Raw genomic sequence first — 273236 nt, 5'->3', positions numbered from 1 at the left:
TGACTATAGTTTTAGGGTTATTAGATTGAAATAGCTNTCGATTTCTTCTCTATCTCCATCGCAGCAATGGAGCCTGAAATTTGTGATTGCATTTGCGTTATACACAAATCAAATGAGGGTATCCCCACCATGCAATTATCAGGATAATATGTACCTCTTGTGATCCTCCTTGGAGTATTTGTTTCCGACATTGCAATGTTGAAAACAATCTTCAACTTCAACTAGAAAGAAACATAAACGTATACCTATATAAGACTTTCAACGAAAAAAATAGAAAAAAATAAGAATTTGAAGAAACCTGTAGGAACTAAACAACAAATAAAACTCCGAAAATAAAGCAAAGTCGCTGATTGCAAGGATCCGAGCGAAGAGGAGATTGATTTTGTGGATACTTTGAAGAGGTGAAGTTGATTTAGGAGTAGTGTTTGTGATTTGGGGATAAAAATTTGATTTGGGATAAGGAATGAAAGCTGCAAAAAGGGGAGTAGGAAATAGGGAAGCGTGAAATGAGGGAAAAAAATTTAGGCGTGTGAAATTGTATAAAAGGGAAGCGTGAAAAGAGGGAAAAAAATTTAGGAGTTTGAAATTGTATAAAATAATAATTTTAGGGATCTGAAATTGTATTTGCTATTTATTCATTAAATATAACCATAAAATATAAATAAAGTTAACTATAGCTATATTATTTTAATATGAGATATAGTTTGCTATTTTCTGTAGTTTTTCCTTTTTTATATTTACTAATAATTTAGCTTTAAATATTAATTTTACCTTTGATGAAATGATTCATAATCACACAAATATATATCACTAATTTTAATGAAAAAAATTCAGAAGTAACAAACATAATAGACATAATAAGGTTCTATAACTATAGTTTCGATAATTATGCTCCAGAACTATAGTTTCGATAATTGCGCTCCAAAACTATAGTTTTGTTTGCTATGAAACTATGGTTTGTATATTTCTGTCTGTTTCTATATTTCGCTTGCGAATATATAAATAGGGTAGGTATATACAATTTTTTGTATTTATACATTTATAAATTTTTCAAAACTCTGTTCGTATATTTCGCTTGTCAATATTCAAATAGAGTAATCTATTATAAATTTTTCATAAATCGTATACAACTAGCTAGGGTAAGCATATATAAAATTCTGAATTTATAAAATCGGGAATCGAATTATACAAATTCTGGATTTATACAAATCAACTAGATTATACAAATCAGGCGAATAACTAAAATTGCGAAAACTGTAGTTGCAAATTACAATTTTCTTAAATTGTACCTATAGTACCTAATATAGGCTAAATGTATGTTATTATGCATATTTTTCTTAATTTTAAAAGTCTTTTATATTTCTTAAAATTCATGTTAAGTCAAGCTAAATCATATAAAATAGGACGCAAGGAGTATATAGTTTGTTTCGTGTTCTACCTAAAATTACATTTTAGTACTTACTGAAAATTTTCAATACTTATCTCAATTGATCCAAAGGAGAAAGCTTAAACATTCTAGATGGTTGTCATGTAGTCACAATCCCTCTTGACGTTCAAAAAATAAAATCAAAGTCAAGTGATAGATCTTGATGAAACAAATCCAATGCAAGAATAATCATTTTAAAATTTTATCCTTAAATTCGAAAAATCACAAATTACATATGCAATTATTATAGCAAAATTTCAAGAACAAATTATCATTAGTTTTCAAAATATTTTCCAATCAAATTATGTTGTGATTCGTGATATCTTATACGGCTATACCTATTGGGAATGATAAGACATCACAACATCTACATTTCCTTTAATTTTTAGAAGATTCTATTTTGTCGTTCGAAAAAAATCAACCGACAACGTTTAAGAAATTTATAAATTTGTATAAAGAATGTATAAATACCTTTTATAATTTGGTATATTGTGTATCAAATTTTTAAACATTCTAGTAAATATATATATATATATGAAAGTTTTATAGATTATTGTTTTGGAATAATTTCAAAGATCTTTCTCAAGATTTTGCTCTATAACACTCACCTTCTTTGTAGTTTACGACATTACACCTGCCTCTCTATTTTAATTTTTGTGTAACCATTCTTTAAATCTATTTAAAATAAAATAAAATAATTATGATTTGACATATTTGTAATATAAATTTTAAGTAATTTTGCAATATAAATTAGGAAATTGTACTTCTATCATTTTTTCCCAAGTTATAATGGGTCATTATGGAATCTTAAAACATGTTTTTTCTTCTTAATTTTAATCCTTAAATTTGAATCGAAAGATATACATACAAAGTAATGAATCCAGGAGTGCACCTAAATTAGTCAAATACTCATAAATAACCCAATAAACTTATATTTCGGAAAAACATAAGTAGAATAAAAAAAGAAGTAAAATAAATGAGAGAATGATTTTAAGGTGTAGCCTTCAAGAAAATGAAATAGACCAAAAACATAAAATCCTTTAAGATTTGCTTTCATTTTTTAGATATTTCGAGCGAGGTTAGTACTTTATAAATAATTTAATTTTAGAAAAACATATTTGTTATATATATATATATATATATATATTATTATTTATTATTAATCTCTTGATTGTATCACTCGAATGGAATACACATTTTATTTTGTTAAGTATTTGAGATAAACATCAAGATTCAAGTGTTCAAATTGTTAGCGATTGAGTTTAGATAAATAAGGGGTCATTTAACCAAAATAAATTTATTGTGAGAGTAATTATCTCTAATTAAGTTATTCACAATTAAAAATAAATAAATTATTCTAACATGTATATTGAATAACTTATCTCATTACTAAATAAATAAATTTAGAATTGCATAATACCTCAAACCAAATAAAAGTAGTATTTGAACAAGAGGANATATTTCAAGCGAGGTCAGTACTTTATAAATAATTTAATTTTAGAAAAATATATCTGTTATATATATATTATTTTTTATTAATCTCTTGATCGTATCACCCGAATAAAATACACATTTTATTTTGTTAAGTATTTGAGGTAAACATCAAGATTCAAGTGTTCAAATTGTTAGCGATTGAGTTTAGATAAATAAGAGGTCATTTAACCAAAACAAATTTATTGTGAGATTAATTATCTCTAATTAAGTTATTCATAATTAAAAATAAATAAATTATTCTAACATGTATATTGAATAACTTATCTCATCACTAAATAAATAAAATTTAGAATTGCATAATACCTCAAACCAAATAAAAATAGTATTTGGCTTTTAATAAAACAAGAGGATCCTAGGGTCTTAAATAAATTTAGAATTGCATAATAATTCAATCCAACTGTAACTTTAGATTTCTGAGATGCATTCTGATGGAATTTAGGGGTATATTGCCCTAAAAGGTTAATCGTCTTCCAGCTCCAGGCAATCATAGTCGGCGGCGAAGTCCCGGTACCCTAGAAAAGAGTTCTCTCAGTTCGCAACAGGTAAGATCCTCTATAGCCTATTTATTCTTCCCCGAGTACAAAGGTGAAAGTAAGAAGCTCTTCTTGGGGCCGCGAAGATGTCATCGTCGGGTCGATCAACGGCCGTCGCAGCCGGAGATTTACAGATTGTTGCTGCGTCGGAGAGGCAGGTGGCTGCTCTACCTCCTCGTCCTCCGGCTTCTTCTTCCACAGCTCTAGTGGAATACACGCCACCTGCAGCTAATCCTGAAGAGGAGGATCTTGAGATCAAGCTCCGGCGTATACTTGAATGTGTGCCTGTACGGGTTAGCAATACGTCTGGAAGTTCTGCTGGTTCTGGCTCCGGCGACTTTCATCAGGTACCTCTCTTCTATTCTGGTTCGTTGTTGAGCCCTAATTTGATTTCTGCTCGATGGTTAACTGTAAATATTGCATTTTTCGAGCAGTTGATTATTTCCTGCGATGTAATCATGTTAGCGTGCTTGGTAAGTTGGAATTCATTCTGTTTAACGGCTGTTGAGGGGAAATTAGTTGAGTTTAGAGACTGTGTGTTGTGATTAAGAACACCAGAAGTAGTTGTTAATTTAAGGTTTTGAGAATGATGTAATTCTTGTCGCAAACATTGAAATAGATAAGTAGTACTTTGTTTGGTGCAGCCTGCAAGATGTATAATGTTCGATTAAATGTGTTCAAAATTGATGATTTGCTTAAGCCTAACCAGCAATTTGCAGGCTGCACCTGTCTAATATCTATTGAAAATCACAATAAGGTAAACATATCATGCAGTTACATGGTTTGACCCTTAGATTGAGCAGACAAGAGGGGGTTGCTGAGGTGGTAAGCACTCTTTACCTCCCACATTAAGGTTGCAGGTAGCAAAAAAAGGAGGAAGCTCCTAGGGAGGGATAAAAAAACTCTTAGATTTCACTTATTTTGCTTAAGTTCTTATCATGCAATGTGATTGAGTAAATATCCTATGTGTCCCTAATTCTTGTCAGGAAGAAGAAACTCAGTGTCGTATTAAAACCCTTTTCCTTCTGTTGTCATTTTTAGTTTGTGGAGCAGTAAAGATATAATTTTGTTCAACTCAAACCTCCTCGAGAATTTCGGCAACCTGAACACAAACGTATCTTACAATGTTCAGGTGATACTATAGAATCCAATAATAGGGCTCCTTGTCATGGTGGCTATATTTTCTAGGAATTTTCAGATGAAAAGCTAGATTAGTTTTAGATAGCCTGATGGTTTTACGCCTACCTTAGAGCGTCTAGGTGCTCTTTATAATCCATCAGTTCGCGTATTTTTGGGCTAATCTTATGGAGGAAAAAGCCCAAAGTAGTAGTCCTGTTCACCACTTTGGCATAACCCCCTTCTACCCTTACTTTCCTACTACTTCAACTAGAAAGAATGAAGCACTTGGCCTGACCTGCTAGATTAGCCATGGGGGACAGAAGGGCCATAATTTTCCGCAGAAGCAATGACTTGTTTTTCAACACTGACAGCTTCACAAGAGATGCTTCCAAATTCGAACATCACTTTTTCTGCGTTATTGATAGTTTAGTGGCACTTTGGAGTAGAACTTTGGTTTGAAATGTCTTCTGGCTACTTTATTATTGTCCCATTAACTGACTTTTCTTGTCGAGTTGAATTTTCAACCATAAGTCTTTGGCTGGCAATATAGTTAGTTTCTCAAGCAAAAGTTTCCAAAGACCTTTTTTAATAGGTAAAGCTTCCAAGGAACCTGTTTGCAGATTGTGTTTGTTTGAATAAATAAAGCGATAGCTGAAGTAGTAGGATGGGGATGGAAGTAGTTGAGGTCCATTGGCACAAGAAAGCAAGAGATTGCAAAGGCAATACTTAAAGCGCAGAAGAGCCATCTCTTGTATATTGCTTGCTTTGTAAAGAAAGGGAATGCCAATAAGATAGCACTCTAGGGGTGGTGGTGGTGTGCACTGATTGAGGATGCATAAGGTGCTTGTTGTTTATCAGAGAATGTCTGCATTGTTGTTGCATATATAAATTGTCAAAAGGAACAGATATGTCCTTACTGACAAACATTTTTAGTGAAGATCATGGGCAAAGTGCATTGAGGTAGACTGCCATAATTATGACGTATGTTGACTTTAGTGACTCATAGTGCTGCTTCGAGTTCAAATGCTCTTGAGTAGTATTCAAGGTCTCTTTATATGTGCATATATGTTTTGTATGATATGAATTATTGCAAAGACATACAAGTGGACAAAGTTCTTCCTTTTTCTTAGTCGTGATATATGTAGGATCCATAATCTAGATGTTCATCCTATATTTGTTCAAGATGTCTATTGAAAAATGTAATTCATCATAGGTATTTTCTGCATTTTGGTTATTCGCCATTTATTTCAATCTGTTGAATGGTGTGTGGTGTTACTAAGAAGTGATTTACTATGATTAGGTTATATCTGGGTTTAAAGAATAAGTAGACAGTGCCAAGTGTCAGAAAAAACATTTTTTTGGTATTGTTTGCAGTATCGGCAGATGAGACGGAGAGAACAAGACAGACTTGCAAGGATGGATGTTGACTACCAGAGAAGGAAAGAAGTTGCTGAATTCAACTTGAGAAGAGAAGAAAAAGTAAAAGCTGCGGAAGAGCGGACAGCAAAGAAACGTGCAAGGCGGCAGAAGAAAAAGCAGAGGAAGAAGGAGAAGAAGAGTAATTCTGGTGCAGGTGGAGAAGAAACCCGTAGGGAAGAGTCGTCCGATGATGACGAAGCTGACTCCGACCACCACTAAGGAGGGAGAGGTGACTAGCTTCAAATTTATTGTGCACTGCCCTGATGCATGGATCAGGAGCTATATAGTTCGAAAACTTGAGATCATCATGTAACATAAGTAACTTTATGAACAGCTTTTTGAAATCGAAAATGTTTAACTCCGGTTCTTTTCCGTCTTAATTTGTTGAAAAAGACTGTCCTCTAGAATATGTGGGGCTTGAAACTTTGATTCGTAAATCTAGATGGTCAATGGACGGGCAAACTTGGCTGCTAACACTATCTTACATTACCATTGTCAGCATTAATGGTAAATATTAGTCTTTGGGAGGCTCCAATCCAATCATTTACAGTTGAATCATTGAACCGCATCACTGCCAGTTGGTGGTGGACATCACAAAATGTCATCACCCTCTTTTGCGTACAATTTAAGAAACCAACACCTAATTTGCATCCTTTCTTTTCTAGAAGCATAAGTAAAATAATCAAAAACTCTCTAGGCTTCAACCGCCGGAACAATACGCAGTTGGTGAAAGTAAATTTGAAAAAAATTGATATACTAAAGTCGCAACGCGAATAGAATGCAGTCTTGATTATATGCCTAATGCCATTAATTGTGTGAGATTATTTTATGTCACACAAAAAGTGAACCCAAATTTGTGAAACTAAAAGTATAAGATTTAGTCTATTTTTTATGAGGCAAGAAAAAACCCTCACGTAAATAATCCACAATAAATCTTAGACATAAAAATTACTCAAGTGAAAAGTTTTAATAAAAAATTACTAGAAAGAGACTTTACCTTTTACCTTTAGCATAACGTCTTTCTTTCTGATCGGGAGTATTTCATTTTTCCTCGTCCTTCAGATTTATTATGTTTAGTATTGTTTAATCCATTAGTGCGCCTGGCATATTTGAAGTTGAACTGATTTACCAAAAATTACCGTCGTCGCCCTCCCTGCGATTTCATCACTGCCCTCCTTCTTCGGTTGCAGACTAGGCAGAAACCCTAATCGCCATGGGAGATAATCGTCAGTCTTTTGTACATCATGCTCTTGGTGGTGGCTCAGGTTTCTTCCTCATCCTACGTCTGCGTTTTGCCTTCTGTATATTCTTGTCTTTCTCTATATTTGCATCCATAGCCCAATTCATGCATTTACAGAAATTCAGATTTCATATTGACCTTATTGCAATTATCAATTAACGCATCAATTCACTATGGATTTTGAAGTAACACTTGATCACGTTGATAATCAACTTCGGCTTCTCTAGGAAAATAATACTATTCGATAGGAAATGTTTTGTTGAGGCGGTTAAATTTGAATTGCAGTGGCGGATGTGCTGTTGTGGAGGAGATGGTGTGCTAGTGTTACTCTGCTAGTCAGTTCCACTGCGCTTTGGATTTTGTTTGAGCGAGCTGGATATAATGTCCTTTCCTTTGTTGCCAATGTTATGTTGCTTCTAGTTGTGATTCTTTTCTTCTGGGCTAAATCTGCCTCACTTCTTAACAGGTAATGTAATAAGTGCATGTCACGCGATTCAACTTTTTTCGAGATACTTTCTGGTTGCTCTCTGAATAAGATTGGTGGATCATTGATTTTGTCTTTAGTTTTTGAAAATTGAAGCCTACTGTCAGGCTAATTTGGCACTGAGGCAGGGGTGCACCTGAAGTAGATCTGCCTCTGGTTGCATTTCAATTATGGTTCTGATTGTGTTGAGCAATTGAGATCCTTTAATGATTATGCTGTAGTAAGACTTTTTGTGGAAAACTGAATCAATGATGTCTGTACAATTCCAGGCCTTTACCTCCTATCCCTGATTTGGAGGTTCGCGAGGAATCTGTCGTAAAGGCTGCTGACACGATGCGTGTTTGGATCAATCATGTCCTGATGATTGCCCATGATATTGCTATTGGTGGGAATTTAAAACTTTTTGTTAAGGTCTGTTCTTATAGGACCCCTTCCATTTCAGGCATCATGTTTGTCACGCTATTGGCGCCATATTTTCTTCACATTTACATCTTATTAATATGGATTGGTTTATCAGGTTTCTCTTGTCATGTGGCTGATATCTTATGTTGGTAGTTTCTTCAACCTCCTCACTTTCATCTACATGGGTGAGTCGGGTTCTTTTCAGGTGATATAAATTGTTGTTGGGGATTTATAGTTGACTGAATTGTGCATCTTTCCTACAGGAATTCTTTTTAGTTTGTCTGCGCCTCTGCTGTACGACAAGTATCAAAATCAAATTGATGACAAGCTTATTATAGCACAAAAGGTCATTCAGACACAGTACAAGAAAATTGATGATAATGTACTGAGAAAGATTTCAAGGTCTTCAAATAAGGAAAAGAAGACTCAGTAAACTGTAATGTCTCGCCTCATCCCTTTCTCTTACTTTCTCTTTCTCACAGATATAAAGATATGCATGCAGTTTTCTCTTTCTGTCCTATGCATATCTTCACAGGATGTCTGGGTTCTGTTAACTTGTGAAACGAATATAGAATTAAACATTTGCTTATCGAAATACTTTATGTTCTTCTGCTCTGAATCCTTTATGTCATGCCCTTTGATCTGTAAGCAAAATACATTTGTTCTGCTATAAATTCTTGATATCCTAATACAAGGGGCACTAACAAGAGTTATTTTATTGCTGCTTGACTTGTTTTGGGATGAATTTTCCTTTTTTTTTTCTTGTTTAAGTAGAAGAATAATTGGATCGTGAGGTTCCTGAAGACTTTTAATAATGCAGCTATACCCTGATCACCAATGTATGATTGCCCTCGTTAAGGACCTTTCCCTTTTATGGGCACGTTGATAGTCCTCTGTCCATTGTAGACAGATTTTTTAAGCGAACAACATATTGTCCTCTAGATGCTTAATTTTGGGAGAAATTTGGAAACATAGGGAAAAGGGCAAAAATAGCTTTCCAGATCTACTCATCCAACTTCTCTGGTATTTCCTGAAGTGGGGTTATTTTCTAAAATGTCAAGTATATCTCCATGTTTTATTTGTAAGTCTCTAATTATCACATGTTCATTCTATAATGTGATGAAGAGGCAATCAGTTGGTACAAACTTATGTTAGATCACACTTTGCCAACAACAGTTTTTTGTTCAGGAAGTGGGGTTGAGTTAATTTCCTTTGGAATGGCTGCAATTGCTGGAGGATTAGTGGTTATATTAGGTGGAGATGAAGGCGTTGAAGGGATTGTACAGAGTTTCTTGAGTGGTTTTCCACAAAGATCTGTATTTCCTGCAAAAAACTCTGTTTTCTGGTTTGATAAGGCTATTGACTCTGGGATTTCACCTGTAAGGCTGTTGAAAGAAAGATCAATTGCAGCATTTGCTGGTATTTTCTTTGCAAATTGTGGTGACACTAAACCAGATAACTTGTTTGAAGAAAAGTTCAAGTATTTCAAACTATCCCCATCAAAATTATCAGGCAATGCTCCATTCAACAAGTTAGAAGAAAGATCCAGCACCTCAACAAACTGAAATCCACTTGGTACTGCACTAGAAAATAGGTTTTTACTCAAAGAAACAACTTTTATATTCTGCAAAAAACTTAGCTTTTGTGGGAGATTTCCTACAAATGCATTGACAGAAAGATTTAGAACCTTTAAGCTCTTCAACCATCCAATAGACTCAGTAAGCTCACCAGAAATAGCATTGTTTGACAGTGAAAGAATTTGAAGTTCAGAAGCATTGAGAAGTGAAACAGGTAGTGTTCCATTCAAGAAATTATTTGAAAGATCAATAGTATGAAGATGTTGAATAAATCCTAATTCTTCTGGAATAGAACCAATAAGCTTAGAATTTGGGAGTACTAAACTAATGACTCTAAACATGTCTGGTGCACAAGTTACACCAGTCCATAAACATGGGGTTGCATCATTATAGTCCCAATTATCAAGAATTGATAAAGGGTCTTCAAGAACAGAGTATTTGAAAGACAACAAGAGAGTTCCATCTATGTTGAGACCAAATGAAGGACACAAAGAAAGAAAGAAAGAAAAAGACCCCAAATGACCAGAAAGAATAGTACTGCTCTGAGTTTGTCATCATTTCTTGAACTGATTATTCATGATTACAGCATAATACTCCTATATACATAAGAAGAAAGAGGAAAAGGTAAACCAACTACTAGAGAAGTTGTTTTGGTGACCAAAAAGGCAGCAAGGGATGTAGAAGTATAGGGCAAAAAAAAAAGAAAAGTGTTCTGGTTCACTCTGCTACATAGATGATAATTTTGATAATCTGATATTGATATATAGTAGTAGTAGTAAAAGGGTACTTGAGTAAGTATGGGAAAACAAAGTGAATGGCTAATATTGAAGTACTTTGTTTCTGTCCTCATTTTGTTCTAAATATAACTTATTTGTACTGATATTGTTAAACTTTTTTCTCTATCAGGTCAGTTTTAACGATTATTAAGTAAAATTAGTAACCTGCGGGGGGGTTTACCCAATGCGCACAGGTTGCTCACTCGAAGAGTGAAGACTTCGGCAGAGGTTGTAACTGTTGCGGATTATCCTGAGGTTTCAAAAAAACTCTGGCAAATAACCTTTCACAACATGTTAAAATTATATTGATCACTTAAAAAATTATCTATATTATCAAACCAAGAATTCTAATAATGTAATGAATTCAATGCACAATGTTTAAAATTAAACCTAGAAAATTTAAAACCATGAATGAGCCTCTATTATAGATTTATACAGCAATATAATATTTAATATAATTTTATAAGTGAAATTGAAGAAGAATAAAAAATACATAGATTTTATCTTTATCTTTATAAAATAGAAAGATCGTTTTCGATAATTCCTGACTCAAAAGTTAGGTATTCATATTTTGTTAATATTTTAGAAAAATAAGGGAGTGAGGGAATCTGTGTTTTTGGTAGCGGACGTTAGCAAAAAAGAGAGGTGTAATTATAGTCCACCTCCTATTGACTTTTCCCCCCACTCCATTTTCTCATTTCCCATGCTACCTTCTTTTCAAAGTTACCTTATGAGTTTTTTTTGTTTTTTTCCCATCGAAATTAATTACTTTATTTTAGAAAATCTAGCAAATTTATGAGTTCCTTTCTCTTGTTTACTGACTTCATACACTGATGGTATAGTCAAAGATCACCTTGTTTATTATCAAAAAATAAAATAGGCCACTTACTTACGGATAGAATAGATATAACCATGCAACAACCACTATACTGTTACTGCACCTCATTCCTAAACTAGTTTTTTTAGGTAGTAGGAATCATCAATATCCATTCTATGCCATTTGGATCCAATTTTCAATTGTTCATCTGTTAAAACAAATTACTAGTTCCCTAATACTAGAGGTTTTCTGCGATAGGTCTAGACAAACCAAAAAGGTTCTTGGAATGCAAAGTAATTTTTTCTTAGAACAAATGGAAATAAAGGAGACTTGTTCAAGGTGAAAAGTGCTTTTACTTTTGATATAATTTATTTTTCTTAATGCCAAGAATTAGTTATACATAATTATTCCTTCTATAATTGTGATTAGTTTTCTAAATAAGCCTTGTGCGCATAAAAGCTTCCGTTAATCCCTTACAGTGTGCTCACTCTCTTAAATTACTCAAAAGTTTAAACAAGTTGGTCAGAATAGATTTAACCGGATACACTAATTTGGGATTTTTTTGAACCTTTAGATTACTTCATAATTGCTGATATAAGTTTCTGGGTTTGGATTCAAAGGGATACCTGTGGGTTTGAAACGTGAAACGGGCAATTAGCTTGTTAATGACTTTGGAGTGAGATCCTTAGCTCATGTCCTGATTTTAGCTTAGAGCTATGATTTACATGAACCAGATAGAGAATTAAGTTCTTGAAATACTCCTTCACTCAACATCCAAAGGCAGCTTGTAGAAGTACAGGTATTTTTGCTTCCACCCTCACCTTCGATCTTCTGCTAACTATGAGAGGGAATATGTCCCCTTTGCTCCTTTTCTTGATTGCACAACTGTTTTTCTTCCATTTCAATTTTGTTTCCCCTTGAAAGTAGAGTAAGATTAAAGCAGATAGCTTAGCTGCATTATTCTGTGTTCATGACTGAAACTTCATTCTCAAAATTTTCTGAAATCTGTTTTATTGATTTGTAGGTTGACCTGTAGGATTGCATCATCCAACATCGTTGGGATGAGGTTTGATTGCCTTGCAAAGCAGAGTTTTAAAGAAGGCTGAACTTACTAGTGTTTTTCTTATTTTTGTGAATGGTTCTCGATGACCTTTGTTAGTGTTAGTGCCTGTGGCAGATGAAGTAATGGTTTATATGATTGGCATTGAAATAGTGTCATGGTCATTTTGATTGGTAATCCACAAGCATTTCAATGGAGCCAGTGCATACTCTAGAAGTTCTCTTTTGCTATTGATTGAGAATCTTTATTATGCTTGTCTCCTAGTATTTGTACTCTAATCTAGTTTACTTTGAGCACCTAAGTAACTGCAGCTCGTTTTTTCCTTTTTTTTTTTTGGGTTGATATCTCACCTTTGTAGTTGATGGTCAGCTCTTTCACACAAATTTCTTTTAGGTAACTTTGAAAAAAAAGGTTTCCCTTTTGGCTGGCTGAGGTGATGGTGGAGAAATGCTATATTTGATTGATATGAATGTTGTGGGGTGTTGCAGTTTAATCAATTTGCAGAATTTCATCCTTCCTCTCTCTCTTTTTTTTTCCTTTTTTTTTTTGGTTATGTTTTTTCCCGCTAATTTATTGTTGGGAATCTACTGTTAGCAGGCAGACCTCTATTCCCAAATGACATTGAAAGATCATGTTTTATTTACAGTAGTATTGACCAATATTGTGTTGTAGAAAATGATAACACTTTGTGTTCTATATTATGCTAATTAGCAAAGTTTTGTTTGAACATTAATGGACAGTATTTTATCATGTTTGATGGAGTCGTCAAAGTGTTGTAGTAAAGCAAAAAGACTGCTCAATGAATCAGGCTGATCATTTGTAATGATGCTTTCGATAGTACTTTATTGGATTCTATTGATTGAAATGAAAATTGGATTCATGTAACAGGCGAAAGATTTCCAATTCCTTTGCCGGAAAGATATGTGTCATGAAAGAGGGATTAAGTGGAATAGAATTGATTAGGTGGTAGAGTGTGGAAATACTTGTTTCTTCCGTATTTTGAATTGGAATCCTTAAAATAAGTCTATGGAATCATATGGATGCTTGTCCCTATACTCTTGTAGTAGGAATCACAATAGGTGTACAAAAGTAATTGTTTGGTTAGAAAGAGAAAGAGAAATATCTATAGGACTATAACAACGTATTGGAATTAATTTTTTTAAAGAATAAATGAACATTTTTCTTGATTCTTCGTCAATTAATTAATTTTATGACCCAATCTCGAATTAATAGGTTGATTAGTGAAAATCTTGGAAAAAGAAGTGAAGAGTGTTTTATGCTTTTTTTGAAAGAGAGATGGGAGAGATAAGGAAGAACAAGAGCATAAATAAAATGTTTTTAATTTTCATCTAATTTTAAGAAGCTTAGGAGGAAATAAAATTTCTTTGCCAATTACAAATTAAATAAAAAGAAAATGACGTGTTTAAATATCTTTATGAGAATTTCCTATTAAAAAAACATAAAAATTTTAAAAAATAAATGGTAAGTAGCCTGCAAAATTATTTTAATTTTTTTAAAAATAAGCTAACTTCTTACTAGCGCCAGGCCGCCGACTTGAGTCGAATTGGTAATCTCCCTTATAACTTTCTTGTAATTCCAACATTACCCTCAGTTACAAAAAGCCCTAGACCTAACGTTTCTTTTCTTTTCTTGTTTCTTCCAGCGGTTTCTTCATCTTTGGTCTCTTCTTCCTTTCCTCCATCTCTGCATATCTTCTCTGCGTTTTCAGTGGCTAGCAGTAAGTTTTCCTCTCCTTCTCTTTCCATTAGATTTTAGTTACTTTCTCAGCTTCACTGTTTTTTTTTTCTGCTTTAAAGAAAAAAAAAAACGCGTGCCTTCAATGTTGGTGATGATTGATTTGTTCAAAAAACGCGTGCCTTCAATGTTGATGATGATTGATTTGTTCAGGCCGTTGCTGTTAACAGTCGGAGTTTTCTGTTTCCTTTTTAATTAAATAGTTATGTTAGCTATATAAATTGTGTGATGAGTGAATTGTTAAGATGAAGGGTAAAAACTACGTACAACTGCAAAAAATTGATATTTGCCATCCATAAAGAGAGTAATTCGATCATTCAATAAATTAGAATGTAGGGATAAGGTCTGCGTACTTCCTTACCACTCTCCACTGTGCCTGATCCGACTTGTGGGAGTATGTTGTTGTTGGGATTACTGTGCACAAATCCAACTAATACTTGACTTGATTGCATATGTAGATGTAATTAGTTGTTGTTGTTACCCCAAATGTTCACTCCGTTTTCTTTTCCTTGTCTCTTGTTTCATAAAATCCATTTAAATCATTAATTTTTTGTTAGGCAACCTCATTCATTTGATTCTCTGTATATGTTGGCTCATATTTTTTAACCTTTAGCAGCTGCTTATAGTAAATTTGATTATTGATAATTTTTGTTTCAGAGTAAAGTTTATTACTTTCCAAAGAAAAATGAAAGAGGAAGAAGTAAATAGGTGCCAGATTCAGGAGTGGTATCCCAAATTTAAATCTGATTCCATAAAAACAATGATTCATGAACTGCCTGAATCCTTTATAGAGTACCTTATTGATGATCATGGTCCATTCCTTCTCCCCCTTTCCATTGATGACAATGATGCACTGCCTAATAGGATCCATAAACCTGAAGAAGAGGAAGACTTTGAAGTATCTGAAGGGTCGGAAGATGAATCAGAACAACCGTCACCTCCTCCTTCTTTCCCAGAACTGGAAATGAAGATCAAGGAATCTATAAAGGCCCTTGGGGGCTCTATCTTCCCTAAGCTTAATTGGAGTGCACCAAAAGATGCTGCATGGATCAGTTCAACTGGGAATCTTTGCTGCAACTCTTTCAGTGAGGTTGCAATTTTACTACGGGCATCGGATTCTCTAGTCCATGATCTGTGCCATGTGTATGATTCCTGCAGTGATAAGACTGTCTCAAGGCCCCCAAAGTTTTTCCTTGCACTTCGCAAATGGTACTCATCCCTGCGCCCCGAGATGGAATTTCGCTGCTTTGTACGCAATGGGATCCTTGTGGGGGTCTCTCAGCGCGAGGTGACTGGATTTTATCCTGCTCTTGTTGAGAAGAAAGACGAGTTGATAACAATAATCCAGAGATTTTTTATATATAAGGTGAAGGGAAATTTTGAATCAGAAAGTTATACTTTTGATATATATGTCACAAATGATGACCGGGTCAAGCTTTTGGATTTCAATCCTTGGGGAGCATTTACCTTGCCTTTGCTTTTCGCCTGGGAGGAATTGGAAGTTATTTCGAATGAAGAGGGAGATCACTTGGAGTTTAGACTTGTAGAAAGCCAGTGTGGGGTTCGTCCTGGTTTGAAAACTGCTGTTCCTTATGATTACCTGGATACTAGTCCAGGTAGTGGTTGGGATGAGTTTCTTAAAAAGGCTGATGAGGAATTGGGACAACAGATCAGGTCTCCTCAAGCAGGTGCTTGATTGCTAGATGTTCAATGACGGTATGAGACCTTTTCGAGTAATTAACCAATAATATACGTGTGGTTTGTTATAATTGTTCTTGACGTATGTAAGCCAGATTGATCTTCTTATTTATTCTTAATTCATTTATTTTAAGATGATCCTTTTTTCTTTATTATAGTAATATAATGTGTGGGAGATCCTTAAAAATGTGTGCCTTGATTCAAGATAACATGGAGTAGTTCCTACATTAATGCTTGATTTATGACCCAATTTGAAATGATAATCTTCTAAAATGATTAGATGGAATGCTGGTGCACTTCATTTGGACAAGTTATCTTGTAGCTTTAAGCGATTCACGTATGGTGAATTATGTGATAGTACTGGCTTATTCTTTTGGTACTCTAAGATAAAGAGCCAAGGGTGGATAACATATAAACATGTAGAATTGAAGTGTGTTCCTTATAATATCACATTACAAATATGAGAAGATAGAACATCAAAATAAGCAGGTATGGTAATAAGCTATTTGAATTTTTGAACTGTAAGTAGTATATCACCTGTCTGCCACTGGAATGGCCAGTTTCCATCTCACTGCCGCCAAAGTTTATCTGGGCCTGGATCAACCACTCCATGAGATATATAGAGCTTCCTTGCTCGTGGACTAAGAGGATTGTCAATTCTTTTATTCCAAGGCATAACTTGTATGCATGCGCTTCATATCTGCCTGGAGTTTGCTCCCAGATATATAGCCATCCTTGCTTCTGACCTCAATTCCACGAGCCTGTTACCCATTCTCATTGAACGATGAATTGGCAGCAAATCCAACTAGAAAACTCACATTGAGCTGAAAAGGTGACTTCCGCACCATCAAATTCATTGTCTGTGCTCCTTCCTAGCTGTTAGACCTCACGTCCTTTTTCATATCAAACCTCATTTGGTAAGATTGCTGAATAAAATTTCTATCAAAACCTCTATGGGCTGAGTTTCAGATTTCATGCCAGATGTAGATTTGCTTCATTTTTACTTTCTTATCCCGTTGTCTGACAACTGTGGATTGCATTTTTACAGGAGAGAACCTAATGTGTTGGACCAGGAAAGTCTTCATGAGAACTTGGGTTTTACACATTGTTATGTAATTTACTGTTAATCAGAAAGGGCAGGGCACAACATTCATCAGTGTGTTGATGAATGTGTTTTGGATTTTGTTTAAGCAATCGACTTGCCAATTTAAAGAGCTCAGGATATGGTGAACACTAAGGGGTCGTTTGGTAGCTGGATAAAACAAGCCTTATTCATGTATTAAAGTCCGTATAACTTATCGACATTTGATAGGTGGATAAGAAAAAAGTTATTCAGGTATATAATTAATACAAAGTTTGGTAGGTGGAGAAGAAAAAAGTTATTCATGTATATAATTCATGTATGTTTAAGACCAGGATTCCACAATGAGCATTTTGAAAATGTCATACAATTTTCCAAAATAAATTCTAAATCTGCAACTCCTTTTAAAATGTTCTCAACATTGTCATACTTGTCTTACTACGAAGAATAAATAGATTTAAAACAAGAAAAAGGAACAATTGCAGAGAAGGAAAAAAAGGGAAAACATACAGTAGAAAGAAAGAGGTCGATATTTTATTTCCTAGTAGACCAACACAGCTAAAGAGGGCGTTAGGATTCTTCTTGCCTGTGAGAGGAGTCTTTAACCGGTGGCAAACAATTCACCCTTTTTTTAAAGATGCCCCAGAAAACAAATACAATGACAGTAATTGAAATTTTTATCAAAAGCCTCTCAGGTATTGGAAAAACAAAAATTATTTTAATGCAAGTCACCAAGGAGAAGGTCACTCATATTACAGTAAATACATGGCTGTGATCTCAAAAGCATATCGCTGAAGCTTTCTCAAGTCTTATGATGTTGATTTTCCAAGCACGTCATGCAATCCTTGGAACCGGAATGCTGTCTGAAGTTGGTAAGGTGACTGAGCGCAACAGCTCCAATGAGAATACTAGACCTAGAAAGTGTGAAACGATCGTATTTGCTGATGCCTGTAAAGATAACATGTAGGACAGCAGAGATTAGCAACTCTTGAGATCATTGAACACGTCGAAAATGCACCATGACACTGGCATTAGACTACACATGCATGAAGATCAAGAGGTGAAAAGGGACCAACATGGTTCTCCCGGCTTGACCTCACACAGGAATTCCATACAGTAGTCCTAGTCATGATAACAAATAAGAAACCTTGACGTTTTTTAAATAGACATCGAAATGATTGGGTAGTGGAGAGGGGAAGAAAAGAAAATAGAGTGACATCTCCAAATGTAACTTCTTCTCTTCCAAAGGGATGAAGGGCAAGAGGTGGCATGGCACCCCCAAATAAAATATCCTAGAAGTACTTGTGTATGTAATATGTATGAGATAATATAAAGCAAATTGTTCCTCTTTGTTGTTCTGTCAGTTTCAATTACCGGTTAATATATGAAATGTGTTTTAATACATTAACAAAGGATACCAAATGGTAACAGTGGAACAATTTAATGGCATACCTGAACCAGAAATACATCCAAAGCAAGCACAGGACTGCTCCCAGGAGTCAAAGTCTGGTAAGGATTAGTTGATGTGGTAAGAGCCTTAGCCACCAATATACCTACAGTTGCTTGCATGCCAAGTACAGCAGCACCCATTCCCAGAAGGTTCACTACTATACCATTTTGCAAGCTTTTCACAACATCAGCACGAGGAGGAGCCTACAACAATAGCAGTCAGTGAAACAGCTCCATCAAATCATTTGAGATACACTTCAGAAGTTACAAGTTACAATAAAGCTGGCAGAAGAACAGCTAAAATTAGGGAATTCATAAGCTACTTTAAACACTAGCAAATCTTGTTCAAGAAATTCCACCTTGATCCACATTACCCCGAGTCCCCAACCCCATAAAGAACGGGAACAGAACTGTAGCTTTAATTGAAATAACCACAAAACTGGAACCTATGAACTTTGTTTTTTATAGCGGGAATTCCCAAGGGCCAATAGTGCATGATTCGAAACTCAATGGATAATGAAAACCCCACCCCCTCCCTTTTATCCTTCTCCATATAAATACTTAGCTTTTGTACAGAACAGGGTTCGAATTTCTGACATGCACCTAATCCACATCATACGCTGTTGCACTCTTTCCACTAAGGGAAGGTAATGTCTCTGGAAGCACCAAACATTCCAGAGCAACTCCATGAAACTTTTTGTTCATCAATATCCCAATATATTTCGTGTATCTTCAAAGGGATGTAATGTACCAACTTCAGGAAAAGCATCAGGAAATTTGAAGAAAAGCAGAAGCAAAAATTGGATTACGTGAATCATAAGCTTCTCATAGCACCTAGAACTTCAAACATCATCTGGCTCACAAATGGTACATTTATTTCAGAGCCAGCTGGATGGCTGAAGAAGCACCATCTCAGGTGACATCCATGTAATAAATTCTCCTATTACTATTATACCAAAAATTACAAGTCATTCGCATCAAGTTAAGAAGAATCTCTCACTGTTTCTTTTTGCATATTGATTGGATGAGAGTCCAACATACTGTAGTCTATTTCAAAAAGCAATTTGAGAAAAATCTGGGGTGTTACCTTTGAAGGGTCATTAGCTGTCTTCCGAAGCTTTTCAGACAAACGAAGATAGCCAAATGACCAAAAAACTGAAATGAAAGCAGCTGCAATTCCGCCTGCAGTTGAGTAGAATGTGAAGGGCGATGTAATCCTCCCTGTAATAGCAATGGAAAACGAAAGGATCACCGCAGCAACAAGCGTACATACAAGCTGTCCCCAAAATCCTAGAGTACCCAATCTCTTGAAGTAGCTTGCAGTATTCAGTAGTCTTTTTGCAACCTAAATGTTTGAGCAAAGCCCATCAATCAGTCTCTAACTCAAAGACACAAATACAACAACATATAGTAAGCCTCAATCCCAAACTAGTCAAGATTGGATACATGAATCCTAAATTTCCATTTCATACCATTTGGAACAGTTTCATTCCAATGCTCAATAATATGACTCTGAAGGGGTTCTCAAAATTTTCTACCAACTTAAATACATCAATCAAACAAGATAAAATGCAGCACGACTAGTTTGGCACATTTCAAAACAGTAAAATCCCAATTAAGAACCCAAACCCATTCTTTCAGAACCTACAATGGATCCAATTAAAGCAATTTTTACTTCACATCCAAAAATATGCAGCAAAGTTCAAAGCCCCTTAATCAAATACAGCATTAAATGACAAAATTTAGCATTTTTACAACTTTTATTAATTTTTCATACACTAAAAGAAAACCCTAAAAGCAGCAATTGATTCAGTACATATCCATTAGCACTCCCAGTAACCCAATTCAGTTCACAAAGCTAAAACACTCTTAACACAAATCGAAAGGTGCAATTCTTAACAATTAGGTACACATTGCAGATGCTACAAAGGGGAACTGGAAATACTGCAGAAATAGGAAGTACCTGAGCTAACTTAGCTTTTTCAGACTCTTCATTTGGGGAAGTGAAGGGTGAAGAAACGGGAGCAGAAGCCAAGATTCTGTTCCTTTTGCTGATGAGTCTGAATAGAGTCGAACTAAGAGGCTCTGTTTTCAAAGGGGAAAAAGGTAACGATGAGGGGGACGAAATTAGGGTATTTGAGCATCGGAGGAAGCTACACCGCCATGGTTTTCCGGCCGGTGGAGGAACTAATGGTGCACTTCCGATGCCGGGGCGAGCCGCCGGCAAGAGTAAAGTTTGCATAGCTTGTTTTGTTCGAAAATTACTCAGTAGCTACAAACGCAATGTTTTAGCAAAGCTCCATACCGTTTTTCAGAAGATTATAAATTTATTTTTAATAAATATTTTTATTTATACAACCAATATATTTTTTATAAATATTTTTAATTTTCACATAGAAATCTCATAATAACACATAATCTTTTCAATTTATTTTATATAAATTATAAAAAAAATTATGTTCACGATTTTCCTTTTATCTTTTAATAAAATATTCAGGTCAAAACAACAAATGAGCCATAAAATTGATTGTTATGCCTTTGCAACCCATTTTGTAGTGATAGTTTTGTTAATATTTACTAATAAGTGTATGTGCTTTTCTTGTATAACATGTAGAGAAATTGGATATATATATATTATATACTTAATGAACTTTTTTTATTTTAAACATGGTATAAATCAATATTCGATGAAAATATTATTAAAAAATATAGTACAATTCTTTTATATCAAAAATCTCAAATTTAAATATCACGAAAAAAATTATCATTATTCTCTCTCCACCATCTTTTATTCGCTCACATGGAAAAAGTGAACTAGATGTATCACAAATCCTTATCCTAGATTTATCACTGCTAACACAGCTTGGTGAGTTTAACTGTTTTAAGGACTTAAATGATCATTTTTAATTATTATTTTTTTGTAATTTATGAATTTTTTAACTTAGATTTAAAGATTTTTCTTGAACAAAATTAAAAAAAAATTAAGAAAAAATATAAGATCACGCTCTAAAGATTTCCTTTAAGCAACTAAAAATCCTTTTTTTAAAAAATAAATAAATCAAAGTCTACGATTTGTAATTTATTATCGAATATTAAACGATGCTTTGAATAAAAGAATGCTCGAAAATATCAAGGTATATTGTCTCCTGCTTCGACTGATAAATCCAACCAAAATTACTATATCATCAATTCAAAGGAGAGAAATGAGTTTGGATATAATGTTGATTCAGGCAAATTTACCTCTTACAGACTTGATGAAGAAGGGGGTATTGATTATCGAACCTATTCGGTTGTCTATAAAACATAATGGACAAATGGGAAATTTATGGAAAGTTGCAATCCCTACCACGGAATAGTGCACCTACACGCTTTTATCGACGTTGTTTTTTGACCGGAAGGCCGAGAGCTAACTATCGAGACTTTGGCCTATCCGGACACATACTTTGTGAAATGGTTCATGCATGTTTGTTGCGAGGAGCAACAAGATCAAGTTGGTAAGGATTAACGCTTCATTTCTATTTCTATGGTCGATGATCATAGAAGTCCCTTTACCATTCTGTATAAGACGATATTGTGTAAGATTGAAAATATATAAATCAATATTAAACTCATATCTAAATTCATATTTAGATCTTTAGTTAAAAATAAAAAGATGTCATTCGTTTTCTATGCTCATTGATCTTTTGGTTTATGTTTGAATTCAACTTTAAAATGATTGTTTTATATATTGGACTTGTTATTGAACAACCTTTCTTGGATATATAACTTTAATGATCGAATTCCAATGCTTCAGAAAATTACATAAAAATAACGTTTATAACAAAACAAAGTAAACCGTGAAATCGGTCTAGTGTGCCAAACACAACGTTACCATAACTAAGTCTGCCATGTCGGTAATTTAAGTTAAATATAGATTTTAAGTATTGAAAATAATAATAATAATAGGAACATGCAGTTTAGTATTTTTGTTTGGTTAATGAATTGGTGATGCCGACCAATACTAAAATAAGACAAAAAATATTCTCCTGAGATATAATATGAATGCAACTTTCTATCAGGAATAGCTATAAAGTCAACAAAATAAGTAATAAGCATATACACCAATGATACATACAAAATTGCACACCATTAGAAAAGAAGATGATACCACATTCACACGTATTCAAGATTTCGAGATAATGAGTGCTATATCATAAAAAAGTGCTATCAATAACTAATTAGAAAGGGATTATCTAATTTTAGAAAGAAAAATTATTTCTAACCTCATTTAGAGGTGCACCCAATCGTCATCGCATTATATGATATTTCGAGTATGAGTTCACACATTTATATATTTTTTAAAATAAAAAATATAATACTTTTATATATGACTTTGAGAGAAGAGCATAGATTCACGTGAACCCAGTAATCCCCTCCTACGTACGCCCTGTTCTGAATTACCTATGTCCAAAATAATTATAATATTACGTAATTTTTAAAATAATTATGAATGCCGTCCATAATAAATGAGATGAGATCATAAAATAAAGTAACATGTACTAACAAGTTGTCATCAGTACATATAAGATGTAATATATGAGCAGCTTACATTGATCATATGAAATATCCAAGTCAGCTAAAGTTGGGTAGTTGAGTGGATATTTGGTTTTATTAATGTTAAAAGGGTCAAAAACTCAAAATTGATTATAATCCACAGCTAGGCAAAGACTAATCAAAATGTCAAATGGGTTCAAATTTAATGTTCATTTTCTTTTTGGCATCTAGTTGATGAATTAATTTAATTCAAAATTGATTTGTTTTATATACTAGAGTTTTATTCAGTAACCTTTCTTGGATTAATAACTTTAAAGAATTTCAATGCTTCACTAAATTACATAAGAATAACATCTAACAGAATATTACCGTAACAAAATATACTAAGCTAAACATAGACTTTCAATTAATTAAGTATAATAATATTAATAGGACCATGTAGTTTAGTGTTTTTATTGGCTTAATGAGCTGGTGGTATTGACCAATTTAAGAAATAAGACAAACATTTTAGAGTATATTAGCCATTACTCACTTGTATTATTAACCTACGTTTGAAATTCAAATAGTTTTTTTGTAATTTAGATGCTATATTTTGACAAACATTTGAAAAGTAGATTAGCCATTAGCCATTTGTTTTATTGACCTATGTTTGAAATTCAAATGATTTAGTAGTAACATATTTGTTAAGTATATTTTAAGATATGGTCTAAAATTATATTTTAGTTGTATTGGTATTATCAAAGTAGAGTAGTTGAGAATTAGACACCAAAACCAATAATTAATATTGATAAAATAAATTATTTACTTTGATTTTTATTTTATTTTTTTGTAATGGACCCATTGTAAGAACATGTCGGTGAATTCATGTCTTTTCTGAATAGACTACCTTTTTAAAGGGTTAAATGTTAGTAAAAAAACAAAAGCAAGGGCCAATGTGTACAAAATTTACCATAATTTTCCTTTTTTCTTCATTATGCTTTTTACTGTTGATCGTAAGACAACTATAAATAAAGTTCATCTCCGTGACTCACTGTCATCTCATAAAAGCTAGTGCAATAATTTATCATTTCTCTTTTGTAAGATTATAAAAAAAAAAGAGTGAATCACGAGATTAAAATCCAAACATGAAAACTCTTGCATCTGTTCGGAAAGTTATCGTCACGTCTTGAGTCTACATTTTGGATACGATCGACACTCGAGAACCATTGTTAATTTCCAAGCAAATTGAGAGTAACAATTACACTCTTTAATTCTCGAGGAAAATAAAGAATCGATGATAATTACATATTATAATTTCTAGATAACTTTAAAACAAAATCACTTTTAATACACATATACTTGTCATACATTAAATCTTATATAACATTCATATGAAAAAGTTTAAATTAATTTTTATTATTAGCTTTATTTAAATAAAAGAATATCAAATTATGTAATTATAATTATGTTACCAAACATGACATGACTGAAATATATAATAATTACGTTATGATAAACAAATTACTGGATTATGTAACTATTAATCTAGTAATTACATAACTATATATACTTATACAGTGTTTTCCAAACAGATCATAGGAGGAAACTAGTGAAAAATATTTATTTTATGGATTTACGTTATATATCATGTTAAGATCCTTTTACACTATCAACTAATTTTAAAAATATGATAACAAGTTGATTATTATATTTATCACTGAAGTATCAATTGATTGATTTTAATAAGTGACCCATTCCCTGAGGCTCCTTTTTTTAAAAAAAGGCATAATATATAAATAAATCTTTTAACTTGACTTCAACAGATATTTATGTCTTTTAATTTTGAGTGTGTATAAATAGATATTTAAATTTATATAAAATTGAATAAATAGAATGTCACGTAAGATGAATGTATCTATTTATTGAATTTTATAAATATAAATTTAAATATCTACTTATACAAAATCAAAACTAGAAAATATAGATATCAACTGAAGCCACGTTAAAAAATATGTTTATATATTACGTATTCTTGATATGTTCACTCATAAGGAAAATTTGGAAAGAAGGTAGCATTGGAAACATGAAAATGGAGTAGGGAAAAAGTCAATAGGAGGTGGACTTTAATTACACCTCTCTTTTTTGCTAACGTCCTCTACCAAAACCACAAAGATTCCCTCATTCCTTTCTTTTTCTAAAATATTCATATAATATGAGTATATGACTACTTAAATTCACTAAAATAGTCGGTAAATCTAGGATTTATCATAAATAAATCTTTCAATCTTTATCAAAGTAAAAGTAACGTTTGCATATAATTTTTTATCTTTTTTCTATAATTTCAAATTATAGTTATAAAATTATATTGAGTATATTATTATCGTAGAAACCGTTATTATCTTTAATAAAGACTGATTCATGATTTTACACTATGAGTATATAGATAAGTTAAATTTAGAACAGAATGAGGACAGAAACAAAGTAGTACAATAATAGCCATTCACTTTGTTTTCCCATACTTACTCAAGTACCCTTTTACTACTACTCCTATATCAATATCAATATCAATATCATTTCATTTATGTAGCAGAGTGAACCACAACACTTTGTTTTTTTGGCCTTAACAATTCTCCATCTCTTGCTGCCTTTTTGGTCACCAAAACAACTTCTCTAGTAGTTGGTTTACCTCTTCCTCTTTCTTCTTATGTATATAGAAAGTAATCATGAATAATCACTTCAAGAAATGATGACTATCTCAGAGCATTACTATTCTTTCTGGTCATTTGGGGTCTTTTTCTTTCTTCTTTTATGTCCTTCATTTGGTCTCAACATAGATGGAACTCTCTTGTTGTCTTTCAAATACTCTGTTCTTGATGACCCTTTATCAGTTCTTGATAATTGGGACTATAATGATGCAACCCCATGTTTATGGACTGGTGTAACTTGTGCACCAGACATGTTTAGAGTCATTAGTTTACTACTCCCAAACTCTAAGCTTATTGGTTCTGTTCCACAAGAATTAGGCTTTCTTCAACATCTTCATACTATTGATCTTTCAAATAATTTCTTGAATGGAACACTTCCTCTTTCACTTCTCAATGCTTCTGAACTTCAAGTTCTTTCACTGTTAAACAATGCTATTTCTGGTGAGCTTACTGAGTCTATTGGAGTGTTAAAGAGCTTAAAGGTTCTAAATCTTTCTGTCAATGCATTTGTTGGAAATATCCCACAAAAGCTAAGTTCTTTGCAGAATCTAAAAGTTGTTTCTTTGAGTAAAAACCAATTTTCTGGTGCAGTACCTAATGGATTTCAGTTTGTTGAAGTGTTGGATCTTTCTTCTAACTTGTTGAATGGAACATTACCTGATGATTTTGGTGGTGATAGTTTGAAATACTTGAACTTTTCATCAAACAAGTTATCTGGTTTAGTGTCACCACAATTTGCCAAGAAAATACCAACAAATGCTACAATTGATCTTTCTTTCAACAGCTTTACAGGTGAAATCCCAGAGTCATTAGCTTTATCAAACCAGAAAACAGAATTCTTTGCAGGAAATACAGATCTTTGTGGGAAACCACTCAAGAAACTCTGTACAATCCCTTCAACACTTTCATCTCCACCTAATATAACCACTAATCCTCCAGCAATTGCAGCCATTCCAAAAGAAATTAACTCAACCCCACTTCAAGATTCTGATGGAACAACTCAAACTGCAGCTCAGAATCAACAACAACATGGGCTAAAGCCAGGTACCATAATGGGAATCATAGTTGGTGACTTAGCTGGTGTTGGTGTTCTTGCTATTGTCTTTCTTTATGTCTACAAATTGAAGAAGAAGAATAAAGCAAGTGAGGCAACCATAGAAAGCTCAATTAACAAAGATCAAAAATACAACAAAACACCAGAACCATCAATACTTGTTGTAAAAGAAAAAGACACCATTTTTCCTAGTTGGCCATGTTTGACCATAAATCAAGAAAGTTCAGATACTGATGACAGCAAAAACCAAGAAAGTGAAGACCAAATTGAGTATGAAACAGAACAAAAGAATGAGAAAAACAAGAAAACAGAAAGGTCATTTGTAATGGTGGATGGTGAAACAGAATTAGAGCTAGAGACTTTGTTGAAAGCTTCAGCTTATATTTTGGGGTCAAGTGGAGCTAGCATAGTTTACAAAGCTGTGTTAGAAGATGGAACTGCATTTGCTGTTAGGAGAATTGGTGAGAGTGGTGTTGATAAATTGAAGGATTTTGAGCAACAAATTAAAGGAATTAACAAGCTAAGGCATCCAAATCTTGTTCGTGTTAGAGGATTCTATTGGGGAGATGATGAGAAATTAGTCATCTATGATTATGTTACTAATGGAAGCTTAGCCAATATTGGTTACAGTAAGTTACTTTCCTTTCATCTTCATTATCTTATCATAGTTATAGTTTTGATAAATCTTTTCTGTCCTTATCATAATTACCCCCAAATATTCTGATTAGTCAAGTGTACTTGACATTTAATGCCACTGATATATTTGCAGCAACATTCCCTGATTTGTCACTTAACAAAAACATTAAAGCCTATAGTTTAGCGGTAGTAATAAATACTGTACTAAGGGGTCGTTTGATAGCTGATTAGAATTATGTTGATATTAGTAATATAGGAAATGATATTATTTCATGCTCATATTAGTTATGCAGTGATTAGTTATTCCACCATGTATTCATCATGAGGGTTTTTAAATTGCAAACCAGAGCTACCAAAGACAATACTATTACTTTTGCAGAACTTAATTAATACCTGCATAACTTACGTCTAGACCAACTACCAAATGACTCCTTTTTTAAGTACACTGTCTGTCATTAGAAAAACAAGTAGTTTAATTTTAGTGTACATATACTACACATAGGCATGGATTTTCGTTACTCAATTTTGCAGATACTATACTTCATATGTGGTTGTGTTTTGAGGCACCCAATGGTCCTCCATGTGACATTGTCATAACCCGTGAAAGTCCCCAAACTATACTACAATACATATAATACGTCAAAATACATGTGCACCCCTTCGCCTCAATATTGTACTACCACAAACGTTTCGGAGACTTGATTTTTTCAAACTCCACGTTTAAGATTATATTGAGTGTATTATTACTATTTTTCAGTCATATGACGTTGAAAATTCATCTTTTATTAACTTACCATTGTTATTGTTAAATTTTTCAGGAAAAGTTGGTTCCTCTCCTTACCATTTATCATATGAAGTTCGGCTCAAGATAGCAAAAGGAATTGCAAGAGGATTGACCTACATCCACGAGAAGAGACAAGTACATGGCAATATTAAACCTAGTAACATTCTCTTAACACCAGATATGGAGCCCATAATAAGTGACATTGGGCTTCATGGGCTAATGCATGGTAAAAACACCTCCAAACCGGATAATTCAGGCCGGCATTTCGGTAGCAAGCGGTCCACATCCTCCTCCCGGGACGGTTTAAATGATCAACCGGTTCATGGAAGTCCTTACATTGCCCCAGCCGGGTTCGTGGTAGGGTGCACGTCCCCCTACCACGCCCCAGAGTCGTTGGAGAGTCTCAAACCTAGTCCTAAATGGGATGTTTACTCATTTGGGATTGTGTTGCTTGAGCTTTTAACCGGGAAAGTATTCTCGGACCGGGAGTTGAGCCAGTGGACCACCGGTTCAGTATCAGATGACGTGGACCGGGTTTTAAGGATGGCTGATGTGGCAATTAGAGCTGACGTGGAGAGCAGGGAAGAGACCATGGTGTCATTGTTTAAGTTAGGTTTTAGTTGTGCATCATTGAATCCACAAAAAAGGCCTACAATGAAAGATGCCCTTCATGTGCTTGATAAAGTACCAGGTTATTCACATTACTAATCATTATGTTGGGACCAAGAAAAGCTATAAAGAGCTGTTTAGCTCTCTTTAATTTGTTCTTCTTTTGACTTAGAAAGATTTTTGCTCCATAAAGATGAGAAGAACCGTTGTGTTGTAATTGATGAAAGTGTTTGTAAGTTTGACAAATTGATCAAGAGTGTATTTATTTGAGTTCTTCAATAATAGTAGAGTTTTTTTTTCACCCGCTATTTGAAGTTCGCATTGAAGCCCTGACTAAATCTGTAGGGTTATTAAGGCATGAACCAAAAAATATGATATACTGTTCTTCTTGTATGTTCAATCGAACTTAATAATTTTGATTTCGAATCTTGTATTTATGTTATGAAGTTCATTAAATATGTTCAAATATTTTGGTATAAAAAAATATACGATACTATTAATGGAGCAACCAAAAAATTAAAACGACTAGAGTTTTGAATCTAACTTCAAATTAGTCTTGAATGTCTATCCGTCTAACATAGCAGGTTAAATTGCGCAATTCACTTATTCGTCGGCGAACTTAAATTATTTATTTATATGATTCCTTTTTACGGTGAGATATTCAAGAAATTTGATTTTCTAGTCCTTTATAAATTTATTTTTAGTTTTATGTCTTTTTTATATGAGATTTTTATTTTTACAGATGAGAAATCTGAAAAGGTCAATTTTTTTAATCTAATTTATAAGTTGGCCGTAAAACATCATTTCCTCCCGGAGTTTACTGTTGTGAGATTTCTTTGTTGTTAAGTACCGTTAGTGAGAAAGGCAAAAAAGAGTTGCTTAAATTGAGCTGTTGGAATATTACCAAAGAGGTGCATTGATTTACTTTAATGGTCAAAAAGATGAGTTGATCAATTCACTACTTGAGTAATCAAGGCTCCATCGTTGCCTTTTTTTTCTCTTTTGGGCTTTCTCAAATTAAAATATTTTATTTGTATATGATCTTACTATACTTAAAATAAACTAATTCTAAAAGATAGAGATTAATTTCCTCGCAAAATAGAGGAATCGAAATATAATATGCAAAGTGAGCAAAGGCACTTTTCTAAGACTTTCTCAAAAGCAAACACAACAAAGAATCGATATGTACTTCTTTTTGATGAAATTCAATATGGGAGTTTCTCTTTGTTAAATATCTAGGTCAGCTTGTGTACATGAACCATTTCATAGATACCTGCTACCTAGTACTTCCTATCAATATGGATATTACAACTTTGCGTGCACCAAAGCTTGGGCATGTAGGAAGGAGTGAAATCGCGTAATGTTTTTGTACATTTGATATGAAAATGTTAGTTGAAAACAGCATCTGTTGATCTATCTTGGGATTAACTGTAAACTATTTTTTACAAGGTTTAAGGAAGGGAAAATTCAGCAGTGAATAGAGTTTCTATTGACAAATTGATAATATTTGTTTAGATGAATAAGGATGCATCAATATCACTCTTTAGATACATAAACAAGAAGAGAAAAGAAAATAATCAGTTCTTTGACGCAGACTGGAAGATGAAGACAGCGGTCAGAACGCCCACCAATGCAGTGACTGCCAATGCTACTGTGGGTAAGGGCCCTGAGACCCCAAAATTCTGAAAAGAACAGAATAAGTTTAATTACTAATTCATGTAGTTTTTCAAACAGTTATATGATGGTTAAAATCATAATGTTTATGACAGAATAATGAAAAAGAAGACAGATAAAACAAACTCCGATATACAGATAGACTACTGAACATTCAAAATCACAACCCAAAAGCAGAATCTCAAATCTATGTGCTGTCTGCTGAACTCAGTTACTATAGCGGTGGTGTTTGCCTATACTCTATACTTGCAATTTTCGCAACATGACAGTCCAATATATGTAGATGCACGAGGGAAGCTTTTTTTTCCCACTTGGATGAACAGAACTAGAAACAATTTCATGAGGTATATGAAACATCATGTTAAGTGGGGTTCCAATCCACCGATGTCTGAGATTAGGATAAGTTGTAATTTGGTAAGATATGATATATCAAAGTAACAGGTATGCTTTAACATGTTCCACCGAATTAAAGACATGTTATGAATCCAATATATAGTACACACTAATAAAAACATGAGAGTAAATGACCTACCTCCAGAAGTCCTTTGCCTGTGGCTATTTCTACACTAATAGCAGCTGCAAAACCAACCATGGCAGATCGACCAAGCCATACATCCAAATTACTTTCGTCCTTGGTACTCTGCTCACATCGTATGGAAAGTGATGCTGCTCTACTTGGCATAGCTTTTATCTGAGAGAAACTGTTCCTGATCACTGTAAATACTGAGGATCAGTTCCTAACCACTAGTAGAGGGACTTGCAAATTAAAAATATACTGTAATGGCTCCAAATTTGCATAGCATGGATAAAACACACTCCCTCCAATCTACACCACCACTCAATATATACAAAAGAAAAGACCAACGTGATCTATTTGGTTGTTAAGTTGTAATTAATTTAAATAATACTGAGACCAGCATATAATTGATCAAAGGTAGAGCGACCTCTCTAATTAAATGGTTAAGCCACTTCTCATATGATGGAACGTGATACAAAAGACATTCACAGAAACTAGTCCACTCTCTACCTCAAGGAAGAGCAACATTCTCTATAAACGTCAACTCCCTCAAACCATCGCAATGTAAAGATATCAGAGTTGATCACCCACACAAGAATCATATTAGATTCAGGTATGTGTTTACTGATGAACCGTTTGTTTACACATATCTGCGAGAGTCATAAGTTCCACAATTTTAATGTCATGATATAATTTTTAATCACATACTAAGCCCAGAATCCTCTTCTTTTAAAAGCACATGAAATTCACAAATAGTCATGATAGAAGGGGTAGCTCCATGGGTAAATATACATATGATAGTAAATAACGGAAATGACAACATATGCTGCTTATTCATTTCAAGAGGTCTTCATTCGAGCTTTGCTTCTCATAAATAATTAAGTGAAGGATAAATTCATCTTCAAAAGAAAAGATAAACAATTTATATATAGTAGACTAAGACCTAAGTAACATATACATCAGCATAAAATTGTATGTTAGATAGAATAAAACAAAGAGCAGCAAAAGATAAACAAAAATTAAAAATACAAATGATTATTCTTATATAAACGAGTAGAAAATACAACACAAATATGAAAATCCTCAATCCGGCACTGAATGCACCAATTGATTATTCAACAAAAAGAGGAAAAGTGGGCTTACAGAGGGGAGAACCAGTTGCAAAAGTAGTCCCAAATTGAGTACGAGTTGAGCCCTTAATAGAAGAAATGCTTACTGGGTTTGACATAACAACATCTGCAAAAACATTACATTTAATTCTTTCAGTTTTAGAAACAAAAAGGAAGAAATTGTGAATAGAATTACCACGAATTGAAGTGCAGAGAGAGCTGGAAATTTGAACAACAGCCATGTCTGGCGGATGATTTTGGGGAATTATGAAAACTAGACCGCTCAATTTCTATCGTTCTACAAACAAATACTCTTTCTGATTTTTTTTTTTTCATTCGGAGCTACGTAAACATGGGGAATAGCTGACACGTGTCATCTTATGAGATGTTATTAGTTTATATTTGGGCTTTCCGCTCCTTTGATATTGGGCCGTGTAAATCCATACTAGAGTTCATTAAAGTGTGAGAAACTAAACTCAACTCCACATTGTGTGTGATCAACTTTTTGGTTCTTGGGGGTGGATAAGGATATAATTCTATTATTATTTTATTTTATATTGCTTATAGATTGATTAAAAAGAAATTTTTATATTTAGTAATAACTTAACTTTTTAAAAAATTATTTTATACTAAATAAGATGATTTTTAGTCGCACAAGCATCCATGACTTATTTTAGACGACAAGTTTCAAAAGTCTTTACTTCTTAAACTCCATATCAAACAAACAACATCATATAAATTGGAACAGACAGAGTATTATTTAATACCAGGATTATTTAACCCCACCATTTCAGTTTAAATAATGAAATAAGTTATTTCATATAGAATATGAGATAAAATAATATCATGAGATATTTTTACCTATCTCATCTATCAACCAAATATGAAATAACCCCTTAAAGTGTTCTCATATTTTTAGAACGTATAAATGTAAAATAATAATACTATTATCCATAAAAGTTAAACTTCTTGATTAAAAAAATCCGTGAATTGTACAAATCCTCGACACATAATATAATCCTAGAGTAATTAAAAAACCACAATCAAAATATTTCATTTTTGGAAATCATCAATGTAACCTTAAAAAAATATTATATACCAATAATAGTTAATATTCATCAAATGAAGGCAGTTGTAATTTGTAACACTGACAATCTTGCCCCATACACGTTAATAGTTTTTTAGATAATATATACTCCCTCCGTCTCATATTAATTGGTTATTTTATCCGTCTCATATTAATTGGTTATTTTTTATTTTATAAGTGCTTAAAAAATTCATAAATAAAAAGATAACTTTACTAATTCACTCCTTAAAAAACTTCTTGGGAAACAATCAAATGTGAACATTTAAAAAGAATTAATTGCAAAGATAATATAAAAAAAAATTAATTAATGTTTTTTTAATTTATTAAGGTGAATAACTAATATGCGACAAATATTTTTATTATAATTATCCATTAATATGGAACAAAGGGAGAGTACCAATGTCTAGCCACCGGTCCACCTGTCTATAAAATATTGGAACAAATATTTCTTAATAGATTTGTTGATACGCAATCTAATTGGGTTTATAAACAATGACAAACTGCTTAATTAGACTAATATTTTTTAGGTTTCGAACTCGCAGCTGGAAATTAAATGACCTAACATAGATACCCTTCCTGTTCAGCTAAGAGAATATTCAGTCCAACAATTAACTATCAATAATTTTATGTACTTTCGACAAAATGGCAAATGAAATTAAGTTAATGTTTAATATATTAGTACCTATTTAAAACAAAACTAGCAGCTTACACTGACTTGGATTTGGCATATAGTATACTTTTTCCAGTCAATTCAAAAATAGAGTTTAATCGATATATTTGATTTGCAAAATAATTAAATTATTTTAAAAATAAAAAAGGATTATATTTGTTCTTGTACTCTTACGTTTGATCGAAGATAGTAGTTCATATATTGGAAGAATATAACGATGCACATAACATATTTTCTTTGTATGGTACAGTATTCAGTAGTGCTTTGATTTGCCAATTGCCATAGGGATTAGTATTAGGGTTAAAGTTAGAAATTTTAATTTAATTTTTTTTTATCACATGAGTGTAAGTTTGAAAGTTGAGGGAAAGTTTAGCTTTTGTGGGGAAAAAGTATTTCTAGTGGGGAAGTGAGCCAAATGATACCTTTTGACAGTTGAATAATAAAAGTATTGATTGCATTAAGAAAATTCAAAAGAATTAAAAGAATAGATACAGCAAATTTGAAGTAACAAGACAAAAATCAGTCGTTTAATTTGGTTAAACAAAGTTGACCACTTGCTAATAAATAAGCTGTTAAGGATTACGAATTGAAAATCTTTCACGAAAAAAGCTATGCTTGGTACCGCAGAAATTTTTCTTGTAAATAATTAAACTTATTTTTCCTACATTATAAATAATCTAAATAATTAAACTTATTTTCCAAAAAAACCTTTTCCAGAAAAATATTCTCCTACATACCAAACCCACCCAAAGTCTTACCCAGAAATAAACATAATTTCGAAGTAATAAAAACAGAAAATGGGACTTCCAAATTCCAATTTTGGAAGTGAAAAGATAAATACTATAAAGATAAGGTCAAGAAAGGAAGAGAACACTTGCTAAATTTTTCTAGTTTTTACAAATATAAATTAAAATAAAATAAAACAAAAGATTATAACTTATGTTCACCATTTTTATCACTAATTTCGATATCAAATCAAATTATTCAAATATACTTTGTACTATCTGACATCGTTTCAAATTTTGGTTCATGCTCTCCAACAATGTCCCTGGACGAATAATAATAAGTTCATAGTTTATTATCGACGAATGAGACTGTTTCTTTTTTAATTAGAAATTTTAAATTCAAATTCTAAAATCTAAATATAATTTTTTTTGATAGAGAGTGTTTTTTTCGAATAAAACCCTACACAACATGTATTTAAAATAGTCAAACGCCAACCAAAATAACTTTACAGTTTCACACACATTAAATTGAGATTATTATAATAAGATATCCGTAATTTTCTAGTATGAATATAGTACTATACTCTATACAAAGGGGGCATAATTCAGATGAGCAAATATTATATTGGGTTATTTCTTATCTAAAGAATATAATATAATACTCCTACAATTACAATATGAAAACCAAGATGAAAAAAAATCTCAGAAACATTGACTGACACAACTAAGACTTTGGTTTCCCACCATAAGCTTGCTGACAAATCGACGTAGATTTCTGTGATTTCAAGCAAAGTTGCGAAGAAATCGGACATTTTTGTAAACAATTATCTCCTAAACTGCCCGTAACTGAAGTTTCCCGGCCGAAAAATCCCGCCGGCGGTGACCCATTCAAGAAATTACCGTCAAGATACAGCCTTTTCAACGTCGCCTTTTTGCTATACTGCAACGGAATCGGTCCCCGGAACTTGTTATATCTTAATGACAACGACGACAATCGAGGGAAAATCGCGAAATTTACCGGTAAATACCCTTCGATTTTGTTGAAACCCAAATCGACGGCGACAAGGTCGCTGTTCAAATCAACAACCTTTGGAATCTTGACGAGTGTAAAGCTGTTGTTCGCCATGTCGATTTGTTGTAACGAAGGTAACTGAAAGAACCAAGTTTCAATAGTTCCAAATAACGAATTTTCACTAAGCTCCACAACTTCCAGTTGATTTAATCCATAAAACGACGATTTTAAAAGAGACCCAGATAACGAATTAGCCTTCGCTGCAAGTTCTAGTAGATTTGGGGGTAATTTTGGGAGTGACCCAGTTAGCTTATTGTAACTAAGATCAAGTCTTCTTAAGCTGGTTAGCTCATTCATCGAATTTGGTAACCCAGAAATCAAATTATGAGAAATATCAAGAGAAAGTAGAGATTTTAAAGAAGTGAGGGAAGGTGGGACTGACCCAGAAAATGAATTGAGTCGAAGAACCAGGTTCTTGAGATTTGGTAAAGAAGACAGAGAAGAAGGAATTGGGCCATAAAAATTGTTATTCTGAAGATCAAGAGTAACAAGTTGAGTGAGTTTAGAAATTAACGGAGAAAGAGTCCCTGTATAACCAGCAGGATCAAGAGTAAGTTCAGTTACTCTGTTTCCAGAGCTACAAGAAAGGCCACAGGTGAAATGGGTGACACGAGGAACAGAGCAAGGGTCTGTCGTGAAATTCCAAGTACCTAAACAAGAATATGAAGGAATAGAGGAAGGTTTTATGGCGGCTTTAAAAGCTTGAAGGGCAATTGTGTCTGAAGAAGGAGGAATTGATTGAACTGATGAAAGTGAAAAAAGAAAGAGAAAGAAGAAAACAGAGGTTCTTGATTTTGACATGTTTGAAAAATGGCTACAAAAATGATCAAAGTTTTTTGGTTTTGTAATGGAGGGTTCTGGTGGTTTAGGCACAGTGTGGGGCCTTTTGATGCCTACCGATGATATCTTTGTACAATTAGCTGGAGAGCAGTATATATAGGGAATAGGATTAACAAAGCTATAATTTGTTTTAACTCGTGATTAATCAAAAATAGTGTATTTATACATTGAACTTGCTGTCATTTGGTTTAATTTAGGGGTCATACATTATAGGGTTGGTGAGCAGGTGCTTCCTAAACAAATAGGAATGATAAAAATATTCAGCATCCCTATGATTATAAGATCATTGTTTATTCGGTCAGAGTCTGAGAAGTATAGTGTGTACAAATTTTGAACTTATTCTGAGAGATAAAATGACTTTCAAAAAGTCGTGATTTCAGAATATATTTAGTTTATTTCACCGATCCGTCACCTTAACATCTTGAATATTTCATAGATTACTTTGAGTAACTCTAGCGTAAAAAAGATGACAAAAGAGAAAATAGTAGTATGTTATAGAGGTGGAGAATTGAAATTGATTAGGTGAGGGATGGATTATGCATTTGAAGAGTGGGATGAATATGATGGTCTGGCGAATGGCCCAGTAGATGGTGCATTATTGTTTTTCCATAAAGTTTAACAACACTTTTATATCTCTACAATTCTTCTATTCATCAAAGACAAATTAGATGCATCTTTTAGGAACATGGGCGTTTGGTCAGTTTTATAGAAATTGTTATTCATAAATACTCTTAATAATTATTTATAATGATCTTTTTAAAGATTATATCTGTATAAATAGATGATTTTGCTAATTAAAATCTATACAAATATGTTAGGTGTGCCTAAAAAAAGTTGCATTGACTTGATGAAAACGCTAAAATAAACTTTTTTAATAACTTTAACTGATCCTAACAAATAACAATAACATACGTTACATATCTAAGATAATCTATGCACACAGATTTTGTCTACTATCTCAATATACCACCAACTCAAAAAAAAGAGACAGTGTTTCGTAACTTGTTTTTAAAAAAAACACAAATAAAAAGCTATAAATAAAACTTACAGATCCCAAAACCAATTATTAAATGTAAGATTAATTTTGATTCAGAAACAGAATAACCTAAAAGGCTGGTTACCCGTTTTATTGTGAGAAAGCTTTAAGTTACCTTTTCCTTTTTTTCTAAATGGAATATTTTAGTGATAACATGTTAGAATCGCACTAATGGTTCTAAGGGCCTGATTGGATTGACTTTTGGCTATGACTTATAAGTCAAAAGCCATAAGTTAGGATGACTAAATGATCTGGTGGACCCTTATACTTGTACCCGTTTGTATTGTGAACCCTTCTACTTATTTCTTTGTCATCTGAACGCCCGAACTCATTTAAACTCAACATGTTGAACCCTTTCAACACATCGTGACTCTCAATCGCGCTGATATCACATTCCATGTAAGATTAATTTTGCCACATCATTTTTTATTTTTTATAATAATTTCTTTTTAGACCAAAATCATAAAGTTTTGATTCAAACTTTACAAAAACAAATTAATTATTCTTCTAAATTAAAATTTTGGGTCTCCCTACATCAACCATTTTCACCGTGAAAAGGCCCAATATCCGGAGAAATTTGCCGCTGCCACCACTCCTCTTGCCGGCGAGACCACAAATACTCTCTCCTTCATCTATCTCCGTCTTCGTCACACACTTTCACCATTTTTCTTACCTCATCCTTCTCCAACCTCCACAAATCCAAAAACCATAAGCCGCCGCACCAGCCTCGTTCCCCTCTCCACCGTCTTCATTTTTCCTTACCATCGACGACTCTTGCGAACAACCAGGGACCCCCTATGCTCTCCATCCTTTCCGGCGTACCAGAAGGCCAGAAAATTTCTCGCTGCCTCTGGTGTACTAGCATACTCCTCGCCACCTCTGGTGTACCAGACCACCTAAAAAAGATGAATGAAAGAAAAAAAAAGGGTTGGAAAAAAATGGAGATGGCTGGAAAAAGTGGGTCATTTGGTGAAGAAAGGTTTCAATTTTCTTTTTTATATTTATTATTTTACTCTTTTAATTTAAATATTTTTTAAAATTTAAACATGATGTTCACTTGCCTTAATAGGAGTGTGGCCTCGCTCTCTTGCCAACTCAACCATATTAATGTCACATAAGCATGGTCAATGGTCAAAGGGGTTTGATATATTGTGTTTTATTAAGTGTATGGGTTCAGATGACAAAGGGCTAAGTAGAATGGTTCACAATACAAACGGGTACAAGTATAGGTATCCACCAGACCATTTTGCCAGTTAGGATTTATAACTTATGGTTTTTGGCTTATTTTTGTTATTTTGGCATTAAAATAAATGCTTATAAACATTTTTTAACTTTATTCAAATACTTTAAAAATGCTTAAAATCTATTTTAACTTAAAAAACCTAAAATAAGTCAATCCAAACCGACACTAAGTAAGTTTAGATGCATTATTTTTGTCGTTTTCTCTAGCATAAGATGGGTAAAAAAAAACCATTTTGACAGGAAGGAATCTAGTAGAGATAGTACGGGAATTTTTAATTATTATTTTTTCATAGTTTGCAGTAATGGTGATGTTTTATATGCACAAAAGTCTAAAAATGGTGGGGTATAGTGGTGTTCATTTACAAGAGTACCGACGCAGTAGTAACATCATCCCGCATGCCTCTTGCCTACCGCAATTACTATAAACTGTCCGACACCACCAAAACTTGGGCCTTTACTATCAATTGCAAAACATGAGTTTAATTTTATTTTTGGCCTTGTCCACCATAATTATGATACTTATGTTATAATTCTGTGGTTTCTGAAATTGAATTATGCTTTTATTGATATAAGTTCTTAAGGAACTAAGTTTGAACCCATAACTTGTAGTCGGGTTCTGAATGCTTCTAACGGCATAAGTTCTCAAAGATTAACTTGTTATGCCTCGTAAAATATCACATAATTTGATATTAGATAAATTTTTTGTTTCAATTGATATGATGTTAAAAATATTTGTTTAAAATGGCAATAGTGGTTGATGGTCATTACTGATGACAGTTGTGAGGTAACGTTTAATTAAGGGTGCAAAATCAAACCCAATCCGACCCAATCCATTTAGGTTTGAGTTGGACAGTTGGTTATTGACTCGTCCATTTGTTAGCTCAAATCATTTCAACCCAACTGGCACATATACCGTTGATAAGATTCAGATGTCCTCCACAAGACACAGGCAAAGAAAGAATATATTTTGAGTCACTAGATATGATATGTCTTTCTTTAGTTTTTGTTATACATGACCTGTTTTTTCAAGGGTGTATAATAATGTTTATTAATGGAGGTTTAGGCTATCGTCCCCTTTTGCTTGTTCTCTGTAAATCTGTATAGATCTTGGATGAAATAAAAGGTTTGCGCCACCTAAGGCATAATTTTATTTTATTTAAAAAAACAACTTATTTCAACCCATTAAAAATTGAATTGATATGTAATCAAAATAGATTTTTGAGAAATCTTGTCAAAACATTTTTAAAAACTTTTTAGTTATATGTTGTATATAGTTATAATAAAGAAAAGAAATCTTATTAGGTACTAAAAACTTATAAAATAACAAATAAAGCTATTAAAACTTAGTAAAAATTGAGCAGGTTAGGTTATGACTTATTACTAACCCGTTACCTAACACGTTTTGAACCAACCCATTTTGGCCCAAGCAAATTTGGATTGGATTGAGTTGGGTATTGACCCGTTTGTTGTCTTTACCCATTTTCACCCGCCCAAATTTAACCCAACCCGCCCAACTGCCACCCCTACATCTAATGACTATACGGCAAAGAAACACTCAGAATTTAAATTTTGATTATCTACTATACATAATAATAATAATAATCATAATAAGTAGATTAACAAATAAATATGTATATTTTAATTATCTACTATACATAATAATAATCATAATAAGTAGATTTTTTTAACAAATAAATATGTATAGATTTCAATAAAATTCTTAACATAATAATTTTTTTGAATTGTTTGCATCAAAAGTTGCATGAATGATTCGTAAGGTATATATGCATACATAATTTAACCAAATTTTATCAAGAAATATTACATTTTTTTAATATTATATTGTTGTTATAATTTTTATTTTATTTTTGTTTCATGAATCATGATATAAATTCTTTCTTATTTTTAAAAATAAACATCATATATAATTTTATGTAATATAAAATTATACTTTATTCTAAGTTTTTGAATAACATAAATTGCAAGCAAATGTTATATGTTATACAGATTAACAAATAATTCAAATAAAAGTAAAAGTATTAATGAAATATAATTATATAAATTATAAATACTCAATTTTTAAGATTATTATGTTTCTCTAATAGATACCTTATTAGTGTATTATGAAGTTTAAAATAAATATTTTTGTTCTTCATTTTTATGTTTAGCTAAAATATGTTCAGATCATAGATTTTCATCTACCACCATTTATATTGTTGCAATTGGAGCTTTAGAGTAATGGATAAAAGAAATCAACGATTGTTCTTGAATACATGCAATAAGAGCAAATACAAATAATGGATTAAAGAACTTAACAATTACCATAGCCGCAATCACAATCACAATAATTTTTTGATCCATACGCTTTTTCTTTTTAAATTGCTTGAATTATCATTTAAATTTTGTACATTTCATAGTGAATAATAATTATAATTGTAAATTATATATTTAAAGTGATGAAATTTTTTCTAAAAACAAAATTATTAATTGGGAATGAAAGTAGTATAAATGTCAATAATATATTTTTAGATATTATATTATATTCAAAAATAATTATGAAATTAAAGATGTAATCAATGATTTTATATGATTTATAATATGTTTATTATAATTACTATATAATATTAATAATATTAAAACAAGTAAAAACTAATAGTTCTCCAAAACCTTGAAATTAATATAGGTGGTAATATATGTGGAATCCTGAAATATTATTATTATTTTTTGATTGCATCAAAATCATTGTATCTTACTAAATTTACGTAACATATTTATTAAATTCACATAAAAAAATAAATTTATTATACATACATAGAGTATAATGAATATGTTAATATCACCGCACCTTACTAAATTATATACCATTGAATTCATATAAAAAATAAATAGGTTATGCATAAAGTACAACGCATGTGAACTATTCATTATAATATATTTTTTTGTTAAATGATTCATTGTAAAAAAATAATAATTCAAGAATTCAGTTATTGTGTAAAATAAATTCATTATACATAATGTTTATAGTTTCTTAATAATTATATATTATTCATTGTATCTTTACTAAAAACATTCAACATATGAAACTTCTTAAAACCATATCAAAATATGACTTCTTAGTTAAAATGTGTCACTAAAGCAACGATGACAAATTATCAGGTACGTAAAATATTAAGTGAGTACAAAATAGATCTTTCTACATGTACTTAAAAAAAATGCAATTGTGGCAACACCGAAACTTTGAATTTAGACGCAAGAAGAAAAGTTAGAGATGAATTTCAACTAGATTTAAATTTTAACAAAAAACAAAACACAATAAAATCACATTTCACTAATTTGTCTTATATATATTTGTACTTTAAAAAATTATTAATTAATAATATTAATGGAAGCATATATTTATATAGGGGTCTTCTAAAATTATATCATCTTATTGAAATGAGTGATTTTTTTTCCATTGGCCCAAGTCGAGATCGGAAAAAGAATAATATTTTAGAGGGATTGTTAATTTTAGTGAGTATTAATTTAATGAGGTTTTAATAAAGTAATTTTGCCGATAAGATAAAATAAAATTATAGTAAGTAATTAACAACTTCAGTTTTCAATAACGGGTAGTTAAAACAATTTTTAAATGATATAATTAATTAACATATATAATTTTTTGTAGTGATAAATATGAATTAGGTAATAATCTAAAAAAGGTCGTAAAATAAAACTTAAGGTAGCGTAAATCACACGCTTTACAATCTCAAACTTTTATAAATAGCAGTCAGCAGACCATCCACATAAACATAATGCAAAGTAAAAATACAACTCCCTTCCTCTCTGCCATTAAATAAGCTTTCTCTCTCTTTTTAATGGATTTCAAGATTTTCATATGGACACTTCGGTTCTTTAGGATATTTTGATTGGTTCTTTAGGGTTTTATGTTGAAGAATTTGACTTCTTGATTGACATTCATGATGTAATTGATATTCTTTTGATTTAGTGGTTTCGTATGTTTAAGAATTTACCATGTCTTAGTGATTTTTTTTTTAAATCAAGATTCTACAATGTCTTGTCTTTAGCAAAGAATGTATGGTGGTACCTAAAGTTGTCTCATGGATGTTTTGGTCACTACTTTTAGGCTCTTTTCGAGGGTTGTAATTGTTTGTGGAATCTTTAATGGTTAAGTACTCTGTCAAGATCAAATAGATTTGTGGGTTCTTTATTGTTCCTATTATTTCTTTAAAATATACCAAGAGTTGAATGCCTGCTGTTAGAAGATTGGATGGTATTATTTCATTTTTCCTAAAATATATGAAGATTAATAATCAGTGTTTGTTGCATTCGACATAAAAGTATGCTTTCTATCTTTCTTTTTTTTGTTGATGGATTTCATAATGCGATTCCAAGATTTTCTTGATTGGAATTCAACCATGTAATTGATATTGTTTTGCTTTAGTGGTTTATTAGGTTCAAGAGTTCACAATTCTGAAAAACTTCTGCATCTCCACTACATTTGTTGCTCTGTAAAGTTAATAAAGATACATCTGTGTTTTCGTCTACAACGTTCTCTTGTTTTCTTCAAAATATCTCGCTGATTCTCTCTTCATTCGATCCACCATATGGTTATAGTATGGAGTACTAGAGGAGCTTTGTGGAGGCCTCTTCTGTTCCAATATAACAGCAGTTTTTGAGGGATGCACTATTTCACTTCTAGGGATCATCATGGCTAAGATGTAGCTTTACAATGAATAAAGGTGTTCACATCATCCTATCTTTCCTCACATATAGAACATATCTGTTGCAAATTATCATTCCTTTCCTCTGCTGACTGTATTTGAGAATAGGGAATATTTTTGAGTTTACAATTTTAATAACCCTAAGAAACCAGGACAACGGTCATACGTTTTACTTTTTGTTTTAATAATGTACACTTTCTATTATTTCTCATTACCTCTCTTCACTGCGTCAGAAAAGCAATGAGTTGTAATGGAGGATGAAGAAATTTAAGCAAATGGCAATAATCCTCTAAAGAAATGTTTGGCACATGTAGGCTTGGTACACCTGAAAAATAACCTCTTTCCCCTTATTTCCTTTTGTTGCACCCATCAGGTTCCTATATTCGGGCACACATTTACCCTTCTAATGAATTTATCAGGACGACAATAATGATATGGCCCTAAGACCTAATCATTTCAGCTCAAAGAGGTAGAAGGGGAGAAATTACTAATAATCCTGGACTAGCTTATTTGATAGAAGTATAACAAAGTGCTTAAAGTTTGGTATGATAACTATAAAATGTAGTCTACTTGTCGAATTGCTGCGCACACATCTTATTAAGTATTGATCAGAAAATTGTCAAATACATTTGTCATTGCATTTAAAAAGATATTAGTCTGGTTGTGGCAGTCAATTGAAACTTTTTTTTTGGTCTGATCTTGCCAAACTGTTGAGCTGTGTTGGCCTATGCTTTCTAACTATAGTTGTTTCATATAAGTGTGGACTATCTTTGAGTAAAGCTGCTTCTCCAAGGAGGTGAAACGAAATTTTAGTTTATTTTACCTTTTATTAGTCTATTTTAAAATGATTAAAATAATGAGTATTTATCCCTCTTTATCACTGTAGGCTGGTTATGTTGGTGAGGATGTGGAATCTGTATTATTATCCAAATTACTCTAGGTATGCATGATGCTTTAATAGCATTTGATTTTTTTTTCATTCTATTCATGTCTGGGCTGCTTAGTTAAGCTCATTTCATTAACGGTACTTCAGAGCGGAGTTGTGATTTTGGGAGTTTAAAAAAGAAATGGTACTTAGTTTTAAAAAAAATGATTCTTAGTAAATTGTGTGATTTCACTATACAAGATTGAACATGATGTAAAATATTTAGTTTTCCTGTTTCCAGCAACATCGCAAAAAGATACACGCAAGTTGCACAAAGTTCAATTATGTTCTTAATATTGATACTATCATTATATAACTTCTTTTACCTTGTGCAATCTTTTCAATGTACTTTTGGGTCTCCAGTATTTCTGATATACCATTGGTCAGTCATTCTCTGTGTAAAAATCTTGATGGCTTCTCTTGTTCATTTTTTTAACGCTACTCTTGGGGTTTTTACTGTTTCTGATTCTGTTTTGGTGATTTTGCAATTTCATTTCACATTGCTGATTGCACACAGATATCTACTGCTTCTTCTAGCGTTGCAGTTTGATATGTTATTAGTGACATGGTATATGTGCGCTAGCTGGTTGCCTAAATGTACTTACCTTGTGTTCTTTTCTAGACAATTTTTGTGTTTCCACTTTCCATTTGATGACCATTCAGAAAATATAAACCTAATAGAGTAAATATGATTTGTAATTGGAATATGGAAGCAGCTGTGTAATTCTACTGCAAAGAAACTGAAAATGTATTGTGCGTGGAGAGTACTGCAGCTGCAAATATAAGGTAATCACGTAGTAGGAAATACATTTAAAACTGGCGCCAAGAACTGCAATTAACATATCTGTTTTTTAGATTTGAAGAACTGCAGAGAGGTGATTGATAAATTTGACTAGTTTAACAAGGAACTAGCTGGATAGTTGGTCCAGTGGTTTTGAAATGGTTGAAGAGCCTGTGTTACAATCAAAATTTGAGGAGCTCATGTATCACTAAAAGTTTCAATTCTCTGAATAATGCTGCAGAGCTTAGCTTTTTCTAGAGTGGTTAATTTGCTCGGTTGTGGCACAGTATTTGGAGGATTAGAGTAAAACGAACGTTGACTGATATAAAGAAATGAGAGGGTAATGATTTCCAAAGTAGTCACAATGATTTCACATTTGTGCAAGAATCAATTTTCATTTTCATTTTTATCTGTCTAGGTACAAGAGAATTATCATTATCACATTGTTGTGAAGTCAGTAACAATAAACCTGGTGAAATGGTTGCCCCTTTGGTGTTCTGCTGATTATTGCATTTGAATAGTTTCTTTTTGATGAAGGTTGCATTGAACAGTTTCTGTGGAGAAGCAGATTTACTTCCTATTTCCTTGTCAAGCAGACTACATGGTTCCTCTTTTGTAATCTGTTTAGCTTTTGCACTGTCAGCAGCATAGTTATTCAATTATAAATTTTTGGCGTTCATGTTTGTTTACAAGCTGCTGACTTCAATGTCGAAGCAGTTCGGCAATGGGTTGTCTACATAGACGAAGTTAATTAAATAACCAAAAAGGTTCAAAAACCATTATCTACTTTATGAATTTGGATAATTGATTTTAAAGTAATCATTCTCATCAGTCATCTGTCTAGGCTGAGAGCCTTAACATTGGCAGAGATGTATTTGAGGAGGCCTTCCAACAGGCGCTGCTGAAGATGCTTGAAGGAACTGTGAGTATTTATTGCAAGTTATTTCAGCTGTTTGTTCCAATTGCCTATTACTCTTCTAAATATGTTTACAAATTCATATTTGTAGTTCCTGGCCTTCAAATGTGTCCTCTTTCTAAGCATTTTTCTGAGATCAGTAATCTCACTTGCTCATTTTATCTTTATTTCTTCTTCCGATTGTAAGTGTACCTGACAATAGAGCATGGAAGCATCCATGTGGCGATACTATTCAGGTATACTGAATCTATTAAAGCCTCTTTTATCTACTTTTTCTTTTTTTAAAATTGCAGTCAAACAGTTTTGTGGGAAAAGCACTTACCCCTTGCTTTTTGGATGGTAATATAGTTTAGTGCTTTTTAGAATCAATTTGATTATGTTGAGGGTGAAAAACAAATCTCTACTGGGAAAGATTGTTTGGCCAAAGAAAATCAGATGTCAAACACTGACCTATTCAACAAGCACGAAACAGGACTTCTTCAGCTAAACTCACATATGTTGGGAGGGGAAAGTCAAGTTAATTACTGGTTTATATGTCTTGCAGCAATCATCTACAAAGGATGTGAAGTTGTAACGAGCTGGACATTCCTTATTCAATAGCTCATCACTGTTCATTCTTGATGCTGTCTGCTCTTTATACTTTTCCATACACTAATCTGCAGATAGCTAAAGCTATCCTTTTTATTTGTGGTGGAGCTTTTGTTGGTAGAGAAGACAATTTCAGAAAGGTTATCTGTCAAACTCAATTAATTTCATTAAACACATTTAGGTTAAGTGATATAATATGGTTCAACTTATCATTCTTTTACTCCCAGACGACAAGATTCTTCAACTGGATTTGGAGTACCTGTTCTAACTAACATGAGAGTTGGTGGTCTAACTGATACTGTAGTTACATCATCACTATTGGAATCTGTGAGGAGATCCCTGTGACTTGAGTGTAGTTTTCTTTTTCGGATCACTATTTTGTAAATCTAATGATTTCATGACTCTTATTCTCGTGAAATTCTAAAAACCAAATGCATCGGAAGCATTTATGTCACATTGCTTTCTGTATCTAGTAGAAACTGACGATCTCACTGCGGATGGACTCATATTTGTGGTGCGATTTCCAGTATTAGTGAGTTTATCTTCCCTGGATGAGGATTAGCTTGTTCAGGTTTGTCTACTCATTTCACCTTTTGGCGTTGTAGTTTCTAGTTTCATGTTATCCTGATTTAATTGGCTATTTGGGAACTCCAACTGTGCTTGGGAGGTTGATGGTATTATTTTATTTTTCCTAAAATATATGAAGATTAATAATCAGTATGTTCCTATGCTCTATTGATAAGTAGCTACAGTGGCTTGGTCATAGCAGTTAGAATTCAGCTTTATTGTGTGTGGCTTTTCCTTCTATTGCTCTTCTTTTCTGCGATGAACACATTTTTTTTTCTTTGATGTTGGTTTCTTTTTGACTAGTACATCATTGTTGGCAAGACACTTGTTAGAGTTATTATACTGTGAATTGAAACTTTGCGAATTTGTAGTTCTCCAAATAGTAGTTCTTCAACTCTCTAACCTTGTTTGAGTAACACATATCTGGATCCTGAATTTGTGAACTGCATGGATACCTGTCTTTCAATTAGTGATGTAGAAATTACCTTCTCTTTGATGAGACAGGATCGTTCAAATTTGCTGCTCTAGATGATCTTGTTTAACTATGGTGCATGGAAAGATTACAATAAATACATCCCTATGATTGGTTTTGGATTTGTCCTTTCTGATCTTGAGACTTTCTGTTCGCAATTTCTTGTTCCTCACTCAATTTGTTCTTCTCGTTTTTAGTCCCGGTGGTATTTTCCTCATCAAGCCAACCAATTGCCTTCTGAATTAACTGCAGTAGTAAGTAGACAGGTCTAGGCAATTGATGTGACCTAAACTAGTGACTAGTAGGTGAAAAGAGGATATAGGAAGGAACTTTTGCATCTTTTTGTGTAGGACGGCTTGGGGATTTTTTTATAGCAATGGTATATGAACCATCTCATACGCACCTTGACTATTCCAATGAGTACCGGACCTCCAACCAACACCAGGTACCAAGTTAAGTACCCCCAAGGCTTAGACAAATGAGAAGAAACCACCTACTATTTTTTCCCCTCCAATGAAATTTAAACCCGAGATCTCGTGACAGTCCTTGCACTTTATTGACTACGACTCTCCTTGCACTTTATTGACTACTAGGCCAAAACCCTTGGGTGCAGGACAACATAAGAAAGTTGAAATGAATAATTTGCCTCCGAAAAGTATTATCATTTACTTGTTCCTTCGAGACAAAGGAAAGAATAAACAAAATGTTTTGATCCATAAATTGTTCTTTACATGTGAGCTTATGTAGCCTAATTTTGTCTCTAACTAAAGATTAAGAATTTTTTTCGATAATGCAATAAATTTTATTAATGTTAGGCAAAAAAAGTGCTAATATAGAAATATACCAAAAGTAGAAACCTGCAAATAGAGATGGTTTTCTATGAACCCCACCCAATCATCTATACATAAAGGGACTTTATGTATAGATGGGGTACCGTCATTCACTCAATGTACAAGACATCTGCAAGTGCCTTCCTGCATCCATATTTGATTGTTTAATTGCTTCAAGTCTTTTTGTTCACTGCTATTTCTTATGAAATAAAATATACCTCCATCATTCCAAATGAAAAACATGTTATGCTGTTCATTAATATTAGGCAAGATTGTAGGTGTATTGTCAATGCGTGCACAATTTGTTCTAAGAAGTGATGCTGTCATTCTTCTGTATATTCTCTTATCAGCCTTCTATTTGGGGAACTCAAACACTCCTTTACTATGTTTATTTTCTAATGCACATATGCTTAGTTGCTTTTTTCTTTTTATAACTTTCTCTATTGTTGTCTCCTTTCCAGGGAATGAGCACTGAGATTAAGTGTGAATGTCTTGACATACTATGTGATGTTCTTCAAAAGTACGGGAATTTGATGGACACTGACCATGAGTCATTGCTAACTTCATTATTGCCCCAGCTGAGTTCCAATCAAGCTCGTTTCAGGAAGAAGAGCATTTCATGTATAGGTAACCTTGTTATAAGCTTCTCTGTATTGTATGTGCTTTAAATTTTGAATGGAAAGTGTATCAAGTTAAAACAGAGTTTGTTTGATGGCTTAGTATAGATGCTTTGAGAGATAGTAACGACAATTTCCCTTTCTGACATGGAAACATGAGTTAATAAGATTTCTTAGACTATCATGTACTGTGTTGGACTGGTGGCCAAGCTTTCGACTTTTCCTGCAGTAAATTCAGTTCAACTTTTTTCCTGTACAGCATCTCTTTGTCTTCAAAATTGTCGGATGATTTGGTGGTGAAGGCTACAGTTGAAGTTGTTCGCCTTTTGAGCTATAAGAGCTCAAAATCAGAGATGATACGAACTAACACTCAGATATTGGGACCTTAAAGTAGCAAATCCTAAATTATAATTGATGCTTGCATTTTGTCCTATCAAATGTCATGTAATTTTGATATACTTGTTTGCGTCGTTAACTTTTAGACAAATGCCCAAGAACAATATACTTTTCTCAACAGTAGGTATAGTGAATACTCAATTAGCAGATTTCACATCCAATATTCTTCAACCTGTTGGACACTATGCTTGTCACTGCCCTAGAGAAACTGTGACATAGTTGAAAGGGAAAAGAAGCCAGGTCTTCATTTGACATTATTTTGACAAATGGAAAAGCTGACAGAGGAAGACAAGGGAATCAAATCAAAGTATTGGAAATTCATTTTGTTGCGTCTCTTGTGTACTGGAGATGTACATAGGAGGATAAAAGTGAAGATAAACTAGCCTGGTCTTCCTGTTGTTTAGTTCTAGAACTGCTAACCTGTATCAAGTGAAACAAAAGAGGGCTGAATGACTTGTGTTTGGGTGCTCTCTGCTGCAGCTGAGTGTTAAATGTTTGACACTTCTAAATGGAGTCTCGACTTATATAAATGTGAAATAGAAAAGACTAAGGCCTCAAACTGACACATGCATGTTCACTCCTGACTGTCCCTTTTTCCATTCAAGGTCCTCTATTTTTTCTTTCTGAGATGGCGTGGTTCCTTTTGAAGACCTTTCCTCTTTTACTATCTATCTATACTTAAGCTGTTATTGGCTATCGATTTGGTCCTCACCTCGGAGAGACAGTTTCATTTTGACTTATTTTACTTAAGCTGTTATTGGCTATCGATTTGGTCCTCACCTCGGAGAGACAGTTTCATTGCTAATTAACTACTCTACAAGTGCATCTGAAAATGATGAGGAGCTTCGTGAAGATAGTCAGCAGGGTGTTATGTTAATTGATTGTTTTTTTTCCTCTGCTCTTACTTATCCTCCCCCCTGGATGAAGCCTTGGTTTTGAAGTTTTTTTATTTCCAGGCGCTTGAGAGCTTTTTGCGAAGGTGTCCCCGGGATAGTTCTTCCTACTGTGATGAACTTTTGCATCTCACCTGGAATATGTCAGCTATGATCCCAACTTCACTGACAATATGGAGGAAGATATTGATGAAGAAATTCTTGAGGAAGATGAGGATGAGTATGTTCACTTATGCTCTGGAGCTTGCTAAGATCTATTAGGATTATACGTTGCAGACTTCTGACCAATCAAATTACTTGTCAATTTTTTTGTAGCGTGACAGTGCTAATGAATACACGGATGATGATGATGTCAGTTGGAAGGTTAGAAGAGCTGCTTCCAAATGCTTAGCTGAATTGGTAGTTACTCAGCCTGAGATGCAATCAAAGCTGTACAAGCCGGTATGACTAGGAAGTGTGACCTATTTTAGCTTACTTACATTAAGCTATTTCATATTTGAAGTTTGATAAAGTGTTTACCCTCTATTTGACATTAGATTTTCCTTTCAAGTGTGTTGCGCAGATGTAGCTCTGCATTCTTATTAAGTTGAAATGTTTCTATATACTGTGATTGTCCATTTGTCTCATAGTCATAATAAGCTAATAATGCCGACTCTAACCTTATGCAGGCTTGTTCAAAGTTGATTGATAGGTTTAAAGAAAGGAAGAGTAAGGTAAATTTGAAACGTCTTCTGAACTTCCTAGACAAATTGGTTTTAATTGTCTAAATACTTGCTCGACAGATGGCACTGAATTGTTGCGACAAACAGGCAATGTTACAGAAGGACAGTCACTTTGTATGACTTTACTTGTCTTATTTTGTGTTTTCTGTTATCATTTTACTTCCAACTGTGGAAGACAGTCACTTTTGGGAACACCTGTTTCACTTTCAAAGACTGAATCTAAATATATGCTATTTTTAGTATGAACTTGAGGCCGGACAGTACAGTGCAGAAATAAGGCGGTAAGACGGTAAGAGCAATGATAGAAAGGATGTTGGTGCATTTTTACATGGATTTGTTTTTAATTGCAAAAAATTGGATATACTATTGCCTAGAGGCTATTTGTTGGCATTTATTAAATTCGTGGGGTTTCTAGCCTAGAGCTATTTGTTGGCATTTATACAGAAAGGAAACCAAAGTTTTTTTTTTTTTTTGAAGTAGAAAATCTCTTTTGGAATTAAACTAAAATAATACAAAAGAGGTCTCTATACAAGAAATAAGAAAATTTTCCTAACACTGGTTATGGTGTGTGTAACTTGAAGCTTCAAAGTGTTCTTACAAGAAATAAGGAAAGTTTCCTAACACTTCTTTTATGGTGCAAGTAGCTATCACCAAATGTTTTAGATACTTTTATTTATGCTGTGACTTCACATGCTAACTGCTACACTCAAGGTCTAAGAGAATCTGTGTTTGGAAAGTAAGATCAGTACAATGAGAACTACAGGGACGGAGCTTTGTTTTTTTTCGTAGATCTACAATACCATGTGCCACCAGCCCCATCAAGCAATTCAACTTCAATGGCAACTATGTTCTCGATATTGATACCATCATTATGTAACTTCTTTTACCTTGGTCAGTCGTCATTCTCTGCGTAAATATCTTGATGGCTCTTTTTTAAGGCTTCTCTTTGGATGTTAATGCTTCTGATTCTTTTTTGGTGATTTTACTATTTCATTTCACATTGCTGATGACAAACAGATAATCTACTGCTTCTTCTAGCATTGCAGTTTGATATCTTATTAAATAACATACACTAGCTGTGTTCTGTGTTGTTTCCGTTTGATGACCATTCAGAAAGTATATAACCTAATATGATTTTTATTTGGAATATGGAAGCAGCTGCGCAAGTGTTATTACAATTTGCCTTCAATCTATAGTTTGTGTTTGATGGGTTAGTGATGTGAATAGTTTGCTCTCTCTTGTTCTTTTTAATCAACCAAAGGAGACTCCCTTGTTTCTCTCTTCACTTCAAAGAGACAGAAAAGAATATTTGTGTTGAGTAAAGATATCATTATACCACCCACATCAGTGCCCAATTCTGGGATTTGCTTTGTATGTGTATGCCGTTGTAGTACATCCATTACAGAAAAGTGAGAGATGAATGATTTGTGTTGATATTATATGTTTTGTCTATAATCAAAACAATACATCTATTAATCCTAATTATTTGTACTCATATATATAATTATACCTCTAAGATCAAAGGATGAATCTTAATTACATCACTACTGATTTCATGAATATATATTTACTCTATCAAATTTGTTCAAAAGTAGATAATTTTATTTTGATTTGCATTCATAGCTAATGTATAAGAAATGATACATCGAAACTTCAATCTTATTATTAACTTCACCGGCGTGGGATGGGAGATTTTCTATGTATGGGTAAAAAGAAGGATCAATTAGATATACTTACTCTAAATAATATACCCAACATATCCCACTTAAATATGTAGCGTCAAATGTCAATTCATCAATTGCTATCGCAAATAAAAATTGGCCTACTAATAATTTGAGAGTAAAATAGAGAATGAATTCTTCAACCACACCTTGAAAAGGTATTTAGTTGAAGTATTTATCCCGTTCTTGAATTTTAAATAAAAGGTCAATAAACTTTAAGTTAAAATTAATTAATATGTATTACATATATTTGTCAATTTTTTAAAAATTAGTTTTTATATTACATGAAAATTATATAAGAGGTTATTTGGGAAAAAAGAAGAAATCATATATCATTCTATTATATTATAAAAGAGAGTTTAGGTCGAAGTATAATATATAATATTCAATATTGAGACTTTTCCCAATCTTGAATATTATATATTATACTTGTGGGACTTTTAAAATTCTATTTTATACCCAAGTATAATATATAATATTCAAGATTGGGACTTTCTTGAATATTATATATTATATTTATTATATAGTAGAACTTGGGCATAAATTCCCTTTTAAAATAATATATATATATATATATATATATATATATATATATATATATATATCTCACAAATGGAAAAGTCCAATCAAGAAAGCGACATATATCATTTACAAATGACTTAAAAAGCTTTAAAATATTTAAAAGCTATATAATAAAATAGGTTGACTCTCAAAATTCTATCAGACTCATATATATTGGGACAAAAAAAATAACAATTAATAACTTAAAATATCTGAAAGACATTTTAAAAGGGTTAATTTTGTAATTTTATCCATATCACATAAATTAGGACAAAGTGACCAGTAATGTACATTATTTCAAACTTACATAAAAATATTATAAATCACAATAATTAATAACTTCAAACATTTAAACAAAAATATGAAAATTTGGATGACTCTCCAAATTTCATTTGTGTCACATAAATTGAGACAACAAAAATAACATATATTGGGTCCATTTTAATTTATTTGTCCTATTTTTTTTATATTTAAAAATTGCGTAAGAATACTATAAATCATAATAATTGACAACATAAAATATGTTTTGAAAAAAAATACAAAAAATTCCACTGATTCTTGAAGTGAATCTATCGTAAAAATACTATAAATCATGATAATTGACAACATAAAATATTTCAAAAATGTTATACGTGGGTAGTCTTATTATGCCTTAAATAGCGTCAAAGAAAGTACAAGTTTGTGATAAAAAAAACTTATTCCTTTATCCACGCAAACAATCGCTTCAAAAACTCGGTTATTAGCCCCAAAACATACAATTTATATTATTGAGCCCGTACATAGCACGATATGTATGTATATATATATATATATATCTCACAAATGGAAAAGTCTCAATCAAGGAAGCAACATATATCATTTACAAATGACTTAAAAAGCATTAAAAATTACAATAATTACCAATTTAAAATATTTAAAAGCTATATAATAACATAGGTTGACTCTCAGAATTCTATCAGACTCACATATATTGGGACAGAAAAAATAACACATATCATTTTAATATTACCAAAAAAGTATTATAAATAATAATAATTAACAACTTAAAATATCTGAAAGACATTTTAAAAGGGTTAATTTTGTAATTTTATCCATATCACATAAATTAGGACAAAGTGACCAGTAATGTACATTATTTCAAAGTTACATAAAAATATTATAAATCACAATAATTAATAACTTCAAACATTTTTAAAAAAAATATGAAAATTTGGATGACTCTCTAAATTTCATTTGTGTCACATAAATTGAGACAACAAAAATAACATATATTGGGTCCATTTTAATTTGTTTGTCCTATTTTTTTTATATTTAAAAATTGCATAAAAATACTATAAATCATAATAATTGACAACATAAAATATGTTTTGAAAAAAAATACAAAAAATTTCACTGATTCTTGAAGTGAATCTATCGTAAAAATACTATAAATCATGATAATTGACAACATAAAATATTTCAAAAATGTTGTATGTGGTAGTCTTATTATGCCTTAAATAGTGTCAAAGAAAGTACATGTTTGTGATAAAAAAACTTATTCTTTTATCCACACAAACAATCGCTTCAAAAACTCGGTTATTAGCCCCAAAATATATCATTTATATTATTGGGCCCGTGCATAGCACGGGCAACATTATCTAGTATATATATATAAAAGAGAACCTTGAGCCCGCATACGTAGCGCCACCACAAATTAGGATTCCCTTTTAATTTATTTATTTTCAAAACTAGCCTTCTCCTTTAATGAAAAGTTGTGACTTTTATTGAAAAATTATGACATTGATTAAAAGTTGTGACTTTTATGAAGAATTGCGACTTTTATCAAAGGTTGTGACCTTTCCGAAGAGTTATGACTTTTCCAAAGAATTGTGACCTTTCCAGTAAGGCACAATAAAAATTTGTTCACACTACTCTTAGTTGTCTATAAATAGGGAGGTTTCCTCTCATTTTAAAACAACGAACATTCTGAACTTCTTTTTCTTCTGCATAATTAAATATTTGATTCTGAACTACTTCTTCTTCTGCACAATTAAATAGTTGTGTACTTTGCTCCTGTTGAGTGACTCACTGACACTATTGTTTTTATAGCATTAAACTGGTGAATAAAATAGTTTCATCCTGAGAGGATCTATTTCTATAAACCTCGGGTACCAGAGGGGATTATTTTCTTAAGCAGACATTGTGCATTCAGTGGGATCGATTTTTTCTTTCTATTTCATTCTATTGTTAATCCTGGTATGTTTTTTTTACAGTCATAATTTATGCTTATGATATTAATTGTTGTTTTTGAGTACATGTTTTAAATTTTGTTGTTTATGTTTCTGTAAAGTTATTATTATAAGTATTTTTTAGTACAGACTCTATGTAAATTCAACTACTGCAGATTCACAAATAATTTTTTACAGAATACATTTATTTACAACAATCTCCAAAGAAATCTTTTCTTCTCCAAGAGATCAAGCCTAAAAATTTACATGATTTTTGTTGTTGTCATAATAATGTTAATATTAACAGGAGTTAAAAAAAATAGAAAGTCAAATGATAGAATTAAAACTAGCAATTAATTACAATTATATGATACAAAATGATGACTAATTTCTCATACCAAAGTACTTTTTTGAACTTTTTTTTCCATTATCCATTACTTCTCTTTCATCCTTTTCAAGGATCCTTAATGTTTTATTTGTGCACAACTTCAATTCCAAAACACTATCATAACTATATTACATACGAAATTTGAATTTTTGAAGATTGCATTTTAGTTTTAAAACACATAATGACTACATATTACTTATTGGTATATCATATGATTATGGAGCTTTTGCTCTTGATAAACACATTAGTTATACATATATATTATTAAAGAATATTTAATATTTTGAAAGTAATTGATAAGTTATACTAACGAAATTGGCAATGAAAAAAATTGAAAAATATTTATTTGACTCTCTAATTAAAGACATTATGTAACTATGCATATAGATGATAAAAATAAACTAACCATTGTAAAATTTCAAAAGCAAATTAATGAATCTATAAAGTGAAATTATGTAAATTAAACTAGGAGAAAATAGTGTTATGATTTGTAATTTTGCCTTTTCTTTTAATAAAACAAATGGTAAACTACAATTGAATAACCTCTATACTCTTAAAAACAGATTTATATAAAATTACTATAACATCAAAATACAAGACAAATTCTATTCTAACTTTTTTTAAAGAAGAATGTTCTAACCGCGCGAAGCGCGGATCCATTTACTAGTGATTTATATTATGAAATAAGAAAATAAAAATAAAAATAATAATATAATACTAATGAGAGAAAAAAAAATCTCTTTTAGAGAAGGAAAAAAGGCCTGATATACCCCCTCAACTTTGCTATTTGGAGCTGATATGCCCCTCATTATGAAAGTGGTTCATATATACCCTTACCGTTATACAAACGGCTCACATATACCCCAACCGTTACAAAATGAGCTCACATATACCCTTCATTTAACGGAAGTGAAAAAGTTAGTTTTAAATTTATATTTTTGACTTGTAATTTTCTTAAAAATTATTTAGGGTTATATATGATTCTTCTAGCAAAGTTCAAGGTATGTTTTAATCTTTTTCATACATACATTATTTTTTGACTTCTTTTATTATAATTATTTGAGTTTCTTATTCTTATTTTATTTTTTTCTTTCATTCCTTAGTGTAAAGAAAAAAATTTAAAACTATTTTTTTGTGGCTATATTATAATTTAAAACTATTTTTTTTTTGTCTATATTGTAATTTAATTTTTGTATTTGAAGAAAAAAATTTGGTCATCTATAATAAGTTTTACAAGAATATTAGTGAAACATAAATAAATTTGACCATCAAAATAATAAATCTAAATTAGTTATTGAAACAAAAAAAAGTTAATATATATATATATGTGTGTGTGTGTTTGAGGAGGATTAAATATACTCATATGAGATTTTATATATATATATATATATATATATTATAAATAATAAAAAATTAACTTGAAATTATTTTTTTTTCATTTCTGTTAGAGGAAAATGGTATATGTGAGCCATTTGTATATAAGTAGGGGTATATAAGAACCACTTTCATAACGAGGGGTATATTAACTCTAAATGACAAAGTTGAAGAATATATCAGACTCTTTTCCTTAGAGAATAGTAAAATAGAAAATAGAAAATTGAATCCGACTTATTTGTCTCAGACTATATATAAAGACGCGTTCCCTGTATTTATTTACTTCTTATTTCATGTTCATATAATAATAATTACTACTACATTATTTATCATGATTAGAGAATTTATCAAGATTAGATAATTTATATAGAACATTTTACCGGCTAACAGTGTTATTTTTCATTGATCATTAGGCGTTATTCCATTAAAATTCAATTAAATCTTAATTCTCGGTGAAAGTTTTCAATTCTATCACGCAAAGAGAACTTATCCGAAATATCTAATCACAGTGTTTACTTTCCACTGAAAAACTTGTGTGCGCCGAAAAATACATTTTGCTTCAATCACAGTGTCTTCTTCCTCCGGCTCAGCCTCTCAAAATTTCAAATTCCGGTGACTGTTCATTCGTACTCCGGCGAGATGAAAATTCCTGTATTCCTACTTCTACTAATCACTTTTTCACAAGTAACTCTCAATCCGATTGTTTCAGTCGCCGATTCCGCTTGTCCGTCGCCGTATGGTATTGAAACGACTACGTCCTGTCAATCTACTGCTTCCGATGACCTAATTCCTGTCCGTCGTGAAGTTTACGGAAACGGAAGGATTTTCGACATTACTCATCGATTGACCCCTGATATGCCGTCCTGGGACTTAGAAGACGGGCTTGGCCAGTTCCTGTGGCTACCTAAAAGCATGAAGAATGGTTCTCTTGCTAATAACTCCGAGATGAAACTTCCGACCCACACTGGCACGCATATTGATGCTCCTGGCCATGTCTACGATCACTATTTCGATGCTGGCTTTGATGTCGACACTCTCGACCTAGAAGTTCTCAATGGTATCCATCAATCTCCATCTCTTTTTGTCTGCAATGCTTCACAAATTAGTTTAATTTTAGCACACTAACTTGTACTAGTAGAGTAGTAGTATTACACCTGTTATGCTGTCCCCCTTCATGTAAGTTCACGCGTTTGATGAAATAAATTAGAAAGCGACATTCCACATGTTATTCTTCGCCTCTGCTAGGGCCGCAAAGTTTGAAAACTTTGTTTTGTTGTGACCTCCATCTGGAGATTGATGCCTTGTAAATATTTAATACTTGTAAGGACCAAATTGTCAGGGTATCTTTTGAGGCATCAAAAGTATTGAATATTATCCAGAACTTTGAAAAAAGAAAGCATCTTTTTGTAGAATTTCATTTACTTGACCATATTGTGAAGCCATAACGTTGAGCCTTCTAGTTTCCATTGCTAGATTTCATGCCTTTCTTAGAAAGTAAGATGAGGGTTGTGTGTAAGTTGCTAGTATTAACTGAGTTGCTGTTTGTAAGTACAATATCACTTGCTTTTTCATCACCTAATGATGCATACCCAACTGGATATGGTGATGAACCGGGAGCTTGTGTTGGAGCTAGTGATGATTTGAGACCTTTGAGGAGAGAGGTGTATGAATATGGACAAATATTTGATATCACACACCAGTTCAATCCTAATACTCCTATTGGGGATTCTGATGAAGGAATTGGACAGTTTCTCACTCTTTTGTCGAGCATGAAGAATGGCTCTGATTACAACTTTTCGGAATTGAGATTAGGCGTGCATGCTGGCACTCATGTTGATGCACCAGGACATATGTATGAGGAGTACTATGATGCAGGGTTTGATGTTGATTCCCTTGACCTTAGAGTTCTCAATGGTATTAACCACAGGAAATTCTACCTTTGACAACTCTTGTGCTTTAGAAAAATGATCACGCATGTGTTATGATTAACTACTCATGAGTCATGGATCTGATTAACTCTACACTGTCGGTTTGAAACCTTGAATTTTACTTGCTCTTTCAAATTGATGGGATATTGAAGACTGGAGATTAGGTCTTAAAACTGGAAACAGTTGAGACTGGTCTAAGAATTATAATTTTTTTGAATCAATTCTTTTGAGATCTATATTTAGTCATAACGACTTCTTCTGTTCTAGTTTATGTGATACTATTTAATTTCCTTATTTTGCCATACCAAAAGTAATGACACATTTCTATATTTGGAAACATCTAACTATAACTTCTCATTTTGTCCTTAATGTGAAGCTTTTATAGCTACACAGATGTTATGGTCTGTTTAAGATACTTCACTTTAACATACTGCCAATTTTTCTCCCTTAATTTTTAGCATTATGTATTAGTGTTCTTATCTTTTTACTGGCAGTATTACACATTTTCATTATTAATGATGATGTCCTTCACTTGCTTTAACAGGTCCTGCATTGCTAGTTGATGTTCCAAGAGACAAGAACTTAACTGGTAAATCTCCCCCTCCCGTCTCATGCTGAATGTCTCTAGTATGATAAACTCTCTTATTTTTGAATCAATTGTTATAGCTTATTGTCTTACATAGTTCTGAATTTGCCTATATATCAGTTGACTTGAAATCGTTGAGCTTAAGAGTTTTCCTGTCTTTACCTTGCAAACAATATGATATGTGCAATAACTAGAGGAAGAAATACTATCTGAGATTTCAGTAGCAGACACGAGTTGTTTACATAAGCTTATTGGCTATATATGATCATACTTTTGTTTTCTTTTACACAGCGGATGTTATGCAATCCTTATATATACCCAAGGGAGTCAAACGAGTACTTTTCAGGACACTAAACACTGACAGGTAATTTTTATAGCAGTATCTTAGAACTGTGCTTAGGTTGCATGTTTGTTGTTGATCGAAGTTCAGCTCAAGATTTCTCTAAGTTATATATAGCTTCTCCTTTCTTTTTCGACATGTTTGTTGCTGTATATTGTAGTGAAGTTGTTGGAAGTTTTCTTATGCGTCACTGTTATGGTTTGTGTTTTTGTTTGTCTCTTCTCATTGTTAATAATTTGGAGTATATCCAGAATTTACAGATTCTTCCAAATCCTCAAGGTATCTGGTTTGTGGTATTATATAAAATTTTATTTGAATGCAACATATTCCAATAGCGCACCATAAGCAATGTAGCTCGATAGGTGACCAGCAAACTTACATTAGGGGATCCAACTTCAATTATCAGAAAACACTGGACCCTTAATTTTTTTTTGCAATTGCACCCCTACACCATTATGCCTGAACTTGACATACCCTTTTAGAGGGTTGCTGAAGACTAACCTCTTTGATAAATGCTGCATCTACACATTCTTTTAATCAATATCCCTTCAAGCATTTTCTCTCAGGTCAGGCTGTTTTTAATTATAAAGATAAACAACAGGATCTAATAATTTTTTTATCCTTGCATCTGATTTAGTATAGTCTGAAGGAAATTTAGGATTTTGGTGACTTTTTGCATCTTTATGTTTGTTTCTGTTTTTTTCTTTGTGGTGATGTACGGAAGAGGGTTGTCAAATGTTCAGTGAAGTTCGCGCTTTTACTTGCTCAAGTCTAAATTGTAAGCGAATATAAGAGTTGAACTTGTGTGGGGTGTGATCAATTTCTGCGTCTTGGTAGTGAAAGCTTTGTTTGGATTGTGGACTAAATCGTGAAAGTTGGAAGTGGAAGTTGAATACAAACTAGAATGTAGAAAAAAAAATTACGCTCTGACTCTGGAGAATGTGCTTCTACAAAATGTAGATCCAAGATTACTCTTCCAAAATCTCAAAAAGTAGATTGGTGAATTGCGAAAAAACATAATAAAACTTACAGCACATTATCTATCTGTTCATTGTGGATATCTAATTGTATCTTCTTCAGTTTTGGCATAGAATGGTCAAGTTGTTACTGGAATGGCTACACATTTCAAATAGCATCTTAATTACGTACCTCAACAAGCATCCATGGGGATCCCAATTGTTGTTTCGCATGCTTTACTCATGTATTACGAACCCTAGCCTGATGTAGATGGATTGTACAAAATATCTGTCTCTAACCTTTTCTCTTGTTCTTTTAGTGGTAATGCTCATGCTGGATAAATTTTTTGAAAACCTAATCGAAGGATAAGCAATTAAGATTTGGCATTTAGTGCAAAGAATGAGATCTTCCTCAAGAAGTCTATTATCTTTGTGGATTCTGTTCTCCTCCCCCATGCTTACATGAACAGGGTAGGATTCCTTCTAAGGGTGCAGGTGCAGGTGCAGGTGTATGCTGTTTAAGAGCTTCATTTTGATGCACTCGATGTTTATGTAGTTGTTGCTCATATTTCAACGAATTAATATGCATAATCAGTTGGTATAGAAAGAAGGATAGATGCTACCAGGTTCCCTGAAGCAACACTTCACATAGAATTTTAAATGATTTTGACTTGGATGTACAGTTACAATTGTTCAGTATGTCTTGATTAAACTTAAATGACTTTCAGGCGGCTTATGTGGAAAAAGGCATTTGACACAAGCTATGTCGGATTCATGAAGGATGGAGCTCAGTGGCTAGTGGACAACACTGACATCAAACTTGTTGGTAAGATAGGCTGTAACACTATGACATCTTAATAATCTATGATGTTATGGTTTACTGCATGCTTGAATGTTTGAATGTCAGTTAGAGTAGTGCTCAACTATAAGCAGTATACTCTGTGTACTGTTATACGTCTTTGGTCAGAGGGGTCCTCTCTCTCTTTTTCTTTTTCTTTTTCTTTTTCCTTCTTCCTGTAGTGCTCAACTATAAGCAGTATACTGTGTACTGTTATGCCTCTTTGGTCAGAGGGGTCCTCTCTCTCTTTTTCTTTTTCCTTCTTCCTGTAACACCTTGCTTGATTGACACAGTTACTATCTGGAGTAATATGTGAAAATTGTTTCCATGGCTTGCACTTTCTTGCATGCTCATTACTGGAATGAACTTATCCTTGGTGTAAATATATTTTGTCAGTTAAGAGATATAATTCTGCATGAATCGTGGTTCGTGTCAGTACTTTATGCTTCATTTCATGAGTAAGTGGAACATCAGGCAGATCATGTAAGTGCTTGAACTGGTATTGAATTAATACACGTGCATATATACATTATGTATATATTTGTATTATCTTCAGTCTGGCTGATGTCCGGATTTTCAAATGGTGAATAAGGAATTTAGACTTGATTTTACTTTCTTGCTTTATCTGACCTTTAGTCTGTATGTGTCATGGTTCATGTACTTTATTATCCTCAGTTAGCTGTTCCATTACCGCCTTCTGTTGACAAATTTCTTTGACAATAATTCATCATAGTTATAAACCTGGGTGTTATCCTTTCCCATTTCCCCCAACTTTTGCCCTCAAATTATGAACTCCCATATTTTGACTTTGTCCTAAGAGGCTTCTGTGTCTTACTGCTGCAGCTCAACCAGTGTAAATGAGTGATAACTTATTCTTGATTTTCCTCTTAATCAATTATTGACTGGTAGAAAAATTCGTAGCCAACATTTTTTTATTTGTTTTTCAGGAATTGATTACTTATCGGTTGCTGCATATGATGATTTGCTTCCTGCCCATCATGTTTTCCTGAAAAGCAGGGTAAGTCGTCATATTCGGACTAAGTTGAACTTTTATTTGCCCCCTATGATTAGATACACATCGCGGGAAAATTGGGGGTGTCGACTGAGGGGTGTCTGTGTGCTTGCAAATGTATAAATGAAGATTCTATGCTTTGCGCGGAATTCTGATTTTTTGAATTGTCTAATTTTTCTACTTTGGCTCGAGTTAATATTTCATAATTACATGAGAAAGGTGTTACATATTCTAGTTGCTCTTAGCAGTAAATGGGACTATTGATCCAACTCATTCTTTTTTAAGGTGGAAAAAGAAAAGAAAAGAAAAGAAAAGAAAAAAAAACAGAAAGTGATTGCATATCATGGAGATAGAAAATTCCTGCTTTCCTATATTTTTCAAAATTTAGATCAGATTCCCAACTTCTTATTTACCAGGAAACTTCTTTGGTGTTATTTAACCTTGGTCCAACTAAATACGGTGAAGGGCCGATAACAAAATGATTCACTGTAATATTTCCTAATGGGAAAAAGGATAAATATACCCCGAACTATCGTAAATGGTATGCAGATACCCTCCGTCATACTTTTGGGACATTGGTGCCCCTGCCGTCCAAAAACTAGAGCATATATACCCTTTATATTAACGGATATACACGTGTCACAATCTTATCCACCCATCCGACATTTATTAAATATCGGATCGACGGATAAGATTGCGCCACGTGTCCCTATTTAGTCTTCCGTTAGAGTGAAGGGCATATTTGCTCTAGTTTTTGGACAACAAGGGCACCAATGTCCCAAAAGTATGACGGAGGGTATCTGCATACCATTTACGATAGTTCAGGGGTATATTTGTCCTTTTTCCCTTTCCTAATTGCTACAAGCAGCATCTAACTCTAATCACCAGCAACTCAAAATTGATGCTAGTTGTATCCATTATGGTGCTTTCAAAATCTTATGCGCTAGATGTCATCTGCAAAGCTGGTAAGGTTATTGTGGGTCTGTTGATCTTCACTTGTACTACATTTGTAGAAGAAATCTGAATAGTCACGCAATAATGACAATTAACAATCATAGTTTCTTTACCTTGAAACTACACAATATTTGCATCTTAACCTTCTAAGTTATGGAGGGTTGTCAATTTTTAATGGTTAAGTGCATGGGCCTCCTCCACTTCCTTAGCTGAAGTTTTCCTTATGAAGGAAAAAAATATATGTAGAGAACTAGAGGAGGCGGTGGCAAATATTAACTTGTATGTCATTCCTGTTTATCCTTTTCATGTAATGGAACTCATAAAAGATGAAATCTGAGTTGGTAACCGAGTGGAGGTTTGTTGAACTTAAACATTGGAAATATGTCAACCTTTTGATGGTTGACCTATGACATGATCTGTGTTTTCTAGATTGTGAAAGCGAGTTGGATGATTGTTTTTTTGAGAAAAAGGAAATTATAGTCAAGTATTATCTCTGTTCTTTGTTTTAAGGAGACAATAGAATGTTTATACTTTAGTCACATTATTGACATTTACTTGTTAGCCAGTTAATAATCCTGCCACATTATGGTATTTGAAATATTCCAGGAGATTATTCTTGTAGAAGGGCTGAAGCTGGATGATATAGAAGCTGGCTTGTACACTGTACACTGTCTGCCCTTAAGGTTGCTTGGTGCGGAGGGATCACCTATTAGATGTATACTGATTAAGTAACACTCTCCTCATATCTCCCTCAACCATAAGGTACTTTTAAACATGTTGCCTTGTATGTCTTATCTTTTTTGATAAATAACATGTTACCTTTTATGCTGTCTTGTTCAGTGTGAAAAACTTTCTATCTGATCTTGGTTATTGCATCTCCTCGCTATTAATTTCTTGTGTATACCATACTTGAATCCATTTGATCTGACGGCCCCACAGTACATAGCATGAGATTTTATAACCTTTTCTTTTGTTTGCTTGGATAAATTGCTGCAGGAAGCACTGCACTGGAGATAGCGTTGAATAAGAAAAAGTGCTGCAAAGGGGACGTATTCTCAGAGTAGTTTAGGCTGTAATTGTTATCAGCTGTTACGCTGAAAATGCGTTGCATGAGCTAATAATCTGGAGTTTTCATGTTTATGTCTTATGGTTTTATGGATTGACAGTGTCATCAACATATTTAGATCCAAGTTATTTTTGTCTTAAGGTGATGATGTTTACTGTCGTCATTATATTGCTTTTCAACGAAAATTTCATAGGTGTTTCACTAATCCATTGAAAGTTACTCTCATCGGTAATATGTATATATTTGGTTAAATTTTTTGCTCCACAGGACTTTCTTATGAATTCACTTCCACACCTAAAAAGAATATGAGATCCATTCAACCCACATATTGAGATGAATATCAGAATATGTGGTTCTTTACGTACTATTGAAAGTACGCAAACCACTCTATTATATACTCCCTCCGTCCTTATTTACTTGTTCATATTTCCTTTTTTGGTTGTCCCTATTTAGTTGTCCATTTTGACAAATCAAGAAAGGACAACAAATTTTTTCCTATTATACCCTTATTTACACTTCTTGAAAATTGTAAAAGTGTATGTTGTTTCCCTCCAATTTATTTCACTTGAATTCAAATAAGTGGTTGTAATTTTGAAGTGAAAAGTTGTCATAAGGGTAAAATTGTAACTTCACTGTGCTAATCATTGTTGCCTTAATCTGTGTGTCATTTCTAAAGTGGACAACTAAAAAGGGACGGAGGGAGTACCAGATTAATTGACAAGAAAAGGACCGACCCTCGCCACCCCACGAGCATCACTCTTAATTATTACTATAAGTTGTTCACAAGTTATAAACTTGTTTATTCCTTCTCATTGCTTCATATGTAGGGTTCACAATAGTATTGTTATTGTTTCACAACTTTACTATCAAGTGACGCCATACGTTCATACAAATAGCGACAAACTAGTAAAGAAATTGAAGAAAATAGAGTTGACTTGATAAAAGAAGCATGTGCTACAAGATGACTTATCAAGAAACATGCAATTATTAAAAAAGAAAAAAAAAACATTGACATTATGACACGAAAGAATAAGCTTATTTTCCTCATCCTTTAGTTAACTCAACCCCTATAAAAGGAGGTTGTTCTTTATGGGAATCCCACAACTCAAATATTTCAACAACATATTTACTATAAGGTTCTCATATATTCATAAGGAAAATGTCTCGATCATATGTTGTGGCACTATTTGGGATTTTATTGGTAATGCTAGTGGCAATAGTAGAGGCTACTCCCCCTGGAATAGCCGATCATCCAAGCCATTCTCATTGCTCTGATGATGAGATCAAACAGTGCAAAAATCTCCCACATGTTTGTCCCAAGTTCTGTCCCAATGGCTGCATAACCGAGTGTCGTTCTTGTAAGCCTATTTGCATTGATGGTCCATCACCATCACCTCCACCTCCAACTCCAACTCCCGATCACCCCCACCCACCAAAATCCCCACCTCCACCTCCAACTCCAACTCCCGACCCACCAAAATCCCCACCTCCACCTCCAACTCACGATCACCCCCATCCACCAAAATCCCCAAAGAAGGTTAAGTGCAAGAGCAAGGACAAGAAACATAGCAAATGTTACAATCAAGAACATACATGTCCTAGCACTTGCCCTGGTACTTGTAAAGTTGATTGTGTCTCTTGCAAACCTGTTTGCAGTAAGTTTCTCTTTTTAATAACCTGATAGTATTAAAAATTGCTCCATTTGAGAACTTGATTTTTATAGTCCCTATTGACTATAAGGACCATATTTGAACTTTTAGGGACCATTTTTCTTAATAGTATATATATCCATAACCAAGTGTTTTAATTTATATGAACGTCTACGTAGGTTGTGACAAGCCTGGAGCAGTTTGTCAAGATCCACGTTTCATTGGGGCGGATGGAATTACTTTCTACTTCCACGGCAAGAAGGACAAAGATTTTTGCTTAGTCTCAGACTCTAACCTCCACATCAATGGTCACTTCATAGGAAAACGAAATGAAAACATGAAGAGAGACTTCACTTGGGTTCAAGCCATTGGTATCCTTTATGCTACTCACAACATCTCTATTGGAGCACAAAAGACAGCAACATGGGATGATGCCGTCGACCGTCTTTACCTAAACTTTGATGGTGAAACTATCCTTCTCCCAGACAATGAAGGCGCGAGGTACTGTTTAATTATATTATGTCTCAATACATTGTTCACAAATTTGTTTTTTAATGAGCCAAACATGTACAATTTTTATTTTATTTGCACAAATATTCACTTTCATCTAAAAGCTTATGTTTTTAAAGAGAGTTAGCTGACTTCTCGACAGGTGGGAGTCTGAAACTGGACCAACGACTTCCATTACTCGAACAAGTGACACCAATGAAATTATAATCGAAGTTGAAAACATTTTGAAGATTACAGCAAAGGTGGTGCCTATTACAGAGGAAGAATCGCGAATTCATAACTATGGGATAACACAAGACGATTGTTTTGCTCATCTTGAACTTGGATTCAAATTTTTGTCTCTAAGTGATGAAGTGAGTGGTGTTTTGGGCCAAACTTATAGAAGAAATTATGTGAGCAGAGTGAAAATGGGTGTTTTGATGCCTGTAATGGGAGGTGACAAAGAATTTTCAGCTTCAGGACTATTTAATGCTGATTGCTCTGTTGCTAAGTTTCAAGCAGTAAATAAGGGTTTGTTGAATAATTTGGAGCTGCCCAACTTGAAATGTAGCAGCGGAATGTCTGGTCGTGGAGTTGTCTGCAAGCGCTAGAATTTATTGATTGTGTTCATCATCACTAGAAATTAAAATAAATAAGGTTAATTAGAAACCAATGGAATGTATCAAAAACTCTGCTTAATGAAAAATTATACTTGTATTAAACTTCAAATAAGATTATTGTTTTGCTCTTTTATATTCCGAAAAAGTTGTGTAATTTATTTATTTAAAAAGTTTATAGTTGGGGTGAGAGAGGCTCGAACTCTCGACCTCAGGATTACTCAGAAGCTATGAGACCTACGCGCTAGCCAACTGCGCCACCACCCCCTTTGTTTACTTACACTTATTTACTCCATATCTCAAATTCTCTTAAGGAAAAAAATGATTTAGTTTTTCCAAATTATGATTTCAAAAGTTTTAAATGTAAAATTTGACCCATGAATTTATATTTTTGTAAAAAAATAAATAAACATTATTATAAATTTTGTAAAAAATATTCATGCTCGCGTAGAGATTGTTCGTACCATATAAAAGAATTATAAAGAATAACTAGTTACTATTATTATTGACTAGCGGATCTTTATAAAGAAGGATCCCTAAATAATGTATATAGAAATTTTGCAATTGCAAATATTTATTTATAAAAGGAACATGGAAATATGTGATTTATCAAATTTGCTCTTAGGATATTCTAATAGCTCATTTGGTAAGATTGTGTAAGAATTAGGGAAATTTTGATAGTTTTCTCAACTTGTGGTACTTTCATATATATATATATATATAAAGGCTGAAAAAACTAATCCATTCGAAGTAGAATTGAATTATGTAAATTAAAGCTTATGTATTAAGGTACGTTTTAGCGACATTTGAACGAGGAAATAACTTTTCTAGTCTGCTTAGGGGATTTAATCTGTGTAAGATTGATCCGTAAATTAATTGTTGACCGATCAATCGATTAAATATAGTGATTAATGAAGTATATAAAGAGAAGTGTGAATTTTTTCTGCTGTGTAATTCTTTTTTTATTTTTTTAACCTTTCTTCCATCTTTTTGTTGTTACTTCCCTTTCGCATAGTTTTTCTTGGTCTACACAAAAATGTCAATTACTATATTGTTGCATGCATTTAAAAACAAAAAATTATCAAAATTCAGGATGTAATAGACGAATTGGAAGAAGAAATTAAACGTCTTCCCCCACTCTAATGGAAATGTAGTAATATTCCATAAATTCATCAACAGAGTATAACGACAAGAAATTAAAAAAAGGACATTTTATGAGTTTGACTTAGTAGAATAGAAGTCACTTAATGAAAATAATTAGCTTCACGTAACATGGAAGTGCCAACTTTAAGTTTGATAGACACAAACAATTCAGAGTACTACTTAATAGTGGTATCAATTATCATGATATAATTATTACAGTCAAATCTCTTTATAATGATATCATTTGTCTGAATATAATATTTTTTACAATAAATGACTCCCTTTATAATGATATTCGTTTGTTTGAATATAACATTTCTATGGTAAAATTCTATTATAGAGAATATGGAATATAACACAATATGAAAGTCAGCTCCAAAGAAAACTATATATATTGTTCATTAGAGTGAAATATTGTCATAAATTAACTATTATAGAAAGATCTGATTGTATTACTATATATATTGCGTTTGTATATATATTTCCAATACATACGCGCCAACAGCGAATCAAGCCATGCATGCGAAACTCTGAAATATTTCCTTCGTTCACTTTTACTTGTCACTTTTGACATTTCAAGAAAAGATAATTTTTAAAAAAAATGTTTTACCCTCAGCATTAAATGTTCATCTTCCAAATCATTTCCAAGATCTAAGTAAACATCATTTAATAGGGATAGTTTGATAAAATACCTATATTAATAAATTGTTTTGTTAATGGATGTGCTAAGTCAAACAGTGACAAGTAAAAATGAACGGAAGGAATATGTATGTGTAGGCCTTTACGTACTAATGAAATTACGCAAACTCCTAATTATTCCAGATTAATTGGGAAGAAAAGGGCCAACCCTCCCAACATTATATTACATGTACTTCAATAATTAATAGTACTATAAACTCTTCACAAGTTAAACATATTTCTTCCTTTTATTCATGAATATTGTATATCGCTTTGTCTGATTGTATCGTAGGTTGCGTATAATATATACAGTACTCCACTAGTTATGGATTAAAAGTTATATTCATGACTATGATGTATTAAAATATGAATAATAACTCATATTATTAATATCATGATTTACGATGTATAAAAATAATGTAAAGTATATACTTTATGATCAAGTGATGACATATACTATTATATATTATGCTTATATGAATAATAGCGACAAATTAGTAGGGGAATTGATAGAGAATGTTGAAGTTGACTTAATAAAAGAAATTAAAGTATGTGCTAGATTACTTATCAAGAAACATACAAACATTGACATTATGACACGAAACAATAGGCTTACTTTTCTCATTCTCAACTCCTATAAAAAGAGATTAATTGTTCCTAAGCAAATCCCATAACTCAATACAATTTTATTCAGCAACATATTTACTAAAAAAGGAAATTAAAATGGCTCAATTGTTGTGGTTTTATTAGTAATGATTGTAGCAATAGTAGAGGCTACTCCTCCTGGAATAGCTGATTGCATTCTCATTGCTCTGATGATGAGATCAAACAATGCAAAAATCTTCCACATGTTTGTCCCAAATTCTGTCCTAATGGATGTATAACTGAGTGTCGTTCCTGTAAACCTATTTGCATCGATGGCCCATCAACATCTCCAAAGAAAGTTAAGTGTAAGAGCAAAGACAAGAAATATCTCAAATGTTACGATCAAGAACATATATATATATGCCCCGGTACTTGTCAAGTTGATTGTGTCTCTTGCAAACCTGTTTGCAGTAAGTTTTTCTTCCACACACATATATACTTTCTATAATAATTCGATTTAACTTATTATATACACTGAAGCGTGTAATTTATATAAACGTCTACAGGATGTGACAAGCCAGGAGCAGTTTGCCAAGATCCACGTTTTATTGGTGCTGATGGAGTTACTTTCTATTTTCATGGCAACAAGGATAAAGATTTTTGCCTAGTCTCAGACTCTAACCTTCACATCAATGGCCACTTTATTGGAAAACGAAATGAAAACATGAAGAGAGACTTCACTTGGGTTCAAGCTATTGGTATCCTTTATGCTACTCACAACATCTCTATTGGAGACAGCAACATGGGATGATGCATGTACCTAAACTTTGATGATGAATCTATTATTCTCCCAAATAAAGAAGGCGAAAGGTAACGTTTCATTATATGAAGTCTCAATAAGTGAATAATTATATTATGTCTCGACAGGTGGGAGTCTGAAACTGGACCAACGACTTCCATTACTCGAACAAGCAACACGAACGAAATTGTAATCGAAGTTGAAAATATTTTGAAGATTACAGCAAAGGTGGTGCCAATTACAGAGAAAGAATCGCGAGTTCATAACTATGGCATAACACAAGACGATTGTTTTGCTCATCTTGAACTTGGATTCAAATTTTTCGCGCTCAGTGATGAAGTGAGTGGTGTTTTGGGACAAACTTATAGAAGAAATTATGTGAGCAGAGTGAAAATGAGTGCTTCGATGCCTGTAATGGGAGGTGACAAAGAGTTTTCAGCTTCAGGACTATTTAATGCTGATTGCTCTGTTGCTAAGTTTCAAGCAGTAAATGAGATCAACGAGAGTTCGTTGAATAATTTGGAGATGCCAAGCTTGAGATGCAACAGTGGAATTTATGGACGTGGAGTTGTCTGCAAGCGCTAGAAATTTCTTCATTAAACATGAATTTGTTGCTCGAGAACGAATTAAAAAAAATAATACTTATACGATAATGTATTGTTCTTCTATTAAATTTCTTCTCAAATAATATTAAGTTGTGTAATTTATTTATTTATTTAATTAAAAAGATTATATGGGGTGAGAGAGGCTCGAACTCTCGACCTCAGGATTACTCAGAAGCTATGAGACCTACGCGCTAGCCAACTGCGCCACCACCCCGATTGATGTTAATATTTTTCTGTTTGTTTTACTTCACCAGTTCTATGATATTATAGATTTTAAATAAATATTACATTTTGTTCTGTATTTTTCAAATATAAAAGGTAAATTCTGGGAAATATACTCATTTCATATTTGAGTTTTTTGTAATGCAAGAACAGAGTAGATATTCTCAGTAAATCCAAATTGTTTGTAATTAATAATAATATGGGTCAAATTCAAGATTTTCATTTCGTTAATATAAAAATTTACAATCAGTATGGTTTATATATATTATTTACTACTAAATAAAACTGCTTTTCTTAATAATATGATGATTACAGGTTTGCTTAGAATTGATGAAATATTGAGTATATTACTCTGAAAAATAAATTTTTTCTATAGGACTGAATGCTCAGAAGACCAAACAGATCAGATGAAAAAAAGCCCAAGAAGGAGTAAGCCCAGAGTTATGGGCCGGACTACTCTGTTTAAGGCCCAATATAGGTATGTTGATTTCAGGCTTTCGAGTACTTTACATAACTCACAATTATCTCACTTTATCACCGGATTGTGTGTGTGGAAGGATAAAAGTTCCCTCGCCCTTAATTAGAGGTCTTTAAATAGAGTTTTCTTTGCGAGAGGGCGCTAAATCCCCATTACAATTAATGAACTTTTAACAAGAAGAAAACAATCCAAATTGGTCATGTTATATGATTGAAGAAAAAAAATGGTATTCAAAACTAATCAATTTTATTAAGTAATTAACATAAATACGTAATCCAAGTAAGAAACTTGTTACACCACATTTCGAATTGTGGTCTCTTTACACTGGCTTGTAAAACCCTAGAATCGTTTTGTTGATGGAATAAGTATAATAATTTTGAAATATCTCATGAGATTATCATATCTCGTTTTTAGTAATAAGTATTATTTAGCCTCACGATTATCATTCTACTATTTTAATATAAATGATGGGATAAGTGGGTGATAAAAAAACACAGCGAGGCATCCAAAAAAAAAATTGGTAGATTAATATTTCAGAAAAGAAACATTCAAATTAAAATGAAGGTACAAATATAACATTAATAGTTAGACAAGGACAGTGTCACGGGCAAGAAATTAAGAGATGTACCATATGGTAAATCGAAAATGGAATATTATGTAGGTAACAAATTAAAATTTATAGAAATTTTCACATTCCAACTTTTAAAATGATTGTTTTGAGTTTTTACCTTAATATGGAAAAATATTCTAGATTGATAGGGTCTTCGTCTTGTCATTATATTTATATCTTTATTCCTATCATCACTTGATCGCACTCTCTTTAACTTTACTTCACCACCTTTACATTTTATTTTATTTTGGCTTTTCAAATGGAGTGTAATATTTTTCAAGAAAAATATATATAATATAAGCCCTCACAATTTCATGGTAATTTTTGGGGGATAAAATTGATGCTGTGTATTTTACTTCATTTGGGTGATAAATGAAGCAAGAAATTGTTTACATGTAAGTTTATAGTGTCTTAAAGACCCAATTTGTTTGCATTAAGATTATAATATTTGAATATGAATGCAGATTAATATAATTAACATCTGAAGGTGCATAATTTACTTATTTTAAAACATAATAAATAGACAATCCAAATAAAAAGATAATTAAACATTAAAAAAAATATATAATTTTTTACAACATAAAATTATTATTTGATAAAAAATAATGGAACATTTATATTCTTTAGTGAGGATGGATATGTGTGTAGTGATAGCAGTGGTAATGGTTATTGCTAGTGGCTAATAATGATAGTGGTGATCACAATTGTAACGGTGGAAAACTATATATATGGACTCTTGTGAGTTCAAAACTACTATTTTATTTTATTTTTGTGAAATCGAATATAAACTATGACTAAAAGTTATCAATAGCAAAATAATCAAACTCAAATCTTTCCCTTAATGAGCATACACGATAATTTGAATCACCAAAGTAGTGTTCTTGAAAGTAAGAGTAGTTTAAGTTTTTAAGAAGTATTAGTTGAAAGTTGATTACAACCCCATCTCTAATAAAAAGAAATTAGTGCAATTTTGCTATTAATAAGAAGATGTTCACTTTTTAAAATATTCTATATATGTAGGCGGAACATATAAGGGTTGTACATAACGGGCCGTGAAATAGACAATGTGAAATTATTAAATTTGCACCACTAGTCAATATTTGAGATTTAGAAGTGGTGACCATATATTGCCACTGTCATTGAGATACTCAGATCTCTGTCTGAAAAACAAGACATGCTTCCAATGTGGCAGCAAAAGTTTTCTCAGATGTTGGGTCCAATGAATTGACCACCCCACACCCCATAATTTTATTTTATTTTTCAATTCTCTATATTTTATATTGCAAAAATTCCAAAGAGAAAAATTTACAGACCAATGGCCGTTAGTTAGAAAAATCATAGGACCACGTTATCCAAGACAGTAGAAATTGCCATTATTATTTATGGTATTAAAATAATAATGTTACCTCGTCTACTTGTTCTTAAATCTAAAATGTACTACCTCAATATATATAGGAATTTGTGGGCACCCATTTATGTCTGCTTATAATTCAAATAATTACTATTGGAGGTTCTGTTGTTTGAAAGTATGTATTTAAGTGTCGACCAGTTTGTAAAAAATTAATAATATATGGCTACCTAAATTCTTGAAATTATTGATCAAGTGGTTCTTGATATTCACTCAATTGAGGGGAAGTCTTAGAAAATAATTCAATTTATAGCAAAGTATGCGTACCTTTTAAAATTATTAAATGATTTTCTTAACGAGTATGTGTATCAAAATCTTAAAAGATATGAGGGAATAGCCAGCGTACAACGAGTGAATTTATGATAAATTATCACAATATAGAGTGCACGAAGCATTTCACATGATTTATGCAGACCTACGAAGGCTTAGCATGCACCCAATGGTGTGTCATGTAGGATGTTCGTTCTGACGTAAGCATCATTAACTGATTCCACTCGATAAATAGTTTAAATATTGGATAAACATGATTTGTGAGAATTCATATTATCGATCCAACTAAGGTTGAGGGTCGTAGTTATTTATGAGGTGTGTCAGTACGTATCATCATCACCACTCGTCACCATGGAAGATGTGAAGAAGCTTGGTTGATATGTATGGAACATTATCTTTGTCAGTGGACCTGTTGTAGAACAATTAAACCAAAATATATATGAAATTTTTTTAAAAAGCAAAAAAGGACCCCAACTTGCTTACATTATACATACACATCGCGTGAGTTAAATTATTATTTGTCACCATATATTAATATATATGATGTTCAAATATTTTTTGTCCTTCCAACTGCAGTACGTAATTTTCAATCTCTTTCTTCTGCTACTCTCACTTATTGCTTAGCACCTTCTACTCATCATAATTTGTCCCAAAAAGAATCCAAAGCAATATCTAGGTTTTTATAATGAAATCCAAAGCATATGACTATATAGTAAATGTTTAATGAGATCGAGTAATTATAAAATGTAACGGTACTACGTAAATGTGTACACTGGAAAACATGCTAACTAGCTAATCAAGTTTGATGATAAGACCAAAACCTACGTACCAAAGAATAGCATGTGAATGTTGTAGAGTACAAATCAAAACATACATATACATGTGACATTTAATTTGATTTCACTTAGTTCTTCTCAATGTCGAATATATATAGCTCATCACATAAAATGTTGTATTATGATTGTTAAAACAAAAAGTTTCACATTAGTGGTTAATAAGATAGATGAACTCCTTATAAGGTTTGGGCAATTCTCCTCCCTTTGAGCTAGCTTTTGGGTGTGAGTTAGGCCTAAAACCTAATTTAACAGCTATATATCCAGTGCGCTTACCATAATTCGGTCACATAAAAATCGAATTTAATTTGTCAATGAAGGTAACACCGTTTGCGAAAAATCATACGTACGAATGTTTGTAGGTCATTGTTTATGTCAGCAGTTATTAATAGTGTCTCTAGAAAGAAGGCAAAGTTTGAAAAATCATTTGCTTACGTCAACTTCTTGACAGGTTTGCTCTGTTACGTTTCTTCGTCTTCAATTCATTCACAAGATGAAACAAATACAAAAACTATGCCTAATAAATGTTGCCTTTTCTCCTCTTTCCTTTTTTATTCATGGATTTTACTATATTTTTTGGTAGCCAAGGTTTAAAATAATTTTTTTGCCCTTTTAATTTGGTTGGAAAAAGAAAATGTTAAGGCATACAATGTGGTAGTTCACTGGTTTTGAATAATTCATATTAAATAAACTCTGGCATAAGTCCCTTTTTTTCAATCCGGTGTTCGGAGCACGCATTGGAGTCTGATTATATCTGGATTGTGCTTTCAATATAAATTTCCCTATACACAGAGCTCGAACTTGAGACATCTAATTAAGGAGGAAGAGATTCCATCACTACACCACAATCTATGTTGATCCGGGATATGTACTTAATATTTGATTAGGTTGCACAAGAAAATAATCACTTCATTGTTCATTTGTTTGGCTGACGAAGGTTATATATGGAATAAAGATAAAGAATATTAGCAATATAAAAATTAAACTACTTCAAGGGAAAAGATATAATTTATGAATAACAATTATTAAATAATTATGAATCTAGAATTTGAGCCAAGATTTTCTCCTATATAGTAATAGTAGTATCGGTGATGTGCCAAGAAAACAAATAAACAAAAAGTAATATTTCCTCTATATCAATTTATATGATATATTTCGATAGTAATCAAAATTATATTTAAAATATAAAAGTCTTTTATTTGTGATCTATTGTTAATGAAGAGTAAAATATAAAGTTTAAATGAAATTATTTAAAGTACATAGTATATATTTTTAGGATAGAATAAGAAAAAAGGCCAAACACATATGCAGACCCTTAAACTTGTCCCTAAATTTCATTTTGGCACTCCAACTCAACCTTGTTCCATTTTAACCCTTCAACTCCAATTTTTATGTTCCATTTTGGCACTTCTTTCTAAAGAATCAACAAAGTGGGATGTGTGTACTTCACATGCCATTATTGTGTCAAAAAAAAATGGATGAACATCATTTTTTAAAAAAATATTTTTTTTAGAGTTTCTGTACATTATTGTGTGAAAAAATAATCGGTGAAAGTGTGTTATTTTTTTTTTAAAAACAATTAGTTAATTTAAATAACATCACATATATTTTTTCATATCTAGTCTACTTGGAATAACTCAAATATCAGCTTTCTACTTTTCATTCAACTAAATACGAGTAAAAAAAACTCATGTTCATTGCAAATTAATAACACTACAAAAAAATGTTGAAACTCGATAGACTTCGTTGGGTTGTCATTGCTTTTTTTAAGAAAGAAAATCGACACACTTTCTTCGGTTATTTTTCACGCAAAAATATAGGAAAACTCTTAAAAAAAATTGTTACTTTTTTTATAAAAAAACCAATGATAATCCGTCAATTTTAATTTTTTACAATAATTAATAGATGATCGTCAATTTTTAAAATGCAAAATTGCAGTTGAATAACATATATAGAAATAAAGAAATCATAAAATTAGTATTTTGTGTTAAATGGTACATAAAAGAAATAGAGTTGAAGGGTAATCTTTTATTTTTTAAAAAAAAAATACTTTTTTTTTCTCTTTCATTCTCTTAGAGAATGTGTGATGCACACTCTCTGCCACATCACTTAGAAGTGCCAAAATGGAACATAAAAATTAGAATTGAAGGGTTAAAATGAAACAAGGTTGAGTTGAAGTGTCAAAATGAAATTCAGGGACAAGTTTAAGAGTCTGCATATGTGTTTGGCCAAGAAAAAATCATGTAATAAAGTGTGATATAAGGTGTAGTAGTTATTAATTCAACATTATTACATGGACATAGACAAAAGAGTTGTTAGTAAATACAAATTCACTGCAAAGGTCAAATTAGAATATCACCTTTTCTACATCAACAGTATACATGACATGAATTCAACTAAAGGTCAAAATTGGGCACTCTTTTTTTCTTTCTTTCTTGGTAAAAAAAGATGATCATAGAATTAATGGGTCCCTTTGTTATGCTGTATTATTCATCTTTACAGCTGTAAGCAAAAATATATATATATGAAGAAAAAAAAAAGTGGAATAGGAAAATTATAAGGCAAAGAGAAGAAGGCTTTGTTTTTACTTTTACTTTTAGTTTGGAGAGATTTTTGCCTTACTTTATTTATGAAACAATAACAAGTACTCCTACTACAACATATAACAAAAAAACAGACCAAGTCAAAAAGTTTTCTTCTATTTTCCCCTTTATTTTCCCACTAGACCTCTGTGTGTTTTGTTTGTTGTGGGGGTAGAAAAAAGTAGTACTACCACAAATCATATTATTCAACAATTATTGGTGGGGGGGACTCAACATTGATCTCATTGATATTTGAAAAGTTTAGGGAGTATGATTTATGAAGGACTAGTTAGAGCTTTTTCCCTTTATTTGAAATAAGAAAATCAAGAAAATTTAAATAGCAAAAACAGCTATGGTAAATTGGGAATATATATATGTTTGGTCCATATTAAGTAGGCGTTTGACAATGCGATATCATATCACGATATGATATCGTGATATGAAATCAGCGTTTAGATATGCAATTTTACGTTGATTCCATCTCATGATATGGTATCATGAGATGTGATTTCATATTCTTCAAAAACCATGATATGGAAATACCATATCATGATTTGAGATATTTTTAATACAAAAATTGATCCACAAGTTTATATTTTGTTAAAACAATTCCACATTTATATCTACTAACCATTTATTTCATATGTAAATAAAATTTATAATGACATCATTACTTTTTAAAAACTAATTATTCTCACCGACATAAAATTTATTATTATATTATCACCAACATATAGTCACTTTAACTCACATCAATCGATTGTTGAGTAATATTAAAGACTAGTTCACTAAAACTTATGTTCAATTTTTTTATTGAATTAAAGTTAGATGAAACAGTTACTTAAGTGGAGAACAAATAACAATGTAATAACATATTATGCGATTTTATAAATTTTTGTTTGTTTGGTAAGATTGGATAAGCAACTGGGGCTATTTTAATAGTTTTACAACTTATGAGATTCTTATGTTTATGAGAAAATATACAACATCAAAATTTCATATCGCATGTCCAAACAAAACTTCAATTTCATCTCATAATTCCATATTATGATATCATATCATGATACCATATCGCATGGCCAAATGGGCCCTAAGTTTCACGTAAGAACCTTTTGATTTGTATTTCATACGTGAAATTACAGTGAGTATACTACTATGGTCATCGCCTCTTTTTATTGTAACATTATTATCAACATTATCTATGACAATTAAAAGGGAAAAGGGTCTGAAAAATACTCCAACTTTGACCAAAATTGTTGTTACGATACCAAACTTTGGAAATGACCTTTTACCCCCTTGTACTATTTAATAGTGTATTTTAAAGGTATATATGTGCCTACGTGGAAATCATAAATATTGCATCATTTTAAATAGCAATTTCGACCAAAGTTGAAGTATTTTTCAAACTTATAATTTTTTATTCAAACTTATAATTATTTATTCAAACTTATAATTTTTTATGTCAAAAGTTTCACACTCTGCCACAATTTTTGATGATATTGATATATTCAAAGGCTTACTAAATATAATACGTTTAAACTTTCACAGTTAGGTCACAATAATTACCTCACTCTTCTTCAATCATTATTTACTTACTTCACTATATAAATTGCAAAAACTAGAATGTTTTTGACTTTTGAGATCGAACCAAAAAGAATAGGTAGAATACTCATCTAAATGAGATTGACACGTAATTTAATCTATCAAATAAATGTGAGTCACTTAACTTTTTATGTCCTTCACTTGTTTGAAATATTGTAACAAAATGCCTATTTTTAAATTTTAATTTGAATAAGGAGACAAATTTTCTACAATATTGTACATGGACAATTGAACTAATTAGTTTGAGCGTTGATTGCCATCGGGAAAATTCAATAAGATACAAAAGAGTATATACTAAAAAAAAAAGCAAAGTTGTTGAACGTGTTCTATTTAATAATTGATGATGATTATTCAAGCCACTTAGCACTTATGCAATTGCTAAAGTTACTATTGTTGTTAATTAATGTGCATAATATTTAACAAGTACTTCCTCGTTCTGTTCTGTATTAGTTGTGAACATTATTTAAAATGTTTATACTATCAACTTACTTATTGATTAACAAAATAAAAATAGAATTAGTTGACTTTTTCTATTTTGTCTTTACAATTAATCGTTTGAAAAAATAATATTGATTACATTGAAAAGAGTTAAGGATAAATTCATTTTTATATATAAAAAAACTTTTTATTTATAATTTCTGAAAGAAAGTGTAATGTGACAACTAATCTAGAACGAAGGGAGTAAAAGAAAAAACAAACAGTTGATAGTTTTTAATAAGCCGACTTAATAAAAAGATGATAGATGTAGTTTTAGTTAAAAACATTTTGAGATTTGTCATTGGGGTATTCTAGATCAAAGTTAGATTTAAATGAGATAAATAAAAATTATCCACTTTTAACAAAAAAAATCTCATAATTCAAACTTTAAGAATGAAAAAATATCTGAGGCAACACGTATTTTATACTAATATATTTTGTTTGTGCATATAGCTATGTTATGACATGCAAAATTTGATAAATTTCGAAAAAAATGTTTGACATATGACATGCAAAATTTGATAAATTTCGAAAAAATATTGTCAAACGATAAATTTTCTTTTACCAAAATGAAACTGAAGGGGGGGAATTACTTGATGGCAAGTGATGATTTTGTCCAGCACGCAAGTGTGAGATGACAATGACATAATCTTTTTGAAACAATGAGAAATTTATTGCAATTTATAATATTTCACTAAATTGGATAAATTTTTCTTGATTTACCTTTTTCACTTTTACCTGCTAAGAACAATATTTTCATTTCTCTTATACGCAAGATTTAATTCTACAAGTTAGTAAAAATTTGATCAGAGGTGAAATTAATTAGAAAGATACCTTATGTTAAAAATTAGTTAGTAGTACCTTTTTTTTAAAATAAGTGCTACTTTAACAAAAACAAAATAAAATATTTATCTTAAAACAAGTGTCACTTTAAAAATTATTTTCAGTTACACTCTTATATTAAAGAAATTTCTACTCCTGATCATTTCACTTTTACTTTTTTAGTTTTTTGCTTTGGACTTTGTATTTCTATTAAGAAAATATTGATTAATTTGAATATTTTATCATAACATACATATTAATTGATGGATAATCTCAAATATTAAAAAATGATTTTGAGATTTATTTTCTTAATACGTTAAAAATTGTAGTATAAGATTATTAGGAGCAGACAGAAAAAAGGGTGACCTTTGTTTTCACTAATTTTCTTTCTTTATTTTTTTTTCTAAGTCAGTAACCTTTTGTTTGCTCTACTTTCTCTTTTTCCTTGAAATAAACAAAAAGTTAATGAGTGGAGTCTCCCTTTTTTAGAAAGAGCAAAATTATACTCTATTTACAATTAATATGAATAATGGAAAATATCACTGGCTATGATTTTTTTTCAAGTGATATTTAAGAGTCATATTCAAGACACAAAATTTTAAAAATATTTTAATATATTCTACATATTTTTATTTTATGACCACAAAAATTTAAAAGACTTATTTATCATTTTTAAACTCTGTGTAAAACTACAACCAAAACCAGCAAATTAATTTATGTTATATTCTTTTTTTAAATGTTGTATTCCCTATTTTTGATTTATTTTTAGTCCGTTGACACATCTTTCCTTTTTTGATAATTTTTTAATTATATTTTTTTTATTTTGCATATTTAAAATCAAACAATTAAAGAACATTTTGATACTTAAAAATTACAATCCAAAATTTAAAAATCTTTTTAAATTTTATGTTAAGTGAAAATATGACAAATAAACTAATGTGAAGAGAGATATTGTTTTGATTGGTTTGAGATAAAGAAATACTCAAAACTAGAGAGAGAAGAAAGTTTGGAGACCCAAAAAAGCAAAGAAAGAGAGATTGAGGGGTCAAGATGCAAATAATGTAAAATAAGGTCAAAGTCAAAACAGCAACTACAAATAAAATCCCCAAAAGGTCTCCGTTTGAATAAGACGTACACATTATTATTCTACTTCTACAGAAATAAGAAAAGTAAAAACCCCAATGTCCGACAAAAACCCCTTTGTCTCCCATTAATATCCAAATAAGCTCTATAATATACATCGATTATAATGTCGTAATAATTATTTCTTCATTTTTAATTGAGAGATTTGAATTCCAAAGTCATATTTAAAATTAAACGCATTATTTTCGAGATGAAATTTTTAAACATGAAATTTGTGTTATTTGAGACTTGAAACAAATATAAGACACTGATTTTTTTTAAAAAAAATATTCTCATTTTAATAGGGCTTCTAATGAAATCATATTAAAATCGGAATCTAAAATGGATACCAAATGTGAAAAGAAAACAAAAGGAACTCACCCTATTATACTCTTACTTTGGGCTTAAATATGTGGTCTCCTTTGATTTACTCCTTTGAAAATGAGCACTTCATCTTTAAAATGATTTTCTTCCTTTGCCTTTTTACCATTTTAAATCTTGGGTTTAACGTACTAAGTAATCAATTGAAATTATTATCTCACATTTGACATATTTTTTCTTTTCTTTTGTCTCAAATTAATTACTTATAACACGTAGAGTATTTTATTTGAAGATCATTTAAGCAATAGAAGTTTATTTACCTTACAATCGTCTCACTTCTTCTAAATAAAAAATAATAGGCCAAAGATATAAGACATATTAAGAGTTTAATTCTGTGGAATATCATTGCTATGCTTTGTTACTGAATATTACTATTAATTTTAATCAATGAGTTTGAGTTTTGCACAAATCATTTTCGTCACTGAATATTCTCATTTCTCTTGTTACTATTACATGGGGGGAAAAAGTGTTAATCTATTAAACTCTCCTCTCTGTCGAACAAATACTTGTTCATTATTAACTTTTGTACACTTTTTAAAAATCAATAAATAAAAGAGTAATTTACTATATCACCCTTTGACTATAAAAAATATAATAAAAAAATAATTATAATTAATGATAAAGATAAATTAGAAATTAAATGTAAAATTATCTATTAATTTCATAAAATGACAATTACCGTTGACTGAGAAATTGTCAATATAGTTTAAAGATCGTTACCATCCACATATACTATAACCAAATTTGTTTGGTATGAGTTTAACGATTATACATCGACTAGTTTACATATTCCAAGAGACATGGACAAATTCAATAATTACAAGTTTTAGTTCCACATTCTAAAAATTTTATAATTTATAGACTATATATATTACTCCCTCTTTTTAAGTCTACGACACACTTCCTTTTTTAATCAATCACAACAAGTAACACTTACTTACGTTTAATAATTTATAGTGACACAAATATATATTATACTTTATTTAAAATCGTTAAACTAAATCATATAAAAGTGGGTATGGAAGGTGTAGATAAGAGGAAATAAAGAAAATGTTGATGAATTTATGATTTTATATAGTAAGTAGTAAAGGCAAAATATAAATAGAGTAGTTCATCAAAAGTATGCATGCATGAAAGTGACTTGAGAGAGAAATTGAAATAAATAGAGAGAAAACCAAAGAGTGCACATATTCTGTCTTTTCTCTCTCTGGCTTTCCAGTAGCTGCAAAAAAGAAAGCCAGTCCTCTTCTCTGCCAACAACCAGCTAACACATTTCTTCTCATGTAAATTTTGAAGAAGAAAAAAATGACATAAAAGGAAAATACTTCTTGAATATGAATAAAATATTTAGTACTACCCACCATAGAAGATAAAGAGATTTTAATGAGGACTACCAACAGCTTCCACAAAAACTCTACTTGCCATTTTCATTTGCTGTTCTTGAACTTTGCTTTTCTTGAACAAAGGCAAATCCAATTCCCATGAATCATTTGAACTTTCTGAAGTGTAAATTGGATCAATTACACCACTTGGGCTACTGGGATTTTCATCATATTTGCGTTTGTGTGATATAATTGGCTTTGATGACACTTCAGATATGAGTTCATAGCAATTATTCACATTCTCCTGTTTACACAAAAACAGTAAACATTCAATGGCTGTTTTTATATGAAGGAAACGGCAAAGACAATTAATTTGAACTAACCTTGCTAATTTTGAGAACACCAAGAAGTTGATTTTGGTAGTCAACAGCATTACAAGGTTCAACTTGATGAATAACATGAAGCATAATTGCAGTAGCCAATACAGAAGGCATATAACGTACGAATCTACAATCTGTATTATTAGGACAAAAATAAAATAAAATCAAAAGGGGTTTCTTCTGTTACTTTGTTTTTTTTCTTGTTATCATCGAAAAATCTAATCTTTAGTCAAAAAAACAAGATTCCATAACAAAAAGAAACTGATGAAAGCTCAATAATTACCAGTCATGACAAATAGAAGAAGACTTTCACATCTTCTGAGAAATTCCCAGTGAGCATTGTTCTTTAGCCCAAGCCTCCTTATAATATGATCAAGAAATGAAAGTGGGGTCACTGGATTCATCCTCCATTTCAGTGATGACAGCACCAGAAGCTCCATTCTTTGTATAGTCTTTGCCTCAAACACATATTTTGCATCCTCCACCTAAAAAAAATAATCAAATAATCAATCATAAAACTCTCAAGAAATTGGGTAATCAAGAAACAATAGAGAAAAATTGGTACTTGGAAGTCAAGAAGAAGGGGAACTTGAGTTTCTTCAACTTTAGCAGCTAAAGAAACACAAGTGACAGCAGCAAGTTGAGTCATCCATGGCTTATCTTTCTGAAACTGAAGGCTAGAAAGAAACCTGTCAAGGTAATTAATGGCTAAAATGGCAGTCAATGCAGAGAAATCATAATGAGCATTCACTTTCAGAATCCATTCAACAACATCAACACGAGCTGAACAGAGAAAAGGGTCACTCCCAAAACTGTCAAAACAACAATGGGTTTCTTTTTCTTTAGTGAAAAGTGAAAGAAGCTCTTCATCTTCCCAAAACAAATCTTGTTCCAACAGAAGCAGAGGTAATAATAATAAAGAATTAGTTTTTGCTGTTCCTTCACAAGACAACAACAATGGGTTAATAATAACCCCTTCTTCATCCTCTAACAAATCACCCCATTTTTCTTCTTCTTCTTCACAGTAAAGAACATCTAAAATAAAAGATTGATCATTGTTCTCTATTGCCATTTTTTTTCTTCTAAAATCTCTGTTTTTTACTCATTATACAACACAGAGAAGAAGAAAACAGAGCATTTTCATTTTCTTCTTCTTCTTATCTCTCTTTTTTTTTGTCTGATTGTGTGAAGGGAAAAAGCTCCAGTAGTACACAGAGGGGACTCGGTTCTCAAAAACAGAAAGATAAAGGGAGAGGAGTAGGAAGAAAAAGAAAGAGAGTTTATCAGAGTGGATGTCACGCTTGTCCTTTTTTTAATATGAGTAGTGACTAATATTTATGTAAAAGACAAGATTTCGATAATTTTTGTTTGGTGGCTTTGAGTTTTTTCTTTATACTTTTCTCCACTTTCTTGGTATTCCAATGGTAAAAAAAAAATAGCACAAGGCCCGGCGAGTATACTTGTATGTATTTAAGGATATGGATATACGTACACTCCGATGTGTATGGCTCGAACTCATGATCCATAATTGAGATGAAGATAATTTTACGCAATAAAATTTTGAGAAGAGTTTAAATTATATAAGTCAGTAGTCTAATTTCTTATATATTATTAGATCATTTAAAAGATAGTTAAGTTTCAGTTTCATTTACTAGAATTGTGTATATAAAAAAAAATTGTCATCAGATTATCTAAAAAGCTATTTATATATAAATCGTTTTGAAGTGTTGAAAATGGATCGGATTATCTGCTATAATAAGTCAAATTAATTTAATAGTGTATATTACTTAAATTCGTGATAATATGAGTTATCTACAGCTGATTCTCCGTTAAAAGCTATATATGTAATCTCAAAAATGAAGTTGATGCTTATTCACATAATGTTTAACGAAATTATATTTATTTATTGTAGGTGAAAAATATATTAGTTAGTGTTGGACAGTAAAAAAATATGATATTAAAAAAAAATAATGTTTAAGACGAGTATTTGAAAGTTAAAATTGTGAATAAATATGCGTTTAACTTAACAAAGTAGAAATTTTACTAATAAAAGAACTTGAAGCTCATTTTTAAATTTATTTTCAAAAAATTCAGTTCAATTGTATAATCGAACGCTATTTTGATTTTATTTTATATTTGTTAAATTTTTTTTATATCCAACAGATCCTTAATATTACTCCGTACTATTTAATTTCCTAGATCTGTGTCTTTTAGAAGTCCAAAACTCCAAGTTGTATTGCTTCTTTTCCAATGGTTAATAATAAACCTTTAATTATGATTAGTTACGTACTCTAATTATCTTCTGAAGAAGACAAAAAATAAATTAAAACTTGTTTATATTGATGAGAGCATTGAAAATGTACATCATTATTTATTTTAAAATTAGTGATTCAAAATAACAATTATATAAATTTGTATTTGAAGTTCAAAGATACTATATTTAATGTAATCCAAGTTTATAGAGAGCATTTTTGTAAATAAATAATTTTAAAAAATTATGCATTTATTTTTAATACATTAAATCACATATAAGAAGATCAAGTGTTGTATCTAGTATCATTTTTACTGAAATAAATCCGATTACACTATTATTGCTATGTCTCATCTTCAAATACATCCAAATATCAAACTCGTATTATATTATACAATCGTGTTATATGCCAATAACGCTCAATATGTTTTTATGTATATACATATCCGTTTTTATGTTCAAAATAGTATATGTTACTTCTTTAACCATATTGAACCGTTCAACAGTAAAAATATGTCCTTTTTATGAGAACAGTAATTTTTGACAAAATTAGAAATACTTCAGTACTATATTCTCATGAAAAATACTTTACAGTTGCTTTAATTTCTGAACCGTATAATCCATACGAGTATAAGGAGTAACAATGTAGTAATATACATCCTGCAAATAAATTTTAATTGACTTTTTTTTAATTCTCCTCCAAATGAGTCCGGACTAAATCTTGATCTTGGTACTATAGTTGCAGGCTCAAACTTGAAATTTTTGATTAAAGGTGAGACAGTTCTACCACTATACTACAAACCAATGAGTAATTTAATTACTTATTATAGCATGTGTCATATTCTTATCTATTAATGATATACTCCCTATGTCCCTAATTACTTGTCCATTTTTTTTTTTTGGTTATTCTTAATTACTTGTCCATTTTGACAAATCAAGAAAGGATAAAAAAAAAATTCTCTATTATACCTTCAATTTATTACATTGAAAAATGGAGAACTTCTTGAAAATGTTAAATTTTTAATTCATTCACTTCATAATTAATAGAGGTAAAATGGTAAACTCACTATCTCAATTAGTGTTTTCTTAATAGGTGGGTCAATTCAAAAATGGACAAGTAATTAGGGACATAGGGAGTATAAAATTTAAATTTATTGTGAACTATTTGTAGATAAATACTCCATGAAACAGGGATTAGGCGTAGATATAGAGAGGATTTCACTTTAATATAGAGGAAGCTGAATAGTGCTGGTTAAAGAGGGGGTTTTGATTGATTTTTAAGTGTCTATATACTTTTTAGAGTTTAATAGAGGCAAATAGGCAAAAGAGTAGCTTCCAAAGTTGTCATTAGGGTCTCTTGGAATTCCCCAATAATTACATCTCTCAAAGTTAATAAGCAAATTGTACTAAACGAGTCGTTTGGTAGCAGGATGAAAAATAAGTTGTTAATATAGTTTCATATACCTTATACGATGTTTGATAAGTAACTATAAAAATTCAGTATTTCCTTCATCCTATATTACTTGTCCATTTTCTTCTTTACACTCATTTTAAGAATTCATAAATAAGAAAAATATTTTAATTAATTTATCCTTTAACTTTTTTGAATACACTCTATTTATGTATTTGTTCTAGCACTATCAAGATTAACATTGAAATTTTATAATACTAAAATTTTCAAAAAGAACAAATTATTTAAAGCACATACTCCTATTTACACTATGATAACGTGGATAAGTAATACGAGACGGAAAGAGTAGATCTTTTAATGGCGTTCGATCTTCCAAGGAAAATATGGTGGTATGGAAGTAACAATTATAATTAAAGTTGTAATTGTACCAATAAGAATTAATTAAGATAAAGTAAATAATGTGTTAGCTATGGTTTCGTCCTAGTTCAAAAGTCATAAATGATTTCGTCTTTGTCAGTCAGTACGCTTTGTCTTTTTTAACGTACTCTCTGCAACATTTGTTGGTTTCCAAAACTTTTTAACAATTAAAATCAATACTACTTGTAAATAATATACTCTAGTCATAATTATGGAAGTAAAAATTTGGTAAAAGCAACAGCCACAAATTAGCAATCTTTTTTTTAGAAAAATAAAAAAATTCATTCAAGATAATACTAAAGTCAACTTATAAACATCAAATTCACATAACAAAAAGGAAATAAAAATAAATTCGACTTAAGTGTCTATAAAAATTAATAATCGTCATAAATCATTTTATATTTCTTGTCATGGTAATAAAAAGAAGCGTGATTAACCAAATCAATCTAACATTTTAATAATTTCCTTTTTGACATATGATTGTCAATGCAACAATTGCACTAAAAACATGCTAGAAATGGTAAAAAAAAATACAGATTAAGAGGGGCTATTAGTTGATGTATTTGTAATTAAGAAAGTGGGGTAATGGACAGCCTAAACCAACTAAGAAAGTAAAAGAAGAGAGAGGAGATAGAGTTAGTTATACAGCTGTTTTTATAGTGTTAGTTAAGGTTATAATGCATCATTAATTTTAAGATTAACAGTAATAATGCCTGGCAATCACTAATATCCTAACAAAAAAAAGAAAGAGCCCATGTCTCTACATCATTATTTTTCAAAAGTCAAAATAGGCCCCCTCCTCATGCCATGTAATTGGGTAGGTTGTTGGTTCATTTCACTCCAAAACACCCAAATTCTTCTATAATTTCTCCTCTTTACCAAATCACTATAGTGCCATGTTGAACCTGATTTAGCACTAAAAAAACACTAATTTCTCTAGTGTAAAATGTTTCACTAAGTCAATTTAAAGATACTTTAAATATGATGTGATATTGTGCAAGCATTTCCACGGACCACGCTACATGCAAATGTATTTATAAATGAGCAAAGACGATATTAAGTTGATTCCCCCATGCTATTATTCCAATTTCCACCGTCTCTACTTGTATCTCGTTGAACCATTAGTTTTGATCTCTGTTATTACGCAAAGCCAACCAAAAGATACGTGATTGAGTTAAAAATAATAGGGCTCACATGAGAATTTGAGAAAAAGTCAGAAGGGGGATGTGCTTTTTTCTAACTAGTAACCACCATCCTGAGGTTGACTACTCAAGGACTTTTGAATGTTAAACATAATGTAATGGGACACAGCTTGAAAGGGCAATCAGTAATAGTGGAACACCGAAAGTCACCTCATAAACTTTACACAGTGAAATGTTGAATCTGTATATATGAGTAGAAAGACTTTTTAAGTAAGATTTAGTGGCTTAACCACATGGTCAAAACGACTAATTGAGTTTTTCTAGTTCATATGTCTATTCATTAAAATGTGACACGACTATGCACCCTTTGTTCACAGAAATGAAGATATAAGTGTATTCATATAGACTTGGATTCATACCGTCGTTCTCAACTTGTTGATTCAAACGCATATAGAATGCTGGTTTAAGACAAACAGAAACAGAGATGTTGAATACTTCATCATTCATAATTTCATATCTGAAACCAGTAAACTACAAGATCAATTTGTGTCCAAATATAGTATAGATGTGCTTCTTCATTCAATTTAATTATGTCTTGAAATGACAATAACTCTTCTGCAAGGCCTCTTTTCGACTATCAAACGCGGTTAGAATTTCCTTATATCCCACGGACAGGCAACAAAACTAATAAGCTAGTCTCCTTTCTTTTTTGAGATTGTATGGAACAGTTTAGCACAAACAAGTCATCCAAGCCTTGTATGATTTACAAACATAGAAATTGCCTAAGCATAACTGTTCAGTGAAAATCTGTATGCACAATTCTTAGTCTCTTTTACCATAAACTTATATGCACATTCTTAACCCAAGCATGTAGGAAGGTGGCCTCAGTAAGGTCGTGGAGGATATGGACCTGATGAAAAGTTGTGAAGATTGAAGAGTCAGCCCTTATAGAGAAGTTAGGAAAGAAGAAAATACTACATATTACAAGCATAGTCACCTGGAGGATAAGAGTAGTCCTGTGTTGGGGGTGGATAAGACGCGTGAGGATACGCTGAATGTGGTGGATAAGACATGGGAGGATATGCTGAAGGCGGTGGATAAACTGGAGGGTAAGCCGTTGTTTGAGGAGGAGGATAAGGTGTTGGTGGATATGCTGCTGAATGAGGCGGGTATTCGGGATATGGAGAAGGTGTTTGATAAGCTGCTGCGTATGATGGAGCAGAGTACATAGGTGTATGCGGCTGTGGTGCTGTGTATGATGGAGCATAACTTGTTGCCGGCTTCTGGAAATTTAAAGAGAAAACATGTCAAGGATATATTAGAGAGACATGATCTCCTCTCAGGATCAGAACGAGAAGGGGTGGGGGGTGCTATAGATCACAGTACTACTTACATTGGCATTAGCATAGAACATTATGAGCCGAACTTCTCCCGCATGCCTGTAAAAGAAGGAATAAGTTCCTATCTGTCAAATCCTTTTATATTTTTCCAGTATAAGTGATGAGACTTAAATTAATTACAACTCCGATAGCCAAACCAAAATGACCAAAAGAACATCCGCAAATAGAACACAATTTCGTCAAATAGATTTAGAGAATCTCAAAGTTCGAATTAATTGCTTATATAGATAGTTACAAACACCGACATGAAGGTTTCTGTTAATCACAAGGTTCGTTGTCATGAACGAAATTTCAGGCATAATTTCATGTACCTCGATAGCTAAATAAGTGTCCAAAATCTGAGTAACTCCCAAAAAGAACATGTCTCTGTTAATTATACTGAGTAACAACTCTCTTCTGTCAATTATACCGAAATAGATAGTCCATAAAATGGAAAAGTAGATTTTCATTTCCATGAATCCATCAAAGATACAGTAAACCAACACACCTCCACACACTCCTACACCATTGTCCCATGGATCACCGAAAAAGTTTATCCCTCGGGTTGACTTCAGCTCAAATGCTAGAAGGCCTAACAAACAACTAAGATTTCTTTCCAACAATCTAAAATTATCAAACCTCAACTATATGCTACAACTCTGCACCTGACTTGAAGTAACTCCTTGCCCCAAGCTTAAGATAAACTATCATGTCTGCCATTGAGTCAAATACTTCGCGTGATCAGAGGATAACTAAAATTAAGATAGAACAGTCAACCTCTTATATCCGATTACATCTTCCTTAATCCTTACCAACCAATAAAGTCGGCTTCAGAACTAGATATAAAAGAAAATCGAGAAGGATTACAATTATCAAAGATTGCAACCAACTAACTTAACCCACTCCAATCTTGCAGGCCTTGAAAAAGCTTAATACTAACAGTAAGTTAATCATCTGAGACAGGCAAACAGCAAGACTGATGAAATTATTTTCTGTAAGTCTTAAATTAAATTAATATTTCCTTGGTGTAGTACCAACAAATGATTCTCATATTTGTTTAAATGCAATTACATTAGTGGTCCTATATCCTTCAAATTTCTCAATGACTTGAGAATACTTATCCCGATCACTGTAATGTAGGCACTTGTACAATCTTCCATTGTTTGATTAAATCTCATCTGTTTACCCATAACTAAGAATGTAGGTGTTCTGGGGTTTTCTCTTCTCTGTTTTAAGTTATGCATCTCCTTCGGGATAATACGTTTTGTTAACAATAGAGTTTTCATTGTTATACATGACTATGACTATGTATTCCTCTTACTCATTACATTAAAAATCTTATAAATTTACCTGCCAGTCTTGGTCTGGATTGGCCAAGCAGTATCATCATATCCCATTGATAGAACTTTCTGTAGTTGAATCCTGGAATTAGAAAATCGATCAAAGATAAGTACACAAAACACAATATAATGAACAAAACATGAAGAGAAAGAAAATTACTTTCCGCTTCCGATAAAATCATCATAAGTAAGGGTATTGCTATTCCAGACGACAACATTAATCTCTCGCAATCCTTCAATAAGGGTAAACACGAATTTCTCTTGAAATGTGGGATTTTTGCCACCATCTACATATACAATAATTATTCCACAACAAATCAATAATAATAATAAGTAGAAAAGAACAAACAATCACTACACTAGATGAGATAAATAAAAATAAAAATCACCTGTACAGGTACGAGTACGGAACTTGGTGCTACCATATTCAAGACAAACATAGGGATCTTGTCTTGAAATCCATTCAGTATCCTTTAATTTATTGCAACAAACCACTGCAAGATTATTTTTTTTGAATACCAAATCAATAAAGAATTCTATATAAAGGGAAATTCAAGAAAGTCTCTGAAATACCTGTGACTTCAAGAAGTTGGCCTTGGATGCCAGATATCAGTGACATGGAAGTAGCACTTCTTTTAAATTTTCCAATCAGCAAGAAATCAATAAGACTAGGTTAGAAGGAAAATGTGTTCGACTCACCTTTTTTTTTTTCAACTGATTTTGACAGAACATTACAATGTAAGTTTAACCCTCGAGGGGCTTATATAGAATTTGTTTTAAGGCGGCGGAGCTGACAAAAACACGGACAACGAAACAGAAAAAACGAGTCTTTTTGTCTAGCCGCGTGGCGTGACTCAATTTGAGACACGCCACTTAATTAACAAGCAAATTCCTCTAAATTTTGTATAACTAAAATTAAAATTAATCCCTAATTACTTATTCGTTTTGATAAATTAAGAAAAGACAAAGTTCTTTTTTATCTATTATATCCTCAATTAATTACTTTGAAAATAAAGAAGAACTTCTTGAAAATCTTAAATGTTTAATTTATCTACTTCATAATTAATTTGTGTTCTTAAGAGGTGTGTCGATATAAAAATAGACAAGTAATTAAAGACAAATATATAGTTCAACTTTTTAAAAAACTATTAGTATTTGGTAAACTCAGTCTTGTAATTTTCTACCCCAAAAACCGTTTACAAAAATAAAAAAATAATTTTATTTTAAAATAGAAAGAGTACTCATGCCTTACTCCTCAAGCATTCGATTGTATGATGTAACAATAAAAAAAAACAAATAGAATAAAAGAAAAGGTAAAAGTACTAGTTTTGTGTTTCCCTTTTTAAAAATCAATTAGACCATTTCATCATCTCTCTGTCCAATATTTATAATTTTCAATTTATCTAACGGAGTAGCGATCTTCTTCTTGAACAAAATGTTTTTATTTTTCTGAGGACCTGTTTGTTCGGGTAAAAAATTAGGGCTAAACTAGATACTTGCTGTTTGGTCATGGTAGGGAAAGGCCAACACAAGTCCAGGTTAGCAGAGTTGGAGGAAGTCATTGATAATGAATTATTGGCAAATACATCAAGATCACATTTCTGAGCTGTATATCATGTGCTTATTTGGGCTCACTTTTTTCTTTGCTGTGAGAATATACCAATTAAAGCACCAGCTTTGCCAGTTCAGCCAACATTATTTTTGGCACTTCAAATCAAGTGTCTTTTGATAACACTCCAAATACCTCCACTGCCTTGCAGTAAAGGAAGCCAGATTTTTTGAGTCATGAAAAGCAGTGTAAAGTACATTCCATATGTTCTATAGAAACTTTCAGAACAGTAAATGTAAATTTAGCACAATTTCAACCCAAGGTAATCTACGGCATAGCTTTACGAAACTGATAATCTAATGGCAAGCCCTGAACAAGTAAAATGACAACATAATAAAATGAACAGAATCCAACAAGCTAGACCCTAGCACCCGCAAGCTATTATGTACATCTTCATGAATTTGCACATCAGACCTCTTTAGTCACTTTCATAATCTTCTTCATCACCAAATGAGAAAACAGATGCATCAGCTGCCATGACCTTGAAATCACTCACTCCTCCAACCGGATTGGACACATCAACACTAGACGTAGCTCCGACTGAGGCATCTTTTTTGGGCTCGCTGTGTACAGAGCTTGTGTCTCCCAATGAGACTTGTTCTGTCTTATGTGTCAAGCTTGATATTTTATCTGAATCGTTCTTGTTCTTTGATCCAGGGGTTTTTGCATCTGCAGGAGCATTAACTTCAGAAGCAGCTTTAGTTTGTCTAGCTTTTGACATTCCAGGTTCCTCAGATTCATTGTCTGAGAACACATCGTCCTTGTTATTGTTCCCAGGTTGTTGGTTCATGTTACTTCCATCAGCAGGCTCACTGCCTGAGGTAGGATTAGACACAGGGGCAGTATTAGCACTTGAACTGTCAGCTGATTCTTTGGTGGCAGTTTCTGATTGGGGAAGAGCAGGAAGGGCAGCATCATAGTCCGCAAGGACGACTTCCACTTGGAAACCAGGTGATGGTAACTTTCTCTGCACAATAAGGCCATCATATAACAGTCACGAAATGAAGACAGCATATATTAGAGAGATGAAAGGAGTGCTCTAAATTGTGTAAAAAGTTCTCTGACAGTACACACGCCAATGGCCCCTACAGCAACCATTAATTTTTGAAAAATCCACTCAATCAATAAGAAATTACCTTGTCAAAACCATCAAGATCACTTATCATCAGGACTTTCCTGTTCTCTATCATTGTTGTATTCAACCAACTGAAAGATCAAAAGACAGATATGAGTTTCAAAATAGGAGCCTTTGCTTCCTCCTGTGTCTTCCTAGCAGTGGGGAACCAATCTAGTAAATCAAACAGAGAGGTTTCACATAAATGTACCGACAAATCTCAGTTCTTCCTTTTCTCCTACTGTGAAAGTACAATAAGCTTCTGTTGATGAGTGATGTCGTAGTTTTCCCCTAAACCTTATTTCAGATTATTTTTTTCCACTTAAAATTACAAGTTAATTTTACTGCTTAAAGGTGCATAAAAGCACCAATATATCTAAGCTAGACAATTTGGGATTCCGACTATATGGACTGTCAGGGTCACAAATATAGGACTTGGGAAACTTTAAATTTAATTCCACAGCCCTAATTCATTAACATAAATAACACACACTTGATTCATCCATCTATATGTAAATAGTATTATCTTTTGACAGATAAGTACTTTCTTCCATTATCGGAGTACTAGTAGAAGAAAATTAATGAAACCATAGTTAACGAGTTGGACTGATAGGAAAAGGATAACACACAGTAAAATTTGTACAGAATGATTTCATTCATAGTATCTCCAAGAGGCATAAAGGATGTATTTCAGTAATCTATAGTGCATTATACATTGGACAAGAAAGGGAAATCTGGTAACAGCATATCCTTTTACAAGTATCAAGAGTCGCCAGGGGATACAATGGACATTTAAGGGTCAAAGGAATTTGTGTACAACTTAGTGGTCCATGAAACACAAAAGTAAACAATTTTCCTTCAAACTCTTCATATTAGTAAATTTACCAGTAAAAGTCTCCTTGACGGTCATGAAAATGAATTTTGAAATCCCCAGCTAATTCTGCAAGGCCAGGCTCGCCTGGAAGAGCAAAAACCACTACCCCTTTCTTTGGTGCATTGAACCAAAAATCCTCAGGCTGCAGAGAAAAACATAATAACAACAATAATGAGAGAAACAAAGTGTATGAGCTTGAACAATTATAAATATATGTGATACCTTTGTTAGGACGAACTTTTGAGCACAACAAATAAAGTGGTATAAAGTATAAGGCTTACTTTTTAACCTCCTTAAGTATACAGATGTACATGAAAAAGAGAAACAAGCTACACTACTACCCCCTGGAGATCAGAACTTAATACTGCAGGTTCAACTCCTTGTTAAGAATCCAATACTAGGATGGACATCAATTCTCTAGTAGTTTATGAATGTGTCACAGCATGATATTACACATTAATTAAACCTACCGATAGATCCTTGGTTCTTGGATGTTTTTTGGATGAAAAGAGCACACCTGCAGATATCCACCAATGAGAAACCATCATGAAGGAAACACACAGAAGAGATTATAATGTAAGAAGGGATTGCAATTAAAACTCCACAACTATTAGCACAATATAGGAAAATTCTGCATGGCACATCTTTGTAACACGTAGGCAATCTCACAACTTGTTCAACCAGCCTTTTCAGACTCCAATTAGGATATCGGTTATTCAATGCCATGCCAAATTAACTTGTTAAAATTATGTCAAGTTAACAACAGCAGATAGATCATTTACTGAATTGACATTGGGCATGACTGTCTTTTTCTAGGACTAGGAGTATAATTTTAATATAATAATCTAGAAAAAGGATGCAAGTTACCATTATGATCAGATACGGTGATAGAAGGTCTTATCCAATAAGGGCACCTATGCAGGCGAAATCCTCTGAGCATGCACCTGTAAGAATGCCGTTGACAAGGACTAAACTTAGATCTTTTCTCGTAACTTCTCTCCTCTTGCAATTATAACATAGTGAAAATCTGAAGGTGCATTTGAAGCAAGAAGGATCAAGGGATGTACCTGCGTCCAGGCTGGTTTTCTCCATTAAAGTACATTAAGATGCGTTCAAAATACTTGACATATCTCTAGCAGCAAAAAGGCACTACACTTGTCAGTACACTATTGGAGGAGTGGAGATTTAAAGAGAGTAATATTTTAACATACAATCTGGCTCGGCAGCACTAGTCCTTTTCCGTCTACACATCTCTTTTGATTGTAGTAATCCATAGACTCCTCTGCTGTAGGAAAGAACTGCAGGAAGACCATGACTTCACTGTCTTAAAACTGAATAGTAAGACTCCATAACATCTGATAACTTAGGAAGCAAATGACCCGAAAAAAAGAAGAAGCCCTACCTTCAAGTATAGAAGAAGACTAGAGATCATCAAACCAGTTCTTGCCATTCCCGCCTTACAATGCACAACCACAACATTTTCGATATCCTCCTTCAACCATGAGTATGCACTTTGACAAAACGATATAATGAGTTGAATAGGAGGGCAGTTGTGATCATCAAATGGGAAACTAGCAACCTGTATCACACAGTTATGAAAAGAAAAATGAATCAACAAACTTCAGAGTCAGCATTACACAGTTATGGGAGTGAGATTTTTGTTGGTTTAATCAGTTGTGGTTTGCTCAAATGGGTCACCGATTTCTAAGTCTTGAAAAGACAAAAACTGGAAACCACACTGAGTGTTTCAGTCTGGCATAGTTTGGTGGGCCTACTTTGACCATTTACCCGGTTTTCGTAAACAATACAAAGCACCTTCCCAGATGCTATACATTATACCTCATTTAAAAAAAATGACAAAGATATGTTTACCAACTTGCATCAAATTCAGACTAACAATTAGGGGCTCAAGTCTTCATCTATCTGTAGATAAATTTCAGGAATTACCTAAAATCAAGAGGACTTGGAAAGAGTTTTGGTCTTTCAGAAGTTTGAACATTAAACAATAGAAGTCTGTCAACGGAAAGATTTTAGTAGACATTGTAAACAATTGAACTATCTACTAGCATAGCAACCTCCCTAACATTCCACTGTGTTTATGTTGGCTTTGTTGCTATTCTAGTTATAAAAAATCATGTACTTCTTTTTTAGTTTGATAACCGTGGTGTCTGGGGTAGCTTTCGTGTGCACCTCAACTAATTCCATGGGATACATGCCACTTTCCACCGGCAACTGCACCACGCAACTCTATCCACCAAGCCTAGGACACATTGGAAGAAATCACCTAGTGGTTAATAAAGTGGGTATTCTTAGGTTCAAATCCCAACCGAGACAAAAAAAATAGGTGTATCATTTATCTAATAGGGTGTAATGTTTTAAGCAGAATTTGAGTTGTTCATATCATTTTGCGCACAGAGTGTGAATCATTTTGGAACTCCTTGAAACACAGAAAATATGTTATTTAGAGTGGTTGCTTATGCAACTGGAGTGAAGTAATTTATAATTCTCATCTTCCTCAAAAAAAATAATATAATTTTCATCTTCCTCAAAAAAATATAATTCTCATCTTCCTCAAAAAAGTTATAATTCTAATCTTCACTATAGCATTCAAGGAGAACAAAGGTAGGGTATATGTTTACCAAATTAGGTTACAACATAGAAATGAAAGTAAGGAAAGTGAACAGGAAAAAATAAAAGAATGGAAACACACCTTCCCCTCAAATAGAGAAGCATCATACAATCTTTCAGCACAAAGATTGTATACTTTGTATTTATCCTGCAAGATCAAAGTGAGTGAATACAGAGTAAATATAGCAATAAAATAGAAGGATGAAGTGGATTTCCAGTGACTGGCCCAAATGAAATTGAAATAGACTTTACACGATATCTCGAAGTTATTACCTTATGATGAGTTTCAAAGAATTTAATTACTTCTTCCATGTGGTTTCTGTAGAACCCCTGAATATCAAATTTCATGTAATCAAACTAGGAATAACCACATACCATGATAATTATTTGACTTCAAGCAATGAAGAATATGGTTTCCTGACCTCAACATAGCCAAAAAGGCCAGAGCTCATGTCACCAGCAGGGAATCCCATGGCAATTATATTCTCTGTTATGTAGGTCAAGTCTAAATCAAATCCTCCTTCCTAGTAAAAGGATACTGCCACGTTAATAAATGAAGATAGAAATGTTTTTCATAAAAAAATGTGTGACTACTACCTCAATTAAAAGCTTAACGCGTAGAGAAAGGACAACTTCTATTTATTTAGTTAAATAGCTCTTCACCCTGTCTCCTCATGTGCGAGTCTGACATAGGCCAAGCAAGTGGTCATAGGTGGCGCAGAGACTCACATCTAAGTTTTTTGCCTACTCTAATACCACATTGAATAATATGACCATCTCAACTGAAATGCTTAGGCTATTAAAGAGGGGATCATTTTATTTATTTTAGGTCTGCAACAATATAAACACGAAATACCTAAATAGGTAAATGCAAGATGCTTTAAGGTGCACAAGAAGAATTCTTGTGAAGATCAAAATGATCAAGAAAGCTAATATTTATAGAAAAGACCAGTAAGCACTCCTGCTCACACCGAAAAGTTCTATACCTAGAGGATTCAATCTTACCGTGAACATGGCAGATATCAAGTCCTTTTAATTTCAAAGAACATATCTTATTGTCTTTCAGCTTCAATAGAGGTGACTACCGTATTCCAGGTAACCCATTGGAGAGGATTATTTATTTATTTATTTTAGGTCAGCAGTACGCAACAATATGAAAATGAAGTATCTAAAGTAAATGCAAGATGCTTTAAGGTGCACAAGAAAAATTATCGTAAGAATCAAAATGATAAAGAAAGCTAATATTTATAGCACAGATCAAGATGCATAACAGCTCCCACCGACAAAGTTCTATCCCTAGAGGATTCAATGGTACCACGAACATGGGAGGTAAGCAAGTCCTTTTAATTTCAATGAACATATCTTATTGTCTTGCTGCTTTAATGGAAGCGATCACCGTATTCCAGGTAACCCATTGTGTTGGCACTAGAATATTGTTATATTTTTAATAGTACAGACCATTTGAATTTATTGTAACAATCCTTCTCACTATCTATCATCCACCTCGAGGACGACATCACACTGTCAATAGTTCACACAAAGGCATATAACAACATTGATGATCCCTACAATTGGAGACCAAGAAAGATGTGATGCATCACGGAGTCATAAAAGAATAGAGTTAGTGGATCCTACTTATTGAGTCTTGCATAGACATGCATTATCCAATTACAGTGTTGGCAGTGTTTTAACTTTTAACTACAGGCTACATACAGATGCCTTGCTAATAAAGGGAAGCTCAACATGATTCCTTCCAAGTACAACAAAGTTGAAAATCGTCTACAATGGCATTACACTTTCTTTAAGAAGCAACTCATGCCCATGTCAATGCAGGCTGCATCGAACTTCCAACAACCCAAAGAGCAGTGTATCAACTCTCACATAGTGAGGTATGAAATAAGTATTTAAAACATTTTGTTCGAACACCGTAATACAGATGCAAGTTGATAAAGATAGAGGATGAAAATACAAGAAACTGAAACATTTAAACCAATGTGGTAGAATTGAACCAATCAACTTATTAATAATACAAACCACAATGGTTCTTCATAGTAGGAAGAGAGGCAAACAACAACATTAAAGTGTTTAAGTAGTCAATGATCTCCTCATATGGAAAAAATATAAGAATGAGTAGAGAATACTTGAGCCATCAACAGAATTTTTTTTTTACCTGATATCTTCTCTTATTCTGGGATACAACATGTCGCGCTTTAACCTGCACAGCCTTCACTGCATTCTTTGAAGAGTCAACCAATCCTTTGGTGAATGTTCCAAATAAACTGGTTGGTGATGTTCCATCAAGATGTTCATCTGTAGGAGATGTAGGAGATTTAGGGGACAGACGCATTCCAAGCCCACCAGTTAAACGAGCAAAGGTTGATTTGGGAACATTTCCAGATGATTGTTCATCTTGGGACCCAGTGAACGGTTGTGGAATTTTTAAATTTTTGGCCCATGACGAGATGCCTGAAGTAGAGATCTTTGAAGGCGCCTCTTCTGTTGACTGAACTGGTGCAGACTCCACTGCAGTAGACCTTGCTACACTTGATGTTGTAACAGGTTGTGAATTTGATACATCAGCAGATCCAGAATCCATTACACCGGGCCAAATTTCTTCACTGCAATGACGGAATATCAGCAAACATGGACTGGAATACCTCACAGCTTAAGCAGGGTTCATCAAGAAGCTGCATAGAAAAAAATCCCACGTTGATACACATTACATGATACAAACATTTATGCATGTGCACATTTTTCAGTAAATCAATATACATTTATCAAACACCATTGAGGCCTCACATTTTCATAAGAATATATATTACATTAAACATTTCAAAAAATCAAGCTGCCAGCTATCACAACACACTGCATTCTTTCCTACACCAATACATCTATGCGCATCAGGAACATATATCTGTGCTCATGCCTATCTGCATATCTAGTGTGTGGTTGGTGGTATGGACCCCTGCATACACAAGCATGGTGGAAATCTACAATGATAAAGATTAAAGTTGGAAATTGAGTTGATCTCATCAGCAATCTAGTAATTCACTTAACACAGTAATAAGTCACCTTAGATGATAACTCAAAATTTCACTCCATTTATCCTCTTCATTGAAAGAAAAACTTTGTACTTTGCAAGAACTTACATTATTTTTTATGTTCAGTAATAAGATTGTAATACTCAACTGTTCCAAGGAAAATAAAAAATTCTGAAATGACTCTATCTTCACAGAAGTTTACTTTGCATGCATATTTCTTGATAGACCCTCATTACTACTTTTACTCTATTCCTTTTCTTCCTTTCTTTTTTTTTGTTAACAGAGAATTCCCTGAAGGCCAAACTATTCCTTTATCCCAGCATTCTCAAAATTTGGATAATTCCATGAAACCCTGATTTATTTACATCTTATAAACTTAATATCTTTGTCAAGCAAATAAAATCTTCTCTTGTGGGCACTCTTTCCACAAATCACCACTCAAGTTCCAGGCCCAAAAATCCATTCCCCTTCCATCATATACCTCAACTTCATGTTAAACACAGAGTTCCCCAATCACACATGAATGAACACGCATTGTTCAACAAACCCCTTGCTGTGCAATTATACAAGTGTTTAGGTCAGTGATCGTTGACAGCGTGATTGTCCAATAATGGGCCATTCAAGAAGACCTTTTTCTAAGTTCCAAGGCATATAAATAAGAACAAAAATACAAAAAAATCCTTTTATCTTATAGGTATTATATAGTGTAAATACAAAATTTCTTTTGGATGACCGTGGTGTCTGGACCAGCTTTCACATACCTCGACTAATTCTACGGGATACCTGCCACCTTCCTCCCACCGGCAAACACGTAACTCTGTCCACAGAGACTAGGATAGATAGGAAGAATCATCTAGTGTTTTTGACTTGAACCTAAGACCTCATGCTCTCAACCATTTCATTGACGTAAATGAGAATTATCTATACAATTAATACCAGAACTACTTCATTGCCATAGAGGGAAACAAACAGTGATCTGGAAACTACTATTAAGTCAACTAGCAAAAATTCCAAAATTAACTTTCATCCACCAATTTGAACAAACTAATTCACCGATCCGCAATATTCAACGAATTGAAAAGTGCTGAGTAACAAATTAAACATTCAATAACGCACATGTATATGCTTAACTCAAAACAGACGGCGGCAAGGAGAAGTGGAACAGCTTGAAATCAGGCCAACAGCGACGGCGGTGGGTGACTGGAGAAGGTTTTCGACGGCGTCGTATTTTTATCACCTACTTATCTGACAGCGAAGAGAAATGGAATAACTAGGAATCGGAGGCAACGGCGGCGTATTGTGTTTCCGACTTGTATGCTTATTCGTCTCAGTCTCGTCTCTATCAAACTCTTTGACAGATCGAAACAAATCCAATGAACTTTGCAATATTTATCCAGAGATCCTTATACTTTCAGTTATTTTCTTTCTCCGTCATTACGTCGTTACGTATCTAAACATCCGAAATTTGGCACTTTTTTCCCAAATCTTATTCTTCACTTCACTACGGATAATATTATCCTTATTTATTATAGTAGTAAAAAAAAAAAAAAAAAAACTTTTGAGATATCTGAAATACTACTATATCGAGATTTTTTTAAAAAAATAAAGTTACAAAAGACTATTTATATCCATTTCTCTAAAAAAAAAAGAAGGGATATTTATAAAAGAATTATCATAGAAGAATAAAAATAACTTATTTTTGAAATAATTATCGTGAAAACATTATTGATATTTCTCGAAGGTGGGTGGAGAAAAGATTTTAGTAAAAACAAAGATTATAAATATGTAGTTATACGTGCTACTAATTGCAGTTATTATTATAAAGCTTACTTAATAGGATAAAAACTTGATTAAATTAAATTAATAATATAGTTTCTTTATAACAAGTACTTAACTTTAAAAGTAATGAAAGATAAATTAACATTCTTAACAAACAAGGACAAATAGCTTCTTTTGTCCTTGAGTTATTGTTTTATTCCAACTTTGATCTTTAAATTGTTTGGTTAAGCACATAATCAATCTAAATGTGTTTTTTTTCCTTTAAGCGCAGTAGCTACATAATTAGAAAATCTAGTACTACTTTAGAAGTAAAAGAAAAGTGAAAAAGATGAATAAACAAACAGAAAGATTGATTAATTAGGTTAACATTGTTAATGTTGAACCTAGTAAATGTTTTTATAAGTTAAAGAAAATAAAGTTGGGAGAACAAATTCATTAGCCAACCCCATCCCGTTCCAAAAGCACGGATTCTATTAACTATTTAACAACTAAGTATTATTTTAAAAGAACAATATCACACACTTAGGTCAATTGAAGATTTAACGTACATAACCAAATAACATGATGTTCAAAATCGGAATAAATTTAGACTAATTGAAGATGTAATATGCAATAGAACATCAGTACTTAGAATTTTCATTCAGAAATTTAAAGATGAATATTTACACATTGGTAAAAGTAGTCCAAATAATAATAATAAAAAAAGGAACATTACTAACTAAACCAATCAACATATGACAGAAACAGCTCATCTGCCCCAAAGGCCACACATTGAACAGCTCTTCTAAACATGATGAGCCTTTTGCCCTTTTCACCTGCAGTTGCTAAATTACTCAATCATAACTCACTTTCCTGTTAGATTTCATCCCTGACCAGTTTACTCTAGCAGTAGCAGGACTTCTCTTCAATGCTTTTACATTCAATGGACTATCCTTGCTCTGTCAAACAAATAAATTTGATGAAAATCATGAGATGAGGGTTCGAGTTATCGCAGAAATTAAATAACAAAATGTTGCATAATTTCTTGTCAACTACTCAATGAAATTGTCTAGGTAAGCGCAAGCTAACCTGAACAGTACTGTTATTAAAAGTTTACTCTTTCTGTTTCATCTTATTTGTAGTTTTTTTCTTCTCGAGTTTCAAACTATGTAAACTTCAACTATTATATGTTTTCAGCATACTTGACTTTTGAAAGGAAAAAAAAAACGCTTATTTTGGGAAGGAGGGAGTAAAATCTTACCATTTGACAAGTGCCTACATTAACATCACAGACAGGATAATCATGTGGACAGCAGCTGTTGTTGTCATCACAGCAGGTAGCAGACTCATAAGGACAACATCCCCAGCCAAAACAGTAGTCGCCATACTTATAAATGCAGCAGCAAGTAGTGCCCTCGGTGCAGCTATAGTACTCATCACAAACGGTTGATGGTGCTACAGGACTAGGAGGAGATGGACCGGGATTTGGAGGATTTGCGCCATTCTTAAGAGGGTAAGAGGGCTCCATTGCAATTCCACACTTTCCACTAGTGCTATTAGCTAAATTACGCTCGAGCCTAATGTATCCACTTTCTCCCCAGTTAGGACCCCATGAATTCCTCACAATCCAGTAATCTGAACCATTATCTGTTCCGTAGCCAACTGCAACTACACCATGGTCTAATTGTGTTCCACAGTATCCAGTGAAAACGCCCTTCATGATTTGAGAAGGAAAAAAAAGTGTAAATGCTTATGTTAGTTTTATTAAGTAGAAGCCGTGATTGCAGATTATAGCCAATGGGTTTAGGCACAGACAATATATATTTTCAGAATTAGACATCCGACCACATACTAAAAGGGTACATTAAGAGAATTATTCTCATACCGAAGAGTAGTGCTGGAAAGTTCTGCCACCAGCTTCAATAGCAACACTAACTGGTTGATTTGACAATGCCTTCATCAATGACTTCTCATCATTTATGGGAACATCTTCATATCCATCAATGGAGACAACCCGGGCATTTTTCTGAAAGACCAAAATAATTTGTTAGCAGACCATAGTATAAGAAAACTTATATTGTAAAAGAATTTTGGATGTTTTCTAGAAAGTATGGTCTAACATACCCTGTTTGAATCACAAGTACCATCTTTGGCACGGTAAGGATAGTCAGCCTCAGTGTCAATGCCACCGTTGTTTTTAATGAATTCAAAGGCATAGTCCATGAGACCGCCATTACAACCCTGGTTATAGCTCTTGTCACAATCAACAAGCTCTTGTTCAGAGAGGGAAATTAATTCACCGGTTACAATTTGATTTATTCCTTCAACAGCACCAACCGTCGAGAATGCCCAGCAACTCCCTTCATAAGAAAAATATACAACTTCAGTCATAACACAGATATCTCACATGCTCAATCAATATATATATATATATATGAGTTTCATCATAATCAAAGAAAGATTAAACAGCAATCAACTTGAAGATTTGACAAAATAGGTCAAACACAACATAAAAATCAAAACTTTTGACTCTTGTCAACACTCCATTGAAAGTAAAAATACAAAAAAACTCACCGCATTGGCCTTGGTCTTTAACAGGGGCAACAGCACCTTTCTGTCTCCAATCAACGGATTCCGGCAGCTCTTCGCCGGCCTTAAAAGCGTAACGTTCGCTTTTAGGGTTCTTCAACAGCCTCGTCTTTTTATCGAACCGTCCACCCACGAACACGGCACGGTACTCATCGTTGGTAAGATCAGAAAATCGATTCAACCCAAGTTTATACGGTCTGGTTTCAGCATTTTGCTCGTCGATGAATCTTAAATTATCCTTAAAAATTTCAAATCTTTTTTCCTTTTCTCCAATGGCATTGTAATTCTTTCCATGCTTAACAATCCAAGATTCATACAATCCCTTAACTTCATCGTCTGTACGATGACTAGTTACCCCTAAATCTGCATGCTTTTCATCATAACTGATGATGGACATGTCAAGAGCAGATGAAAGGACAAAAAATGTAAGAAGAAAGAAGAACAAAGGCCTGAAAAAAGTCATATTTTTTCTCTTTTCTTTGTTTTAATCTTCTTTCTTGTTTGTTGTTTGGGTTATTGGAGAGAATGGTGAGAAGTCTATAGATAGAAACAGAGTTTATATTGGAGGGGGGAAGAGAGGTAGAGAACAACTCAAATAAGAATATTGTGATTAATGGGTAAAAATGATTTTAATTATTGTGATTAATGCGTAAAAATAATTTTTAATATTGTGATTAATGGTGGAATGGTAAAGAGAAAATATATGAATTTGAGGATATTTGGGGTGTGTGTCTAAATACATAGAATCCATCTCCGTTGAAATAGGGAAAATACAAGTTTCGTGAATTGTGTGAACCTTTTAAATTATGAAAATCTTGATCATTCTTATTGTTGTTGAATTGTAATTTGTAACTATCCAAAAGTTAATTATTCATTTTATTAGTAAGTACTTGTTTTGCTTTCAAATTCAAATCAGTTTTGCACGGTTTTCGAGTAGCTTATACGATTATCTTTCCCTGTTTCCAATTTCTTTGGTTAATTAATGATTTTACACGTCCAACCTACTATCGAGGATTTAAATTTAATGAATTATAGGTATATGATCTAATAGAAATAAAAATAATAATAATATACTCATTGTAATTTTAGTTTTTTTTAAAAAAAGAATATTGAGGGTGTAAAGACTTTACCGTTGTTCCCTTTTCTTCTAGTGCACGTATTCCTTTCATAGTTGAACTGTCTCGACTCACTCTTTTTCCTTTTTGTATACTTATTTTTTAAGTTCATATGCATTTTTAGTATGTTATGATCCTTTTTATTCAAGAGTTCCCAGAAAAGCATTTACCTTCCATTCAAGTTAGTAGTAAAACATATGTATGATTTGTGTAAAACACAAGGTGCCAATAGGTATTTACCAAACATTCAATTACTTAACATCTCTTTTTTTATCGAATTGTCCTGTTGTACACAACTTAATGGAATAATATATAATATTCTACACAATCTTTTAAGGTTTATTTAACGATTATAACATTAATGATATAATTTGACGCCACCAATAAGCATTTGCTATGATATTTTTGCAACAATCATAGAGCTGGTCTATGGACTATGCATAAGAACTCCTGCATACTAATAAAAGTGTAATTTGGTATACATAATTTGGAATTGATGTAAACGCGAAGATACAATATTTCTATAGTGGTTTAGTTTCAGCAACATATGAAGAAATTCCCATCAATTAGAGGTGATTTTCGCGTTCCTCAATTGTTCTAGTAAGGAAATCAAACTGTTGTGAGATGATCCACCTTTCTCCACAGCCCTTTTAGCCAATTTTCCTAAGGCAGCTGCACGGCCTCGCATCTCCTCAGCATCCTGACCAACCATCACTTTGGTCACTGCTCTTTCTATGTCTTTCCTGTTTATTGGAACTGTGCTATCTGTTCTATTAGACCAAGCTTCAGAACCTACTGGAACTCCAATCTTTAATATCTCTACTAGTAGCTTATCATTAAAAAATTGCTCAGCTGATAGCGGCCATGTGACCATTGGCACTCCGGCACTTACTCCTTCGAGCAATGAGTTCCATCCACAGTGAGTCACAAAACCTCCAATAGCTTCATGATCAAGGATTAGCACCTGAGGTGCCCATCCTTTTATTATCAAACCTCGTCCGTTCACGTTCAGCTTTTCCTCAAATCCTTCTGGTATCCACTCATTCTGCTCTTCTTTGATTGTAGTCTGCGTCACCGCCCAGATAAACTGCTGGTTTGATGCTTCGAGAGCTATTGCTATCTCAAGCAACTGAGCTGATGAAAAGACTGCCATACTGCCGAAACATATGTAAATGACTGATTTTGGTTCCTTAGTATCGAGCCAATCCAAACACTTCTGCTCACAAAAGGAACTGTCTTCCCCTCTTTGTGATTTATCTTTATTGCAGAGCGAAATAGGACCAACGTGCCATACTTTTCTCCCTACTACTTCCCTGGAGTGTTTTACATAATTTGGTTCCATCTCATAAAAGCTGTTTACAATAGCTCCATAACTAGTCGTTTCTGCTCGCATAATATCTTTAACTATTGCAGTCACTGGGGTATCTTTTTCATCCATCAAGTGTTCTGAAAGCTTTTGTCTTGACATCTTTATTGTATCAGGAAGGCCAGGGATGACAAACTCTTCCGTCTCGGATTCAACTTTCAAATGAGGTTTGTGTTCCATCAAACTATGTAAAGCACAAAGAGGGAAAAAACCAGAGCCATTAAAAGCTAGTGTTGGAATTCCCAGCTTGGCTGCAACATCAACAGCCCATGAAAATTGAGGGGCTGCTATTAGACAATCTGGATGGTCTTCCTCAAGGAACTGTTCAATTGGGTTTTGAAACAGCGATAGGCCCTTGATGAAATTCAGATACATCAGTGTACTAGTAGTAGAAGCTATGTTTTCACAACCCTCCGGCAATCCAGCTTCTTTGCAAGGAAACTTGACTGTACGGATGCTAATATCACTGCCCATCTCTCTGTCTCTTTGGATTGTTTTGGAGAATTTAGACGCGTTGAGAGGAGTGGTGATAATGGTTGCCTTCACTCCATGTCTAGCAAATTGCCTGGCTATGTCTACTAGTGGTATCATGTGGCCAGGAGCCATCATAGGCAGAAAGTATATGTGAAGTTGATCGCTTCTTTTATCCATGGTAGCCAGGGAATAGATAAGAAAAAACAGCTGTTGAACTAAAAAAGAACAGGAGATAAAAGAAAGTAGAAGGTGTTGTATATCTATTCGTCTAATTTGCTCGTCATGGTTTTATAGATAAACAAGGATTTTGAAACTTCTGATTTTGCTAATGACTTCATGGGAGCATTACTTTTCTATGGTATATAAGGTGCCATTGCTGACTTTTTGTACTTTGAAAATTCTAATTTGCGTTCAAGACAAGTTTGTTATCATATTTTTATGTCTAGGATTTGTCTCTCTATGTTTTCGTCAAAAAAAATAATACAAACTTCTAAACTCTCAAGGAAATCAAACTATATATTATATAGCAAAGAAAGTCCAAATTGTCTTGACACATAAATTATGTAACAATACATTTAAACAAATTCCAATCAGCTTCTTTATTCATAGTTTTGCTAAGATAAGTATGTAAAAAGAATGGTGTATTAGGAGTAGTTGTATTTCTTGCCTTTGCTCATCCTGTTTTTATAGTCAAACCAATATTTAAAAATGTTGATTTCTAGTTTTAGCTAATGTTTCATGCTGTATTACTTGTCAAAAAGTATGTAATTATAAGTTGTCATTGCTGACTGTTTCCTACAATAAAATATGAGTGATGTGCAAGAAAAGTAAAAATTCTGTAGTTTATATGATTTTTTATGTCTAGATGGGATTGATCTTTGGCTTATTTTTCTTCTTTCTGTCTGATTGAGGTTTTAGAGAGTGATGGGTTTGCATTGTTTATTAAAACTTGGACAGATGTATAGTTGACTTGTTGCACAGACTTGATTGGAACAAATTAGACACTGTAAAATAATTTTACCAAACACACCAGTACACTGACTCACTCCATGGACAAAATCTTAATGGGAGCATCACTACCAAATAAATTTTGTAGTGCGTAATCCAGATTTAGACGGACTTCAATGCATGCTCTAGATACTGGGTCAAAAAAAAACTCGCTCCATGCACCAAACTGTTTTAATTTATCATTAAGTAAAATGAAAAATAATAATAATTATATATATATATATATATATATATATCATTTAAGTATAAGTAAGTGTCAGTTTTATATGAAGGCTCAAAAATTTTTTAACCACTCATCAAGACTAGCAAACAAGAAGTTTATTGTAGTCTCACTGGGTAAGACTTTTGAAGATGACGGTTTTGGACAGGAGAATTGGTTTCGTAGTTCATTTATAATATTTATTTTTCTAGTTTTATTATGTTTTTTTACAAGAAAAAAATTTATTTTTACATATAAAATCTAAAAAAAGTTATTTTCTTATATTTATTTGTAAATGGACAGGAGATCTTTGTGTTTGACATGTGCCATGGCCCAATAGCCCACATTCACTTGGATGCGTGGCTAAGCTAGAGATCCAGAACTTGGCCCATAGTTCCATTGGGCCTAATCTGCAATCTACCCAACATTGGTGTAGAATTTCTTCGCTTAAGTTGGGCCAAGATGCACACCGAACCAGCCATTCTTCTGCGAGCTCAGGTACCAAATCCTTATGAGAAGTCGTTGGCCCTTTTCCCTCCTATTATGATTTGAACAATTTTCACATATAGCAAACATAAAAATCATATTTGTATAATTGTATGTTATAACTATGGTTTGCATAATTGCGCTCCATAACAAAATTTATGTTTACTATGGAACTTTTGATTTGTATAATTCGCTAGATACATTCAATTTTTTACAAATTATTCAGTTTTGTATAAATTCATTTATACATTGTAATTTGTATAATAAGATCTGTATTTGTATATGCACTTTTCTCTCGCTTTATACAAGTACAAACACATTTTATACATTTGTATATTGAATGGATAATTGTATACCGAACCAGATGGCAAAAAAATGGGATGTTTGCTGCGAATTATAAATAAAATAAACTATGGTTATAACATTTAATTTGAATTAATAGTTTGTTATTTCATACAATTTTTCCATTATGATTTAAAAAGAGAAACTTTCACATATAGCCACTAAAAAATAGCCTAATTACTCTTCATAGCTATAGTTTGATAATTACAATTTGTAGCTACATGTTATAGGGAGAAGAGAGGCTAGTGAGACTGGGAGAGAGAGGAGAGAGGCGAGCGAGAGAGGGGCAAAGAGTGGGAGAGAGGTGAATTGTATATGTATATCGGTGAAATAATTGTATATTATACATATGTATTTGTATATATGGCAAGCGAGATTGGGAGAGGGAGGAGAGAGGCGAGCGAGAGAGGGCAGCGAGTGCGAGAGAGGTGAATTGTATATGTATATTGGTAAGATAAATGTATAGTATACATATGCATTTGTATATATGGCAAGCGAGATTGGGAGAGAGAGGAGAGAGGCGAGAGGCGAGCGAGAGAGGGCAAAGAGTGGGAGAGAGGTGAATTGTATATGTATATCGGTTAGATAATTGCTGACACTCAATTTTGACTGACCTTTAACCCTTTTTGGGAATGCTATCCGATTAAATACGCATTTTAAAATATATATTGAGTTCTAAAATTTTAGTCTATTTTTTCTAAAAAATGTACATTTTAGTATGCGTGCTTTATAAAATTATCATAAATATTATTAAAAATTATTAGTAAAACTCAAAGTAATTATTTTATTCAAATGTTTTAAATTTAAGTGATTTTAATATTATAATATTTGTAGTATTTTAAATTGGATGGCATTTCTTTTAAGTTTCCTCAAAATCGTTTAAATGTTAGCCTATTTTATTCTTATTCCTTTCAATTCTAGTCTATTCAATTCCAATTGTTGTGCAATTATAGTCACCTTTCATTTCAATTCTAGCCAATTCTATTCCAATTTTTTGCCAATTCAATCCAATCTTAAAGACCTAAGCTTTCAATCTGAACCGTCCATATTGGACCCAATATCATAGATCAAATCCCACCCCTTCATCTAAATCGATCCAAAGGTCCAAATTCATTAACCCTTTCTTTCCTTTTAATTCACCAAAATCTAATCTAATCTTCACTTCTCTCTCTCTCTCCTCTCAAATCCACCACCTCCTCTCCTCCCCTTCTCCTTCCCCTTCGTCATCTCCGTCTTCCGGCGAGAATCGCCATCGCCGGCGAAGCCAGCAGCCGCTGGCCTCCCTCTTCTCTTCTCCCCCTTGCCCCTCTCTTTTCTTCTCCACCTTTTTCCGGCAAGGGAAGCAGCCGGAAAGCAACTCCAGCGAACAGCACCAGCGCAGGCAGCAGCTCCGACAGGCGACCTCCGATCAGCAAACATCTACTGGCGAAGAGAGCAGCAGCAACCAGCAAAGAGAACAACCAGCAGTCCGGCGAAAATCTCCAGCTCCGACAAGCGAGCTCCGTGACAGCAATAGCAACAGCCGCCAGCGGAAAACACAGCAACGAGGCAGCAGCGCCGCCTCTGCTCCCCTCTTCTCCGGCAAATCTCGAGGAGTTCAACAACAACAAGCATCATGGTCACTCTTCGACAAGAGTTCTAGAGGTTACAACAACAACAACAACAACCCAGTGAAATCCCACTAGGTGGGGTCTGGGGAGGGTAAATAGTACGCAGACCTTGCCACTACCTCGTGGAGGTAGAGAGGCTGTTTCCAAGAGACCCTCAGCTCAAGAGCATCAGATCTAAGTGACAGGAGAGATATATGCAAACATAACAGCCAATACAAAAGATAGCGTATAATCAACAAATGAGACAATAACAAGAAAGATATAGGGAGTGAAACGCAGTAAACAACATAAGGCTAGGACTGCTCCAAACGCTAACAACCCAAACCCTCGCAAGGGAAGACAACCCGCTAACCCTACTAACCTTCAACCTTAATACGCGACCTCCACTCCTTCCTATCTAGAGTCATGTCCTCGGTGATGTGAAGCATAGCCAAGTCTTGTCTAATCACCTCTTCCCAATACTTCTTGGGCCTACCTCTACCCCTCCGCGTACCCTCTACCACCATTACCTCGCACCTCCTCACTGGGGCGTCTGCACTCCGTCTCTTCACATGTCCAAACCATCTCAGTCTCGCTTCCCTCAGCTTGTCCACCACAGAGGCCACTCCCACCTTCTCCCGGATAACCTCATTCCTAATCTTGTCGCTCCTAGTGTGCCCACACATCCATCTCAACATCCTCATCTCCGCAACATGCATTTTATGAACATGTGCGTTCTTAACTGGCCAACACTCCGCTCCATACAACAAGGCCGGTCTAACTACCACTCTGTAGAACTTACCTTTAAGTTTCGGTGGAATTTTCTTATCACACAATACTCCAGAGGCAAGCCTCCATTTCATCCAAGCAGCCCCAACGCGATGTGTGACATCATCGTCGATGTCGCCACTCCCTTGGATTACAGCCCCAAGATACTTAAAACTTTCCTTCTTAGGAATGACTTGTGCGGCAAGTCTCACTTCCACATCTGTCTCATCCAACACATCGCTAAATTTGCACCCCAAATATTCTGTTTTGGTCCTACTCAACCTGAACCCTTTGGACTCCAACGTTTGTCTCCACACCTCCAACCGCGCATTAACTCTGTCCCGCGTCTCATCAATCAGTACTATGTCATCTGCAAATAACATACACCACGGGACCGTCTCCTGAATGGACCGCGTCAACTCGTCCATCACCAAAGCAAAAGAGTTCTAGAGGTTAAACATTTCATTTTAATTTTCGTCAATTTTTGAAGTGCTGTTCGGAGAGACAGATCTGTCCCGTTTGCCATTGTTCTGGATAAATTCGTATTTAAGTTATGCTTAAATCTTGCCTCAATAGTTCAAGTGTTAATATAATATGTTCTTATGTGAAATAATTTTTAATTAGCAGTTGGTTAAGTTTGGTTAATAGGTGACACATTGATCTCTTCCGGTGGTGCTAATTTGTTAAATGATTATTTGAATTGGTCAATAGCTCTTTGTTGTCTGAACCTTGATTTGTTGTTTGCTTTAAGATTTGTCTTTAATTTTGATTTGATCTTTGCATATTGTTCCTCCCTTGAATGTTATCTTGTGAATCTAGCTTGCTTAATTATAGCGTAGACTATTTGATAATGGAGCAATGTGATTATAAAGTTTATTTTAGTAATTCAATATATTTGATTCTGTGATTTTTTTAATAATTGTCGGTATATTATTACTTATGGTTATTCTTGATGTTTATATGGTAGAGTGTGCTTAATTTGATATGATAAATTTTATATGGTAAGGTATTGCTCATTTGGTGAGATTTGACAGATTTCTTATTTGTTTATATTTGGTGAAAGATAAATAAAAATAAAGACTGATTTTGCTTCCATTATGATTAAGGAAAAAACAATAGTAACTGATCCCCAAAATTATTCCCTTCCTTAGATTTTTAGCTGTCAATCTGTATATTTTATTGGTATGATGACTATCCTTAATTGATTTTCTTGTCTTAGATTTTAAAATGATTTTCCTTGATTATATTTGGTAATGTTTGATTTGATTGGACTCTCTTAGTAAGGAAACAATTTCCCCATAATTGTTATTAATTGATTCTTATCCTTAAAAGAGAAAATGGTCTAAAAACCCCCCAATCTATACCCGAAATTCCAACTACACACTCCAACTTTACGGGTGTTCTATTACCCACCTAAACTTTATATTTCTCTATTTTATACACATCTAAGTGCTGACCTGTCATGGGAGGTGTTCTCACCTCCTCTAGGCGCGTTAGAAGGTTAATTTTGACGAAATTTTTTGAGCAGACTTCCAAAATTTTGTTTGCCTGAGCTCTGGCGAGTTCGCATGAATTACAACCTCAGTTCATATCGATTTTACTTACATAATTGGGTGCGCTGGGCTGAGGGGGTTCCAACATAGTAATTTGTTTCCCAAGAATCTCAATTATCGCCGGCGAAACTCCGTTTGAGTTGAGAGGCGATTTTGGCGATTCTCCCCCCAAAATCGCATGAGCAGATCTCTCAAATGGTAAGATAGAATGAACAGTGATCGTTGGATTGTAATCAAGCACCCAAAAAAAAAAGGACCACCAGAAAATCAAGAATCCCAGTACTAATTCTCAAGAAAGAAGAAAAGAACAAAACATGCCTTTGCAAATTAGCTCTACAAAGCTCTTCATCAATACAAAAAAAAAATGAATCCATCCAAAAAGAAAGCAACTTTTTCAGAAACTCAGTACAAACATAGCTTTACAATTAGCTAAAACTCTTCATAAATTAAAAAAAAATCAAATCTTTATGAATCTAACATAAAAAGAAATCATCTTTTTTAGATTTCCAATATGGGTATCTCATAAATAACCTTAAATTTCCCTTCTCTATCAAACTTCATAAAAATTGATAGTATTGAAGATCCGTCTCCTCCATGGGTATATTTTCGCATTGGTCTGAAGGTCGTCTGACCGTTGTTGGCGGCGCTGTGGCCATTCCGGTGGAACTGTCAACCTGCGCTCTTAGTTACCAGAGCACATTGCTAATGGAGAAGGATTGAAAATGAGAAAGGAGGATTTTTTTTTGTTCTTTTACGTTTTAGGAGGGAAATGGGAAAAAAATAAGAAATGGGAGTTGAAGAGGCGAGGGACCCAGCGCATGGAATCACGCAGGCCTAATTACTTGGTTTATGTGTTGAGGTCAGCACTTAGGTGTGTATAAAATAGAGAAATATAAAGTTTAGGTGGGTAATAGGACACCCGTAAAGTTGGAGTGTGTAGTTGGAATTTTGGGTATAGGTTGGGGGGGTTTTAGACCATTTTCTCTCCTTAAAAATTATTCTCTCTCATCTACTATAAAAGAAGATCTTTGTTTCATTCCTTACTCATGTTTTTATGCTTGAACACTCCAACACTTTTATGTATGCTTATACACTTTAGCAATAAGAACACTTCATACCTCTAACAATCACTCACTTCTCACATCTTTACATTGGCCCACTCTTGAGTAATATTACTCTCTACTTAAAAGAAAGATTCCGGTAAACTTTAAGGTTCCTCTATACTTGGTTTTTGCTGTGTTCGAGTCGGATAGTGGATCAAGTTTGTCTTCATTCCTGTTAAACATATATTCTGCTTAACCGGTTAGTTGTTTCTCTATTAGTTTAATTTCCATTTTGCATTGTTTCAATTTCTGTTGTATGTTTGAATAAATAATGGGAAGCGTCCGGGTCAGTCTTCTTATCCTTTCTTGCTTTGTATGATTATATATTCTCCACAACTTGTTTAACTCTTACATGCATGTATGCTACTTGTGTACATGAAATAATTAAATGTGCGTACCATATATAGTTATCATCTTGCTAACGTCTTTTATGTGTTAATATTCACCCTTATTTTTCATTGTACTTTAACATGGTTTTGAACTTAAAGGTTCAAGAGTCGCCTCGAAGAGATTTTCGGATGAGATTCTTATGTTTAAGTTTATCTTAATGTTGTATATATTATTTATTTATTCTTTGAACTTGTAATATTTTGTATTACTCTAACTCTAAACTTTCATATATATATATATATACACGATATAACTTGGGGATCGTCTAAGGGGATGGGGGATACGTGCTAACTATTTTCTTACTTTATTTACGTACTTACGTGTAAACGTGCTTTGATTAACTAATTATTTGAGCATGGCTACTTAAAATAATCAACATCCTTCTAAATCTAATTAGAAGAAAAAAAAAGTTTTTGTCAATATTATTATGTAATCTAAATTATGAGCATTTGCTATGTTGGCCGCCTGTTTTAATGTTAATACTAAAATAAATCAATAAGTCTTTGTAATATCGCTTTAGATCTAACTAAATAAATCAAATTTTTTACATGTCTCCCTGCTTTGCTTGTTTTGATCACCCATTTTTATGTATGAGAAAAAATAATAAAACAAAGCTTTGTGCAAGTCATTTGTTTGTGTTGAGTGAAATAAAGGTTGAAAGCATGTCTATAGGACTCAAACTAATAAAATTGGTGTTGAGTAATCAATGAATAATATCTGCATGTCAAAAAATGCTCGTAAATGTTCGTAAAAGTAGTTTGCCATTAGAAATCATCCTCATAGGACTTAATAAAATTGATGCTTATTAATCAGTTTAATTAATTTCAGCATGTTCTAATAATTCAACCCTGTTAATTAATCAAGTTTTAACTAACTTTAAGTTGCTAATAAATTTGCAGCATGTTAACTCACTTAGAAACCATGACTATAGGACTAAAAACATGTAAAAAGAAAAATAAAATAAAATTCAGCATATAAATAACTGAAATAAAATTTATTATACATATTTTTCTACCACTTTAAATAAATAAATAAATCAGCTAGTATTTCTGCAGCTAATAACCGGATTGCCACTTGAAAATATTTTTGCATGCTGTACTATTTCCTACCCCCCTTTAATAATTAATTAATTTAAACTTTTTTGCATGTTGTAATATTTCAGCCACCATTCTAATTGAATAGTTTTCTGCATTAATAACTTGATATGCTATTACTCTAAAAATAGTTTTCTGCATGTGTGATCGCTTTTCTGCTATATTAATAAAATCTACATCACTTTATAATTTTCTGCCCTCTTTAATTGGTATTTTAATACGTATTAACTTGTTCGTATGCACACACTTTGCATGCGACCCTTTCACAATTATGTGTGTTTGCTAGCATGATTAATAAAACCTAGAGGTCAACTTGAGACTTTACGTGCTAAATTTTCGTCTTATTTGTTTGACTTGGTGTCTAGATGGGCCTAATTAGGAATCCTATATTTATTTTGTCTAATACCATCCCAACAGTAGTCCAATGCCTCTTGGACCTTAAGCGGAGATGCTAGGCACCTCTTAGAGATGAAAAACATGTGGTGGTGGGGTAGGGGTAGTTTAGGCCCTACGGATATGATGACATCGACTCAGGCTTAAAGCGACAAACCTTGGTTTTGTCTGTCCCTACACGGAAGCCTATTAAAAAAAAGTCGAGTGATGATCCGTAAAATCCTTCAGAGTCTCCCTTTTCTTTCGTCCCTTCATTTGTTTATAATTATAATTATTTGGGGTAGCTTGATTAAAAAAAAAATTGATTATCCTATTTGATTGAGTAATTTTTGTCTCCTTACTCTTCTCTTTATTAATTGTTTAAATGTTTATTTATTGTTTGTTATATCACTTAGTCTTGCATGCTTAACTAATTAATTAAAATAACTAAAGTGCTCTTAATTGTTAAATATTATGTTATCACTTAGTTTTGCACGCTTAATTAAATAAATTATTGAAGTAACTTTAATTGTTGAATGTCATTTATCACTTACCTAGCATGTTAACTAACTAAATAATAAAATGAAGTGACCTTAATTCCTATTTGTAAACCCCCACATAAATTGCATGAGACACGGTCGGGACCCACATTTGTGGACCTCGAGGGATGTCTAATACCTTCCCCTTGAGGTAATTTGAACCCTTACCCTGATCTCTGGTTCGTTGACCTAAGCTTGAATTAGTTAGGTTAGATAAGTGCCCTAACGCGCCTTAATTCGTTAGGTGGTGACTCTTCATTTTACCCAATACCCAAAAGAGTTGTTAGGTCGTGCACCAAAACTCATTTTTCGCAAAAACGGGGTGCGACAATAATTGTATATTATACATATGTATTTGTATATATGGCAAGCAAGATTGGGAGAGGAAGGAAAGAGGCGAGCGAGAGAGGGCAGCGAGTGCGAGAGAGGTGAATTGTAATGTATATTGTTTAGATAATTGTATATTATACATATGCATTTGTATTTATGGCAAGCGAGATTGGGAGATGAAGGAGACAGACGAGCAAGATTGTGAGAGGGAGGAGAGGGCGAGCGAGTGCGAGAAAGGTGAATTGTATATGTATATCGATTAGATAATTGTATATTATACATATGCATTTGTATATATGGAAAGCGAGATTGGGAGAGGGAGGAGACATGCGAGCGAGTGCGAGAGAGGTGAATTGTATATGTATATCAGTTAGATAATTGTATATTATACATATGCATTTGTATATATGGCAAGCGAGATTGGGAGAGGGAGGAGACAGGCGAGCGAGTGCGAGAGAAGTGAATTGTATATGTATATCGATTAGATAATTATATATTATACATATGCATTTGTATATATGGCAAGCGAGATTGGGAGAGGAGGAGAGAGGCGAGTGAGAGAGGGTAGAGAGTGGGAGAGAGGTGAATTGTATATGTATATCAGTTAGATATTTGTATATTATAAAAATGTATTTGTATATTCTGGCGAATAAAACATATACAAACGTGACTAATTATACAAATTCTAAGTCAGCCTACGTAATTAATGTGTAATCACTACAAAAAAACTCCCAATTAGCGAGGGTTAAATGTACAAATTGCAAGGGTTGAAAACCCCCAGAATTTGTTGTTACGGGGTTCCAAAACTCCCGTCGTTAGGCCTGTCACAATTAGATTTCAAGGGTTTTTTAATAACCCCGCAAGGTTTTTTTATTCACTTTCTGCTGGTTATAAACCCCCACTACTTGTTTACCATTTTTTTTTCACTTTCATTTCAAGAGGCTATAACCTCCAGAACTTTTTAATCCAAATTTAACATTTTATTTTTTATATCATTAGATTACAACTAATATGATTTTTAATATAATTAACCACTAAATTTATATATTCATAATAACAATAACAACTAAAGTTTGTTCTCAACCAGAATCACAACAACAAAAACTTTGAACCACAATAACAAAGCTTTTTCATTACGAATGTTCTCAAATCTCAACTACAATCCTCAAGACAACAAAAAGCATTAAAATGTCAAAATTATCTTCAAAAACACCTTTAGGAAAATAGTAAATGTTGAAACTCTATTCTTCTTAGTACAATGATGGTATCCATTTTGACCGGTAGTACTGCAGTTTGCTGAATGCATTTGAAAAGTTGGTCATATCTCAAGGTCACTGAACCTTACTTCCACCGAAAAAAGTATAACAAAAGGCAAGCAGCATATACTAGCCAAGCTTTTATACCGAGATTGAAGACATTGACTGCAAAGCCCAGGCAAGCATTAACAAGTAAGAAATTGAAGATTCCAAAATCAGGCAAAGGTTGAATCATCGCTACATTCCCAAGCCAAGCCACTGCAAAGCACAAAAACACTGCTAATAGCTGAGGAGAAGAAAATCTAAAAAAGTATTGAAAAAGCATATTTCCCACCATTCCTAGTGCAAAATTCATAATTTTCCGAATCCTATAAATCCACATGAAAAGAGGCCATGTGTTAAATCGTTCCTTAAACCATAAATAAGCAGACGCTGGCCATATATGCATGACTAAAAACAGTAAACACACCACCAAACACAAGAAACTCACCAGATAAACATCTGAACCTGATGATATAAATACGAAATAAACAAAAAAAGAACTTAGGATAACCCAATAACTGATATAAATGTAATATTCTAGAATCAAAGGTGTATATTGTTGTTCATCCCTTAAAACCAATATATATGACATTGAATGTTTATCTTTAATTAATATATAATACATTGTAGTTTTCATTAAGCTCTCGATGAATGGAGAAGTTGTTGATCTCTAGAAGAAGAGATATATTCTCCGAGGACAGAGTACTGTCAAACTCAGAGAAAACAGGCATTTCAAAACATCTATCAAAATTTGTGAAGCAAGATCAACAGAAATATGATGAGGTGATCCATTTTCTAACGATGGTCTGATAAGAAAAGCATATGCGGATGAAATGAAAGTAAAGAGAGTAATCGAAAATTTATGGTAACGGATGATTTGATTTTGAGTTCAATGAGAGAAAATGACTTCTAAAGAGCAAATTTAGAAAGTAAGCTTCCAATAAATCAGCAAAAAAATAAACATCATAATATAGAGATACTAAATGACCTCACCTGTGTTTAAGCTCTTGGCACCTGATATGTTTAAGAAATTCTCAATGCAAGAAGTAAAAAGTATTGTTGATGAAAGATCAGTCATGATCACTTTCTCAAGTCAAGCAGTAATAGAATGACTTGTAACTTAAACAGTTTATGTAATTTAAATTAGAACTCTGGTGAAGAATAGATCTCTGAAGGAAAAATAAATCTTACGCCAACATTACAAAAGCTTAGAATGAATTATATTCCTTCACACTTTCTATAGTGTTAACCTAAAAGGTGAAACAAAATGAGGAATGATACCTTTTATTCATGTGAAGAGATGTATTAACATATCTGTGTATGATGATGTCACAAGATCTTGTACACAATACAAGTTAGGATATCATCTCTGATTTCAACATTATTTTCCATATGCCTGTCTTCAATAAAAACAGATATACATATGAGACAAACATAAATTCATGGAAAAGGAAACAATAAATCACATAATGAACCAATATAGTCCCAATATCAGTTAAAATCTATTAATCACAAGCCACAACCAAACATATTTGAAACTAGGACTAAACATTTCAACTTGGTAAAAAGTAGGCAACTAATAACAAATTTTGCAAAAGTAATGTCAAACATCCAAGGAAAGTTTTGATAATGACAATAGGATTTATCTCAAACAAATGGATTAACTTGTTTTGTACAGATGAAGTATACATAACAGGAAAACAAAAAGAAGTTAGAACAACATGTCAAAAATATTTAAACCAAAATGTAAGTTAGAACTCTTTCTGAATAAATTTAGACATACAAAATGAACAAAACACCTTCATGAATCTGGAATAGCGTGATAAGACATACAAGGCAGTGAATGATCATATGTAGCAGTGATACAATGAAGTTATCATTTATACACGCACCAGTGACTGAAACCATTCAATGAAACTAGATTTAGGCAAACCAAATTCCTTTGTATTCATAACAAAAACAATAACTCAACTTATCTAGACACTAAGATTTGAACAGGTTTAGTTAAGAAAATAGATATATTAAACAAGATTATGGCAGACAAAGAGAATCACGACATTCAAGCATAATCAACTCAAAATGATGCTAATGAAAAACAGTAACCAACTTAGAGACCAAACAGGGAAGATTTTGATTTTCGACCAAATCAACACTCAAACTATATCAACAGCACAACGATATACAATATCTAAGCTTCAGGAGAAAAGAAAAATAGGTGTTAGAAAGGAAAATTACACCAAAGAGAGCATGGCCAAGTTCCATATTCCTCCGTAGTCGAAAGTCTAATGTGGCCAAGCTGTTCAGCTGAGTTACCAGCGCAGTTAATCTGAAGTCTTCCTCGACTTCTTGATTCGACTCAGCTGACTTGGCACCACTTCTTTCAGCCATTCTCAGGAGGCCCGCATAAAATTAAAACTCAAAGAAAACCAAAACTACGAGTAAAATCAGTAAGCTACAACTATTAAGAACAAGACTATTAAACCACAAATTCTCAAATAACACCACTCCCCGGCAGCGGCGCCATTTTGATGCTTATCGTGACCAACAACACTATCCTATGATATGAGTGTCTATGATCGTCGATAATATAGTAACCTAATCGAGGGTTGGGGTTGTGTCCCAAAGGAGCTGTTTTGAGAATCAATAGCCAATTAGATTATCATTCAAATTAGTCGTAATTAAAGACATGTGCGATAAAAGACATTGTAAATTAAAGGGGGTGACACAAAAATGTCAAATATAAAAGGGGGTTTTGTAACAAGTACTAAAACAACAAAATAAACAAGAAAATCAAGTATGGGGAAAAGTTCTTGGTATGTGACCGCAATACAAGTTGAGATAAATTCTTGGGTACATGCTTTCGATAGGAAATTTGCAAAATAATAGTGACTAGACTAAGCTTTAAATGGAAATAAGTTCTCTCTCGGGCAACTTACCCCGTTTCAAATGTGTTCCTCTCGAACACCCATTTGCCGCATGAAGACCAGCCTACACCTTACCCCACTCACTCTCTCGAGCTGAGTGTTAGGATATGGGACTAGGGCTTACCTTCTCGGGTTGAACCTCATATCGACCCACTCTTAGGCCATCAGTCTAGGGGTTTTCGTTTCGTGACATCCCTCTCGGGCAAGCCGAAAACACATGGGTTGCTTTATATTTGTAACTACAAACCCTTTAGATTAAACCACAACCACTAGGTGAAATCACCATTAAAATACATCTAACCTATCAGCAAGCAAGACCCAACAAGAATATCAACCCATATTTGCTAAATCACACCCCAAGAATGGAGGTTTTTAGCCACACATCAAGAAGTAAGAAATTATACCTAACATGATAATGAAATCAACTAGGTATAAGAAATTAAACCTTGAATTAAGCAAAGGAAAATGAATAGAGAAGACTCACTTCCAACTTGGGGAAGAATAACTCCTTTCTTCAAATCTCCACAAAACCCTCTCCAAACTTGAGAGAAAAATATCAGCTAAAGTATGTTCTAAAGTGAAAATAATAATAATGATTGTTCCACACAATATTTTTCCAAAAGTCTCTTAAAACTACAACTCTAACTAGTATTTATAGTTTTCACAGATTATGCTGTGGAGGATTGGTCGGCGACATTATTCGAGATTGCCGATGAACTCGGCGATCCACCCTTTGGTCAGCTCATCGCCTTCAGTGTCTTTCATTTCGCATCTTCGCATTCTGGATCATTGGGCGGTACAGTACTGCTTCGCGGAACTAATCGGCGACCCGCCGACTGCTCCTTTCCTCGCCTTTTGATCCACTTCCTTCAAGGCTTCGCGTACTAGAACAAAGGGCGGTGAATGTCATTTCGGAGGCTCGCCAAGTTGAACTCGGCAATCTGCAGGATTCCATTTCTTATTCTTTTCAACCCTATTTGCTTCGTTTTGCATCTAAGTATCCATGCTTCCACTAAAACTTCAAATACCTGAAACTTCAGCATTTTAATCAGGTATTAAGATAAAACAACCATTCAAGGACATTATTTCTATTAAAAAAAGCCCTAAATGAGTCCAATTTGTGGACTCATGTCAAGACCCGATTTCTCGAGTCATGATGACACCTATTATACCCTACCAGTTGGTAATTCAACCCGTAACCCAGAACATCAAGCAACGAGCCAAAGGGTAGAAACTGGCGAAAACAATAATCTAAACAAGAATAACAAGGCGGAAGCAACCCAAAATAAATATATACAGAAATCTCTCCCTGAACCTGGAAGTCACTAGTACAGAGCTATCTAATAAAGAGAACAAGTCCCAAAAGTGGACCACAACAGAGCGTGTCTCAAAGGCAACAAGACTAGCTAAAACAAAAGAAGGAGACAGAACAAACCCAAAACGCCAAGTGCTCGCCCTCGTCTCACAATCACAGCTGTAAAAAAAGGCAGGAACTAATCGCCGCTGGTAAGTGGTACTGGACCTGCATCACGAAATAGATGCAGAGCGTAGCATGAGTACCAACACAACAGGTACTCAGTAGGCATCATAGGCCGACTGAGCAAAAAGGGTAAAAACAATAAGAAATGATAGAATCTAGACACAGAGAGGTCAAAGCGGATATGAAAAGAAAGTACACGAGCATACCAGAAACAAACTAAGTACAACTAAACTAAACCTAACTGGACCCCCATAAGCCCAGAAGGTACACTCGTGCGCAAGTTCAAATAAAATCTGAACGGACCCCCTTAAGCCCGACAGGTACACAGCAAAGCTAAATCTACCGAAAAAGAAGAAAATCGGGCTCCCAGCCCAAAGTAACCAAGATAATCCATCAGACGTCACCCAGCCAGCAGTGCACTCCCAGCCCAGCTAGAAAGAGTGACCCTACGAGGCACCCAACCAAACAGTCCACTCCTAGCCCAGCTAGAAAGAGGGACTCGTGAGTGAGGTAAATATCGTGAGTCGTCCTACCATGCAGTCAACTCCCAGCCCAGCTAAAAAGAGCGACCCGGGTACACCCAGCCAGTAGCACACTCCAGCCCAGCTAGAAAGAGAGGCCCGGGGGCGATCGCCAATATCACCAAGTCTACCCAGCCAGTGATACGCTCCCAGCCCAGCTAGAAAGAACGACCCCGAGGGTGATGATATCTCCAATAGGATCCAATCCAACAACAACTACCGTGGAACGACGTCCACTCTAAGAAATCACAGAATAGGCTCCAAGCCTATACTATCTCAATCCCACACCTTTAGTGATGCACTAAACCTTCGAGAACGCGTCAGAACTAGAAGGAAAAGCTACATAAGTGCAGCAAGCAGCGATAACGCCTAATCTAAGGCTCAAACTATCAGACTAAAGTCTGCTGCTTAAGTCTGCAAGAAGCTAAGTCATCCGACTGACGTCAGCAGGAAGTCAAGGCTATCCAGCCCACACAGATCATAAGTCTAAGGCAATGCTAGTTTAACCTAAACTAAGGACATCATGCTTACGGTTAAGGATGAACAAGCATACAACACTTAGCATACAAGCGTACAATAGCATTTAGCACATAAGCATGCAACTCTACTAAATCGGTTAACAATGATACTATACCTGAAATACGGCCAATTGATCCTAACATGAGGTATATAATCAAAATACGATAGGAAACTAGTACCCACCCCCAATTCACTCCAATCGACATGCTTTTACACAATTCAGCTCAATCTTAAAAGACATGAAATCGTAGCCGAACTTAAGGCCGATCACGTGCTCTGCAAATCACTTTACCGGAGTTTTCCCTATCTGAACGGCCTCGAAACGCTGCCCCGCTATCAAATATAGATTCACAACGTTAGTACAGTTTTTTAGACACCAAAATCACTACAAACAGAGACGGGTTAATTTTGGAGTCAAAACGAGAATCGTAAGACCCTCACCAAACTGCCCGAATTTGACTCCGTCAAGAGACCCTAAACGGCACCCCAAACTTGTGTTCCAAAATGGAACACAATTCGGGGATCAAAACAAAGCAAAAACCAACAAGCAAGAAAACCACACTTTAATCAACCAAAAGAAAACCTACAGTAGTCTAAACTCGAAATCAGCAAGGATCTAATGGTGCCCAGCACTCCTTAAACACTCTACGATGAAGTCATGACAATTCTCAACACGAAGGACTTTGAATCACCCAAAACCGAATATACGAAGCTCCCGCATTTTGAATCGCCTAATTCGGATAAAAGATAAGAGAGTTATGAGGGTTTTAAGGTTTGGAAAAGGTTGCTGTTTTTCTGCATTTATAGCAGATTTTCTGCAATCTTCCAAAAACTAAAAACTCCGACAGGGTGCTACTAACTTGTTCGGAACCATGTGTACGCAAACGAGATATGCAACCATACCAAATTCAATATTACGGACTCAATGGCGCAGTCAAAATTTCCATACGAAGTCATCTTGACAAAAGTGGGTCCCACACCTAAATGTCATTTTAAGTCAAAAACCATAAAAGGGCTCGAAAAAATATCGAAAACCTTGGGACACAAAAGAAGGGTCAATCTAGACCAAACTCGACATTCCGGAGCAAACCGCATGACGGAATTCTCATCCGAGCGCGTTTACTCAGAATGTTGACTAAAGTCAAACTTAGGCTTAAACTTAAAGTTAAAACGCCTAATCGCACCAACTCACACTGAAAATCTCGGGAGTCAAGCCAACCAAGCCACTAGCTTAAAATGACCCTTCCGGAGCTGATGGAATCGTTAGAATTGGATTCCGATATCATCTTCTTGAAATTTTGATCGAAAATGATCGTTCAAGGTTCATAAGCTCCAAAACACAAAAATTCGCACCAAGACCAAACGAACGACCATGTGACCAAACTGTCAGTCCCAACAAGTCATAAATGACTTGGGGTCGCTACAGGAACGCTCTAAATAACACCCAGAAGGCAAGACACAGAAATGACCAGGAGGGTCATTACAACTCATCAGTCACGACCCGAGTCTACACCCTAGACGTGGCCGACACTCAAGAACCATTGTTGGTCCCCAAGGGAACCCTCATCCTGGCTGACTACAAGCGGAAGACTAACTTAAGCATGCAAAAGCTTTAAACTGAAATAAAATTCAACCAAAATCAACTTTACAAAACTTTAACTCAAATGAACAACTTAGAATAAAATAATATATTCAATTCGCCATAAAATAGGCAACTTAAGTCTTTAAAACATTTAATAAAATAAATGGATAAATAATACAAACTTTTCAACTATACTGACTATCCATGAATAATCTAACTGATAAAGATGGACGTCGGGACAAGACCCACGACATCCGCACTAAACTGAAAAATAAATGAAATCCTCCGAAAACAAGGAGGCTCACCATAGCTAACTCGAACTTTCGGATGTATCAACGAAGCTCCTATTGATGACCCTGAATACCTGTGTCTGCATCATGAGAAGATACAGGCCAAATGTCTCAATACGTGGAATGTACGAGCATGTAAGAGAAATTCTAAATCATAAACATAATCTTGAAACTTGATAAAAAGGAAGCATACTTACCTCTTGTCAAACTTACTCAACTCAAGGAATACTCAAGGATACTCAAAACTACTCAAACTTACTCGACTTAGAATTTCTCAAGGATAAGATACTCTACTCAAAGATATGATATTCGACTCTGGGTACTCACCTCTGGATACTCAACTCAATATGACTGAACTCATTTCAATATAAAGCAATTTAAAACAAGTGCAATATAAAGAAACAAACTGTTTAAAACATGGTTTTTAAACTCTGTGTATTTATAAATACAATGATAACTCTATATTTATGCAATGATACAATATGAACTCTGAAATGTATGTAAAAATACAAAATAAACTGATGTATATAAAATACAATAACTTCTATGAAAGTTTCTCTAACTGACAACCATCACATAAGAGTTATTGTGATGATACATCGATCTTCCTCACGCTACCAGCGCATCCTATACCCGGTCAAAGGTATAGGACCTGAACTACTAAGTGGATTCACTAGTCTATTGTGAAAATGTTTCATCTAAAAAGTATGACCATTTTCTACCCATGGTTTATGAGGGTTGTGAGTTGTCTGAACTCTCACCCATATCGGTGCTCAATACTACTCCCAAAAATATACTAGCTCTTATGTTTTAAAAACATACTTCTTTTTGCTGATTTAAGATAATTTCTCAAAAACTTAGCTCAAAGGCTATCTTAGAAATCCCAGTTTCCTCTTTTCCTTCATTTAGAAAGCGATTACTCAAACTTTACTCTTTACTCTTTACTGAACTCAAAGCGTTAAGTCTGAAAACAAAGTTTAAACATTTGTAAAAAGACTTCTTAAGATATGGTTCATGCCGAATTATGGACATGAACGACTCAATGCAAGGTTTTCAATAACCATAGATAGAACTCAATACTTGGAACTCAAGAACTTCAATGATACTACTCATCTCAAGATTTTTTGACTTATAGTGTTCATGCGGAATTGTGGGCATGAAATATTCAACTCAAGTGAGTAAGATGTTTTTCGAAAGGGATTAGGAACTCAACACTTAAAGGCTTAGAACTTAAAGATACCACTTCTCTGAAAGATGCTCAACTTACGAAGTTCATGCGAAATTATGGGCATGAAACAGCTCGACTCGATGGTCTACATAACTATATGGAACTCATGTATACGACTCTTCTTATTCTCTAACTTACTTCCTCAAAACTTAGTTCAAATCGATAGTTGATCTCAAAGGATTCACAATTGAACTCAAAGGTTTTCTTGAACTTTACTCTTAACTCTCTCTTGAATGTGAATTATGAATTCAAGAGTTAAGATTCATGCTATGAAAGATCTCATGATGACAAAATAGACTCATGAATACCTTCTCCTCACTCTCATACTCACTTACTCGAGTCTTGAAACAAGTTCCTAGAAGTTGTAGAAGACTCCTCAAAATGACTCAAATATGTTCAAAAGAATTCTCAAAACTTAACTCTTAACTCTACCTTGAATGTGAATTATGAATTCAAGGTTATTATCATGTTAGGAATGATTTTAGGTGTTTAGAAGTAGCTTAGATTAGTTAGAATTGAAAAGGAGTGAAGATGCACTTTAAACGAACTCTAACGGGGAAACCGACGACAAACTGGATGGGGCAGGCGACCCTGGCGCTATGGGTGGCGCGGGGTGCTAGCCCCTAAACTTCAGAGGGGGGTTTGGGGCGCTCTGGCAGGCGCATCGCGCCAAGCCCCAACCCAGAAAACTTCGATGACTTTGTTTGCTCGTTTTCTGACCCTAACTCACCTAGAATCGAACGGTTTCTTCCCCAATCACTTAGAATCAATTACTTAACATAAGTACACTCTAATCTACTCAATACATCCCTTAAAACACTCACTTTGATCTCAAGAAATCATCCAAAACTCAACACAACAAGATTTAGAATGAACTTCAAGAACACCTATCAAGAACTCTAATCTTCCAACTTCAAGAATGAAATTTCGCTGAAAATAATATGATTGGCGTGTGGGTGAACAAACCCAACACTATAGAAGCTTACATACCTCTTAGGGATTAAACCCATGGCGAAAATCCGCAACAAAACGCAAGACTCTCGACGAACGCTTTGATCATCTCCTCTTTTCTCCTCTTTTCTCTTTTTTTCTCTTCTTGAACTCCCAACTAAAACCCTAGGCTAATTTTAGGATTATAAAACTGAACCTAATAGGATTAGACCCTTAAAACCCTACTAAAAAATAAATTAAATCTGATTGGGTAAGGAAAAGACCAAAATACCCCTTACTATTTTCGGCTAACTTTCCGTAACTGGACAGCCTAACTTCAAAAGGTCATATCTCACTCATCCGAACTCGAAACTTAGCAAATTTGGTGGCGTTGAAAAGATAATTCAAATATCTTTCCTACGGTATCTTGTAGAACACCTAAATCATCATGTGATATGAGTTATGGTCATTTGAAGTCTACCCAAAACTCATACTTAGCTTAACTTGCAAAATTTCAGATTTTGCTATTTCCAATTTAGTTATTTTTGGAACTCAAGGTGCTATATCTAGTGGCCTTAAAACTTATGAAATTTTAAATTCCTTAATAAAATCCTACTCACAACGAAGGACGGTTCGAGTCTTAGCTCAATTTTTTTTCTGGGGTGTTACCGGAGCCATCATAGGCAGAAAGCATATGTGAAGTTGATCACTTCTTTTATCCATGGTAGCCAGGGAATAGATAAGAAAAAACAGCTGATGAATTAAAAAAAGAACAGGAGATAAAAGAAAGTAGAAGGTGTTGTATATCTATTCGTCTTTGCTCGTCATGGTTTTATAGATAAACAAGGATTTTGAAACTTCTGATCTTGCTAATGTCTTCATGGGAGCATTACTTTTCTATTGTAGATAAGGTGCCATTGCTGACTTTTTGTACTTTGAAAATTCTAATTTGAGTTCAAGACAAGTAAACTAGACCTGTTGTTATCATATTTTTATGTCTAGGATTTGTCTCTCTATGTATTCGTCAAAAAAAAAAATACAAACTTCTAAACTATCAAGGAAATCAAACTATACATGTTTGGCCATAGATTTCCCAAGTAATATTTGGAGAAAAAATTGGCAAATAGTGTTTGTCCATACAATTTGTCATTATTTGGCAAATATCCAAATACTAGTTTTTTCTAGTATTGAGTCAAATCTCTTTATTTGGGATCTTTTAAAAATTGAAATTTTACACCAAACTTTTATTTTTCACAAAAACACCCTCTATAGTAGTTGTTTGCATTGTATTACATATTTTTTTACGTGAACACCAAAGTATTCAATGAATATGAAAGTGATGATATGGTTGTTGATGAACAATCGGCTCAAGATAATAAAGTCATGTGCTTTGTCTACTTCACGATGTATGAAATGATGCTTGTTACCCTCACTACAAACTACCACATTGCTCCAGTGTCATGGACACTACTTGTCATTTGTTGCAACGAAGATCCAATTGACTTGTAATACAAACTTATGGTTAGTTTTGATCGTTTTTAAAACTTATGGGTATAAATCATACTTTTCTACAAAAGTGAAATATGTTTTCCAAATATTATGGCCAAACACACCCAAATTTTCACCCAAATAATATTTGTCAATCTATGACCAAACGCTAGCATTATATAGCAAAGAAAGTCCAAATTGTCTTAACACATAAATGATGTAACAATAATACATTTAAACAAATTCCCATCAGCTGGAGCTGCTCTTCCGCATCCTCAATTCTTCTAGTAAGGAAATCAAGCTATTGTCAGATGATCCGCCTTTCTCTACAGCCATTTTAGCCGAATTTCCTAAAGCATCTGCACGGCCTCGCATCTCCTCTGCTTCCTGACCAACCATCAGTTTGGTCACTGCTCTTTGTATGTTTTCCCTGTTAATTGGGACTCTGCTATCTGTTCTTTGAGACCAAGCCTGAACACCTACTGGTACTCCAATCTTTAATATCTCTACTAGTAGCTTTTCATTAAAAAATTGCTCAGCTGATAGCGGCCATGTGACCATTGGCACTCCGGCACTAACTCCTTCGAGCAATGAGTTCCATCCACAGTGAGTCACAAAACCTCCCGTAGCTTCATGATCAAGGATAAGCACCTGAGGTGCCCATCCTTTTATTATCAAACCTCGTCCATTCAGCTTTTCTTCAAATCCTTCTGGCATCCACTTTTCCTGCTCTTCATTTGTTGTATTTTGCCTCACCACCCATATAAATTGTTGGTCTGATGCTTCAAGAGCGAATGCTATCTCAAGCAATTGATCTGATGAAAAGATGGACATGCTTCCGAAACATATATAAATGACTGATTTTGGTTCCTTGCTATTGAGCCAATCCAGACACTTCTGCTCAGAAAAGGAACTGTCTTGGCCTCTTTGTGATTTATCTTCATTGTCTTTATTGCAGAGCGAAACAGGACCAACGTGCCACACTTTTCTCCCTACTACTTCCCTGAAGTGTTGTACATAATTTGGTTCCATCTCATAAAAGCTGTTTACAATAGCTCCATAGCTAGTCGCTTCTGCTCGCATAAAATCTTTAACTATTGGAGTCATTGGGGTTTCTTTTTCATCCTTCCAGTGTTGTGAAATCTTTGATCTTGACATCTTTATTGTGTCAGGAAGGCCAGGGATGACGAACTCTTCCGTCTCGGATTCAACCTTCAAATGAGGTTTGTGTTCCATAAAAGAGTGATAAGCACACATAGGAAGTAAACCAGTGCCATTAAAAGCTAGCCTTGGAATTCCCAGCTTGGCTGCAACATCAACAGCCCATGAGAAGAAAGTTCCTGCTATTAGACAATCTGGATGATCTTCCTCCATGAACTGTTCAACTGGCTGTTGAAACAAGTACAAGGCTTTGACGAATTTTAGACTCATTTCTGAACTAGTAGTAGAAGCTAAGTTTTCACAGCCCTCTGGCAATCCAGCTTCTTTACAAGGGAATTCAGTTGTCCGGATGCTAATATCACTGCCAAGCTCTCTATCTTTTTGGATTGTTTTTGAGAATTTAGTCGCGTTGAGAGGAGTCGTGATGATTGTTACCTTCACACCATGCTTGGAAAATTGCCTGGCCATGTCTACTAATGGTATCATGTGGCCTGGAGCCATCATTGGCAAAAAGTATACATGAAGTTGATCTGTTCTTTTATCCATAGTTGCTATAAGAATGGTGTATTTAGCAGTTGAAAGAAAATAGGAGGAGTTGTATTTCTAGCCTTTGCTCATCCAGTTTTTTATAGTCAAACCAAGATTTAAAAAATGTTGGATTCTGGTTTTAGCTAATGTTTCATGATGTATTTACTTGTCAAAAGTATGTAAGTTGTCATTGCTGACTGTTATCTACAATTAAATATGAGTGATGTGCAAGAAAAGTATAACTTCTATAGTTTATATGATTTTTTTATGTCTAGATGGGATTGATCTTTGATCTTTGGTTTATTTTTGTAGTAGTCATGTGCATTTAGTTTCCAATGTTTTCTTCTTTCTGTCTGGTTGAGGTTTTAAAGAGTGATGGGTTTGAATTGTTTATTAAAATTTGGACAGATGTATAGTTGACTTGTTGCACAGACTTGATTGGATCAAATTAGACATTGTGAAATAGTTTTACCAAAACACACTATTACACTGACTTTCTCCATTGAGAAAATCCCAACGTCAAGTGCGTGATCCGAATTTAATTGGATTTCAATGAGAGCTTCAGCCACCGGGTAAAAAACCAAAAAAAAAAAAAAACTCACTCCATGCCACTATAATTTATCATAATTAAGTGTCATTTTTTTCTGAACCACTCATCAAGACTAGCCAACAAGAAGTTTATTGGAGTCTCACTAGGTAAGACTTCTGAATGAGATCACGGTTTTTGGACAGGAGAATTGGTTTCGTAGTTCATTTATAATATTTATTTTTCTAATTTTATTATGTATTTTTACAAGAAATTTTTATTTTTACATATAAAATCTGAAAAAGGTAATGTTCTTATATTTATTTGTAAGTGGACAAGAGATCCTTGTTTTTGACATGTGTCATGGCCCAATTGCCCACATTCATTTCGATGCGTGGCAAAGCTAGAGATCCAGAACTTGGCCCATAGTTAGGCTTAGTCTGCAATCAGCCCAATATTGGCGTAGAATTTCTTCGCTTAAGTTGGGCCAAGATGCACACCGAACCAGCCATTCTTCTATGGAAAAATTACATAAGTGAAGGTCTTTTATTTAATAATTACCACTTTTAAGTATACTTTTAATTTATTACTATTTTTGTCAACTTTTAGCAATACTTACTTAAAACAATTTTGTTCCTTTAAACTTAGCAAAAAGTGTTGCAAGCCCAGGTACCAAATCCTTATGAGAAGTCGTTGGCCCTTTTCCGTCCTATTATGATTTATTTATGTTCTAACTTCTACCATACGACCCCTTAGAGATAAAGAGATCTCGTTAGTGGTAAGTTTCGTCTTTCATTTGGTCGTGTTACTAAGTACTCTAGTAGTATTAGGATTACGACTCAACTCTCAACTGAACACTCTCTCTTAGAACAAACAATAGTCTCAAATTATAGTACCTGAATTTAGGATAACTATTTATCGAATTTATTTTAATATTTCCTAATAAACCAAGTGAAGATAAAAATTTCAAGTGAATTGCCTAATAAGTTGTGGTGGAGCCACCTTATAGCTTCCTTCGGCGGAAAATTATATTATTTATACATGATTAAAATAATATATTTAGTAGATGTCGAACCCCTTCGGCTACTTCGTGTGTCTATTTTTTCAAATTTTGAACCCCTTATTAAAAATTATTAGGAGATTATCTCTATTCCTATTGCTCCTTTTTGTGTTCACACTATATTTATACTAGTAATTTATAATCTTTTGTGTGCATGAGAAAAAACAAGTATTAAAAAAATAAATATAACATAGGCGTGACATTAAACTCCTCACTTATTTTGCGCAATGGAATTCCACATATTCATTCATCTACCTAATAATCATGATTCTTTTGGTTTATGGCCGATGAGGTGCTCCACTTTCAACATTTTAAATACCCATTTAGCAAGAACTTTCTGGAATCTCTGTTTAACTCCCCCATTTAAAATAGATACAAAGTTAATTGTTTTTTCCTTTTTTTATTCATTGTATTTACTTGAAACATGAGAGTTCTGAAAAAATTACACTACATAACGATAGCCAAAGTTTTGATTTGTATCCGTTCGCTTTGATACAGAGCGAAACGATGCACAATATAACAATCTTTTAAAAGTAAACTATTGTTATTAATGTTATATTTAATAATTTGCTAAACTATCACTATAATTAATAATTAGAGCTCAAAATACCACCTACTATGAAATTTTCTTATTTGATAATAGCTAAGACCAATCACTATAAATTCTTCCAATTACCCACTACAATGTGAACTAATGAGTCTCTTTATCTTTTTGAAGACTTCACCAACCAAGAGAATTAATACCATGCATCTTTTATGCTATAAAAGAAAATCATTATAAACAATTTTTTCTCATCTCTCCTCACTAAGTAACAAAAAAAATTCCAATTCCATGAAGATCTTTTATTCCCTCATTATTTTTTCAATTCTCAACAATATTAATTGCCAATTACTACCACCTTTACCAGCACCAAATTTAACCTTCATAGACCAAAGTCTAGCTCTAATATTTCCAATAATACAAAATTTCAAGAACACAATTACTCTTGATCCTTTTGGTGTCACAAAAACTTGGACAGGCCCTGATATTTGCAATTATAAAGGCTTTTATTGTGATAATCCACCTAATAATTCCTCAGCAATTTCTCTTGCTTCTATAGATTTCAATGGATTTCAACTTAGTGCACCTACATTAGATGGTTTCATTGATCAACTCCCTGACTTAGCCATATTTCATGCTAATACCAACAACTTTTCAGGCATAATTTCTTCGAAAATTTCAAATCTTCCATATCTTTATGAACTTGATCTTAGTAACAACCAATTCATCGGTACATTTCCCATGTCAATTCTCAATATCAAGACTCTAACTTTCTTGGATATTCGTTACAATCTCTTGACAGGAATAATCCCACCTCAAATTTTCGTACAATATCTTGATGCATTTTTTCTTAACAATAACTATTTCATTCAAAAACTTCCAGACAACATTGGATCCACCTCTGCTTTATATTTAACCTTAGCCAACAACAAATTCGTTGGTCCAATCCCTCGTAGCATTGGACAAGCTCCGAATTTGTTGGAAATTTTATTCTTGAACAACTTGCTCACTGGTTGCATTCCTTATGAATTAGGCCTTTTGAAAAAAGCAATTGTGATCGACATTGGATTTAACACATTAACTGGTCCATTACCACATTCATTAGGGTGTTTGGAAAGTGTGGAACAATTGAATTTTGCTGGAAATTTGTTATATGGACAAGTTCCAGAAGTGATATGTTCACTAAAAAATTTAGTGAATTTTACTTTGTCATATAACTATTTTACAAAAGTAGGGCCACTATGTAGGGAATTGATCGAGAATGGAGTTCTTAATGTTGAAAAAAATTGTATTAATGGTCTTCCTAATCAGAGATCAATATTGGAGTGTGTATTATTTAGGATGCAAATTAAATTGTGTCCATTACAGAAGAGCTTGAGGATCATACCTTGTAATATTTCTAATTTTAGTCCCCATAGACCACTTAGACCAGAAAGACATTTGATTTCATACTCTGCTTTGTCAAAACATACAAAATTGTATTAATGAAACCTTTGTTTTAGTGTCTTTTTGATTTTTATTTTTTTTTCTATGTTTTCTACCTGTTGTCCGGTACTACAGTTCATCTCACAACTTATTTTCTTGATTATTCATTTGGTATTTGAAATTTATTGATTTGACTAATTTAAATTCATTCTGAGTAGGGTATATTGGAGGAAAAAATAGTTCGAATTCAAAATCATTAATTAAAGACAGAGAAATATCATTTTATCATGCAATACTCCTTGATAATTTAATGCTGCAAAATCAATGGGACTTTGTGTTTTTTTGTTTTAGATTTGAGGATATAACTAGCCGCATGAATTTTGATGTGCCACTAGAACTACTTTTTGGGTCAAGAAAATAGTGGTGGAAATGTTGTGCACTGTTAAGGGAAAAGTAATTTTGTGTAAGCTATTTGTTATATTGGGAGATAGCATCTAAACTACTCCCTGTTTACTTTTATTTATCTAATATTTTAAAGTATATTTTCAATTTTTATTGTTACTTTTAATAAATCAAAAAAAGATAATTATGTTTTTTTAGTTTACTCTTTGCATTAATTACTTATTTTTCAAATCATATTATAAGACCTAAGACTATACATCAATTAAATTATTAATATGAGACTTGGGGTAAAAATACTTCTCATTTGAGATTGTTACAGGGCAAGTGCTTTTTTTTTATTTGGAAACATGGTAATTGGATTTCATTTCAAGCCACACAAACTAAGAGGCAATATTGTGCAGGTTCCTTTATTTTCTATTATATTATAAAAGGGAGTTTAGGCCCAATTATAATATAAAATATTCAAGATTGGGACTTTTCCCAATCTTCAATATTATATATTATACTTGTGGAACTTTCAAAATTTCTACTATGCCCAAATATAATATATAATATTCAAGACTGGGACTTTCTTGAATATTATATATTATATTTAACTCCCTTTTAAAATAATATATATATGTCACAAATGAAAAAGTCTCAATCAAGGAAGCAACATATATCATTTACAAATAACTTAAAAAACATTAAAAATTACAATAATTATCAAATATATATATATTATTTTAAAAGGGAGTTAAATATAATATATATTGGGACAGAAAAAATAACACATATCATTTTAAAATTACCAAAAAAGTATTATAAATAATAATAATCAACAACTTAAAATATAGATATTTTAAAAGGGTTAATTTTGTAATTTTATCCATATCACATAAATTAGGACAATGTGACCAGTAATGTACGTTATTTCAAAGTTAGATAAAAATATTATAAATCACAATAATTAATAACTTAATTTTTTTTTAAAAAACATATGAAAATTTGGATGACTTTCCAAATTTCATTTGTGTCACATAAATTGAGACAACAAAAATAACATATATTGGGTTCATTTTAATTTATTTGTCTTATTTTTTTTTTGTTTTTTTTATATTTAAAAATTGCGTAAAAATACTATAAATCATGATAATTGACAACATAAAATATGTTTTGAAAAAAATACAAAAAATTCCACTGATTCTTGAAGTGAATCTATCGTAAAAATACTATAAATCATGGTAATTTGACAACATAAAATATTTCAAAAATGTTGTATGTAGGTAGTCTTATTATGTCTTAAATAGCATAAAAGAAAGTACAAATTTGTGATAAAAAAACTTATTCTTTTATCCACGCAAACAATCACTTCAAAAACTTGATTATTAGCCCCAAAACATATCATTTATATTATTGGACCCGTGCATAGCACGAGCAACATTATCTAGTATTATTAGAAGAAAAAGTTACCTGCATATTGTGAGAATTTTAATTTGAAAAAAAAAATCATTGGAACTTCAATTGGTACAGTATTTGGTGTAATACTACTGCTCCAGCCTCCAGAGGGGACAACACCACAACAAAAAAGTCAAATTTTGAAGTCAATAGTAAGTGCCTTAGGACATCTCCAACCCTACACTTTATTTTACTTTTTAAATATAATTTTTTTTATTTTTTCAGATAATCAACTCTAACCTAATTTTTTATTTTACTCTCTAAAAGAGATTTTTTTTCTCTCTTCTCAATATTATATTATTATTTCTATTTCATTCTTATTTTCTTATTTTATAATATAAATCATTTATTTTTTTTCCCAATAATTACTTAATATAATTTTCATGTGATATAAATTTATTTTTTAAAATTTTTTATTTAATATAAAATTATATTTTATTTTAAATTTTTTAAATAATATGAATTGCGAGATAATATTATATAATATACAAATTAATGGACAAATTCAAATAAAAGTGAAATACAATTATTATTTTTTATTTTTTACTAGGAACAAATAAAGCTCCATATCAGTCATGTTTCTAATGTCACAAGTGCCAAACAAAAGAAAATTTGCATGATAAATGGTTTAAACCAATATATATCCTGATTCAAACACCAAAATTTCTGCGAACTTTGATAGCATACTTTCACAAAGGGAAGTACATCTCCTTCTTCTTCTCCCTCTCCGTCTTCAAGGACGCCTGGTGCTTGGTCAAGAGGCAGGTATTTCTTGTTCTTGTAAACTTCCCTCAGAGCAGCCTTTTGCTTCTGTGAAATTACAGTCAGAACCTGGGCAATAGACAACCTTACCACCTTGATTTTGGAGAGCTTGTTAGGAGCACCACCAGTGACCTTGGCAACACGAAGAAGAGCAAGTTCTGCCTTCAAATCCTTCAACTGAGTCAGTAGATCAGGCTTCGACTTGTTCCTCAGCTCATGAACCTTGATTCTGGCCATTCTTGATGTTGGTGGAGATTGCTACAGCGGCGGCGGCGGCGGCGGCTCGTGAGTGTTGATTCTAAAACCCTCGAAATACAAATCACATAAACACTCAATTTTTGAAATTATTACGTTACTCTCATAAATTCTCTATTAATGCATTACGGAATTCAAAATGAACATATTTGTCCTTATTTTTTTTTTATGTCTAGCTAAAAATCGGACATTTTCATACCTGATACCATTTATGTCGTTGGAGCCTCTACGACATTTTGAATTGATACATTAAGATCACGTTCATCCACAATTATCATATTGTGCAACATAATACATGTAGTCATTATATCATGTAGCACTTTTTCTCCCCAAAAACGTGACGGTCCTGCAATAATTGCAAAACTTCGAATGCATGTTCAACATCTTTTCGGCATGATTCTTGTTTCATCACAAATTAATTATTATGTTATTTATTGTATTTTATCTTGTATTTAAATTATTATGTTAGGTATTGTATTGTTATCTTGTATTTAAATTATCATATTATGTATTGTATTTTTAAATTAAAATTTTCATCTTATCATTTTAATTTTGTGTATTCTTTATAGCGAAAATTAATAATAAAATCAAATTATATTATTGACGAAAATTAGAAAAAATTAAAATACTATTATTTCGGGATGAAAGTAGTATATATTAAACAATAGATTTTTAAAAATATTATATTACATTTTAAAAGAATTATGAATATTAGATATTTAATTAATGACATTATATGTAGAATAATATGTTAATTAGAAAGTAATAAAAATAATAATAAAATATTGAAAAAGTGAAATAGAGAGTGTGAATAGTAGTTCTCCAAATTTGGAGAACTACTATTCACCTCTCTATATATGAAGAATAGAGAGTAATATGGAGATGGGTTGGAGTGCCCATTCTCTATTTTACTCTCCAAATATAGAAAATGGAGAGTAAAATAAAGGTGGATTGGAGATGGTCTTTGGGGTCGTTTAGTTACCATGATGGAATAAAGTATGGCATAGCTGATCCCTTTCATTTTATTTAATATTAATAATATATTCAATATAATTTTATATGTGAGTTCTGAGAAGAGTCTAAAATATATACAAACCTTACTCTGATTTTTACAGCATAAAGATATTGTTTTCGATAAATCCTTGACTCAAAAAAATATAATCAAAGCAAGATAGAAAAAAAAATGTCATCAAGATATAAAGAAAAGATGTTATTTAAACGCTAAATAAGAAGAAGACGAGAATAAAAGACTAGCTTCCTGCCTCTCCAACATATAAGTGTGACAACATTCAGCTATCTATTACTTTTTTACCCTAATCCTTGACCTCCCTACATTCCTATCTATGATCATATCCTCATCTCCCCAAAATTAAAGCTAGTTTGGATTGATATAAAAAAAATAGTTTTTAAGTCAAAAAATAAAAAGTAGGGAGAGATCTACTTCTGATTTTGAACTTTTTAAAAATCATTTTTTATTTATTTTAAGTTATTTTAAACTTTGCCAAACACTTTCAAGAGTTATAAATGACTTAAAAGTAGGTTTGACCAACTTTTAAGTCAATCCAAACAGACTTTTTAATCTTCTTCGATCTACCTCTAACTATCCTAAAACTTGTTATAGTCACCCTCTCACACATCCATATTGGTGCTTCCACACACCTTTTCTTCACATGTCCAAACTATTTCAATCTCATTTTTCTCATATTGCTCAGCGTCCGCCACCCAGGCAACTCTCATCTTGTCCTCTATAATTTCATCTTTAATCTTATATCTCCTATTAAGTCCAGATTCATATAAAAAAATTCACCTCCACTGCCTTCATCTTTTAAACGTGTGCTTAATATTCATAACCAAACATAAATAAAATAATCACATAAAATATTCAAAACTGATATTCCTTATCCCACGAATCAATTGACCTCTTATGGGTTGTTTGGTATAGGGGATGAGATTGTCAAAATTATCTCACCGTATATATATGATATAACTTACTCCATCATTATAGTACAAATCATGAAATAAATAATTTCAAAATTAATTTATTCCTGATCACTACTACTTAAGTAGTCTTCCTTGCTCTCCTATTTATGGTATCTAAAAAATGTGGTAATAGTACTATGAAATGACATGGACCATTCAGCTAATGGCTTATTGGCCAATAATATTTAAGACATACAACAAATTATAGAAGACCCATCATAGGCCCAATAATGAAAATAAAGAAAGGGGCCCAAATCTTCTCCGTGCAGATTCTTCTTTAAGGGTCAATATTAGGAGTATTATTTTTCCCTCACCGACACGTTCACCGGCGTAAAGCCCGTTAAGTTTTAGACTTTTATCACGTGATCCACCATAAAAGAAAAATGAGCCCATGGGCCTACGAGGCCCACTGTTTTTCTAACTGACGGTCCACGTGAATTCTGCTAACACGTTAACTCACGCTCCCTTTGAATTATTCACTCACACGCGTCTCACAAATCTGAGTCGTGTAACAGCAACGCTTGCTCAATGCGCGTGGATAATCATTTTTTGAGAAAAAACTCATTTCAAATTTTCGAATTCAATCACCGACGATTCATCCAAAATTTGAAACACAAGTGTCTGTCGCCTCCTCGTTTGGATTTTTATATATCACCACCTAACTCATAAATTAGATTTTTGGATTACACTGTTTGTAAATAATTTTAGATGTCTTTTTTTATTAAAAAAAACTGTTATTCAATTTGATATATTAATGTTAGTTTAATATTTCCAAAGAATTCTGAAAGTTTTTGTTTTCCATTTGATTTGACTTCTGATAAACAATTAAAATTATTGTTCCACCATTTAGTCCAAAATTGAAGGAAAATTTGTTTCTATTTTCAATTATGAGGATACATATAACAAATCTTTTATTCTTGATTCAAATTTTATTAGATCGAAATCGGACACAAGGTGAAAAAAAAAGACATGTACCAAACCTACCATTAAGAGAAAGAAAATAGTGATTTTTGGCTAATAACAGAAGTTTCCTAAGCTAAAATTGTTTTCTTTGTCGGACTCTGTTTAAGTACTTGAAAAATTCTTGCAAAAATCTAACCGCAGAGATTTAATTTAATGATTTGAAGTGTCATTTTCAGCTAAACGAGGTTTTTAGAGTAATTAATAACTAAATCAAAAGAAGAAGATAGCTAAAATTTTGAAAAGCAATATTTGAGTTCATCATTGCTTTAGCTTCTAAATATTTCACACTTGAAAAACCTATGAAATATTACAGATTACTCATATCTATAAACTGGATGAAAAAGAAAAAGACATTGGCTTCGTGTTTTTATTTTAGGCTCAAACAGAAGAAGATGATGATGTTGTGGGAGATGAAGAAGGATCAAAGACTGAGCAAAACTCAAACCTATTAGCTTCCATCTTTTCCACCACGAAATGCCCCAACAATTCTTTCGTTTCCACCAAATTCTCACTGCACAAGAACTCTTCACTGCAGATTTTCTCTACATTTCTGTCGATTTCGTGAACGAAAACATGGGTTTTGTCGGAATTACCTCTCTTGCTCCGGGCAAAAACGCCGGCGGTAAATATAGCCGTCATCCGTCCCGGAGCGGCAGAGGAAAACCCACGTGGCCCGTCTATCAAAATGACATCCCACGGCACATCGTATATGTGATTGGGTAGGTCATTTATCCCCAATTTACAGTCGGAAAATAGAAGATTCTGCACAGGCCGGCACTCCCCTCTGAGCTGCTCTTTCGTGTAATCCAACAAATCGTGCAATTCACTAACTTTAGTCGTGAATTGAACATCGTAAGCTTCAATTTCCGGGTGCTTCTCTTCTAACTTAGATACCAAATAAGCACTTTCGTCAACAAAAACCGTACGCCCTTTGTGATTGAGCGAATGCCACAAAAGGGTTTCGTGAGTAAGACCAAAAACAAGGAAATTACAAGGAGCTTTACAACGGCGGAGCACATTAGCGATCGTCTTCAGCTCCACCGCCGACATGCGGGAAGAAACAGTAGACGAGTTCAAAGAAGCATAATGAAGAAGCGCGTTAAATACAGTCGCCGGCACCGGAGAGCTACCGGCGGCGGTATCCGTGCCTGTTTTCGCGATGGGTATCGCATCCTTAGCAGTGAAGAAAGTAAGTGCAAAAGCAAAAGTGAAAAAGGAAAGGAAAACAAGAAACCAAATGCGAGGTGAAGCAGTAATTGTTCCTGATCCTTGCTTGTGAAGAGATGGGTGAAAAACTATAAGCTTAGCATTACTAGCCTTCATTCTCTCTCTCCCTGTTTTTTTTCTGATTTTTCTTTCGGTGATTTCTTCACATGAAAGTATACAGAGGAATTCCGGAGGGATTTGGGAGAAAAAAGCACGACACGATTACCTAGATTTCTGTCCGTGAGATTTCTCTACTTTTTCTTCTTTTTTTTCCCCCTTTATATCTTTTTGTATTTCAAAATTTAAAGCGTATAATTATTGTTGGATGGAGTTAATGGATGGAGGTGATAAGGAAGTTCAGAGGGATTTGGTTGTTGTTTGGCAAGCCGGCAAGATAAACCAGCAATATTATGGCGCATAAATAAGGAGGGACGGGAGGGTGGATTAATATTTTATTTTTCCGTGTTTTTTGGGTCAGTTTATTTTAATTTTCTAATTATATAATATATAAATATTTGATGGTACAGTAATTCTAGATCTAAATTTGGAAATTCATTACATAGATTATTAATAGAATACTAACAGCTAAGGTTAAAGAGACTCAAGGGTGGATGAATTTGAGAACATAGAGATATTTGAATATATTCATTTCGTTTATCTTTTACTTGTCATATTTGAATTTGATAGAATCATTATTTCATCTATTTCTATTTGTATGTCATAATTTCAGATTTCATTTCCCTTAAAAAAAATATGTTAGTTTATCATTATACTTTTATTAAATGAATATAAATTAGTTTATTTTGATTAAATTAATTAAATTGATCAATAAATATTAATTAATCATTTAGTCTTCCTGTGTTGGTTAAATTCATATTTATAGGGGTCCTTTGGTTTGAAAATGAGTTATGATAGGATAAGTTATGTTGGGATAAGTTATGTTGGAATTAGTTATGATGGGATAAGTTGTGTTGGGATTATTTTTTATTGAGTGTTTGGTTTGTTGTATTCAAAATAATAAATTTTAAAAACAATTTATTTGTTTACAAAAATGTCCTTCATTAATGTAAAAAGTGATATAACAAAAGGGTTGAAAGAGACATTTTTGTCATTTACCTATTTTATCCCGGGATAAGTTATCCCGGGATTACTATACCACCCAAGGAGAGGGATAACTTATCCCGGTACTAATTATTAATCCCGGGATAAGTTATCCCGAACTTGCCAACCAAACAACAAAATAAGAAGTACTATAATTTAATCCCGGGACTATTTGGTATTATCCCTCACACCAAACGACCCCTTAAGGCTAATAAATCTTAATGGTAAAATTGAAAGAATAAAATCTATTTATTTTTAGTAAAAACGATATATAAATAGAAACGGAGAGAGTAAAAAGAAAGTAATGTTTTGATTATTATTTTCAAAACATACCCTCCAATAAATATTCTAAAATAATTGAGGAAAAAGAAGTAGCGTACTCAGATAACATTTTAATGTATCAACAACGGCGACAATATACCCTTTTTATCTTATCTCTCTCGTGTCCGAAGAGATTAGAATGTATAAATTTTAATATTTTTTTAAAGTAAAAAGATTGTTTTTGGTAGAGCTTCGATTCAACATAAATGTGATAAAATATTTCAATAGTTTTAATTTGTTTTTTGATTGTTACGTGATATGGAAGAAGACATTAAATCTTATAGTTTTAAATTATAATGTATCAAATTATCTTTTAAAATTATGATCTTAAAATATTATGTGAAAATTTAAAATTTAAGAGTCAATAAAAAAAAATTGCATATATTTTAAACAAATTAAAAATAATAATAGAACAAATAAATTAAAACAAACTTTTTAAACATATGGCATGTGTCAATACTTTTAAAGGGCAAGAACGTATTTGCATGAAATTTGCAATTTACAGTCTTTAAGAGGAGCACGTTACGTTCAAGCTTAGGTAATTAAAATGACAAGGAGTGTTTTTATTTTAATAGGTTCTATGATATCATAATTATTTTAAGTTTTCTTTCTTATATTAGAAAAAAGGGTCCGCTGAATGTAATAAAACTCATTATTCAGTTTAAATTGTCTTATTAGGAATTAATTAGCTTGAGGGATTTGAACAATTAGATCTGTTAAAGTGTATTTGCTGATTTCGTTTTAGCACTTAGCATCAAAGCTACAAATACAGAGAGTCCCATAGGAATTTTGTTGTTGAGAGCCTAAATTATATAATTACCGTTGGGTTTAAATAAGGTATTAAATACGTAACGTGTATTGGGTCATCCCGTGATTAAATATTGTCATAATAACACAAGGATGTAATGACATTAAATAGGAGTACTTTATATGTCCAATTAATATGACGTAATTTAAATTTGAGACTCAAATAATATAAGTTCAATCATGTATTTTGATAGAGAAATATTTAAATTTTTTAAATAAAATTGGCATGCACACAAAAAAAAAATATAAGGCAAATATATATATGAAAAAATTACGATAAAATACTATTATAGTAGTGATTTTTTTTTAAAAAAAATATTAGTAGTGATTTTTCATCTCACTATCGTACGAATAAACATTTTGGTGGAATGACACCTTTGCTTTTTTTAACTTTAGCAAAGTGAAAAGAACATCATAGTGGAATAGACATATTATTAATTTAACAAGGGAATTATTTTAAATTAATGTTCAGTACAACCACTAATGTCCTCAGACTATTCCTAAAAAGCCACGTTCATGCAATGATAGATTAAGTGAATTTTATCTCTCAAACATAATTTAGTTTGGTAACACATAATTAAATTATTGTTATTCACATTCTTTTGAAGTCCTTATAAAATTCACTGTACATACAATAATAATAAAAACTTATAACAGTACATCTCCTCTATCAACTGCGGCAATATTGCACAATTATTCAGGAAAAAAAAAAGGAATACCAATAAGTTTGATATTGACATCTAATCTAATTTAATTTAATTTTATTTATTTATTTCATGATATTGACATATAGTTACTGTCCCTATTCCGTAATTAGTACATTCCTTAACTCTAATATAAATTCATATAATTATAGTACCCAAAAATGCACAAACACCTCACATTTCACAGTAATTACTATTGTATAAAATTATTTGAATGTGGGCCTTGTCTAACGTACTTGTTCGAAATTGACCATATATTCTGTTGTTGTTGGCTGCAGTTATATCATTTTCTTTATTCATATAGTAATTTATATTGAACTGTGAATTCCATAAATGTGTCCAGGACCAAGTTTAGAAAAATCAACTACTGTTGAGGTGCAAATTTATTATTGTTGGAGGTGTGTCACCACAGATTTACAAATATGGGTGGGTGTAGTATGGGTATAGGATATTATTCCAACAACCGCTATCGCTTGTTAATTTAAAATTATAAATCTATCTTTGTTTGAAATTTCTTCTTGTATCTAATAGAAGAATCCGGTGATGTTTTTTTGCTAATTGATCAAGATTACATTCATCACAAAGGTAACGTATAATTACGAAGCTATAGCTAAGCTAAGAGAACAACTTGCTATTATAAAATCAAAGACAAATTAAATTGAACAAGAGAATTAAAAGGAGTAAAGTAGTATATATAGATAAGTTGATGAACAATTTGTATAGTCCCTTTACTGGCTCTAGAGTGGGGGTGGTGCCAAAATCAAATCCAATCCGCAGCTCAATCCGGTTAAATTTGGGTTGGTTATTGATCCATTCATTCATTAGTTTAACCCATTCAACTCTCTAAAAATTGGGTTGATATATAATCCGAGTCAACATATTTTTTTTTAAAAAAAATAATCAATTTGATATGTTATATATAATCATAGTAAAAAATAAAATAAAATTATTAGGTACTAAAATAGTTTTAAAAAAACAAATAAAACAATTGAGTTTAGTAAAAACTAGATTGAGTTGAGTCTTGACTCGTTATATAATACTTTTTGACCCAAATAAATTAGGATTGAATTAGATCTTGACTCAATTATATCTATTTTGACTCGTCCAAATTTAACACAGCTCAATTTTCAACCCTCCTCTAGAGCTACCTAGCTCCTTGGCAACTGAATCCCTTTTTTATTTAATATAATATATCACAACTAAAACTGTGTTATGAACGAATAGTCTCTCATGAGACATAAGTGAAAAGTTCGTAAATTATGTGTAAGATGCAAAGTAAAAGCATGTGGGTCATATATAAATCACAAGTGGGTGGGAAATAAGTGTTCGGTTTTGGTTTTTCAAGTTGGGGTCGATTTATTATTTGATTTGGTGTTTGATGTAAGGGTCTCAAAATTTTGATACACCAAAAAATCAAACTTTTAATAAAATATTTTTAAAAAAATATATAAGTGAACATTTCTTTGATAAAAAAAAAAGTCAACCAACAATTAAATCATTCATAAACTAATCAAAGTAGCAACAAATTTATTATTCAGATAGTTAACTTCAACTATTAATTCACAAGAGGACCAAAATGTTTTTTTGTCGATCTACGTCATGTGAAGGAACCCGTCTGCTTCTTTATATTTCTCGAGCAATAGTTGGAGGCACAATGTTCTTGATAAAGACAAATAAGATCTTCCAAGCACAATAAGTGTTTCATGGTACACATCATCACTTAACGTAGTTTTAAATTTTTAAGTGTCTTATACTTTAATTTTGTTCTCATTTTATTTTTCATTCAGACTGAAAAACAATTTTAAAATCACCAAATCAAACCGAACTGAATTAGTTCGGTTCGATATTTGGTGCACATATTTTCAAAATCAAAATTTGATATAATCAAATTGAAGAACCGAACGCGTACCCTAATTAAGGTTATCATGTGAACCTAGTAATTTTTGGTTAAATTTCATAGAAGTCTTGTATTAAAATGTTATTTCCTTTGTTCATGTTTTCTTATTTGTGTTTGATTTAACACATTCTTAAGAAATAATAAATAAAATATTTTATAATATCATTTTTAATTATTGTAAGTCATCTGAATATTATAAAAGAAATAATACTTAATAATAAAAATAAAGTAAATATGAAAATTATAAATTATTTTTAAATTTTTTGAAGTGAACCAGTAAAATTGAAAATGTACTAATTAAATATTGTTATAGTACGCGCGAGAATGAACGGTAATTATAATTTTTGGGTCAAAAAGTGTAAGGTTGTTAGAGAAGTGACAACATACCGTTCCGCACTTAACGCCTAATTGCAGTTTTGGTCGTTGTGTTTACTCTTTAAAGAGTAATTTTTTTATATCACATTTTGATTATAATAAATTTAATGTCTTGAAAAAATGTAATCAGAAAATGACTATAATTAATGATAAGAATAAATTAGAAATTAAATGTAAAATTATCCATTAACGTTATAAGATAAACAATTATTATTGGACGGAGAGTACTCATTTTCAATTTTCATGCCTTGTTTGTTGCTATAATTATTATGTGCTTGACTTCAGCTTTTTTAATCAAATCAAATCTTTTGGATATATAGCAAGCAAATTTCATTCCTCTTTTTGAGGAAAAGGACTATTATTGAATTAGTTTAATTAGAGTAGTATTTTTAGATTGTGTGGTTTAATTTTTGTATTAATATATTCAAAGTTAAGTGATTTTTGTGGAAAAATCTTGATTCAAATTTTTGTATTTTCCTCAAATGACGGAAAAGAAATTTATGCAAATTTGGTTGTGTTTATAAACTTTTAAACTCAAATATAAGGTGAGACCTCAGAAGGTTTTCCTCCTAAATATATATATATTGATAAACAATTTTAAGTGAAATTTTATTATATATAATTTAGGAGAGTAGAATATACGTAGATCTTATCAGTATTTAATAGAAGTATGAAAGACTATTTTCAAAACTTAAGTAACAAAAGAAGAAAACTACATAGAAAGCATAACAATTAATTTTTTTTTATAGGATGAAATGAGAAGAAAAGATTGTACCAGAATGCATGCTTCCTATTATTGCTATCTTTTTCTCCATAACTTACTTTATTTTATATAATATAAAAATATAATGTAAATAAGACACCAAACTTGGCTTTTAGCTATGACTTGATTTGAAATCCTTTTTTCCCCACCTTGTGTCCTATGTCTCGATTTTGGATTTTGAATAGTTTATATTTGCACAACGTAAAACACATTCAAAAAAAATTGCTCTATAATAATAGAATAAAAAAAATATATTAATCTTACTTTCAAACAAATAATGATGAGGAATCTCTGCTTTTTTTAAGGCAAAGTACCAAAGGTAATCAAATTAGTGGGAAGACCATAAGAAGTGTCTTGCCATAAAGAAACAACTTTTATAAAATTAATATTTTCCAACCATCTTCTTTTGATTAATTAATTAGAAAAAAAAGCTTTTCCCAAACACAACGTTAATCAAGCCTATATTGATTACTACGTTAATCATTCTTGTTTAAAGGCTTAAGCCTTAAACATAATAATGCACACCGCTCTGTGTGTAATCCCATTATACTACTTGTCCTAGAGTACAAAATGTTAAATTTAAAAAATAAAAATTATTTCGAGAATATCCTATTTCTTTTTAGGTGTGCTGAATATAGTACGTATTTAAATTAGTCCCCTTTTCAATATGATGAAACATCAAATTTTTTTAAACATCAATTTTTCTTGTTAAATTCATTTTGTTACGGATTAAGGATAAGATTATACAAAAAATCAATTAACTAGAAACTTTTTAGCACCAAATTAACTGGAGATTGCTGATAAACTTCATATTAAAAAAGTAATTTTTTATAATTTTATATTATTATTAAATTATTTAAATAAATAATACCTCATAATTATCTCTTACACAATTATAGGGATTTACATTGATTATTATTCCTTTTTTACAGTTACAAGTCACACCTCCACACCCCACCTAAATCCCTCACCCCATGTCAATTCCACATTAAAAAAAACAGAAATTCATCTTTCATCACTTTCATCCATACTCCATTGAAGCCGATTTTTCAACATCTAAAAACTGATTAGGAGAAATATATTCTCCATACAATTAAAACAAAAGGGCAAATCTCTACTTGTGAGACATGGACTTTCAATGGGGTTTAAAGGATTTTTTGTGTTTTTGTTGTGTTTATAGGAGACTTGTTTTGGAGTTGAGTGCTTTGAGGCTTTTCATGTAAAATGTTTTGATTTTCTAATTTGGCTGTAGAATTTCTAGAGTTTTCTTGGGACTGACGATTTTACCAGAAATTTAATTCTGTGAAGGTGAAGGTGAAAGGGTTTAGGGTTTATCAATTTTTGCCCCAAAATTGTTAAAGATATGAAGTTGGAAAAGGATGTTAAAAGGGAGAGGGTGACGAATTTTATCAGTTTTATTCAAATCTAATTTTTTATTTTTTTTAAAAAAGAACATTTTTCATGAGGAGTTAATAGTTGACAGGAAGGAATTATATGTCGTTTGTGATCACAGGTGTAACTGATCTGGCTTAGACCAAAAAGGTATGATCTTGATCTTTCAATTTGTATTTTATAACATATATTTATGCATGTGATGTATGGTGTTTGTACAAATTCTTGTTTATGTATGATTTACATGATTTTGTTTGTACATTTTTCAAAAGGAAAAGATTTACATGATTTGTTTGTTGTATTAGTCCTTCAAAAGTTAATAGGGTTTTTTACTACATGGGATATGGTTAAATCAATTTAGTAGATTTTTTTGTTAAAATTGTTATATTATGCATATTATTGGTATGAAAGCTGACTTAATATACGATTTATGAATATGGTATGAATTTTGTCTAATGGTGGCATGAATTGGTATAAAAATGATATGATTACTCTCTCGATACATAATCTAATGTTTTGAAAAAAAAAACAATACAAAAATTTCATGTATTACTTATATTTAGTGTGAAACTTGTTTAAATTTGGTATGAAGTTGGTACACAGTTTAGAGGAATTTTTTTTATTTTCAAATTATTCTCATTATGTCTACTAATCTGGCATGAAACATGAATAATACTGGTATGAAAGCTGACTTAATAAACGATTTATAAATATGGTATGAAATGTGTTTTAACATTGGTATGAAATTGATTTATTGTTGGTATGAAAGCTGACTTAAGTTGTGTATTATTTTTATCAAAAAATGGTATGATGTCAGTGGTCCAATTATGTGAATTGATCGTAGTTTGTTAAATCACCCATTTTTTTGTATAAATTATGACTAATGTTGGTATGAAATTGGTAATTTCTTATAATACCTAATTTTTTTTATAATAATAAGGTTTCTTTTTCAATTTCTCCAACTAGGTTGATGGCAATCCGGAAAAATAAAGAACGATGATGGCGCGATCAGTGAGAGTGAAATAACTGGGACTGTTGCTAGCAAATTTGATAGATCCCGCATAGCAAAAGAACATGCTCCAGATACCAGCAATTATCCAACACCAAGACTACGAAGATCAAATTTGAGATAGTTTATTGTAGCTTAGACTCTTTAGTATTTCATATCTTTTTTACTTTTGAACGATATATATTTGTTTTTTATACAGTTTTAAGTATTGAATGATATAGAATACACATTGTTTTCTTCAAGTCAGTTATCAACTACATATGAATTACAGATTGACTCTTCATAATTTTAGGATACTAGTTATATACAGACTGCATATCAATTGGATATAAATTTCTGGATATCAGTTATATACAAACTACATAACAATTGGATACATAAACAGTTTAGTTTTGATATTTAATTGGAGATCAAAATGAACACAATATAATTGGTATCCAAACTGTATATTGTTGACATCCAATTATTCATACCAACATTTATTCAACCTGAAGGATCCCATCTACCGCCATGTTTAATTAATAGAGATAAGCAGTCGTCCATCACAACAAAATCAAAATTTTTCAAACAAAAAAAAACTTGTTTAACTCGTCAGTGACAACAATTCTGGAAAAAAAAAACGAAGAGAGAGTAACATAGAAGAAAATGGATAAAATCAGACTTTTTAATTAATTTTAACAGATTAGAGTGAATTAAGAAAACTAAATATTCCTAATTTGTTTGAATCTCCTAAATTTATGCCAATTAATAATTATCATCAATCAATTCAAATTTTATTAATACACCTATTTCCGTTTTTATCTTTTTTTTCTTCAAAATCGATTAATTTTCCTTTTATATCTTTTTATTGTTTTTCAAAATCAATTTTTTATCCTTTTTATTTTTTTCAAAATAGATTTTTACAATTAATTAAAAAATCTTTTTTTATTTAATAAAATGTTACAACCTGAAATTTTTTTTATTGTTACAACTTGAAAGAATCATATAAAACTCCTTCCATTTGGAAATTCACATAATGCCCTGTTTCATTAAAAAAAAAAAAGGTATTAGATTATAAACAAATAATTCGAAATACAAATATCATTCAGACAGACAGAATATTACAAAACAATTTTAATATTTAATTAAACAAACAATTCTTACAAATATCATTCAAATAGTACATTCCAAGCACTTTCATACTACTATAATACATAAATCATACAACAAATACTTATTTAATAACAAAAAACTTTATACACAAATGTCTACATAAAATTTCACCATCAATACAACATTAAAAAAAAATTTCATACATTTCGTCAGACACGACTACAAACGAAATTCATACTTTCTTAATATACATTTCATACACATGTCGCAAAGACAGACACGACTACAAACGAAATTCATACTTTCTTAATATACATTTCATACACATGTCGCAAAGACAATTTATAGCATACCAACATTCAAACACACTTAATACACATTTCATACAATAATTACTCACTCATTACAAATACATTTTTTTAGTCGTACCAGATAATTAATTTCTAACTCACTAATTTCTTCAGCGATGACAACATCTAATATGATCCAGTAAAATTTAGAATTTAATACCAACTAAAATCACTTGTCATACAATTTGTCAAAAAATCCAAATAATTTTGTTTACATATAACTTAACATATTTTGCTTACAAATTTTTTTTCAAAAATTCTATTAAATTCATTCGCCAATATACAATCACTTTATAATTTAAGAAAAAAAACACAAAACAATCACAAAAGCTTAAAATCACTAATATTATACATTTTACAACATTTTCAGTTAAACAAAATAATTTTTTGTTTCAACTCAACTTAAAAACAAACAATACTAAATACTTACTTGAATGATCCCATCTTTCACTGTGTTTAATTAAAATTGATACGCAATTGTCCATATCAATAAAATCAATTTTTTCAATGAAAAAATATTCAACTATTCGTTCCTGAGATTTTATTTTTTTTTCGGATGAAGAATGAAGAGAGAAAAACTTTGATGAAAAGAAGGAAATGATCTGATTAGATTTAATTTTAACAGAATTGAGTTAATTAAGGATTCAAAATAATGTTAATTTGTTTGGATTCCTTATTTAGTGCTAATCATTAATTATCTATAATAATTTCAAATTAAATAACAGCCCACAAATTCAGTCTTTTAATTTATTGTTTTTTAGTTTCGTTTTTTAAAAAATAATTTTGTTTATTTATTTATTTATTTTACAGTTTTTTTCCAATTAATAAAACATTTCTCTTTTTGGTGAATTTGTTAAAACCTGAAATTTTAAATGCTATAACCTGAAACTGAAACTCTACTGCTATAGCTCGAAAATAATACTATAATATATGTTATATATGAAATTTTCACTTAAATTTAATCACCCTTAAGTATTTAAACACGTATAAAATTTGGAAACATATAAAAACCATTAATAAAGCGCAAAGTCGCAAACAATAACAAAAATATATTACTCCCTCTAGGTTAATTTTTTTACCTATTATACCCTCAATTAATAACTTTGAAAAAAGTAGAACTTTTTGAAAATCTTAAGTTTTTAATTCATCAAATTCATAATTAATAGGGATAAAATGGTAAATTCATTATGTCAATTTCTTTTTAATAGGTGTGTTTGCTAGGAGAATATTTTCCAAAAAACAAAAAGTAATTTAATGATACTTGAAGGTTGAAACGACGGAAATCATTTTCAGGGGAAAAAAAGAAATCGATTTCATAAAATTTCGCAAAATGACATATATCTCATTTTCCTTGCACATATTTTAACTTTTATTTTTTTATCACTCAATTCAACTATAATAATCTATATATATATGTAATTGTGAATCTCTACATTCTCTTTTATCCAAAGTTTCATCAAAATACTCTGTAATTTGTTGATATTAGTATTAATATATATTTATTTATTTGATTTTTTTTCATTCACCGTCCCAGTATGGAAAACATTTTCCATTCCAAACACACCCGTGCAATAATTCAGAATGTATTAGTCAAAGAGGAAATTGCATGAAATAATCATTATAATAAAATATCTTATATTCCTCTTTGATTGTACTCTCATGTATCATGTGCATGGGTCAGAGAGGAAGTTCAGATTCCGTATGATGATTTTTCAAAAATCAAATGTGTTTATTAATTAAAAAAAATTCCCCTCGGATTTAGACTTTTTCTTGTTAAATTACTTGAGAAAATTACATTGTTTGCACTTGTTATAATATATGGTAACTTGGTCTCATTTAATTTGGATATGATTTGAAATCAGATTAATTTGAAATTAATTTTTTGACTAGCTATGCAATTTAAATTTCATAAGTTATATTTTATTTTTTAATCATTAACATATAAATCTCAAAAATTATGAGAATTATCATAGTTTTTTTTTGAAATTTATATAATCTTACCAAATAAGCAACTCATAATTCATAAATAAGACATCGAAATATCCTAAGACGATGTATTGATAAATCATATATCTTCATGTTCCTTTTATAAATAAATATTTATCGTTATAAACTTTTAAATACACATAATTTTGTAAATAAAGATTTATTAGTTAACAATTGTAGTAGTAACTAGTTTTTTTCAATATAATCCTTTCATTTGGTACAAACAAGCTCTTCACCCCGATCATAAGTTTTTTTCTTTCCAAAATTTTAAATGATGATATAATTTTTATAAAAATATAAACTTATGAGTCAAGTTTTACATTTAAAAAGAATGAAATCACATTAATTGGAATCTCAAATCCAATTTTTTTTCATGATCTCAAATAAACATATTTGTGAAATCCCACTAAATAAGGTATGGGGAGGATAGAATGTACATAATCATTGTCACCATTTTGTGAAAGCAAATAAACTATTTTCGAAAGACCCTCAACTCAAGTATTCAATAGCTGATTTAAACTCATACTTTCAAATCACATATCCAAATGCCTATTTGAATTCCCCATTCTTTTAATAGCACTATTGTTTCTTGAGTCATCAAACACAGCCTCCTCATGGGCCATGGCGTTATCAATCACCCACAATTATCGAATGTACCAAACTAAACTGTACAAAATAATTTAAGAATATATCGTTGTTTTTTTTTTGTTATATAAAAATAGGAAACTCATTTATATTAGGAATATATTGTTGTCCTATATTGGAGGAAAATGAAGATTTTATTAGGTTTATATGGAAAAAAATCTACACTAACAAAAATATCGACATAGAGTTAGAATTTTAAATTTATATTTTTTTTTAACTAATAATAATTGAGTTTTAAATGTAATATTATAGATATTTACTAAATTTCATAACACAAACACATATTAAATGGTAAATTTTGTTCTATTTTAAAAGGAAATATTGTAAGAGTATTAAAAAAATCTCAAGAACATACAATGAATTATATGAGTTCAAAATTAATTAAAGTTTTGTTTATATTAATTAAGAGTACTTACTAACGAACATAGCGGGATAAGAGATACATTTATTTTCTAATAACTATATTTAATGCATGACCTGTACATTGCCTCTCTCAATTTATTACTATTAATAAAATACTTCACTTATATTATATAAAAACATGAATGGTGCTTTGCACCAATATTTGATCTGTATTCTTCATACTAGTACTATTTCATGCCCAAGGGGGGAAAGTAAAAAGTTTCCTAATCAAGATAGGTGTCACCGAAGTCATTATGCACTCGAAAGTGAATTCATTTTTTGAATTTACCTGAGATTATATGACTGGATATAAAAAAAATCAAAAAAAAAAAAAATTTTAAAATTATATAAAGAAAACGACTAATAATAAAATACTGTTACATGAATTATGATAAATTTGTATAAGTATAAACTATAGAAAACGAATAATCTTGGTGCCCGTTGACAATCGTTTGTCTCCAATATTGGAATTCTATGAGTACAACATGATTCATGAAGATGATTTATTTTCACATTAAAAAAAAGAAAATTCAGGGAAAAAAACATTACATCATATTTATTGGATTTCTGACCAGAAAATATAATTAAATTATACTCTACATGACATCAAATGTAACTAGTCTAAGAAGTCACAAGTTAAGGACACACATCCTTAACAACACAACAACAATATAATCCAGTCATGACTCATGAATCATGTGATCGAATTTTGAGAGAATAGAATATACATTGATTTTTTTTATTTTTGGTGAGGTAGAGAATATATTTTCGATAAATTCTTGGCTCAAATAAATTTTTTTTTGAAGTATGACAATACAAATGTATAACAATAAAAAATCAAAGGTACAAAACAAATGAAGAAAGGGAATATTAAAAGACGGTAATACATGTGGAAGAAAGGAAAACAACCTGATTACTATTTAAATTACTAATTTGTGGTGATTTTTAATTTGACATTTTAAGTTGTAACTAATAACGACAACAATTTATTATTAAAAAACAATAAAAAATAAAGTGATACTCCACATGACGTCAAACTAGTCTCAGAAGTCACGAGTTTAGGACACATATTTAAATTGCCAAGTTGGAGAAAATTTTAATCTAACATTTTTAATGTGAATTTAATGACATCAATTTATTTTTGTAAAGAAAAAAAATATATTTGACTTTGAGTTATTTTGATCTTTCGATTATTTTATTTATTGACATAGTTTTATTATTTTAAGCAAAGTCTAGTACTTTGATTTGACGTTGCATCTGTTGAGAGTGATATCCCTACTAACATATTTAACTCAAATCTTTAAATTAAATTAATTTAACTATTTATTTCCAATCATTTTAGTCTACTTCTACTTTAATTTCCAAGGGCCAAATATATATTTTCACTAAGATTCTCAAAATGTATTATAGTTATCCAAAATCTAATAAAATGACTGATCACTATACTATTTACAAACAAGTTTTTAAAATTTTTACTTTAGAAAGTTAATCAATCTCTATCTGATTAGACAAGAAAATCGGTGGAATTAAGCTAAAAAATAGTGAAAGTAAAAACTTTAAAAGTTTGAAGCTAATGGATCATTCATCGATGTAGCCCAAAGGCCACAGGCCCACAGCTACTTCGGCCCAAAAATGAGAAAATATCTTTTGGGCTTACGCGGAAGCGAAATAGCAGGAAAATGGATGGGCTTTAACTCATTGGGTTGTTCGCCTAAAATAATTGGGATTATTTTCAAATATATACAATAAAGTAATTAGTCTACAATAAATATAATCATATTTTATTTACATAAAAATAGCCAAAAATCATAGTAAATATAAACCAACTATACGCTATAGTTTGCCAAATTCATTGAAAGTATACAATGACTATACGATATAGCTTACATATACATTAACTATACACTGACTATATATTATGATATACTAAAAAACATAATGTAGCTTAACTATACATGAAATATACACTTTCTATACATGAAGTATACAATGACGATTCAAAGTAACTCTGTCTTGTTAATTTTGATGATTGATGAAGAAGACAAAGTGAGAAATACTTACCATTCGGAGTAACTCCATCTCGTCAATTTTGATGATTGCTGAAGAATACAAAGTGAGAAATGCTTACCATTCAGAGTAACTCTGTCTCGTCAATTTTGATGATTCTATATCATGTTGACTAAACAATGATATTATTTACCTTAACGATTCGTCCACATACGATGTCATTATTATTATTTAAATGAAAATGAAAAAGAAAAAGTACATGTTTTAAAATAAACATAACGAAAATAAGAGGACATTTCCATGTGAATCGAGTACTAGAAATCAGACTAAAATTTAAATATATCTAATCAATTTTAGTACCATACGTACTTACATCTTGCAGCAAATTAGTCAATCCATTGTAAGATGATCCTCCTTCTTCAATAGCTTGTTTTCCCATTTCCTTATACTCTTTTGCTCTGTTTTTGAATCCCTCTGCTTCTTCACTCACCATTACTCTCTTTATTGCTTTACTTATTTCTTCCCTTTTCACTCCTTCACTTGCTGCTGCCTCCCATTTCACTGAACCAACCCCAACCCCAATTCTCAAAACATCAGTCACCAACTTCTCATTCAAAAATTGTTCAGCAAACAGAGGCCAAGTCACCAATGGCACCCCTGCTGATATTCCTTCCAACGTCGAATTCCATCCACAATGAGTCATGAATGCTCCTACACCTTCGTGATCAAGAATCAACACTTGGGGTGCCCATCCTCTTATGATTATTCCTTTTTCTTTCGTTCTTTTCTCGAATCCTTCAGGTAGATACGAGTCTTCGTTTTCTTGTTTGAATTTTCTTTCTCTGATAACCCAAATGAATTCTTGTCCAGAATCTTCAATTCCCATTGCAAGTTCTTGAATTTGTGATCCAGTGAATTTTACTCCGCTTCCAAAACAGATGTAAACAATAGAACTTGATTTCTTCGAATCAAGCCATTTCAAGCACTCGTGTTTATCGATAGAGGATTTCTTCCCTCTTTCTGTTTTATCTTCAATGTCCCTGTTGCACAGCGAAAGCGGCCCAATAGCCCATGATTTATTATCTTGAACTTTGGTATAATGTTCAAAATAATCTGGTTCAAGTTCGTAGAAACTGTTGAAAATAACTCCATAGCTTTTCAAATCCGCCTCCCTGACTTCATGAAATATCTGGAATATAATTGCCTCTTCCTCTTCTAGATCAAACGGAGACAATTGTGTTGTGGTCAGCCTGATTTGATGAGGCAAATTCGGTACAGCAAAAGTTTCAGAATCAGATGACACATTCTTGAAAGGCTTATTACGTTTGATGCTTTCCGCAACACAAAGAGCAAAGAAACCTGTGCCATGGAAAACAATTCTTGGAATGTTGAATTTGGCAGCAGAATCGGTACTCCAAGGGAATAACATATCTGAAACAATACAATCGGGACGACACTCTTTAACAAGATTCTCAAATGGTTCTTGCATCATAGCTGTAGCTTTGAAGAAGTTATTAAACAATTCAGGGGAAGGAACGAGATCGAGGCGTTCACATCCTTCAGGCAAATCATTCTCCAGAGCTTGAAACGTTATCAAATGGATGTCAATTTCGATACCCAAATGCTTGTTTCTTTCTATAGAATCTGAGAAAACCGATTCATTGAGAGGGGTAGTGATTATAGTGGCCTTAACACCGCGTGAAGCGACTAGCTTAGCCATGTCAAGTGTAGGAATCATGTGGCCTTGAGCCATCAGGGGAAAGAAGAAAAAATGAAGTCGACTCATACCTTCAATATTCTGTTTTTTGGGAATGAGCTTATTAGTTCTGTTTAGTTGTAATTGAAGGATTGGTAGAGTTACCAATACTCCTATATTATAGACTTTTGTAAAATTGGCTTTTTGTTCGAAACAGGGAAACTGTTAAGACAAATTCATTGCCTTTGCTATTACTTTGTAATATTCATTAAAAAAATCTGCACTAGATGATTTCAAATTGTCGGCCACTCTTGAGCTACATTGTTCATCGACTCATTCCCACCACCTAACTTCACCATATTTCTCATTAAAAAATTGCGCTGAGCCAAGTTACTGTTGCAAATCCATTGTACAATTGTCTTCTTATCTTTGAGTTCATTCATGATCCAGCAGTTTGATGATCAAGAATCCTGAATCAGCGATCGGACTACAACCTCCACCAACTCGGGATTAGTGCTGTGATGATTGACAAATATCGACAGAAGAACCAGGTCTCAATAATGAGCTGACGGTGTTTGTGATTGATTGACAAACAACTATAGAATAACAAGTTCCTTTGCATGTCTATTGGAGGAACTGAGTGTTGGGTATATAGCAAGACTTAATGAAAAATAGAGGGAAGATGAAAAGAAAGGAACTTGAAAAGTTCTTTTATGCTTTAGGAAAAAAACATTTCTCTCTCATTGGTAGTGGAAAGAAAAATAAAAGTGTTTAAACAGGAAACACTTCTATTAGTTGTTAAAAAGGGTTGGAAAGAGGGACTTCGTCGTCGTCGTCGCTCTCTCGGCTTCGGAAAATGATCAATCGAGACCGTGCGACCCGTTTTATACTTTTATGAATGCTCGATCTTCTTTCCATTCGGCTTCGGAGAATGATAATCGAGACCGCGCGACCCGTTTTATACTTTTATGAATGCTCGATCTTCTTTCCATTCGTTATGGTCGATCTTCTTTCCATTCTGTTTTATACATATTCTGGTACGATTGCAAATTTGTTATCACCAGTATTATTTTGAATACAGATTGCATAACACTGAGTTGAAGAAGTTTTATGCACATAGTGAAAGAATCAAGTTCTTAATTAGAATACGATCGGAGACCGACAGAAAATGGTAACCGACAGAAAATGGTAGAGCCCAAAGTATTTATTTTGGAAAACAATAGTCAAAACAGTCGGGCGAGTAATTACAACTTAAATGAATAACCCACCTAAACTTGAGATCTGGCGTCTCATAATTTTGCAGCATTCACAAAAGTCTTTGGCCTTATGGGAGTATTCAACAATTGCGGAGAGTGATTAGTAGTGATTATTCCATTTTGATACAATAGTAGTGATTATTCCATCCAGTGTCTTAAAAGGCGGGGCGTGCGGTGAGGCGTAAGCCCCGAGACATGGGAAGACTTACTCATGGATCTATGAGGCGTAGTCTCATGTATGTTCAATTTTTTTTATTACAAATAAAATAAGCAAAAGTAAAGCTTTCAATGATTTATGATTTTTATTTGAGATAAGTATTAATAATCATTAATGAAGAAAAAAATAATATTATAATTACTATTTGAGAAATATCATTACACCAATAATAAAAATAAAAATATGATGTAAAGCAAAAAAGGTTAAAAAATAAATTAAAAACACCTGGCGTACGTTTTTACGCTCAGGACTTACGTTGTTATGCTCGGGGCATACGCCTCAAATTTTAGGACTTACACCTTATGGATCTACATCTTTATTTACTCCCCGGAGCGTTTTTGGTACACCCCACTCCAAGACTCGCCCCAAAAATGTTTTTGAAAATACTGATTTCCATCTATATATTATTCACGTGTCCAAATTTCAAATTTCAATTTATCGTGGAGGTGTTTAACTACACGATTTTGGAGCAATTAATCAAGAAGAGTCTCTTTTCGTCACATTAAAAGTTGCAATATACGGAGTAGTTTGTTTTACTACCATAGTACATACATCATCTTCGTGTTTGTGAATAATATGACGAAAGTTTTATGTTGATAATCGAGGTATCTGATACGTTGATAATATTAAGGTTGAATTTCGAGATGACTGATATTGGGTTGAAATATTCTTTTTGAAGTCATTAATTATTATTATTATTTATTAGAAGAAGTGACAAAAGGTAATGATCAAATCAGCAAAACAGAAAACGTACACACACATAACATAGTTACAAATGTGTGTATAGTCCTTGAAATTTATATTACGTGTAATACTTGGTAAAAGAAAAAAAAAAAAAAGATTACGTAACAAAAGATCACACCTGTAGAGGGAATATGGTCAAACAAGAATGACAGAAAATGGTAGACCCAGAGTATGTATTTTGGAAAACTATAGTCTAAACATTGTCGGGCGACTAATTAAAACTTAAATGAAGGATCCAACTAAACTTGAGATCTGGCGTCTCATAATTTTGCAGCATTCACAAAAGTCTTTGGCCTTATGGAAGTATTCAACAATTGCGGAGAGACATATTCAATAAATCAATTAGTAGTGATTATTCCATTTTTATTCTCTGTATTATTCACATCTCCAAATTTCAAATTTCAATTTACTTGGAGTCGTTTGACTACACGACTTTGGAGCAATTAGTCAAGAAGAGTTGTAGTTTGTTTTACTACCATAGTACATACATCATCTTCGTGTTTGTGAATAATATGACGTGTGACAAAAGTTTTAACGTTGATTTCGAGATGACTGATCTTGGGTTGAAATATTCTTTTTGAAGTCATTAATTATTAGTAGAAGAAGTGACAAAAGGTAATGATCAAATCAGCAAAACAGAAAACGTACACACACATAATATAGAAACATACATGTTTTTTTTTGAATCACTACTTATTGAGCTGTGGAAGTATATGAACTTATATCTTGTAGCAAAGTAGCCCATCCATTGTAAGATGATCCTCCTTCTTCAATAGCTTCTCTTGCCATTTCCTTATACTCTTTTGCTCTGCTTCTGAATCCCTCTGCTTCTTCACTCGCCATTACTCTCTTTATCGCCTTTGCTATTGCTTCCCTTTTCACTCCTTCACTAGCTGTTCTTTTCCATTGCACCGAACCAACGCCAGCTCCAGTTCTCATTACCTCAGTCACCAACTTCTCATTGCAAAATTGCTCCGCAAATACTGGCCATGTCACCATTGGCACCCCTGCTGATATTCCTTCCAGTGTCGAATTCCATCCACAATGAGTAACGAAAGCTCCAATAGCTTCGTGATCAAGAATCAGCACTTGGGGTGCCCATCCTCTTATGATTAAACCGTTTTCTTTTGTTCTTTCCTCGAATCCTTCAGGCAGCCAATCTTCATTGCCTGTTCTAATAACCCAAATGAAATCCTGTCCAGAAGCTTCTAGTCCCATAGCAAGTTCTTGCATCTGTGCTGTAGTGAAATCTGCTGTACTTCCAAAACAAACGTAAACAATGGAACTTGATTTCTTCGAATCAAGCCATTTCAAGCACTCGTGTTCATCGATAGATGATTTCCTCCCTCTTTCAGCTTTATCTTCAATGTCCCTGTTACACAACGAAAGCGGGCCAATAGCCCAGTTTTTTCTACCCACAACCTTAGTGTAATGTTCAACATAATCTGATTCAAGCTCATAAAAGCTATTGAAGATAACTCCATAGCTCTTTGCATCCGATTCCCTAACAGCTTTAATCATGGGAGTCATACCTGTCTCTTCATCCGATTGCTCAAACGGTGATAATTGTGTTCTAGTGAGCTTAATTTCATGAGGCAAATCCGGTACAACAAAAGTTTCAGTATCAGATGTCACATTCTTGAAAGGCTTATTACGCCTGATGCTATCAACAACACAAAGGGCAAAGTAACTAGTGCCATGGAAAACAATTCTCGGAATGTCAAATTTGGCTGCACTATCAGTTGTCCAAGGAAGGAACATATCAGAAACAAGACAATTTGGGCGACATTCTTCAATAAGCTGCTCAAATTCATCTTTCATCATAGCTGCAGCTTTTAAGAAGTTTGGGAGTTTGTCATCAGAAGGAATAAGATCAAGACGCTCACAATCTTCAGGCAAATCATTCTCCTTAGCTGGGAATTTTAGCAAGCGGATATCGATTTCGATACCCAAATGCTTGTTTCTCTCAATAGCTTTAGAGAAAACAGATTCATTGAGAGGTGTTGTGATTATAGTAGCCTTAACACCACGAGAAGCAACAAGCTTGGCCATGTCAAGTGTTGGTATCATGTGGCCTTGAGCCATCATGGGAAAGAAAAAAAAATGTAGCTGACCCATTTGTGAAAATGCTTGAATGAAACAAAGAAATGGAAAGTATGGTTATTTTAAGTTCTAATTGCATGAGTGTCACTTTATATATACGTGGAATTATTAGTGACTTTCGTTGAAGTTGCATATAAGACTAACTTGTTATTCAAGTTGGAGGTAGAGACGTAACGTAAGCACTCACGTGGTTGATTTAACAGGCAAAACCAAACTACTCGTAGCGGTTTGGTTGATTTAAGATCGGAATATTTAATTTCATGATTATAATTTTTTTTTATTGACTATAACATATATCGATTTTAACAAATACCTATAATCAAACATGAGATATATTTAATTTCAAAATTTAAATCGGAATAACTTGCCTTATCAATGAGCAGTAGTGGGGTCCAGGGTGTGGAAATACCCAATTTCTTGAGATGCAAACTTACAGAAGAGAGCATTGTAGCAAGACCAATTGCAGAAACAGGTGACATATGCCCTTCCGTCACAAGTCAAGTGAAACACAATTTTTCCTTCATTTACCTTAATTTAAGAGGGGTGTTTTGTTCAAAGACGAAAACATTGTTTAAAAGTATGAGCGAGTCAGTTCGATTGAGACATTGGATACTACTCCTCCACCTATCTTTATTTGTCTGCTATATTAATGTCTAATAATATTAATTTATGAAATTAATGAATAATTTAATATGTTATGTGATCTCAAGTCCGAGTGGAAGGCTATCCCACAATCCTTCCAAAAATTAGACAATGACAGAGCGGCATACCGGAAATATTTTACCTTTGCTATAAAGACTATTTAATAAGGGTGATTTGATAAAATGACTCTTATCATTTACTGCTTCTTAATCATTGATCCAACTCAACTGTGAACAATTATTATTAGTAATCCTTATTCCGAGTCAATAGTGGACAATTACTATTGGGCAAAAAGAAGTAGTATGTACCGTTTTACAAATCATCTAGAAGATGGCGAGATGCATTTTGTTCATTAGCTGCTAAATTATTGTAGTAGGAACCGATAATTATCATTTGATTTTGCCGGAATAGTTGAGAAAGTGGTGGTGACCACATAGGTGTAAATTATTCATAAATTTTTATATTTGTACTAGAAAATTAATTAAATATATATGTATATTAACTTGTGAACCCCAACAAAATTAATTGACGACTCAATCGTAACGAAGGGTTCGTACAAATGCTCGTAATCCTATCAAAAATAAAATAGAATTTGATTTATTGACCTAGACCTTGGAGTTAATAACTTCTTTCTATGCGTTTACGACTCCTTTATCTTTTTATATTATTTAACTCATATTGATCTGATATATTCTTAAAAAGTTTTAATTAGAGATATATAATAGTAAGCTAACATTATTAGTGAATTTTTTAACTCTAAATTTAACTATCACTATTTTAATGTAACTATTTAATACTAAGGATAGTATAGAAAAAAACATACTCTCAGTATTTACTTTTAGTTGTCCTATTTCGCAAATCGCTTCGCAATAGTCAATTTGATGAACTCTTAATTTGTAAAAATTAAATGGAGGGGAAAAGATATGAAGACACCTTGGAGTTGAGAAGTACTCTATTATTGAGCTAGCATTGGAGTATAGTCTATAGACTTTTAACGTTGAAAATAGGAGTAGTAAAATATTTATATTAATTTTTTATTTAAAAAAAAATGCAAAGTTCAAAATGAACCACGAAAGGAGTATTAATTAAGATACCTTAGGTGGGATGACCAGATTGGAGTGATGAGTGGATGACAAAAAAAGGAAATTAAATACTCTAAAATCTTCATTGAAGAGTTCGGCAACAAATTAATAGAATGAGTTATTGAAGCAATACGTAGAAGAAAGGTAATCAACCAAACATAAACGTGCCTCCAATAAATGTCATGTGATGACTAAAATTTATCTTACTAAAGTAGGGTTAGTGACAAAAATTATTTCTCCTGATCTATAACTCGAATCTAAAATGATTTTTTGATCGATTTTGAAACTTAAATTTTTTTTAAAAGTTAAGCAAAAACAAAAGAAAATTCTAAATTAAATTCCAGAAGTCACACCACTAAAAATTGCACTAACCTCAAAAATAGACAAAAACTTAGCAAAATGCCAAAATTCATTCGATAAATACTTCGGATGAAATGACAATACTAACCAGGGCGGAGTTATACTAAGCTATGTTTAAGCGGATATCTTTCGTCAAAAAATAACATCGTATATATATAAGTAAAATGATATTTTTAAATAATTAAATAAAATATTTTAGACACCGTTAAAACAACAAAATTTCTTAGCCCATTGATTTCAGACACTCAACTAAAGAAAAAGTAAATAGAACGTTAGCAATTTTTGTATGGTCATTTTAGAAATAATAATAGTATTATTTAGTGAAGATCATTTTCTTATAAAATAAGAAATTAATTATATAAAAATATAGAAACATAAAACAAAAAAAAAAAAAAAGGCGGTATAACGGACGTGTGGTTCAAAGTTAGTTCGCTCAATTGACCTCGCACCACATATAACAAATTTTCGGTATTACATGGTTTCGATACCAAAAGCTCATTCGATATCTTCGAACACAAACCAAATATGCAAAATTAAACCATTGATAAAACCATTTTATATGTGCAAATTAATGGTTCTTAGTTCTTGAAACAGTGCATTCAAATCACTGTAAGATGATCCACCTTCTTCAACAGCCTTGTTTGCCATTTTCTTGACTTCTTTTGCTCTCCTCCTCATTTCCTTTGATTCTTCCCCAACCATTACACGCTTCACTGCCTTTGTAATTGCTTCACTTTTCACATTATCCACCACTATGCTCCATTCCTCTGCCCCAACTGCTACTCCAATTTTTAGTACTTTAGTTATCAATTGCTCATTGAAGAATTGCTCTGCAAACATAGGCCAAGTCACCAATGGAACCCCTGCTGATACGCTTTCAAGCGTTGAATTCCATCCACAGTGAGTCACAAAAGCTCCTATAGCCTCGTGATCAAGAATTAGCACTTGGGGTGCCCACCCTCTTATGATTAATCCTTTTTCTTTTGTTCGTTCTTCGAATCCTTCTGGAATCTTGCCTTTCCTAACTACCCATATGAATTCTTGCTCTGAAGCTTCAAGGCCTAGTGCAATTTCTTCAATTTGGGAATCAGTAAAGTTAGACATGCTCCCGAAACAAACATAGATTACTGAATTATGTTTCTTCGTGTCCAGCCATTGCAAGCACTCATGTTGTTTGTGGTCGACGCTTTTATGAAATTTTTCTTCGTTTTTTCTGTTGCAGAGCAAAATGGGTCCAATGTGCCATGCTCTTTTACCCAAAACCTTTCTGTAATAATCAGCATAATCTGGTTCAAGCTCATAGAAGCTATTAACAATGACCCCTAAACTTGTTGACTCGGATTCCTTCACTTGTTCAATAAACTTAGTCATTTCTGTTTCTTCTCGATCATACGGAGCTAATTTCATCCTTGTGAGCTTTACCTTGTGAGGAAGATTCGGGACAACGAAAGGTTCAGTATCTGAACACACATTCTTCTGAGGCTTGTAGTTCCTAAGGTTCTCCGAAGCACAAAGCGCAAAGAAGCCCATCCCATGAAATACCTGTAAAATTAAACTTAATCTTTAAGTATAGATGACAATGGGGTGGGAAGCGTTACAATAAATGAAATCGACTAATACCAATCTTGGGATATCAAATTTGGCAGCAGATTCTGTAGCCCAGGGGAAGAACATGTCAGCAACGAGAGCGTTGGGTTGACATTCATGGAGTAGTAGCTCTAGTTGTTCTTGAAGCATGGTGGTGGCCTTGAAGAATTTGGGGACCAAATCATAAGAATTCAATTGATCCATTCTTTCACATCCTTCAGGCAAACCAGCTTCCACTGCAGGGAATCTGATGGCTTTGACGTAAATTTCCAGCCCCAAGTGTTTGAGTTTTTCAATGGATTGTATGAAGATGGGTAAGTTCAGAGGAGTGGTTATAATAGTTGCCTTTGCACCATGTGAAACGAACAACTTGGCCATGTCCAAGGTAGGAATTATGTGACCGTGCGCCATCATTGGAAAGAAAAAAATATGGAGCTGCTCATCAGCCATTACAACCATTTTCACATACACTTGGTGTGAGTGGTTTAATATAACAATTTGTGCGAGAAATGTAAAGAGAAATTGATTGTTTTATAGTAAACTACTTCAAAGGTTCTCTAGAACATGAAAGAACTCTCTGGAATGAAAGAAACTTAGCTAGAACACAGAAGATAGACGTTTTTCTTTCTTAAATTTCGTGTCAAGTCAAATTTCTCTTCTACTATAGAGATTATTTTGTCTTTTTTCTAAAAAAACAAGTCTTAATTGACAGCAAAAGACCATCTTGCATGATACTTACATCTTGGTCCTTCACTTAATAAGGCAATTAGCACATTTATCATGACTTGCGTTTTCACATAAAACGCCTGTCTTCACCCCTCTCTAGTCTTGTAACGAAATTAGAATTTTCACAATGAGGTTCAAAATATAAACAACCCCTTCCTAGCCCAGTGGCGGAATTAGAATTTTCACAATGAGATTCAAAGTATAAAAAAAATTTGAAACATAAAAAAGCTAAGAAGATTCAATATCTAATTTGGAGGAGTAAAAGTCAACTTCCAATTCAAATTAGAGAAATGCTGAGCTTTATCCTTGTTGGGAGGGAATCTTCTACAAGTCGCATTATTGATCGATGACCTGATTTTGAAAGCAGTCTTTATCCTTCCACTGACTTGGCTAGGCCCCTAATCCATAGCCCCATTTTGGTTGATTGCATATGACTATTCAATGTACTATTTTCCCCAAGAAATGTGCGTCTCATATCGCTTTGAAATGAAAAGTCAAAAACTAGTTTCCAATCGTCTAAGACAGGACTTGAAAGCAATTAACGAGCTTTACATTGCTATCTAGTTTCTTATGCAACACCTTTGTTTCTTCCAAGTTTTAGCATATGGATCAGCTCCATTTTTTCTTCTTTCCCCTGATGGCTCATGGCCACATGATTCCTACACTTGACATGGCTAAGCTCGTGGTTTCTCGTGGTGTTAAGGCCACCATAATCACCACTCCTCTCAATCAATCTGTTTTCTCTAAAGCTATTCAAAGAAACAAGCAAGAAGGAAATGAAATAGACATCCGTTTGATCAAATTCCAAGCTGTTGAAAATGGCTTGCCTGAAGGATGTGAGCGTCTTGATCTCATCCCTACTGATGAATTGCTAAACAACTTCACCATGGCTACAACTATGATGAAAGAACCATTCGAGCAGCTTCTTCAAGAATGCCGCCCCAGCTGTCTTGTTTCTGATATGTTCCTTCCTTGGACATATGACAGTGCAGCCAAATTTAACATTCCAAGATTGGTTTTTCATGGGACAAGCTACTTTGCACTTTGTGTCACTGATAGTGTCACACGTTATAAGCCTTTCATGAATGTATCCTCTGATTCTGATGCTTTTGTTATACCGAATTTGCCTCACCAAATCAAGCTGACCAGAACACAACTGACCCCATTCGATCGAATTGAGGAAGAGAAAGATATGTCCCCGATGATAAAAGAACTCAGGGAGTCCGGTTTAAAGGGCTACGGAGTTATCTTCAATAGCTTCTATGAGCTCGAACCAGATTATGTTGAATATTACACCAATGTTCTGAGTAGAAAAACCTGGGCTATTGGCCCACTCTCGTTGTGTAACAGGGACATTGAAGATAAAGCTGAAAGAGGGAAGAACTCCTCTATCGATAAGCATGAGTGCATGAAATGGCTTGATTCGAAGAAATCCAGTTCCATCGTTTACGTATGTTTTGGGAGTGTTGCCATTTTCACTGCTTCACAAATGGAAGAGCTTGCTATGGGAATTGAAGCTTCTGGACAAGAATTCATTTGGGTTGTAAGACCAGATAACGAAGAGTGCCTGCCTGAAGGATTCAAGGAAAGAACAAAAGAAAAAGGCTTAATAATAAGAGGATGGGCACCCCAACTGCTAATTCTTGATCACGAAGCTGTGGGAGCTTTTGTCACTCATTGTGGTTGGAATTCGACCCTTGAAGGAATATCAGCAGGGTTGCCAATGGTCACATGGCCCGTGTTTGGTGAGCAATTCTACAACGAAAAGTTGGTGATTGAGGTTTTGAGAACTGGGGTTGGCGTTGGTTCAGTACAATGGAAGAGAATAGATAGCGAGGGAGTGAAAAGAGAAGCAATAACCGAGGCAATAAAGAAAGTCCTTGTGGGTGAAGAAGCAGAAGGATTCAGAAGCAGAGCTAAAGCGTACACGAAAATGGCAAGGCAGGCAGTTGAAGAAGGAGGCTCATCTTACACTGGTTTGACTGATTTACTGCAAGATATAAGTGCATATATTTCCACAAGTAACTGAGTAAACCATTTATTCCTATAACTCCACTACTATATGTCTAAAAAAAGATGAGAGCAAATAAAGATAGCATGCGAGAAGTCTTACGTGTTACATATATTTATATTTAAGTGTACAACAAGTAGAAATATCTTCACACCAAATTAAACCATAAAATCTAATTTTGCCATTGCACAATAAACGCAGCAATGGAGTCTCGAGCGGTCAAACTCTTGAGTTTCCTTACAAATTATATTGCATTACGTAGAATATCGTTTAGGTTCTCATACTATCACAAGTTTGAGAACTAACCAATGGTAGTGTCGGGCACCTGGGTACCATCCTTATGGGGGACCCACCTTTTATCAAATGTTTGCTACACAGAGAGTTTAGACTCTGTACCATCTTTCTTGGATTTCGAGCTCACAAGCATCACGTTTATACTTACCAGCAGGTACTGGGGCAATATAATCCCTTGCTTCCCCTTCTCCCAATGATGCCACACTTGGTACAGTAGGAAGCCAAGGACAAAAGAATGGAAGAGTAAATATATATTATAATACAGCAGCATCATGGCTTGACATGAACAAACAATTCGCACTGGAACCCAAGTGTCAGTGGGTATTGTCAGTAGAGCGTTTTATTTGAAGAGCAGCTCTAACAACATTGCCCCTTGTGATAATCCCAACCTTCACATTTCAGCGAACAGGGCTTCATCAGAGATTACACGATGCTGACAAATTCAGTTAAAAAAAAGAAAAAAAAACAAGAAAAGAGAACGAGAGGGCAAATTACCAGTTTACCATCAACATCTACAACTGGTAGTCGACGGTATTTCGTTTGGAGCAATAACCTATAATCAGCAGAATATCTCATGAAGGCAACTTTACAGTTAAATTGCTGAATGAATAATACAGATTCTCATTAGGTGATAAGCAAGTGTATATTATAGTCAAGCAGCAGCAGAAAAAGATCAGTGAGAATTCTCTGCCTTACATAACAAGTTTCTTGCAGCCTTCCCAAATGGATAGGTATAAAACAGAAATAGGCATTAAAAAGAATTTGAAGGTTACCAAAAGCACTAGCTAATTGGAATCTTGTAACAGCTTATAATATAAATAAGCTGACCAAAAGCTTGTTTAATTACCTCGCAGCATCTTCAAGGTTGGTGTTTTCACAGACGGACAATGGACTCGGTGTCATGACATCACCAACAACTTTTCCATTAGTTTTGCTCAGTAGCTTTTGAACCTCATTGAATGTCTACAAAATCACAGAATCAAAGCAAGATACTTAACAAGATAAAGATGGAAACTAAACATAATTCATGGACTAAGAATTTCCTTGTCCACTACAAATGACATGTATTTAAAGTAATATCCAGAAAGCTCTTTTCAGTATTTTTTTTTCTTTGTTGAGAGAGAAAGAATTATCTTAGAATATTCTAATACGTGGGTGTAATCCTAATTCCACCCTCGAAATGAGAGCCAAACTCATAAGTGAACACTGGCTTGTAATATCTATCACTCGCCAAAAACTATATCCTAGCATGTTATCGAAATTTGGCATCCACTATTAGAACAAAAGACTATAACATACCTTCCAAGTACTATCAACATCAGGAAACAGATTTGTGTCAGCTTGGCCAGCTCCTGAGTAAGAACATGAAATATATATGAAAATAGAAGAAAGAGGAACTGAGGTGCAACTTCTACCAATGGAGGATAAATTATACTTTTAACAAGGGTTCAACAATTTAAGGAAGCATACAAAGAAACAGTAACCACACATTCATCAAAAGTCAAACTGGTTACTATATCTCTCTCACTCATCAGTCATTCGGGGAAACAGTTTATGCGCATAATTAAAAGCTAACCTAGATCTCAAAGTTCTCAAGTAGTCAAAGCAGATTTACTCACGAAATAGGAACCGTGCCTGATCTTTTTCCTGCTTCTCTTAGCCCTCCTCCTCTCCCTATTTCTCCTTTTCTTTTCTTATTTTCCTTCTTCATTTTTTTTTTTTGGCTTCTAAAGGCAGAAAACTCGATGTCCTATTGCTGGTAAAAGATTTATTGGATAAGGTATCCTGCCTGCGATTTTCATTCATATGTGAAGAGTGTTATATCTTTCAATTTTTTTCTTTAGTAAATTTGTCAGCTGAATTTGAAAGGTGTAGCTCAGCAAGACTACAAACAATGTTTTTTTTTTCAGATTCAACATCGACTACAAACAATATTGAATCTGAACCTCTATCATCATTAAGGCAGGTGTCAACTAATTTAAGAAAATGTCTGGCTGATGCATTTAATAAAGCACTACTGCAAAAGGACATTTTGATTACAAAAGCTTCCTGCTGTACCTTCTGGGAGCTATTTCTGAGCTATCTGTGGAATACTTGATCAATAAGGTAAATATTCTGTTCAAATAACGCTTCTATTTGTAGAAATTGTCAAGACAATAAAGAATTTTCATGTTACTTATACATTAGAGGCATATGCAATTGTACAGTAGAGTGCCCCAGAATACAGAGAAATCCGACAGCTTTGCTTCTTTAGCAACCAACCCTTGATGGTATTGCTTGATTATTATAGTCTCAAAGCACTACATAGGTATTACTCATCTCAGCCCCTTCCCCAGGGAATCTGTCCAGATTTTAGATTCCCCATTAAACAAGAAGAAGAGACCCTTGCTTGTTTAACGTTACGTGCCTCGTTAAAAATTCAGAAGTCACATATCAATCATGCAGTCTCAGCAGAATGTTATGTGACCTAACCAGAAATAGGGAAAAAGAGCATTCCTAGCATCCATTCCTTTGCCTGCTTGCCTCCGTTGATTAGACCTCCTGATCCTAGTCCTACTCCTTTTCCTTCATTCCTTATACTTAAGCATTCAGTTCCCTGGTAAAAGCTTGGTCTCAAAAGAGCATGAGAGAGTAGACTTAAGAAAAGCAGGCTTCTGGATTCCTAGCTCCTATTAAGACTCAATTTTTTTATTCATAATATTCAACAATTCATTCACAACTTTGACAGCTCTGTGAATAGAATAATGAAGTATAAATATCATCCTTGAGATTTTAAAAATGAGAACAATATGACATTGAGAAATTTACACATTCCATGTTAAGAACGCTGCCCCCATCATAGCTACTTTAATATTGCTCATGAGCATCACTCAGAAACATGCTTGGGACCAGAATACAGCATTTTGAGAAAAGTTCCCAGAAGAGTAATGAGGTTGCAAAAGTATAAATTTGTCCAGAAAACCTCAATCATACCTGATATAGAGTCAAGTGCCAGTAGGTCATAATCAGAAACAACGCCAACCTGCAACAATGTCGCACCTTCTGTCAGTGCATTTATAACTTGATCTAAAAGAGAGCATTTACAGAAAATAAAAATTAAAAAAAGAAGCAAGAGAGAGAATTTTCTTCTAAAAACAAAAAGATCAGGATAGCTGTCACATGCAAGACAAGTTGTCTAATATAAATGATGAGAGAAATCATACTACAACTACAATAAAAGACTCCTAAAGAATAATGGACCTACAGTAAAGCGTACCAACGTGGCTGAACCTTAATTCAAACTAGTTAGTATCACTCATATGGATCTTTCTACTCTAATTATGCTCTATACTCTGCATGGATTTCAAGAGAAGACATTTCTCGTTGCAATATTGTCGTATATGATTACATACTTCTTATGCATCGAAGCGCCAACGACCTTAATCTCAGCACAACTTGATCTCAGTGGATCAAGGCAGCAACAACACTCTGCCACTTACAAATACCCTGTTGTTTGCAAATAATTTTACCTGCAACTCAACCCGAAATTGTACTTCAAGGCGATCAAAACAACACTTACGTTACAATAACTTAGACAACAACATGTGCCCTTGGGGCTGGAGGTACCTGCTATGGGTCAGACAGCAGACGACAAGTGCTGAAGTGCATACATCACATCTCATCTGGACTCTTGACTTAGAGAAGTTTAGCTACAATCTAACCGCAAACCGCAGTAGCTTTACAGCATTGCCTCTTCAACCAAGCGCGATGACCAATTTATGTGAATCAACAGTGCCTCTCGTACTAGTTTAAATTACTACTGAGACACTGTTATCGGTAGGTAAAATTTTGCATGTCTCACCCAAAAAGATTTTTATTATAACATGGATATATTTCACCAAGCCCGGAAAAGAAAAGGATACATACCCCAACTCTTGCCTTCCTACCAATCCACCACAAAGCTTCTCTCTCCCAAGCCCAAACCCCGTCCTCTTCCAGCTATTGCAACTAGATATTTGTGAGCCTAACTAGTAAGACATATCTGAACTATTTTGATGATCGTAATAATATCCTGGTAGTTCCAATTAGTAGTAGGATTTCACATACCAGGAAAGCACCTGTTTAAAAGGAACTGGGGAGAAGCGGAGAGCCCAGGTCAGAACACTAAGGTGATAAATGAAGTGTCTTACAGAGGGGAGCCTCCAGAAATCTCTCACATTTTATCTAGGGATTAAGTTGCTTAAACAGTTTGAACAATACCAAAGTCAGATTAGAGAAGTCAACAGAACTCCCATTGGACTGGCCATATGGCATTTCTTGGATTGACTAATCAGAAGACTGCCCCCGCCCTCGGCTCATTGCTTCTTTAACAACATGGCTAACATGAAACTGCATGTTGCAAATTGTTAACATTCAGCTTACACTTGTCCCAGTGAAGAGGCCACCTGGCACAAGGTATCATCTCAATTGCAGGAATAAACTTCCCTCGCACCTCTTCATGTAAGAAGCCAAATGTGAAGATGATTTCCAAATGCCCCAAAATAAGGACATATAAAATAAGGCTTGGGACTTCCATGGTGGAGGTCTCAAGTTTGAAACCCCTTGCCAGCGAAAGCAAGGGGTTTGCCTTCTGGGTCGAGCTCGTCGCACCGGACTTGCCTAGTGCGGGTTACCTCTCCTATGTGGTTTGCGAGCTATTGCATAGGAGCGGGGTTTTACCCTATGCGCACCCAAAGGGTAGCGGCTGCGGGTTTCCCTTGTCATCAAAAAAAAAAAAAAAAAAAGAGGTAAAACCTTTCACATAATAGTGATCCCTTGCTAGTACTTTTCACCCACAAAGATCAGACTTTACTTTTTTGCAGAATATCTTAATGCAATCATGGAGCAAAATTGATATTCTCCCAGAGCTCATGGAATCAATTTACAAAACATTGCAACAAACATACATCTATTAAAATACTCATCATTCCACACATGGAAGATATAGACTATGTAAGCTATTAACATACATCTTTCCAAAAACCTATGGAAGTAAATTAAGAGGAATTACCAATTTCCAGTCATCATCAACTACAGGAAGCCCAGTAACTCTTTTTTCCACAAGCATCTCAAGGGCTGCAGATCAAATTGCAGAAATAAAGGAAAACAGAATTATGAGCATGTTTACAGTTAAAGTTATCAAAAAAATATTTTCCATATGTGTCTATAAACTTTAAAAACCAGGGAAGCAAATCCAGAAGTACCTTCACCAACTTTAGTTGTAGTTTTTACTACATGTAAATCTTCTTTCCTAGTCATAAAGTCACCAACTGAGTAATGTCCATCGCTTGGCTGAAAAGTCAAAAGTAACTCAATAGGTTGAGCAAATCACAAAATTGGAGAAAAATCTCCGACCAAAAAAACTAGCAAAATAAGGATGGGTTAACATCAAAGCAGTTCTTCTACCTCTATCCTGACCCCCCTCTCCTCCTACTCTTGACCATCTTTGTACACGTTGATGTGTAATGTGGCATGTTTCAATATTTGGTTAAATTTAGCTTGTTATATATCAATGAAAAAAATACAAAGTTCATACAAAAGCTAAACATATGGTGCAGCATACCAAATCATAGTATGAGTATTGAAAGCATTAATTATTGGAAATCAAGCTAGACATGTGATGTAGCATACTAAATCATACCATGTGAGTGTTGCACCAAGTGTTAATTATTGTTATTCACAGTACTCAAATACCTTAACACCATAGTTCTACTCAATCAACGGGAAACTCAGCCATGAATAATATCTAATATACTGTCAATTTATGTGGCACTATTGAAATTTCAAGATTCAAGGAATTTTGAGATTCAAACTTCTGAATTTGGACATAGAAGTTATAAGTTTCTTGAAATAAAATAAGTCCAATAAATTGCAAAGGTTAACTTAAAATATTTTAAAAGGCATACACCAAAAAATCTAATCAAGAAAAACTTGTTTCACTCTCAAAATTTAAATTCTGAAACATAGAACGATTAGTTTTCTTAGAGAAAAAACCTGCAAACCAGGTATGTAACAGAGAGGTAACTCAAGTTACTTGGATCGCTCGATTAAAAACAATTGGTTAATATTAACAATAAACGCGTCTGATATAATCTTGGCGACCAAAACGGAGACATTCTCTGGTAAATCTGAAACATAACTAAGAGAAAAAAAAAAAAACTTAACAACGAATAGTAAGACATCCACTTACAGACTGAGAATTTGAAGTAGAAGCAGCGGCATTAGCGGAGGTTGAAGGAAGAGACGCCGGAGGAAGAGATCGAGAAAGTTTCTGTTGAGATAAACATCGGCGAGATTTAGCAACGGATGGATCTCCTGAAAGTGGACGGGCCGAGCAAGAGAACGTGGTCGGAAAAAGGCGATAGTTAAGTACGCAAAACGGAGAAATTGAGTTGAAATTGAGAACGGACTCCATTGGAATTGAAGGATGAAAATGTTGGTATTGTTGCAGAGTCGTTGATCTGATTCATTCAAAGAGAAAATATTGCGCGGAAATCGTGTTTGGTAAGCCTCCTTAATTAATGTGAAGAAGGAAAAGAATCGTGAGGAAAGAAGAGTCACTGTTCGACAGCGGAATAAAAAGCGTTGCGTGTGAGAGTTCCCTTTACTTTTCTTATAACGCCGTGAGTCTGGGAGAGTGACCGTTACTCACAAACCGCCCAGGGAGGTCGGTGGGAATTAGGAGTAACATACCCATTCGCCTCGGGGCTTTGCCTAGGCAGGCTCTAGTAAAACGTCCTGATACTCAAGTATGGAACTTAGTTTGTAAGATTTGCGTACTAAGCGTTTGAATCTACGTTTTTAACACGCCTAACTGTGAACTACGTGGGACTTGATTTTTTTTTTGCTGAAAAGAGAAGGTACGTAGGCAGCTCTCCTAAAAAAGAGTGAAGTTCCGCCCGCCTTTGAAGGCTAGCTCCTGCTTCAGAGCTTCATCCCCACATCTCACATATTGGAAAAGAATGCTCGGGGCTCACCTTACACAAATTATGTGTTGAAATCTTTAATTAACATTGTTGACCCTCATAATTCTTGAATAAATGAATGGTACTTAATTATTTTTTAATCTATAGATATAAGAAGATTGAGAGCAGTATTTTAAAAGGCAGGGGTGTGAGGCGAGGCATAAGCCCCGAGACACAAGGCGTAAGTCCCACGGATCTACGAGGTATTGTCTCATATATATTCAATTTTATAGTTTTATTACTAATAAAAAAACAAAAGTAAATCTATAAAATGATTTATGATTTTTATTTGAGATAAGCATTAATAATCAATAATGAAGAAAAATGTATTATAATTACTATTTGAGAAATATCACTACACCAATAATAAAAATGTGATTTAAAGAAAATAAATAAATTAAAAGCGCCTGGGCGTACGTTTTTACACCAAGGACTTATGTTTTATGGATCTACATCTTTCATTTACACCTCAGAGCGTTTTTGGTACGCCCCCTCGAGACTCGCCCCAAAAACGTTTTTGAAAACACTGATTGAGAATAACTCAAATAACAAGTTGTAATATTGTATCTTTACTATTTAGTAACATAGTGAAGGTGGTTATATATTACATAACATTTTAAAAAAAAAATACGTAGCAAAATTTTATTTTTCACTTATCATTTGTCTTCGTGATTTTGTTATATATATCAAAATTATCATATTTTATTTAGTTATTTGAAAGTAATTTTATTTTTATTCATGGTAGAGTGATGTTCTTATTATAATACTAATAAGTTTTATTGATTATTTCTTTTGGGAAGTAAATTGTATAGTATGATTAAAAAAAAAATTGAAATAATGATTATTTTATTATTAGAAAGTTAAGGAATTAGATTATTTGGTTAGAAGTTTTATTTTATATAAGTTTCTTTAATCATGTTTGTAATTATTTCAAACTAGTGATTTATTTATATAAATTTATGTTATTGTATTATCATACCATATTGTAAATTAAATATTATCATACCAAATTTTTGTTTCATATTATACATGGTAATAAAAATGCAATGTTTTGGTAAGATGACTTTTGACTTAAAATTTTGAAGGGAAAAGGGTCAAAAATACCCCTTAACTTTGTTTTATTAGTTGACTATGCCCTTACCGTTAAAGTGAAGTTAGTTTTACCCCTACCATTACTAATTTCACCATATATACCCCTCATTTTATGGAAAGCCCCAAATCAACTTAAATTAACCCAAATCTTAAAAAATGACCCTTACCCATTTTTAAACCCATGCCTGACCCCTCTGACACTTAACCCAAGAGGTAATGTCTGAAGAGAAAGCAATCTAAAAAATCAACAAGAAACAAATACTCATTTGCAATTCCTCATTTGCCTGTAATTATTGAAAATGATGAACAAAGGGAAAATAGCGGAGATAAATAATTCCTCATTTGCTTGTAATTATTGAAAAGGATGAACAAAGGGAAAATAGGGGAGAAGAAGCAATAACTTCAGCCTTTGTTTTTCCATTTTTCCGACCAGCCTCTCATCTCCATGTTGTTGTCCAGCCACCAAACAACCACCCCTAAACAATCCCATTTTTTCCGTTTCCACAGCCACCATCACCCACTTTCCGGCCGGCGACCAAACCCATCTGAAACCAGCCTACTCCAACGGAAAAAATTTCGTAAACCACCTCACAACCAGACGCCAACTCCGGCGAACCATACCACCCTTTACTGCCTCTTTTCTCCAGCCAAAATGTCACCAAAAAACACCCAAATAGACCCCACTGGTCGACTTCCCTCAAACCATCTTCCTTCTCCAACCAGAAACTCATTCAACTCCAAACACACACAAAAAAACCCAAGATCTGTCCATAATATTTTTCGAGGAGCAATTATTTTGATTTCATCCAAAAGTTGTAATCTTTTTCATATATAAGCATTATTAGATTGAAGAGAAAATTGAAAGGGGGAAAAATGGGTGGATCTTTGATAAGTTCGGGCATTTTGGTAGTGGTGGGTTCTTTTTACATTGCTACACTTTTTGGTGAAAACCTATCTCTCTATATTCATCAAGAACATCAACAAAGTGAAAATCTCACCGTTGATTCCAACCCCATTTCTTCAAATGTATGCACAAGTTGTTGAGAGAGAATGAGAAGTTAGGGGTTTGTTGTTATTTGCCATTTAGTATTGTGGGTCGGATTTGGATAAGGGTTAAAATAGATAATTCGGTAATTTCAGTTGAAATTGGGCTAATTTAAGTTGATTTGGGGCTTTCCGTCAAATGAGGGGTATATATGGTGAAATTAGTAACAGTAGGGGCAAAATTAACTTCACTTTAACGGTAAGGGCATAGTCAATTAATAAAACAAAGTTGAGGGGTATTTTTGATCCTTTGCCCAATTTTAAAATATACTTTAAATCTGTGCTTCAAGAGAAAAAAAAAATTCAAACTTAATTCTCATATCAAGACATATATTCTGTTACTATACATAATTATTTGCATATTCTAAAAATCTGGTCAAACATCATAACCAAAATAAATTTTTTTAAAGAAGAGTAAAGTAAATCTAATTTATGAGATGTTTGTTCAAAAATGCATAATATCAAGACATATATTCTGTTACTATACATAAATATTTGTATATTTTAAAAATCTGGTCAAACATCATAACCAAAATAAATATTTTTAAAGAATAGTAAAGTAAATCTAATTTATGAGATGTTTGTTCAAAAATGCATAATATCTCTTCCAAAGGTGAATTAGTGAAGCAGTAGACTGTAGATAGTCCAGTTCCTATAGATCTGGTCAGCGAAAATTTATAATTGGAGATCGACAAACTTAATTTTTTTTAAAAAGTAGTAGAAAATATTTATACCTTCAATTTTACATTCCTTCAACTTGAACAAATTATTCTCATTAATTTTATAAATATTTATCTATCCTCACATTATTAACTTTTACCTTTATTTTCACTTTTAAAATTTTATGATTTTTTTTTGTTTTAAAATTCGTATGAAAAAATTCTATTGAAAAAGAAATATTATTTTTAGGTTAAAAAAAGTGAAAAATACTAGTGCATATGTTGATACGAATGCTGAAATAAGCATACATAAAAGATAAAACCAATTTACTAATAGTAATAGTCAAAACTCTAATATATTTTTTAAAAGTAAAAATAGCATGTAAAAAATAACTTTATAAATATATTTGAATGTAGAAGTTATACAAATAATTAGTGAAAATAGAGGTACATTTTGTAGCAGATTTCTAAAATTTATCTATTTATAATGCAAGTGAATTTTATGTTATAATTTAGAAAAGTATTTCATTACAGACAATCAATAAAAAACAAGAAAAAAATAAAATCTAAATACATATATATTCTTACTGAATGCATGTAATGTTAATACATAATATGTCTTGCTTTGATCTTTTTCTATAAATGATTTATTAGTTTATGTGTTTTTTTCATTGCTTTGGCTGTTTACTTCTATTAATAAAAAAAAAAGTGTATATTATTTATTATTATTTAGGATAAGAATGAATCATGGATATAGAGTAGAATCTATAATAGGAAATAAGTAGATTGATTTTTTTAATTACTTGGAGCTACTGTGTCTTGCTTGGATCGTTTTCTATAAATGATTTATTGGTTTATATTATTTTTCATTGTTTTGGTTGTTTACCTCAATTAATAAAAAAAAGTGTATATAATTCAAGATAAGAATGAATCATGAATATAAAGTAGAATCCATATTAAGAATTGAGTAGATTAATTTTTTTTATTACTTGGACTCTTGGAGTCTTTAAGTAAATTATGAAAAAAATTTAATTACGAAAAGTTGGAGATTCTTATTTTATGACAATAAAATTATTTAAGGTTGTGTTTCTCCTTCTACTAAATCATGTTAGTATCCTTGTTTTAAGAACGAGGACAAATTTACCTCAATTTTAAATAATTGACCTTTTAAAAATAATTTATTTAATTTTAAAAAAAATCAATTTTGAAGTTTTAAATTTAGGTACATAATTTAAATAGGATAGAGATAATAACCAACTTTTTTAAAAAAAAAAAACAATTTCTAAATATTACAAAGATAATTGAATAATTATTTTGTCCGATGTGAAATTTGTTTAAAATTGATAAAAAAAAAACTAATAATATTTTGTTTTTGACAAAAATATGATTAATCACAATATTGTTGTGTTTTTTTTTTAGATGCACCATTTATAGGAGTAGAGTAAACTATTTCGTGAAAATAAGAGAAAAGTTTTAATTCATTTTCATTATCATTATATGTAGGGGTGTCAATAGTATGGTTCGGTCATTTTTTTAGAAATTATATCATCTCAATTTTTTCTTGTTATTTTATAATATATATATATATATATAACAGAAATTAGATTTTTTAAAACCATTCCAATCATATTGGTTTCTCTTCAGTATCGGTATGGTTCAGTTATTTTCTATCCCTTTTCGGCCTACGTGGCACTATCCTTTAAAAAATTGTCAACACACGCTGGGCCCACAAGATAGTGCCACATAAGCCGAAAAGGGGTAGAAAATTATATATAAAATAAGTTCAGGGGGGTAATAGGACCTTAGTAAAGGTTAAGTGTGTCTCAGGGATTTTGGGAATAGGTTGGGGGGTATTTATGCATTTTCCCGTTTGTTTAATAAAGTATCTATAATAGTATCTTGTAATTTTAAACTTACTTAAATAAAGGTTAATTATAAAGCAAAAATCCAAAGTTGTCTAGTCACTAGCGGCCTAGGAGCTAGGTTATATTTATATTTGAAAATTATTATAAAATATATTTATATATTAAATTTAACATATTATTAATATATAAATTATTCGGTTCGGTTCGAAATTATTTTGATTTTTTTTCTAAAGTAAAAAGACCATCCCAATTGTTCGGAATGGTTATACACTTAAATAAAAGCCAACGATTCTATTGAAAAAATAGTATAAATCGCTTCGATTCATTTAGATTCAATCGATTTTTCATATTCTTTTGACAGTTCTAGTTGCAATATGTGCATACCAAACCAAAAGCATTTTAGTTGACCATCTCTCAAACTTTTTATTTTTTATGGTGGTTTTAGTTAGATTTGAGTCCTTCATATGTTTATTATTTTTCTATAAATAAGTCATACTATATAATTCAAATAAGAAAAATATCAATACATAATATTTAATTTGTTTCTAAGTCCAAAATTAAATAAATATAGTCAAATTACTATTCTTAAATATACTAATCAGATTACTATTATTAAATATTTAAAATATAGTGAATGATTATTTTGTATATTATAGAGTGTTCTAATAAAGGATAAAAATTCAAATCAACATTTCTAAGGTCAATTTGATTTTTTTTTTATTGTTTTTCTTATTCTATTTGTTTCGAGAATATTAAGAAATTACATAATTGAGTGATTATTCTGCTGATTATTATATAACAAGAACACTTATGATGTTGAGGCGTTGTCACCAAACACAAATACACGATTTGATGATGACTCTTTTGATTCCGTCTTTTTATCATTTCAGAAGGATACCTTTTTATATATACAGGGTACGTTTAATTCACTATTTAATTTTGTTCCTTCTTTTTGCATGTTAGAAGTGCATAAGTCGCCGACGCTGAAGTTCGGTCGGCCTCGCTTTAGAGGTCGCCGGGCTGCGAAGGGTTATGAGGGCAAAATCAATTTTTTTTTATTTATGTCTAAACGTGATATCAATATTAATTTTCACTTAGAGTTACAACACCGATTGGGGTATTTTTTTTTAAACCCACCCTTCTTTGTATCGAAGAAGACTCGTTGATATTCATATCTTAATTCTTATTCATTAGTTTAATTTTTTTTTTAATAGAACAAATTTTCCTCATCTTAAGGTTTCTATGTTTGTTGAGTGTATAGAATAATCCTAATCGGACCAACATGAGTTGTGGAGCACTGGTGACAGTGCTTCACCCTTAACCAAAGGTCTCATGTTCGAGCCCTAGATATGGAGAAAATCTGTTGGGAGCGCCACCCCCAAAAGGACCCTGCAGAACACGATCTGAATTTAATCGGAGCATCGAACATCGGGTGGGAAACCGAAAAAGAAAAAAATCCTAATCGGAATTTCTCTAACAATCTCACTCACACAAAAATAATTTTCTAATGTTTAACTAATCGACTATTTTAGATTTTATGATTTATTTAATTTAAAAGTTACTTTTGTCAATAGTATAACAATAATTTTTGGTTATACTATGAAATAAAATAGAGGAAGTTGAATGAGTCGCTCATGTAGCCAATAAGAAATCTCCTTATCGCAACTGCCAGCTAACAGTGGGGATTTCATCGGACCACGTCAAGTGGGACCCACTTCCCTCCTAATCGAACGGCGTATATTTTGCTCCGTAAATTATCTTAGGGCTTTGCTTACACACAAAAATCCCAAACCCATTTTAACTTGTATAAGGAAAAAAAAACCCTTCCCAAATTATTCCTTCTGCAATTGTGCAGTTTAAAGCTGCCCTATATTTTTCCCCTATCTTTTTCTCCTACACAAACCCTTTCCTCTTTTCGGCGTTGCCGGCGGCGATCCTTTGTCTCGTCGGATCTCCGACCTATCCACCTTCCCTCTCCTCTCTTTATCATCTATCCTACTAAAAAATCGAAAAAAGCGAAAAACATAATCTATCGGAAAAACATCAAAATTTCTAGGGTTTCAGTATATCTTCTACTTCTATCAATTTCGAGTTCGATAGACGTCGGCTTTTTGAATTTATTTATATTGTGAGATTTTGTATCTGCGAATAAAAAGAGGAGAGGGAAGTCAAAAAAAAAATCACAAAAAAATCTGAAAAAAGAAAATTATTTTGGTTTTTGTGTTGAATTTTGATGGCGCAGGTTCAGGTGCAGCCACAGGGTGCGAATGCTGGTGGTGTGAACCAGTTTGTGACGTCTCTGTACGTGGGTGACCTTGATGTCAATGTGACCGATTCACAGCTGTATGATCTATTCAATCAGCTAGGACAAGTTGTTTCGGTTAGGGTTTGCAGGGATTTGACTACCCAGAGGTCGCTCGGTTATGGTTATGTCAATTATGGGAACCCGCAAGATGGTTTGTTTTCGCTTTTGACTTGACTTTACTCGCGCTTTGTTTTGAAACTGAATTGTCTAATTTCGTAAATGCAATAAATACTGTATTGATAGTTGTCTAAATGGAGCTACTTGTATTCATTATGGCCTACAGCAACTAGTTTGTCATTGAAACATACTCCCTCTGTTTAAAAAAAAATGATCTAGTTTGGCTTGGAACAGAGTTTAAGAAAAGAAAGAAGACTTTTAATCTTGTGGTTCTAAATTAAAGTTATGTCAAATATACCAAAATGCCCTTTAATCTTGTGGCCTTAAACATGCCACGTGGAAATTTGAAGTTAACGTGTTGCCAAAAAAGGAAATGGGTCATTATTTTTGAAACAAACTAAAAATGAAACAACTAGGTCATTTTTTTTTAAACGGAGGGTGGAGGGTGTAATTGTTATCATTGTTGTTTTTTGGTGTTCCTTGTATGCTCAGAAATTTGAACTAATAATTGCCACAATTGGTTTGCTGGCCTGCATTGAACTAATAATTGCCACAACTGGAGTTGATAATGAAAATTTAAATCATCTTTTTAAATATCTTTTGAGGTTACATTGAGGAGCCTAGTATTCACATGATATTATTCTCCTGTGTTTTGTGGTCTAGATGATCTAAGTTGTGAATTTCTCAGCTAGGTGTTAATTTTCTTTTGGGTAAGTGCAAGCTGTTGTATTATGTGGGAGAAAGATGGTCTCTTTTTTGTGATTTTTGGGAGGGGTACTTTTCTTTTTGAAACTGGTAACATAGGGGTTCTTTAATTTTTTTTCTAAAGGTAACTTTCTCCATATATCAACAGTTGGCCTCTTCAGTAAGAATTTTTTTGTTGTATGTGTGTGATGACTTATAGAACACTATTTGGGAAAATAAGCTGCGAGTATCCTATTGTATTGCAACTGCAATTGTGCTGCTTGCAGTGACTCTTTTGGATTAGCAACCTAGAATATATCAGTTAGACAAATGAGAAAGTTACAACTTGCTGTTTTTTTCAACCCTTTTCTGTAAGATGGAAGTGTGAATCCTTGATATTTAATATCCTGTAGTCGTAGAGCTTTTTTCTTATTTGAGTACGACTGGACTAATTTCCAGTTTGACCTTACCACTTAATTTTGTGTTGGAGCACGCTTGAGTGCCTGACTGTTCAGTTATTTGATAAGTATGTACATGTGTGTGTCTGTTCCTGAGCTGATATTCCTTGTGTTGTGGCAAGTTTGTGCACATATTATGCTATCATGTCCATCACAATTTTCCAAGTGGAATGAAGGTACCTTTTAATCACCAAATCAGTCTCTTATAGTATTCTGCCTATGCATCTGTTAGTCGTCAGTTTTTTCGTGTCCAAAGCACTACAAAATGTTAGTCAGCTTCACTAATAGACTAAAAAAGACGACCATCACCAGTAGTGGCAAGGAAAAAAAAGAATGCTTTAGCAAATCATCCCTCCCGCTCACTTTTAGGTTTTTTATTGTGTTTCTTCAACACATTTACCCTATTTTTTGTTTGGTGTCTTATTGACAATTTTAACAATTGTATTCGTAACAGCTGCAAGGGCTTTGGAAGTGCTAAACTTTACTCCTCTCAGTGGAAAGCCCATCAGGATAATGTACTCAAACCGGGACCCAACTGTTCGAAGAAGTGGCACTGCAAACATATTTATTAAGGTCTTTTTATGGAATCTGTAGAGATATTGTCTTGTTTGATGGATTGGAAGCTTTTTTGCCATATTCTCAACCTACTTCCTTTGCTGTTTGTTTTGTTAGAATTTGGACAAGGCAATTGACCACAAAGCACTACATGATACATTTTCTGCATTTGGAAATATCCTGTCTTGTAAGGTAGCTGTGGATTCATCAGGTCAGTCCAAGGGGTATGGGTTTGTGCAGTATGACGGTGAGGATGCTGCCCAAAAAGCTATTGAGAAACTGAATGGTATGCTGCTGAATGACAAGCAAGTATATGTTGGACCCTTCGTTCGTAAGCAAGAAAGAGATAGCGCTGTAGATAAGACAAGATTTACCAATGTCTTTGTGAAAAATTTATCTGAAGCAACATTAGAAGAAGATCTCAAGAAAGCCTTTGGTGAATTTGGTGCCATTACTAGCATTGCAATTATGAAGGATGAAGATGGAAAATCTAGGTCCTTTGGATTTATTAACTTTGAAAATGCTGAAGATGCTGCGAGAGCAGTTGAAGCTTTGAATGGTCACAAATTTGATAACAAAGAATGGTTTGTAGGAAGAGCTCAGAAGAAATCAGAGAGGGAAATGGAATTGAAAAATCGATATGAGCAAAGTGCCAAGGAGGCAGTTGATAAATCACAAGGTTTGAATCTATACATAAAAAATTTAGATGACAGCATTAGTGATGACAAGCTCAAGGAAATGTTCTCTACATATGGCACAATCACTTCATGCAAGGTAAGTTGCCTTTTCTGTTTTTCAAATTTTAAATAAATCTCCAGTTCTCCAATTTGATTGGAAATATATATATATATTTTTTTTGAAAATTGTAAAGTTGTATTCATCAACAATGAGGGTATACTGGCAATGTAGAGTTTTTTTTTGACATTTGCTGTTTATTCAAATAGGTTATGAGAGATCCTAGTGGAGTAAGCAAAGGATCAGGATTTGTTGCATTCTCATCTCCCGAAGAGGCTTCAAGAGCGGTGTGTTAGTTTAACTCTTTTAATTCAGCAGGTAAAAGTCAACTGAACACGGGCGAGGTAGAGCTTTAACTTTTAATTCTTTCCTTTGCAGCTTGCAGAGATGAATGGAAAGATGATTGTTAGCAAACCTCTGTATGTTGCCCTTGCGCAACGCAAGGAAGAGAGAAGAGCAAGGTTACAGGTATTTCTATTCATCTTTCTTTGGGCTTAAAGAATTGAAAAAAAAGTGCATGTAGTTTGTCTCTGTTCAATGCTATCTCTTTCTGAATTTGTTATCTGATTTTGCAAGAGAGCCTTTGCTTATTTGTTGACTTTGTCAACTTCTGACTGAATTAGTAACCAAATCTTTTACCATCTTAAGATTTGTTTTTGTTTAATAATCCATTGAATTTCTTTTGAGTCTTTCACAACTGAGCAAAGAAAACCAAAAGGAGAGAAAGCCTTTGGGGCGTTGTTACAGCTGGTGTCCTGAAGGACCAAAAGTGTCATTTAAAAAAAAAAGAGATGATAAATTGATGTTGAATTCAAATCTTTTTATTTTGTAGCTATTCTAACCTCCCATATATCACCGTAGTGACAATAGGTTATCTTGCCTCTTTTGAATATAAGCTCTGCTCCATGCTTGCTAGATATATCGATTTAGTAGGCATTTACCAACTTATCTTATTTACTCATAGTCCCTTACATGGTGATACTAATACATATTATTTTTCTTTGTTTGAAAATGTAGGCTCAGTTTTCTCAGATGCGTCCAATTGGAATGGCATCTACAGTTGCACCTAGAATGCCTATGTATCCTCCTGGCGGTCCTGGTCTAGGTCAACAAATATTCTACGGCCAGCCACAACCAGCCATGCTTCCCCCACAAGTAATAAATCGTTGTGGATATCTGGTTTAAATGCTCTCGTAACTTAGAACCTTTTGAATCTTGCATGTCTCATTTTCTGATGTTGATGAGCGCTTCTCAATTGTTTTGCTAACTAACAAGTAGTCTCAGATCTCAACCACATCCATCAGACAAGGTGCCAACTTCAAATACAGAAAAGACAATGTAGGACATAACATCTGAGACTACAAACAAGTAGTCTCAGATGTTATGTCCTAGATTGTCTTTTCTGTATTTGAAGTTGGCACCTTGTCTGATGGATGTGGTTGAGATTAGAGGATACGAGTTTAACATTCCTCATTTTATAATGAGAGCTCTCAAGCTCCTCTATAAATTTTTCTGAAGCATGCGAGATATATTTTTTGATATGTTTTGTGTCATGCTGATACTTGACTCTCTACTCTGCTAACATATTTTCTGACGTTGTTTGAATATTCCTTGCTATCACTGAAAAGTTTTAATGTGAGTAGGAGGCTTATTAGACGGAGAGTATTGATGAGTTGCTGATGCCTTGTCCTGTGATTACAACTCAATTGTTTTAGAGGGTGATCTAAAAAGAGTAGGAAGTTAAAGATGAAGAGAGAACATTTCTAATAAATGATAGAAAGAAAGAAAATATTATTCTTTTGTTCATTTATCTTGTACTCAAATCGCATTTAAATATTGTCTGGCTTTGAGTTAATGAGGATTCGTATGATCAACTGGAACCATATACCCGAGCTAATTTGGAATTAGAGGTGTTGCTGATAAAATTGAATTGTGCTCATCTACTTTTTTTTTACTTGCCAGGCTGGTTTTGGATATCAGCAGCAACTTGTACCTGGAATGAGGCCTGGTGGGGGGCCTATGCCGAATTTCTTTATGCCCATGGTTCAGCAAGGGCAGCAAGGTCAACGTCCGGGTGGCCGACGTGGAGGTGCTGTTCCATTGCAGCAAGGACAGCAGCCAGTTCCGCTGATGCAGCAACAGGTTTGTGGCAAATTTGGTTGTCATTTGTATGGTGTGTTTATAGAAGTGCTCAGAGTTTGATTTCATGTCAGATGTTTCCGAGGGGGCGTGGATATCGATATCCTCCAGGACGTGGCCTTCCTGATGTTGGCTTTCCAGGAGTAGGTGGTGGCATGTTCTCTGTCCCATATGATATGGGTGGCATGCCTGTGCGTGATGCAGGAATTGCCCAACCAATTCCGGTAGGGGCTTTGGCTACTGCTCTGGCTAATGCTTCTCCAACAGAGCAAAGGACGGTATGATTCTCCTTCTATAAGAGCTAAAGCTGATTTCCATGAACATTGAAGGAATTGTCCTTTTCTGTTTTCCTGTTTCATCACCATAGTTTTTAGCTCGAGTTTCCTGCCTAAAGAGATAAATTTATAAAGGCTTCTTGGTCGAAAATAAAATTTGAAAGGTGTAGGGAAACAAAGAAAAGTTGCATCTTTCGACTATTTTCTTGAGGATGGTAACATGTTATATTCATCAGCGCCCGAATCAGGGCTGATATCTAATATATACGAGTACAAACCCCAGTAATTCTTACAAGGAAGCAAAAGATCTTTCAATGATGTTGCATCATCTACAAATTGTTCTTTACACCAAAAATAAAAAAGAGAAATGTATGTTCTCTTGGTTATCAAAAAAAAAAAGAAATGCATGTTCTCATGATTTTCTGGGTTGGGCTGCTCTTGCCTCCAAATTATCTTGCATTCATCCCCTTCAATATTTCCCATCAAATGCAAGCTGGAACAATCTTCCACCATTCCTTGTGACATGTTCTCCCCCTCATACTGTTCCATCTGCATGTCAGGCCAAAAGTGTCCTTAGGCATCACCCAAGTAGTTAATACTGTTCCATCTGTATGTCAGGTCAAAAGTGTCCTTAGGCATCACCCAAGTAGTTTCAACTAACTCTACAAAAAGTTGCCAGAGATGTCTACTAATAAAGGTTTTCTTATTACTAGCCATGAAAAACTGAACTTTGAGTGGTGCTGGACTGCCCTGTAGATGATAGATAGTTGTATGCTGCTCCGACTGTGAATTTGGAGTGGTTGCTCCATTTGACAACACTGCAAGTAAAGCCTTCTAGAATCAGTGATTCTGTTAACTTCCCAGTCATTGAGAAGCCTTCTGAAGGATAAGTTCCAACCCTTAGAGCTCCATTGTTCTTCTATTGTGGCATTAGGTGAAGGTGAGAGGAAAAATAAATCAGGGAAAAGGGCTTTCAGTGCTTCGTGACCAAGCTAGAAATCATTCCAGAATGAAGTTCTCCCATTTCTCATCTCAAAACCCGTGTTTGTTACAATTTTCTCCCAGAGATGCCTTACGGATTCCAAATGTCTATTCTATTGTGATGTTCTGACTAGTTTGGTACTCCAGTGTTCCAATTGCTCACCCATGTAACTGATGACCCGTCTCTGTAAAGCTTGCTTCTTGATGTTGCATCTCCAAAGCCATTTCATTAAGTCTCTTGTTATGTAGTATTAGATTACTGATGTCTTACCTCCAACTCTCTTGCTGGAAATGAGAGTTCCATTTAACAAGATGAAGTCTTTATGTCTCCCTGCTGTCCTCCCAAACTAAATTCCTCCACTGATCAATTCTTACCCTTTTTGCTTTGACTGGAATAGGAACTAAGAACATGATGTATGTGGGGAGGGAGTCCAGGACAATGTTCACCAAAATGACCCCTTTCCCCTATAGATAAATTCTGAGCTTTCCTCTTGGCAATTTCCTTTCACATTTATCAAGTACCCTCTCGCAAATGTCTGCACCTTAGCTCTTAGCTCCAAGGAGTAATCCCAAATACTTTTTTGGTAGTGATCCTACTTCACAACCCAAAATGCCAGCTAGAATTGGACTATTTAGAACTTCTGGGATTGGAAACATCAAGCTCTTCCTCCAATTAACCTTTTTACATATCCGAACTTATTTTTCCTATTAAACTGAAATAGTTTCAAGTGTTTGATAAATTCAAGTTAAGCATGTCAATGCAGTTTTGGTTCTACTTGTAGATAGGTTGGTTCCTATAAACTATGGGGCGAAGGTATTATGCTGGTCTTTCATTTTTTCTTTAATTGTTCTCCCTTTATTTTCCTTTTGGTTCACCTGAAGAGTATGGACTTGAGAAATGCCAAAGTTTAATTGCCAAATGCATACTAATAATACTAGATCATTCCAAATTTGACAAGACATTTATGTCTACCAAGCAACACAGATAGTCAATTCAACCATTCTCTCAAATTATGTAATGTAAAGCCAACCTAAGTTCTACTAAAAGCAGTGGAGGGAGGATCTTGTTAAATACTATCAAAGACATTCTTTTTTTTTTACAGCACTTTACTTTAGAAAAATGATGTCAGATTTCTGGATGAATTTTCCTGATGCTACCTTTTCTCTCTCCCCCTTTTTTTTTAAATAAACCTATAAAGAAGAGGTGTATCCAGTCCTATGTAACTTGTTCTTAACGTCTAAATGCCAACAGAAAAATATAGATGTTAAAAGTTGAAACTGTTGAGTGTTGATCATGCTTTACTTTCCCCTTCGGATAATTGCTGTGGTTTGTCTGCAGATGCTAGGTGAAAATCTGTACCCCTTGGTCGAACAGCTTGAACCAGAAACAGCAGCGAAGGTAACTGGCATGCTTTTGGAGATGGACCAGACAGAGGTATTGCACTTGCTTGAGTCTCCTGAGGCTCTGAAAGCCAAGGTTGCAGAGGCGATGGACGTTCTGAGGAATGTTCCTCAGCAGCAGGCCAGTAATGCTGCTGATCAGTTGGCTTCATTGTCACTGAATGATGGTCTGGTTTCTTGAGTTCTGACGATATCCAATGTTTGTCGCCATCAATTATTTGTTCGTTTCTAGTGTGCTTTTAATTCTGGATTTTCTTCACCCAGAAAATCTGACTTCTCTTAAAAGACATTCTTAGACTCAAGTGTTTGACTATCAGATATTGTTGGGTTGCATTTTGGTTCAGTTTGGAATTTGTTGGACATCCAACTTGGTTTATCAGAACCTTTGCGCTGGTATTTTTTATTTATGGATTTTCTTGTTTATTTTGGATTATTTATTTGGCTGTGTTTGTTTGATAACTTCTTTCATTACAACGTCCTCAGTGTGTGGGGGTGGGTTTTCGGGTGCATGTTTTGAAACTGCCGTTTCAATTTCTAGTATAATAGTTTGAAGGTGGATAGCAGCACTTTCATTTATCTAGATTGCTTACTGTTGGTGGGAGTTCAACAGATATCTCGTGGATGTTGAAGTGCATGCAAGATGGTCTGGACACTGCGTTTATTAAAACTAAAGTGAATAGTGCACATATTGGTGTTCCATTGTCTGCTACTAACAGTAACACGTTATGGAGTTAACTATTAATGACCTTTGGATTTACATATCATGTTACACATATTTCTGTCAATCAATACTTTGAAATAAATTGCCAGTAAACACACGCTTGGAGAAAAAGATTGAGATAGGTTTCGGAAAGGAGCAATAATTTTGAAATTTTAAAGGTCAGAATGTGGGGTACTGGCAATTTTTGAAAAAAAAAGTCATCTGGTACTAGGTGTGTTCCAAATTATCGTTTATTATTATTAACTACTAAATAATTCGAAAGAACACATGGTTATCTTCACAACCATTGACCTGGGACAAAATGACTGCTTATATAGATTTTTGCCAGTTGTAAGTGAGATTAATTTCATGGATCTATTTCTTCTCTAGCATACAACGGGAAAGAGTGCTCCAAAAGAAAGTAGACAAACTAGACTCCCCTGAAATTGAATCCACTAATTATGTCAGCACCAAGTTATAAGAGTACATATTCACAAGTAATAAATATTACTGATAGAGAAACTGCTCAAAACTAATACAAATTGGAAATAATACTTAATCCATTTGCAATTTGTTCAGCCTACCCTTACCCCTCACCCCTCCCTCCACCTCCACAAACCTTATTGGGCAGCTGAGGATCATGACTGGTACAGACTTCAAGCATCTTGCATAATACCACGCCTGTGTCTTAGTCCTATATCAGCAACCTCCTCGACATCCCCCCCATTCAGTAGAGGGATCTCCCCCTCTCCACCCACCTCTACTTCATTATGCCTTTGAAGTACCTCTTCCCCAAAATTATGAAGTCTTCGACCAATCAAATAACGATCATCGCGTATAGAATTGTGGAGATTGGTGAACCATACGTGGAAACGCTTTGCACAGAAACAGAAGAGACTGAAACCAAGGCACCCAATCCAAGCAAATCGGTAAACGGCAGAGTTCACAAGCAAAGGGTAACCTAGTATTGGGAACACACCCCTGGACAAAACGTATGGAACACACAATGCTGTAAGCAGCTTCATGATGATAGGAAGGACTATCTCCCGAAGCACCCAAAATCCTTGCAACCTAGAGAAACCATTCTCCCTCACTCTCTCAAATTTCAGTCGCCAGCTGTCATCCACCAGTGGCATCATATGATCTAGCATAACCTGTTTAGCACAAGTCAAGTTAAGAAATCGGTAGAGTAGATATCGATATGCCAATGTGAAGTAACTAATGTGCATTTATACACACAAAGGGATACTTGGACGCCAAATGACATCCATATTAGTGAACTGCATGGATTGTTAAAAATGTTCCACTAGAAAAAATTCTTGCTATTGCTTCTGGGGGGTATGATTGTTTTCAAACAGCTTTGATCTTAAACATGGAGCAATAGGAGGTCCCAGAGAAAGAATATTTGTCATATAAACAAAGTGAAAACTGAAATCCTGCTCTACAGTGAAAAGTTGTACATCAAATGAGCAATATGCAGAAATCGTGTGGGGGGTTTTGGGGGGGGAGATGCAGATCAATCATGAATTAACAGCCCCACCCCCCAAATGTTTTTTTTGAATAGGCTACAACATATAACAAAAGGGAAAGGAAATGCTCTAGACAAAAAGCATGTAACATCCAAAGATTCAAACCCCCGCGTCAGTCTTATAAAACAGGTAAAACCAAAAGCTCATAATAATGTAAATAAACTATAAGGCACTTACCAGCCTGGTCCAAATCTTTAGAAAGATCAGTCCTAAAGCCCAATCTTGATAAAGAAGGAAGACTGGACTTTCATCAATGGGGACTCGCATTGGCACAATGACCAGAAGTTCAAAAAGCAGTCCAATTAACACGGGAATAATAAATATCTGGAAAGAGAATCAACAAATAAATTAACAGTATGGGGAAAAAAATTGAGGTGCAAGTACTGAACCAAAATGAAAGGTGTAATTACCCATATTGACAACAGTGCAGAACTCTTCAGAACAATGACACACCATTTCCATATTTGGTTCATCAAAGCTGCGACCCTCCTAGTTCTAACTTGATCGATTGAGTACCTCGCTCCAGCAATGGCAGTCCAAATGGCATAACTTCCAATTACAAATGCATACAAATCTGAGAAGTAAAAGCAAGAAAAGGTCAGCGTTTTTATTGCGAGGTGAAGAACAGAAACCAACTGGGCTAGATTGACAGCAATACCATTGCACTTGATTCCATGTGTTATTGGAAGCAACGGGAGGGAATTGAAGAGCGCACGTCCAAGTGAAATCGGTACAATTATGAGGGCAGAATTAAAAAGTAGGAGAGTCATCCACGCCACAACCAGCAACAGCACAATACGGAGCACAAAGGCGTACCTGCTAAAGATGTTTCCAAACAACATAAGACTCTTGCTAAAGCTTTTTTGAGGTGAACTTAGACAGAGTATCACCAATTTATGACTTAAATCACTGGATCCTACAGAAACTAGCAAGACGAGCTATGGCCGAGCATAATAAGCAGTGTAACAGCAATTTTGTCCAACAAACAAAATTAACAAGCAACGGAAAGTTAGTCACATACGAGGGGGTCCAAATGAAAAAAAAAAAAAATGAAGAACGAACACTAAAGATTGAACATTTTTTTCATTTAGAAGTATCACCCTAACTCTGACAAATATCGAGACCCAAAAAGGAACACACTTTATCTACTACAAGGCTACAACAACATACCCAGTGTAATTCCACAAGTGGGTTTGAGAGGGTAGAGTGTACCCAGACCTTGCCCCTACCTCATAGAGGAAGAGAGGCTGTTTCCAAAAGGACATCGGCTCAAGTAACGTACATCTAAACGGGTTTTAAAAATAATACAGAAGTAATAATAGTGAGCGACCTGCGGCAAACAGAATGGATATGACAATTAAGTGGAAAAAACACAAATAAAACAAGTAGGTAACAAATTGGACATTCAATCAAACTGTGATTTATGCTTAATAATGGAGAAGATACTACAATAATCCCTTAGTGGAACTGACTGCACAGTCTACACATGAGTCATGAGTTAGCTAAATACCACTCAACAACAGACACTAGTCCTACATATAATAGCCAATATATCATGAGAGACCAAATTGTTACCTCTCTCAAAAAACAAAAAAAAAGTATTCTATGAAGACTGCCCATTCATAAACTTACCTAGGTTTTTTTTAAAGCTAGGAAGCTTTTAAAAATTAATTTTGTGTTTCACACATTTGGGAAGAGGCTAAATTAGTACACCTTCCATCACAATTTATATTTCTGATCTGTGAAGCCAAAATGTTTGGAACTGTTAATATGATTTATTCTATACAACTCCCACAAATTTTAAGAATACAAAACACATTTAGCTATTCACGTATTAAACTTTGATATGACGTCTTATCAATCAAGCTAAAAACATGTTTTATCAATCAAGCTAAAAACCATCCTTTAACATTTTCCACAACAACTATTATTAGAACACTACTAAACAAAATGAGACCAAATAAAGAATTTCCTCACAAATTAAAAAATTAAAAGCGGATCTTCATCATGTCCTGAAGAAGACCTACACTAATTGGCTTTCAGTGAAGTGACTCAACTTGCCAACATAAGAAATGAATAAATATGTTCATGGTGCAATAAAAACAAAACTAATAAACATGGAGCATTGTTCAACTTACTCAGGATCCGCCTGTTCTTCATTGTCATAGTCTTCTACGAAGTTGGAACTAGCTGCTGCATGCCTAGCTCTGTTATCGGGAGCAAACCCTACCAATGCCCGATCTGGTACACCATGCGGGGCTTGAAATCTGTCCTGCCTTCCTTGGTCACCATTTCCATTCTCTTGTCTACCATTATCCTCAGGTCGGGGCAGTAAGAAATCAGTTAGACCAAGAGACCATCCCACTGCAGTAAACCAATATCGGAGCAGAGATTTGATTGTTGTACGCAACTTAAAATGCTCAATTGCAAAGGGAATACAGATTTGGAAGAGAAGCATATCGGCAGGTATTTCAGTAAATGGATCAGATACACTGCACAAAGAATAACAGTTCTTTAAGTTCACCAAAGGGATGAAAGTTCAAAGCTTGAATCCACATACCACATACATATTGAAACCAAAATCAATAGGAAAAGAGCAGGAAACAATCTTACGAGATATCAAGTGGGAAAATGGATGGAGCCATTCGCATGGCAAGTTTGACAGGCAGATACACGAGCATCACTATTAAGCTTCCATAGACTGCAACTGACAAAAGAACTCGACGAGCATGCTTATGTACAGGATCATCAATCAAATCACGGAACGGGTTGTAGTTGGGATCTGCTGGATCTCGAAGAAAGTAAAGCACCCCATTACGCAGGACCTACAAAAAGAATTGTGGTAAATTAGTAAAAGAAAACAATCCGCAAAATAGAGATGGGAAACAGAGCAAGTCTAATGAAAATTTTACCCCTCGAAGAAGGCTAACAAAGATACTTATTTGTAGCATGTAGACAATCCCTACAACCCAATGAACTAATGAGCTTGCCAATGGAGATACTGAAAAAAATTCCACTCTTTGCGTGATCGACTTCCCAAACATCCTAATGGTGCAAACATCCAGCCACCAGCCACACATCAAAGGGAAAACCCCAAGTTCAATAACAAGGAGGAAAGCAACCTTAATCATAGTCATCAGATGCCTCATAGCTGCTACAAATTGTCTAAAGAGGGAGGGGATGGTTTCTGCAATGGAAGCAATACCATAGAATCTTCCCAGCGTCAAAGGCTCTCCCCTGGTGTACCGGATTAAAGCTACAATCCCAAGGTAAAAAAAGACTAGAGAAAATATAAACATGTAGCCAACAGCAAGAGTTGTAACATCCGAAAGTCTGGATGTTCCAACAGATGACCCTTTCAAAAGATCAGTCGACACTGTTGTGCTGAGATTGTTTGCTGCCACACTCAATTCAGTGGCATTTGCTTTCAACATTTCAGTGACTTGACCAAGTAAACTGCTCTCTTCATTAGCAGTAGGAGTTAAATTCGCAACAGCAATCCATGCACTCTTCAAAGTAATATTGGCCAAGGAAAGTGCTGTTTCAGTAAGTGGCATAACAGTTGATAATACTGGATTGCTTGCAGAGGACAAAATCCAAGACAAATTATAGAGTATAATTCGTCCTAATGAAAAGGGAACAAAGATCACAACTCCAAGAAATATCATATTACTGGCAAGAACCTGCACAGAAGGAAAATCACCATATATCAGTTAACTTCTCATGTTAAGCTTGCAGACAACAGAGTCAGAGAAATAGAAGTACACATCAGGAAAAATATGGTCTTCTGCAGAGCTTAGAGAGTACAAAAATATATTTAATGACTGCATGAGAAAGGTGGCAAGTGAAAGCAAGAACGTACAGTAAATGCATTTTCAACAAGATGAAAAACAGGACCCTGCATGCCAACAAGCTCATCAAAAGGTACATCCTCTGCACCATCAGCATCATCCAAACCATCAAACATCTGTTCAACATGAGCCTCAAGCCGTGCTGCCTGCATCTCCCAACGAGCGGCAACATTTTCTGCATTTCTCCGGATTAACTGACCAGCTCCAGCAATTCCTTGTGCACCATTAGCATCTTCCTCATTTCCATCAGCAGCAAAATTCCTGTTTGCAGGAGCAACAGGTCTTCTTGGAACACGGGCTGCATTTCTGTCCACATCATCTTCCCTGTCAGCTTCCTGGCCCCCAAGTTCGCGCAAATGTCTGAAGTAATCCCTCAATGAAGTTGCCCCAAGAAAGATGAAAACAATGCTAGCAGAGAGTAGAAAGCCATGCAGACAGTCGGTAAGAATGATGGTCGTGGATAAGTGACCCAAGAATAGTCTATGAGCTTCTCCAAAACTTCTAACAAAAGCCAACCGCCATATCCAGAATGTAATGAACGGTATTATGAGCAGCCATACAGAAAGAACAAAGCTAAGACGTAGGAAAAATTGCAGGACATGGCAGGCTTTCATTGCCATCCCAACCACGAATTCTTGAAAAGGGAGCCTGGCCGGAGCGTTCTCAGCATAAACTGGCGAAAATGAGAATGCATGTTTGCATACCTACGTTATAATTAAATAAATTTAGTGAGATACCACCAATAGAGGGATCACCCTAGGTGAGATCAGAAAACAACACACACTTTTCAATGTTAGCTATGTGCTGCAGTATCCAACCACAATCTATTGTGAGAATCATCTATGGTCAATGTTCATAGAAAAAGAATCATTTATGGTCAGTGTTACAGTTATACATTTCTCATATTGATTTAATAAGAATAATTATAAAATTCGAATCACAACTTCAGTTGACGAGTACAAACCACAAAGAAAATCTATGCCTCAATCCCAAAATAAGACCCACTATAAGAATCATCATTATCCATTTCAGTCCATATAGACCTATTTTATTCAATATCCAATAATTTGACGTCATCTAATCCTAAAAATTCTTTATAGTTTTCTATACAAACTTCTAATAGACTATCAATGTTGGATTTGATGTAAACATACCATCAAGACTAAGCTTCACGCCCAATTAACTATTAAAAGTGTGCTCTCTCTAACACTTTAAGCTTTTAGATGAGATGGTCACACTTCAAATCTCACCGCCACCCAAAATAAAAAGAATTTCCACGTGCTTGGCCCATAAAAAGAATCCGGCCCTCACGTGAGGTGGTGTGTTGAGAATATAATTAACTATTAAAAGTGTACTCTCCTTAACAATTTAAACATCAACACTATATGAGTATACTACATGAATAGTAGATTGTACTAAATGAATGAGCTTACAATCTATAGACGGCAAGAAAAATTCTTTCTTTAAGTGTGAAAATCCAGATTATACCTTGGAAAAGAAGACATAAATCTACCAGTAAGAAAAGAAGATGGCAAGAAGACCAAAAAATTTGAAAAGTAATTGTGTTGATCAAGTTAAAAATATATTTGTAGCTACACCCAAACCATGAAATTAGTAGTTAATTAACCTATTAAAATTGAGTTATGAGTTGCATCGAGAAGAGCTTACAAAATTGATATGACCATTTCTACTTTCAGGGAGGTAAAGAACAACAAGCAACAGGTTCAATTATGATTGAAAAACATGTCAGAAAGTTAAGAATCCTTTGGAAGGCCTTGTGTGAGTTAACGAAAAGAAAGAACAACAATACCCACTCCTTTCTCAAGCAAGTCTAATACCCACTGAAGCTTAACTAAAAGCGTCCAAGAATATAGGAGTTTGATAACAATAAAACTTAATCTAAAACAAGAAAATATGGGGAGGGATGGAAAGAGATTAAGCAAATGAACAGATTTCGCATGAAGAACGAACCTCGCATTGGCGAGCGTTACTGTGATTAAGCCATTGAAGTAAACAATCTTGGTGAACATACTTGATACTACCACTGCAAGCACAAGGATACCGGAGAGGATTATCGGCTTCACCAGGGTTCCGACAGATCCGACAAACGTCCTCTTCTTCTTCGTCGTCATCGAACCTACTGGCCAAAGAATTCAAATCTTTACGTGTAACCTGCTCCGTCGACAACCCCGAGGAAGAAGATGCAGACGGCGATGAAGACGAATTGATCGCATCGGCGGAGGAGCGTTCCGCCGGAGAAATTCCACCACCGCCACCACCGTTCGACGCCGGCACCGCCGTTGCGATCTCCATCGACGATTGAACTCACGAGGGATTGATTTGTACCTCCTAGGGTTTTTCTTGAAATCGTGACGATGTGATGGAGCTGTGGTTTGGTCCAAGAAGAGGATCAACAAAATCGTGGACCAAGGACGTCGGTTTATCTTTTATTATTCCTATTTTATCCCTCAAAATTTAGTTATACGCGTCTTTTTTTTTTCAATAATATTTCTTTGTTTCATTTTATTTGAGTCTCGTATTAAAAATTCATTTTAGTAAATTAAGACTGCTTTTTTCTCATAATAATTTTAATATAAAATAATACTATATTTTTAATAGTTTGATTATGTTTTTTAAGAATATGTTAAAATTAATCAAGTAATATAAAATGAAGAAAATACATGTTTTTAGAAAAATTTCTAATAAACTTTTAGTTGATAAAAAAGAGGAGTTTGAGATATAACGCGGCAGAAAGCGATTGATCAAATTGCGTTGGAAGGGTGAAATGTGGGACCCTATGAAATGCATATTTAACATTAGATTTATTTGATTAATTTAAACGTGGATTTCTAGAAACAATCTGGAATATTCATTAAAAAATTATAAAGCAAAGGAACATTTCAACCGTATGTGAAATTCTGTTTTTAATTTATTTTTAAAAAAGTAATTAAATTTTGGATAATAATTTTGTAGTGTTATACAAATGTTATTTTATATTTCAGTTGCAAATTTTAAAAAAACTACAGTTGCAAAAATACTATTATATAATATATCATATGGTTGTTGAAACCAAGATTGGTAATACTCTCTCCGTTCATTTTTTACTTGTCATTTATTTCTGAAATAAATTTTTATTTTTATTTGTCACTTTTAACATATCAATAAAAAATAATATATTTCTTTCATGTTTTACCCCTAACAATCAATACTATTCTTCATTAATTAATAGGGATATTATGATAAAGATCTAATACTAAATATTAATTAATAGGGATATCTTTTTTCACTTTTAAAGATTGTTATACTAGTTAATAGGGGATCCGGCTCTCCTCCATTTCGTCAAATGCACATCTAAATGAGAGACATGTGTCTTATTTAAATTTTAAAGGTCAAGATTATACTACATTAACAAATATTATACCCATAGTTAAGTCAATCAATTTTGGAAAACTACTCCCTAAATGTGGTAAGAACAATATATTCTCTATAAATTTTAATATTCATTAATTTCATTTTATATTTTTATATTGTTGTGATATCATTATATACTGATTTAGTATCAATTTTAATATTTATTAATTTCATTTTATATTGTTGTGGTATCATTATATATTGATTTAGTATCAATTAAGTGAAATTATCAATCTTAATGATACCAATACAATATATGATATTGATTTAGTATAAGTTAAACGAAATTAGTGGGGGTATACAGTATATTTAGTGGGGTATGAATGTAAAAGGATATATGTTTATAATTTTTTCTTTATGGGGTATTTGCTTAATTTCACCTTTAAAATTCAAATATAAAACTAATAAAACCATGATAGTTTAGAAAGTTTTTGATCCATTATTTTTATAAATTATATAAGACAAGTATGAGAGTTTTTCATCAGAAAAATTCTATTTACAGATTAGAGTAATACTAACTCAATTGAATGAGGACTGTTAATTATTCAAAATTTATTATTCAGGTCCCTCTTTTGATTTTCATTGGGCCAATACTTTGGGCCTCTCATCCCGCAATCTAAACAGGCTATAACTTTGTCTGTCTAACTTGAACAGCAGTTTTTGGGCCCAATCATTACTAACTTATGGTCTATTTTCAATTTAGTACAAATTCTACTCTACCAAACTAAGATCTGCTTGGATTGGATATTTGGTAAATGAGGCTAATCAAGATGTCATTTCCCATTATTGAAGAAGATCGCATAGCAAGAAGAGGGCCTATACTTGATTCAAAATTTATTATTTTTATTTATTTGATGAATTTTTAACATATATAGTTTGAATCAAAATTATTGGATTTGATTGAATCAAGTCATCAATACTTTATTATTGAACATCTATACAACAACATAACCAATGTATTCTACTCTGGCACGTTTTTAATATATGTAGTCACCTCAATAAGTCGTAAAACCTCATTCATTTTCTATTTGAAGTTGATGTATAAAATTAAAAGAGATAACATACTTTATATGGTTAACTTAACTATCTATGAAATATTCTGACAAGTTTAAGGGATTGACTATGCAGTCAAAAATAGTGAAAATTTTATACATAACATTTATAGAACTAATAATTATAAGTTATGACATTATTTTTTATCTTTCAAGTTTTAACAATAAACAATTACGGGTTATAACATATTACATAAATTAAAAAAGGATTTAAAAAAAATGTGAAATACAAATTTGTTTTTTAAAAAAAAAACATTAAAAACGGAAATGTAATTAACAGAAAATTTGAAAATCTTAATGATAATTAATAGGAGGCATAAAATTAGGAAAGATATAACAAAAAAAATATTCATTTTCATTGTTTAGCTCAAGATAGTTATTGCCATTTTCTCTCACTTGTTAATTGTCTTTCAAACAGTTTTTTTTTTACAGTATTTGTAACTTTCTCTTTCTCTCAATATTCTCTCTGCTTCGTCTTCATTTTGCTCTATTAGGAAAAAAAATTAGTTCATAAAGTATGGTGGTCGATGAGATCCTTCAGATTAGTGTTTATTTAGAATTTTTTTTTTGTATTGGCTATGTAAATAATACTGTGTAATTTTTTTCTATTCAGTGACAATGCGATGAATTTGTGAATGAATATTTTCTAATTATATATTAATAAAATGTTAAAAATTTGATATGGGAAAAGGCTACTGGAAAATGCAATGAATTTTGCGAATGAATACTAATTAAATATGAATTTTGTATAATATTTTTACTGATTAATTTGTGAATGAATACTGATTTAAAATGTCTACAACTAAATTTCTTCATTCTTTGTATGAACCATTATTAATTTTTTTATATGACTCTGGTATAAAAATTGACGTAGATTTTGTATGAAATTCGTATAATAGTAAGATCAAATTTGTATAAAAATTTATATTTTTTATGGCACGAATTTGGTATGATTCAATTTTCATTTTTGGCATCATATTGGTATGGAATTGTGCATAATAGTGGGATGAAATTGGTATACTTAATAAAAGACAATTACCAGTTATAAATTGTATGATTTTGTATTCTTTTTGGCATGAATCTGGTATGAATCAGTGTTTCCTTTTGACATGAAATAAATATAAAAAGTATGCATAAAAATGGTATATTGATATAACATATATATAAAATTTATTTGTACTTTTGTATCCTGTAATACTAACACAATAATTTATGATGGAACAGAAAAATATGCAATTCAAAAAATATCGGAGCATAAATTATTGTTGTCTGGTTCAAAAAGAATTGTAGGGAGACCACAACTTGAACGCTGGAAAGGGTTTGCTAATGTGAAATTCAAGAGGTCTAAGGTTATGTGCAGTACATGTTGTCGGGAGGGACACAACAAGAAGATATGTTCAAATTACCCTGCTCAAAAAAAGACGTAATTTATTTTTACTTTGTTTTAGTTGTTTTACTGTGGCAAACTTATGTTTTGATTTATTTAGTCTTTTAAGTCAATGAATTATAATTTCAGAACATTTATTATTTGTACTAGTTAATCATTTATGTATTAAGTGTTTTTCAAATGTATAGTCAAAAACTAGGTAATGTTGATATGCAATTGATATCGACCGAAAAAATTAAGTCAAATCTTAGTATGAAATAGGTATCATTTGGTATCCAACTGAAATCCCAGTGGTAAAATTGAAAAAACAACATGTAATTGAGATTTCAACTGAAATAGCTAACTGAAAACTAGTTAATGTTGCATCTAGTTTTGGTATTGACCTGGTATCAAGGCAAGTAATTGAGATTTCAACCGAATTAGATAACCTAAAACTAGTTAATGTTATACCCAATTGGTATACATTTGGTATCTAACTGATATCCAATTGAAAAATTTGAATAAAAAATATGTAATTGAGATTTCAACTAAATTAATCAACCTAAAACTAGTTAATTTGTACCCAATCAGTGTGCATTTGGTATCGAACTAATCTCATTGGAAAAATTGAAAAAAAAAAAACATGTAATTGAGATCTCAAATGAATTAGTCAGCCTAAAAACAAGTTAACTTTGTATCCAATTGGTATACATTTTGTATCCAACTGATATCCCATTGAAAATTGAAAAACCAACATGTAATTGAGATTTCAACTGCATTAGTCAGCCTAAAATAAGTTAATGTTGTATCCAATTGGTATACTTTTGGTATCCAAGTGATATCCTATTGGAAAAATTGAAAAACAAACATGTAATTGAGATTTCAATCAAATTAGACAACCTAAAACAAGTTAATGTTGTATTCAATTGGTATCTATTTGGTATCCAACATATATCCCACTAGAAAACGAAAAAAAAATGTAATAGATATTTCAACCAAACTAGATAACATAAAACAAGTTAATGTTGTATCCAATTTGTATACACTTGATATCCAAAGCATGTTCTTTTGCTATGCGCGGTCCATCATTTTCCTATTTGTATCCGACTTGTTGAAAAATTAATGCTAACACCATATGAAATTGGTATCCATGTGAAAAAATTAAGTATAACAATATATGTTTTTACACTCAATATAAAACATACTTTTGATTTTCAAAAATCATGAACGAAATTAATAAATTTTGTTTAATACTAAGCATTTATGCATAGTATATATTGTTGTCAAAAACTGGAAATAAATAAATAAACGACATCCTAAAATATAAACGTGGAATGAAAGTCTAAGTCGATCATTTGTATAACAATTGATCTCCTTGGTCTTGGTGCAGGATAATAGGTAGTATCCAGAGCTTGTTCTTTTGCTATGTGCGGTCCATCATTTTCCCTTTTCTCTTTTGTCCCTTTCGATTTTGAGGAGTTGCAATTTTCTTTGCTTCTTTTTTCTTTTCCTTTAATGCGCTTTGTTTCTTCTTGTGAGGGGTAACACTCTTGTTCGCCGGATTTGCATTTTTGTTGGTCGAAGACGTTTGAGTCAAGTTGTTAAAAGATGGAGCCTCAATTTCAATATTAGAACTCGCTTCTACGAATATGAGCTCTTTCTAAGTGTATGCTCATCTTTTTTTGAAAAGCCTAAAATCTTGATTCTTAGTATTGTGAAAAAGATTTGGCCTTTCTTTTGAGTGTACAACGAAGAAAATTGATTATGGCGAGAGAGATGATTTACTATTTCTAAGAAGAAGAATGAAGACGTGACAGAGAATTTTTTACCTTTGAACGTTGGGGTGGTGGGGTGTTGTTTTGGTGTGTGAGAAAGAGAGAAACGTGGTGATGGGGATGACTTATGACAGTAAAAAAAAAAAAAAACATAATATCAATGTAATATTATGTGTGAAAGGTAACAAAATCCCTAAAAAAGGTTATAGATAATCATTGATTCTCTCTTATTAATTGTATTTATATCACCTATTAATTAAAATATAATTATATTAGACTAATTATTTAATAAAGTGCAGTTTAATTGATTTTAAACAAAAAATGATCTGTTATAACTTGAAATTAAAATGTTATANTATTTCTATTTGAAGTTGATGTATAAAATTAAAAGAGATAACATACTTTATATGGTTAACTTAACTATCTATAAAATATTCTGACAAGTTTAATGGATTGACTGTGCAGTCAAAAATATTTGTGAATTATTTTTTATTTTAAATAATTTGCATTGGGCCAAACTTTTGGGCCGCAGCCTTCAATTTAGGCGGGCCATTAGTTCTGTCTCTGTCTAACTTCCATACCAGTAATTGGACCCAATGATGACAATTTATGGTCTATTTTCATTGTAGTACAAAATCATACTCTACCAAACTTAGAAAACGAAATGTGGTTGGACATTTAGCTATTCAACATGTCATTTCCCATTATTATTAAGATAATAAAGAAGATTAGGTAGCAAGAGGACCCATAATAGATTTGATTTACTGGTTCTAAGTTTGTTATTCATACTTATTAGTGTTTTTAAAAAAAATTATAAAGAGTGTGAGTCAAAATTATTGAATTCAGATGAATCGATAAAATACACATTAAAAAATTATATTTATAGGGTGATCAACAATTATATCGATCAAACTGATAATTTAGTACAGAGCATCTATTTGTAATTCAACTTAACCTTATGTCACAAGAATATAAATATGGTGATGTGTTGATGATGACTTCATTGACTTTGTGCATTGCAAATTGGCGTACTCAACTTTTGGCAATTCCTTATTGCACAAGCTTGGAGAAGTGAAAGCAACACCAATATTAAGTGTGTTTTGGTGGGAGAAAATATTTTCATACTTCTTTTCATTTTCATAATTAGTTGGTTAAAATGTTTGATATTTTATTTTATGAAAAAAAATTCTTTAAAAAAAAAAAACGATCTTTCAAGTAAGAGCTAGGAAAAATAAGTTTTATAAATGACATTTCAAACCTATTTTTTCATTTCCACACTCCAATCACCCCAACACCCATTGACAACAACCCCACTATGACACCCCTTACCTCTCATTTCCCTGCCTCATAATTTTTTAGATTACATATAAATGTAATTGAGATAATATATTTTGCTTACTTATCAAACACCAGCAAATAAGGGGTGCGAAACACACCCTAAGAAAACAAATTGTTAGAGGATGGTTAACCACTTATTACCTATCTTATTTAGGATAGAATTGAAAAGTTAAAGAAGAAAATCTATTGTTTTGCTCGTGATTACATCACGTGCTTTATATACTAGTTGTGGTGTTTTACCTAAAGAGGGAATGGTATCGTTTTAAGGCAATGCACGTGAATTTGATCATTCCTCATTTGGTTGCTTCATTATTTGCATAGAAATTGATTACAAATTAATTAATATCTCAACAATTAAAATTTCATTGACCATATATGAAATTAATTAAAAAATGATGCATGGTAAAAGCAAAAGTAGCAATTATCCTAACAATTAAACAAATATAGTTAGTGTAGTTGGTGCACTAAGTGATGATTAGCTCTCCTCATAAGTCATAACCCACTAAGGTAAGTGATACTTTTCCTATATTATAATTAACCAAATAGAATAAATATGATTAAAAGCTATAATTAATAAAGATCAAAGTAACACAACGGACGAGGAAAAAGAGAAAATCATGATCTCCAATTTGATACCTTTACTAAGAAAAAGGGTCCACAAAATGTTATTTTTCTAAACAAAGGCAAGACAAGATGCTTCTTTTATTTTTAGCCTTTAAATACAAAGGAAAATAATATAGAATATAGTATTAACATATAGGGACAAAATCATTATGCAACAATCAATTATCTTGACCTCTATTTATGTCACAAACTACTCAATATGTAATGAATTAAAAGTGAAAATAGATTGCCTATTTGGCCTCCCAGGCTTATATTACTGATGGGAATTGTAAAGTGTTACTCTTTAAAGGTTAAGTATTACAAAATTATATTTACTGCTTAAATGATCCTCAAAATTAACTAGATAAAGAGATGTTGAATGACTATTTTCACAAATTCTCACAAAGTATAGTTGTGTTTTCAACACTTCTCTCGATTTTTTAATAAGAGTCACATGTTCTTACAAGAGTTTGAGACCGCTAGCTGAATTTAATTAGTCAAGTAGATGAGTGTTTTTAAGACCATTAATAATTTAGGGAAGTTGAATTTAGAAACGTTTTCAATACTTGTCTCTATAGAAAAATTAGTAAATTTGTCATTATAATGTGAGAATTAGTTTCTTATCGTGTATTTTTTTGATAAGTTGTACGTTACGAAAGAATTAAAAGATTTTGTGATAGTATTATAGCAACAAAATAAAAGTAGAATTTATGAGTGTAGTTGTCATGTAAGGTTAATATTGAATGGAGATGTTAGTACAGTAGTGTATATACCTTGCATGTCTTGAAAGAGTAACATTATTAGAGAGCAACAACTGTTGTTTGTTAAAATGGTTCCATACATGGCCCCTCCAATTAAAACTTTATCTCACTCTACTTTTTTACCCTTGTGCCAAAGTGAAGGTGACCCACATATATACTGTATTTGTTTCATTTCACTTCCCAAGTGCGTAAACTTGTCGGTGGAAATTTTTGTGCTTCCATTTTTCACAGCTACTCATTTTTTATTTATATATATATAAGTTTCTTCTTGTTTGTAGTGACTACGTTACTTTCAAGAATACTCTGTTGTTACATTATCAGTGACTGGTGCATGCTAGATTGAGCTTCTTGGTGAGTTTTGTTATTCTTCATTGTTACTCTCATTTGCATATTTTGTTCCCCTTTAAATGTTCTGTCCGTAGTTATGTTGAATTTTACAGTACGATTGCCTTTTGCTAAAACAAGATTATGAATTTTGAAAATTCCCCTGACAACCCACACCCAAAAAGGGGTGGGGTGGTGGTTGAAAATGGAAACTTGTTGCTCATACAAGATTATGAAACTTGTTGGAAATTCACATTTCTTATTTCTTTAAATGTTTATTTCTTGTTGTGTCCGTTTTATTATGGAACTGTAGAATGAATTTTACAGTAGGACTGCCTTTTATTCTGTGTTTTTTTCACTTTTGCTAAAACAAGATTATGAATTTGGGGGGTTAATGTTATGTTGAAAATTTCTCTCTACTCTGACAACCCACACCCAAAAAAGGGGTTTGGGGTGGGTGGTGGTTGAAAATGGAAACTTGTGAAAAATTCTTAAAATTTTAGATGATTGGGGTTGGTCAAGGGGTGGTGGTTGGGGGTGTCGGAGAAAATGAGCTTGGAATGAATGCCCTTGTTTTCTTTACATTCACTAGGTTAGTAATTTTACTTGGCCGCTCAATAGTATGGGTGGCCTAAAGCCGAACTTCAATGAGAAGGCTTTAGTGTGAAACTTGCAAAAACTGATACTAGTAATTTAGATATTTTTTTTCTTACCATCATCTCTCTTTTAAAAGAAACTTATTAACCGTATTATTCTAATTGTTTGTCCATAGCCTTTATAGTGCTCATAAATGATTAAAGAAGATGCCAAATGACTGAAATTCGATTATTTGTTTTTTGTTTATTATTCTTTTTCATCTGCATTCTGGAAATTCTTAAAAATTCATTACTGAATTTGATGATGGTGACAGTAAATCATGGACCAGAAGTCATGGTTATGGTCGAAGAAACGATCTTCAGAGAAGACAATTGTTTCAATCACCAAATCTGATCATTCTGCTAAAGGAAATGGAATGGAGGTACTTAAACATTGTCTCTTAACTGTCAATTATTCGTAGTAAACTGCATCTGCATATTGTTGTACAATTTGTGGATAATTTTGACATAAATGTATGCCTACGGTTAGGAAAAAAGGCTTGAGTTTTTCCCAATTGATTTCTGGGTTTTCTATAACATTGCTATTCCTTGGTCGATCTATTGGATCATTTTGCTAAAAATAAATTAATTGTGTTCAGGAACAGACAGTTCCAAATGAAACCGAATATTTGGAGCAATCGTTGAAAATCTTAGATGAGAAGTTAGCAACCGCGCTCAGTGAGTCTAATTCTAAAGATGAGCAATTGATAAAGGCTGCAGAAATGGAACAAGAAGCTATTGCAGGTAACAACTTTGTTTCTTCGTTTTTCCAGTATTGTTCATGCACATTTTTCTCAGTTTACGTTCTCTCCGTTTCTCTTAAGCTTAAAGTTCAATTCTAAATGAGCTAGTTTACTTCTAAGACATGAAATGCTATTTCAGGTCAGAAGAAAGCCGAAGCTGAAGTACTTTGCCTTAAAAAGGAACTCGATGAAGCGGTACACCAGAGAGAAGCTGCTAATGAAAGGATAATGCACTTGAACACAGCCCTGAAAGATCACATGCAGCAATTAGCTTCTCTCAGGGAAGATGACGAGCAAAAAATACGTGATGCTGAAATGAGGACATCAAAAGAATTTGAGAAGGCGCTCAAAAAGTTAGAGGAAAAATTAGCAGAAACAAATAAAAGGCATGCTAATTTGACTCTTGAGAATTGTCATCTGAATAAGGTCCTTCTTGTGAAGGGGCAGATAATTGAAGAACTAACCAAGAGCGGTGTACAGGCGGAAGCAGAGTTTAATGCACTAATGTCGAGGTTAGATTCTGTTGAGAAAGAAAATTCTTTCTTGAGGTACGAATTTCAGATGCTTGAGAGGGAGTTCCATATTCGGAATGAAGAGGTGGAATTCAGCCACCGCTCTTTGGACGCCTCACATAAGCAGCATCTTGAGAATGTGAAGAAAATTAGAAAATTGGAAGCAGATTGTCAAAGATTGCGTCTTCTAACTCGCAAGCGGCTTCCAGGTCAAGTTGCATTGTCAAAGGTTAAGAATGAAATTGAAATGCAAGAAAAAAATCAGACTGTCATTAGGAGGAGGAAGTCTGATCCTCCAACTGGAGGTTTAATTCCTAAGGACAGAGCCCCGGAAGGCCATCATGACATTCTCCGTAAAGAGATAAATTGTTTGGTCGAAAGTATGTGCAATCTGGAGGGAGAGAACAGAGTTTTGAAAGAATTGTTAGCTAGGAAAGAAGTTGAGATTCGCCAGGGTGGGCATCATCTTGGATTAGTTTCTTCTCTTAAGGGTTCCAAAGAGCTGGCCCTGGCTAGTCCACTATCATATGAAACTTCCTCAATATCAAGTTATGACACGAGCAAGAGAGATGAAAGTGTTTGCTCAAAAATGAATGGGGTTTCTGAGATGTGTCTGATGGATGATTTTGTTGAAATGGAGAAACTTGCAATAGTTGCTGTTGATTCTACAATGGGGAGTTCTTATCCTCCCTCAGATGCAAGTCTCACTTTATCAGACTCCTCGAGAATAGAAACACATGGAAATCAGACGGACTCAAATGGTAAGGAACTAGTTCCAGTGGGACCAGGTGATTCAAATGAAGCAATGGCGAAGAGATCCTCCAATTGGCTTCATGATATCTTGAAAATAATCATGGAGCAAAGCCGTGTCTCAAAAAAAGGCGCCAATGAGCTGATAGAGGACATTAGAGTTGCTTCATACAATGTAATCCCTCCACATACCTGGGCAGGTCATTCTGAACTGCTTCCCATCAGTGGTTACATTACTTGGAAATCTCCAGTGACATCTCCTAAGATGCTACGTTCAACAACCGAACTGGAGAAGACGCGTCCTATCCTCCAAGAAGAAAATGAAGGACTGAAAGCTGAGATGAACAGTATGAAGTCCTCAAACAATGATGTACAAGGCAAGCTACAGGTAGCGAGGAACAAGTGCAAAAACTTGGCAAGTGAACTTCAGCAATCACAACAAATTATTGAAGGCCTACAAGCTGAACTGGAAACAGCCAAAGAATCCAAAAGAATGATGGAGGATCTTATCGAAAATCAGAAATCAATCAATGATGATCTTGACACCCAGCTTAGTGTGACTAGAGTTAAACTAAATGAAATGCTTTCAAAGCTATCTTCTCTTCAAATAGAATTGGAAGATAGAAGTCACTGTTGCGAAGAGCTGGAAGGAACTTGTCTTGAGCTTCAACTCCAACTTGAAAGGTATGCATCACTTGTCACTTTGTATTCCTTAGTTAGTACTAGTTCTTTAAAGAATAAAGGGTCTAACTTCTCTAATATCTGATTGACAGTTTAACTGGCAAAACAATTTCTGTGGATGGTGTGGATCAAGAAAAAGGGCTCCAGCAAACTGTGAGTTCCTCTTCTGCCAATTTGAGTTTTTCTTTTGTGTCACTCTTGTCTAGTTACAACATCCATTCCGCCCTCCCCATCCCCGATAGGCAGCGATGACATTGTTTTCCTCTCCATGTTCTTTCATCTATATATGTGTGACCTCAACCCTAGTAAACTCTTAGTTCTTTAGCTGCCTTAACGGCTGAAGCATTTAGTGACCGAGTATTGGAACTTGTATGATATTGGGCATCCACTCAAAATAGATTTCAGTCAACTGTTGCATGTCGTAAGTAGCAGCACTGCTATGGATATATTATGCAAGATCAAGTAAGGGATTAAAACTTAATTTGATTGCCAAAGGCCTAAAACTAGTGGTAGTATTTTAAGTGTTAAAGGGACTGCTATAATTTGTCGAACTTAATAACTAATTGCTAGCCCATGAATAAATCCGTGCTATATATGATTACAAATTGGTTGCATTAATACTATTTCCATACCTTATCAATGATACTTCCAATGAAAAGAATCATGGAGAATGCTATGTTGTACTTATCTACTGTGTCATGTAGAGAAATGATTGTTCAAATTGGCAGGGCTGGGAGATAAATGCTGCCTCTGCAAAGTTGGCTGAGTGTCAAGAGACTATAATGAACCTAGGAAAGCAAATTAAGGCCCTAGCTTTGCCTCCAACTGAAAATACAGTTGGTGACACTAATGCCAGCAGTAAGAAAATGAGGAAACACATGTCTTTACTTGATCGGATGCTTACTGAGGATGACGTGGAAAAGGAGAACCTTGACTCTCCCAACGCAGAAGAACCTCAAAGAACCATTGATACAGTTCTCGCGACGCAAAGCCCACAGCCTGAAGCTAATACTCCCAATATGGGAACTATGGTAACTTTGCCAAGCAAGAAGCCAGGGGTGAATTTTCTGAGGAAACTTTTGCTTAGGAAGAAGTATGGAAGAAGCAAGAAAAGAGCCTTTCCTTTAGCCATTGAAGCTTTCTAGTCGTGCAAGAATCGGGTTTTTACTTCTCAGTATGCAGTTTTTAGTTTGATCAACACATTATGTACATAGATATATGTATCTTTTTGTAAGGTATGCATCTGCAGCCTGGATATTGACTACTTCAGTTACTTACCTTCATGGATTTTTTTGAGTGTGCTCTGTATGTACTTATGTAATAAAAGCCTCTGATCATTTGCTTAATGTTGCAAGAACCTTTTTTAAGCCGAAGGTTTATCGGAAACAACCTCTTTATTTCTATGAGGTAGGGGGTAAGGTTTGCATACACTCTTAGGGCCTGTTTGGCCATGCGATATGGTATCATGATATGGAATCATGAGATGAAATTGAAGGTTTGTTTGGACATGCGATATGGAATTTTTGTGTTGTATATTTTCTCATAAACATAAAAATCCCATAAGTTGTAAAACTATTAAAATAGCCCCAATTGTTTATTCAATCTTATCAAATAAACAAAAATTATAAAATCGCATAATAAATTATTACAAAGTTATTTGTTCTTCAGTTAAATAATTGTTTCATCTAACTTTAATTTAATTAAAAAAAATTGAACATAAATTGTACTTGATATGTTCATATCTCTCAACTACTCTTACAAATAACCTATAAAGTAGAAAAAAAACATACATTAGTGAGTAAATATTAACTTAGAAGTTAAATGCACTAAGATAAAAATTAACAAACATCACTAACTTCTAACTATTTACAAGAAAAATCAATAGTTAAATATTATTGAATAACGAAATTTTAAAAAGTTACCACAAGTTTGAGTCAAAAACACTTCTAATAAAATTTAATCAAAAAAATTATAACTAGTCCACTTGACTAAATATTAATAACTAATTGATCAAATTTTCCTAAGTCCTCAATCAATTGGACTTGATATCCTTCAGTCATGTGAACGAACATTTTGCAAATACTAAGATTAAGAAAGTGCGGCACCGCCAATGAAAATTGTCTTTTATCAATATTATGCTTAGTCATAAGATTAAGACGTTTTTTTTTATTATGAAAAATCAAAAAAGTATTACTCCCTTTGTTCTCATTTATATTCACCAAATGAATTTCTACTTTATCATTTATATTCACCAAATTTAAAGTGATAATAAATTTTATATTGGTGAGAATAATAAATTTTAAAAAGTAATGATGTGATTATAAATTTTAGATATAAATGTGGGGTTGTTTTAACAAAATATAAACTCATGGATCAATTATTGTATTAAAATATCTCAAATCATGATATGAAATCACATGGTGATTCCATGTCATGGTTTTGGAGAATATGATATCACCTCTCATGATATGGAATCATGAGATGAAATCAGCGTAAAATCGCATGTCCAAACGCTGATTTCATCTCACGACATCATATCGTAATATGATATCGCATGGCCAAACGCCTACTTATTACTCTCCTCATACCCCACTTGTGGTATTACACTAGGTATGTCGTTGTTGTTGCTTAGTGTTGCAAGAGATAAAGTAAATCAATCACTTTGTAGAATCAAGAAGAGCAGAACAGCATTTGGAAGGAAGAAAAATGAAACACTCATAAAGAGGCCTCAATGAATGTGCCAATTCATTAGGAGTAATTTACAGTCCAATAATAGCAACAAAGAGAATGTCAGGAACTTCTGTCTCAACTTTTTTACAAATAACTGTACCATTAAATTACATATCCCCATCCTTTGTCTCACTTGATTGATTGATTGATTTTTATGAGTAAATCACTAAGTTTTACCTAAAAAGATAACTATATATACCTTACTTCCCATTATAAGAGGAATAAGGCAAACAATATAGTGTAACACATTAAACTACAATGATAGTGTATGAAGAAAAAAAAAGTTCTTTACGTTGTCGATGTGTACAAGTTAAATCCTTTAATCTTTAGCAACAGCTTGAGCAGCTTCCTTCATTTCCAGTAAGGCATCCTGAAAACACTTGGCTAGAACTTTAGGATCTGGGATGATATCTTTAGCCACCAATATTTGCATGTCAGCTCTTCCTGCATAGCTCACCATGTGCATTGTGATTGCCTGCATTAATATGTAGCATATATAGGCACAATTAGAGCCTGAAAGGGAGTATTGACATAACTGGTAAAGTTGATGCAGACAAGTTGAATACGTTAAGAAACTTACATGGGAGAGGGCAGTAGAAGTGACTCTAACAGACGATATGTGGTTCCCTCCGAAGGTGATATCCTCTGGAGGGCCGATCACATTTGAAATTGTGAAAGTTGTATTGCTAACAATTCTGTAGTTGAGCAAGGTAGCTAACTACACACCACAAACACACAACAGTACAATAAGTAAAAAAAAAAAATACTTTTCTTAGTCTCATTTTGGATCATTAGTTCATGACTCGTTTATTAACTTGACTCATTTTGACGTTTAACTTTATGACACCTCAAAATAGTAAATAGTAGTGTACCTTAGGACCAAAAATGGACATGATGAAGTCTCCAATTTTATAGGAGCAAGGCCCCTCTAGTGATAACTTTTTCTTGTCTATCATTGCTTTAGCTCTCTTAACAAACTGCAATGGATCACTTCCTCCTTTGTGATAATAAACTGGTAACAGTAGCATCCCAAATTTGTTACCCCACCGTGCTCCAGATTTGCTTTTCATCAACTCTGAAAAGTCCTGCAAAAATAAAAATAATAAAATAAAACGTTTGATACTATTACTGTCTAACAAAATTAAAATTTCACCTGTAATCCAGATTGTTTTCTTAAATTGATCATGGCAACTCCAGTCATTTGAAGCCCTTCTTTCAGAGCTGCAAATGAATTGAGTTAGTTGACTGGCCCAACCATCATTATATCGAATGTGTGATTAAAGGAGTTGTTTTTTATATATATATACCTTTGGGTGAACGCAGATCCAGGTACCTAGAGAGCCCACATGATATAACTCCAAAGAGGACATCGTTGATGGTCTACAAATAACAAAATTAAGAAATCAATTAAGCAGTTGCATATTTATTAGTACCAGTCAAATATGTTTGTCTACATTTACTTTCATCAAGGTTATAACTATTTCCCGTAAAACATAAAGTGAGATTCATTAAAACAGAAGAATATTTTCTACCATAAGACTGGTAAGTAGAGGGTGATTGGATTGACTTAAAAGTTGGTCAAATTTACTTTATGTCAGTTTTTTATTTGTGAAAGTGTTTGACAAATATAAAAAATAATTTAAAATAAGTTAAAAAATGACTTAAAATAAGTTAGAAAATGTTGACAATGATTTAAAGTAAGTTTAATATAACTTAAAATAAGTCAAAAACAAAAAATAAGTCTCCCCTACTTTATTTTTTGACTTAAAAGTCATTTCAATTTAACTTTTTATTTTTTACTTAAAACTACTATTTTTCTTTTTAAGTCAATACAAACAGACGCGTAGTCTATTTATTTTTTTCTTTTAATATATATATATATATAATGATAATAATAATAATAAGGTGGGGTTGAGAACCATGACCGGTCCAATTTGGGGAATTTAATATCCATAATAATTTATAATAATAAATAAATAAATAAAAAGAAACAAAAAGAGAGGTTAGGGCCACGTCATTTGCTTGGGGTGATCTTTTGTGGTTATCAGCGTATGACTTTTCCTCAAACTTGACAGCAGTGAATCACAACTTGACAAGCAGTTTATATTTTGTAAAATATTTTGTCATTTTCTTATATTTGGAACGTATAAAATCAACTTGTTTTTTTAAAAAAGCATTTTCTAGGGTTGGGAAAAAAAGAAGAATAAGAAATCAACACGTTTCTCGTGAGGTATGAACAATTAAGTTGACGTGAAATAGAATAGGTTTACAAAAAAGAAGAAATTAATACGTTACATTAAAATGAACGGAGAAGAAAAAAGAGGAAGAATATATTCCTTTTAAGTTATAAATGAGAGCTTTTTCTTTTATAAAATTCTATTGAATTGAGAAGGGAAAAAAGGAAGAAAAGTAATTATAATTAATTCACACGTGTACAGTGGCGGAATCAAAATTTTTGCTCAGGAGGTTCAAAGTATAAAGGAGAAGTTCAGGTGGTAATGCAAGTGTGCGGTGAGGGTAGTAGTCCCTCGGCATGCTCTTTGTACAACAACCATATATATTTCATTAGTTCATAAAGTAAAAACTAAACTAATCAAAGATATCGAGGACAAAGACATTTATACGAATTTTAGTGGATTGACTGTATTACATAAGTTAACTCCTAAAACACGTGAAAATTAAATGATGAAAAAGGGAGCAAGACGGGAAAGAAAAATATTTACCTTATCATGCTAAATTTAACTTACTAATTTATCATACCATATTAATCATTTCTTTCTACTTTTATCCTGCTCTATCGAGCATTCTTAAAATTTCTTGTGCTTTTTATACTTTTATTTTGTAATGTTTTACTTTATTTTTCACTTTTAATTTTTTTTAAATTAGCATCCATTCAATCACATATTCCTATGAAAATCGTCAATATTCTCTAAAAGTGTGTAAAAATAGAGTTACTAACATTATAATGCATATTCAAAAGATAAATAAATAACATAGTCAATTTTTTTAGTTCATATAGTTCAATTTACTAGGTTAGTCATAATTTGTAAAAAAGACAAATAACGAATAAATCAAATATGTTTAGTTTCCATCTCTCTAAAATAAAATTAAAAATATAAAAGAAATTTCATGAATTCTATAAATTAATATTTTTGAAAGGATATGTTGACGATATTTAAGTTTCTTCATTCAATTACATCTAATTTACCTTTTTAAAAATAAATTAATTATATTTCTATCTCAATTTCTATTTAAATATAATTCATCATTTTTTAAAAAAGTTATTCAAGTTAGTATATGAAAAAAGAATGTGCCTAATAAATTTAAACAAAAACAAATTAAAAAGAAGAAATGGAACAAAAGAAAAAAATAATGAAAAAGAAGAAGAAAGTCTAAGCCCAAAAGTTCCATTTTTCAAAGCATTTGAAGGAGGGCAAAAATGTTGTCCATGGGATTCGAATTCGTGACCTAGAGACATTTGTTGAACCACTTATCCACTAAGCTAAGCCTATATTTTGTTTTCAGGGGATTCATTATAATATATATACATATAAAAATAGAATTTGACGTTATATATACAATATAATTTTTTTACGAGGGGGTTAGGGTGAACCCCTAGGGTCCACCTAGGTCCGCCCCTGATCGTGTAGTTCCTGTGTCCTCAACATTCTAGGAACAAACATATGTATAATTTTTTTATTTTTTTTATATTAATAGATCCTCAAAGAATATGTATAAGTAAACTTTCTTAAAATTTGGAATATGTCCTTTTAATAAAAGTAAGATATAACACTTGTTATAATCATTAAATGTACTTTGTAGTTTGTATATAATTTATTAAACTCATCATTTGTGTGATGAACTTATATTTGTGTTTGGTAGGGAGAAAATATTTTTTAATTTTCTGGTTGGTCAAAATATTTACTTTTCTTAGCAAAAATAAGTTGCATTCCAAGTTTATTTTATTCTCCCCACCCACCTATACTCCCCCAACCCTCCACCATCTCACCCCGAATCGTTGCTCTCTATCACATTCCGCCTTCATAATATTTGCTAGATAACATATAAATGCTCTTGGAATAATATTTTCTTGCTTATCAAACATTAGAAAAAAATATATAAGAAACCTACATATTTTTCAAGAAAATATTTTTTAGAAATTCATTTTTCATGAAAAATATTTGTCTTTCGTATCAAACACTAGTATTGAAATAAAATTAAAAAAAAAAAACTAAAAGTCAACACATGAAATCGGTAATTCATTATTTAGTAATCAAATAAATTAAAGATATATATAATTATAAAATAAAAAAATATATACTATGAGGTTTTGAACTATTAAATAAACTCTAAATCAATTTAAAATTAAAAATTCCAACCCCAACGGCATGCGATTAATTAGAGGTGTAGGAGAAATTAACTTACCGCATTATCGATGGCTTTTTTGACCGTCTTCATATCGTCAATCTTGAACTTGGCCGTCGCCAGTTTCCGCGGCCATAGCTCAACTCCAGCTCCGCCGCTTATGGCTGTCTTCTTATCCTTCAACCACAAACTCCTCAAACTAAACTCTGTAACATACACTACCGTATACCATATCACCATCACCAACTTCTTCAACAACCTCCATACATTCCGATTGTTTGATGAACTTGATGTCCCTACCCCTGTCGAAAATATAATCAAGTAAAAAAATAATCTGATAGAAATATTTCCAACCGTCAAATTTATTTCTGAGCTTTTAAATGAGATAGTCACATAAAGAGCAGAGGTAAGTACCTTGAGTTGTGGGGCGCTGATTAGGATCATCGGCTCTCCGGCAACAAGACATGAACATGGACATAAGTGAAATTCCATCACCAAGAGCATGATGAAGTCTCAAAACGGCCGAATTATGGGCTAAGAGAAGATGAAATTCCCAAATAGGCTTCGTTAAACTAAGCGGAGTTGAAACAGAGAGATCCGCTAAGTAATCGTTAACAGCATCTTCATCGGAAATTAAAGGATCATCAGTGAGTGGTTGATGGCGAATAATGAAGTGATCATCGACGTTGACTTCAGTTTTACGCCATCGTTCACGGCCACATGAGTCTTTGAGCATGATGCTCGAGAATCTGGGATGTTTAACCAATATGGAATTGCTTATTTCCAATTTGACGGCGTCAACGTCGATTGGATCGTCGAGGGAAACGGCGCAATTGATGATTTGGTCCATCCCCGGCTGGACGAATAATCGGCCGGCCGGCGTCAAAGGCTCGTCTCTCTCTGTCATGGTCATATTTTGAAACAGAGCACAACTGCCTAAACTTTAGCGTAAGTAACAAAACTCATTCCTTTAAATAGGCAAAGCAATTTACTAATCTCACGGATTTGAATTCGAGAACGAAAAAAAACTTTTAACCTTTCATCACTTTTTAGTGGTCGGATAACACAAATAATTTTAAAGTTATAGTAACCAATAAATGTAATATTATAGTATTACTATTATATTCTGTTATATACATCAGTTAAATTTGAAGTTCTGTTATCGGATTCCAAATATATTCTCTTTATTGAAGCTGTTATTAATATCTTTTCATTATTCTAGAGTAAGTACTTCAGGTAGAACGTGAGATACAACAATAATTCTATATTTTATTTTGAAATTATTACTTTTATTTTATAAACACTAATTTAATAGCTTCTAAAAGTTGATTTTATCTCTATTTTAACCCCTTTAAATAAAAACTTCTGAAAACTCTACTTATCGAACGCGTACGGAATGAATTCGCTCCTATACAAGAAATTCTACCGAATAAATTTGATGTAATGGTCTCATGTTTGATTAAAAAAATAACCAATGTTTAACCTTCCTTATGAAATATCACATGTACTATACTAATTCAACTACTTTTTGTGGATATTTTCTACCCAAATTAATTGGTGTACAAATGTAGCGCTAAATTTATTTTTGGTAGGTACCAAATATTGGCTATTAACTTGTGTGACCCAAGTTGTCCCCTTTTCTTAGTGGCGTCTTACTTAGGTTGTTGTTTTTTTGGATCTGTCTGGATTATTTTCGTGAAATTATTTTATGTAATTCGATATTTTTCTTTCCTTGGGTAGCTCTAATGTTGACATCTATTTATGTTGAATGATATTCGTTAATTCATTTAATAGGTCTATCAACCAGATTAAATGGGTTCATTATGCGCCGACTTCTCACAATAATTATGGTTATAATAATAATTTACAATTGAAAATAAAAATGAAGAAATAAATCTCTTCAGGCTGAGGCGCGGATATCTCACTCTCTTTAAGGAGATTCAAGCCCACTGCAACAAATGTTTTCATTGGTCCAGCAGTAGTCCTTTCTTGACTTGTCCCCTCTAGGATACAACAACTTATTCACAATATATAACTCAACAACCCTGGACAAGAGTTGAGTTCAAAGCTCCACAAAAAGAACATCTTCCTTCAACTAATAAGAACTCTCCTTTTTGACTAACTCTTTCACTCTATATTTTTTTTGTGTGTAGTATCTCCCAAACCAAATGAAGACTATCACTATTTATAGTTGAGGAAGTCTTCCTACCAATTGATAGGAAGATAATGAGTAGTAAATAGTGAAGATAAATGGCCTTAGGAGTTACATAGGTTACAAGGTATAATGGAGGAATAAAAGAATGAAATAAAGGAGAGGACTTTGACTATGCTAACGTTCACGTTCATCAGAAAGCAGCAAAGTCCATAATACATATGGTCATTAATTGACCACTAAGTAATTAGGCACAAATGCATACCGTTGTAGCAATGAAACGCCATAACTCCCACGTCCTCTATTCCATGTAACTGTGGCAGAATGGGTANTTGTTGTTTTTTTGGATCTGTCTGGATTATTTTCGTGAAATTATTTTATGTAATTCGATATTTTTCTTTCCTTGGGTAGCTCTAATGTTGACATGTATTTATGTTGAATGATATTCGTTAATTCGTTTAATAGGCTATCAACCAGATTAAATGGGTTCATAATAATTTCTTGTTCATATTAAATAAATTGTCGAGGAGAAAATTATAGTTTAAAATGAGTAATTTGTTTTAGAGTTCATTAGAATGGTTCAGACTTTTATTTTTTTATTAATGAGATTCTTAATTACTTTATATTTTTTAGAAAAATAATTAAAAGAATAAAAGTGAAAAATAACTTTTAATTTATATTCTTAAATATATTTTTTAAGAATGAATTAGACCCCAATAGTTCACTTAATATGTATTAGGCGAATATTGTAATATGTAGTAGTATTAAATATTATTTTATTTATGTCAGTTGAATTTAATAGTTCACTTAATATGTATTAGGCGAATATTGTAATATGTAGTAGTATTAAATGTTATTTTATTTATGTCAGTTGAATTTAACGTTCACTCTACATGAAATTGTTTTGATTGTCGATATTAAGAGAAATACTAAAAATTGATTCTATCTCTTTTTAAACCCAAATTAATTGCACTAAAATTAAATATTCATTAATGTCTTGTCTTCATTGGGGGTCTTTTTTTTTTTTTAGTTGAAAAAGAAGTGACGTGTGACTTAGGTTCTTGCTTTGATCTGTCTAGATGATTTTGTTGGGTAGCTAATATTTTTTTTTCTAAGGGAATCAACAGTTTCTAGTTTTTAATATGCATAAGATAAATTTCGTTGTAATATAATGTTCATAGATTACATATGGAAGGTAATTGTATTAAAAAAGTCCTGTGAATTGAGCTCGATTGAGAAAATATGTAGAGAATTTCAAATTTTAAAAATACAATATATAAGATCACCTGCTCAATCAACTAAATCGTCTTATTTTTATGCAATGATTATAAATGTAATTTGGGATTTTTTTTTTCTTTCTACAAGGTAGCTAATGTTGACCATCTATGTATTTTCGTTGAACGATATTCATATATTCGAGATTTTTCAATGCATATGGGGCTTTTAGTTTTATTTTACTTCCATTGTGTTTTGATTGGTGGAAATAGATATTGATTGATCAACCGTTGATTGAATCAACTAAATCAGGCTGACTCAGGCAAATGTCTCATTTTAGTTTACTATTTAGATTTTTCTTTTCCTTATTATTAAATGTTGTGCAAATATAATCTTTGAAACCAAAAAAATAATAGACTATTAAGTATTATCTATAATATAAAAATTTAAATCATGAATTAACATTTTTCTCATAAGATTTTTATTTTGTTAAAAAAAAAAACTTCAGATCAATGATTCAAAAATTGCAGCACAAGAAACAAAGAAATAATCATCTAGTAAACATTTATCCTAAAAAGAAACAATCAGCCAAAAAATAAGAATAGAATGGAGGAAATGCCATATATATACAATTGATAGTTATAATTAGCAATAAATAGCTCAATATTAATTAGCATTTAATAGACAAATAAAAAATAAACACAAAATGACCCAAATTAATAAATGACATTTTAATAGGTTTTTTTTTTTTTTTCCTTGTATAACCAATATCACTAAACAACAAAAAGAACGGAAACATAAAAAAATTATATATACAATACGTAACCGCCTAAAAACGTAAATTATGTATTTTTATATATTTTTTTGTTCGTTACTTGATAAAAAAAATTCCAATTGTATACTTGATGATTGTATATAGGTAGAAGAACGGTGTATTCTTACACTTAGTATTAGTATACATTTATAGCTATGTTATCCCCTCCAGTGTATACATATTAAAAAATCAAACACTTTATGTAGTCATTAACTTATAATATGTATACACTGCATTGAAGATTTTTTTTTAATCGTGAACATCATGTATGCCTTGCATTCATGTATACATATCCTTGTATTCATTCTCTCAAAATTTGAATACATTCCAAATTCTTTCTTCAGTAAATGAGGATTGCACATGAAATTTAAAATGCTCAATAGCAAAGACACAAGTCGAAGCGGATAACAAGAAGAACTTACATGGCTATAAAATTTAGAGTTATGGATGGAGAATCCACAAAATTAGAATCAAAATCTCCATTTTTATGAATAATTCTAGGATAACTTTCTCAAGCATGACAATTGATACCCACAATTAATTACTATTATGTAAATTTTTGCCTAAATTAGATATAACCTTCAATTTAAAAAATTAAAACCCCAAAAAAAATTGAACGACAATACAAGAGGGGATCAAACATAGGCTAACAATTAGAGAAATTTACGGGTAGACATCAACAAACCATCAAGAATTTAAAAGCGAAAGAGAAAAAATAGACACTATGGACAAATATTTTTATAGAATTCAATATGTAAAACTAATAAACAAGAAATTAAATCATCTTTTATTTAAAGTAATGAAGAAGAAGAATTGAATAAATATTTACATAATCAATAAAAAAACACCATTCAAAAGAATCGTGTGTGTGTATGGGAAAGAAGAGAAAAAAAGGGAGAAAAAAAACCACTTTTCAATAAAAAAAGGACATCATGCTGCCACCTCCTAAAATTATTTAATTTAATTAAAAAAAACTTTCCAATACGTGGGCAATTTATTGTAAAATTTAATTTTTAAAAACCATTTTTTGTCAAGAAAATAAAATACGGCTATATGTTGCCAACTAGTAAAGTATAAATTTTAGGAATCACATAGTTTTAATATGAAATTACAATCTATCCCTATTTAATTTTTAATTACATTAATCCGTGAAAAATGGGATGTCATGCTATCGAAGGCCTATTAATGACTAGTGAAGGCCAGTGGTCCAGACAATAGCTAAAATTGGGCCTAGGCATCAGATGAGATTAATTGGGCTCAGTTAAAATCATTTGCGTAAATTTGGGCCTTGGAATCTGGGCTCTGCTATTACCTGCCGAAAAGGTTAATTAGAAGGAAAAATTGTATGAAATAACAAACTATTAATTCAAATTAAATGTTACAACCATAGTTTATTTTATTTGTAATTCGCAGTAAACATCCCATTTTTTTGCCATCTGATTTGGTATACAATTAGCCATTTTATACATNNTTTTTTTTTTGTTTTCCTTGTATAACCAATATCACTAAACAACAAAAATAATGGAAACATAAAAAATTATATATACAATACGTAACCGCCTAAAAATGTAAATTATGTATTTTCATATATTTTTTTGTTCGTTACTTGATAAAAAAAAATCCAATTGTATACTTGATGATTGTATATATAGGTAGAAGAGTGGTCTATTCATTCACTTAGTATTAGTATACATTTATAGCTATATTATTCCCTCTAGTGTATACATATTAAAAAATCAAACACTTTATATCTTCATTCACTTATAATATGTATACACTGCATTGAAGATTTTTTTAAATCATAAACATCATGTATGCATTGCATTCATGTATACATATCCTTGTATTCATTCTCTCAAAATTTGAATACATTCCAAATTCTTTCTTCAGTAAATGAGGATTGCAAATGAAATTTAAAATGCTCGATAGCAAAGACACAAGTTGAAGCGGATAACGAGAAGAACTTACATGGCTATAAAATTTAGAGTTATGGATGGAGAATCCACAAAATTAGAATCAAAATCTCCATTTTTATGAATAATTCTAGGATAACTTTCTCAAGCATGACAATTGATACCCACAATTAATTACTATTATGTAAATTTTTGCCTAAATTAGATATAACCTTCAATTTAAAAAATTAAAACCCCAAAAAAATTTGAACAACTATACAAGAGGGGATCAAACATAGGCTAACAATTAGAGAAATTTACGGGTAGACATCAACAAACCATCAAGAATTTAAAAGCGAAAGAGAAAAAATAGACACTATGGACAAATATTTTTATAGAATTCAATATGTAAAACTAATAAACAAGAAATTAAATCATCTTTTATATAAAGTAATGAAGAAGAGGAATTCAATAAATATTTACATAATCAATAACAAAGCACCATTCAAAAGAATCGTGTGTGTATGGGAAAGAAGAGAAAAAAAGGGAGAAAAAAACCACTTTCCAATAAAAAAGGACATCATGCTGCCATCTCCTAAAATTATTTAATTTAATTTTAAAAAAATTTCCCAATACGTGGGCTATTTATTGTAAAATTTAATTTTTAAAAACTATTTTTTGTCAAGAAAATAAAATACAGCTATATGTTGCCAACTAGTAAAGTATAAACATTAATGTATAAATTATAGGAACCACATATTATAAGTACTAAATAACATCCTATCCCTTCTAGTTTTCTATTTACCAAAAATCCCTTAAAAATGATGTTTGCGGGATACATAGCGTTGTGCACGGGATACATTAAGTTTGATACATTCCACATAGCGGAATACATAGCGTTGTTCAAGGGATACATTAGGTTTGATACATTCCACATAGCAGGATACATAGTGTTGTGCACAAGATACATTAGGTTTGATACATTCCACATAGCGGGATGCATAACGTTGTGCACGGTATACATGCGGGATACATAGCATTGTGCACGGAATACATAGCGTTTGATACATTCCACATAGCGGGATACATAGCGTTGTGCACGGGATACATGCAAGATACATAGGTAAATAAGGGATTTTTGAAAATTTTGAAATAAGTAGGGATAAATGGATATTAAGATAAGTAAATGAGTGTAATTAAGTAATTTGTCCAACATTAATCCGTGAAAAATGGGATGTCATGCTATCGAAGGCCTATTAATGACTAGTGAAGACCGGTGGTCCAGACAATAGCTAAAATTGGGCCTAGGCATCAGATGAGATTAATTGGGCTCAGTTAAAAGCATTTGCGCAAATTTGGGCCTTGGAATCTGGGCTCTGCTATTACCTACCGAAAAGGTTAGAAGGGAAAATTGTATGAAATAAGAAACTATTAATTCACATTAAATGTTATAGCCATAGTTTATTTTAATTGTAATTCGCAGTAAATATCCCATTTTTTTGTCATCTGATTCGGTATACAATTAGCTATTTTCGGTATACAATTAGCCATTTTTTGTATACAATTAGCCATTTTATACATTTCGGTATAAAATGTATAAAATGTGTTTGTGTCTGTATAAAGTGAGAGAAATACATATATTTTCGTCATAGATACACTTATAATTATACAAATATAGATCTTATCATACAAATTACAATATATAAATGAATTTATACAAAACTGAACAATTTGTATAAAATTTAATGTATCTAGGGAATCATACAAATCAAAAGCTCCATAGCAAACATAAAATTTGTTATGGAGCGCAATTATGCAAACTATAGCTATAACATACAAATATAATTTTTATGTTTGCTATATATGAAAATTGCTCTAATTAGAACACAATTAAAAAGCTTATGTCTAGTTAGACTTAAGTTAGATTTTTGAGAACAAAATTAAACCACTCCATTTGAAGGGCAATATCGTGCAATGAAATAATTTGAATGGGATAAAGTTGGTGTTATATTAACGAGTGACTGTTTTTTTATTCAAGTCTTCAGTCAAGAAGTTATTTTAAAGTAATATGTGTTGCGTGCAGAGAGACTAACGGAAGCGGCTCCTCTCCAGTACCCTTTTTCTTATTGCATTCCTTTCCAAAAATGTCCCTTTGAATCATTCATTATCCACTTGCATCTTCAGTTTGTATTATTGAAGATACTAAAGAAAAAAAACTCTTTAAAATAGAGAAATAGTACTTGTAAAGCTTTTTTTTTTTCTTTTATTAATCCTTATACGATACAAATTTTAAATTGATCAAATTAAGGACGGTAAATTTATATCGAGTGATTAAAAAAAAAACTATATTTATACATGATAAATAAAATAAATATCATTTAATAAAGAAAATATTTACTCAAGTAATATATAAAATAAAATCTTAATATTTCTTACAATTTCAGAAATACAATATTCGAAATACAAATATTATTTTAGTAATAGAGATATTGATGACATGCACATATTATAATTCACAAAACAAACAGGGAAAAGAAATAGAATAATCAACTGATACGGCGGCACAGGGTAATTCCATCACCAACCGGAAGCATACAAATCTCAATCCTTGGATCAGCCGCTAAAGCTTTGTTAAGTTCCAATACAAAGTCTCTATAATACCTAACATATTTCCTCAATGGAGCATCAGGTGGAGCGACCACTGAACCATTCCATAGGGTGTTGTCGTACCCGATCACACCACCAACTTTCACTAATTCTATTATCCTTTTGTGGTAGTTGATGTAGTTGTCTTTGTCAGCATCCACGAAAATGAAATCGTACGTGCCATGATTATTTTTCTGCAAAAAATAAAATAAAAATAAGTATTAGTTTAAGTCGATTAATTTTATTTTATTATCGTTTAGGTAATCTGATAACACGTACGTCTTCAACTAATAGATCAAGAACAGGTAAAGCAGGTCCCTCTCGAAAATCAATCTTGTGAGCTACGCCAGCTTTTTGGATTATGGGTAAACCAATTTCTTCGTAATTTTCCTTGTTAATATCCATTGCCAATATCTGCAAAAACAAACACAAATGTTTTATTAATTAGGCCGCTAAAGTGGCGAGCACGACTAATAATTTTTATAATTTTTCGAATTACTTGTTCAAATTGAAGTGATTACTGATTAATTACTAGAGTTAAATACTCCCATTATTATAAGGATGAAATCAAAGCAAAATTATCAAAAGTTGAATGGTTTTGTGCTTAAAGTCAATCCAATTGTCCTTATTTTCTTCTTGGTGCGGATTTTTTTTTCTCCTTTTTGTTTTTTATAGGGCAAGTTAGTGGAAATTTATACTTTTTTTTGGCCTTTTTGGCTAAAGATTAGGTGCATCTATATTTCTATAACTTTAATATTTGATATTATTATTTAAAAAACAGAAATTAGCGATGAGTGAATTTTATAGTTAAATATTAAAATTCATCACTAAGATTAGCGATGAATTATTTAAAAAATTGATTAGCTACGAGTGATTTAGTGATGGATTAAAATGCATGCGTTACCTTTCCATCATGTGGAAGAGCAAGAGCAGTAGCAAGAAGAGAATAGCCAGTGTAGACACCAATCTCCATGGTGTTTTTAGCATTGATCAACTTCAACAACATGTTCAAAAATTGTCCTTCATCAGCAGATGTTGTCATAAGATTCCTGTTTCACACAAATATCCATATATAATTCAGTCAAAATCTCTTCATTAACAATTAATAAACCTTTTAATTAGATATATAATGAACTCACCATGGATGCTTAGCAGTCAATTCTCTAAGCTCTTTCATGGGTTCTGGCTCTCTTGGGTATACGCTCGTCTCCAATATGTACTGTAACATGTTCAGCCACAATTAACACATGATGTCAAATCCAATTTTAATTTGGTAGGTTCAATTGCATCCCTAGGTAATCGCAACGAATAAAATTAGTTTCTACGTCGTACTAAAGAAATCTGTTATACCTGGTAAAGAGCATCACTTTGCAAAAGACTCTTGTGGCCAACCTCTTGGTGTTTAGAGACTTGATTTTCCTGTGATGCAACATTTTCAGCCATGTTATTTTCTTGAATGATTTCTTTTTCCTCTTTTTTTCTTCTTCTTTTAGTTTGTGATTTAATAAGTAATGAAATGGAAATATATATATATATATATATATATATAATGTGTGAGGAAATTTGGTTCACAAGGTAAGACTTGCATGAACATATTGGGCCCACCAACTAACAAAAAATTTGGTGAGATTCCTTCTTGCTGTGTTTTTTTTTTAATTTTATGTTACATGTGGGACCCATGGAAGTTGTTGCAACAAAGTTTCAACCACTTGAATAAAAATACTTAATACGTCAGATAACGTCATGATTACCTGTTTAGATTTGTGACAGGTGTCCTGTTAATAATTTTACTAACAAATACTTCCTACGTTCCAAATAGAACTTTTTAGTCTGTTAAAAACGAATGATTTTTTTTTTTTAGTAACATTTTAATTTTAGCTTTTCACGTTATATGTTTAATTGTATATTTGACATAATTTTAATTTAGGACCACAAAATTTAAAAATCTTTTTTAATTTCTTAAACTCCGCGTCAAGTCAAACTAGACCATTCTTTGTGAAACAAAGAGAGTATTCATTTCCAAATATATTTAAAACTTGCCTAAAAAAAACGAAAAATAAAAATATTCATTTTGGTTGTTGATAAATTTATATGCTTTTTTCATGTTTATCCTACGTTATAAAAATGGTGAGTTCATAACTTAAATTCAGTTTCGGTTACTTGGTAAATATATTATTACTATATTATAGTGGAGACGATGATTTCGTATTAAAGTTAGAGTGAGTGTCTTTTTTTTTTCTAACATAAAGGTATTTATTTTTATATAATAAATATTAGGGCAAATCACATAAATCCCACTAGTTTAGGTCTTAATTATTAAGATTCTCAATAGTTTTAAATATTACTTCATGTACCATATCTTAGGATACATGAGTCTGAATCCATGAGATACATGAAGTATCTGCCAAATTTTAAAATTGAGATACAAAATTTATTTATTTAAATTAATTGGTTGGAACTGATTTCCTTAATTAGAGGAGTAATTGAGGATTTTCAAAATACATAGATAATTAATTTCATTTTATTATTCTTTGAAATAGTAAATTCATTAATATTATTAATTTAAGATAAAAACATGTATATCTTGGTAATGCAATTTGATTAATTTCAAATTATTACTCTTAAAATAATAAATTCATTAATTTGATGTATCTATATCAATATATGATGTATCCAACAAACTAAACACTTAGATACACGAGTGTCCTGCAAGTACATTCATATGTATCATAGAAGTATCTAGCATTAATTTCATGTATTTGTTATAGATATCTAGTATTAATTTTATGTATCTATTTATATATATGTATCTATATATATATATATATATATATATAATATTAATTTCATGTATCTTTTATATGTATCTAGTACTAATTTGATGTATCAAGTATCAATTGCATATGTTATATCCAAAAACATGTATCTCGAATACATAGTAAGCATATACATCTAATTATGCGTATCTAAATATGGAATATACAAAAAGAAGAAGCCTATACATCTAATTATGTGTATTTAAATTTCATACTTTATATCCAAAAACATGTATCTCGAATACATAATAAGCATATACATTTAATTATGTGTATCTAAATATGAAATGTAGTTGAATCACATGAATTTAGGAACAAATCACGACTGTAGAGTATCTGTCGTATCATTAATATCATCGTGTTGTTAAAAATCATGTATCCGAAATTTAATGGTGGATACATATATATGGTCAGACACCCCATTACTAAAAATACAACTCAGATCTTAATTAAGTTTACTACTTATTGGATACACATGTATCAAGGGTTATATCAAAGTAATATTGGTACTATCAAATCCATGTTACGGTAACCAAAGAAAGCCTTAGAAGAACACCAGCAAACAAAAACTCTCTACAATACTCCCTTTGATCCTTTTGCGTTGTGGCTAACATAATCGACTACAAGAAAATAGTTCAATAACGAAGGGAAAAGTGGTCTCTAAAAGTCTAATTCTAGTCTCTAAAGGGCAATAGCGGCCAGAAAAGTCTGGTCGCTACCCGTCCCTATAGGCTTCTTCGCTAAAGATCAATTGTGATGGGATCTAGCATCTGGTCGCTAAATCGCTTTAGGGACTAGAAAATATGTGGTCCTGAAATCAGGTTTTGGGACCAGTGTGCTGGTCCTAAAAACAATACACAGAATAACTTTTAGTGGTCCTAAAAAGTCTATAAGTACAAGAAATCTGGTCCGTAAAAATTCCATTTGTAAATCATAAAATGTGGTCCATAAATTATAAATAAATGTTTTTCAATAGATATGAACAATACAGAATAATATTTGGGTTCAGGAGAATTTGTTGGCCATGGTGATGATATCTTGAGAAGAAGAGAGTAGATTAGCTATTGTTGAAATGAAATTGTACGATGAAATTCCTGAATCATAAAGGAGNGAAATCTGGTCCGTAAAAATTCCATTTGTAAATCATAAAATGTGGTCCATAAATTATATATAAATGTTTTTTAATATATACAAAGAAAATATGTGGTCCTGAAATCAGGTTTTGGGACCAGTGTGCTGGTCCTAAAAACTATACACAGGATAACTTTTAGTGGTCCTAAAATGTCTATAAGTACAAGAAATCTGGTCCGTAAAAATTCCATTTGTAAATCATAAAATGTGGTCCATAAATTATATATAAATGTTTTTCAATATATACAAAGATAATCACAATAACATAAATAAAATTATCGTTAATATATTTACACTTTCTAATACACAATTCATAATCAATTGCAACCAACAATTATAAACATTCCACTATTAATTGTATAGCCATGAATTGTTTACAATATACATAGCAAGAAATAAAAAATTTGTCCCAAGTGTCCTAGAAAAAATAATAATCAATTTGTTATTTTCAACAACTCTTCAAAACTTGTTTCTTCACTTGCAACTTCAAGTCTTCAAAACCTGTAAAAAGTTAAAAACAAATGCTCCTTAAAATTTATAAAGACCACATAGTATTAAAGATAATTACAACTATTGCATGGTTGAATCAAAAGAATTGAAAGGAAAATTTTCCTCTCCTTCTCGACATTTTTGTAACAAGATACTAAACAAAGAACATGTGTGTTTTCTGCAAAAAAAAAGTACACTTTTCATAAAATATAATACAGAGAGTTGTAAAGGAGTAACAGTGTAGAGCAAATTTCTTAACACGAAGGAAGATTCATAATGCCAACTTTGTACTATCCATAAATAATTTTTGTGACACCATATAGAAATAAAAACTTGTCATCCTAGCAGTTATCTCATGCAAATGATATATGTTTGACGCTTTCATCTAAATTATTTACTATCAATCAAATAAATTATTCCTATCCAAAATAATAGTATGTAAAAATAAATATACTAAATATTTGTGGCTAGCTGTGGACCCTATCACAAACTGTTAGGTGTATGTAGCTTAATATTGTGCAGTAATTATGATATTAGAGTCATATAGGATCAGCTTTGCCATCACCGATCATTCCTTTTAAGTAGTAAAGCTTGTCAAAAGATNTGGCCATGGTGATGATATCTTGAGAAGAAGAGAGTAGATTAGCTATTGTTGAAATGAAATTGTACGATGAAATTCCTGAATCATAAAGGAGGAGACATAATTGAGTGATAAATATGGGAGGGGAGAATTAAGAGATAGTGGTTGATTTGGAGTGAAAGAGTTAATTAAACAGATAATTAATCAATCTTAGTTTTAAGGTATATGGGTATCTAATAATCTAATTGTATCTTCAAATAATATATTAATATATGGTTTAAAATATTAAAAGTGGTAATATATGTAATTGTTTGAAAGTAAAGATAATATTAGTATATATAGTAGTGATGTATGTCTAACAAGGTAGTTTATCCTAAATATTAACCATGATCGAGACTATTGTATAATATAATTGAATAAATCGTGCCATTAGTATGTGTTATTTTATAATATAAAATAAACAGGGATGTGGGAAAATGGAAAGGAATCAAATTCGTTTTGTTCTGCCATGCATGATAGATATTTGGAGGCTTAAAATATATTTTTAAAAGGCATATATGTTGTTATCAAACAAATCAATAAAATGATAATATTACGTAACAAACATATGCACTAATTTATTTTACATTACATGTAAATACCATTATTTTTTTAATTTTTTTTTAAAAGATAAATAGAAGAAGATTGGCTTGAAGTGGGACCTGAAATTAGTAGACTTTGTCAATTAGCTTTTGGTTTAGCAAAGCTTAAATAAAAATTTTAAAATATTTTTTCGGGAATATATATAGTTGAATTTTATTAAAAACAACTACGTATCTGAATACGATTTCAATTTAGCGGTGTTGACATGGTAAATAATGGTGGGTAATATATAATCTCTAATCAATATGTGTAACATCATATTGTCCATAATGACGAATAATAGATGAGTTACATACAATTTTTTATTCATCAACGAAAATGATGTTCTATATTTTCATTTTTCGTATATATGAATCTGAGAAGTGAGTTAAAAATAAATTAATACTAAATGATATTTATCTCAAATTTAGCACAATAGATTTAAATTGTCAAACGGCTACTCATCCGCTTAGCTAACCTAAAGAATCAAGCAGAACATCTTAGAACTTATTTAAATGTGCTTATATCTTTTGGCTGGTAACTTATAACTTTTGATAGTATTTTTATCTTTTTAACTTAAAAATAAATATTTAAAAATTATTCAAACTTAAAAGCATTAATAATTAAGTTAATAAACTCAGAAAAAAGAGTCACACCCATATGATATTATTTTCACTTTTTTTTTCTTATTATATATCATCCTCGATTTTTATTTTTTTTAAAAATGTCTCTTGCTTTCTTTTCTTTTCCAATATTCATCTTTTTAATTTCTTAAATTCACATATATTATCGTTTAATCAGTGATTGGTGAAAAATCATTTTCTTTCTCTAGTAAAAAGAAAACTTTAAAGTCACTAAATTTTGATAGAATAACAAAACAATGATGGCAAGAGTTGGTAAACGGTGATCAGTGACTTTTTCCATCTATTTTTTTTCCTTTGTTGGTGAAGTAATAAAATAAGATAAAATGACGTCAAATAGCAACTCCACCTTGACTTTCTTATAACCCTTTAATTTAGAATCTAAAGCATAATTACTATACATTTTAAACTAATATTTCTTTTAGTATATGGTGGTATCGAAATAAATTCAACGACATCAATTATAATGATTTGTTACAATAAAAAAGAGAATATATTAGATGTGCCTAATTGGATGAAGATTTTGAATTAGATATTCCAAGTCCAGCTAACAATGTTAAGTTTTGTAGGTAAGTTCACCAAGAATTTGTTTTAGAAGTATATAAAATAATAAAGCTTGAGAGACTTCTTTGGTCAAATTTGTTCCCTATTTCAATTTTTTCAAAAAATAAAATAAAATTGAAGTTCTTTTTCATTTATGATCATTTTTTTGGAGGATTAATTAATCTTTTTCAAATGAAACAAAAAACAATTGTCATAACAGGCTATGTTATAGTCTTTCTTCAATTTTTTACAGTTTGACTCTCGAAAAATGAAAAATACAACTAAAATTAGGGTAGAGCTTGGTAGGGTGATATAGGGCGAGCCTTGACCCGCTAAAATTTTGACCCACCTTTCCTATGTAACCTTTTTTCATTATTTTGCCTCGCCCCGCCTTGTTCAGTCTAGACCTGCCCCCGTAGTGTGTCCTGCCTTGCCCTACCCTAACCTTAATAATACTGCCTCAATGACAAAATAGTTAGAATTATTGGGGTGTTTTACACCCTTTAAGGAAAAAAAAAATATGACATAAGTTAGATATTACTTTTCATTTTTGCCTTTATTAATTATCGTCAAATTAATCTTTAGAATAATTCAAAACATTTAAAGTTTTTGAACGCATCACATGGAAAATTCAAATGAAGGGTAAAACTGGAAGAATATTCTAAAAGTAGTCTTGAAGATTGAACAATTAAATTAATTTGAAATATGAAAAATGTCTCAACAATTCAATTATTTTTAAACGGAGGGAGTAGTAAATTGATAAAGCCTTTTGACATTTTCCCCCTTTAAATGAATATAATATTCCCAGAGTTATACTTATGGGAGGATAATATATTTCGTATGGCTAAGTCAGAGGTGGTGGCTGGTTGGGTGCTTACCGGTGATTAGATTAAATTAAAGACACTGATTAAGCAAAATGAAACTAATAATATAGTAATATAATATAATATTATAAAAGCCTCAAGTTGAGTTTTCAAACATATGTTTGTCTGTTGGTAGAATTTGCTTGAGCGAAAAGTCTTATCAAAAATATTTTTATTTTATTTTCATAAGATAAAAATAAAATTGTGTAGATATCATTTTTTGCAGACCTTACTTTATAAAATTATATTGAATTTGTTATTATTGTTGTTCACAATTATTTTTTTATACGTGGCACGAATATAAGAGGACTTGTAGTTATTAGTAACAAGCCTTGTTATATGATAACCAACAAACATTGATGTATTAGAAACCGTAAGTCAGAAAATAGATGAATCATGAAAAAAAATTGAACTCACAATTTGTTAGTATCTTTAAAAAATTTAATCATGTCACTATTATTCAAGGTTTATGGATTAGTTCCTCTCATGGTAGCACGAATCAATTTACAAAACCTAAACGAATTTAAATGGTGGAGCAAATCACACACTATATACTAATGTTTTTGCTTTTAAAAATGATGAAGAATGTTGTGAAAAAAAGGGGAGACAAGTGCAGACATAAAGGCAGTGTCTGTTCGAATGGTATCATTCGGAAAAAAATAAAGTCTCGCGTGAAATAAATTTGATACAAAAATATATTAATCAGATGATTTGATCAAATCCAAAGTCTAGTGTGAGGAAAAACTAGAAGATATGCTTTAAATTTTGTCCAATACATATATATAACTTATAAGCACAAATACTCTCATTTCCCAATTTCATTGTCCAATTCATACTTTAAATTTTATTTTTAAAAAAACCAACAATTTGTTACACTTAACCAGTACTATGAGAGTTAATAAAAAGTTATAGCTGTCTGTAATTGTTATCGGTGTATATTGAATGTATAACAAGTATTTAATTAGGATATAATTGGGTATAACATATACATAGATTATATAGTGAATATATTCGCTAAAATTGTATAGAATAAAAAAATCAGGGTTAATTTTTTTGTTGTGGGGTTATTGTGTTGTGTAAAAATCTTGAAATTTTCGCATGTTGTCCCTTTTGAATTTCAGGACATTTGTTTAGTAAATGAAACTCTTTTTTAGTTCTCTTGCTACTTATAGATTAGCTTGGATCATGATCCTAAAAATTCTTCGAGCTAGCAAATCGAAATTCTTAAAAAAAGTTAGACCAGATTTAAGAGTTTTATAAGTTATTGCAAACGTTAAACGGTAGTCTGATGTTTTGACGGTAAGATTGAGCAATATTTGAGCAACATTATAACGATTCTAATCTTATCCGGCAGAGTAACTTCCCAAAATCTCATTTTGTATTTTGAGTTTATTGCCCTTTTTGCTGTTTGAACATCCCTCATCCTTATCAGCCTTGTTACACAGTACAAGTAAAACTGTCTCCGTGTACTGACTCTGCTTAGACAATTTCTCCATACCGTAGGGAGACTTGGAGCAACATGAAAGTTGTTTCGTATTATCTATTACTTAGGTTCGAGTATTGGAATCAGTTGTTTGCATCCATATAAGCAAACAAGGTACAGCTCAAACTATATTCATACTGGAATTGACTCTGACATAGTGCAGGTCTAATTGCAAAATGTTTCAGAAAACATTTCTAAGGCACACCAGACATACATATAACTAATTTAGATGTTAGTGATATTTGTGAGTATATTAAGAATTGAACCAGTGTGCCATGCACCCAAATCAACTGAGTGTTGTGACCACAACAGCCATTGCCTTTTTCTTTGTGTGTGTATTCGTCTCCAAAGCTACGGGTAAAACTAGTAAACCGACCTGTAGATTGGCTGAACATCACTCCACCATCTCAATAGCTCTGATACTAGTTGTTGGACTAAAACAGGTCAAAGATATTCTTAACATGACGTAGTCATGATATTGTCTATTTGGATCAAAGTCGGCACATTTTTCCATGAAAAATCTCACCCCATTAAAACTTAAAAAGTATCACTGCACCTTATATATAGGACTTTATTCGCATACCCAACAACACAATATACATATTATGGTCAAATGCAAGTCGTCAGTATATATAATCACTTCTACTTGTAGCAAGTCACATAACGAATTTCTTTCGAGTTCATTGACAATCAACCAGAAAGAGCTGTGTATGTTAAAGAAGAGAAAAGGGGGACATCTTATTGCTGTTATGCAAAACAGCCCAAAAAGGTTGAAACTTTGAGTAAAAAGATTGACAATCTAGATGAATGAATTTATGTTCTTTGCCTTTAAAATAAGTAGTAGAAAAATGTTACTGCTTTTGTGACTGAAACTCTGTTGCTTTTGTGACTAACGCACTTCTAATAGAACATGCTACACTTTTACTTTCACCGAGATTCAAAGAACTCTTGCATTTGTCAGATGAATAATCATTCAAATCCTCACAAAATGCTGAATAATCATCCCTTGATAACAACATATTATGAAGTATCGAACAAGCACCAATAGAAGCCACAACAGTCTTGATTTCTCCTTCAATCGGTTCGCGCAAAACGCCCCAATTTCTCAAGCTCTGAACGGCAATAACTGATGGCAAACGCATTACGTTGATTGCATTGTTGAAGTTCTCTTCATTTGATTGAGAAACAGGATCATCAAATGGTAACATTAACCAATTTAACAAAGGATAGTCTCCATTCCCAACTAAAAACTGAGGCACAGCCACTCCATTTATCTCCAAACCTTGTGAATTCCTAAAAATTGTTCCTTTTTCAATATCTTGGAACAGAGTTGATGAATTTAAGACCTGGAAATCAGTTTTATCGCCGCGAAAACCGGCTATAATACTAATAATTCTGGATGATGAATCAACCACTAATTGAGCTGCTATACTCTCTTCATTAACCTTAAATCTTACGCAACAGAGTACTCCACAGCAATTAGGAATACCCGAAATCGACTCAAATCGATTCGAAACAGATTCAAGCTCACCCGAATTCAAAAACCCAACCCAGAACCGGAAATTAGTACAGAGCACCCTACACAATTGTTTGAAACAAAACTTAGCAACAGATTCCGATACATTAAATCTCCGAGAAATATCGGAGAAATTAGCTCCGGTAGCCAATCGGAAAAGCCCAATTCCAAGCCTAGTTTCCGCAGCGAGATTAAGTGGCGAGTCAACCGGGTCACGACACTCTAACAGAGGCTCTAATAAACCACAAAGCCAATCAAAAGTAGAAGAATTGATATTGAAGAATTTCTTGAAACAATCCGGGTTACGTCGGATAAACGAGTCGGGTGTACCCAGTTTGAACCGGGTCAAACCCTCGCCGGCCGGGGCATCAGATTCTGAGAAATAGGTACGTTTTCGTTTACAAGGCGAAAAGGGGATGAGAGAAAGAGTAGCGGATGTTTCAGAAACAGAGAGAAAATGGAGAAGAAGAGGTGTAAGAAAATCAGATAAAGAAGAATTAGTTATAGAAAGAGGATTTGATGAAGGGAAAATGACTGTAATTAGAAGGAGTAATTGAGCAATTAGAGAAGAAAGCATAGCAGCCAAATTTCGAGGATTCATATTTGTTGTTGTTTGTGTATCAGTGAGTGATAGTTTTTGCTTTTTGTTTTGTCAGGTTTTCTTGATTTCAGAGCAAATCAAAAAGGCCTTTGCTCTGACAATCTGATGAATCTATTATATCTCAATTCGTTGACAAAAGTACAAAATAAATTGGGTTTTCAACTTATCACAAATATACACGTGCCTCTTTTTTTTTTTTTTCTTATTTGGGGAAAAATTATTCAAGAAATATTCCAAATTCCTAAAGTTTCTTATAAGAGGAGGGTAAATTTATTGATCTTACCATTCGAGCAAATATACCTATTTAGTGCGATTGAAAATAATAAAAGAATTTACTCAAAATTCCTAATTCCTAAAGTTCCTTATTTTTACTTATTTATTATTTAAGAACTTTCGCATATAGCCACTCAAAAATAAACTAATTACGCTCCATAACTATAGTTTGTTAATTACAATTCGTAGGGAGGAGAGTGGCGAGCGAGACTGGGAGAGGGAGGAGAGAGGTGAGAGAGAGAGGGTAGAGAGGTGAATTGTATATGAATATCGGTTAGATTATTGTATATTATACATATGTATTTGTATATTCTGGCGAGAGAAGTTGGGAAAAGGGAGAGAGATGCGAGCGAGATTGGGAGAGGGAGGAGAAAGGCGAGCGAGAGAGGACAATAATTTGTATAATTCGCAGGTACGATTGTATAATTCACATGTTTTTGTATAATTGAGTAATATAAAGTCTGGAATTATACAAATATAATAAAACTCGAAATAACTAATTGATACAAACATATACGTATGTGGCATGAACTCTAAACAATTACACAAAATATATTATACAAATTACATTATATAAATTATATTATACAAAATCCAAAAACTACACGTTTATACAAACTTTAAAAAGTTATACACAAAAAGATTGAATGTATATGATGACAAAATTGAAAAATCAAAGGAAATCATCGTTATATACAAATACAAACAATCATATACAAATACAAATCAAACAAATAATTGTTAGGTGCGAATTATACAAATGTGGCGAATTATACATATACAAACGTGGCTAATTATGCAAACTCAAAGTCAGCCCACATAATTAATGTATAATGTTAGCCGCGAGTGGTAATTATAGCAAACTATAACTATGATGAGTAATTTAGTATAAGTTTGCTTAACCGCGTAATTTTCCCTTTATTATTTTAAAAATAGATTTTTCTTTTTTTACTTTATCACTTTTGACTAGAAAAGATAATTATTATTTTTTTCATGTTCTCTTTAGCATTAATTATTTATTTTCCAAATCATATTTCAAGTAATACTCCCTCTATATCTTTTTACTTGTCCAATTTTGATTTTTTGCTTATTATTTTTGACAAATCAAGAAAAGAAAAATATTATTTATCTATTATACTCTCAATTTATTTAGAGAGTTAATGTTTTTTTGCAAAAGGTAGAACCTCTTTAATGAATAAATCGATTTTGGAATTCTATCAATTAATAGGGATAAAATGATAAACTCACTATGTCAATTTTTTTTAATAAGTGTGTCAATTAAAAAATGGACAAGTAAATATGGACAGAGGAAGTACTAAACATCAATTAATAGGGGTAGTATGATAAAATAAAAATGTCAATTATTGTTTTCTTACTACACTATGTATATGAAAGGCAAATATGACAAATAAAAATGGGGGAGAAACGTAGTATTTGGAATTTGGATAACTCATTTTATTCTGAGCTTGTCAATGTGTGTTTTTTAATTTGTCAAAATTAAGGATAAATTTATGTGAAATTATAATGAAAAAGGTATATCTGAACCAACATTATAACTGAAGAAATATATTTGAATTAAAAAATATAAAAAAAATATGTTTAAACTATTTAGTATAATATAATACTTAATAGTATATTTAATTATTTTCCGCATAATCAATATGATTCCACTTTCGTTTCTATAGATTTTAGCATAACCAAATTTAAACGCCTTAAATTCCATTTTTATAAGGAAATTTTACTTATTAATTGGAGAGAAAAAGGAAACTAAGGGCGGAAATATCTTTTTTTTAGGACTCATGAATTTTACCCCAAGATTTTCATTCCATTTTCAATTGAAGAAAAAATTCAAATTTACCCCTAAACAATTTCTTATATCTTACTTTTACTCTGTATGCTTTTGTAATACTTTCTCAATAAATATATTTATTAAGGACCATCTATTAGAACGACTTTACGAAAGTATTTAACTAAAACCAAATCTCCACTTATGGTTTGGACCATTTTTGCAACTACTTTTAGTTTTTGATGTTGGTCCTCTACTTGTGCATTTTAATTTAATTCCTGCTACAAGAAGTATAATTCATTGGCACCCATGGAGGCCATCAAGCGAAGTGTATTAATTTATGTGATAATATTTGAATGAGCATAACTTAATTTTTTTATATATAAAATAGATTGTGGTTGAAAACAAATTATAATATTTATATAGCTATAAATTATCTTATTAAAAATAAAATATTTTTTTCAAAACTAAATAAATGAATACTAAATATAAAAAGAAAACATCATTCCTTTTTATACTAAAAAAATTAAAAAGTGAGACATGAATTGAGAATATAAAATACAACATAATGTTACACTTGATTTGGATGTTAAATATAGTCAAACTTATCCGAAATCCAATTAGCACTAAAGAGTAAAGACACAAAAAGTAGATGCAAAAACATTGATAAAATCATATAAAAAAAATAGAAATATATTTCTTAAAAAATATATGAAAGAGGTCAAAGACCAAAAAACTTGTCTAACTTGAGCCTTTTAACATGGAAATGCATCTCCCTCTTCTTCCGAGTCCGGAGCTAAAAGGGCAAAAAAAATTATCAAAAATTCTAAAAGGGCACATCAAATTTTTTTAAAACCAAAAGGACAAAATCGCTCCTGACGAAGCGATTTTCCTCTGACACAATGACGAAAAATCGTTGCCCTAGCAGCGATTTTTGTCTAAAAACCTTTTTTCTTTTTTTTTTTAAATTAAAAATCGTTGCCACTTAAGTCATAATTTTTTTTTCCTTACACATCGCTGCAGGGGCAGCGCTTTTCATGCCTATTGTTAATTATTAATAATATAAAAATGATAAACAAGACGGACAGTATACTCAATAAAATTGTTGAAGCATGAGGAAAATTGAATTATATATCATAAATAATAATAAAAGAATATTAAATTAAAAAAAAAAGTTTTTTTTTTTTTAAATTCTTAACCAAAATCGCTGGCAGCGATTTTGAAGAAAAAAAGATTTTTTTTAACGTACGACAACTTTTGTCAGAAAAAAATCGCTCCTGACGGAGCAATTTTGCCCTTTTGGTTAATTTTTTTTTTAATGTGTCGTTTTAATTTTTTGAAAGAAAAAAATTACCTTTTTGACTCAGGACTCCTCTTCTTCCTACCATAATTTAGTTCAATACATTAAGTTTGGGTGCTCTAGTCAATATCCACTTTTAATTTCCAAAAAAACATAATTAAAGGTAGCTGCTATTCCTTTTTTTGAGAGCTCACGTCTTTTTTTTTTTTTTTTTTTTTATTATTTGAACCCACAATCTTATATATATGAAAATAATAGGTATTCATCATTTAAGCATTCGCCTTTTATTTTTTTACGAGACATGATCAATACAAAATATACTCTAAAATAAATCTTTGTCGTGTTAAAAATGATATAGAAATATATCGTCTCCACATGAAATGATTCAAACAATGTTTAAGTGATTATTAGCTTTAACACTATTCAGTAGAATTAATTCTATAGATTGAGTTACAAACAACAAGTAATCGACTAAATTGTAAACATGTGAAATTGAATATGGAAAAACTAAGAGTTGAGCACCGATAATTAGTTATCAATGGGAGAAGTAAAGGCAATTGATAATTTTATGTTATTTTCTAAGAAACACTTTAGATTATAATTATGTCTTGTTGAGACTAAAGAAATATTTGAAGCACACTTTAAAAATGTTTGCAGGAAGATTTTATTAAAAAAACTAAAAAATAAGAAAAATTGAGGTTAAAAAAATTGACTTTTGTTGGTTTAGGTTGATTTGATTTATAGAATTAAAAATTCTATACAACTAGCTTGATTTGATATTTTAAAACTCAAATCAACATGGTCGGTATGACACATGTACCTCTAATTACGATAAACTTTTAATCCAAACTCGCATATTGAATCGATTGATGATTGCAAACTCAATGATTTGTATTCTCACCCATCAATTTTTAATTTTTTTTTTTTAAATTGTTTTTGAAAAATATTTGTTTCATTTTTTATGTCACTCCTACCCCATCCCCCAGCCGCCACCCCTACCCAAGCCATCCTCGTCAATTTTTTTTAATGGTGGATTTGTGAAAAATTGATTTGGGAGTGAAAAAATCAAAGGCTAAGAATTTGATGAGTGTGTAGACAAATTGTAGAGCACCCCTTTTAATGGAGCTTCAGTAAATTTTGAATCTTCCAAGCGGTTGAGGAAAAGTTAGAGTTTGAGTTTTACCCTAACTCACACTCTTTGAGAGGAAGATATTTATTTTAATTAAAAACTAATTTTGAAGTTTAAATGTAGAGATAATTAATGAATCCTAGTTTTAAGAGATATGGGTATTGATTGTATCTTCAATAATACATGATATAAAATATTAAAAGTGGTAATATAATGTATGTCCAAAAAATGCATATAATTATTATATTTTAATTAATAAATTGAAATTAAGAAGAAAAAAATATTATCATACTTATTTATTATTTAAGGTAAATTTTATTTAAAAAGAAACAAGAATAAAATTCCTTAAAAGTTATATTGTTGTTAGAAATAAATTATGTTTAAGAAAAGAAATAATATAATATATATTAGGAAAAAAAGCACTTTGACTCATTGAAATAACAATTACTACTAAGTTTTTTTTTTTGACCAAACTAATAGCATAGGATTATTTTTGACCATTTAAATAAAAACAAATAATGCATTTATCACAACTTAATTGCTCTCTCATTTCTTATACATAGAGAGAAAGAAACTCTATTTTTCTCTCTACCCATTTTTCACTCCTTCTCTGTTCTTCAATGGAGATGTAGTGTTTTTTTGTGGTTTTTTTAGTGCAGAAAATTCCGTCACTTCACCGATCATCTGATTCTCAGGTATCTTGATCGACCCATTAATTTTCTTGATTTTTTTTTGGGTATTTGGGTAGTTTTCTTTTTGTACTGTGGATCTGCAATTCAATAGCGTATGTATGAGTTAAATTGTTTGGGACCAAGGCGTATATGTTCTTGTTCTTGTATGACTGACTATTTTGATATCTCTACTAAATTGTGAAAATTTTATGTGTTGATTACAGTTGGGTACTTCTTGAAATTAATCTTTTATCAGCATAATAATGTTTTTCTATATAAGGTATGAGTTATCGACTTTTCAGTTGTTATAGAATGAATAATGTTGAACCTGAATTGTTGTTTATGTAATTAAGACCTTAAGGGGGTTGTTTGGTATGGGGGATGGGATAGACAAAGTTATATGAGATAACTTATTCCCATCGTTGTGATACAAATGGTGAGATAAATAATCCCGAGACTAGCTAATACTCATATACTAACCAAACGCATGATAAAATAATCCTGCACAAGGATGACACCATTATAACTAAAATTAAACCTTCTTAGCTAAGGCTGCAGAAGCACCAAAGAAGCAATAAAGCTTGCTCTGAAACTAAAAATCAATTCTTGTAGATAAGTTCCTACTTAATAAGAACAGTAGAAGAGTAATTTGTAGACTGAAAATCTTGTTCTTACCTACTAATAGAACTACTTCAACATAGAACAAGCTTGTTCTTGCATCCTATTAGTGTAATTAGGACTCAAAAATAATCTAGGAAGCAATTAACATACCTAAAAACTTATTAAAGAAGTTCTCTGCGGAACCACTATAAGAATACACCAAGAACTGTTAAAACATGCTTCAAATGCTCACCCTATAAAAAGAGTTTCCTTGTGTTACTTGTGCCCTGCATGAGGTGCCTTAGTTATTTTGAAGGAGGCTGTGAAAGCCTGCAGCTCAAAATTAACAGATGCTTTACCAATTGTGTCTTTTAGCTTCTGCTCGACTTGTGATTGCTGTGAACTGGTTCTATACGCTGCTGAAATTACTATCTTAGAGCATCAGAAGTTATATAACCAATTTAGGTTATCTTATATTTTCACTTTTCTCCAGTGATATTATGCTTTAACCTTTTCAAGATATCAACTATTGTTAATTTTGTTCTCTGACAGAATTTCCTCACTAGTGCACTAAAGGCCGTGGTTTGTCATAATTGGCCAAGATGCAAAGGAACAGAAGCATACTAGATTCCTTTCCAGAAACTATCGATCTTAATCAGGGATCTGTTTCAAGTAATGCTTCTGGAGATCCGACATCCTCTTGGGATAGCTTGCGAAATTCAATGGAGGGTCGATTATCGAATTCCATGCTTTCTTCTGCTAGAGAAAGTCTTAGACGTGCTGATGGTATTAGTTATAACACACAGAACTGCAGTGCGCGGGATCAAGGCGAGTCGAGCTCCAGTGCCAATTTGCATGGCATTGGACATGCTAGTCATTTGAGAATAGGACATGCTTGGCCGTCTTCATCAAGTAATCATGTGCTGACTAATTCAAATTCAGAAGAGAGGCGATTTGGACCATCCAATGTCCTCCATCCTGACAGTTCAACAAGTGGTTATGGTGGAAATCATTTGATTGGCAGCCCTACTATTTTACCAAATCTGGCTTCAGCTCACAGTCCTGCAAATGCTAACTTAAGTGGCATATACAACAATGGTGACACTCGGCTGGTTATGAGACCAAGTGTATCTTCAACTGTCTACACTTCTAGCAGCAGATGGGAAGCGGAGCGTCCTGCTCCTGGTGTCTCTTACAATGCTGGTACTTCTTCAGGTAGATCTAGTTATCGACCTGGGTTCACTGATATATCAGGTTCTCCCATGGGTTGGGGTTTATCCTACAAGCGCAAGGTCCTTGAAGGCAGTTCTGGGCAGTCTTGTGGTAGAAGTTTGAGCTCCAATGCACAACCTGAGAACATTAGACCACACAATTTTCCAAGTCAACATGGTGCTTCCAGCAGCTTAAACATATCACCAGCCTCTGCAAGCGTGCAGAATAGGATTGGTACAAGAGTGACTGCCTCTGACATAATTCCTCCTCTTAGTGCTAGTGGAGTTGCGGAAACCTCTGCCAGAAATTCTGGGAGTGGACAAAATCTTGAGAATCATGATACAGTTACATTTGGTTTACTGCCAACTAGGACCAATTTAGGGCATTCTAGTGTTGGTTCTACTCTTGTGACTCCTCAACCTATTTCAGTATCTAATTATTTGGGATCCAGACAACCAATTTCACAGTCAATGAATGCAGGTAACTCAAGAAGCCATTCTGGCCTAATGTACGTTTCTGGTGTTCCAAGTGGTTTGCATCCAGTTCCCCAGAATGTATCTCCTAATTCACGAGGTGGTAGTTCATCAAGTCTAAATGTGGTTTCTCCTGATAGTGAGGATGAAGCTAACTTCTGGAGCTCAATAAGAAGTAATAGGGTACCTCTTCCTTTTGTTCCTGCTCTTGAGTCTGGAAATATGGTACAGAATTCAACTAATTGGAGTTTAGCTACTTCAAATGGAAGCTATTCCAGAAACATGCCTTCTAGTTCTGCACTCAGCCGTGGGCCAAGTATGCAAACTTCTACTACTGCAAGGACACCTTATCAGAACTTAGCAACCAGTAGTACTCATAGTTCTTCAGAAATTTCTCCTAGGACTCTCCTACCTCCTGTTGAGTCCGAGTCTGGAAGTCAGAGAGGTAATTTTCCCCTGCTATCATCAGCTGCTTCTCCTGTGGAGGAGGCAGAGATATCATTGCGATCTAGTAGCCGGGGATCTAGTAGCCGACGTAATCATCGAAACCACCTAATATCATCTTTAATGACCAATTTTCCAAGTAATGAAGTGGATGGATCGCGTGGTTTAGCTTCTGATATCGAGGGTCGCCACAGACTGGTACGGGAGATTTGTGTTTTATAATAGTATCAAAACTGTTGTACTTTGGTTTGTCCATGAATGTTTTCAACTGTTCTCATCTTGTATCTGGCCTGAGGAAAGTATAAATATTTCTTCTTGTATTATTATTTTGTTTTCCTGAAGATTTCTTCCTTTCATCTACCTATTCGTGTTGCCCTTTTTTCTTACTTGCTCATCTTGTGATTAGTATTTAGTTCAGGATTAGTGGATCATGTACTGGCCCAACATAGTGCAAGTATTGGTATCACACATGAACAGAAGCACATGCCTCCTTATAGTTCTTTTGACAATTAGCATGGAGTATACCTTCTGGATGAGTTAAGAATTGCAATTTGCTTAAGGGGTCGTTTGGTACGATGTTCAAGAATAGTACTGAATATGATTTTTTTTTTTTGATGACCGTGGTGAATATGGTGTATTACTAATGCTGAGAATAGTTTTGTTGGGATTATTTCTAGAGCTGTGTTGCCCACAACTTGGAACTTAGAATGAATGTTATGTCTCAATGAATATGAATCGAAGCACCTATACTTTTTACCTTAATATTTTCAGAAGCTGATACTTTATGGTTTCACTCTTTCTAGTAATTGGGTGTAGCATGATCTTCAGTTGTCCTGGATTTTGGTTGTGCCAAGTTCACTTTTTGAATAAATCCAGCTGGTTTTATGTTGCTTCATGCCGTTCTTTTGAGATAGTTTTGATCTACGGTTAATTTTCTCATTACTTACGAAATGTTGCTGCTTGCATTCAACAGATTCGTCAAGTCCTACATTCCATGCGGAGGGGCGAGAACAGGCGATCTGAGGTTTTATTTTCATCCTTATGATACCCTAATGAATGCTCAGCTTGTTTACGCATGTACTTTGTATGAATAATATGTAGTTCATGATCTGAACACCGTGATGGATGAAGTTTCTATCGATTTGCTGAGCTGTGAAATGTTATAAACATAATTACTTTTACTTGTTATATTTGCTCCATAAGCTGAAGGGGTAGAAATATGGCCAGAATTGTAACATGTCCAGCCATAGATATCTGGATGGAAAACAAATTACCTAAGTTCTGTTATTTTCGACGACGAGTGATAATTTTACTAGACTGCCAATTAGGTTGTTTGGGTGAAAAATATTTGTCAGAATTTGGTTGATGATGCTTGTAACCCGTGCTCCACAAGCTTAAGTAAGAGAGATGTTTGTCCAGAATTTAGTTGATGATGCTTGTTACCTATCTTTCTTCTCTTTTCTTCTTTTCAATGAGGTGAAATATAAGGTGAAATAAGCCTTAAGAAGCCTATTAACGCTTACCTGCCTAAACCATGCAAAGATTCCAGAATCAATCCATTAGCTGCAAGATACGATATGGCTCAGCCAAAAATGGTGAGCACCTAGCGCGAGCCTTCAACACCGTCTTAGCCTTCCCTGAATAGGATCACTCCCACACGTGTATGCGTTCGTTAGCTTGCATAGGTGGTTTCAATGAAAAATATTTCTCAGCAGTTTTTCAATGGTGCAATATCCTTATTTTTAGCCTTTCTCTTAGTTTTTACTTAATATTATCCTTACTAAGATGTTTTTATTTTTATTTTCCATCCTATCCAGATTTTTGTAGTTCTTAGTGGCCTGTTATTGTTTTTTAGATGATCTGGATTATAAAGCCTTCACATCTTGATCCCTTGTTAGCAGGAAGGAAGCTCACTTAATCTAGACTTATCTCCTCATTACATGGTTGTTAATGCTAATGAATTTTGGGTCCTTAGTAGGCACCAGTGGTTCATTTTTTAATTTTTTTTTGGCAGGATTATATGATGCTTGATTCATTTCTCAACGGCGCTGCAGAAATTCATGATACACATAGAGGCATGAGGCTCGATGTTGATAACATGTCGTATGAGGTAATTATTGTTGTGCTTTGATATCACTAAGTTTCGTAATAGATTTCTCATATTGTAACCCCTTTACAAATTCGTTTTTTAGTTTTTCAAGAGATTTTCATTCTTATAAATAAGAGATCTGGAATTACGCACCAGAGATCTTTGAAGGGTTGTTTTTTTTTTTGTTCAAAATTGTGAAGGGTTTCGTTCACCTATCTTTTCTACTTGTATTCCTTAGGAATTATTGGCATTGGAAGAACGTATAGGAAATGTGAACACCGGATTGAGTGAAAGAACCATTTTAGAACGTATGAAACAGCGAAAGCATGATTCAATATATGGAGGGTCATCGTCGCCTTGCTGTATCTGTCGGGTGAGACTCTTTCTAATAATTAGTTGATATTACTAGAGAAGGATTGTTGAATAAATCTGGTCGGTTTTCTTTTACATCAATCAGGAGGAATACACAAGTGGAGATTACATGGGCATATTGGATTGTGGACATGAATTCCATAGTAGTTGCATAAAGCAGTGGTTAATGCTGAAGAATGTGTGTCCTATTTGTAAGAATACAGCCTTGAAAATATGAAATGCAACCAAACAAAGATAATTTCCCCTCCTCCAATTCGAATTCTTGTTGTTACTATTTTATAACTCATGGGATGTTTATTTATTTTGATGTTGTAAATCCATAGAAATCTTGTTATGATGTTTGTTTTGAGTAATACTTCACAAGTTTTTTCTTTAACCAAACAATGTGTTTAGTTTTGGTGGTATTTGTCCATTCCTTTAATCATTCATTATTGTAAAAAATAGTTTGCAAGAACAACTCATTAATCCTGCTTGGTAAAACTAAAGAACATTCATTCTATGTTACCTGCATTTGAGATTTTGGTCAAGGAAAAATTGCGTGAGATTTTTTACTGTCTTACAATAATGTGGATCCAAATATTAGGCTTTCCAGTTAATAAGTTTTGAGTTTACTTTTTTTTGTGAGACAAAAAAATGTCTCAAATAATTAATGTCACTAGTGTAATGATCATCATTCATCATTTTCAAAAACTGGAATTCTTTTCTTGTTGTAATCGGCTCAATGACCATCATTCATCATTTTCAAGTACTTGAACCTTTTTCTTTTGTTTTGCAACTCGTACACATATATTTTTTGTTATATATAGGTGATTCTTAAGATAAATTATACTTTTAGATACATGATTTAATACTGAGTATTCGGGGAAATTAATTATTTTAAAAATGAAAAATGGTCGGTAACATATTGAAAATGACTTAATATTACGATAATCCCTTAAAATGTGTACCTTCCGGATACATTAATTTACCATTCGGATACATTAATTCTAATACAAGAAGAATTCTTCTATTGCTCTAAAAAGGGAATAAAATCTAAAAATCTAATTAAATCCCATAAATTACGTTTACGTTTCTTCTTACTCTCAATCATACGATGAGAAATCCAGAACGAAAAAATTCAAAATTTTAATTTGCTCCCAATGGATCCCCAAAATCCCACATCTTGTTCACCTACTTTTCACTACCCTAATTATAATTTCACATTTTATTTCTAATACGTTTTCTTTTCAATTACAGAACCTCCATTGGTATTGTATTACTGTTCATCAAGATTCATCTTTTTTGGTGAGAATCCAATCTATTTTTTTTCCAGCTAAACCCCATTTTCCCCCTTTTTCTCAAAATGGGGTTCTTTTCTTGAAATTTGAGATGTTATTTTGAGTAGTGACTGATGTAAAATTTGTAGTTAATCAACACCTTTTGTGTTTTTTGCTTTTATCTGTTTAAAGATCAGATTTTTAGTTCATTGATTTAAGAATTTTGGATCTTTAGCTGAACTTGAGATTCAAAGGTTGATATGTTTTGTTTTGTGGAGAGAACTAACTGAAGTTTGTGAATTTCAAATCAGTCATTGCAACTGAATTAGAGATCGATGAGTTAAGGAAAAAATTGAAGATCTAATACATCGTTGACATGAAGAAACTAGAGTTTAGATTTTCAATGTATCCGTTATGCATTGATACAACAAATAAAAAGGCTGAAGAGATCGATGCATAGCTTTGATGGATCATTCATTTCTTTTATAATGTTATGTAATTGTTTTATGAATTTCGTTTTCGAGATGGATAAATTTATCAATATATTATTATTTATGTATCTTGTTTAAATTGATGAGTGTTGTATTTCTACTAGATACATTAAATAAGAAATTTTTATCCATAAGATGTTAGGTTTGAGATCGATATATTACTGTTTGGTAATTGTTATGTATCAGATACATTTAGTATAAATTCAAATTTACGTAGCATGCCTAAACAATTAGTGCATGATACATTATTATTTATGTAACTTATTTTGTTTGAGAGCAGAATGCATATATATGTATCAGAAATTTGTAGATGAAAAGGTTGATACATGATAATGATACATTTGATAGAATTTTTGTATCAAGTATCAATACTAATTAAGGTTATGCATCAAAACTAATATTTGAATACAATACATTGTGCATGCTAGAATTGTAATGTATCATAATGTTGAAACGAAGGCAGTATACATTAGTTTAAGAAAACAAAATCAACTAGATACATTAAAAAATCTGAACCTATATGTATCAGAAAAGATGAACCACCAAAAAATCAAAAGAAAAAGTCAACAATCTAATCAACGGAAAACAACAAAGATGTATCATTCTCGGATTAATTGGGTAAGTCCAATACTGAAAGATCGAACCTGAAATTGAAAAAAGAAGTCAACAATCTAATCAACGGAAAGCAACATTTTCCACCCCTCTCCCAGTACAGAGATCAGGAGTAACAAATTCAATAATTTTTTAAGATGAAAAAACTAAAAAAAAAGTTTAAAAGAAATTGAAAATTGAAGTGATGGAAAGTAATCTACTTCTTGAATAACTTGAAATCATTAATTGGAAAGAGAAAATATTTAAAATTCAAAATGGATTAATGTAGGTAACTGTAGAGAGATTTGTGGCTTGAAAAAAGGAAAGAAAATCATGGGTATGAGATTTCAAATTAATGTATCCGGAAAAGGGAATGATGAGAGCAAAAGTGAGGATTTTTGATATTTTTTGAAATGATAGGGAAAATAACAAAATATGATAATAAATGTTGTGTAGTTGTGTAATTTTTCCTAATCCTTTTATTTCATATACATAATTTCTTTAAGCTGAGCATGCATTTTTTGTTGCAAAATTTAATTTGATGTGTCTTTTTTATTTTTTATGACAAAATATAAATTTATACTTCAAGTTTTATATTTTAAAATAATAATTAAAAATCATGATTTGAAATTTCAAATCATGTTTTTTTTTAAGGAGAATTTGAAATTTCAAATCATAATTCCAAATTGCATGTCCAGATATTAATTTGAAATCATAATTTTGTTCGCATGTCCAAATACAAGCTTAAATTAAATTTCAATTTTAAGTTGAATTCTAGCATATTGTGATGGAATTTCAAGAAAAAAATATATAGTGGAACTCAAATAAAAAATTGTCTCATAACTCTAGGGTTGGGTATGAAATACCGAAAATCGAATTACCAAATTGAACCGAACCAATTTTTTTTGTTATTTGGTATTGGATAATTGGGTATTCGGTATGGTATCCATGAGTAAAATTTTAGAACTAAGGTATTCAGGTTTGAGTTTGGTATGAGACATTAGTACCATTTGGTATTCGGTATTTCCCAAATACCGAATTATTTAGTTGATGAAGGTCGTATATCAACATGTCCATTACTCATTAGTACAAATCCAAAGAGAAAGTTAAAGAATAAACATAAACAACTCAAATATATGTCTTTTAGTTGTATAAATTTATTTTTCTTGATGTCTTCTTACTTATTGATCTTCAAATATATCGTGCATCAACATAAAAAGTAGAAATGATTGCAATAATAGTATTAACTTTGTAATACAATCGGCTATAACTTCAATACAATATAAAAAATACTATACCAAACCAAAATTTAATTTACCGATTACCTAATTATCGAATCGAAATTTAAAATTTTGGTATTTGGTATCTATTTTTAACTACCAATTATTCAATTACTGAACCTGAAATTTGATAATCCCGAACCGAATACCAAATGCCCACCCCTACATAACTCTGATTCTAGTTGTGGTAGATTCAGAATTTTCACTGAGAAAGTAACTATTTTAAAGCTATTTAAATCGACTTATAAACTCTAGTCAATTAGTAACATAAATAAATATTGTTACGAGTAGGTGTGCATATCAATCGATTCAGTTCAATATTAAAATTTATTGGTTCGATTTATCATTATCGAGTGCTTGACATAATAAACCGTTAAGATATCAGTTATTGATCATTGTCAGTCCAATTTTATGTTTAACTATTAAGATTTCACACCAAAGAAAATCATTGAAAATCACTTATTAGAAATAAGTTGACAAACCAAATGAATCATACATATAAGTTGACATATTACATCTTGCTCAAATACAATTATTCACACCTTGTAAAGCAATCGAAAATTTGAGACAATAAAAAATAAAAGTATGAAACTAGAACTAGTTTAGATTGACTTTTGGCTATGACTTATAATTCAAATGCCTTTTTATTTTATCTTAACACTATAAAACTACTTAAAAATAATTTTGGCTTAAAAGCACCTAAAATAAATCAATTCAAACATGCTCTTAAACCTTAAGCCATGGACTCTATATGTCTAATGATATAAATATAATTTAGAAATAATTTAATTTACTATTAAATTATTGATTAAATTGTTAAAATATTTTTTAAATCATTAAAAATTAATTATCTAATATTAAAAAAAATCAATATCATTATTAAAAGTGCTAAATTAATAGCTTTTTTTTTTTTTTTTTTTAAATTTATTTACCCTCCCTTAGGAGCTCCAAACCCCTTTTGCTTAGGAATGCTTATCATTCGAGCAACTTATTACTAGAGTAATAACTTTTTTTGTTGGAATTATTAATTTCGATTCGATTATAAAGGGCTGGGAGAAAAAAACCGAAGGGCATGGCTAGTCAAACTAATAAGAAAACATAAATAGTACATTTATGAGAGGTTAATTGTTCATTCACTTCCGACACAGTGCCACACCTACATACAGATAGAGAGGAAGAAACTCAACTTCTCTCCATTTCCCTTCACCAAGAACGAAACCCTCATCTTCAATGGAGATATAGTGTTTTTTTAGTACAGAAAAAGCAAAGCCCACAACCCCAATACATAGAAATCCCAGAAAATTCTGTCACTTCACCGATCATCTGATTCTCAGGTATCTTGATCGACCCATTAATTTTCTTGAATATATGTCTCTGTTAACTAAGAAATTTCAGCTTTTTGTCATCTATTTTTCTTGAAGAATTATTGTTACTGACGATAACACCCTTTTACTTGTTTTTTTTTTGGTCTTTAGGTAGTTTTCTTTTTGTAATGTGGATCTGCAATTCAATTGAGTTCAGATACTAGTGGTATCAATACAAGTTTTTACTTCTTTCTAATATTTTTTATTTTATTTTTTGCAATGAATTTAATTGGATAAACATGTTCATTGACTTGTTTGGGACCAAGGTGTATTTGTTCTTGTCAACTTGTTTGAGACTAAGGGGTATTTGTTCTTCTTGTTGTATTACTGACTATTAGGATATCTACTATATTGTGAAAATTTTATGTGTGGATTACAGTCCGTACTTGTTGAAATTAATCTTTTATCAGCATAATAATGTTTTTTCTATATAAGGCCTGAGGTATCGACTTTTCAGTTGTTATAGAATGAAGAATGTTGAACCTGAATATTCCTTGAATTGTTGTTTATGTAAATAAGACCTTAAGGGGTTGTTTGGTATGGATAGACAAAGTGATTTCACCATATACTATATGGGATAAATTGTCCCTACATTGTGATACAAATGGTGAGATAAATAATCCCAAGACTAACAAATACACATACCCTAACCAAACACGGGATAAAATAATCTGGGATTATTATTCATTGTCTCTCATAATAAATGCCCCCTAAGTAATTTTTATATATAAGTGGTTTCACTTTTGCTCGGGGAGGATCTGTCAGCCATGCATCAAGATGTGAATCATGTGCATTATTTTCTAGTGAATTGCTTTAATTTGTACAATGATTTTGTCCAAAAAGTAGTAAGGAAGTGGCATTGCCTCATTACTGTTATTTAGTTATTGTTAACTTTATTCTACTGTTTTTTGGTATTTATTGAAAAAGTATTCTTTTGTGGGGAAAGAAAAGAAAAGTCTGTTAAACATGCACAATAAGTTAACCTTTCCTAATCACCTTTGCCAACGAAGGTCTAAAGCATGGTTTACTCTTTTTAGTCTATGACTCTATTCTATTCAACGATTCTAAGTCATAGCTTGGGGGTAAAGATTATTATTTGGAACTAGGCATACTCTCCCATTTGTGTTTGTTCAGTTGTCTAAGTTTAAGTTGGTCTTTCGTACTTGGGAAAATTTGGCTCTTCTAGCAAATGTACTTGTATTTTGTGGAAGTCTAGAACCATTTTTTTTTTCCACAACGCTGATAGGAGACACAAGATTTATTTTATCTTTTGTCATCTCACTCTGGCACTATTCATGTGGCATGGTAAGCATTATGAGTAACTCATGTGTAAATTGTTTTTGTCTAGGCCCTCAAGAAATTTTTTAGGTAGAATCATTGTCACAACTCCACGCTTACCAATCAAGCTGCAGAACCAAGCAATTAAATGGTTTAAGTATCATGTTTGAGAAAATTCCAACTGTCTGAAGCAACTTTTGACAGGCTAATATTTTGGTGGAGTATCTAAAGGTAATCTCATTGGATAAGTGAGAACTTGTGGTCAATTGCTAACAAAGTAAAAATATGTGTTCATTTGTGAACAAACTATAAATGTGAAGTAACTTAACAATTTCTCAGGTAAGCTATGTGACTAAGGAAAAACGTTTTCTCATGCTGCTGATTATCGTAGTTGCCTTGTTACATTATTGATCAGCAGATTTCATATCATTCCATGTAGCCTTATTTCATCATTAGTTGATGAACATGGGTTCTGCTTATGAAGTTTCTAGTAGTTGTGTTCAACGCCATATTGTAACTTATTGCTAATGGCTGTTAATTATAACTGGGGGCCAGTAGGATGGCCCCGTTGGAACTAAAATTACTGGTTGTTGTGGTTTAGTTTAGAAAATTTTCATGTTTCTCTCTGAGGATTTAACAACCAGAGTATTGCTGCTGTTTTTGTGAAGGTAAAAGATAAATGTAGGGAGAAATATGAGACTGGTTCAAATGCAGATTGGAAGTAGCACCTGGACTGTAGCTACAGGGAGAAAAATGATAAAAAAGAAGAAGATGGGGAGAGGAAAGGAAGGAGTCTTGGACCCACCTAGAATTAATTATAGGTAAAACTTGTCAAGGATAAGATATATAATTCCTTATGGTTAAACCTCCCAAGGTAAGGCTACAGAAGAACCAAAAAAGCAATAAAGCTTGCTTTGAAACTAACAAACAATTCTCATAGATAAGCTCTACTTAATAAGAACAGTAAAAGAGTAATTTTTAGATTGAAAAAATTGTTCTTACCTACGAATAGAACTACTTCAACATAGAAACAAGGTTGCTCTTGCATCCTAAGACAATTAGGACTCAACAATAATCTAGGAAGCAATTAACGTACCTAAAAACCTATTAAAGAAGTTCTCTGTGGAACCACTACAAGAATACACCAAATTATCTGTCTAAAAACTTAAATAAATAAGCTGAAACCTAGATCAACTGATGAGCTGGAAATTAAGCATAAATTAAACCTCAGAAATGTTAAAACATTCTTCAAATGTTCACCCTATAAGAGAGTTTCCTTGTGTTACTTGTGCCCTGCATGAGGTGCCTTGGTTATTCTGATGGAGACTGAAAGCCTTAAGCTAAAATTAACAGTTGCTTTACCAATTGTGTCTTTTAGCTTTTGCTCGACTTATGATTGCTGTGAACTGATTCTATACGCTGCTGAAATTACTATCTTAGTGCAACAGAAGTTGTATAGACAATTTAGGTTTTATTATATTTTCACTTTTCTCCAGTGACATTATGCTTTAACCTTTTCAAGATATCAACTATTGTTAATTTTGTTCTTTGACAGAATTTCCTCTCTAGTGCACTCAAGGCCTTGATTTGCCATAATTGGCCAAGATGCAAGGGAACAGAAGCATACTAGATTCCTTTCCAGAAACTATCGATCCTAATCAGGGATCTGTCTCAAGTAATGCTTCTGGAGATCCGACAGCCCCTTGGAATAAATTTCTAAATCCAGTGGAGGATCGATTATCGAATTCCATGCTTTCTCCTGCTAGAGAAAATTGTAGACGTAATGGTATTAGTTATACAACACATAACTGCAGTTTGCGGGATCAAGGTGAGTCGAGCTCCAGTGCCAATTTTCATGGCATTGGACATTGTAGTCATTTGAAAATAGGACATGATTGGCCTTCTTCATCAAGTAATCATGTCCTGACTAATCCAAAGTCAGAAGAAATGCGATTTGGACCATCCAATGTCCTCCATCCTGAAAGTTCAACAAGTGGATATGCTGGAAGTCATCTGATTGGAAGCCCTCCAATTTTACCAAATCTTGCCTCAGCTCACAGGCCTGCAAATGCTAACTTAAGTGGCATATACAATAATGGTGACACTCGGCTCGTTATGAGACCAAGTGTATTTCCAACTGTCTACACTTCTAGCAGCAGATGGGAAGTGGAGCGTCCTGCTTCTGGTGTCTTTTACAATGCTGGTACTTCTTCAGGTAGTTCTAGTTATTGGGCCAGGTCCCCTGATATATCAGATTCTTCCATGGGTACTCGGGGTATATCCTGCAAGCGCAAGGTCCTTGAAGGCAGTTCTGGGCAGTCTTGTGGTAGAAGTTCAAGCTCCAATACACAACCTGTGAACATTACACCGCACAATTTTCCCAGTCAGTATGATGCTTCCAGCAACTTAAACATATCATCAGCCTCTGCAAGTGTGCAGAATACTTATCACTTGGAAAACCTTTATCCAAGAAATAGGGTTGGTACAAGAGGGGGTGCTAGTGGAGTTGCAGAAACCTCTGCCAGAAATTCTGGTAGTGGACGGAATCTTGGGACAGATTTAGGGCATTCTAGTGTTGGCTCTACTCTTGAAACTCCTCGACCTATTTCAGTATCTAATTATTTGGGCTCCAGACAACCAATTTCACAGCCAATGAATGCATGTAACTCAGGAAGCCATTCTGGCGTAATGCACATTTCTGGTGTTCCAAGTGGTTTGCATCCAGTTCCTTGGAATATATCTTCTAATTCACGAGGTGGTAGTTCATCAAGTTCAAATGTGGTTTCTGCTGATAGATATGCTGCATTACAAGATGATGATAACTTCCGGAGCTCAATAAGAAATAATGGGGAACCTCTTCCATTTGTTCCTGTTCCTGAGACTGAAAATATTGTACAGGATACCACTAATTGGAGTTTAGCTACTTCAAATGGAAGCTATTCCAGAAATACGCCTTCTAGTTCTGCACTCAGCCGTGGGCTAAGTATGCAAACTTTTCCTACTGCATGGACACCTTATCAAAACTTAGCAAGCAGTAGTACTCGTTATTCTTCTGAAATTTCTCCTTGGACTCTCCTCCCACCTGTTGAGTCCGAGTCTGGAAGTCAGAGAGGTCATTATCCGCTGCTATCTTCAGCTGCTTCTCCTGTGGAGGCGGCAGAGATATCATTGCGATCTAGTAGCCGGGGATCTAGTAGCCGTCGTAATCATCGAAACCAACTTATATCATCTTTGATGGCCGATTTCCCAAGTAATGATGTGGATGGATGGCGTGGTTTAGCTTCTGATATCGAGGGCCGCCACAGAATGGTACGGGAGGTTTGTCTTTGAAATAGTATTAAAACTGTTGTACTTTGGTTTGTCCATCAATGATTTTCAACTGTTCTCATCTTGTATCTGGCTTGTTGAACATATAAATATTTGTTCTTGTATTACTATTTTGTCTTCCTGATGACTTCTTCCTTTCATCTACTTATTCATGTTCCCCTTTTTTCTTACTTGCTCATCTTGTGGTCATGAAGACTGTTACATTAGTTGTTTATTTGGTTAGTATTTAGTTTAAGATTAGTGTTTCATGTACTGGTCAACACTCAAGTCCAAGTATTGGTATCACACATGAACAGAAGCACATGCCTAATTATAGTTCTTTTGACAATTAGCATGTGAGTATAGCTTCTGGATTGGTTAAGGATTGCAATTTGCTCAAGAGGTTGTTTAGTAGGATGTATAAGAATAGTACTACTGAATAGGGTGTATTAGTAATATTGAGATTAGTTATGCGGGGATTATGTCTTATCCACTTTGGTTTGGTATATTCAAGGTTAACCATGCTTATCCATGTTTTAATAACCCTGGTATTGCTTATACCATGGGTTGCTATGTATTAATTATACACCCTATAATTCCGAGTAGGATGTATAGCTAATACATACATATGTTGAAAACACTACCAAACAAGGTATTAAATAATAACAAGGCTAATACATGGTCACTTCTCACAGATATCTATGTACTTCTACAGCTGTGTTGCCCACAACTTGGAACTTAGAATGAATGTGAATTTTCTCAATGAATGTGAACTGTAGGACCTACAATTTTTACCTTAATCTTTACAGAAGCTGATACTTTATAGTTTCACTTTTTCCACTAATTGGGTGTAGCTTGATCTTCAGTTTGTCCTGGATTTTTGTTCTGTCAAGTTCACCTTTTGAATAAATCCAGCTGTTTTTATGTTGCTTCATGCCTGCCTTTTGAGATACTTTTGACCTACCGTTAAATTTCTAATTACTTACTAAATGTTGCTGCTTGCATTCAACAGATTCGTCAAGTCCTGCATGCCATGCGGAGGGGCGAGAACAGGCGATCTGAGGTTTTGTTTTGAACCTTGTGATATCCCAATGAATGTTCAGCTAGTTTACATGTGTACTTTTAATGAATGATATGTAGTTCATGATCTGCACACTGTGATGCATGAAATATCTATTGATTTGCTGGCGCCTGCGAAAAGTTATACACATAGTTACTTTTACTTGTAATCTTTGCTCCATAAGCTTTAGGTGTAGAAATATGGCCAGAATAGTGTCCTGTAAAGCCACAGAAATCTGGAAGGAAAAACAAATTACCTATATTCTCTTATTTCCGACGAATGATATTTTTACTAGACTGCCAATTAGGTTGTTTGGGTGAAAAATATTTGTCAGAATTTGGTTGATGATGCTTGTAAGCTGTTCCTTATAAATACTTGTCAGAATTTGGTTGATGATGTTTGTTCAGATGCTGATCTAGCCAGTAATGGATCTAGTTACCTATGCTTTTTCTCTTTTCTTTTTTCAATGAGGTGAAATATCAGGTTACCTATATATACATTAATGAAAGCCTTAAGGAGCTTATTAACACTTACCTGCCTAAACCAAGCAAAGATTCAGGAATCAATTCATTACCAGCAAGATGCGATATGGCTCAGCCTAATGGTGAGTGCCTAGCGCAAGCCTTAGGCGCGCTGCGCTGTCTTGGCCTTCCCTGACTAGAATCACTCCCACAGTTATAGGCATTCGTCAACTTGCATAGGTGATTTCGATGAAAAATATTTTTCAGAAGTTTTTCAATGATGCAATATCCTTGTTTTTAGCCTTTATTTTAGGATTAACTTAAAATACTCCTACTAAGGTGTTTATTTTCCACCCAATAGTGTTTTAAGTTCTTAGTGGCCAGTTATTTGTTTTTTGATGATGAAACCTAATTGCATCTGACTTAGTTATGCCGGTTTGACATCTTGATCACTTGTTAGCAGGAAGCTGACTGATTTTTGGGTCCTTGATAGACACCATGGTTCATTTGTTTTTGAATTTTTGGCAGGATTATATGATGCTTGATCCATTCGTCAACAATGTCGCGGAGTTGCATGATAGACATAGAGGCATGAGGCTCGACGTTGATAACATGTCGTACGAGGTAAATATGGTTGTGTTTTGCTATCACTAAATTTTGTAATAGATTTCTCATATTGTACTTTGCATTCCTTAGGAATTATTGGCATTGGAAGAACATATAGGAAATGTGAACACCGGATTGAGTGAAGAAATCATTTTGGGACGTATGAAACAGCGAAAGCATGAGCCAGTATATGGAGGGTCATCGTCAAATACGGAGCCTTGCTGTATATGTCGGGTGAGACTCTTTCTAATGGTTTTACACTATAATTTGTTGATATTACTGGAGAAGGATTGTTGAATAAATCTTGTCGGTTTTCGTTTACATTAATCAGGAGGAATACACAAGTGGAGATTACATGGGCATATTGGATTGTGGACATGAATTCCATAGCAGTTGCATAAAGCAGTGGCTAATGCTGAAGAATGTGTGTCCTATTTGTAAGATGACTGCCTTAAAAAAATGATATGCAACCAAACAAAGATAATGTCCCTCTTCTTCCCAACAAAAGAATTCGTTGGAAAAGTGTAAAAAGAGGGGGTGGAGGGTTCTTTACATTATTACCATTTTAAAACTAATGGGGATATCTTTTTTTTTAAATAATTATTATTATTTATTTTGAAGTGATAAATCCATAGAAATATTCTTGTGATGTTTGTTTTTGAGTAATACTTGCAAAAAATTAAAAAAATCAACCAAACATTGTTTAGTTTTGTTTTTTTTTTTTTTAAAAAAACAAATTTACCACTAGACAGTGTCTAGTGGTCTTTTATTAAACATAAAAAATATCAATAGGAATACAAGTCAGGGGAGCTAGGTCTTACCTTACTAATCCTAAAGAAGTACCTAACTTCTTCTACCTAACAAACATGAATAAAATAAGAATTAGAGAGAACTAAGTATTTTCTGATCATCACAGAGTTTGTAATACACTTCATGATGATATTACAAATGATGATGCTTAAATAATATAAAAATATGTCAATCAAGAAGAAAGTTGAGTTATCAGCCTCAAACTTCCTATTACTAAAGCATGAATTAAAAAAGATTGATTTCCCATTAAAAGTAGCTTGAAGTATTTTCTCTTTTCTTCTTCTTCAAACCTATCCAACAACACTTGATGATTCATACCTTCTTTATGGATTTATTGGATCTAGTTGAACCTATTGATACTATCAAATGGTTTTGCTTTGCCTATCGCATCGGTATGTGCCTTGGAACAAACTCCTCAGTCATTTTACCATCCCAACTATGTTGCCTTCCATATGTCTTCTTTTTGCTTTTGTTGCTTCCACTTCTTTGTTGTCTAGGTGATATATCTCCTTCCCTAGCCACTCTATCAAAGCAAATCTCCAACATATTGTCTTCCTCATCTTCATCAAGAGAATCCTCACCCAAATCCACTCCATCTTCATCAAGAGAATCCTCACCCAAATCAATTGTATTTGACACTAAGGTATTCTTCCTTGCAAGCACACATTTAGGCACAAATACAAAAGCTTCTGAACTTAATTTGCTATTTAAAGCAGGTGGTGAGACTTGTTTTTCTTGGATCAAATTGTGGTCATTCTCTGTTAACCTTACTTGCTTTCCAGTAGTCTTCAATAAAGCATCAAAGTTATTCGAACATAATAGGTCTCTTGAGGCATTACTAGTATCTTGCCTCTTCTCACTGTCATGAAAATTCCCAGTCGAACCCTTTTCACTTACATGGAGAATTATTTTGACTAGTAGGGGAAATGCTCCGACTGCTAGTTGATCTTTTGTGTGCAACCAGTGTCCAATTTTTAGTTGGATTCTCGTTTTCAACTTGCAAAACATGCTGCCCAGAATTTTCAGCATCTTCAACATTAGATGTATTCATTATTTTTTGTCCTGAATCAACTCGTGGCGCATCAACCCCAACTCTTAGTGTTCCCCCTGCGTTTTTAGTTGTATTAGACATCAAATTCAGCCCATTTTCTTTTGATTGCACCTCATTAGTAGCAGCCTGTTGGTTATTGCAATCACCTTTGTTTTCGGTAGTTGTTTGAACACCAATATTACTTGTATCAACATCCATTGAGTTTACACGATTTTGCTCGAAAGTGGAAGCAACCAATTGTCGATCTAAAAAAGTAGCTTTACTTTGATCGACATCTACGGTCTTTCTTTTTTCATTTAATATCTCTCTCGCATCGCCTTGATACTTTTCACTATCGGTAGTACCTTTTAAAACACCTTCAATGGTATCATCAATTTGTTTGTTATTTTGATTTATTTTCGAATTCAAACGACAACTATCTTCATCATGACCTTGGTGCTTACAATAATTGCAATACAAAGGTAGATTATCATATACAATCTCCTGAAAAACATCGATCAACTTACCAGATTTTCCATCTACAAACTGCAACCTTATACAATTTGAAAGCTTTTCCATTAGATCAAGTATAACCTTGACCCTAGCCGTGCTAGGTCTTGACTTGATTTGAGTAGATTTATCTATAACTATTGATTTCCCAACTGCTGATGCTATAGACAACAAAGACTTCTTTGCAAATAAATCTGGAGATAAGTTCGGTAAAGAAATCCAAACCACAACTAACGTTGTTTCCTCCCTAAGGGTTATATCCAATGGACCATGGAAAAACCCTACATTGGTGCTCCTCTCCATTGTAGAGAAGATAATTAACTGAGCGAGATAAAACTAGTACATAATCTTCATATAGATCATATCTCAACAAAATTTGTCTTAAAGCAAGTAAGTCAATTAAACAATTGTCCTTGGTACCAAGATGTTTCGGTAAAATTGACCTTAATACATTCAAATCTGGCGCACGATGGGATAATTTAAACACCACTGCTTGATGTAATCCCTCTTCGATCATAAAGTCTTGCCTTTAATTTCCTCCATTGAAAACGTGATAGTAAGTTCTCCATGAATTATTTCGATTGATTTTATAATTGTTTTTGAGTTAATTAAGGCAAATTGTTTAGAATTTATAGTATTGAAATTGAAAAAGGTGGCGTATGTGATGGTTTGGGGTGGTGGGGCCGGCTGGACAGCCTCGAAAGGAGGCCGTCCAGTGGCCGTAGCAGCCATGACTGCTGCCTGCCGACATTGGGTTGGGTAAAAATAGTTTGCAAGAACTCTGCTTGGTAAAACTAAAGAAGATTCATTTTATGTTACAAATACATGATGCATTTATATACTTGCATCTGAAAGCAGTGGCGGATTTAAATTTTTTGTTGAGGGGGATCGAAGTATAAAGAAGTAAACATGTAAAAGTTACAAGATGAAAAATCGAGTGACATGGGAGGAAAATTTTAATTTTAATCCGCTAAATTTAACTTATATTGTCATGTTGTGTTTATGTTTTTCTTACTTTTATCCTGGTCCATCGAACTTTTAAATTTTCTAGTGTCTTTCCTTTTATTTTGCAGTATTCTACTTTTTAGATTTTTTTCTTAATTTTGAATTAGTGCACATTTAATCATATGTTACTTTAAAAACCATCAAGATTCTTTAGAAAGGTGTAAAGATCGAGTTACTAATATTATAGTGTATATTCTGAAGATAAATAAATGGCATCGCCGATTTTTTTAGTTCATTTAATTCAATTTACTAGATTAATCATTTGTTTTAAAAAATAAATTATGAACCAATCAACTAAGTTTAGTTTAGTTTTAATCTCTTTAGAATTGACTTGAAAATAGTAAGAAAGAGATACAATAACATTAAGAAAGAATTCAATTAAATAGATTTTATTAAAAGAATATTCACAACTTTTAAAATTTTTCATTCGATTAATCTTAATTTACTATATTTTGTATAATAATTTTCTAATTCAATTTTAAATTTAATAACAATACATCATTTTCTCAAAGAGTTTCTTTAAGTTAGTACATGAGAAGAGAGTTATGTGAAAATAAAATGAGCAATATAAATAAGAAGAATAAAAGACAAAAATATAAAAAATGTGGCTAATAAATTTAAACAAAGATAAATTGAGAAAAAGAGCTAACATAAAAAGAAAAAATTAAAAAATAAATAAAAATAATATAGTTTTAGATTGAATTAAAAAATAATGAGGCCTTTTATTGGGTATTCTAAGTCCAAAACTGAGCCCATCTCAGCCTTTTCAAAGCAATAAAAAAAGTTAAAACTTGTTGCACTCACCGAGAATCAAACTCGGAACCTGCGGTTTAAAAATGAACCCCCTTACCAGTGAGCCATGCTCCTCTTTTGGTTGTTGAGGGGGTTCATTTTAGTATCTATACACTTAAAATCAGAAGTTTTCTTTATATATTCAGTGTAACTTTTTGACGAGGGGATCGGGTGAACCCCCTAAGATCAACATAGGGCCGCCCTTGTCTGAAAGTCTTTAGGTTATATGATGTTGGTTAAGGGAAAAAGTTCAAGCAAAAATTGTGTCTTACTATAAAGTGGCTCTAAATCTTACACTTGCGAATTTTATAAATATTGGGTTCACTATTTTGTGAGATAACATTTTCAATTGCATAGTAACTCTATATATTGGTATTGCATGAAGAAGACGATTGATAAGATATTCAATTTAATTTTATAAGTAAAGTTTAAAAAAAATAATGTTAATTATGCATGTAAATTTTATTCCTATTTTAATAATAATAAAAAAAAGGCTATTTTCAAAAGATTCATATTCAACTAAGTTAATTTGAAACAAATAATAGAATAATGAAAAAAATAGAATAATAACAATAATAATTAATTTAACTGAAGCAAAGGAAAAATAACATATGATAAAAATAAAAGAATAAGATACTGAAGAAAAAGTTATTCATATAAACACTTCGTATATATCTATATATAATGAGCCACAATGCAATTATTATTGTAACTATCTTGTTAGCTTTCAACCAAAAGCTAACAAGATTTTTAGTTACATATTTATTATTTAGTTAAATAATAAATATGTCATTGTATGAACTATTTATTACTCATTCCTTTTGAATTTGTTAATCTGATTTTGATCTGACACATAGTTTATGAAAGTAAATTAGATTTTGAGAAAAAACATTATGTGATACTTGAGGTTGTCCCAGATTTTCAAAAAGACACCTTAATTTTGCGTGCGTCTTATTATCCCACAAAACATTCAAAATCACAATAAATACGCATTTTTTATCATTGTAACTATCTTGTTAGCTTTCAACCAAAAGCTAACAAGATTTTTAGTTACATATTTATTATTTAGTTAAATAATAAGTATGTCATTGTATGAGCTATTTATTACTCATTCCTTTTGAATTTGTTAATCTGATTTTGATCTGACACATAGTTTACGAAAGTAAATTAGATTTTGAGAAAAAACATTAAGTGATACTTGAAGTTGTCCCAGATTTTCAAAAAGACACCTTAACTTTGCGTGCGTCTTATTATCCCACAAAACATTCAAAATCACAATAAATACACATTTTTTACACAATATTTTCACTTTGGACAAAAATATCCTTCAAATGTGCAATTTCTTAAAAACAAAAAGTCGGACCCATTATTGATGTATTTAAGGATGTTTTGGTAATTTCCTATGATGAATTCGTTTTGTTTGTTTCTTTTAAATTTATTTTACTATACTAAATAATTGTATAAAATATTATGAATCACGATAATTAATTACTTAAATATTTAAGAGATATAAAAATATATAAAAGATATGATTGACTCTTCAAATTTTACCAGTGACACATAAATTGGGACAAATGAAATAATATATATTATTTGAAAATTTCTTAGAAAGTACTATAAATTACAGTAATTAACAACTAGAAATATTTCAAAGACAAAAAAAATTGATTGAATCTCAAATTTTTTTTAGTACTACATAAATTGAGAAAGAAGAAATGACCTCTATTATTTGAAAATGACGTAAAAGTATTACAAATCATACAATAGGAATTAACAATTTAAAATTTTAAAAGACTTTAATGCTTTATACTTATTCTATTTCCACTTTGAACAAAAATATCCTCCCAATATGCATATTTTTTTAAACAAAAAGTGGGACCCATTATTGATGTATTCAAGGATGCTTTGGTAATTTTCCTTTGATGAATTCGTTTTGTTTGTTGTTTATTTTTTTAAAAAATAATTGTATAAAATATTATAAATCACAATAATTATTTACTTAAATATTCAAAAGATATAAAAATATGTAAAAGATCTGATTAACTCTTCAAATTTTATCGGTGACACATAAATTGGACAAATGAATTAATATATATTATTTGAAAATTACTTAGAAAGTACAATAATTTACAGTAATTAACAATAAAATATTTTAAAGACAAAAAAACTTGATTGAATCTCGAAATTTTATTAGTACCACATAAATTGAGAAAGAAGAAATAACCTTTATTATTTCAAAATTGCGTAAAAGATATTACAAATCGTACAACAATAATTAGCAATTTAGAATGTTAAAAGACATAAATTTTTTTTTTACCATAGTTAACAATAATTAAAAATTTAAACTATTTTAAATTAATATTAAAGTTTGATAAACTCTTTAATTTTGTCTTTGTCACATAAATTGAAACAAAAAATGAAACATATTGGGCCCGTGCTAGCACGGGCTCCGATCTCTAGTATATATATATACAAAAATGAAAAGGAAAGGGAAGAGTGTCAAAAACACACTTAGGGTGTGTTTGGTATGAAGGAAAACAAAAAAATGTTTTCCAATTTTCTCATGTTTGGTTGGGTAAAATGTTTTCCAAATCAACTCATCTTTCTCAAATTCAAGGAAAATGACTTCCCTTCAAAACTTAAGGAAAACATTTTTCAAAACTTTCCTCCAATTTCAAATTACAATTTTTTTGTTGAAAAAATCAATTTTTTTTGTTGAAAAAAATAAATTCAAAGCTTATTTTTAAAAAATATTTTTCAACTTCAATTTTTTTATTTTTTTACCCACCCTTACCTCGACCCCCCCTCCCGCCAGCCCCTACCCTCCCCCCAAAAAAAAAAAAAAAATTTAATGTTTGTTTTTAAAAAATATTTTCAATTTCAAAATTTTATTTTCACCCCACCCATACCCTCGACACCCCCACCCCCAAATTTTTGTTTTTCATCCCCCCCCCCACCAAAAAAAAAATTAAAGTTTGTTTTTAAAAAATATTTCGAATTTCAATTTTTTATTTTTTCACCTCACCCCCACTTCTACCCGCGCCCCCCCTCCTATCATCCCCATCCCCACCCACACCCCCACCCCCCAAAAAAATAAGTTTATTTTTAAAAAATAATTAATTTCAAATATATATTTTTTTACCCCCATCTCACCCCTACCCCCCCGCCCCCCAAAAAAAATTAAGTTTATTTTTTAAAAATATTTTCAATTTCAATTCAAAAATTATTTTCTACTCTAGTAAAAAAAGAAATATTTTCATTCATAAATCAAACACTAAAAAATATTTTTCGAAAAATATTTTCTACTCAGCAACCAAACATGAGAAAATAAGTCAAAACACAACTTGTTTTCTAGGAAAACATTTTGCTTCATACCAAACACACCCTTAAACTCTCTTTTTGTGAGTTTTATACCCAAACTGTTGAAAGCGTGAGTTTTCTACCTAAACTATCACTTATTAGTTTGAGAAACACATTTCTTTCGTTTATAACACTCATGGTGTGTGTAATATATTTTCTCTTTTATTTAAAAAAATTGTCACATCACAATCTACATGGACAAAACATTCCACCTTGACAAAAATTAAATAAACTATTAGTATTAAAAATTAAAGATTAAAAAACTATTATCTCAAAAAAAATATGTGAAATATTTATCTTACCCCACTTCATCACTTCCTTTCACCGAACACACCCCCCCCCCCCCCCCTCAAATACTAATTTAGATATTATTATATTTTATTTAAAAAATTATTTTACCCACTCCACCTATTCCTTCGCTTCTATTATTTTTCTTTTTTATTTGCCGCCACAAGACTTTTTTTTTGGAATAAATTTTTTATTTATGTTATAATATGTACACAAGTAGAAATTAGGAGCAAAGGGTCAAATCGAATTGGTAATTTTTTTATTTTTTTAAAATAAAATAATATCAATTTTTTGGGGGAATGAGCAGGTGGTTTGAGGGGAGGGTGAAGTATGATTTTTTTTATAAAATAAATTATAAAAGAAATCTTTAAATAAAGTAAAACGACGGGGGATGGAAAGTGGGGGTACGGCTAGGAGGCGGTTGAGTGGGGTAAGAAAAATAATTTATTTTTTTAAAAAAATATTTTCTTATGAATAGTTTTACTTTAATTTTTAATTAATATTATTAGTTATTATTTAATTTTTGTCAAGGTGAAATATTTTATTCATATGAAATATTATGTGTCAAGAGTTTTTCAAATAAAAGAGAATGCATTACACATATCATTGAGCCATTGAAGTGTATTTTTTAAATTAATAAGTGATAATAATTTAAATATGAAACTAAACTAAAATAAAATAAAATAATTTAAGTGTGCTTTTAACGATTAACGTAAATCTGACATTAAAAGAAAAAGACAAAAAGGAAAAAAATGCAAAAAGACAAAAAATCATGATTACAATTAACAACAAACGCAAGCATAGAGAGAGGCCCGAAAATACTGAAAAAATGAACAGAAAATACTGAGAAAATGAACAACAAAAACGGCTCATATTATGACAAACCACTATTTGCAACTCCATTTACGTCACACAGACAACTATTCTCTTCCATCGTCATATACTTCTTTTCTTTTGATTTGGTATTCGATGTTCATTTCAAGACTTAGATTTATTTAAATTCGTAGTTGAATATCATAAATTGATTAGTCTTACTATATATGTACTTAAATTAGCTCAATAAAAAAATAAATCTGCATTTTGATTTAATTTAATGATAAGAGACAGATTCACATGTATTACTAAAACTCTTTACATAACAATTCTATATTATACTCACACATTTATGTTGATTGAAGGTTTATATACTTCTATGACTGGGCAATCAAATGCTACGACTTATTCTAAGGGAGGCTAATATGATAGCAGATATATTAACGGAATACTAAAGAAAATCTATGAAATCATATATGACAATTCTTATAATGTTTTTGAATCATCTCTAATTCTTTTGTGATTTATGCTCTTGATATAGAGCTTAATTATAGAATTGTTTCACAAAGACGAGTTCATTTTTGTATCTTTATGGATGAACCTTTATATATAAATAAATTTCTTTCATTTAAGTAAAAAATAATACTTCATGGTCACTGATCAGAATTGTCCGCTATATATATTTTGTTGGTTTGATGAGTATTTTTTACTTATGATTCTCGATATTTCAACGCAAGTCTCGATTAGTTGAAGTAATTGTGAAGATTATAGTTTAGGAATTTTATTTTTGCGGAAACTTGAACCCAGGCTAGCTAGAAAATGACAAATTTTGAACGTTAGACCTTGTTTGGATGGTTATTACCTGTTATATTGTAATTGTATTGTTAGTTTAAATACAATGATTGTTTTAATTGTTACTTAAATTCTATTTTATTGTATCGTTTAAATCCATCTATAGTTAACAATGAAATAGTGTGATTGCATCGTTACCTTAATATTTTCTTCTCATTTTGTCTTTATTTATAATTTAATAATTATATTTCATCTTTTATCCTACCTTGTACCTTACTTTTCTTTTATGTTTATCATTCAAATCATAGATTTGTGACATTATGTAACGACGGAGATTGATACAATCTATCCAAACATTATATTCACATTAAAACAATACAATACAATACGATATATTATTAAACAAAACACGACAACCATCCATACAAAGAGTTATTAATCTAGTTGATAAATAGGCTTAATGTCTAGAATATTTTGACTGTAACCTTAATTATCATTGGGGCTCTATGTAATGAAAAATTTTCTTAGTTACCAAAGAAAAAAAAAATTGTGTGAAAGCTATACTAATTGACGTTATTAGTGAGACAGTATTCAATTTTTTAAAATATCAGTTGTTTCACTTTCACGTAACCTTATTATGTGACTACATAATTTTTAATTTTTTTTAAGCACGTAATTTACCAAACTAACTTTGGTAATTATACTTTAAACTAAATAAATAATATTTCTTTTTAGGTACTCCATCGTGAATTTCTTCCCCACCCCAACTCCTTTTTTTCATCATATAACTAAACTAAAGTTATAGTATATGGTGTTTATAAATTTGATATTCGGATAGAAAAATATTAAAATAAAAAGAATATAACTAGTACAATAAATAAACAAATTTAGTATATTAAAATAGCGAGAAGTTAACGCTATTAATGAGTGTGACAATATTTAACATTTTAGAATATCAATTGTTCATATATATATATATATATATATATAAACAACGTCATTTCACATATTTCCTATGTGTTTCTACATTGCTAGTATTTTTTTCCTGTAAGTATTATAGAGACATTTGGTGATAAGCTTGTGTTTGAGATTAATAAATGATTAAAATGTGTCGTTCACGTTATAAAATATTCAATCAAAGCTTTTTTTTTATAAGGAGCAAGGTATTATAATATGTAGTAAGGTATATGGAAAAATGAAAAAGAAAAAGAAAAAGAAGAAAGTAACTATGTTGTAAAATTATTTAATTTTGTATTATATTAATTTAATTATTAAATTTAGAATTATAATCTTGTATAATGTTACTTAGAAATTCCCCTAAATAGAACGAAAATTAATCATATATTACACCCACAAATCGAAATGGGTCTTCACCAATTTTTTGTGACAAGTGTAGGATTTGAAATGATTGTCTTAATACGTAATGCTCGTGTTTATGTGTTGATAATAATGAAACAGTCAGCATTAGTCACAAGATAATGGTCCTACCTGTCAAAAACAAAATACATAAACAAGTATAGTGAGATTTAATTTTTGGACGGAGTAAAATCAGCTCATAAAATCACTGATTTCTTTAATTTGTTTATATTTAGACGGGTCAGTGATCGGTTTATTTTATTAATGAAATTTATTTTAGTATGTTTAATTTAACCTATTTTAAGATTATGTTAATATGTTGTCTAAATTGATCCATGTAAAATTTTGTTTCATATGTTGTTGTTGTTGATGTATTATATAAGAAAAAAGTTTTATTAGAGTACAAATAAAAAAAATAAAACTTAATAAAAATTTGGTAGATTGGACTATGACTCGGAATTTAGTCCACTTCTATCCAACATGACTCATTTATTTTTTTTTTCAACTCAATTCGATTTAATATGCCTAAATTCAATTTAACCCATTCATTTGACTACGATTGTTTAAAATCGAATCGAAAAAAATTATTGATTTATCGGTAAGGAGTTATTTGTTTGGTGGTTTCGGTAACAATTTTGATTTTTTTTTATTATCAGGTATTGCTTTTTAACGGGTTGAAGTGTTTTCTTAACAAGTAATCGATAACCCCCCTAGTAAATTAAAAAATTATATTTATACCGTTTAGTATATAAAGTCCTTGACTTAGAATTTAGTTTCATACGTGTATTTCTGATTGTTTCAAACTCTCAGATATTCTAAAATGTGAATATCTTTGCTTTTGAGCAAAATGCAATCTCTCAACTCATATACATGGTTCATTAGGTTTGTCACCTTATTTCTAAGTGATTTTTAGTGATTTTTTAAATCAAATTTTAACGGTTAGATCGATTAATCAACAACGGATAAGTCAAACCAATAAGTTTCAAAATCGAACCAAACCAATCAATACACCACCCTACATTTGATACTCCTGCAATAAACAATTTTTTACAAATAAATAATAAAAATTTGTCGATTATACTATTTATTAATGAATTATCAAAAAAAAAAACCGGCTATCTACAAACTAGTGGAGAATTAGGAAAGAATTAATATCCTAACTAATTCCTTTTTTTCTCCTAATAAAGGGAAAGTCATGATTAGTATTTAGAGGTATTTTAACATCCTGGTCAGAAGATGAAATAAAATGATGATCTTTTTCTTTTTTATGGAACGGGCATTGCATGATAAAAAAATTTATTCACGAAAAAACACTTGCTTAATTATTGATTCTAGTGTGATTAACTTGAATAAATGAGTAAAAAGATGCGTAAAATCCAATGTATATAATTGAAGCCAGCTATTAATGAAATTTCATTAACATTAATAATCACGTGAATAAGTTATTATTAAAATCTCATCTACGCTAGTCATATAACCTCTTATATTATAAGCCTACAACTCAGACATACCTAATTCATATAACTTAAGAATTAAGACTCGCATTTTTTTTAAAATAAATTTTTTAAGTAAATTATATTTATATACAATCATTTTAATTATTATTATTTTAATTGAAAAAAACT

At 32.5% G+C, this 273236-nt stretch overlaps 32 protein-coding genes, 1 long non-coding RNA gene, 2 other non-coding genes and 2 pseudogenes across 43 annotated transcripts; 14 read left to right on the top strand and 23 right to left on the bottom strand.

Annotated features, from left to right (window-relative positions):
• Positions 1 to 3337: 3337 nt before the first annotated feature.
• LOC125853308 (uncharacterized) lies at positions 3338 to 6357 on the top strand. The gene is made up of 2 exons (XM_049532979.1): positions 3338 to 3800; positions 5947 to 6357. Exons 1-2 carry the CDS (start codon positions 3540 to 3542, stop codon positions 6208 to 6210), a joined length of 525 nt encoding a protein of 174 aa, XP_049388936.1. The 5' UTR covers positions 3338 to 3539; the 3' UTR covers positions 6211 to 6357.
• Positions 6358 to 6959: 602 nt separating this feature from the next.
• On the top strand, positions 6960 to 12840 carry LOC125851541 (reticulon-like protein B11). The gene is made up of 6 exons (XM_049531318.1): positions 6960 to 7256; positions 7517 to 7697; positions 7985 to 8126; positions 8233 to 8302; positions 8381 to 8553; positions 12312 to 12840. Exons 1-5 carry the CDS (start codon positions 7205 to 7207, stop codon positions 8548 to 8550), a joined length of 615 nt encoding a protein of 204 aa, XP_049387275.1. The 5' UTR covers positions 6960 to 7204; the 3' UTR covers positions 8551 to 8553; positions 12312 to 12840.
• Positions 9274 to 14113, bottom strand: LOC125850070 (receptor protein kinase-like protein At4g34220). The gene is made up of 2 exons (XM_049529983.1): positions 13954 to 14113; positions 9274 to 10115 (listed from the first exon to the last, which is right to left on the bottom strand). Exons 1-2 carry the CDS (start codon positions 14111 to 14113, stop codon positions 9274 to 9276), a joined length of 1002 nt encoding a protein of 333 aa, XP_049385940.1.
• LOC125867396 (uncharacterized) lies at positions 13966 to 17185 on the top strand. Of its 2 annotated transcripts, XM_049547896.1 has the most exons (3): positions 13966 to 14085; positions 14760 to 15818; positions 16849 to 17185. In XM_049547896.1, exon 2 carries the CDS (start codon positions 14788 to 14790, stop codon positions 15796 to 15798), a length of 1011 nt encoding a protein of 336 aa, XP_049403853.1. In that variant the 5' UTR covers positions 13966 to 14085; positions 14760 to 14787; the 3' UTR covers positions 15799 to 15818; positions 16849 to 17185. The 2 variants fall into 2 exon arrangements, with proteins under 2 accessions (XP_049403853.1, XP_049403845.1); XM_049547888.1 differs by lacking the exon at positions 16849 to 17185 and having other exon boundaries at positions 14760 to 15914.
• A 392-nt stretch (positions 17186 to 17577) lies between these two features.
• On the bottom strand, positions 17578 to 20648 carry LOC125867410 (protein TIC 21, chloroplastic). Its single transcript, XM_049547908.1, has 4 exons — positions 20294 to 20648; positions 19418 to 19675; positions 18334 to 18534; positions 17578 to 17829 (listed from the first exon to the last, which is right to left on the bottom strand). The coding sequence occupies exons 1-4, from the start codon at positions 20570 to 20572 to the stop codon at positions 17716 to 17718; spliced, it is 852 nt and encodes a 283-aa protein (XP_049403865.1). The 5' UTR covers positions 20573 to 20648; the 3' UTR covers positions 17578 to 17715.
• Positions 20649 to 25422: 4774 nt separating this feature from the next.
• Positions 25423 to 28918, top strand: LOC125841516 (probable LRR receptor-like serine/threonine-protein kinase At4g37250). The gene is made up of 2 exons (XM_049520673.1): positions 25423 to 27230; positions 28056 to 28918. Exons 1-2 carry the CDS (start codon positions 25586 to 25588, stop codon positions 28727 to 28729), a joined length of 2319 nt encoding a protein of 772 aa, XP_049376630.1. The 5' UTR covers positions 25423 to 25585; the 3' UTR covers positions 28730 to 28918.
• Positions 28919 to 30096: 1178 nt separating this feature from the next.
• Positions 30097 to 32282, bottom strand: LOC125853464 (stress enhanced protein 1, chloroplastic). The gene is made up of 4 exons (XM_049533154.1): positions 32127 to 32282; positions 31965 to 32057; positions 30837 to 31018; positions 30097 to 30312 (listed from the first exon to the last, which is right to left on the bottom strand). The coding sequence occupies exons 1-4, from the start codon at positions 32170 to 32172 to the stop codon at positions 30208 to 30210; spliced, it is 426 nt and encodes a 141-aa protein (XP_049389111.1). The 5' UTR covers positions 32173 to 32282; the 3' UTR covers positions 30097 to 30207.
• A 2725-nt stretch (positions 32283 to 35007) lies between these two features.
• On the bottom strand, positions 35008 to 36432 carry LOC125876194 (LRR receptor-like serine/threonine-protein kinase GHR1). Its single transcript, XM_049557316.1, has one exon. It carries the CDS (start codon positions 36283 to 36285, stop codon positions 35137 to 35139), a length of 1149 nt encoding a protein of 382 aa, XP_049413273.1. The 5' UTR covers positions 36286 to 36432; the 3' UTR covers positions 35008 to 35136.
• A 6116-nt stretch (positions 36433 to 42548) lies between these two features.
• On the top strand, positions 42549 to 51667 carry LOC125853312 (uncharacterized). Its single transcript, XR_007445154.1, has 9 exons — positions 42549 to 43341; positions 44210 to 44263; positions 45874 to 45951; positions 46037 to 46673; positions 46761 to 47104; positions 48864 to 49029; positions 50372 to 50528; positions 50624 to 50749; positions 50977 to 51667. It is a non-coding gene; the product is annotated as an uncharacterized LOC125853312 (long non-coding RNA).
• A 6107-nt stretch (positions 51668 to 57774) lies between these two features.
• On the top strand, positions 57775 to 65101 carry LOC125868108 (cyclase-like protein 2). Of its 2 annotated transcripts, none has more exons than XM_049548720.1 (7): positions 57775 to 58338; positions 59754 to 59798; positions 60087 to 60159; positions 61820 to 61917; positions 62877 to 62947; positions 64502 to 64657; positions 64892 to 65101. In XM_049548720.1, exons 1-6 carry the CDS (start codon positions 57921 to 57923, stop codon positions 64625 to 64627), a joined length of 831 nt encoding a protein of 276 aa, XP_049404677.1. In that variant the 5' UTR covers positions 57775 to 57920; the 3' UTR covers positions 64628 to 64657; positions 64892 to 65101. The 2 variants fall into 2 exon arrangements, with proteins under 2 accessions (XP_049404677.1, XP_049404671.1); XM_049548714.1 differs by lacking the exon at positions 57775 to 58338 and adding an exon at positions 58576 to 59195.
• Positions 65102 to 66120: 1019 nt separating this feature from the next.
• Positions 66121 to 67723, top strand: LOC125844638 (uncharacterized). Its single transcript, XM_049523954.1, has 3 exons — positions 66121 to 66616; positions 66790 to 67111; positions 67263 to 67723. The coding sequence occupies exons 1-3, from the start codon at positions 66121 to 66123 to the stop codon at positions 67708 to 67710; spliced, it is 1266 nt and encodes a 421-aa protein (XP_049379911.1). The 3' UTR covers positions 67711 to 67723.
• A 175-nt stretch (positions 67724 to 67898) lies between these two features.
• Positions 67899 to 67983, bottom strand: TRNAM-CAU (transfer RNA methionine (anticodon CAU)). The gene is given in 2 exon segments: positions 67899 to 67934; positions 67946 to 67983. It is a non-coding gene; the product is annotated as a tRNA-Met (tRNA).
• Positions 67984 to 70259: 2276 nt separating this feature from the next.
• On the top strand, positions 70260 to 71506 carry LOC125850041 (uncharacterized; annotated as a pseudogene).
• A 149-nt stretch (positions 71507 to 71655) lies between these two features.
• On the bottom strand, positions 71656 to 71740 carry TRNAM-CAU (transfer RNA methionine (anticodon CAU)). Its single transcript is given in 2 exon segments — positions 71656 to 71691; positions 71703 to 71740. It is a non-coding gene; the product is annotated as a tRNA-Met (tRNA).
• An 11687-nt stretch (positions 71741 to 83427) lies between these two features.
• On the bottom strand, positions 83428 to 85338 carry LOC125853395 (cyclin-D3-1). Its single transcript, XM_049533077.1, has 4 exons — positions 84601 to 85338; positions 84319 to 84520; positions 84039 to 84169; positions 83428 to 83959 (listed from the first exon to the last, which is right to left on the bottom strand). Exons 1-4 carry the CDS (start codon positions 85105 to 85107, stop codon positions 83714 to 83716), a joined length of 1086 nt encoding a protein of 361 aa, XP_049389034.1. The 5' UTR covers positions 85108 to 85338; the 3' UTR covers positions 83428 to 83713.
• A 4461-nt stretch (positions 85339 to 89799) lies between these two features.
• On the bottom strand, positions 89800 to 92663 carry LOC125853737 (extensin). Its single transcript, XM_049533473.1, has 7 exons — positions 92549 to 92663; positions 92365 to 92469; positions 92136 to 92262; positions 91986 to 92057; positions 90650 to 90695; positions 90254 to 90539; positions 89800 to 90166 (listed from the first exon to the last, which is right to left on the bottom strand). Exons 1-7 carry the CDS (start codon positions 92592 to 92594, stop codon positions 90141 to 90143), a joined length of 708 nt encoding a protein of 235 aa, XP_049389430.1. The 5' UTR covers positions 92595 to 92663; the 3' UTR covers positions 89800 to 90140.
• Positions 92664 to 93816: 1153 nt separating this feature from the next.
• Positions 93817 to 102750, bottom strand: LOC125865599 (phosphatidylinositol 3,4,5-trisphosphate 3-phosphatase and protein-tyrosine-phosphatase PTEN2A). 4 transcript variants are annotated; one of them, XM_049545817.1, is made up of 13 exons: positions 102358 to 102750; positions 100371 to 100818; positions 98623 to 98724; positions 98474 to 98530; positions 98283 to 98348; positions 96975 to 97151; positions 96784 to 96870; positions 96640 to 96704; positions 96440 to 96516; positions 96043 to 96089; positions 95584 to 95714; positions 94721 to 94790; positions 93817 to 94551 (listed from the first exon to the last, which is right to left on the bottom strand). In XM_049545817.1, exons 2-13 carry the CDS (start codon positions 100794 to 100796, stop codon positions 94003 to 94005), a joined length of 1854 nt encoding a protein of 617 aa, XP_049401774.1. In that variant the 5' UTR covers positions 100797 to 100818; positions 102358 to 102750; the 3' UTR covers positions 93817 to 94002. The 4 variants fall into 4 exon arrangements, with proteins under 4 accessions (XP_049401774.1, XP_049401782.1, XP_049401768.1 ...); XM_049545825.1 differs by having other exon boundaries at positions 102373 to 102677; XM_049545811.1 differs by having other exon boundaries at positions 100371 to 100887; positions 102373 to 102611.
• Positions 102751 to 103637: 887 nt separating this feature from the next.
• LOC125853392 (cysteine proteinase RD21A-like) lies at positions 103638 to 106124 on the bottom strand. The gene is made up of 5 exons (XM_049533072.1): positions 105574 to 106124; positions 105124 to 105359; positions 104885 to 105025; positions 104261 to 104713; positions 103638 to 103958 (listed from the first exon to the last, which is right to left on the bottom strand). Exons 1-5 carry the CDS (start codon positions 106049 to 106051, stop codon positions 103854 to 103856), a joined length of 1413 nt encoding a protein of 470 aa, XP_049389029.1. The 5' UTR covers positions 106052 to 106124; the 3' UTR covers positions 103638 to 103853.
• A 1034-nt stretch (positions 106125 to 107158) lies between these two features.
• LOC125842626 (scopoletin glucosyltransferase-like) lies at positions 107159 to 108827 on the bottom strand. The gene has a single exon (XM_049521950.1). It carries the CDS (start codon positions 108718 to 108720, stop codon positions 107266 to 107268), a length of 1455 nt encoding a protein of 484 aa, XP_049377907.1. The 5' UTR covers positions 108721 to 108827; the 3' UTR covers positions 107159 to 107265.
• Positions 108828 to 130660: 21833 nt separating this feature from the next.
• On the bottom strand, positions 130661 to 132354 carry LOC125842618 (scopoletin glucosyltransferase-like). The gene has a single exon (XM_049521939.1). The coding sequence runs from the start codon at positions 132281 to 132283 to the stop codon at positions 130826 to 130828; it is 1458 nt and encodes a 485-aa protein (XP_049377896.1). The 5' UTR covers positions 132284 to 132354; the 3' UTR covers positions 130661 to 130825.
• Positions 132355 to 134671: 2317 nt separating this feature from the next.
• On the top strand, positions 134672 to 135900 carry LOC125878457 (uncharacterized protein At4g06744-like). Its single transcript, XM_049559718.1, has one exon. The coding sequence runs from the start codon at positions 134684 to 134686 to the stop codon at positions 135875 to 135877; it is 1194 nt and encodes a 397-aa protein (XP_049415675.1). The 5' UTR covers positions 134672 to 134683; the 3' UTR covers positions 135878 to 135900.
• Positions 135901 to 138229: 2329 nt separating this feature from the next.
• LOC125850012 (60S ribosomal protein L35-like) lies at positions 138230 to 138721 on the bottom strand. Its single transcript, XM_049529937.1, has one exon. The coding sequence runs from the start codon at positions 138653 to 138655 to the stop codon at positions 138230 to 138232; it is 426 nt and encodes a 141-aa protein (XP_049385894.1). The 5' UTR covers positions 138656 to 138721.
• Positions 138722 to 141853: 3132 nt separating this feature from the next.
• On the bottom strand, positions 141854 to 143063 carry LOC125853640 (protein IRX15-LIKE-like). The gene has a single exon (XM_049533366.1). It carries the CDS (start codon positions 142937 to 142939, stop codon positions 141995 to 141997), a length of 945 nt encoding a protein of 314 aa, XP_049389323.1. The 5' UTR covers positions 142940 to 143063; the 3' UTR covers positions 141854 to 141994.
• Positions 143064 to 157925: 14862 nt separating this feature from the next.
• Positions 157926 to 159489, bottom strand: LOC125877585 (scopoletin glucosyltransferase-like). Its single transcript, XM_049558836.1, has one exon. The coding sequence runs from the start codon at positions 159457 to 159459 to the stop codon at positions 158017 to 158019; it is 1443 nt and encodes a 480-aa protein (XP_049414793.1). The 5' UTR covers positions 159460 to 159489; the 3' UTR covers positions 157926 to 158016.
• Positions 159490 to 162144: 2655 nt separating this feature from the next.
• On the bottom strand, positions 162145 to 163964 carry LOC125861230 (scopoletin glucosyltransferase). The gene has a single exon (XM_049541174.1). It carries the CDS (start codon positions 163702 to 163704, stop codon positions 162280 to 162282), a length of 1425 nt encoding a protein of 474 aa, XP_049397131.1. The 5' UTR covers positions 163705 to 163964; the 3' UTR covers positions 162145 to 162279.
• Positions 163965 to 166172: 2208 nt separating this feature from the next.
• Positions 166173 to 168035, bottom strand: LOC125861210 (scopoletin glucosyltransferase-like). Its single transcript, XM_049541157.1, has 2 exons — positions 167394 to 168035; positions 166173 to 167315 (listed from the first exon to the last, which is right to left on the bottom strand). The coding sequence occupies exons 1-2, from the start codon at positions 167817 to 167819 to the stop codon at positions 166329 to 166331; spliced, it is 1413 nt and encodes a 470-aa protein (XP_049397114.1). The 5' UTR covers positions 167820 to 168035; the 3' UTR covers positions 166173 to 166328.
• A 534-nt stretch (positions 168036 to 168569) lies between these two features.
• Positions 168570 to 170174, top strand: LOC125861200 (scopoletin glucosyltransferase-like). The gene has a single exon (XM_049541148.1). The coding sequence runs from the start codon at positions 168691 to 168693 to the stop codon at positions 170113 to 170115; it is 1425 nt and encodes a 474-aa protein (XP_049397105.1). The 5' UTR covers positions 168570 to 168690; the 3' UTR covers positions 170116 to 170174.
• A 13-nt stretch (positions 170175 to 170187) lies between these two features.
• On the bottom strand, positions 170188 to 176988 carry LOC125861219 (CBS domain-containing protein CBSX1, chloroplastic-like). The gene is made up of 8 exons (XM_049541167.1): positions 176600 to 176988; positions 175614 to 175701; positions 175421 to 175485; positions 173365 to 173413; positions 171691 to 171743; positions 171239 to 171354; positions 170887 to 170944; positions 170188 to 170780 (listed from the first exon to the last, which is right to left on the bottom strand). The coding sequence occupies exons 1-8, from the start codon at positions 176822 to 176824 to the stop codon at positions 170706 to 170708; spliced, it is 729 nt and encodes a 242-aa protein (XP_049397124.1). The 5' UTR covers positions 176825 to 176988; the 3' UTR covers positions 170188 to 170705.
• Positions 176989 to 183819: 6831 nt separating this feature from the next.
• Positions 183820 to 192089, top strand: LOC125853493 (polyadenylate-binding protein 8-like). The gene is made up of 9 exons (XM_049533189.1): positions 183820 to 184490; positions 186053 to 186171; positions 186271 to 186927; positions 187098 to 187175; positions 187267 to 187356; positions 187906 to 188043; positions 188851 to 189030; positions 189102 to 189305; positions 191623 to 192089. Exons 1-9 carry the CDS (start codon positions 184268 to 184270, stop codon positions 191863 to 191865), a joined length of 1932 nt encoding a protein of 643 aa, XP_049389146.1. The 5' UTR covers positions 183820 to 184267; the 3' UTR covers positions 191866 to 192089.
• Positions 192090 to 192824: 735 nt separating this feature from the next.
• On the bottom strand, positions 192825 to 200213 carry LOC125853892 (probable E3 ubiquitin ligase SUD1). Of its 2 annotated transcripts, none has more exons than XM_049533643.1 (9): positions 199736 to 200213; positions 197776 to 198468; positions 196826 to 197596; positions 196527 to 196738; positions 196052 to 196405; positions 194572 to 194732; positions 194324 to 194487; positions 194091 to 194237; positions 192825 to 193538 (listed from the first exon to the last, which is right to left on the bottom strand). In XM_049533643.1, the coding sequence occupies exons 1-9, from the start codon at positions 200075 to 200077 to the stop codon at positions 193041 to 193043; spliced, it is 3342 nt and encodes a 1113-aa protein (XP_049389600.1). In that variant the 5' UTR covers positions 200078 to 200213; the 3' UTR covers positions 192825 to 193040. The 2 variants fall into 2 exon arrangements, with proteins under 2 accessions (XP_049389600.1, XP_049389601.1); XM_049533644.1 differs by having other exon boundaries at positions 194572 to 194729.
• Positions 200214 to 208316: 8103 nt separating this feature from the next.
• Positions 208317 to 213061, top strand: LOC125871832 (filament-like plant protein 7). Its single transcript, XM_049552518.1, has 6 exons — positions 208317 to 208421; positions 209305 to 209412; positions 209629 to 209773; positions 209912 to 211718; positions 211808 to 211868; positions 212444 to 213061. Exons 2-6 carry the CDS (start codon positions 209311 to 209313, stop codon positions 212858 to 212860), a joined length of 2532 nt encoding a protein of 843 aa, XP_049408475.1. The 5' UTR covers positions 208317 to 208421; positions 209305 to 209310; the 3' UTR covers positions 212861 to 213061.
• Positions 213062 to 214428: 1367 nt separating this feature from the next.
• LOC125848809 (wax ester synthase/diacylglycerol acyltransferase 11-like) lies at positions 214429 to 219770 on the bottom strand. Its single transcript, XM_049528752.1, has 7 exons — positions 219225 to 219770; positions 218871 to 219112; positions 215753 to 215825; positions 215599 to 215666; positions 215318 to 215530; positions 215026 to 215163; positions 214429 to 214920 (listed from the first exon to the last, which is right to left on the bottom strand). The coding sequence occupies exons 1-7, from the start codon at positions 219721 to 219723 to the stop codon at positions 214765 to 214767; spliced, it is 1389 nt and encodes a 462-aa protein (XP_049384709.1). The 5' UTR covers positions 219724 to 219770; the 3' UTR covers positions 214429 to 214764.
• A 7521-nt stretch (positions 219771 to 227291) lies between these two features.
• Positions 227292 to 229027, bottom strand: LOC125853394 (caffeoyl-CoA O-methyltransferase 6). Its single transcript, XM_049533076.1, has 5 exons — positions 228880 to 229027; positions 228669 to 228748; positions 228434 to 228578; positions 227809 to 227943; positions 227292 to 227723 (listed from the first exon to the last, which is right to left on the bottom strand). Exons 1-5 carry the CDS (start codon positions 228970 to 228972, stop codon positions 227430 to 227432), a joined length of 747 nt encoding a protein of 248 aa, XP_049389033.1. The 5' UTR covers positions 228973 to 229027; the 3' UTR covers positions 227292 to 227429.
• An 8397-nt stretch (positions 229028 to 237424) lies between these two features.
• On the bottom strand, positions 237425 to 238902 carry LOC125876544 (protein ALP1-like). The gene has a single exon (XM_049557758.1). It carries the CDS (start codon positions 238811 to 238813, stop codon positions 237548 to 237550), a length of 1266 nt encoding a protein of 421 aa, XP_049413715.1. The 5' UTR covers positions 238814 to 238902; the 3' UTR covers positions 237425 to 237547.
• A 4956-nt stretch (positions 238903 to 243858) lies between these two features.
• On the top strand, positions 243859 to 249554 carry LOC125862468 (E3 ubiquitin-protein ligase MBR2-like). Its single transcript, XM_049542554.1, has 7 exons — positions 243859 to 243903; positions 243960 to 243996; positions 245125 to 246899; positions 247675 to 247725; positions 248716 to 248811; positions 249029 to 249163; positions 249248 to 249554. The coding sequence occupies exons 3-7, from the start codon at positions 245175 to 245177 to the stop codon at positions 249377 to 249379; spliced, it is 2139 nt and encodes a 712-aa protein (XP_049398511.1). The 5' UTR covers positions 243859 to 243903; positions 243960 to 243996; positions 245125 to 245174; the 3' UTR covers positions 249380 to 249554.
• A 4363-nt stretch (positions 249555 to 253917) lies between these two features.
• Positions 253918 to 261377, top strand: LOC125862475 (E3 ubiquitin-protein ligase MBR2-like). 3 transcript variants are annotated; one of them, XM_049542569.1, is made up of 8 exons: positions 253918 to 254114; positions 255493 to 255653; positions 256091 to 256243; positions 256978 to 258740; positions 259741 to 259791; positions 260778 to 260873; positions 260946 to 261089; positions 261187 to 261377. In XM_049542569.1, exons 4-8 carry the CDS (start codon positions 257028 to 257030, stop codon positions 261316 to 261318), a joined length of 2136 nt encoding a protein of 711 aa, XP_049398526.1. In that variant the 5' UTR covers positions 253918 to 254114; positions 255493 to 255653; positions 256091 to 256243; positions 256978 to 257027; the 3' UTR covers positions 261319 to 261377. The 3 variants fall into 3 exon arrangements, with proteins under 3 accessions (XP_049398526.1, XP_049398518.1, XP_049398535.1); XM_049542561.1 differs by lacking the exon at positions 256091 to 256243; XM_049542578.1 differs by lacking the exons at positions 255493 to 255653; positions 256091 to 256243.
• A 600-nt stretch (positions 261378 to 261977) lies between these two features.
• Positions 261978 to 263274, bottom strand: LOC125862495 (uncharacterized; annotated as a pseudogene).
• Positions 263275 to 273236: the final 9962 nt, after the last annotated feature.

This window comes from Solanum stenotomum, chromosome 1 (assembly GCF_019186545.1).
Source record: "Solanum stenotomum isolate F172 chromosome 1, ASM1918654v1, whole genome shotgun sequence".
Lineage (NCBI taxonomy): Eukaryota > Viridiplantae > Streptophyta > Magnoliopsida > Solanales > Solanaceae > Solanum > Solanum stenotomum.
This window is presented reverse-complemented; position numbering and strand designations above follow the sequence as displayed.

Coding starts and splice junctions, on each gene's coding strand:
- LOC125867396 (XM_049547896.1), top strand. CDS start 14,788: ATGAAAGAGGAAGAAGTAAATAGGTGCCAGATTCAGGAGTGGTATCCC.
- LOC125848809 (XM_049528752.1), bottom strand. CDS start 219,723: ATGACCATGACAGAGAGAGACGAGCCTTTGACGCCGGCCGGCCGATTA. Junction 219,113..219,224: donor TCAGCGCCCCACAACTCAAG/GTACTTACCTCT, acceptor TATTTTCGACAG/GGGTAGGGACATCAAGTTCA. Junction 215,531..215,598: donor GAAAACAATCTGGATTACAG/GTGAAATTTTAA, acceptor TTATTTTTGCAG/GACTTTTCAGAGTTGATGAA.
- LOC125853892 (XM_049533643.1), bottom strand. CDS start 200,077: ATGGAGATCGCAACGGCGGTGCCGGCGTCGAACGGTGGTGGCGGTGGT. Junction 194,733..196,051: donor GAAGAACAGGCGGATCCTGA/GTAAGTTGAACA, acceptor AAACATCTTTAG/CAGGTACGCCTTTGTGCTCC. Junction 194,238..194,323: donor CTGCACTGTTGTCAATATGG/GTAATTACACCT, acceptor TTCTCTTTCCAG/ATATTTATTATTCCCGTGTT.
- LOC125877585 (XM_049558836.1), bottom strand. CDS start 159,459: ATGAGTCGACTTCATTTTTTCTTCTTTCCCCTGATGGCTCAAGGCCAC.
- LOC125871832 (XM_049552518.1), top strand. CDS start 209,311: ATGGACCAGAAGTCATGGTTATGGTCGAAGAAACGATCTTCAGAGAAG. Junction 209,413..209,628: donor CTAAAGGAAATGGAATGGAG/GTACTTAAACAT, acceptor AATTGTGTTCAG/GAACAGACAGTTCCAAATGA. Junction 209,774..209,911: donor GGAACAAGAAGCTATTGCAG/GTAACAACTTTG, acceptor ATGCTATTTCAG/GTCAGAAGAAAGCCGAAGCT.
- LOC125876194 (XM_049557316.1), bottom strand. CDS start 36,285: ATGTCAAAATCAAGAACCTCTGTTTTCTTCTTTCTCTTTCTTTTTTCA.
- LOC125853493 (XM_049533189.1), top strand. CDS start 184,268: ATGGCGCAGGTTCAGGTGCAGCCACAGGGTGCGAATGCTGGTGGTGTG. Junction 184,491..186,052: donor TTATGGGAACCCGCAAGATG/GTTTGTTTTCGC, acceptor TATTCGTAACAG/CTGCAAGGGCTTTGGAAGTG. Junction 189,031..189,101: donor TTCCGCTGATGCAGCAACAG/GTTTGTGGCAAA, acceptor ATTTCATGTCAG/ATGTTTCCGAGGGGGCGTGG.
- LOC125868108 (XM_049548714.1), top strand. CDS start 58,760: ATGCCTTTCTTAGAAAGTAAGATGAGGGTTGTGTGTAAGTTGCTAGTA. Junction 59,799..60,086: donor AAGAGACAAGAACTTAACTG/GTAAATCTCCCC, acceptor TCTTTTACACAG/CGGATGTTATGCAATCCTTA. Junction 61,918..62,876: donor CACTGACATCAAACTTGTTG/GTAAGATAGGCT, acceptor TTTGTTTTTCAG/GAATTGATTACTTATCGGTT.
- LOC125853640 (XM_049533366.1), bottom strand. CDS start 142,939: ATGAAGGCTAGTAATGCTAAGCTTATAGTTTTTCACCCATCTCTTCAC.
- LOC125861210 (XM_049541157.1), bottom strand. CDS start 167,819: ATGGTTGTAATGGCTGATGAGCAGCTCCATATTTTTTTCTTTCCAATG. Junction 167,316..167,393: donor AATTTGATATCCCAAGATTG/GTATTAGTCGAT, acceptor TTAATTTTACAG/GTATTTCATGGGATGGGCTT.
- LOC125853394 (XM_049533076.1), bottom strand. CDS start 228,972: ATGGCTGAAAATGTTGCATCACAGGAAAATCAAGTCTCTAAACACCAA. Junction 227,944..228,433: donor CTCTTCCACATGATGGAAAG/GTAACGCATGCA, acceptor TTGTTTTTGCAG/ATATTGGCAATGGATATTAA. Junction 227,724..227,808: donor TTGATCTATTAGTTGAAGAC/GTACGTGTTATC, acceptor TATTTTTTGCAG/AAAAATAATCATGGCACGTA.
- LOC125841516 (XM_049520673.1), top strand. CDS start 25,586: ATGATGACTATCTCAGAGCATTACTATTCTTTCTGGTCATTTGGGGTC. Junction 27,231..28,055: donor CTTAGCCAATATTGGTTACA/GTAAGTTACTTT, acceptor TAAATTTTTCAG/GAAAAGTTGGTTCCTCTCCT.
- LOC125850012 (XM_049529937.1), bottom strand. CDS start 138,655: ATGGCCAGAATCAAGGTTCATGAGCTGAGGAACAAGTCGAAGCCTGAT.
- LOC125842626 (XM_049521950.1), bottom strand. CDS start 108,720: ATGGATAAAAGAAGCGATCAACTTCACATATACTTTCTGCCTATGATG.
- LOC125861200 (XM_049541148.1), top strand. CDS start 168,691: ATGGATCAGCTCCATTTTTTCTTCTTTCCCCTGATGGCTCATGGCCAC.
- LOC125878457 (XM_049559718.1), top strand. CDS start 134,684: ATGAAGATCTTTTATTCCCTCATTATTTTTTCAATTCTCAACAATATT.
- LOC125861219 (XM_049541167.1), bottom strand. CDS start 176,824: ATGGAGTCCGTTCTCAATTTCAACTCAATTTCTCCGTTTTGCGTACTT. Junction 175,702..176,599: donor CTACTTCAAATTCTCAGTCT/GTAAGTGGATGT, acceptor TTGACTTTTCAG/CCAAGCGATGGACATTACTC. Junction 171,744..173,364: donor GGCACTTGACTCTATATCAG/GTATGATTGAGG, acceptor GTTCTTACTCAG/GAGCTGGCCAAGCTGACACA.
- LOC125851541 (XM_049531318.1), top strand. CDS start 7,205: ATGGGAGATAATCGTCAGTCTTTTGTACATCATGCTCTTGGTGGTGGC. Junction 7,698..7,984: donor TCTGCCTCACTTCTTAACAG/GTAATGTAATAA, acceptor GTACAATTCCAG/GCCTTTACCTCCTATCCCTG. Junction 8,303..8,380: donor CCTCACTTTCATCTACATGG/GTGAGTCGGGTT, acceptor TCTTTCCTACAG/GAATTCTTTTTAGTTTGTCT.
- LOC125853737 (XM_049533473.1), bottom strand. CDS start 92,594: ATGTCACTGATATCTGGCATCCAAGGCCAACTTCTTGAAGTCACAG. Junction 90,696..91,985: donor ATCCAGACCAAGACTGGCAG/GTAAATTTATAA, acceptor CTTCTTTTACAG/GCATGCGGGAGAAGTTCGGC. Junction 90,167..90,253: donor GGACTACTCTTATCCTCCAG/GTGACTATGCTT, acceptor ACTTTTCATCAG/GTCCATATCCTCCACGACCT.
- LOC125853308 (XM_049532979.1), top strand. CDS start 3,540: ATGTCATCGTCGGGTCGATCAACGGCCGTCGCAGCCGGAGATTTACAG. Junction 3,801..5,946: donor GCTCCGGCGACTTTCATCAG/GTACCTCTCTTC, acceptor TATTGTTTGCAG/TATCGGCAGATGAGACGGAG.
- LOC125861230 (XM_049541174.1), bottom strand. CDS start 163,704: ATGGGTCAGCTACATTTTTTTTTCTTTCCCATGATGGCTCAAGGCCAC.
- LOC125867410 (XM_049547908.1), bottom strand. CDS start 20,572: ATGCAAACTTTACTCTTGCCGGCGGCTCGCCCCGGCATCGGAAGTGCA. Junction 19,676..20,293: donor AAAAAGCTAAGTTAGCTCAG/GTACTTCCTATT, acceptor TCAAACATTTAG/GTTGCAAAAAGACTACTGAA. Junction 17,830..18,333: donor TGGATGTATTTCTGGTTCAG/GTATGCCATTAA, acceptor TTATCTTTACAG/GCATCAGCAAATACGATCGT.
- LOC125853395 (XM_049533077.1), bottom strand. CDS start 85,107: ATGGCAATAGAGAACAATGATCAATCTTTTATTTTAGATGTTCTTTAC. Junction 84,521..84,600: donor CCCTTCTTCTTGACTTCCAA/GTACCAATTTTT, acceptor TATTTTTTTTAG/GTGGAGGATGCAAAATATGT. Junction 84,170..84,318: donor TCTTCTATTTGTCATGACTG/GTAATTATTGAG, acceptor CTAATAATACAG/ATTGTAGATTCGTACGTTAT.
- LOC125862468 (XM_049542554.1), top strand. CDS start 245,175: ATGCAAAGGAACAGAAGCATACTAGATTCCTTTCCAGAAACTATCGAT. Junction 246,900..247,674: donor TCGAGGGTCGCCACAGACTG/GTACGGGAGATT, acceptor TGCATTCAACAG/ATTCGTCAAGTCCTACATTC. Junction 247,726..248,715: donor GCGAGAACAGGCGATCTGAG/GTTTTATTTTCA, acceptor TTTTTTTGGCAG/GATTATATGATGCTTGATTC.
- LOC125865599 (XM_049545817.1), bottom strand. CDS start 100,796: ATGGATTCTGGATCTGCTGATGTATCAAATTCACAACCTGTTACAACA. Junction 98,531..98,622: donor GCCTTTTTGGCTATGTTGAG/GTCAGGAAACCA, acceptor TTTGATATTCAG/GGGTTCTACAGAAACCACAT. Junction 96,517..96,639: donor GAAAACCAGCCTGGACGCAG/GTACATCCCTTG, acceptor GCATTCTTACAG/GTGCATGCTCAGAGGATTTC.
- LOC125876544 (XM_049557758.1), bottom strand. CDS start 238,813: ATGAATCCTCGAAATTTGGCTGCTATGCTTTCTTCTCTAATTGCTCAA.
- LOC125842618 (XM_049521939.1), bottom strand. CDS start 132,283: ATGGATAAAAGAACAGATCAACTTCATGTATACTTTTTGCCAATGATG.
- LOC125850070 (XM_049529983.1), bottom strand. CDS start 14,113: ATGGAAAGAGAAGGAGAGGAAAACTTACTGCTAGCCACTGAAAACGCA. Junction 10,116..13,953: donor AGGGCTTTTTGTAACTGAGG/GTAATGTTGGAA, acceptor CTGTTCTTGAAG/ACCCTTTATCAATTCTTGAT.
- LOC125862475 (XM_049542578.1), top strand. CDS start 257,028: ATGCAAGGGAACAGAAGCATACTAGATTCCTTTCCAGAAACTATCGAT. Junction 260,874..260,945: donor TTGATAACATGTCGTACGAG/GTAAATATGGTT, acceptor TGCATTCCTTAG/GAATTATTGGCATTGGAAGA. Junction 261,090..261,186: donor AGCCTTGCTGTATATGTCGG/GTGAGACTCTTT, acceptor TACATTAATCAG/GAGGAATACACAAGTGGAGA.
- LOC125853464 (XM_049533154.1), bottom strand. CDS start 32,172: ATGGCTGTTGTTCAAATTTCCAGCTCTCTCTGCACTTCAATTCGTG. Junction 31,019..31,964: donor TGCAACTGGTTCTCCCCTCT/GTAAGCCCACTT, acceptor CAGTATTTACAG/TGATCAGGAACAGTTTCTCT. Junction 30,313..30,836: donor CAGGCAAAGGACTTCTGGAG/GTAGGTCATTTA, acceptor TGTTCTTTTCAG/AATTTTGGGGTCTCAGGGCC.
- LOC125844638 (XM_049523954.1), top strand. CDS start 66,121: ATGTCTCGATCATATGTTGTGGCACTATTTGGGATTTTATTGGTAATG. Junction 66,617..66,789: donor CTCTTGCAAACCTGTTTGCA/GTAAGTTTCTCT, acceptor ACGTCTACGTAG/GTTGTGACAAGCCTGGAGCA. Junction 67,112..67,262: donor CCAGACAATGAAGGCGCGAG/GTACTGTTTAAT, acceptor ACTTCTCGACAG/GTGGGAGTCTGAAACTGGAC.
- LOC125853392 (XM_049533072.1), bottom strand. CDS start 106,051: ATGACTTTTTTCAGGCCTTTGTTCTTCTTTCTTCTTACATTTTTTGTC. Junction 105,360..105,573: donor TAAAGACCAAGGCCAATGCG/GTGAGTTTTTTT, acceptor TTTCTTATGAAG/GGAGTTGCTGGGCATTCTCG. Junction 103,959..104,260: donor ATGTAGGCACTTGTCAAATG/GTAAGATTTTAC, acceptor TTTGTTTGACAG/AGCAAGGATAGTCCATTGAA.